At 34.8% G+C, this 288358-nt stretch overlaps 1 protein-coding gene and 1 non-coding gene across 6 annotated transcripts; both read left to right on the top strand.

The window, feature by feature from the left end:
• Window positions 1-81037: 81037 nt before the first annotated feature.
• EPHA7 (EPH receptor A7) lies at window positions 81038-256539 on the top strand. Of its 5 annotated transcripts, none has more exons than XM_045843267.1 (17): window positions 81038-81330; window positions 85964-86028; window positions 89652-90321; window positions 143088-143243; window positions 144088-144423; window positions 221569-221693; window positions 224933-225101; window positions 233541-233649; window positions 234192-234247; window positions 238537-238650; window positions 239782-239967; window positions 240545-240606; window positions 241992-242201; window positions 242903-243052; window positions 249690-249883; window positions 251150-251305; window positions 253032-256539. In XM_045843267.1, the coding sequence occupies exons 1-17, from the start codon at window positions 81234-81236 to the stop codon at window positions 253144-253146; spliced, it is 2970 nt and encodes a 989-aa protein (XP_045699223.1). In that variant the 5' UTR covers window positions 81038-81233; the 3' UTR covers window positions 253147-256539. The 5 variants fall into 5 exon arrangements, with proteins under 5 accessions (XP_045699223.1, XP_045699221.1, XP_045699220.1 ...); XM_045843265.1 differs by having other exon boundaries at window positions 238525-238650; XM_045843264.1 differs by having other exon boundaries at window positions 224933-225116.
• LOC123822310 lies at window positions 133104-133268 on the top strand. Its single transcript, XR_006786280.1, has one exon. It is a non-coding gene; the product is annotated as a U1 spliceosomal RNA (small nuclear RNA).
• Window positions 256540-288358: the final 31819 nt, after the last annotated feature.

Genomic DNA, 288358 nt, shown 5'->3' with positions numbered 1-288358 from the left:
AAAGACATATACCACATACCATGTAAGCTAAATTGGGACCCAGAGCATGCCAACAGACTATGAACCAGAAAGCATACACTGTAGAAAATGTAACATTTTTACCTTCAGTAAAGGGTCTGGTTTGCATTGAGCAGACTTCCCACTGCATTTTTTCAATATAACCTTAACTACCAGTATTAACATCTTTAATTTTGACTAGAGCATTAAAGTAATGTATAATTAAGCATTTCAGAATATGTCCAAGAATTCTAAACACAAACAAACAAGCAACCTAAAAACAAATCTGAGATTCTTGGGAATATAATTCAGTTTTATAAAAGACCAAAAACACAATAGCTCTTGAGGTTTGGAAAACATCAATGGATCACGTTAAAAATAAGATGTGAATATCAAAAATGTTTTGGCAGGATATTGAGGAAGGAAATAAGGGGTTCATAGAGGTTGGCATGCTAGAATGAATTTATTATGTATTATCAGTGAACCCTAAAGGCTGCCTGTACTCCCCAGGAGGACTTGAAAGATATTTCTTTTACTACAGAAGTAAGGGATGTTCAAATGGTGAGGGCACTGTCATTACTCACAAGCTCAGATGTAACTTTTCTACATGAGTCAGGGTTGATGGTAGGGAAATCATAGGAGTTCTTTAGGGGCAAAAGAAAGGATAAGATTCTGGAAAAGTGCAAATCAGATCACAGCAACTAGATCTCAGAGTCAAGGTTTTTATAATTGCCATAACAGGAAATAAATCCAAAATGGTGACCAAAGGTCCTGACTTACAGGGATCTGTGCTGATGGCTAATAGGTCTGGTGTCCTAGCAGTGAGAAACATCGATAGCCAACAAGAGTATCATTGACCTATATAATTACAAAGATCAAGCGAGACTGAGCTGTAAGTTCAGCTGATGCAGTTCAAAATCACAATGCTTCATCAGTTTGTGTGTGAGCGGGCACAAAGGCATAAATCTTTGTATCTTATATCAGTGCTAACTACAAAAAGTATCGGGCACAGAAGAAACACTAAATAATAAGGAGGATAAGATGACTCATTCAATGAGGTCAGACAACTTAAGTCCTTGACCATTCTGTGTTCATATGGACCTAGGAACAGAGTCATCACTGGTGCTTTGGCCAATGAAATAAAAATAGAAGTGACACATGCCACTTCTGAGCAAACATTTTAAAAGCTATTATGTTGTCTGCTACCTTGCTTTTTCTCCTCTTCATTAGCATGACAGTATCCTTGAAAGGAGCTGCTGACATAATGAGTTCCAAGGTGAAATAGAGAAGGGGAGAGAGAGAGGCAGAGAGAGAAGATACAGCTTATTGATGATGTACACATGACATGGAAAAAAGATAAACCAGCATTTTTTAAAAACACTGAGGTTTTCCATTTGCATTGCTAGTCTATCCTGACTTACATTACTATCAGCTATCAATACTGAGTAATTATAGCAATAAGAATTAACAGTTCTATTATATACCCCATAATGCCCAATGCTTAATTTTCACATGGCCCTGACATTTCTCTGACAGGATGCAGATAGTAGGACACACAGAGGTTTCTGGATCATGACTTGGGTTTTAAAGAATGAGTTTGTTTTCTTTATGGAAGTACCTAAGTGTGCACAGGACTCATTTCAAGAGCAGTCCCTGACAGGTGTTCAGCCAAGTTAAGTAATAGCTTCCTTATCACCATGTACAATAGGCTACCCATGTAATGGTGCTTTCAATTTCAGTGTACGCCACCTCAGATGAATTCATGAGGCAATAAGTCAGTAAGTTTCAACCTTTGCCTTCAAAATTTCATAAGGGAGAAAAGAGAAAGCAGCACATTTAGTGCAGATTACATTTCTGGGTCTAAATCAGGATCTTCACCACTCACTCACTGATATTGTGAGAAAATACTCAGTTTCCTATTAGTTTGCAGCATCTTTGTGGACCTAGCATTTCAGGACCAATGCAAATGCAGGCTCCAGTCTGATTTAAATTTATAAGGAGCTGTTTATTTGAAAAAAAATTCTACAAAGTGTGCTAGGTAGTTCACATATTTGATATTGAAAGACAGTTTCTTACCACAGATAGAAATAACAGTGACATTAAGAAGAAATCTCATTCCTTACCAATATGAAGACCCTGGTGAATTCACTGTGGACTTGAACTTCTCTTTTTTTTTAGCCTCAAGATTTTACACTGTCATTAGTGCCTTGGCAGCCCATAAGACATTGAACATACAGTAATGTTTATAGTACAACCATTGATTCCTGTGTGTATTTCATGGCAGGGAAGCATTAGTTCAAGAAGCCTACCTGACAGGTGTACCCATGGGTGGAGTATACAGAGAAACACAAACTTAGAAACATAAACATAGGATTAACTTCTTCACTCCCTTCCAGTGAATCATGCTGTATATTATTCTGTCATTTTTCCTATAGATGAGGTGACAGGGATAGTCATTTATCTTACGCCAAATCTACATGATTGCTAATATAAATATTGACTTTGTTAGTCTAAAGGATAATGAATCACAGTTCAACCTCCTTAAATTCTTTTCTATTTTCTCTATCATATCAATTGGTAGCCCTGGATCAAATGCAGTTGGTTGTTTAAAAAAAGAGATTTTGTGGTCAGATTTCCAGAGGGTAATGACAGAAAGTTCCCATTTGCATATTGCCTGAATTAAAGGAATCATATTTTGCTCATCTAGTCATAAGTATACCACCACTTGAGCTATCATGTTGCCTTTTGAAAGACATGGGAAGATTGGTTTGCTGATAGAGCCCCAATAATAGTCTTTAAATTGCCCACACAAAATGTTACAGAGTTGTTTTTAGCATATTATAGGATGTATCTTGGTGCCAGTGTCACTTCTTATTATCACAGACCAACTGATGGTTTCCTCCTTAGTAAGATAGCTGCATACTCCTATTACACATTTTCAGATACTTAATGAAAAAAATTTTTAGAGTCAGTGTCAATAGTAACTCTAGATACCACGCATTACATAATCTTTACTCATCATATATTCTGACCAGGAGCTCATGGTGTCCACATAGATATTTAAATTCTTGCCTGGGCCAATAGATGGCCAAAAACACTGACTTTATGGGCTTGAAATTATTACCTGTACTCCTCTAAGAAAATCAGACAGGGATAATGATTTGGGCAATTAGAAACTCTTGTATCTGCAGTAATCAAAGCAGAAGGTTTCATTCACAGGCACTTTTTCCAATAATAGGAAAAGTCCAACATATTAATAGTTTTCAATAAAAGAAAATTAAATCAATATACACATAAAATCCATATACTATACAAAAATATTATTATTTTCCCTTTTCTCAATTCATTTTCTTTGTGTTTTAATATTATCTTACACCCTACTATATGTCATATCTATCATATATTGAAATAGTCACTTTTGCATTTTGATATGTTTATAATTAAGTGGCTTTATTTTATTGAAAAAAGTCAGAATGTTTCCAAACATCCTAATGCAAATTGAGTAATAATCTTTAAAATTTAGAACTGTGCCTCAATTCTTCACATATGCTTTTCAATAATTATTTATTTTCAAAATTATTATTGTGTCCTCTTTCAAAGTAATTGCCAAAAAATTGTAAATATGAAGTTTTGAAACATAGGTAGGAACTAATTTCTGTTAAAAAATTAAGTGTGTACTCTTAAACTCTCTGGAACTCTATGACAAATATTTTTCACAAGTATTCACCTTCTTATCAGAAATGTGTATATAATACACTGTTATGGTCATTATTACAATCTAAAACTACTTATTTTAAAAAAACACACATTTATACCATGGGAATAAACTTTTATTAGCATTGTTTTAAAAATATCTAACCAAAGCTGATAATTACGTTGCCAGCTGTCAAGTATTTGTGTAATTTTGAATAATTTTTATTAATTGTTTTGCTCCACACTGAAATAAAGTTAGTAGGCTTTTCATTCTTTTTCTATAATTGTTAATAAAATGATTGCTCTCAATCATTTAATAGAATGGTTGCTATCATTTTATTTATATTGCATGTATAGATCATTTAAAATATCCATGCATGGTTGGGCAATGTGCCTTCCTAACAGGATGTGTATTAATAATCTTAGCTAAAGTTTATTCTTACTATCTACAGGCATGACCTCTTGTGATTTTGTTAAGCAGTTATATCAGTCTAGAATACAAATTTTTCTATTTAGACTTCAATAAGCCTAAATGATAATCAGTATTTATCTTCTTTAACCAATGATATAATTTTCATTTAAGTCAGCAGGGGAAAACCAGGTTTCTCTTTAACAAACCATGGTATAGGCTCAGATACGGCCATAATATTTTTTTGTAATAATTCTTCAGTATTGTGTAGACTACTGTATCAGTGGAGTTCTAGAGAGAAAAACAGAAGTGATATATGTTATTTCAACACAAAGGAAGTTAATATAGAGAACTGCTTAAGTGTATGTTAGAGAACTGGAATTCTGAAGGAGAAACACTGAGGTGAAACAGACTCTTTCTCCTGGAAAGAGCTGCCATCTTTGAGGATGGAGAACAATGAGAGAAGGTGGGCAGAGGGTCCTGAAAGCTGCTTCAGAGGCAGAGCCTCTGGCAACTCTGAGTGGTCTGCACCTGGGCAGAAAACTAGCCACTGGAATCAGCTGGGCCTGCTAGATTGAAGGGTTATTGCTTGGGCCATACTGTCAAGACCAGAAATCAAAGAAGACAGAGCAAGCCTTCTCTCCTGTTTCAGGCCCTGCTCCCCCATGCTCCCTATCAATGGAACCTAGTGGGAGCAGCCAGCAATGTGGTTTACAAGGCCCCTACCCCAGCATCATGATATACAAAGATTGGTTTGGAGTTAAGAGAATAGGTCAATAACTGACCTTATTGTTATTATTGTGGAAATCTTAAAATCTAAGGATTTAAATTTCATGATATAATATATACTTTTTAAATATATACAGGTCATGTCTCATAGAAACGTACATTTGAAACCATTGGTTATTAAACAATGTCACCCCACTAAATTTATTTTAAAAATTTAAGTATAAACAGTGAAAATGAAAAAAAAATCAAGTTTGATATACATTATTGGTGTATTTTTTAAATCTTCATATTTAGTGTTTTTTGCTTATACAAAAGGGTTACTATTTTTTAAGTATTTTTTCTTAACTAATTCTCAATTTCCTTCTGGACTTCCCCAATTAAAGTGACAGAAGTGCTGACTGGCTGATCCGGGCCCAGTTTATCAAGGATTGAGTGTGCGGTACATTTAGGTGTAAGGTACACCTCTTATCTATGAAACAATTTATTTACATATCTGTATTGCTATTGGATGATGAGTACAAATTTAATTGTTGATTTTCCTATTAATGCCATATGCTTGGAAGTAGATTTCAGAGGCCTGTGAACACTACATCAGTGATTCTTGAAATCAGACACTTCAGGTTCAATCAAGGTTTGAAAGAATTGCCCTGGCTGACACTTCGATTCACCCTCACAAAAGACACTGAGATTAAAGCATTCAGGTAAGGAGAAGCCTGATTCCTGACACAAAGAAACTGATATAATAAATAGTTGTTAAATACTAAGTTTTGGAGTAATAAATTATACAGCAATAGATAACTAGTACTCCATCACACAAACGGCCCTTGCAGGTCCCCTCCTAATTATTTTAATTCTTCCCTCTCTTGTCCCCAAAAGTAACCACTATTTCTACTTCTAACATCAAAGTTTTACCTTTTCTGTTTTTGAGCTCCTTATGGATTCAACAAAACAGTTCGTGTTCTTTTGTGTCTGGCATCATTTGCTCTCCATTATATCTGTCAAATTCATCTTAATTACTATATAGTTTCAGTTCGAGGCTCTTATGATTTTTGTCATGAATATTTTTATAAATGCCTGTTGGTGTTCAGATTTCATTATTTATGATTAGTATAAACCTTCACCTAGAATTTCTTTATCAAAAAGTATACATCTCTTCAATGTTGGCATATAATAACAAACTTTTCTGAAGTGGTTGTACCAAGTTACACTCCCCAAATCAGTGTTATGGTTTACACTGCCCCACATATTCATCCAATTTTTCTATTTAAGTTTTTTAATGTTAACTCTTCTGCAGTGGGAGTCGTAGTAATCTAGTGTGGGTTTACTTATGTCTCCTGCTGACTCACGTGGTTGAGAACTCTTTGACCACAGAGTCCTGCTGCTTACTCTGTGGATTTGAGCTTCCCTTATTGATTTCTAGTATTCCCTTTTAAATCCTGGATACAATCCTTCTCTAAGTCATAAGTGTTTACAATCATCTCACTCTTTTGAGGGGTGCTTTGTATTTTTTCTTCAAAAGTTGTCTTCTGATAAACAGAGCAGTTTCTACTTTAATCTGGTTTCTGTCTATTTTTTATGATTAGCACTTTTATAACTAATATTAGAAGTTTTTCCTTTTCCCCGGGTCCCCTTATAATATCTTAGAAATTTTATCACTTTACTTTTCATGCTTACATATGCAATTACCAGGAATTGCTTTTAATGTAAATGTGAAGTGTCAGATTTCATTTTCTCCCACATCAATAAAAAGTTGGCATAAGATAATTTATTGAAAAGACCATCTTTGGCCCTTGTCATTGTGGCATCACCTATGTGGTGCCCACTTATGTGTAGGATGTGTCTGGCCTCTCTATTTCATTCCACTGCCCTATATTTCTGTCCATATGTCAATACACACTGCCTTAATTCCTGTAACTTTGTAATAGAGCTTGAACTTTAATATCTGATAGTTTAGGTTCTCCAATTTTATACTTCCTCTTCAAAATTTGGTCCTTTGCAGTTCCAAATTTTTTTAATCAGTTTACCAGTTTCCTCTAAAAAATATATACCCTTCAGGACTCTGGTTGGGGTTGTACTGAATCTTTAAATAAGCTTAGGAAAAATTGACATATTCACAATAATTAGTTTTTTTTTATTCAAAAGCATAGCATAGTACCTTGAAATTTTTAAAGGCATTTGATCTTTTATCTTAGTTCTGTGGCCTCCAGCTCTATGTGGATTTGGAGGTCAGGAAATACACTGACAGGGACACCAGCCATATTTGAGCTCTCTTAAACCTCCAATTATGTCAATCCAGTTCCAAAAATCTCCCCCTAAATCTCTGCTGGTCACTCTGTCCAATCTAGTATTGTCCCTATGTTTCAAACTTACAACCAACAAATGCCTGCAAGGACAGCTGTAGCTCCTTAGCTCTTTTCATCCCCTTGCTGAAATTTTACTCTTTTTTAGTCTTTGTTGACTCTGGAATTCTCCAAGGCCTTTAAATAAAAGATTTTCTATCTTTTCCAGTTTTTCTACTTTCTAATTGTTTTTGAATTGCTTTAAAATGCTTAATCTTACCTGGACATGAACCTCTCTGAGGATTTATATTTGATTTAGATCAGCAGCAATTGGTGATCATCTTAGTCAAATTACTGAGATTTAGATGGTTCAAATTTGGGCTTCAATTCTTATTTAGGCCAGGATATTTATTTTGTATTTCTGGTTTACCTTTTCCTCTGCAGTGTAGCCTTTTGGAGATCCTGATTCCAATGAAAAGGGTTTTCTAGGGCTTCTATTTTGACCAGCATAGATTTGAATTTCCATTCATTGACATTGCTCATTTATCAAAACTTCTGCTCAGTTTGCCTCTAGTGGAATCTATAACTCTTTTAAACCTAGGAGAAAAGCAGGTCCAAATATTGGGTTTACCTCTTAGAGCCTATCTCTTCCTGGACCTTGGCCCCATAATTCTTCTTGTTAGATCACAAATTTCTTTTATTTATTTACTTACTTACTTACTTATTTTTAGAGAGGGAAAGGGAGGGAGAAAGAAAGGGAGAGAAACATCAATGTGTGGTTACCTCTCACATACCCCCTGCTGGGGACCTGGCCTTCAACCCAGGCTTGTCCCGTGACTGGGAATTGAATACATGACCCTTTGGTTGGCAGGCCAGCACTCAATCCACTGAGTCACACCAGCCAGGGCAGATCACAAATTTCTTAAGGGAATTGTTCTTATATATGTTTCCTCAGCATTTGTAATTCTCCCAATGAGGAAAGCTCATCACATTACCAATTAGTATTTCTTTAAAAATGAAAAATCATAGAAAAACGTATTAATGAGTTATTTTCACAATATAGAAGGTATCAATTTTTGACCTTGGCTTAATTAAATAAAGTAGTCTAATTTTGTTTGGCAGTACTTCATTTTGTTTGTGTTTTTGGTTTTAGTTTTTATTCTTCTGGCTACAGTGCCAAAGATCTGCTCTATAAATTCAAGTATTTAGAATGCGTTTTTCATTTGAAAAAAAATGGTAGCACAGACACATTAAACTTAAGAGCTAACCCGTGTTTTAATTTTTGAGGTCCTATTTAGTGCCTTCATTTGGCTGGTCTTCTGCCAATTAAAAAAATAACTTGAATATTTAGCCTTGCACATGCTTTGCATCTACAAAACTGCTTATAAAAATTTATAAAGTGTACTCTTTGGGGACAAAGAAGTATTCCATTTTACTGCCAGTAATACCTCAGTCCAGACAATATAGTTCTGTGTTTTATTATTAAACATGAATGAACTTTACAAATGTACATATACCAGAACCCTGAAAAATCCATAATCTAAATATTCATAATTCCCCATTATTTGTGGGTATCACTATACCCTTCATTGTTCACAATGTTTGCATCCTTACAACCTGTGTGTCAAGTTAAGCTCCTTTAGCTGACTGCATTCACTGCTGCCCTGAGCGCTGACATATGCTTTCAAGATATCACATGTGCATCTCTGTATTAGTTATCTTTTGCTGTGCAACAACTTACAACAAAAGTCAGCAGCTTAAAATAACACTTCAGTTATGTTCTAAGTTTCTTCAGTCAAGAATTCAGGCCTGGCAGAGCTGGGTCCTCTACTTCAAGGTCTCTAATAGGCTGCAATCCATGGATCAGATGGGGTATTGTCATCTCGAGACTTAACTAGGGAAAGATCTACATCGAAGTTCACATGGTTGTTGGAAGGATTCAGTTTTTGCAAGCTGTTACAACAAGGGTCTCAGCTTTTCACTGGTGCATGACCAGTTCCTTGCATAAAGACCTTTCCAAAGTGCCATCTTGTTTCATGAAATCATGGGGGCTGAGAAGACAACACAGTATGCTTGTTTTTAAATATAGAAGTTACAGTCTTTTGTAACTTAATCATAATGCAACATCCCTGCTCTTTTACTGTATTCTTTAGGTTGGAATCTAGTTACTAAGTCTAGCCTACCTTCAAGGAAAAGAGATTACACAAAGAGCTGGAAGGTGGAAAAACCAACATATGGAGGGAAGAAATGACCAAACATTCATATACAAATGGGACTCATGATCAACTGCATGATTAGTTACGTCCTGAGCAACCTTCCTGAAACAGCTTTCTATGCATATCATTATCTTGTCCAATAAAAATAGCAAAGATTCTCTTGCCTACAACTATCCACAGTCAGATCCCAGTCTTTGTTTCCAACCTTTCTATTTTCTTTTCTTTTACCATTCCTCATGAATTCCATTCTCTAGCTAATGTTCTCAGCTTAATGCGTACAGTACCTGCTCTGCATGTTTGTTCATGTTGTTCCCTCTGCTTGAAATAACATGTCCTTCTCATGCCATAAAGTAAGGTTAGAAGGGGCAGTGGAGGACACATTTTTTCTTTGATTATTTAAAGAGATAGCACTAAATATGCCAACAGGCAGAAGACTAAAAGGGCAGGATTTCAGGTATAATGGAGAATTCCTGAAAGACAGAAAGCAAGGCTAACCCACAGTGAAATGAACTGCCTCAAAAACAGTGAGTTTTCCATTTTTTAATGTGTTCAAATGAAGAACAAAAGTCTGTCCATTGTGGGGACAAATGGGTTTCAGTGTTCAGTGGGAATTAAAATGAAAAGACCTCTAAATTACTTCTGATTCTAAAGATTCAATAAATTCATGAATTTATATAAGAATAAGAAGACAACACAATTCCCTTTGACATGCAAAATGTTGATAAAATGATTTACATAAAAAATTTCAATATAAATTATACTTGCTATTTAATTTTAAGTATGGGTTAAGTGGACATCCCAATTTTCACCTCCAGATAAGCACTTAATACAAACACTGATCATCCATATTTCAACATTTTTTCTATTTCTAATTCATTGTCATAATAAAAATGGAGTTACCTAACATTCTAAATTTTACTATAAATATGTTCATAATCAATGTGCATGAATTAAAAGTTTTCTTTTTGTAAGGGGAGATATAGAACCACTTAAAGACCCTATTCCCATCAAGTATATTCCTAAGACTTTCCATGAAGGGACTCAGTACATGTTTTCCCATAATCTTTGGTTATTGTTCATGTTAGGTTTACTGATGAGACAGACCTTCAGAAAAATATTTACATTGCTTTAGAAAAATTCACAGATTCAACAGCTGCCTGAAGTCTTGTTGCTATTTCTCTGGATATGTTGAAGCAAGTGGTGCTATGAATCATCGCATGGGTGAAGAAACTTCTAAAAGCATGCTTTTTAGCTTTTCCAGAGAGACAAGGAGAGAGGCAGTGGGAAAGAAAGGGAAACAGAGAGAGATCAAAGGAACCAGTGATGTCCATTTCTTGTTGGATCACCAAATTAATAGTCCCTCTGGATGGTATCAAGCAGAAAAGACCCAGTCTGGAGGTGGAAACTGAAACACTTTTTTAATAGGAGAAATTATGGAGATTGCTTTTATTTGTCTCTTGTCTGAACTATAAGATGACCTTATCTAATTTGTTGTAATGGTATGGCTCACTAACCATACACTTACAGAGACACACATTTAAACAAATGTTTAATGAATCAGTAATTGAGTGCATGAATACAATGACAAATACATCAGACTTAAACAGGGTCTCAGTGTATTATTGGGCCTTAGAACTTTCAGTGCTGCTGAGTGATCTGTTATCACTCACCCGAGGATCACATATCACAGAAACAAGGAGACTGGCGTAGGATTAAACACTAGTATATACTAACTCCCTGATGAGGAGAAATAGAATTAGATGCAGAGCCATCTGGCGGGACTGTTTCTGTCATATACACAATGTTATTCAAGTCAGATAAGCCAGCTATATGAACTTGACTATTGTATAATTTGCTGTTGTGCCCATAAGATGAAACACACTCTTGTAGATGAGGATGGAATTTCCTTTAAGAGAAATGGAAACTTCCATCTTGGGAAAAAGTTAATTCTGGGAGCTATGGAAGTGAATTTTAGATTAAAAACAGAAAAGTTGTTCTGGTCTTCCTGGAACCTTGAGTAGTTCAGGCTCTGGCATGTGGTAAGAGATGAACCACCCTGTGGGGGTCAACAGTTAGACAAGAGGCAGCCAGGATGGGGAACCTGTGATGGGCCTGGACCTGGGGCCAAACACAGTGGAAATCCAAAGGAAAAAAAATCCCTAACAAATTGTTTAAAATTATTTTGGAAACATTTAGAGAGTGGTCATTTGGTAACCAGTTACCTCATCTATAAAATGGGGTGATAATACTTGTCCCTGTTTCCCTTCAGGGAAGTTAATAAATGTAAAATAATTAATGACTGTAATGTGTTTGAACACCTTAGAAGAATGTTACATATAAGTGTATGATATCATGATTACCTCCACAATAAATAGAAAAGAAAATATTAAAATAACAATAATATGTGGATTTTCAACACCTGCAAATGTATATGAAATGTATAACTCTTTTTATTGTTTTCCATCTAATTCACTGCACCTGCATTAAGAATGTACCCCAATGGTCTAATTTTTTAAAAGTATATAAAATTTAGACGGGTACTTATTATTTTATTCACCCCATTGTGCCTAGGTCTCACAGAACATATTTTAAATAATATACAACCACAAAGAGACCACTTCAATACAAACCTCAGTAGTGTGGGTTAGTAAAAATTACTTTTAAAGGCAAACATCTGGCACCTCATAAATATATGTCAGCTTTCATCCAGAGTTTTTCAAACTCTCCCCATATATATTGCACTTATAAGCATTATTAATTCAGCATATTGTACGTAGGTTTTTAAAGTAGTCCCAGAGCAGAATTACATATGTAAAATATGTTCTGTAATATCTAGGCCCATGCAGATCATAAAGAACAAGACATTAACCACAACGTTAACTCCTTTTGATTTAATGTGTTCTGCTAGCTAACAGGGGTGATTTTTAAAGCACAGATACAAGAAAATACTACAGTTAAGCTTAAAGGCAGCTATTTATTCTGACTAATTCTTTTCCTCTCCTGTGACATTTAACAAATTATTCTAGGCTTACATTTAGCTTGTGTCAAAAATATGTCTGAAATATTTTACCCTGGTTTATTTCTACATCTGAAAGGAATTTTAAGAGATGATTTGCCTTTGTAAAGGCTGAATCTGGAACACTTAACTGGTATTTCTCCTTTTCCAGAGGATATGAGGGGGTGGAATATTTACTCACTAGCCCAACAGGTGGAAGACCTAATTTTGTATTAGGACAGTAAGACAATGGGAGATCCCACCAAGTCTCACTTCTGTTTGGGACTTGGGCTCAATTCTGTTTGCCTTACATGTCTGGCTCCCACAGCACTTGCTTGCAGTATATCCTTGGAAGTGCTCCTAATTTAGCTGCCAGGGTAGATGGCCACCACAATAAACACAAAAGGGTGGTCTTTGATACAGAGAGAAGCTTCCTGCTGCAACGTCTGTAGCATTGGGTCTCTCTCCACAGATGTCTGGTAATGGAGCTCGCAACAGACAAAGTAAAACTACAATATATGGGAACTTTAATCTCCCCCTTCGTTTGAGCTTGAAAGACAGTCTCCCAACCTCTGACAAGTCCCATTTCACACCAGAGCAGAATGGTCCTAGAAAGATCTCTGAAAAGATAAACTAGTATAAAACATTTACTGGGTACATGAAATGATACAAAAACTTCAAAAAAGAGTAACTCAGAGGAGTTACACTTTCTAAAAATATTTTTTAGGAAAAACATATAATCAATGCTGCTTTATAGAAGTCAAAGCAATTCTATGACTATTAGGCAGACAATCAAAGGGAAAATATGATCCAGAAGAATACAATCACCAAATTAAAAACCTTTATGAGGCAATGATCAGCAGATTGAACAGAGAGACAGTGATTAGAAAAAAAATCCTGCCTTTTGCTAATGGAATAAGTGAGACAGGGAAAGACAAACACTGTATACTCTCACTTACATATAGAATCTGAAAAAGCTAAACTTGGCTGTCTGACCACTATGCTGTACACTGAAACCAAACAAAATAATATTGCAAGTAAACTGCAAAGGGAGAAAAATTGGGAAAACTGTAATAAAACAACAATAATTTTTAAAAAGAAAAACACAAAAATAAATAAATAAATAAATAAATAAATAAATAAATAAATAAGCAAGCCAAACTCATGGGAATACAGAGTACAATGGTGGCTGCCAGGCTCTGGGAGTAGGGAAAATGGGGAAATGATGATTAAAAGGTATGAACTTCCAGCTACAATGTGGAATAGTCCTAGGGATACAGTGACTTTAGTTTACAGTGACTTTAGTACTATATATAGTATACATGAAAGTTGTTAAGAGAGTAAATCCTAAATGTTATCACCACAAAAATGTTAATAATGTAAGAAGATGGAGATGTCCAGTAACCTTATTTTGTTATTTATTTCACAATATATGTGTATATCAAATCATCACATCATATACTTAAACTTACATATGTTATATATCAATAATGTCTAAAAAATTGGGGGAAATAAGAGATGATATTATAAAAATAATTCCTGAGAATTTCTATGTCAAAATCCTCAAGTTACCAAAACACAGTAAGAAAAGTACACAATAAATAAAAATAAATTCAAATCCAAACATCTGTTAAAGCTTCCATAGAAGAAAACAAGAGGCTGAATGCACGTAAAGAACAATTATATTGAGAGCATAATTATTTATTAAAAACAATAAAGGCTGAAGCCATATCTTCAAAATGTTGAAATTGGAACTGAATACCTAGATGAGCTTTTGCTTCAGACCAAAGGAGAAATAAACGCATCTTCAGAAAGAGAATCTTAACCTCATACAAGGTCTTTCTGAGAGTATTGCTGAAGAGTGTGCACCTACACGAAAGCAGTAAATTGAACAGGTAGGAGGTAGAAGGTTGATCAAAGGCACTGGAAACCAAGCAAACAGTCTTAGAAAAGCATTGACTACAAACAAAAAATAATAATGTCACAATGACAAAAATAAAATAATGACTATTTACACCAAAAGATAAAATGAATGATTAAAGGGGAATATCAAAATGGAAAGCGTTCTGCAAACCTGAGCTCTCATAGCTCTCATAGTCTCAAAATACATAAAGCAAAAACTAAAAAAAATATCATAAAGTATTTGTCTGAAAAAATGGAGCAGTAAAAACAGATTAACAGGTCAAGTGGGCTCAACAATTTTAAAATTTTCCGGTAAGGACTGTTAATAGCAAAAGACAATTTACTATTTTACTTCAGTAAATATCCATTCTTTAAATATAAAGGTATTGATTCCCCAGCAAAAAACAGTATTTTAGTAAAATTGATAATGTTCCATTTTTCTGTTGTGACTTTACCTAATCATGCACATTTCTATAAGGCCCTGAGTTGTGTTCATCACAGAAAATGTCCTAGTCTTCAGGAGCTTACATTTCAGCTCTGCTGTTGCATTGCTCACTCAAATCATCAAGAACATATCACTCCCAGGATGGTAAATTTGACTTTCACAGTCAGACCCAACAAAGTAACACATAACTCATGCACATGCACTATGGATCAATTGCCATTTTCAGGTTGTCTAAAAATATAGGAGCATGCTTTTCAAAAGTTTATTTAAAAAATTTACTTCATAATGAATTAAGATATATACAGGAAGAAAAGCAGGGTTCCAAAATAGGCATTTTATTCATAAAATACTACTTTAAAGGAGAGGAAAGTATCATCTAAAGTGACAAAAAGACACCAAAAAAGTGTCATCTTTTGAAAATTAAATGTAGAATAGTACTTCAATATGTACAGGACAAAAAGGCCTATATTCTCTCCTTAACATGCCACATTATTTAAAAATTCTTATCAGTATAATGAATAATAGTAGAAATTATTTGTAAGGAAAGCTTCTAGAAGATGACATTAGCTACCTTACAAGTAGAAAGAAATCAGCTTATAAACACTTAAAAGAAAAATAATGCTATATGTTAGATGTGAAAATAAATATAAGGAAATAAAAAGTTTTCTTGGATATGTAATAGTATCTAAGATGTCAGCCTCTATAGAACCAGTATATGAAATTTTACATAAAAAGTAATTGTATAACTAATAGTTATGAAAATATCACAAAATTTCAGTGATGAACAAAAATATTTTGAAAGATAAATAAAAGGAGGGAGTCATACCAGATTTCTGGATGAAAAATGAGATTTTATGATGGTATCAGTCTTTTCAAAATTATCTTGTATATAATGAAATTCTAACCAACATCTCAAGAGGATATATTTCAAGCTCCACAAAAATATTAAAAGCTGCATCTGGAAAAATTGATTGTGCTGTTCTTGTGCCTTCTCCTCTAAAGAAGCCCATATTTGAGGAAAGCATTGGGACTCTATCTTACACATCCGTGAAGAAGGTATTGCCTATATAGGTGGATAGAAAATTTGTATGCGATCACAGTTAGTTAATTGTATATCTTGATAGATGAATTATTCTTTTTTTATTTTAATTGTTCAAGTACAGTTTTCTACCTTTTACTCCCATCCCAGTTTTCTGTACCTCCCTCTCATTTCTACCCCCCTTGTTTTTGTCCATGTGTTCTTTATACTTGTTCCTACAAACCCTTTCCCCCTAAAATTTCCTCCCCTCTCCCCACTGATCACTGTCAGCCTGTTCTCTATTTCAGTGTCTTTGGATTTACACAATGGAATTCTATGCAGCAGAAAGAAGGAAGGAGCTCCTATCCTTCGGGACAGCATGGATGGAACTGGAAAGCATTATGCTAAGTGAAATAAGCCAGGAAGTGAAAGACAAATAACATATGATCTCACCTTTAACAGGAACCTAAACAACAAAACAAAGAAACAAGCAAAATATAACCAAAGACACTGAAAGAGAGAACAGGCTGATAGATGAACTATTCTATACGAATTTTTTGCCATGCTATTAGGAAAGTTATATTTAAAATTTTAAATCACTAAATGAATGTTGATATTTAAAATTGCAAATAAAAAGAAGACCACACTTTAACTTCTACCTTACTCCTTCATAAATGGGTAGTAAAATAAACACTGATATTTATTGAACACTTCTTATTTTCTAGGAACTTTACATGCATTTGCTCATTCAGTCTCTATTCAAACAGCACACGATAGCCATATCAATAATTCTATGAGAAAATGAAGGCTCAGAGAAATAAACACCTGTCATCCAATTACTTACTGGTAAATTTGGTCAATCCCAGGTCTTTTTTACTCTAAATTCAGGTCCTTTCATTTTGCTCTTACTTTCTTATGGTTTCATTACTTTTCTTTTCAGTCATTTTTAATATTTGTACTTTAATATTCTCTTCAGTGTGTCTGCCACTTCTCATGTTGCTTTATTATACTATGCATGAATAATTTTTGTTTAGTCAAAAATCTATTTTCTAATTAATTAATTAGAAAAATTAATTAAAAATTAATTTATTTATTTTGGGAGGCCTAGAGTTGCTGTGGAATTGTCACTTCCACATATCTTTTTTGGCTTGTTTATTTGGGTGATTTCAAGAACCTCAGTGATCCTGGAGCAACTTTTATGTTGAATTTTTGTCATGTAGTTCCCAAACTATGCAGGGTTGTGCATTATCTCTCCATATGGATAGGTAAGTTAGGCTTGAGACTTCAGTTTCTCTTCAGTGATATTCCCCCTTCAGAGATAGAGATGGGAAACTCCCTTACTGCTTTTCAGGAAGAGAGGGTCACTGAAGAAGTGCTGAGTTTTCAGCTGCTCCAAGGCCATACTGCCTATCCTTGGGTGTCCTCACAAAGTGCAGAGCCCGCTTCTTCAGCCCCTGCAGGACCTCCTACAACCCCAATTCCTCAGCCACCTGGGTATCAGCCTTGACCTACTACTTTTGCACTGGTTCTGTAATTAATTTCAAGCCAACATGGATTCACTTTTTTCTTATTTTAGTTCAGATATTTAGCTTTTTTAGTCTAGTATTCCCATATGTTTATAAAGAGGTATTTCCTCTTTGTTCCCTCCCTATATGAGCTAAGTCTTGGCACCCCATGCACTTCCCTCATTTGTTAGCTTTATTGACTGAGAATTGTTTCTCTCTGTCCTCACCTGTTGGGTATTTTTTTTTCAAATTTTCTTCCAAATATTTTATATTCCCTTGCCTCTTTCTTATTTCTTGGATTTCTTCTATCTTCTCTTTTTTTCCTGGAGTACTTCTTCCTCTTTACTTATCTTCAACATCAGCCAGCACATTTCCCTATAAGTTTTTTTTCCCATTTTTTCATGTTAACTTATTAACTGTTAAGTATGAATTTTGTTTTATCTCTTGTTGTACAAGGATGTAAGTCACAACTGGAATGTTGTACTATTTTTTGTGTCCTTCATTAGTTAGCTTGGAACACTACAAAAAATTGCAACCAAAATGGGGCTTAAGGGATCAAATTATAATAAAAAATTAATTAAGTTAATTAACTGCAACTTGGAGTTTGAATGTATAAAACTCAGGTGATCACTTCTATAAGCTAGAAGCTCAATTATTTAGGGTGGGGAGTTTAAATTTATATCAGGTAATTTATTAAAAGACTCTCAACTATACATTTCAAGCAAATATAAGGTATTTCATTTTTTAAGGAAAGGTTTGTTAGGTTAGTCAAGACATTTTATAAAGAAGATATTCTGCACATGTGGTTCTCATTCTAATGTAAAAAGATGGCAAAAATTACAGCAAAAAAATGTGTTTGATTGATGTAGAGATAGAGTTCCTCTATCATTTGGAGGTCACAATCAAACAGATTCTCAGTTGGTTTAATAGAATAATATTAGCTCATACTTACTGTACACTTACTATGTGCCAGGGACTTACTCTATGTGACTTAACTTCAATCAATAATCTTCTATTAACAATGATCCTAAGAAAAAGGATCATATTATTATTTCATCTTACAATTGAGAGAACTGAAACACAGTTTAAGTTACTTGTTTAAGGATATGAAGGTATTTGATCTTGTAGGTAGGATTTGAAATTAGATAAATGGGTTCCAGACTCTGGCCTTTTAAGGATCATTTCTCTTTAAAAACTATATTTGAAGTCTAAAGCAACCAAATTCTAAAGCCATGGAGTTCTCAGATAATTAATAATAACAAAACCCATCTATATTCTTTTAGCAAAGTATATAGTAATATTTTAATTACTTTACGAATATCTATTATTTATATAAAAAGATAACACTTGAACTTTTTGTTTAGCTGAAAGGAATTCCTTGATATATTGTTATTATGCATGTGTGTTGTGCAAAATTAACTTAGGAAATTTAGTAATACAATGAGAAGAAGAGCAGAGATGATAAGTATATTCAGCATAGACTAAGACAAGTTAGAAGAATCAATCAGCATAGGGCCACCTTTATGTGGCTTTGATCCAAGTATTTATTAGCCATCTCTGACCTTATTAAGATAAAGACAAAGAGAACAACAGGGAAAAATAAGACAGCATATAAAAAGGATTATTTTAACAAACTATTTTCAGGTATTAAAATAAAAATACAGTAAAAAGTTTAATTTTCCCTATGCAACATGTTTTGATTTATTACTTTATAGTTATTATGCTGTTTTCTTAATTACAAAAGCAATGTATGGTAATTGTAGAAAATTTGAAAAGAACAGAAAAGCAAAAAGACAAGAAAAAGAAACAAAGAAATGAAGAGGGAGGGAATAAGAATGAAGGCTGTGAGGGAGGAAGAGAGGGAGTTAGGAAAAAATGAAGGGAAAAGAGAGCAAAAATGGGAGGGAGGGAAGGAGGCAAAGAGGAAGCAAAGAGAGAAGGAAGGAAGATAAAGGAAGAAAAAGAAAAAAAAAGAAGAAAGTGAGTGAAATAAAAATTTTTTTAAAAAGAAAAAAATTACTTGTGATCCAACTTTCTAAAGTTAATTTTTCTCACTATTTTGTTGAACATTCTTTCTAGTAGATACTATACACCTCATTAAAATATTCATGTACATAATGGTATGTGCATACTCATTTTTAGTCTGCTTCTTTTTCAGATATCAGTCTATTATGAACAAAACATATTCTGTCTGTGCCATTAATCAAATTTACATTGCACTTCCCATCTTGAAATAATTTCTGATTTACAAAATCATTTTTAAATTAATATAAAAAGCTTGTATCTTTCACTTATCTTCTCTAAATGCTAACATCTTCATATCATACAATAAAATGATCAAAACCAGGAAATAACCATTTATATAATAGTAATACTAATCTAGTGACCTCACAAAAATTTCATCAGTTGTTTCATTTATATTCTTTTTCTAGTCTAGGGTCCAATCAGGAACACACATTACATTTATTTAGATGCCATTTACTTTATTTAGACAGCTTTAATCTGAGACAATTCCTTAGTTTTTATTTTTCCTGATTTTGAATATCTCTAAAGTGTATTGGCCAATTATCTTGTACAATATCCCTCGATGTAGGTTTTCTGATGGTTCAGCTTATAAGCATTTTTTTCCAAGTACATCACAGAAGTGATGCTGTGCCCCTCTCAGTGCATCATACCAGGAAGCTCAAGTTATCAGTACCTGCCATCCTTGCTCTGGTCACTGAGATGGACTCTGCTGTCTCTTCACTGTAAAGCTACCATTTCCCCTTTGCATTTAATGACTGTCTTATGGGAAGATAGTTTAGATTCTGTAAATATTTTATTTATCATCATACTTTCACACACTAATTTTAGTATCCATTGATAAGTCTTGCCTAAAACAGTTACAACTGCAGTGTTTACCAAATGGCAATTTTCTTTTTTCCTTTATTCTTTCTATTATTTTAAATTTGAATTATACTATAAGGAAGATATCCCTTCTCTCTGTTATTTTTAAATATCTATCATTGTGAGCCCATGAATATTTGTTTCGCTTTATGTTTTATAATCCATTACTGATGTTATTTTTTTTCTTGTTCTATTTGTGTGAGATTTAGTCACTCAAACATGTCCCAATAACTCTTTGAGCACTCCTTTCACTTTCTAGTACCAACACATTCTTGTCTTATCATGTGTGTTCCCTGCCCCAAAAAATGCCATTTCTCCAAGGAGTCCTATTTCCATTTGTTGGAGAGTGGCATTACGAAACCAGTATCCATGCACAGGGTGTGCTAGTTGCTGCTTTGTTTTCATTGTTTCCAGACCTTTTAAGTAGAGTTAGGGAATATGTGTATGTATTCACATTAACATAGAAACATTTATATTTTATCTCTATAATATTATATATCTATTTGTCTATTTACATATCTACATTAAATCATGAGTCTATCTTAATATTTCCAATTTCACTTCAACAACTTCTAGCTTCCTGTTCTTCCTTATTTATAACTCTTTTCTTCCACAACAAAAAACCTGTCACTATTACCCACAATTTCTATTTATTTCCTCAATCCAATTTGATACCCATTCTCCCACTGAAATATGACAGTGGTATAAAGTTATTTTTGTCTCTGTCCTTAGATTATATGGTAAAATATTATTTTGCAAAGTTATGAAAATATATTATTTTCTCCAGACCTTCAGTGTATTATGTTATTCATTTGTGATATATTATTAAGCTTACTTATATTCTGTATATTATATTTTAGTCTCCTTATCCTAATCTTGGTTTCTATTAATTAATTAATCAGTCAATTAACATAATTTGGGTTACATTAACTCAGAAGAGCCTAAAATTCACTTAAAGTTCTGGTGTTGCCATCCTGAAATACTTAATTTCTGAACTGGAGGCCCCTCAGTTGTGTTTTGCATTTGGCCACTCAACTTACATAGCAGATCTGTTTCCTAATGAAGGTACCAACATATTCTTAGGAGCTGTGTCTGCATTTACCTGCTTTCATTACCTGAAAATAACTGACAGCCTTCACCATCCCTCTTCATTCACTTCTCCGTTTCCAAAAATCATTTTTTGTTGAGTTATTACTTCCATGGTCTTCTAATTCTGAAGAAATACAGTTCATAAATACTTTAATACTTGTTGCCTCTTCAGCTTCCTCAACATGGCCATCTGCCTGCAACTTAGTGGATAGAAAAACTCTATTGTTAACTCATTGAGCTAAACCTGTGTTTATTTAGGTCATATATCTGGATAAAAGCTTTTATTTTCTCCGTGCTAACACCGCCCATTATATTTTCACAGCATAACTTTTGTTCCTTGGAATTTCATTTTCAAAATTCAACAGTGATTTACCAGTTGCCAAAATCTGCACACCTTCCCTAGGTTTCTCCTTGACAATGTCTGCATTGCTGACCAATTTTTTCTACTTGAAATTTTCTCCTCAACTGCCATTCATGATATGACACTTATCCTTTCCCCCCTCTTTTTTGGTGCTTCCCCTCCCCAGTCTGCTTTTTCTGGATATAAAAGTGGCACATAACTGAAGGCTGAATCTTTAATCTAAAGAATAAGAAGGGGAGTAGAATTTAATAGCAGGATGCAGAGGTAGAATCCAGAACCAAAGGAGTGCTGGAGAAGAGCAGAACTCTGAGAAGCTCTCTGAAGTTTTTTACTTCAGGAATCTGGAAATCCCTCTTCAGGATTTTGCCTGGAAGTGTTTCAGTCCAGTGATTCCTAACATTCTGGGAGGTCTCAAGTTCTCAACAGAGAGGAGCTCAATGAAGCATCTCATACCTGGGATTAATTATCATCAGCTCTGTCAAGGCTAGAAAAGAGTCATGGTTCTGGAGGCTAGAAAAGATCCCTGTTAGGACCTACTGTAAATATTCACTATAGGCAATTCCTACACAGAAGAAAATATTTCCACCTTTTTATTCCATTTTGTGTGAGATAATTTAAAGTAAACATTAAAAACCTAGCCAGTAAGTACCCAGAAAACAGTGGGTAAATTAACATTATACACACACACACACATCTTTGATAAGAGAAAAGTTACAGGGGAGAAAACATACAATAACAGTTTTCAAATATTTTAAACTTATTATGAGTTAGAAATAGTCAACTAATTTCATAACTCCAGGAAACAGAAATGAATGCCACAATATAAAATATGTGTGATCATATTTCTGAAGCTAAAAGTAAGGAAAAATCTTGAAATTGCAGTTTTCCACTAACAATGCTATGAGAGTTTGAGCACCTAATAAATATTATGGGCAAACTCAAATTTTCCACTCACTAGAGATGTTCAAACTGAAAGTTAATCATCTAATGAGTAATGTTTGGAGACATATGCTGATACTGTTTGAATATTCATAGTAATCATTGCCCCAAAATATAATTGTATAATGTCAGCACTGAAATGGGCATTAGGTAATCTAGTGTACTTACACCACCCTGTAAATGAACAACTGAGCCTCTGTGAGTTATATGGCCACAGGATTAGTTAGTGACAGAACCTGAGCAGAAACATCTTTTAGGAACACTCCACAAACCTGGAACGGAGAATATCTACAATTAACACAGGAACATAATAGGTCACAAGCAGGAACACTGGTTAATCTTAGTCCTTAATGTCAAAGTTAGTCTGACAGGCTAAAGCTATAAAGTTTGCCAGAGCACTCTGTTCTTATTTGGGGAAATAGTCTAAGCTGGCATTTTTTCCACCTAGGATAATAAAAAATGTTTACATATTTTTTAAATATAAAAACAATATTTAAAAAAATAAAATGTAGAAAACAGAGGGAAGGAAAATCACTGATAGACGCACTCAAAGAGTATTATCTTATTACTCTGGCCTATTCAATTCCAGTATTTGTATGTTTTGACATGCTTTTACATGTTTTACATTATGTATATTTTTTACAAGTTTATACACACATGTGTCCTACATATAAAATTTTACACCTTTAATTTTAATCTTCTCCTACATATTATCACACACTTTAAAATAATTCTCTACCTTTTTTTAAAGGACTTATCAGGAAAGAATTTTAGGAAAATATCTTAATAAAGTATCTTTTAAATGAAGTACTAAAATACAATAGCATTTTTTTTTCATATTATGGCAACATTCAAGTATATGGAAGTCTCCATATTTAACTTGAGAAAATTCTCTAACTAGCTGGGGTGAAAGACTGTATAGATTGTAAAAGACTTCCACAGTTATTCCATGTGACATTTCAGGCAAAGCGGATTTTGGACCATACTCCTACCAATGCCTTGACCATAGAGCATAAGCTCTCTCCCTATGTAATCTATTACCTCTGCAGAGTGATACACACAGTGCATTATTTTCCCCCACCAAATAAACAGTGCAAGAGAATGTAAAACGGGATGTGTAAACATGCATGTACATTTAAAACACATATGAGATCCCATGTTTTCCTGTTTGAAAACTGGCATCTGTCTTTCAAAGATAAACTGCATTTTTCCAGAACAACATCATTTTAAATTTAATCCCTGATGATAATTGAGCAAGAAATGTAGGGAAATTTTCATTAGGGTGAAAATGAACACATGGACTACATGAGGGCTAGGAGAGCTCATAATTACAGAAAGAGCGACCATTCAGGTAACTGTTAGGGAAAGGGTAAACAAGACATGGAAAAATATTTCTATTTCAAATAATATTTCTAAAGGTATTTGAATTGTGAAACCAACTAAGGATGAAAATATCCAATGATCCACTTTTTATTGAACATCAACAGTTATCTATGTGTGTGACAGTGACTAAATCACTTCTCTGAGTCTCAGCTGATTCATCTGTTATCAGTGCATTGAATGATACAGTTTCTAAGATTCATTCTTGTTCCTTGAATTTAGTCTGAACCACTGCCACCACCACCATTTCCATCACCACTACCTCCAACAGTATTAATTAAAACCAGAAGATTTGCTCAGTGAGGATACAGATTATTCAAGAGGGTCTTTGCTGTCAACGGGCCTTAATGTAAAGTGGTAAAATATAATAAATAAGGGGTTATACAGAAAGATAATACATAGATTAAACATTTTATTTTAACTTAAAATATATAAATGACCACATATTCACCAACTTTTTGATGTAAAAACTTTTTTAAAATATATAGCTCTACTGATTGTGCCATGATATATCACTTATAATTCTTAGTCTTTGTTTCTTTGAAGTAAAATGAGAACTTACAGATTTTTCTGAAGATTTGTGCACAAAATCCTTTTTTTTTTTCTAATCTGTTATCACTTGCATGTGAACTTAAGGGCATTTGTTATTACATATTGAGTCTTTCCAAACCACTTCCATTAGTTTTCATAGATTCAACTCTTATCACACTTATATAGTAACTTTTGTAACATGTAATTATGTCATATAATTACAGTCTTATTTATGACTGTATAAGAAGTTTTGAGAACACATTTATCTAGCTGTTGGTAAGCATATGATTATCTCATGAGAACAGAAGTGCTCAGGTTCGCCAGACAGTGGCCTGCAAGTAAAAAATAGTCACTATGCCTTGGGCTGCAGTCAGTGTGGTTCATAGAGATACTGGGAGTGCCTGTTAATCCAGCTGGGGGTAACACATAAGCATATGCACAAATGTGTAAAACGATGGTAGATATCACTATAGGACAATGTAGTCAACATATAAATGTCTAAAATATAACATGTAACAACTAATTGGACAATGTATGGTAAAAAATGAGTCCAGAAAAAAACATTTCAAGATAAAGAGTGTTAAGACACAATATTTTTTCCACTCCTAAATATTTCCTTTCATGTGACAGTAGATAAAACTATTGGGACACTCTGTTCAATCCTTGCCTCTTTAGTACTCCCATCCCAGGAAAATACATCACTTTTTCTCACCTTGGAACATTGGAGTTTAACATTTCCCCTCTTCCCTTGTGGGAGTGGCCTGCTGTCTGGAGTGGGCTGCTCTCCCAGGAGGTAGAGGGATCTTGCCCCAGCCCAGAGCTGCCTTTGGTTTGCAACTTATCAACAGATATAAGCCACATTTTTCAAGCCAGTCTTTATCAACAATAATATTTTGGCTCCCATCTGAGTATTTATTATCAAATTTTTCATTGGTTCAGAACTTGAATGAGGAAGATATAGTGTCCCCTTAAAAGAAAGCAGCATGGAGATCAAAGAAAGTTCCATGCAGGACATGGAGACAGAAACAAAGAGTCCCCAATACTCACCTGCTTCGTTGAAAATACCTTATAATAGGTCTGTCACTCCCAATTCTTTGCAAGGCTACTTCTTTCTACTGTAATGCCAGAATAATTTTTTAAATGTTCCTGTCACTAAGCATCTCAGTTACTTCCTTAATACAATATTCAAGGCTCTTTATGACTAGGGTGACCATTTATCTTCTTGTTGGGAAATTCCCAGTGTTCAACTGTTATTTTGTTGTCCTTATTTATAGCATCCCTTTTACTTTCAAAACTGTTGCAATATCAGAAAGTTTAATTGTCACCATACTTACAATCTACCTGTTACCTACCCTTTCAGTCTCTTCTGCTACTAACTCACACTTTTAGCTCCACACAATATAATCCACTCAAAACTTCCAAACAGTGCATCTGTATTGAGTCCACTGGCCCTCTGTCAAAGCTGTTTTTTTTTTTTTATATAGAACACCTTTTCCTCTCTCCCTAATGTGGTAAAACCCTACTGATTTTTCATGGTTCAGATCCAAGATTGTTGTTTCTGTCCAGTCTTCTATGATTCTCTCTGGTAATCCATTTCATTTAATCTGTCTGCCACTTGAATGAAGTACACTTTGAGGCTCTGATGCACTGATATATTTTGATCAGTCAATACAATTTAATTTTTGTTACAACAGAATATATATAATGTTAAAAAGTTTAAAGAGTGGAAGAGGGTCCTTCATAATGCTTCAGAGCAGGGTACAAGATGCTCTGTGTAATAGTTAAGTAGAGTCAGATGTCAAGTGAATGACAGAGAACAAGCTCAGATTAAGGGTGACATGTGAGAACTCTCCCTGGTGAGTATATAGCAGCACTTGTTTAGATAGACAGTAAACAGTGCAGCTTTAACAGTGGCCTGTGCTAGGGAACAGTGGTTCCTTTTATATACACTGTGAAGGCATTGTTATGCTGTGGTAGTGACTGCATTGGAGTTATTGCCAACCTGTTTAGTGTTCTACTGAGTCTTTTAATCATTTCAAGTGCACTGTCAAAAATTCTAATATTCAAAACTGTGCTGTAATGACAAAAAATGAGAGCTACTAGTCTAGTAGCTAAGAGCATTGTGACTTTTTCTGTAGATTATTTTATTGTTGTTTGATTACTATAGTTGTCTGCATTTTCTCCCCACCACCCGTCCCAACACCAGACAAACCCACCTCCCTCCCTTGTTTCCACCCTCCCCCTTGGTTTTGTCCATATGTCCTTTATAGCAGTTCCTGAAAACCCTTCTCGCCACTGCCCACCCCACTCTGGCTATTGTTAGATTGTTTTAATTTCAATGTCTCTGGTTATATTTTGTTTGCTTTTTTCTTTTGTTGCTTATGTTTCAGTTAAAGGTGAGATCATATGGTATTTGTCCCTCACTGCCTGGCTTATTTCACGTAGCATAATGCTCTCCAGTTCCATCCATGCTGTCAAAAAGGGTAGAAGCTCCTTCTTTCTCTCTGCTGAGTAGAATTCCATCGTGTAAATGTATCATCGTTTTTGGTCCACTCATTTACTGATGGGCACTTAGGTTGTTTCTAGCACTTGGCTATTGTAAATTGTGCTGCTATGAGCATTGGGGTGCATAGATTCTTTTGGATTAGTGTTTCAGGGCTCTTAGGGTATAATCCCAGCAGTGGAATTGCTGGGTCAAAAGGCAGTTCCAATTTTAGTCTTCTGAGATTCCATACTGTTTTCCACAGTGGCTGCACCAGTCTACATTCCCACCAACAGTACACTAGGGTTCCCTTTTCTCCACATCCTCTCCAACACTTGTTTATTGATTTTTTTATGATGGCCATTCTGACTGGTGTGAAGTGGTATTTCATTGTAGTTTTAATTTGCATCTCTCTGATGGCTAGTGATGCTGAGCATCTTTTCATGTCTCTGGACCCTTTCTATGTCCTGCTTGGAAAAGTGTCTGCTCAAGTCTTTTGCCCATTTTTAAAATTTTTTTGTTTGTTTTCCTGGAGTGGAGTCATGTGGATTCTTTATATATTTTGGAAAGCAAACCCTTGTCCAAGGTATCATTAGCAAATATGTTTTCCCATATGGTTGGTTCTCTTTTCACTTTGATGATGTTTTCTTCAGCCATGCAGAAGCTTTTTAATTTGATGTGGTCCCATTTTTTTATTCTTTCTTTTATGTCCCTTGCTTTTGGGGTCATATCAGTGAAGATGTTGCTGCATGGAATGTCTGAGATTTTCCTGCTGATGTTTTTCTTTAGGACTTTTATGGTGTCACGACTTATATTTAAGCCTTTATCCACCTTGAATTTATTTTTGTGTATGGTGTAAGTTGGTGATCGAGTTTCATTTTTTTAATAAAAGACATGAGAACATATTCTGCCACAGCCTAAGTGTGACTTTAGACAAATTATTTAAACTCTCTAAACTAAGTTCCTTCTTTATTAAAAGAGGAGGCAAATACCTATTCTGTAAGGGTTGTTGTGTAAATCACATAAAAATCATGCTTACAAAAGGCTTGTGGTAAATGTTCACTAAACATTGTCCCCTCAGCCTAGGTAGTCTTTATGAACTCTAGTAAGCTGTGTAATAATACCACAGGAGCTAATCAATGGGTGCACATTTGTGTCTTTGGGGAAAAACTAGCAAAAACACTAAGATATATGGAATGTGTCTACTCTAAACAGCTTTGCAGACAAAGCTACCTGGGTCAACAATCCCAGTTTTCATAATTTGGCCCAAGCATGTTGGTCATGAGGGGCTAACAGAGAGGCCAGGACTACCTGATAGTGGACTTCCTTAGTAAGTTTTCAACTTGATTACCTTCACATCATTTCTCTCTTTTTTTATATCACTTTCATTCTTGATCTCTCTCTCTCTCTTCTTCCCTCCCTCCCACTGTCTTTTCCTTTCCCTGTCTTTTTTTTTTAAGAAAATCAAATGTTTACTTGGCAAGATTCTTTTTGCAAGTACTTTTCCTACAAAGGCCTCTATATGTCTGGACTAAGAACAGGATAGATAATAAATTCCTAACTTCTCCCATCACTCTATTGCTTAACAAAGTACACACAATAGTGACTGCTTTGTTACAATGTTATTGCTATTAATTAAGGCAAAAAGAATAAAAAGCCTTATTGTAATGACTTTTTCCTCCTTACTATAGTCTATGAAAAATGAAAATCAGGAATAATATTCCTTCAGATAAGCTAATGCTAGATTTGGGTACCTGTACAACAGAAAGAAGTAAATCCCACACACTTTTGAGATGAAAATCATTCTGAGGACATCTGAGCATTTATTATCTGATAGGACTGGGAGCCAGCACCTGGGACAGTCTCTGGATAAGTGCGGTAGAAAGGATAGAGGTAAAGGTGAGCGGACAACTGCTATAACTGCTAGAATTAGTAGCAGAAGGTCCATGGAAGATGAAATTTAGAGAGTTATTTCTCCTTCTTTCAACCATTGTTCCTGCCCAGATTGACATAAATTCTCACAAGTCACTCTTTTTCCTCATGATAGGGATAATATCAACTTCACAGAATATTTTTGAGAATTAAACATGCTAATAATGCAACACAACTAAAAACAATGCATTGAACATGTAAAAATCCAATGTTATACTCATTATGATCATTATTTTAACTTTTATTATTGGCCCTACCCTAGAGTAATACTAAGGCAGAATGAAAAACTGGGTGGATTGTGTGATGCATGTGAAATGCGATGGAGAGAAGACTGTGTTAGCTGTACTGAAGCAGGAGTTTGCAGATAAATGGAGAAAGCAAAATAATGCAAAAACACTCTACCAAGAGGATATGGGTGATCCCATAACCATGATCATAGGAATACATATGGTCAGTGTCTGATTCCATCCTGGGAGTCAAAAATATGGGGGTTGTAAGGTGGTGAGATAACAAAGAGTGAGATTTTGCCAGAATGGAAATGGTATCAAAGTAAGCAGGAAAGAAAGATGGTGCAGAATCTCAGGCAAAGTGGAAGCTTCATGGAGGCTGACCTTGGACGTGGGTATAGATAATTAATCAATTCTGAGTCAAGCTCCTAAGAAGAATGGAGATCAGATGGCCGTGAGAGAAAACAGTTCTTCTCTGACAGCCATGTGGTGGCAGAGCAGCAGTGTCAGTGCAAAGCAATGAGAGTGAACATATCAGAAGAGATTCAACTCATCCCAAGGGACACATCAGAAAATTGAAGGAGATCATGAGTTGAAAACTATTCAGAGTTCAGTCCATGGGAAATGAATCAAGTTAAAATAAGAAAGAAGTGTGACCTCAGTCAAAGGGGGCTAAGACATCAATATTCTTTAGGAACCAATGTGAAATGAGCTCATAAAAGAACGGGATCAAGTAATTAGCCTAATCTCCCAGGGAGACTTTTTTGAGACAGACTGTTGCCACCCAATCAGCAGTGAAATGTTTCTAAGAACTTCTTATGCATAAATTAATCAATTGGGCCTTTATCTCCTATGAAATTGAACAGGGCATCCTCCACATGCCTGCATGCCCATTTGACCCACTTGAATGGGCAAAGACAGTGCAGACCTCCTCACATGCTGAAGCACTGACATTCACATAAACCCAGTCACTCCAATGCTTGTCCCAGTGTACATGCTGAATACATGTTGACTGCTTCTAAAACAGAGTACTGTTCTATTTTAACATATCTTTAATCCTAATACATAGTAGTGATTGATGGGGGAGTTTCTACTGTACTGGCAGGACTTCGGATGAAGATATTTTGGAGCCAAGAAGACTTTACACCGTTTCAAATCCCATTGGAAACCTGTATATTCCTGGGACCCAGATCTTAACACAGGCAGTTTTTGTAGAAGTTTCTGGAAGTTGCCAAGGATGCCACAAAAAAGTAATGTAAAAGTTGTAAACTACATTCCTTGAAGAAAGTAAATCAAATCACTTACCATTTGAGGAGAACACAGTCTGAAATTTTGAGGTCTTAAGAAAGTTCACAAAATTATTTCACAGGATTTTGTGCACTCTTAAAGTTTTGTAATTTGATGGCTAGAGGATATATTAAAAGTTTTATTAGCTAAAATGAGAGTAAAGAAAGCAGGGTACAAAACTGCACGTGTTTATACAGAAATTAAATATATGTATACAACTTGGCTAATAATATATTTTGAAGAATTTTACACCTGTGGGAAGGTTAGAAAATGAAGTTCAGGACTACCTGAGAAAAAAGGTCTTTTTATTTTACTCATCAGTGTAATGCAACTATTGATATCTTTGCAAATAATCCCAAGTTCTCAGAACTCCTCTGGATTTAACTCGTTTCTAATGCCATCTTAATATTTTGCACATTGGTTTAATAATACAGAGACTTCAGCTCAAAAAAATTAGGAACAGATGGTGAGAATGGACTCATTCCCACTCCTGACATGCACTTTATTATAGTACTTTCAAAGGGTGACTTCAAGAACATTCCAAAAACGTACTGTAGGTGTGCGGATTGTGTCTCTTGAGAAATGACTGTGCAGTACTCCTAACTCCATTTCAACGTGTATGGGGATGACTTTAGATAGAAAACAAAGAAAATTCATATCTAGTGGTGACAATGTCCAATGCAATTGTTTTGCAACATGTAAACAAATTTTAGTGCTTAAGGCTTTTTTAAATTAAAAAGTCTATTCCACTGGGTCTTGTTATAACACTCAGAATCACAGTGCAGTGGAATATTTTTTTGCTTTTATTTTGTAATATTTTATTGAGCTACAATTGACATGTAACCACTTTATACTTGTTAAAGGTACGTAGCATGATTTAATATTTGTCTATATATATTGCAAAATAATCACCAAAGTAGACAGGATCTTTTGAAAAAATTCCTAATTTCAGAAATTAATTATAAAATGTTAAATAAAAATAATAGCATTAGCTAATATTAAGTGAGTAGTTGTTATTTGCCAGGAATTATTTTCAGTGCTGTACATTTTTAAATCTCATGTATGGCTCAAGATTACCCCAATTTAGGGAATAAATTTTAGAGATAAGTTTATCCTCAATTTATTGATGAGAAAACTGAGATACAAAGAACTTAAGTATTTTTCCCTCCCAAGGTTTATAAATAATGTATTTTGTTGGATGGCAATTAATATTAGCATTTGCTTATTAGTAGAATACCTACAGAGTTAAAGAACATTACTGATGTTTGAAGATACTTATTACTATATTACATTATAAATCTATAATGTACGAAATGTGTCTACCAAAAATATATATATAGCAATGAGTAAATGTTCTCAAAGTATACCATTGGCTAACTGTACTTCCACTATATCCCAGTGACGTCACTAGAATTGTGTTTAAAAGTTGATATTCTGCTTATGTCATAGCTCTTTTATCAGAATAAACAGAGTGAAGAGGCTGAGAAAGCCTGATGCATCTTTATAGTGGTAATATTTTGCTATGAGCACTCTGTTTAAACTATATCTAAAACAAGCCCTGGCAGGTGGTTCAGTTGGTTGGTGTGTCATCTGGTAGAAAAGATTATAGGTTTGGTCCCTGGTCAAGGCATATATCTAGATTGTGGGTTCAATCCCTGGTCAGAGCATGTAAGGGAGACAACCAATCAATGTTTCTCTCACACATTGATTTTTTTCTCTCTCTGTCTCTCCCTTCTTCTGTCTCTAAAGTAAGCATATCCTTGGGTGTGGATTTTAAAAAGTAATATTTAAAAAAAGAAAACAAACAGAAAGAAAAACAATGATACAGGTCTGATTCTATAATGAAATTCCCCATAAGCACTACTACATTGATCTGGACAGAGTGTACCGTGGTGTTTTTGAGTCAAACCTCCTCTTATTTCAAAATAACGTCTTGTCTTGAAACATTAAATATTTTCTTCATGTGACATCCAAAGATCGTGTCTGCTTGAGAAATAAAGGATGGATAAGGAAGGAAGAGATTTCTGTCTTTATTTTATCAGTGACCAATGGTTTGCTTGAATTCCCAGGATTCACAGTTTTGGAAAACTACATTGTCTGGGGCTCAGAATCTGTTTCAGCCAACCTAGTGTGCTGCACAAAGCAGTGGTTACCACACATTGGGGTATATTAGAATTACATGGTAGCTGGTTAAAATTCAGTTTATTGGTACCCTGGCCCAGAGTTTTCTTTTAAATTGAATGTACTGGAATAACATGGGTTAACTACATTATATAAATTTCAGGTATACAACTTTATAATACAACACCTGTATACTCAGTTGTGCATAGAGTTTTTGATTCATTAGGCCTAGGATGGGACTAAAGAATTTGCATTTTAATAAGTTCCCAGGTAATGCTGACAGTGTTTGTTGAGACATGACACTTTGAAAACCACAGTTCAGTGTGTGCTGCATGAGTCTTAAAGCCAAGCCTCAACCATTTTTATTTGCATATGATTTTCAATGTCTTTAGTTATTCTCTCTGAGAATTGATATTATTTAATATTTATAGTTGGTTATGATGGATAGACAATAGATAGATAGATAGATAGATAAACAGATATTAGAATTTTAGAACTCCTTTTTTCAAGGATGGTTGCCCTGTACATGCTTTTTTTCTGGGCACTTAGATCTTTGATCAAATAACAGAAATGTAACATTTTGCAAAAGGATACATTCACACATGTAAATCTTCCTTCTTATATTACCACCAGTTTTAGGTGGTAATGTGCTCAAATGAAAAGATTTTTTTAAACCAAGAAAATGGCAATGTGCTTCAAGTTGATCTTCTTTCTAAATAGGTAATATTATGAAGAATTATTTCTTATAATATATATATCCCATATAAAGTTAACTGAGGCATTGAGTTAGATCACTCCCACTATTTTCTCTTTTATAAAATAATCATTTCTTGTAATAGATTTAGAATAGTATAAATCAAGTTTTACATAGCACAATTTCTATCAGGTTCTGAGAGTAAAATTTTGGTATTACTTAGACATGCCTTCCCTTTTCAAAGACTACCCTACAAATTTAATCTTGAAATTAAAGATGTTCATTAACCAATATTACTTTAAAAGATACATTAAAAGCTGGTCAGAAATTAGTTTCCTTAAGTAACTTATTCAATTTTAACTAGCAGCCACTCACATTTGTGGCTTAATATGGAAGTCATTTTACAGGTTGTTGACATACTACTTTTAATGTAACAAGTTAGATATTTTCTTTTTCAGATAATTGTAAACACAATATGTTATTAAGGTACAGTGTTTACAGAAATGCTTACAAACATTTTAAAAGCCTAACATCTGTTTGCAAAGTAATCCTGCAGTCACTGAGAAGTAAGACTGCATTACCATCAGGAGACAAAAAAAACACCAAAGGAACAGCATTCTCCAAGCTTGTTTGTATTGTGAAACACAGTTAAACAAATAGTGTCTCCCTTTCAAGGTTCAGAACCCCAGCCAATAATACAGCTGAGGCTGAAACAATTTTGAAAGGCAGATGAGGCTTTGTTGAGATCTGGCTGGATGGCATTGCTTAGTGGGAAGCAAAAGTGTTTTTGCTTTATTGCAAATACTTTACAAAGCAAGGAGGATAGCAGAAAGTATTAGAAGATTAATGAGGATCCCCACAGCCTGTTCTTTCATGGATTGCCAGGATGTCTTTCAACAATATTTACTGGGCAAGTAAATCTGAAAATTTATATATATATATATGTATGTATGTATATATGTATGTATGTATGTATGTATACACACACATATAATGTGTGTATGTATGTAATTTATAAAATTATTATATAAGTGTATATATATCAAATCTCTAAGTCTGGTTTAAGGTGAAATCCTAAGCATAAGAGTTAATAACATTTGATCTACAATGAAAGGCTCAAGAAAAAAAAAAACTAAGGGGAAAAACTAGAAAATTTTTCATCGTGCATGTCTATTAGATGTTGTTCATGCCAACAGCTTCTTTTAGGTTTTCTCACAAACATAAAGTAATATAGGATGGAAGTGAAATATATTATAGTAACAATGTATACATGGATAGTTTAAATCACTTTAAAACTGCTTTACCAATAGTATTTAGTATTTTAACAATAAAATATAGATGTATGAATCATTACATAAAATAGAAAAAGCATAGCATTTTTTAAAAATTGCAACAACCTTGATATCAAGTTTATACACAACCCATATAAAACTAAAAAAAAAATAAAAAACCAGACTGAACTGGTTTAAATCTGTTAATGGTTTAGAGCAGCATGATAAATTTAAATTTCATATCCCAAGTAACAAAGTCAGAATAATCCATGCAATTCTGTGTTAGTTTTAAAATAAATCCATCTCCTGCAGAGAACCCTTTCTTTTACAGGCCCTTCCCACCCCCTTCCTCACTGCCTCCCAACAGGGGCAGCACCTAAAACTCTCACAGAAAATACGGAAATGCTAAGGAAATGTGCTCTGTTCTGTTGACAGGGACAATTGTTGTGACACAGTTGAACTGCTTTTAGATAACTGTTTTTGGTAAGCAGATGTTATAAAATTTAAAATACCTGTTATGTTGCCTCTGAACTATTTTGGATCACTTTACAACATATCTAAAGAGAGCAGTATCCTAAAAAGAAAGGTACATTGACACAGGACATAATTCATTTATAGAAACAAAATCAAATTAGAGTAATGAAGTCAGAGGAAATGAAGCAGGCATTTGAGAAACACAATCAAACTCATAGTAAGGAATATCATAAATATCATGAGAAGAATGTCCTGCATTATCAAGGGTAGAAGACAATCACAGTGTCAACTATATAGATTTTGGATCTATAATCAAGGGCTTATATTTAATTATGAATTTGTTTAGGTTCCTTAAAATGTATTGTATTTCAGAAATACTACTACTTGCACTGTCCCACTATATCCATTTGCCTCTCGTTCAACCAAAGCCTAAGACCCTTCCATTAGGTAAATGAATAGTATCATTTACCAGATTAATGAAAAGTATAAACCAGAAGATCTGTCCTCTTCCTTCCTGAATCAACTCTTCTTTAAATCATGGTAATAAATAAAGTACTTAGACTTCAAAGACTTCCCCTGTTGGGCACAGGAAAAGCACAAAACTAGTGCCACTTACTAGAAAGAATGAAAAGTTTTATCTCTAAAAAATAAGAATAAATAAAGCAATTTTATTTATGGAATTATGGTCACTTAAGGGTTTTTTTCCTAATACAGGTTTTGCCATCTATGTAATAATATAAGCATTTCAGTAAAAATATTTAACCCTAAAAAGTATGTATTCTAATACTACTCTGTTAAATTTATGATAAATATTCCAATGATTTGAAAAACTATAAAAAATATAAGTTCAAGAACTCAACGTATTGATTTAATAGTTATCAGTTTGTTATATTTGCTGCATGTATCTCCTTTCTTTCTACCCTTTCTTCCTCCTCCCTCTCTGCCTCTCTCCCTCACGCCCTCCCCTCCTCTTCTCCTTTCTCCTTAATTTTCTTCTTAAGTACTCATTATAGTTATTTCTCAAGCCCATTTGCAATATGTGTTAATCTCATTCCCTTATCTCTCTCCCACTGGTAGCTATTATCCAAAATTTGATGTGTATTAGTCCTATCTATGTTTTAATTTTTCCTATTACATATGCAGGTATTCACAAACAATATATAGCATGATTCTATATTGTTCCTTATGTTTATATACTTCATATAAATGAGAGTATACTCTTTGCATCATTATGCAACTTGCTATTTTTTACTAAATATTATATTTTTGAAATCTGGTTCACATTGGTACATAGAGATTGGACTGATTTGTTTTAGCTCCAAATAATATTTTTATATAAATACAATAAAACTCATTTTCATTTTTATTATTGATTAATTTTTGGTTGCTCTCACTGTTTTTTTTTTACAACTTCTACCCTATGAAAGAAAAGCAAAATTTGTGATTTTCTGATATAAGTTTTATAACATTGACTCAAATTTCAGACTTCTTTCTTTAGTGAATTTTCCTTGCCCCTCTCATTTCCCCCTTCTCTTTTCTCCTCCACTTTTCTCCCCTTTCTTTCTCCTCTTCTTTCTTCTCATCTCCTTCTTGTTTTTTCTTGTTTGTTGTTGCTGTTGTTGTTGTTCTTCTTCTTCTTTTCTTCTCTTCCTCTTCTTCTCTCTCTCTCCTCTCTCAATTTTAGTTGACTTATCTCTTATATTCTGATTATGGACAATGGAAAAATTTTCTATATTTAGAATAGTCAAATTTATCCTTCCATAAGAAGAAAACCATTTTTATGAAGACTTTGGAAATTATATCATATAAAAGAAAGATAGAAGTCCCAAAGAGATTTCTATTTTAGATGGGATTATGAGGAGACATAAAACATTTCTATTTGTATAGTTTTTTACTTTATTTCTTTGATACTTGGTAATAGCATACGTTAGTGTCGTAACCCCTCTTCTAGATGAGGAAACTGATGTTCACTAGTCTATGTCACTTGCTCAAGATCACAGAACCAGTTTAAGAAAAAGTGAAGCAAAGATTAGAACCCAGATCCTTCCAAACTCCAACTTGTTGCTTGGTCACTGTATTGTAGCATCTTCTGAGATTGCTAAACTAAATACCACAAATAAGTACCACAAATTTGATGGCTTACAACAAGAGAAATTAATTCACTTACAGTTCTGGAGGCCAGAGGTCCAAAATCAAGTTGCTGCACTCCTATGGAAGGCTGTAAGGGGGAACCCTTGCTTGCCTCTTCCAGCTTCTGGGGGCTCCACCCATACTTGGGCTGGTGGCTGCACAACTCTGGCCCACCATTCTTGTTTCTCTTTATCTCTCCTCTCTTTAGTTCTCTTCTGAGTATTTCTTATAATGATTGCAAGGACACTTGTCATTTGATTTAGCACCCACTTCGAGGATCCAGGATGATTTTATCTTTATCATTAATGCAATTATATCTATAAAAACCATTTTTCCAAAACAGACTACTTTCAAAGGTTCCTAGTATTAGGCAGTGGACAGGTCTGTTGGGGATCCATATGGTCACATATATAAGGCATTTATTGAGTATTCAAAAGATAATGTCTGGAAAATTGGCCATTAAGTAGAAAATAGACAGCATCAATATAAGGCTTTATTATTTTCTTCACTAATAAATTCAGTAAGTACTAATTGGACACTTAAAATATGCCATGGACTCTACCAGTGCACGAAAGATTGTGGTGGGGGAAAACAACACACAAGACAAAACAAAACAGTGTCCTGGCATTCACAAACAAGGCTTCTAGATTAGTAGTAAAGCTAAATGTTAAGTGAATTATTAATTAATTAAAATTGTAATTTGGGCTGACATGAAGCTCATTCTAATAAATTTAATGATTATTCTAATGATTAAAACTAGACTCAAAGATTGAAAACAATGTTACAAATTTGTAGTTCAACTTTCTTGTTTTTTACTCACTTGTCCTTCCCCAAGCACACAATGCAGGGATACAGATTATATATCACAGATTTCTGTGACCTGGCTGATACAGCTGAGTAGACTGAGTGACGGCCTGCATATTACAAGGTCACCAGTTTGATTCCCTGTCAGGGCATGGCCTGGATTGTAGGCCAGGTCCCCAGCTGGGGGAGTGTAAGAGGCAACAAACTGATGTTTCTCTTGTTCATTGATCTTTCTCCTTCCTTTCCTTTCTCCATGAAAATAAATAAATAAAATCTTTAAAAAAAATAAACCTATATGGTTTTATTCACCAATGTTACCCCAATAAGTTTAATTAAAAGTTTTTGAAGTAAAAAAATACCACATAATAAATTTCTAAACTGTTAGATGATAAGACAGATGTCTCCTAAAGTCATTTTCAACATTACATTCTGTAATTCAAACTAAAGTTAAATGTTCATAAGTTAGTTCTATTTTTGATGAATAGAAGACTTACTAATTACTATGTTATACAATTGGCATTAAAATTCAAAGCTGGAGAACATGCAAGGAAACTTGAAAATCTTCTATCAATTGGTTTGGGGATATGGCAGCAAAAGTAGCTTTTCATTATGCTAACACACCCACATGTTTTTATTTAGTATTTTCAAGTTTCTGTGAATTAGGAGGTGGGAGTGCAACTAACAATAAAAATAATATCTGGAAGTCATCAGGTTCACTGAAAAGATCATGAAGTTTGTAGTCTAATAGATCTGAATTTAAATCTATAGGCTTCATTACAATGTGAGTTCTCTAAGAGACAGTTTTCTCTCTCTTTAAAATTTAGAGAAATAATGAGTACTTCACAGTATTGTGAAAATTTTCTAAGTTATCATATATAAAGATTTTAGCATATAATAGTTGCTCAAAAATGTTAATTCTTTTTCTAATGATTAAATGACCCAAGTTAATGGTCTCTTCCACTAGAATGACTAATCCAGTTTTTAGAATAACACACCTAAATGGCTGGCTGCTCAATATCTCTATTTGGGTGCCCAATAGGCATCTCAAAAATTAACAAATTCAGAACAGAAATTTTGATTCAACCTCAGCTGCAAGTCCACCCTACTTCCGAACCACTGCTTCTTTTAGATTTCCTCACTCACTGTCAATGGTACCCAAATGATTACACCACGAACATGAAAGGAAAAAATGATACCACAAACTAACTGATTACACATTTTCAAGTTTTCTTGCCTGTTTGCATGTTCTCCAGCTTTGCATTTCAATGTCAAAGGGCACAAAAGGGCTATATTTCTCACACGTACCCCAAATCTGACTATTTCCACTGAACACTGACCACCTTGTTCACTACCATCCTGTCTCACCTGAAATACTGTAACAGCCTCCTAACTCGTTCCTCGGGTTCCATCATTGGCTTTCACATGACTCATTTCCATATGCTAGTTAGGGCAAACTTTAAAAATGTAAATAAAATAATGTCACTCTTCTGTTTAAATCTCTCTAATACCTTTTCATTGTGATTAGAATAAAATCTAAACTTGTTGTTTTAGCCTAAATCATATTATTTCATCTGACTTCTTTCTGCCTACCTGTCTAACCACTCACAACACTCCAACCTGATTTTCTTTGCTAAGCTCATTCTCTTCTTAGGGCTTCTACATATTCTATTTACAATGTCCTTGCCCTGGTTTGAAAAATGTCCGGTCCTTTCTAATAATTCAGTTCCAGCTCAAATGTTACCTCCTGAAAGAGATCTTTCTTGGCCATCCCATTTAAAGCAGCTGTCCCTCCCATCTCTACCCCAGTCACTCCTGAACCCGTATTCCAGTTTGATTATTATAGTGCTTATAACTATTTGAAAGTTTCTTGTTCAATTATTTGGGTATGTCTTTCTCTCTTGAAAAGCAATCTCCATAAGAGAAATCACCTTTTATGACTTCCTACCCCACCTGGTGTCAACAGTCAGACACATAGTAACCACTCAATGAATGCCATTAAATACTTCAAAGTAGCAGATGGCAAAAATAAAACACCAAAAAGATATGAATATTGTGGGTAATACATGTTTACAAATTTTTTTTAAATATTTTATTTATTTATTTTTAGAGAGGGAAGGGAGGGAGATAGAGAGAGAGAGAGAGAGACAGAGAAACTTCAATGTGCGGTTGCTGGGGGTTATGGCCTGCAACCCAGGAATGTACCCTGGCTGGGAATCGAACCTGGGACACTTTGGTTCCCAGCCCATGCTCAATCCACTGAGCTATGCCAGCCAGGGCTACATGTTTACAAATATTTTAAAAATACATTGAAATAGAGAAAATGAAGTGAGATAATTACTTTGAAATTCTAAATTAGCCCTGGCTAGTGTGGCTCAGTGAATTGAGTGCTGGCCTATGAACCAAAGGGTTGCAGGTTCAATTCCCAGTAAGAGCACATGTCTGGGTTGCAGGCCAGGTCCTGGGTAGGGGGTGTGCAAGAGGCAACCACACATTGATGTTTCTCTCCCTCTCTTTCTCCTTCCCATCCCATCTCTCTAAAAAATAAATAAATAAAATATTTTAAAAAATCTAAATCAAAGGAAGAAATATTTGCATTTTATTATTTTTTATTTTATTGTTGTCCAAGTACAGTTGTCTCCATTTTCCCTCCACCACTCTTCCCACACCCCAGCCATCCCCACCTCAACCTCAATCCTTCTCCCTTTTTGTATGGCTTTGCCCACATGTCCTTTATACATCAAGAAAATGTTTGTATTTTAAAATATTGATTTCCTATCTTTCCTTTCTCAAATTCTCTTTGCTGCGTATTGAAAAATAGCACAGAATCTAATTACTAATAATAAAGATATATAATTAAGCAATGATAATGTAATTATTATGATTTGGTTTATCAAAGAAGAAATCTAAGCAAAATACCATCCCCTAATAATATTTTAACTCACATAAACATTTAATGATCCAAAGAACCATGCAATAGGCTGATTCATAATAGTCATTGCCTTTAATGAAGGTCAAGCAATTTTTTTCTTCAAGTCAACATGATAATTTTGAAGTTTTATAACTATTCAAGTAAGTCACGAATAGCAAAGGTACACTTTACTCTTGGAAACTTTACCAGTGTAAAATAAACATGATTATGATTTGATTTGTGCAATCTTGTATCTGTGACTACTCTAAGTGTCCCTATTAATTCTTAGAATTATAGTAAATATACTGAAGGAAGATTGGTTAATATCCCTTGAGATTTCCATGAAAAATAAATGTCTTTTTTCGTTTGGCTAGTCAGGTGGGAAAATATGAACACAAAGTCAATACTAATTTACATAACATACTGTGCTGTTCCAAAGCCTCAAGAATATTCATTTTTCCAGATAGTAATAATCCTTTCCAGTTTATAGCTTGCAAATCACATCACATACATTATTTCATTTGAGCCTCATAACAATTAGTGAGTTAAGTATAGCAGTGTATTACTTCATTTCTACAAATGAGAAAAAAGAAATATGAGGATCAAAAATTTAATAATTGTTTTCAAATGGCATGGCTAGAAATGGACAAACAACTATATGGCCCAGGGTTGAAATTTCTATCACAGCATTCTTGTCATCATACTGTCTACCCCTGTTAATTTCCTGACAATAGGCCATGAAGTAATTAAAGAACAGTGCCTTGGGCTATTGCTACCCACAGAAGTATCATGACGTCCATGTTTCCCTGCAACAGCAGGTTCAGTTCTGATTCTAAGCAGGAAGTGACTCCTACAAACAAACCCTCTGTCATCAAAAAAGTTAAGAACTGAATACTAATTCTACAAAGAGAAAGCATTTGCCAGTAGATAGGGCTCTCAGAATAGAAGAGCAAAGAGTAGCTAGCTGGAAATTACTCTCAGAGAGCAGTTTCCAGAATATGTTGAAGTGAAGCACAGCTTGTTGTAGAAATCAATTGATAAAGATCCAGTGCTTAAAGATTATACATTGAGGAAGCAAAACCGGAAAAGCCTGAGAATCTTGTATTAAGGAGCCTGTTGCTAGATCAGGAAGATCTGGGCATGTGAAACTTGATACAGAAAGATCAGAACCCAGATTGGACCATATCACATTATTAAATAAATATTACAAGTCTTATGTGAGGAGAATTTGGAAATATTAGAACCTCTCATGCCTATTATAGACCTTCCTGACTATACTGTAAATTATATAAAACCTTCCTTTGGTTTATGGACTTAGCTACTCTGGAAAAATGAATTTGATACCTTCTTTAAGTTCAACATGAAAAGACAACTCTGGATAGGTTTATATGAAGATACCTAGAAAACACAGGTCCTAGCCCTGGCTGGCACAGCTCAGTGGATTGAGCACGGGCTGGGAACCAAAGTGTCCCAGGTTTGATTCCCAGCCAGGGTACATTCCTGGGTTGCAGGCCATAACCCCCAGCAACCTCACATTGATGTTTCTCTCTCTCTCTCTCTCTCTCCCTCCCTTCCCTCTCTAAAAATAAATAAATAAAATCTTTAAAAACAAAACAAAACACAGGTCCTATTAGAGCTAAAATTCTAGAACCCAGATGTGATTAGTCAATTAGCCAAACTTATACCTTTCTGATTGAAGTTTATTTCTGTCTTAGGCTGACTGTGTCCCTTGCCCATAGTCACTGCTTCCCTCAAAGCCAAGATTAAACACCTATGTCTCTCAAGGCTCCCAAAAGTGCTTCCTCCCTTATTCTCCCTGGGCCTACATGTAATAATAATCTATTATTATTTGGGGCAAATATGCCCCAAATTATTGCAATATCCTTTGTAGTTACACCTTTATCATTAGTATCTCTATAAATATATTATTCTAGAATTATGTGTGGCATCTGCTTCCTGTTGGTATTCTAACAAATACAGATCCCCATCTTACAAGACTCTTTGTTATGTAGTTCTTATCACAATCATAACACATATGTATTTTAGTATTTCCTATTGACAGCAATGAAACTCAAGCTTGTAGAAGTAAATAATTTACCTAATGTCTCATAGATAGTAAAGTAGCACTATTTTGATATAGAATAGTCTGAGCCAAAATCTCCAATATTTCCACTATACTACATTGACTCTTGAGTTTGTATTACATATAGATATATTTTTTTACGAATGTATACTTTATTGGTAACAAAGATTGTTGTAAAGTTATAGGATGTTTAAATGAAAAGAAAGAGAAGGGACAAGCTATCTTAAGCCCTTTATAAATCAATGAGGTAAAAAAAAATGGAAAAGGAAGTAATTTGCTCAAATTCACAAAGGTCTTGTGCCAGCCAAGCATACCCCCACACACACTTTAAGTAGATATGTAATATTCCATGACCTACTGACGCAGAAAGGTAATGTGACTAGACAAAAATGGCATATTCAAAGCTCCAGAAATGCTTTTTTTTCATTCTCAAACATCTGTCAAAAAGAGTTGTAGGGCAGAGTAGGTGCTCATAACTCTGCTTAATACAGTTCAATAAATATGAGTTCATTGAATGTTTCCATCAATTGATTTCTCTGACCGTCTTATAGTTTTAATTAAAAATCAGAAATCAATTTCCAAAGGTAACAGTAAACTGGCAAATATTTAACATTTTGAAATGCTATAGTGATTATTATTATCCTTACATAACATTGAGAGAATGACTATCAGATTAAGCAAGGAAGAATTGAGAAAATTTTAAGCAAACCTTACTACTGGCTTTAAACTGTACAATAAAAAAAGCTAAAATATGGCTAACTGTATGCTAAATATAAAACACTAATAAAATCAGAGAAAAATGTTATATTTTTAATTGTCCTTGGAAATTCTAACCAATACAATATAATGAAAAATAAAAGTTAAAGAATAGTAAAAATATGGGGGAAAATAAAATTATTATTATTATGAATAATGTGATGTATAACAAGGAAACTTGAAAGGATCTAGAGAAACAGTACTAAAATTAGCAAGAAAAATCAATAAAGTGACTGTACACACAAAAAAACAAACAAAATGACCTAACTCCTGTATACTAGTATTAAATAATTAAAGTATAATTTGAAAACATATATACTAATGTTAAATATATGGTGCTTAGTAAGAAAATGAATAAGAAACATTTGAGATCCATATGAAGTAAACTACAAACTTCCTGAGAGCCATAAAGAATATTTTAATAAATGAAAAGTCATACACTGTTTTGGGATAAGGTTACAAAATACACAAATTTGAAATTCTTTCAAACTACTTTTAAGTTATAATACAATTTTAATCAACACTCTAAAGAGATCTTAATTTGAAAAGATAATTATAACATTCATAAACATAAAAGCAGAAATCAAACAACTTTTGGAGAAATTTACATAAAGGAATTCATTTACATAAAGGAATATGTTCTGAAGAAAACCTGGGAAACAACAAGGAAAGCAAAATCAGCCATCTCAAACAAGTGGTCAACTAGTAGAAAAACATCAGTGAAGATCTAGAAAACACAGGTAATAAATAGTATCAGAAAGCAAATGAGTGGCACTTGAGGCCTGGGAAGGAAAGGGTGAGAAGGGTATGTGAAGGGTAGAAAACAGGAATTAAAAAGGGTTAAAGTTATTTTCATGATCTTGATCCCGTTGACGGATTTACAACTTATCACAATATATACTTTGTATATGTAACATTTACTATACATCATAAACAGCTGCTTAGAAACTTATAATGACAATGTATTACTCTTTATATATAAGTTATTTTCATTAACTGTAATTACAGTATTATGTATCCAGATTCTGACCTTGTAGCAGTAACATAGTAGATGAAGCGTTTCCCTTCAGGGACAGATTTGTGGAAAGGAGTCTTTTGTGGACAATTAGGCAGGGTATATTACCCAGAAATCTCTCCATGAAGTTTAGGAATAAGAGAAAAGACAGAGAGCAGTGGGGAGGAAAGATTTAAGGAAAAAGAATGATGGACATAATTTAGCAGGTGGAAATGGCTTTGGAAAAGTCCAGAAGAAACACATGAAAGGCCAAGGTCAGTAGCTGAAAATCTAAGAAATTCTCCCAAACTGGTCCCCTAACAACTACAGTCTAGAGTGCCTAATTAGATTTTTGGGGAGAGCCTAGTATATTTCATTGGACTAGTATAAGACAAATGACACATCTATTCTAAGCTAAGGAGTGAGTTCACCAATTAAATAAAAAAGAGATCTCTCTATAACACTACCAAGGAAGAGAAGATCCCATATTTGACCAGGAAAAGCACTGTTCACATTATGTAAAAAGGACTGTGTTGATGAAGTTGAATTGTGCCTAGAAAGGAAGATATGTGAACATTTTCTTTTCCTGCTGTGTACATGAAATAATTGCTCTCTGAAGAAGTAAAATCTCAATTTAATGATAATGCTTAGGAATTAAGAGTTCCTGCTAATTTAATTTTTATTTATACAATCATTGATGACAATCACAGAATTTCACAGCTGGAAAAGACCTTGGAGATCATTTATTCCAACCTCATTTTATAGATTAGGTAACAGAAGACCAAGAGGTTAAGTAATGGCCCAAGGTGGCAGTCGATTAGTGACAGAAGTGGGATTATAAGAGCAACTTAACTAGAACATGCTTTTTTTGTTATAATCCTTGTGATTGAACATTTCTCCACTAAAAAACGTATTCATCTACTTAAATGTTAAATATGAAAATATAGGAACTCTGAACCTACAATGAGGTTGTGCCCCCAATTTCTTCTTTTATTAATTTATTTAACTCATATTTATTGAATGCTTACTATATTCTGAATACTGATTAAGTTCTGAGAATAAAGAAATAAAATGTACAGAGCTCACAGTCCAAGGGATTGGCAGAAAGTAAATGTGATAAATTCTATGGCAGATGTAAGCTCAGGGGCTCTGAAACTACATCAGAAGAGTATTGTAACGCAGGAACTCCAAACTGTGGAGCTGCTTCAATGTTTGTGATATTCCAAAAAACCACCCAGTGGACACACCGCTTATTACTCACATTACAGGGGAGCACACTGATGGTGGTGAGTCAGTGCAAGAAAAACCACACCTCCTCCAGTCTGAGGCTCATTATAAAGGGTCCCAAACAAAGGAGGCATGTGTCCCATGTGTAACTCTAAACTACATTACCCCAATGTGTACGTGCAGAAAAAATAGTCAAGAAGTAGTCACAGGACAAGATGCTGTTCCCAAAAGGAGATAAGAAGGGAGTTACACAATAATTTGCAAAACAATACACATTCCTTCAAGCAAGCACCATCTAACCAGCCCTCAGTCATGGAAGGGGGAAGAACCATGTCCATTTACCTCACGTTCCACCCCAACATTGCTCTTCCACCTCACATCGTTCATGTTAATTTTTCCAATGAGGGGCCTGTGTGGTGAGCATGTTGGCACATTTCATCCATATACCACAGATACAGTAAAGGCTATGCCCGAAGGCTAAATGCACCAAGACAGAAACCAAAGAGATCCAGGAGGAGGGAATGCAACCAAGAACCTAAGGAGTTCCACCAAGTCTTAAAGGGGTCAGAAGCTGTGGCCGATATATGATTGTTTTAGTTCCTACAGCAGTTAATGTTTGGGATACATCATTGGCATTATCAGGAATATATACACAACACTCTGTGTGCAGAGTGGTACAGGTGCCCACCTGGGCAGCAGTGATGAGATATAATGCCATTCTATTCTGTAGAACAACTTTCCTCATTTGAGTGACCTCATCAGAAATAAGAGCTACAGTGTGCTTGGTGTGATTAAGGACTATTGCAATGTGATTTGCTAGGGGCTTCATCGATTCATGGGTTAAAATACTACCTGCAAGGAATACAAAAAGGGCTAAAGGGTAGGACCACCAACAAGAATGCTTAACTTGACAGCGTGCCTCAAATGAGTTCCCATTTGGAGGGACATGTGGAAGAGTCTTCAATACTCATCCTGGGCTGTATGGTTTTCCCCTGGTGCAATGCCCAGTTCAATTCAATGGGAGTTAAGGCCAACCATATTGACTACAGGCCCATAGGCTCCCCATGGGACTGGATGGGCCTGCATCCTGTTAGTAGACTATCCTCAGCAGTTTGTAGCAGTCATTACCGTAATATTCTTGCACAGAGCTGCTGGCATCCACCCCATGAGCTGAACAATTTCATCTGCAGTCCCATTGTAGGAGACCATTCTGCATGGCGTGAGCCCAGCTTCCACTCAGAGATGCACAGGACCCACACCCATGGATAGGTTCCCCCATGGGAAATCAGGCCTGCAATGTACCTAGGCCTCTTTGAGACTTGTTTTTGCTAAAACTGCCTCATTCTGAATTGAGACAGCAAGTGTTTAGTGTAACTTCCTAAAATCCATGCTAAAACTCCCCAGTATCGAGTGTGTTCGAGTGTAATCGGTTCAACTACTTTTCTTTTTTCATTTGCAAATATCCTTCTTCTGTGATGTGATTAGCGGCATCAGCTCCTTTGTTTTCTGTAAAAGGTAACCATCTAAAGTGAACCTGTGCATAGTAAATGAGGAGCATCATGTAATGTGCCCAGAAAAGAAATAAAGGCCTATCATGGAGGAAGCTGCAGCTTTTGGCTCCCCTTGAGAGAAAAAGCCATGCTGTCCCTTTTCCTCCACAGGACTCAGTAGTCCATGTGAATGTCTTTCCCCCATCCACAATGTTTTGGATCCCACGAGCCAGGGTCCGCATCACCCTTTTCTGTGTTCAATGCCTATGGCTACAGGCTGTTGCACCTCTACCTGTAATGCTGACAGCCACCCTACACAGTCCCAAATTGCATATGAAACCATAACTTGGTATGGTTAACCTGTTTTCTCATGACGGAAAATACCTTTTCACACGTCTGATTGAAGAGGGGGTCAAAAGCCTTCCAGTCCTGCAGTCAGTTCCAGCATGTCTGGTTCGCAGGGTGAGTCTACCATGGCAGGCTGGCAGAGGCCACAGTCGAAAAGTCTGTGCAAACACAGCAGCCTGGGCAGTTGTTCAGAAAAGACGATATTCCTGCCCACTGGGGGAAGGGTTCCTGAAGAACCTAACCAGATGACCCCCAAGAATTTGACAGAGAAAGCAGGTAAACAGGGTCATAGTATACATTCTATGAAAACAGAAAGAACACAATGGTTAATGAACAGAGCAAACCATAAGCCAGTTTCTGAGTGTGCAAGAGTGTCAAATGGGAAGACTTCCAAATGCAAGGCTTTTTGCTGTAATGAAATTAAGCAGTGACAATCTGATAGATCCTCTTTACCTGTAGTTTAAATGTCTCTGGTGACACCAGGTGCTCGGGTAAATTCTGTATGGTTGACATGGCATCAGTAGTTCTCAATAATTTCAAATCAAAGGTTCAAGGAAAAATGAAACATTAGTTTGAAAGATAACTGGAAAAATCCAGGATCCAGTCTCATTCTTAGGTGAGAAATAAAATTTTACAGACAATTCGCTGAATTTGCATCTTCTCTCCATAATTGTGTATAATAGGTTTTACTGAAACATAATTTTTCCCCTAAAATCATGCTTTTATCAAAGAGCCAAATCAGGACCAATTCATTTACTGTATGAAGTCCAGTTTCAATTTGGCCTGATTATTTGTATAAACACAACAGGAATAACAATTGATCATATAGGTTTTCTTAAATCTACTTTGCTGTAATGTTACAAGGAATTCCTAGATTGAGCTTTAATTAGCCCCTCAGGGCTGGGAAGCCAAGCCACACAGTTGCCATCAGGCTCTGCTTGGAGTACCTGCAGATCTGGGAAAGTTTCTCAAGTTCTTGAAGTCCCTAAGATGTCTAGAGGTTCTCACCATGCGATCTTTTAGGTAAGTAACCTTTGATCCTTACCTGGAAAGACTGCCATGAACCTGTGACCAATAAGGTGCCAGCCCATTTCTCCAAGGAAATTTTAGTGGCTTCAAAGTCAATCTTAATGATTTATGGCTTTCTGATGGCATACAGAGTCCAGGCATGACTTCTTTTATCACAACATTCCAGACAAAGACTTAGTTCATAAAATCACAATTGGAAACTGGCTTTATGCATCCTGTTATGAAGAAATCAGATTCCTATTAGATTTATAGAAACAAACAAATTGCTATGGGGAAAAAAAACAATACTCACTTATTAAGAGCTTCTAAATTCTAGAGGATCAGGTAGGGAGAAAAAATATAAATGCCTCAATATTGCTTATGAAAGTATACTTTACCAAATTGCTTTAAGAAACAGAAAGTTTTCTTATGTCTGAAGAATAAATGAGTAAAACTTAGCAATATTTTCAGCAAAAAGTTAAAGAAGCCACATTATCTTCAGTTTATTATGTCCCATAATTAATTTTTGTTTATCATGATCATCTGCAAGCTCCTCTATAAATCCAATCATTTCACAGAGCTCCAGCAATCTTCACTCAGTTCAAAGGTACGATCCGAAAATCCGTTCTCAGAAATATGCAATCCAAAACAAGTCGGAGTCCTCTCCATGAACCCCTCCCAAGACATAACATATTTTTGTAAATGCACTAGAGCAAAACAATCACTGTTTATAAATGACAGGACTTAAAACGACATGGTTACAGAGTTGAGTATAATGCAATTGACAAAGGAATTTGCTTTCCTACAACAACATTTTAAGATAACTAAAATTACAGATGAAGGTATATCACAACTAATACAATCTCCAGATTATTTACTTCAATAATAAAAATTTGTACATAAATAGAACATACTTATTATTTCTTTATTTGGCAAATCTTCCCATGTACTTTAAGCATATTAAATAGGCCTAACTAGTTCCAAAACTTCTTTTTTATAAAAGAAGAACAAATACTTGAGGTCTTCCAGGGGCCCATTAGAATAACCTGAAGTCATTTCCCATTTAAAGCCTCTTAAAATTTGAGTTTTGGGAAGGCTGTCAAACAAACTTAACCAAAAGATTATAACATAAACTTTTTTAAAACAGCACATTTTTATGGTAATACATTTAAAGGACATAAATTAGACTTGAAACTGGTTTTCACATCAAATAACTTGCCCAGACCAGAGTCCTGCTTATATAAGTGTTTACTTTCTTTAGGCCAATAAAATATTATACCCTAGTTACACCATCCAGAGGCAGAAAACACCACACCTAATACACAGTCGAACACATATCACATGAAACCATACACATGAATACTGAACATAATAAAAACTATACACATAATCTGACTTACTAATTTGGGAAGAGAAAGCACAAGATGTTTTCATTTGCTTATCTTTTTGCTTCTTCCCACTACACAATCCTTCTGTAGCTTTCCTAGTCCCTTTCAACTCATCCAGAAATTAGAATGATCTACTTTTAGTTTTATTTCCTTCAAAACATACTGCCATAATTTACACCTTTTTATTATTAAAGCCATATAATTCTCCCCCAAGTTAAACAATTAGCATTCTTTAGATTGACAAATTCATGAATATGTTTCATAGATCTTAACCCCTTTACTAGACCTTTCTGAAAACAATTCTAATTAGTCTAAAGTGTCACCTACACCTCTCCTTTCCAAAATGGAAACAAAAACAAAATCTAAAGCAAAAAAAAAAATTTCAAGAAGGGACTAGGACTAGCCTTAGAACCTTATCTCCTTACCTTTCTAACAAAAGCGTACTAACTGCCACTTTGCTTCAGGTGCTGCTTCTTTTTCCCCCATGCAGGTCCCCTGCAAGGCCTGTGGAAGCGTTGAGGGTGTCCCCCCAATGCAGGTGCACCACTCTGGGGTTCCTCCCCCATCCCAAGCTATTTCCAGGATTCCCTCCTGGCCTCCCTCACCCAGCATGTTATCACCTGCAGTCTAATCTACAAGGGTATTTTCTGGAATATCCAGTTCATGACATTATTGTAATGCAGGAGCTTCAGACTGGGAAGTTTCTTAAGTGCTCATGGTATTTTGAAAAAACTGCCCAGAGGACTCACAGATGAGGCCATACTGCTTATTACTCACAGGGTAGCGCACTGATGGTGGTGGATCCGTGCAACAAATACCGCACCTCCTCCAGTCTGAGGCTTGTTGTAAGTGGTGCCAGACAAAGGAGGCACGTGTCCTATTTGTGACTTTGCCCAGTGTGTATGTGTAGAAAGAAAAAGTCAAGAAGCAGTACAGGACAAGAAGCTACTCCCAAATGGGGATAAGAGAGAGTTAACAATCCATTTCCAACACAGTCCACATTCCTTCTGGCCCGTGGCCGTTTTACCAGCCCTCAGTCACGGGAGGGGGAGAGGCTCTGCTGGTTGACCCCACAGGCATTTGCCGATATGGAAAATAATTGTGACAAATGTTGCATTAATATAAACAATATGTGAATTAGGGATACATACAAAAGAAAGAGAATGACTATCACAAAATTTAGGATAGTAATTACTTCTAGGATGGAATGGAGAACGGTAATTGCCAGAAGCTCATTCAATCATTTCAGTCATAATCTATTTCTTAACCTGGAGGGCACATGGATGCTCATTGTATAATTTAAAAAAAAATAAGTATATACACTTGTGTGTGTGCAGGCTATAATACATTAAGAAAAAAAATAAGCAACTGAGAGGTAAAATATTAGGAGACTGAGTAAAAGCTATAGTCCCTCTCATTAGTGAAGGGTATAAAAGAGATTCCACAACAGCTCAAGGGCTGTGAGTGTAACCCAACACAGGTGTGGCTGCCTGCCTCTATGGAAGCCAATACTTGAGAGACAGGTGCTGATGTAAAGTGGCTTATTTGCAGGTGTCAGCCATCTGGAAGATGGGGGACTGGTGCCTCAAAGCCCATTTCTACATCTCAGTGGAGGCAGAGGTTTTTATAAGGAAGGAGAGGGGGGCAGAACAAAGAGACCAACGGAGCAAGTTGCAAAGTTCTCTACGTGCAGACCAGCACCACCTGTTCTGATAAGGCAAGCGATAGTCTGATGTGTATCATCCTTGTTTAGTCAACCTGGCTCAGGTCATCCTATTCCCATGGTTGAAGGTCAGCAGATCTCCCAGATCTTGGATGCCTGAAGGTCAGGGTCTACCTTTTCTAGTCATTTTTTAAGATTCCTGAACATACATGCTGTTCATCTCTTAGCCACACATTAGAGCTAGCACTTCCAGAAACAATGTCAAAAGAATGATGGGGATGGGTTACTACTTCAACAGATATAATTTTCCACTGTTACTTGAGGGGCCAAGAAAGGAAATATTTCAGTTTTTCTGGTGGCCAAGATGAAATGATTAAAAATTAAGAGAAGATGAATACATCAATAAATGTAATTATGAAAAGTAAAGAATGTTAAAAAAGTTGTATTTGAGGATGATGGGCACCCAATCTTTTCTGTTGAATAAAGGAAAAATAGGAAGGAGCTAACTGTGGGAATTTTAGGAGAGAATAAAGACATGGTTCTCTTAACAAAAGTAAGATGATCCATGTTCCTTATCTGCTCAGAGAGGAAAGGCAAGAAGGGGTGAGGGAGGGATAGGGGAGTGGAAGGGATGTGGAGGGACAGAAGTGTTCTGAGAAGCTGGAAGGAAATTACAAAGTGTGAAACAACCTCTAATGGATACAGAAATTACCCTAAAGTCTATCTGAACTGTAACAATAAATCTGTAGTTGATCACATTGGCAGTCATCTGACCATTTTTTGATAGTTATGCCTTTTAATATGCATTAAAAAACACAAAGCACATAAAACCTGTGGTTTCACAGAGTTTGCTACTTAGGATGAAAATGAAGTAGATAATGATGTTAAATCTAAGACAATCTCAAAGCAGTGATAAACAAGCTGGTCACAGAATACATTTCTCAGGATGCTGAGAACAATAAAGAGTGTGCTGTGGAATTGAGAGAGGGAGCAAGAAAAACATATGACGTAGGGACATGCTGTGTACCGGACTAGGTTATGAGATGTGGAGCTCCAAACAGGCAAACAATAGAGTGGACAGGATGAATCCAGTGGGCCTTAATCTGAACCCACCAGAGCAAAACAGGTGTGAACATTATGTTTAGGATTCAGTAGTTAGATATACTGTGAGACTAACTACAAAGTGTACTTGAAAGGGGAAGGTATGTAGGAGGTAGTATGAGCCATGAACAATGCACAAAGAATGTCATAAACTCAATTTGGATTCAGACAAAAGTCAAAAGGGTGGTTGTAAGAGCAGGTGTTAGATCCCAGCAGGAAGGCAGAGAACAACTATAATCTGGTTGATAGCCCAGGCAATTTAGGAAGAAAAAAAGAGTTACTATTCAGAAATAGGTCTGTAGGTGAGAAATAAGGGCCTATTTAGTAGGTGGGCATTTAGAAGCAACACTTTCGTACTTCTAGAAAGGAGTACAAAAGAAGACAGAGTTAAAGAAACTAAATTACTAGCCCTGCTCTCGGAACTGATCTGTAGGGATAAGAGCAAGTTTTATTCAGAAGTCTCTGGCTCAGAGCCTGAGGCCAGAAGAGCCAATAATATGGCTAAATGTCTTCTGATTGATGTCTTAAGATGTTCAGTAATTCTTTCATATGTCAGATGGTCTCAGAACTGGAAGGATATGAAAGTGTACTAGATATGTACAAGTGGACTCAGTCCTGTAATGGAATTTGGAACAGTGGAGTCAAGAGAACTGAGCAGAGTACTGTCAAAGAGAGCATGGTAAAAAATGATTTAGGCGGAAAAGAATTAATATCAGGTCTAGGAGACTGGCAGAATTCAGGGCCAGGAGCCAATGAGATTTCTCTGGTTGTGACTGATTCAATATGTTGGTTCTTAAAGTTTTCTATTATTTCATATCTGTACTTAGACAGTACCAAATGATTTATAGTTACCTGTGTTTCTTCTTATAGATGGGCTTCAAGATCACATTCATCAGAATGTTGGATCAGGGGTTAGTATTTTCAGGGACTGTTGTTACTGTTAGGAGGCTGATATGTTACCCAAAACTCATGAGCACCAGTGCTGTCAAAAATTATATAGTATATGAAAGTGTCACACAGAGAGGCACACACACATACCTGACTTCATGAAAAGTTCAATTAATTCCACACATGAGCCATACTTAACAGGGAAATAACAAACCAGAGTCACCAACCTTGAGACTGTGAAATGTGGTCAATCATTTTGGAAAGTTTTTTAAAAAGGTGGGAAGGAAAGACTACACTTTGTAAAATGATTTGACATGTAAAAATGAAAGGGATAGGTTCAAGAAATGAGAGTGTAGGAACAACTTTTCATATAAAAGAGAGGGGCTGAAGGTATATTTTTACTTCAGAGTATGTTCCTTATTAAAATATATTTTAAAGTTTCCTTTAAATATGAAGGCTTAAATTTTAAAGATCTATGTGTGAAAACTTCACTAAAATGCTCTTCACTATACACCACACTATAGAAGAAGCAAGTCTATTTGGGCATTAACTGGAGGAGGAATATTCAATGAAATGTCAATAGGATCTTAATATTTTCACTAAAGTTAGCCTCACAATAGAAACCATGAGTACAGTGTCTTAGCAAATTCCAATATATATTTGTATTTTAATAATTTGGAATAATAACCGTAATTTGTTTAGGAATCAAAACAATACACTAAGAATTTATGATGAGAATGCTTTATTTAATTTCCTTTTTTTTAAGATTTTATTTATTTATTTTTTAGAGAGGGAAGGGAGGGAGAAAGAGAGACAAAGAGAAACATCAATGTGCGGTTGCTGGGGGTCATGGCCTGTAACCCAGGCATGTGCCCTGACTGGGAATAGAACCTGCGACACTTTGGTTTGCAGCCCGCGCTCAATTCACTGAGCTACGCCAGCCAGGCTAATTTTCTTAAAAAATAATCAATACTTTATATAACTTTTGGTTATATATTTAATTTTTACCTTTTTAAAAGATATGCAAAATATTTTTTAGTTATTTAATTTTTTACCATCTTCATTACTATTGTTTTTAATTGTTTTACACAGAAAGTTAAAAATTAAGTTTATTTGTTTAAAGGTCCAAATTTTCATGAAATTTGTTATGTATCATGAGAAATACTCTAATGCCATCTTAATTTGACTTATGCTTTTGAATAAATAATTCCACTCAATTGAAAATATCCTGAAAATATTAATGCTATTTAATTTCAATCTATATAATTTTGAAATATTGTTCTATAATAAATGTATATTTTGCAAAAATTTGATTGTTCCTATTTAAGTTAGTATTATAAAAACACACACACAATTGCCTAAGGATGAACAAAACTTATAGTTGTATAAAGTACTAAAAAAATCACACACAAAAGCCATGCACTTACAATAAGTAATTATGGGAATAGAAGAGAATTATATCCTCATATTTCCAACAAGAAATAGGTGTTACAATAAAATCAGGATAATTCAACAAATTACTCTCATATGAGGCTATTTACAGAGCCAGGGTCTAGAAGAACCACAAAGCACTGTACAGCCGTGTGAGCTTAGTAGCGATAGTGGATTACTGCGCCCTGACAGAACTGACAAGAGAGAGACCAGTTGCTGGGCCAATGCAGAGAGCCAAGAGAAGAAACACTTGAGTTCATTCTCTTCCCTCCCTCAGATCTTCTATGGGGATCTCCAAAGGCCAGACCAAATTAGTAGCCTCTGGCACAAGAGCCCCATGGCAAGCCAAGTTGTTTATTTTTCTCACACAGAAAACTGGATAGAGAGGAGAACAGGGTGTCTAGACGAGTAAACCAACAATTTCCTAGCCAAAAGAAATACATAGCTAAGTGTTTTCCTAATTAATATATAAGGTTTTTAAATAATAGTTATTGAACAGCATTAGTAACTACAACCAGGAAGTACTTGCTTGAATTATTTCTAATTTCTAGTGTCACTATTGACATAGTTCACAATCTGGCCCAATATGAGTCTCATCACTCAATAGCAGTTATAAGAGATACTTTCAGTTTGACACACACACACACATTAATGTATTCAACAAGGTCTGTCATTCATTCTTTTGATAATTAACATACACTCTGCTAGGCACTTTGAATTAAAAAGAGGATCTCTGCTTTCCAGAAATTCACAGTGTAGTGAAATAGACAAATTTAATAACTAATTAAAAAGCAATGCATCTGAAAAGTTCAGATGAATTGGGATGAATTCAAATGAATTTGGAATTTTGGAGATTACTGTTGGTTTCATAGGGGTCAGATTTCAGTGTATTTTATGGGAATGGAAAGTGAGAAAAGAGATACAAGTAGTCCAAAACATTCTTTTTGCATGAGGTTTTTGTGGTATTTTTGAAAAGTTTAATCCACATGAGAGAGTATATGAGTATATTCTTAACTGATTTCATATTTAAAGGTTCATGAAAAGAGTAGATATGAATATACCAAATTATAAATTTGCTCTTAAACTTGAATTTGAATATTTTATTTTCAGAATCAATGAGTCATACAAAAAGAGGGATTGGTAAAGAGAACAATGACTCACACTTTATTCTATAATATTGTTGAAGATGAGGATAGATGTCAACTTAAAATAAACCCATTACAAGATAAGATCAAGGTGATTTTTTTAGTTGATCTTGATATTGATTCATCCTAATTTTTAAAGTATATTTTAAAGTATATTTATTACAGTTGTCTGAATTTTTTTCTCCCCTTTGCCATGCACCCCTACCCTTCAACATTCCCACCAACTTTAGTTCAGGTCCATGTGTTGTACATATAAGTTCTTTGGCTTCTCTATTTCCTATATTATTCTCACATGCCCCTGTCTATTTTGTGCCTACCATTTATGCTTCTTATTCATTGTACCTTTTGCCCCACTTTCCCCATCCTTCCCCACTGATAACTTTCAGTGTGATCTTCATTTCTGTGATTCCATTCCTCTTCTAGTTGTTTGCTTGGTTTTTGTTTTTCAGGTTCTGTTGTTCATAGTTATGATTTTGTTGTCACTTTATTATTCATAGTTTTTGATCTTATATTCCTTAGATAAGTACCTTTAACACTTCATATAATAAGGGTTTAGTGATGATGAACTCCTTTAACTTGACCTTATATGGGAAGCACTTTATCTGCCCTTCCATTCGAAATGAAAACTTTGCTGGATAGAGTAATCTTGGATGCAGGTCCTTGCCTTTCATGACTTCAAATCCTTCTTTCCAGCCCCTTCTTGCCTGCAAGATTTCTTTGGAGAAATCAGCTGATAGTCTTAAGGGCACTCCTTTGTAGGTAACTCGCTCCCTTTCTCTTGTTGTTTTTAAGATTCTCTCCTTATCTTTAATTTTGGGTAACTTAATTATGATGTGCTTTGGTGTGTTGCTCCTAGCGTCCAACTTCTTTGGAACTGTCTGAGCTTCCTGGACTTTCTGAAAGTCTATTTCCTTCACCAGATTGGGGAAGTTTTCCTTCATTATTTGTTCCAATAAGTTTTCAATTTCTTGCTTTTCCTCTTCTCCTGACAGCCCTATGATTCAGATGTTGGAGTGCTTAAAGTTGCCCCAGAGGGTTCTAAGCCTCTCCTGATTTTTTTTTTAATTCTTGTTTCTTCATTCTGTTCCAGTTGTGTATTTATTTCTTCCTTTTGTTCCAAATTGCTTATTTGAATCCAAGTTTCCTTCCCTTCACTGTTAGTTCCCTGTATATTTTGTTTTATTTTACTTTGTATAGCCTTCATTTCTTCCTTCATTTTGCAACCTAGCTTAATCAATTCTGTGAGCATCCTGATTATCAGTGTTTTCAACTCTGCATCAAATAGGCTCTCTCTTCATTGCTTAGCTCTTTTTCTGGAGTTTTGATCTCTTCTTTCATTTGGGTGATATTTCTTTGTCTCAGCACATGTTATGTTATAAGGAGCAGAGCCTTAGGTATTCACCAGGGTGGGGCAACCCACATTGCTGTGCTGTGGTGCTGTCTGTGGGGGAGTGGTCAAAGAGGGAACAATACTGCTCACGTGCTCTGCTCTAGCCCCACTTTCCAGGGAACTCTTCTGTGAGACTGGGAATTTCTCCAGCCTTCGCAACCCTCACAGTATTTTACCACAAGATGTTTTCATTCTCTAGTCCTGGTGAACTAGCCCCTCCTTGGCCGCAAGGTCTGCCACCTTGCCACAGGTCCTCTCTGCATGCCCAGGCTGCCCACCCTTCCTACAGGTCTGGATGAATGTTTCTTTAACTACTTGGTTGTTGGAGTTCCATGCAGTTTGATTTTCTGGCAATTCTGGTGGTTTATTGTTTTTTAATTGGTTATCCTTCTTCTGGTTGTGCAAGGAAGAAAAGCATTTCTACCTATGCCTCCATCTTGGCCAGAACTTTCTGATTCATCCTATTTTTATAGAAATGGAAAAAAATAGTGAAAGCGTGTATTATGCCCAAGATTTTACAGATTGTTTTCTCACCCAAATACTAACAAATACATTCGTGGAACAGCAGTAAGACCATTCACAGATAATGACCTATCCTGCAGCTCACCTGTATTGTCAGGTTACAGCAGGAAACCAAACACATACTCAAAAGGAGTATCTGTGAAGATGATTCATAGAAGAAACCATTTTACATAGGCTTCAACACAGTTGAAGGAAAACAACTAAAAGTGGCATAGCACCCAAGGGCTCATAATAGTGAAAAGGCAGCCCAGGCCTCAGTAAGTAAGGAGAGGGAATATTTGCTAGAACCCAGGTGATCATGTAACTGTAGGAAAAGGACAGGGTAGGAGCTACATCTTTAAGAGAAAAAAAATAGCTATAGCCAACCAGAATAAAGACTGAGAGGAAGGGAGTGGGGAAAATAAATATCTCAAACTAATTGTCCTCCTAATCTCTAATGTCTGGTCCTTTCTCCCAATTTCTAAACCCAAACAGAAGATGAGGGAAACCAGCTGATACGGCCATACAAGTCAGCCTTCCCTAGCACAGAGGAGTAGAGAAGTGGCAAACACATATCTTTAGCACATCCTCCAGGAAGAAAATAAATGTTTTCCTTAAGTAAGTTGCTCAGACCCTGCATTTTTTTTCATGCAGCAATGAGATGAATCCCCCACCCAACCACAGAGATTTTTGTTTTTTCTCTCTCACTGTTTGGAAGACTCACACTCAATGCCAGTATCATAGTCACTCCTATTTTGTTTGTTTGTTTGATAGCATCCAATCTCCTTTCCTTTGTTGAAGGAATTCACCATTGTTATCGCCTCTGTGGTGAAGTAGGGAAAAGGCTCCTCCTGTCACTGACTATGAAAGCTCAAGGGACATATCTTTCCTCTAGCAGCCCTCTGCCCACCAAGACAAGTTTCTGGACCTATGATTGTTGAATGGAGATACATTCTACCAAGATTCTAAATGAGAAGGAAGTAAGCAATATTAACTAGGGAGTTAGGATTCATTCTAAAAAGAGAAGATAAAAGAAAAAAAGCTCTGCTCATTTCCATAACAGAGGCAGTAACTGCCTAGCCAGGCTATTCCTGCTAAAAACACTTAGAGTACTTTTCTGTGCTTTATCTACTGGGAAGCCTTTAATTCAATTCATTCCCCTAACCTAGACTTCCAGCTTCTCAACAATTACATAAACTCCAAAAACCCTTCCAATAAATGCTCTTGTTGGCTTGTGGTATGTGTACTCAAGAGCACCCTAAAGTACATGGTTCCTGTTTGCAACACTGAATTGCTAGTTGGACGGTAACATCTTCCCCTGTGGAGTAGGTGGGATTATTCCTTTTCACGCATGACCTGGACCTGTTCCTGCTTGTCCTGACCTCCTTACCCCATCACTCAGTGCCTCAGTTAGTCCTCCCTTTGCCCTGACTCTGTCCTCATCCAGAGCCTTTCCCCACCATCTCTACCTATCTTCTTTATTTATTTGTAGTATTTTTCTGTTTCAATACTCATCTTTGGAAATATTTTCACGCCAAACATTTTAATTCCAATATTTGAATTCAGATAAATGTGTACAACTGATAGAAGCTTGATGTGATAACCGACAGATTTTTGGTATCAGAGGCCAGGTGTTAGTTGAGATATTTGGGGAACAGAAACACCATCCTGGATTTAAAAATCTCAGCAGTTCAATGACTGACTAGTCTGCTTAAAATTTTTAATGCAATGCAAAGGGGGAAAATGACATTTTGCACTTATCTACCATAACTCACCCATACTGTGCTGGCCACTGTTTGAAATTATCTCCTTTCATTCTCACAATAAGAGAGTTCAGGTAACTTCTCTGAATCACTGTTATTTAGTGACAGAGATGGGATTTGAACCTGTAAGTCCCACCCTCAGCTCTTGCCACACTACCACCCTGCCTGAAAATGACAGCTACCACTTTAAAGATCCTGACATATGAGTCTGAAAAAATTCATGGCAGTCATCAGTTCAGTCACAAAGGTACAAGAGACTACATGGCACCTCAAATTTCAAGATGAATTTTTGACAGCACAAAAGGAACTTTATTAAGAAGTCATGCATTCTATTGGGTTGTGCTTAAAACACCTACTAGAAAACCATTTCTTAAAGTACCATATTATGTGCTATTGGTATTGTTGGAAAGGAAATTGCATAATTTGCTCATGTGTCAGACAGAGTCTACTTATGTACCATTAATGATAATTAAAATATCTGGCATGTAATAATGTCCTGGTAACACTTAAATCAACCTGATTATACTACACTTAATACATAGTAACTACAGAGTTCTTTAATATGCTCCTGGCTGAAGTACTGCCAATCTACAAAATACTTGAATTCCCAACCACAATAGATGTGTATTCAATTGTAAAATCAAAATAGAGGAAATAAAAACATAGCTTTGATTGAGTAGACTGTTAACATTAAAGAAAAATAACTGAAAATCATATTTTGAATGTTAATTTTAAGGAATTAATTTTATTTTGTGAAAAGAGTAGATATGAATATACCAGATTATAAATTTGTGAGCTTATTTAGTGTAACTGAATTCTTTTTGGTAATCAGGTTTCATTGGTGTGACTGGAAGCAGCTGCAGAAGCAAATCAAGAGCTCAGGAAGATATTAATGGCATTCTGAAATTCCTTATTCCCAAGAGGACAGTAAAACTTTAAACTTAATACTTGAAAGAATATACGTTTTACATGTTTCTTTTATTAGTGATGAGAGTTGCTTATTAATCAATGTTTAACAATGTAATTACAGCTGTTTTAGTCTCACCAGATAACACAGAAATAAATGACCTGCAACTAGTGAAGTGTGCAGATAGGGTAATGAATTCTTTCCATCAGCACACTAATTTATTAGTAATAAACAAAGACTGTGATGAATTAGCAGAATTGTAGAGTTTCTGAATATTGAAATCAAATTTCCAGATGAAAGCATTTAATCATTTTGTTTCCCTTCATTTATTTGTCTTCATGTCTGATAATAGGTTAGGATTTACCTTTTTGGACTTAATTAAATAGTTCATCTAAAGCTCATCTTTTATACTATTTGGAGGTTTACATTGCTCCAACCTTTATTATTATATATAAGTTTTACATAATACTATAAGTATCATAACTTAGATTTCAACTAATTGAATTATGATGTTTGGAAAAGCTCCTTATTACAATTCAACAAAGCATTATTTGGTTAGCCCTGTTTTCACAAAACTGGCTTTAACTATGTGAAATTCTATTTGAAGATTTCAGTTAACTGAAAAGAGAAAGACAAAAATGTATGCATATTATCATAAATATCACTAAAATTTTACAATAGAAGGAAATTATAAGTCACATAAACCCCAAAGTAACAATGTACAATGTTCATCAGTTTATAAACACTCTGTTTTAATTTGAGCCTTCTTTGGAACTTCAGTAGCATACAGTTGTTCAAATATGGACTTTACACATGGTAGTATATGTTACAATAAATGGTTACCAGTTTGGAGGGTGAGAGAGTGGGAAGAGAGCGATCTAAATCTGAATTACTAAGTTAGAAATGCAGAGTTGCTTTAAAAGAAAAAAAAATAGCAGCATGAACTACTTAGTGTTTTCTTAATTGATTTAAGAAAATTAAGAAGTTATTGCACTCACATCTGTGTACATATTCTGTTGAACTGTATTTTAAGATGTGGATTCTATAACAAGAGAAAGGTATTGTATGAATCCTTTTAAGAAACAAGATGGAGAGTGAATTAGAAGTGAGAAAACTCATCAAATGGTAAGAATTTGAAGCAAAATAAATTTTGCACTAACATTCTGTCCAGAATGGAAATGAGTCTAGCAAGAAAATTACTTTTTCCTGATGAGAAAGAATAAATCAGAATTTCTAAAGACACTAATGGATGACACTACCTCCCGTCTGTACCCACATGTAGTTAGTGATATCCTCTCTTCTTTTAGCTCTAATCCAGCCTGGTGGAACAGAAAACACTTTTCTTCCTGTAAAAGAGGGCAGTAGGCAGAGGGAGAACTACTCAGGCATGAGCAGAAGGTAACTTTGTGTGTTCTCTCCATGATAACTTATAAGGAGGGTATTTAATGTTTCAACTTTAAGACTGGAGAGTGTAGCTTACAATGGCTAGATAAAGCAGAACTGCCATACATTGCTAGTGAAAGGTAAAATTGGGTTCAGGTACAATAGAAAACAGTTTGATAATTCCTCAAAAAGTTAAATATAAAAAACCATACAGCCCAGAAAATCCACTCAGTATATACCCAAGAGAAATGAATATAGAGATTTAAATAAATACATACTCATGCACATTGATAGTAACAATGTTCATAATAGCTAAAAGGTCAAAATCCATCAAAAGGTGAATGGGTAAACAATTTGTGGTACACAACAGAATATTGTTCAGCCATAAAATGTAATGAAGTCCTGATACATGCTACAGTTGGTTTGAACGTAGACACATTATGCTAAGTAAAAGAGACCCCCACATATCACCATAGAACACCACAGATCCTAAGATTCTATTTATGTGAAATACACAGAGTAGGGAAAGTGAAGGGAGGCAGAGAGCAGACTGGTGGTTGTCAGAAGGTGGGAGGAGGGGAGAATGAGGATGGAGACTAAGTGCTTAATGGGTTATCTTTTGGGTGACAAAAATGTTTCAGAACTAGATAAAGGTGACTTGCAATGTTGTAAAAGTACTAAAATATAAGTACATTGCCTTAAAAGTGATCTATTTCATGTTACATGAATTTCACTTTCATATCATTAAAAGTAAACAAAGAATCAGACAAAAACATAATGAATGGTGGTTAAATAGAAGGAATGATCAAAATCAGGTTATTTCATAAAAAAACTCATATGATCATACAAAGTCCAATAAAGTTTAACAGCCAATACACATAAAAACTATAAACTTAATAGAAATAGAAGGAAATGATTTAACTTTGATATAAACATTGATAACATATTTACCAACAGCTACCATGATAGTGAATGGTGAAGTGTTAAAATCATAACACAGAGGTCAAGAACAGGACGAGAATGTTTGTGCCAACTATTATGATTGTGAAAATTACTTTGGACAGTTTAGTTAATGCAATTGGAACTAAAAAATGAAAATTTTTAATCATTAGAGGAATAAAATTATATTGATTCACATAATTTATAATATATATCCCCCAAATCCAGCAAATACTATAGTAGTAGAATTTAAAATAGAATTTGATAAGTTGAGCAGATATAAAAAATATGCAAGGATCCACAAATAATTCCCAATAACAAGTTAGAAAATAGGGCTAAAATTAATATCCTAGTGGCAATTTAAAAAATTACAAAATGCAAAAATAAATTTTAGTGATTGGTTTCAGGGAGAGGGAGAAGGGGAGAGAGAGATATATACAGGGAGTGAGACATTAATTTGTTGTTCCACTTATGTATGCACTCATTGGTTGATTCTTGCATGTGCCCTGACCAAGGATCAAACCCACAGTCTTGGCACATCAGGACGGATGATACTCCAATCAACTGAGCTACCCAGCCAGGGCTTAAGAGTAATTTTTTTTTAAGATTTTAAAAAAGATTTTATGTACTTATTTTTAGAAAGGGAAAGGAGGGAGAAAGAGAGAGAGAGAGAGAGAGAGAGAAACATCAATGTGCAGTTGCTGGGGGCTGTGGTCTGCAACCCACGTATGTGCCCTGACTGGGAATTGAACCTGTGATGCTTTGGTTTGCAGCCCGCGCTCCATCCACTGAGCTACACCAGCCAGGTAGGAGTAATTTTTTTTTTAAGTAGAGCATTTATGTGAAGGAAATTATAAAATATTATTACAAGCAAACCTGAACAATTGTAGAAATAGACTTTTCTCTGAATCAGAATGTTTTATATGATTTTCACTAATTTAATTCTAATTTAATGTTCCAACACAGTTTTAATGTGATAACATTTAAATATTCAGGTGAAAAATGCATAGTCAATGAAATGGTAACAAAATTAAGAAAAAGAATAATGATTGGGAAAATATTTTTAAAAAATACTAGGTTTTCTAAATACTAAAAATGTTTACTGTAAAACATTTTATAATAAAACTGTGGTTTGGGCATGGAAAGATAAAAATAAATCAGTGAAGCAGAACAGAGAATTCAAAAGTGGATTAAGTGTAAATGGTGACTCACAACACTGGGGAGCTCTTTAAGCAGTTGGACACCCAAGAAAAGAATAAAGATGGGGTCCAATCTCTCACCACATGCAAAATTAATTTTGAAATAAATTTAATATTTAAATTTTAAAAATAAATTAAAATATTAGAAGAGCAATTACTATTCATGGAAATGAAGAGATACCCTTAATGCATTATTAAATGTAAAAACATAATTGCAGATTCAGATGGACTGACTTTTGTTCAAGTAATTTTATAAACCCAGGAAAGTGACCACATGACTGAAAAAGGATGGATGACGCTGTGGTTGCAAACATCCTCCAATGGTAACATATTTATGTGTGATTACATTGAAGGATGGGAGACAGCAAAGAGAGGGGAGTGAGACGTTGTCGACATTTCTCTGTAGATCTTGGTATTGCTTAATTGGCTGTGGTGAGCTCGTGTTATTTTTATCTTATTTGAAAAAACTATTTACATTGAAATGTTATAGGTGAACCCTTCTGAAGGGGTTGCTTGAGAACTGTGACAGTGGAAGAATGAGACTGAAGAGAAGCCATGCGAAATCGAACTACCAAGAAGTAGAAAAGAATTCATTAAGCCCAGGCCAGGAAGAGAAACACAGGGCATTCTCACCACTCTAGGCACCAACACCATTTTGATAAATTTGTTGTCCCAGGGTCCCAAAAGATCGGGATAGAATGGCACACATCAACCCAGGGTTCATTCCATAGAAGGATTCAGGGATTGGGGTTCCTCAGACCTATGACAGATACATGAGGGTTCCAGCATGGCAAAGATCCACAACTAGTTCCAAGTGAGAGACCGGGGAGGCTGAAGAGAATAGTCACCAAATCAGGAATGCTTGGAATGGAGTTAGAATCTGGGCACAGGAAGCTGTGCCCATTTAAAATATTGTTCTCCATATCAATCAGACTAGTAAGTATGATCTATATATCTTATTACTGTGGTCTGCTTACTATCCTAATTGATACAAATTGTATATATATATAAATTTGTTAAAAGACCATGGCCTCATCATTTTGCTAAAATAAAACTTTTATAAAATTTGCAAAACACTGTTCAGTGAGTTACAGTAATCATTTTGGATTGTGACAATTACTTTGTGAGATACATATTCTTATCTTTATTAGACAAATGAAAAAACATGTTCGACAGCTTGAAGAGACATGCCCAAAATCACAAGGCAAGTAAGAGTGGGGCTGGGATTTGACCCTAGCTATGTATGCATGTATCATTCAACATTACACCCCAGAGTAAGACTATAGTAACCTTTCTGGGTGTGTTTATTTTGAAGATAATATGCCTGGAACTAAGAGCTGCACTTATTACAAAAATTACATTCCATTAGTGAACAAGCACTATCAAGTTATTTTTCCTTTCATACAAGATTTCTAACAGTATGGTCTTGTAACTTACATTTGAGTTATTAAAACTGTAGTTACTGAAAAACTTTGAGAAAAATGAATAAGTGCAGATGTTTAGATGGAGTAGAAAAGTCATTATCAACTTCTGTATAATGGAAACACAGGAAATATGACAAGTTCTCAGAAAATTTAAAGAGTGCTATTTAAGCACTATACCTGAAGATGAGACAAAGAGAGGGTTCTACGAAAACATATACTGAATTGAGATAACCACCAAACAAACATAGTACCAAGAAATTCACACCCAAAACTACAAATCAATAAAGGCCCTTTGCTAGGAGACACGACAGTAAAACACACTTGTTTCCCAGATTGTCCCAGTAGTACACATGGCAAACCACGAGTTGATTTAACCGTTCTTTTTCCCACAAGTAAAAGTTTCTTGTCTTTGAAAGATAATACATTTACAGCATTTTTGCAACTACATTTACCTGCCCATCCAAATTTAGACAAGGTTATTAAAAATGACTCATAAAAATGACAAACTGTGGGATCTGCAACATACAGAGAAAATTTGTTTATGGGTAGTTCTTTGGGTGGAAAGAACAGATTAACTTGTTAAAAGCATGTGGAGTATGTTTTTCTGGCCAATTGCAGATGTACATATAAAATCTGACTGCAAAATTGACTTCTACCAAGGCTTAAGTCTGTGCAATAAGCAAACAGGATCTTGCTCTATCAAGTTCTGACAGGAAGCTCTACTGGGAACTTCAACTTCACAGTCTTCCTTTCAAGATATGTTCCTTGCAAGGAACTTCAGCCTTGTCATGACAGATGCAAAGGGAGTTTTGTCAGTGGCATTTGACTATCTTACATCTCAAGAAGGCCTGAGTTCGAAGAAAAAGTGGGCTTAATGAAATTTAAAATAAGAATAGGTTTTCACTTTTGTACCTACTTTTCTTTCAGTGGGTTCTCTTTTTTCCTTTTTTGTTTTTAGATTTGATCAATTATTGGTACATTTTAAGAATAATGATCAACAAGTATATGCTTAATATAGTCTATTATGAAGGAAATTGAGCACTAAAGAACAAAGCTAGATTTATATCACAAAGATATGCACTGTCCTTAAGCAGGTCCCTGGTTTGGGTCTTGAATGTGTTCCTGTGACTGCACTGCCCAGTCCTTTTCAGAGGTGCTTCAGGCACCTGCTAGAACAACACTGTTTCCTGCTTTGCAAAAACACTCTGGCCCTGGCCAGTGTGGTTCAGGGGGCTGGAGCATCATCTGGCAAACAAAAGGTTGCAGTTGGATTCCTTGTCAGGGCACATACCAAGGTTGCCGGTTTGATCTCTGGTCCAGTGGAGAGCGCTGTGAGATTCCTGGTCAGATGCTTATGATCCCCTCTCTGATCCTGACACGGATCTCAGGTCCAGGAATGTATGGGAGGCAACCAATTGATGCTTCTCTCTCACGCTGATGTGTATCTTTCTCCCATCCTGTCCCCCTTTTTCCCTCTCTAAAAGGAATAAGCAAAATGTCCTTGGGTGGAAAAAAAAAGAAGAAAGAAACACTATATATTTCAATTTTAAAAAACACTAAAAATTAAAGTCCTACTATAAGACACCTATTTGTGTGTACACACACTCCCTGAAAAAGGACTTGCTTACACCTTGATTTAAAGTAGTCTTCCTTTTAATGAACTTCATAATATTACCAACATTTACTAGTTTGCAAACACTTACTGGTCTCTGAATCTGTATTATTTTGAGCTGTCCACATTATTTGGCCCTTTAATGCAGATTAACATTTCCATGAAGACAATTATAATTTGTTCATTGCTACATCCCCAGTATCTGCAACGAGGAGAGTAGAGGAGTAAAGGAAAGGTAAGGAGGAAGATAAAAGGAAAAGAGTAAAGGAAGGGAGGTAGAGAAAAAAGTAATGTATTTATAAATCTGAATCTCAACTCAGAATACTTGAATTAGCCAAACTCCATGTGTGTTAGTACATTTAGGATCTGAGACCATTGAAACATACTTCTTAATGACTTGTAATGCGCCAGAAGAGGGAGGTAGATGCAAAGGTATTAATCTGCCAAAGTTTATAGTAGTTTAAAAACTGTGCTAGGGAAGTGTTTTTAATAAATGGTGCTAGAGCAATTGAAGCACAAGTTCTAATAAATGAAACTTACCTAAAAGTCATACCTTAAAAGAAAGCATTAACTTAAAATGATCACAGATATAAGATGCAACACTAACAAACAGTAAAAAACAAAGAAGAAAGTCTTAAGTCTAGGGCAAGTGAAGAGGTTTTAATCTTAATGACAAAGACACATCTTACAAAAGAAACAAATTGATAAATTAGACCTCACCAAAATTCAAAACTTTCTCTCTGTAAAGGACCTTGTGAAGAGAATGAAATAGTATGTCATGGCCTGGGAGATACCCATTGTAAACCACATATCCCTAAAAGGTCTTGCATCTAGATTATATTTTAAAAGGTCTCAAAACTCAGCAGTACAAAACAAAACAATCTAATTGAAAAACAGGAAAAAAGATATGAAGAGTCATTTCACCAAAGAGGATAAACAGATGGCAAATAATCACAAAGGAAAATATTCCATATCATTAGCTATTAATGAAATGTAAATTACATAAGGAGATACCACTAACATACCTAAATGAGTGGCTGAAAAAGAATGCAACAATATAAAATGCTGACAAGAATGCAGTAAAATTGGATCACTCATATATTGCTGATCAGAGTGCAAAATGGTACAGCCACACTGAAAAAGAATATAACAGTTTCAATTTCTTACACAACTAAGCTTGTGCATACCATGTGACCCAGGAGTTACACTCTTGGGCTTATCCCAGGGAAACAGAAACTTATGATGATACAAAAACCTGCACATGAATGTTTATAGCTTTAGTTATAGTGGTCACATTCTGGAAACAATTCAAATGTCCTTCAGTGGGTGGGTGGGTAATTAAACTGTGATATTCATGCAATGGCATGCTTCTCATCAATGAAAAGAATGTACTATTAACACATTCAACAGCTTGGATGAACTTCATGGCTATTATGCTGAGCAAAAATGGCCAATCTCGAAAAGTCACAAATTGTGTATGATCCCATATGATCAAATCACAAATGATAGGGATAAAGGAGATGTTAATGGTGAGTATAACTACAAAAAAGGAGCATGTGGGGTCTTTTTGTGATGCAACAGTCCTGTATCTGGATTATGACAGTGGGTACATGAATCTACATGTGATAAAATTGCATAGAACTATACATGCACACAAATGAGTGCATGTAAAAGTGGTCACATCTGAATATGCTCTGTGGATTGCACTTGTGTCAATTTCACAGTTTTCATATTCTACAATAGTTTTTGCAAGATGTTAATACTGTAGGAAACTGGGCAAATGATATAGTGTCCTTTGTTTTTTGGGTTTTGTTTTTTTTTTTTTGGTAACTTCTGTGAATGTATGATTCTTTATAAAGAAAAAGTTTTGCCCTGGCTGGCATAGCTCAGTGGATTGAGCACGGGCTGGGAACCAAAGTGTCCCAGGTTTGATTCCCAGTCAGAGTACATTCCTGGGTTGCAGGCCATAACCCCCAGCAACCGCACATTGATGTTTCTCTCTCTCTCTCTCTCTCTCTCTCCCCACTTCTCTCTCTAAAAATAAATAAATAAAATGCTTAAAAAAAAAAGAAAAAGTTTTAAAAAATCACCTGAGAATCTTTTTAGAAACTCAAATTAAGTCAGAATCTCTAGTAGTAACAGGTTAAAAACATTCCAAGTGATTTCAATAAACAGCCAACATTAAAAAAACAATGTTCCAAAGCAGTGTCTCTCATGGTGTAATCCCCAAATCAGAAGCAAAAGGATCACTTGGAAATGTGTTAGTCATGCAAGTTCTAAGGCTTCACCCAAGTCCTACTGGTTTAGAAGCATTGAGACTGGGAAATGGGAAGCTGTGTTCTGACAAAACATCTAGGCCACCCTGGTACACACTTTGCCCACTACAGCAGCCACTCCCCACATATAGCTGCCTAACACTTGAAATGTGGCTAGTGCCACAGGCCAAAATAGTATTTTCACATACTAAGCAAAATAAAATGTATTATTAAAGTGAATTTCACTCTTTATTTAACTGTTTCAGCTTTACTGGTATACAATTAACATGACATTTTATTAAGTTTAAAGTGTATACCTTGATGATTTGGTAAACATATACTGTAAAATGATGACTACAATTAGGTGAGTTAACACATACATCACCTCACAAAATGACAATTTTTGTAATAAGATTTAAGATTTACTTTCTTAAAAACTCTCAAGTCTATCACAGTATTGTTAGCTATTATCACCATGCTACACACTAGGTCCCCAGAACACACTCACCCTATACCTGGAAGTTTGTACCCTCTGACCAACATCTTCCTCACCTATGTCTAAGGAACATCTTTGTGAGAAGAGACAATTGGGTAAATCTAAAGGAGGTGAAGGAGTGGTCTATATAAACGTCTAGAGGAATTGCATTTCAGGCAGAGGTAGAGGGAATTTAAATGCCTGAAAGCAGAAGCTCACCTGGTCTATTAGAAGAGCAAGAAGTCAGTAGGAGGAAAGCAACTAAGAAAGGGGGAAGAGGTGAGAGCCAGAGGAGTCACACAGGTCATAGTATGCAAAACTGTTTGAGTCATTAATGAGCCTCGCTTTCACCAACCACGACGGGAGCCAGCGGAGAGTTTCCAGTAGAAGAGAGATTTGTTCTGGTATGTTTTAAACGGTTGAAAATGGACTGAGGGTATTGGCACTGTCAGATGCAGAGAGCCCAGTTTAACAGAATAATCCAAAATTTCAGAGAATGGGTAGTACATTTTAAACTTAAATGCTGTATTTTATATCTAAATGTTTAGGTTACTTTAATGACATTAAAATCACTCTCAGCTTGTGCACTGACCCAGATTGTATAAAGCAAAGAGGTGAAGAACAGGAGCAGCAGGAATATATGCCTCCTGGGTACTTTTTTTCTTTCCCTTAGAAAAAAGCTGCTGGACATACCCTTAAAGCTCCTTTATCCTTGACACGATGGAAACAGTGTTTCGGTGCTGCTTGCTGCCTTCCCACCCAGTGTTTAGGTGGATGAAGCATCCGTGGGCTTGTCTCACATAAACAATACATTTTCCAAGAATCAGGGTAAATGAAGAATGGATAATAACTAGACATTGTCTCAAAATATATAAAGAGTAAATGTTTTGAAGTCCTATCAACAAAATTAAGATCTTTGTGAATCTACGTGACTGCAAAGAATTTTAAACAGACATTTCTCCTCTTGTACAAGGATATAGAAATAAGCCAGATTTCAGACTAACAGAGTCTTTGACAAAAGAATTTCCACAAAAACTCAGTGAGATATTCCACATATGGAGTCATCAACCAGACTTACAACCAAAGTTCTACTGTAGTGCAATGCATACAAAATGATGCTGGAGCCACGGGATACTCTATGAGGAAAGCAATGCATTTTGACCTCTACCTCCCACCATAAACAAAAATGAATCCACATGGATTGCAGATTCAAATATGAAAGGCAATACAATTCAGATTTTAGGGAAAAATAGGAATATCTTTGTGACCTTGGATTAGGCAATGATTTCTTGAAGAAGATAGTAAAATTAGTAATCACAGAAGAACATAATGTTAAACTGGACCATTTTAAAATTGACTTCTTTTAATCAAAATATGTAATTAATAGAGTTAAAAAGAAACTGCAAAATGTGATGACAATGCACGTATATCTGACAAAGGATGTGTATTTAGATATGGGAGAGAAACTCCTGTATGTAATCTATAACAAAGATGAGTAAGAAAAAAAGAAAAAAAATTGGGCAGGCTCCTCATAAGTGATGATATTCGAATGACCCATAAACATAGAAAGGTGTATTCAACTTCATTAGTCATCAGATAAATAAACATTAGACACAACATGATACTACAACACAGGATGGCTAAAAAAATACGAAGTGTTGGTCAGCACGCGGAGCAGGTGAGCCCTCACACCTAGGTGCTCTGATTGATGTACTGAGGAACAGAAACTAGCCTCAGCATTTTACATCAAATAAATGTAACTTGGAAATTAGAGGTCCACAAAAATGTGCTTAAGTTCTTCTATTAGTTTTCTATAACTACATAAAAATTAGCCAAAAAGTTTGCAGCTTAAGACAATCAACATTTATTTGTCGAGTCTCTGTGGGCCAGAAATCCAGTGTAACTCAGCTGGGTCCTCTGGCTCAGGGACTTCACAAGGCTGCAGTTGCGGTGTCAGCAGGGACTGTGGTCATCTCAAGGCTCAACCCAGGGAGGATTCACTTACTAACTCACACAATGGGGCTGTTTTCAGGCCTCCTAAGATCCATATTCAAGGTCATTCAAATTACATTTTATCAGCTCACAATTCCTAGATTAGTTTGTTTCTTCAAAAACGCATATCATGTATTCCCATATATTTCCTGCTATGCTCTCTGAGTTCACTTCTACAATCAACTTTATCTGCCCAGCTATTCTTTGCAACCCAAGTGCAACCTAAAACACCAGTCTCTTCTAGGGTGCTCTCCCCAGTCTGATTTATTGCTCTGAATAATCTATCAGACCACCCATCTCATTGAAACAGTAATGTCTGTTAACTGTGTGTACTTTTGCTAAAGGCTAAATAGTGGACTGTGCTTTGTAAACTGTCAAAAATGGAGAGAAGGAAGAAATAAAAGAGGGAAACAATGAAGGAAGGAGACAGAATGACAGAAGAAGAGATGACTAACTCTAAAAGCAGGCCTCATCCTAAGTGTGGTAATTAAAACACAGGGTTTTGTAATCTGAAAGAGAGTACATTCTGGGGCATTCTGATGGGTCAGAAACATTGCACGCTAAATGTAGAAGAATGTAATGGAGTGGAAGGGTCAGGGCTAGCATAAGATACACCTAGGCTTGCTAAAGGAAATACCCAAATCTATACATGATAAAGTAGTCTAGAAAGGCAGGTAGTATATTGTCTAATAAATATTTTGATAAGAACAATGGCATGACATGTAAATTGTTGGCATTGGACAAATTCAGGAAAACATAGTAGGTAGCAAGCAAAGAAAGCACTGAAAAGCAGTTAATATCCATGCAGATGGCAGGTGGTCCACCTCAAGATGGTGTATCAGCAGGCGGCAAGGCCTAAGTGGCCTACGGCACAGGGCTAGGTCCTAGGACAAGGATCTTGTTAGAGAAATGGAGTAGTGGGACGTTTACTTAAGGGACTTGCATTTACAGGTCAAGATAGGGATTTGAATACCAGATTTAGAAAACTAGATTTAAAAATGAAGCACTGGTCTTTCGAGTATGTAACTTGTGGTCCTTGAATTCTGCCTTCTTGTTGCTAGGCTTAATTTGCAGAGAGACTAAGGAGAAAGCCAACTGGCTTCTACTAGGGAAGGAGAGAAACTTGCAAAATCTGTGAGCCAAGTAGCTCTTGGAAATAATGTATTATATGTATATCTGAATAACAATATTTCTAGTTCTATGTTCATTATTCAAATCACACATAAATAAATATGACATAAGCATTCACTTTTAATTTTGGGATCAATGCCTTATAATGATAATCTCTGAAAAAAATTAAATTTTGAATAATAGTTATTACTAGAGAATCTATTTCTCTAGTAGAAAGATTCATTCTTTAGATTCATGCTAAATCTCTATGAAATATGAGGAAATTAGCCCTGACTGGTGTGGCTCAGTGGATTGAATATGGGCTGTGAACCAAAGGGTCACTAGTTCAATTCCCAGTCAGGGTATGCCTGGGTTGCTGGCCAGGTCCTCAGTGGGGGCCAAGTGAGAGGCAACCACACACTGATGTTTCTGTCCCTCTCTTTCTCCCTCTCTTCCCCTCTCTCTAAAAATAAATAAAGAAAATCTTAAAATAAATAAATAAATGAGAAAATAAAAGGTATACATTTTGCACAACTATACAAAAATATATACTATCATACCCAAACTTTATAGACAATTTAAAAAAATTTCTATATGTATCTAATACTGAAATTTATATAAAATGTACACTTTAATTTCTGGTCAAAATGGATCTATTTCTTTAAGGCTTAAGCTTTATTGCAGACATGTAATTGGATGAATATAAAGCAATTTTTAAAAAAATATTTATTATATTTTGAAATGTTTAAAAAGGCAGAACTCTCCCTAACAATGACTCTAAGTTTATAACTACTTTTCTTTCTCCTTTTCATTCATTATCCTTCACCATCCTGCTGTATATCCTATGTCCCTGGGAACAAGTATAACTACTTGAATCATAGCTGTTATTCTCTGAAATGGGCATAGCTGCCATTTATCTAAAATGTGATGATTTACTGCACAGTTCCCCAAAAGTACCTGAGGACATGCATATAATTACAGTATATCATTATTCAAACATAAAGTAATCAATCTCTCAAAATTTAACTCCAAGGTATATGTCAATATATGGTAAACTGTTAAAGTAAATATAGAGATGTGATAATATAGAAACATTAATTCCAATTTGAGATGTGAAAGAACTCATAAAGCTCCTGTCCTTCTTTATTGGAAGGCAGGACAACTTCTTCTTTCCCTGCACCTGTGAGGTAGATAAAATAGATTTTACCTTTTATCATCATCATCTATTCTTAAGCCAACTTTGTTCCATGTTTTTCACAGCTTTAGTTTTACAGACTTTGCCACTAGAGCTTGCCTGTTAAAAGACTGCTGAGAGGGTGACTGTCAGATATTAAAATAATTAAACTGAGATTGACCTCAGCCATTTCATCAATCTAAAACCAACCAGAGAGTGTGCCAGGTGAACTATGTAGCTTTAGCTAAAGCAATGCATATATAAAGCCAAACAATGGTAATAATAACCTCATAGAATCTGAGATGGAGTATAAATTTTCATGAATTCTTTTATCTGATCTGAGTGCAGAGAAAGGAAAAGAAAACAATCTTGGACAAGCCACATGATAAAAGCCTTATTGTGCATTGAATCATTTTGTAGTTTACAGTCAATAGAGTGATTATGAAGACATCGTGGTTTTGATGTGGTTGAAATCGACACTGGGTAAAACTGGCTATTTACACTGGGTAAAACTGGCTATTTACCTATTTCTCTAAACATATGATCTTCCCCACTTCTCTAAAAGGAAACATGAGTCACAAAGGAACCCTGATGGGTGTTAGGTCTCCTGAGTGTTGGGCTGTGCTTTGTCTGCATGTGCCCCTAATGCCTTTGTAAATATTGAATAAATACTTTAAAATCCTACTTTAATTGAAGTTTCTGTCATTATTTTCTTTCAGGAATACTGTGCTATTTAGACTGTGAATCTGTAATCAGTTTGACCCCCATCATCCAGAAGAAATATATTCATTTATCTCTTTTAAGTTGGCTTGTCCAACTTAAGAGAACACCTACATCTCCTTCTTGAGGCTTTTTCTTCTCCACAAGTGTATGCTAACTCTAGGAGTACACTCAGCCCAAAGGGATTGGATTTCTTCTAATGATTAGTAGGTTCAGCACACCACTAACTATATTTTCATCAGTGTCATGCTGTATAATTTTGAAAACGGACTTTGTACAGAATCAATCCAGTGTTCCCTCTTTCTACAGATCCCTCCCCAGCGACAGTGCTACTCCAAAGGGTATATAGCTCTACTTAAGTAGTGGGTACACCACACCTGGGTTGCTGGGTTCAGAGGGCCTTTGAGCCTCAGGCATATGTCTCCACCTAGCAAATTCTAAGCACAGAATTCCCTTTCCTTCACAAACGGTACTTCTTTGGGTGCTTGGGTTCATTTTCTTCTCAGTCAGAACAATCCTAATATTTCAGAGCTTTCAATATGGTTGAATCTCAAATGCGATTGAGTTGGGAACTGGTGATGTCTCTCCTACCAGGGCAGTCTTTGTTTCACACAAATTTTCCCAATTCTTCTATGGAGAACAACTCTACCTGTCCAGTCAATGGGTAGTATTAGGCACCACCTTTGGCAGCACATAGAATTCTGCCTCTAGTCTGTGGAGAGAGTACACCCAGGTTTATAATTTTATGGCTAGCAGATACTATTTATGAATCGTTTCCCCCATAACATAGAGATTCTATTTCTAAATTACTTTGGCACATAGAAATTCCATCAGGGGTGTCTGACCTTTTGGCATCTCTGCACCACACTGGAAAAAGAGTTGTCTTGGGCCATACATTAAATACATTGCAACACATCATCACACCAAAAAAATCTCATAATGTTTTAAGTAAGTTTACGGTTTTGTGTTGGGCCACATTCACAGCCATTCTGGGCTGCCTGTGGCCTAGGAGGCTGCAGATTGGACGCCCCTTAGACCTTTTTTTAGATCTCCTTGAGAGCAGTCAGGCAAATTTTGATACAATGTGTTCAGTATTAACTATAGCAGAAAACTAGGGTGCAAAGTGGTCTCTAAAATGCTCCCTTAGCTAGAGAGTTCTAGGAAGTTCACAAGATCCTTAAAATCGGAGATTTAAATCCTAGAGGATACTCAATGCTTACACTGTTTCTAGGGTAAAAGACTTCAGGAATTAAGTGGGTGGGAAGTTAGGAAGAGAGTATCTGAAGTCTGAGATCCTCAGATCTTAAGTTTTTAAAAATTGGGGAGCATTTTTCTGCATTATAATTTACCTTATAAGGTGGCTTTGGAGCTCCTTTAGTTAACTTGGCCTCTATAGGCAGAAATAGGTCATAGAACATCTCACAAATTTTTACAAAGGTCTTTAGCAGGCTGACAGAGAGGATAAAAGTATCTATAATACTAATTACATATATGAAGTTGTATATACAAATATTCATAATTATATATACATAAAATAATTTCATAATTACCTCATTCTTATTCAGTATGGACTTGATTGGTTAGGACATCCAGAGATTGTGGTGCCCCCTGGTGGTCACTGAATTATCACAGATCCCCTTGACAACAATCCACTGCATTTGAAGGGCTAAAAAATTGCAAGATGAGAAAACATGAAAGCATGTAGAAGTAATTTGCATAATTTAAGATAGTTCTTCTTATCATTGATGGTGATTTACCACAAGATGAAGGGTAAGTAATGCAAAGAAGGAATCTTCCCAGGCAAAAATCAAATAAAAAAATTCTGAAGAATATTGAACATGCGCTAAGTGGTTTTAAGTATAATGTGCAACATTTTTTCCTGCTATATTAGTAGTTCTTTTAATATTAGTCAAATAATAACTTTATTTTACTTATCACTTTGGATACTTTAAATGATTAAAAATTTCAGTTTGACAATTTAGCAATATTCAACTGGACTCATAATTTTGATATAAATATTAGTATTTGTTAAGATGTGTTAAATTAACTCAGTAATTGCAGTTAAAGAATTAAAGTTGTATTCTTCTGAACATTATAATATTTATCTGACCTCATAAAAGTGAGTGAACTTTTATAAAGGAACAGAATATAGTCTTGACTTATGATTTCATTTCAGACCACTGTCTTCCTCATATATGGCCAGATAAATCTAAGCTTAGAAGAATAAATTAAATTATTACTTTTAAAAATGAGCTTAGCTCATGTACATTTTTTACATTGTGTTACAAATAAATTTTTATATATACTACATAAATCATGCCAATGTAAATACGTGATTTTTCTGCACAATAGATTGTTTACATTTTGACTGAAATCACAAATAGAGAACAAATTTTCTGTAATACCTATTAACTAAGACATACCATTTCTTTTCTGTTTATAGTCAGTTTCTTATGCACAGTACTTTTTCTAACTCAGTTTAACTTACCAGTACCTGCTTTTTCAGTGATAAAGTTACATTTTCACATTTACCAGCTGTGAATGCATTTAGACGTAAACACTGAAGTAGTAGGTTCAAAAACAGCCCTTTGATTTCTTTATTGCTGTTGTTTAGTACTTAGTTTGGCACCTTCGATTCGTAACATACTAATGTTTCAGGCTTCTCCTCTACCTTCTAAAGTCTCCTTTACCACACACACACACACGTAGACACAAAAGCTTTTACTTGAATATCCATGGCACTTATTCCTGAGTCTTTATCATTTACTATAAGAATCCACGTCTCTTTTAAAATAACAAAATGTCTCCCAGAGACAAACAGTGAGGTAAAGGTTAGTATTAGAGCAAATTAAAAGAAAATAATTTCTGTACCCTCATTTGATATTTGTCTTGAATTTGTACATTTATTTTCATATATGTACAGTTATGTGTGATTATTAGTGAATAGCTAGATAAAAATAACATGGTACACAAAAACTTGGTATATTATCTTTGTATCTGAAAGTAGGCATTTTTCACCTTTTTACTATACATTTATGATAGATGTTTCAAGAGAGGGGATATAAATGGAAATACTAAAGTTTCCATCTTTTTTCCATTTATTTAAAATTAGCTAAATATATCTATCAATTGCATTGTATAATGAATATGTAAAATTAAGAAATAGTTTTCACAAGCTCTGCTTTGACATGTGTTGACTATATACCCATTTGATTTTGCTGAGGAAAATGACTTCTTGTCTAATTCATTTTACATATACACGTACATTTATGACACTTTTTACAATTTGCTTTAAAAAGAGATAATATGCAAATATCATACATATAAAGCTAAAACAGACTATTAAAAAGTTATATAAAGTAATTAACTTTCAAATGTTATCTTAAAATATGAAAGTTTCACAAACTGATTATTTTTTATTTCAATGCTTATGTTCAAATAGATTTATTTGCTTTGCTGCTAGTGAAATAGAGTCTAATACCAATTTATATACTAAAATATATGCTGTATAATACTGAGCAATGAACATTCTCTTCTTGACTAAATCACTCACTTTTATTTAAATGCCATGACTACTTTATCAATATGCTGTACCTAGATACCAAAAAAGAAGGAGGAGGAGGAAGAGGAGGAGAAGGAGAAGGGAAGGTTGGTAAACTTAAAATGAGCATCACTGTGCAACTCTGAGAACTGTCAGCAGCCTGGCACATGTGCATATAATGTGAAGCATCTTGTCTCTAAAAATAAAAGCGAGGCTGCACATGCCCCTATGTTTGACAGAGAGAGCACACAATAAGGGGGCTCCCTACACTACCTATGCTCATCAGAGTGAAGGATGTTACTTCTTTGGTTTCCTGGTTTAATGGAAAGGTATTTGTATTCACATCACTCAGTATTAGTCATTCAATAGATGAAAGGAATATTTTCAACTTTAAAGGCTAGCTTGGTGTCATTCTAAGAAGTGGGGATGAGACCCTGGGGAAAGTGCTGAAATCCTGGTGAATTATTTTTAACTATTAGAAGTGGTTTAATATTTGTGATTTTATGGTTCTGAGATTAATAGTTTTATAGACTACATGTGGGGATTTATGTTTTTAATTCTAATGTTTTATCTTTCAATTTTTACTCCTAAAGCATCTGTTAGTATAAATACTGCTTGATCTCTGTAACAAGTGTACTCTAGTTTTTGTTTTGTTTTGTTTTGTTTTGTTTTGTTTGGTCTCTGTTCAAGGTTAATCTGTTAAGCAGTTTACATTTTCTTGGCATCATTTAAAAGACACTTAGGGTGTCTTTAGATATACTTTCTAAAATATTTAATTGGTGTAATGGCTAAGAACAAGTAATATTTAAGAGGGGAAAAACTCTATGGAACCAAAGAGAGGTTAAACGCAAAGCAGACTGCATTTCTCTCTCTCTCTCTCTTTTTTCTTTTTCTTTTGTAATTGCATTAGGCAAATAAAAACTCTAGAAGCCAATTTATCATAAATTAAAATGTAAAAATCTGGGGTTCTCATTTCTGAAAAGTCTTTACTAAAAATACCAGAAATAACCCAATTTACTTTATACTTCCAGATAAACAAGAAAAAATTGGAATTGTAGGTGAGATCAAACTTTGTGCCTATCATAAATAGATAAATTATGAATGACAGATATTCTTTTTAAAGGAACAATAAAGGACAAGAAGAAAATAAAACCCATCTTAAATATGTGATAATGTTACTCTGGGTGACCTTTGAAATTGATGACTTGGCAATTAATGTGTTAATGTTCTTATTATATTCCTCACCTCCTGAATTGCAGAGTCCAAAACTGCCTAACGGTAAACGTATTTCCCTCTACACAGTCCTCCCTGACATTTTAGTTGGCTGAATTCAACTGGAGATGTTGGTTATACTTTTTATTCTCAGTTTCCCTTTCAGAGATGATTTAATACTTATGGGAAAGTAGTTGATATTTGCGAAAGACGTTTACTTTATGAGCTTAATTCATAGTAGCATTCTTTAAAATTAAATGTAACTTATGCAACGAAATGGGTAACGATCGAAGTGGAGAACCCCAAGGGAAAACCTCAGAAAATGATAAACATGTTTTTTAAAAATGACACGGAATCATCTGAAGGTTGTGTGAATGTTTTACTGCAACCAACAAACTATTGTGAAAAGATTGGGCGGGGTGAGGGGGACCCATAAAACAAAAGACTTCCTTTCTTTACTCCCTTTTCCTCTGTTTCTTTTGCCAGAGCTTGTTGCAAACTCTTGGAAACACTGTTTGAACATAATACATATCGTTACTTTTATTCTTCTAGGGACTATGCTGGGTGGAGCCTAGAGTTGACTGCTGTTGGAGTAACAAAAAGAAAAGTAGAAACTATTCAAGAAAGGCAAAGAACAGTTATCCGACCCGCGGAGATTGTAACAACAACAACAACAACAAAAGTAAAAGACACTTTACTTAAAGGCACAGCTCATTTCACTGTCCTGGCTCCGTGCTTGGTAGCTGAGACATCCCTTGCATAGCCTCTGGTTTCTACAAGACCTAGAGGAGTAAATCTATGTAGGAAACTGTAAATTGGGACCGTTATTCTCATCTTGATTCTGCTCCACGAAAGCTTGCCATTTCTACAAAGAGAACTGCCTACGGCAACACGCACCTCAGCTGCCTTCCACGTCCTCCCTCCCGAGCATCCAGCGCGATCGGGGAACCCAGAACCTGGAGGGAATCCTGGACCCGCAACTTGACTCCGCTCACCGCCGATTGGCCCGCTGCACGAATCCCGCCCCCGCGGCCGGGGCGGCCGTTTCGCGGAGACCCGCCCCTCGGCCCTGGGAATCGCTGCCTGAAAGGCCGGCTGCGCCTGCCACTCAGTCCGAGTGGCGGAGGCTCTCCACTCGGAGTCCCGCCCTCACCCCCCCAATTGATATTATTCGAGTGTGGAGCAAGCAGCGGGTCTGCAGTCGGAGACTTGCAGGCAGTGAACACAGTGCGAAGGAACTGGAGGGGAGGGGGGGTGAAATTTTAAAAAGCTGAACGTGCAGCCGCCTCCCGGAGATCGAGAAGGGGAATCGATGCGAGGAGAGCAATAAAAAAGAACCCACTTTGGATCAAACAGCATTTAAAAAGCTACGACTCAACTGAGACCTAAAATCAAACCTGCTCATGCACCATGGTTTTTCAAACTCGGCACCCTTCATGGATTATTTTATGCTACATCTGGCTTTTCCGTTTTGCACACACCGGGGAGGCACAGGCTGCAAAGGAAGGTAAGGTGATGGAAAAGCAAAGTTTGTTCTGACTTATTTATTTAGCTGTCTACCTGCAGGAGCGGTCTCGTCCACGGGGGCTGCCGGCCGCGCCTCCGGCGAAGGGTGACCCTCCCCGCTGGCTCCCCGCCCCCTCGCCGCTCCGGCTGCCCCGGGCCAGTGGCAAGTGGGGCTGCTTCCACAGTCGCTTGCAGCCCCGCGCCCGGGGCTGTCGGCCGGACGGGAGCTGGGTTTTTGGCGCGGGCAGTCTGGAGGGCGTGAGCAGCTACGGAGGGCGGTGGGGTGGGGTGGGGTGGTGGGGTACGGCCGGCGTGATCATCCTCCAGGACCCGGGGCAAGTCAGATGTCTTCCTCTTTCTAGACCTCTCTCCTTCCTCCTCTCTGCGTCTGCTTCCTGAGGGTTAAGCTGCAGCCGGAGTTAGTCGGAGACTGGGGAGCGCAGTCTCTAGTGTCCCAGCCAGCCCGTCAGCGCGCGGCTGAAGTGCGGAGCCTTCCACGAGGGGCCGTGACTTGTGTGAGCTCCGAACGCTCGGGTTACTAATGAAGTGCTCACTGCATCCGAGGAGGAGGAGCGGGCCTGCGGTTGGCGCTCGGCCGCCGGCGCGGAACAATAACGCCGCGGAGGTGAAGTCGACCGGGGACGCGCGCCCTGTGGTCGGGGACGCCTCTATTTAGGGTGCGCGGCGCGCAGGTCCAGACAGCCCCGGGCAGGCGGAGCCTAGGGGGCTCTGCCCGGCCGCGGGGGCTGGGGTCGGGCTGGGGCTATGACTCTGATAACGCGCTGCCGCCTAGGCGATTGGAAGTCCCTAAACATCTGCCCCAAGTCCGGCAGTTCAGTCCGAGGGGTCAAACCCTGCGAAAGACCTGGACCCTGCGGGCTAGCTGTGGATGAAGAGAGCAGGTTCCACTTAGGTAACCAGATACGCTGTTATGTATATGGTTATTTTTTTTTCTTCTCCTTTGAACCACTGACAGAAGGTAAAATACCTTTCGGTGCCTGTAGTTGGAGCTGGGGAAAAAGAAATCCTGTCAATGGAAACGTCTTGCTCCGAGCAGTGGCAATTTATTCCCCACCCCACCTCGTGTCTTCCAGGCTCGTAAGTGTAAGGTTAATTTTACGATATTTAAAAGCAGAATACTGATCATTATTTGTTCCTGAACTGTGGAGGATGGAGGAAACTGATACCAGATTTAGGTCACGGTGGTAATGGGGGTGGGGGCTACAAATCGGCCTTCGCTTCATTTATCCCTTAAAACTTAGGGATTTAGTGCCGGGTTTTCCCTCAAAGTTCTCTTCGTACGCCTCTCTTCGTTCCCACAAACCGCCCCAACCCAGTGTCTTACCCCACTTCGTATTCCAGCCTGACCTTCTGACCCCAGTTCCACATCTGCAACCACTGTAGACCCAGAACCTATTCAGAGAAAACCTTGACTCCGAACTGTCGGTTACGCATTTGCAGCCTAACCTATGTCTGCTAGAAACATACACCCAAACACACCGAACCCCACATTTCTCCTCGCGTGCGATTAGGAGCATTCAGTCCTGGAACCTCATCCCGATTTTTCTGGAATAGCGAGAGTTGCGGAAAGTTTGCATCTCGGCGGCGGCGGCGGCGGCAAAGCCTGGCGCTCGAGCTCTGGCTGACCCAGGCGGGAGTTTGAGCTATAAATAACTGCATCACTAGGGGGAGAGGTTCCCGCAGCCTGGCTGGCTCTCGCGCTCGCCTTTTTCTTCTGGGTGCAGCATTCGTGGGGAGGGTTCTGATTCTGGGAGGCTGAATTCTGTAAACGCCGAAGTGAGGTATTTAAAATGTGGGCGGGGTGGCAAATGTGCCCGGCTTCTCTGTGGCAACTCTCTCATCGCGCAGCGGCGATCTGGAGCTGCAAATCTGGGAACCAGCAAGCTCCGCTGCCGGGCATGGGCAGGGGCAATTACTAGCGGGCGCTGGGGATGCTGGAGCAGTGCCCGGCCTCCGGGTTGGATGAGACGGTGGAACGGAGGTGAGGGGCCTCTCCACCTTCTTCCACTTTCCCGGTACACTTTAACTCCGAGTGGTCAGTTCCCGCCCTCGCGAGCCAGTGTCTTTAAATGGAAGTCTGACGCTTGCAGGCGAAAGTGCAGCTGCTGTTTTTTCCTCTTCGTAAAAGCTGCCGTCGCCGTTCGCTGAGGAGACGGTTCCCGAAAGCCTCTCTCCTCCTCCCGTCTCCTTCTGGAGTGAGGGCGCCACTGGTTCCCTGGAGTGCCCAGGTCTGGCGGAGACGTAATGGATGCACAGTGCTGCGGGCACGCCCGTCTGGCAGCCCCCGCCCCGCCCCACCAGCGGCCCCGCCCCGGCCACTGCTGCCCGCCGCTGCCCCGCTGCCGCTGGAGCTGCGCGGCGCGGGCTCCGAGGAGCGCGCCCACCTCGCGCCCTTAGCCCTCACCCGGCCCGGCCCCGAAGAAGGGCACCGAGTCCCCGAGCCCGGCTCCGGGCGCCACGCGTCCTGCTCGCACGCCCGGCTGTGCCTCCGCGGCACGAAGGGAGGGTGGCGCCGCGCGCTCTGAGCGGGGAGGCTGAAGCGCTCACTCGGGGGTGTAACTGCAGGGCAGACGGCGGGGAGCGAGGCAAACCGATCACTTTAGAGCTGCTTCTGATTAAAGGTTCAGGGGGCGGTTTCTGATTTGTTTTTATTTGTTTATTTCTCAACTTGTTTGCCATCCTCGCCCCGTCGTGGTCCCAGTTCCCACCCCGGGCTGTGCTGAGCGGTAACGGAATGGCAATAAACAGCCCGCAGTGCTTGTTTCATCCTCAGAAACGACCCGAGAAGGTCACCTGTGTTTAACACCAACTTGTCTCTTGCCATGCCAGTACGAAAGACAAAAAAAAAAAAAAAAAATTAGAGTAATTCACCTCAGAAGAAGAGTATCTAGCATCCACATTGTTTCCCTGTGCTTCCTCTCTATCGTTGAGGACAAACACAAAATAAACTTTGAAAAATACTTAAGGCCCAGGCTGGGTAGCTCATTTGGTTAGAGCGTCGTCATCATATGCGCCAAGGTTGTGGGTTCCATCGCTGTGAGGACACATACAAGAAGCAATCAATGAATACATCAAAAAGTGGAACAAATTGATATCTCTCTCACCCTCCCCACCCCCTTCTTCCCTCCCCCTCTCCCTTCCTCTCTCTTTCAAATCAATAAATTTTAAAAAATTACTTCATATAAATTCACTAGACCAATGACTTATCGATGTTCCAGGAGTGAAATACAACTTGTACTTAAAAGTGTGGGGTTTTTTTCCCTCCTCCTTTGGAAGAGAGTCCAGTGTTTGTCACCAGGGTTTGTGTTGTTATGGTCCCCACTACAGTCTTAAGTGTAAACCACTTTTTCAAAGAAACACGTCTATCTATCTATATCTACCTTGCTAAGTTGCAGAGAATAAACCTTGACTAGCAGGAGGGAGTTGAACGCATCAGTGTGCTCTTTTGTTTTCTAAGTATAACAAATTTTCATTTCATTTAAAATACACGTTTTTTTCCTGTAGTGATTATTTAAGTTCCTATAAACATGTATTTTTATTAGAGTTCCAGTTTTAACATTTTGCTGCGGTTGGTGTTAATCACATTTACATACTCAAAAATACATTCACTGGTATTTCTGGACAGACCGATACATTTCTACGTGCTGTACAGTAAAAAATATTTTAAAGAAAAAGACTCAGGTAACAAACCAGTTTGAGAAAACAGTGAATTATTTAGGGGGGTAATTGTCTTAAAGAGCAATAAAATATATCAAATTGGAAGTATATTTTGTGGAAGTATGGCATTTAAATATATTCTATTAATACTATCAGGAACATTCATTACATTTATATACATTTACATACATTGTATTGTGATTTTTGATACATAGAAGCAGAACTCAACTGGTTTAAAAAGGCAAGTCAGAAACATGGTCAAGTCAGAGCTGATTTACACCATTTTGAGAATTAGTTAATGCTTTGAAACCTTTGGAAATGAAGAAAGCAGAATTATTGAAAACAGATGTCTGACTAACTCAGAAGTATTCCTTGCAAATAATAGTTTATTTTTCTCAGGACAGCATTGCTTAATAAAGCTTTTAATCACATTCATTTTGGATTCATAGAAAACACTGTGTGTGAAAAGGTTTCACAAAAATAAACTCTAATTCTCAAAAAATGCAGAGAAATGCTTATGGCAGAATATTATAAATTAATGACTATCTTAAGAGTCCTGTAGAATTATACTTTGTTATGTTTTCATTATCTTCTTTGACAACATTTTCAGGGCTCAGTGGTTTACAAAGCTTTTATAATATTCAATTACTATAGAAACATTGCATCACATAGCAATTTTTACCCTCACTTTCATGTTACTTTTGAGTTCTTAAATTTACTTTAATATTTTATTTAAAAATACCAAATATAAGGTGGTATTTTAATATATTTTCTCCCAAAGTTGAGTAATATACTTGTTTCTGGTAGATACTGAGTATATACCATTCATTTATATAAATAATTGTATATATCTTAAGTGATAAAGTGATAATATATAAAATTAGATTCACTTTAATAACTTTTAAAATGTGTTTAAAATGTTCATGTAACATTTGGAAATAAAACTTTTTTTTCAGTACTGCTGCTGGATTCTAAAGCACAACAAACAGAGCTGGAATGGATTTCCTACCCACCAAATGGGGTAAGTGCTTCTTATAAAATATCACACTTTGTATTTTAAAGTAAAACACAAAAATATTTCCCTCTCTCCACAGTGGAGTTACTCATATTCTTTATATTCAAAGAGTTTTATTATAATTCTGAATATTTTGCTCAGTGTTTTGTTGTGTTTGTCACGAGACATTGAATTCATTAAGTAGAGAAGGAGATGTAGTTAGTGCTTGGGGACATGGATTTAAAAAACTCTGTAACCATAATATTATGAGTACTTATTGTGAGCGGAATCAAACCTGAGGTTCCAGACTGTAAATTCTGACTAATTACAGGGAACAGCCCTTCCACAGACTCCCTTAAACCTCTCTAGTTGCTTTATACTTCTTTAGTATAATAACCAGGTAGGTTGTGTACATTCCTTAAAACAGAATGTAATCTGTTTTTCCTCTTTCAAAAACAGTTTTGGCATCATTCAAAATATACTTTAAAAGGTAGCTAAAATGTAATTGGCTCACTATTTAAGCATACAATTTGCTATCAAATATTATTTAGAGTTTCCAAATTTATATCATGTGCTATCTGCTGTTATTAATCAGAATTGGTGGCAGAACATACATATTTTTACAGTAAAAATAACTATGTTATAGTAAGTATGAGTGAAAGCATTCAAATAAAAATCTGTGAAAATATAAGTAATCCCCTCACACCAGTGTTTTACCATACATTTCATGTATCAGGGAAGATATATTACTTAAATTTAGTTCAACGTCTTTATCCTCTGGTTTTTTAATTGTGAAAGAAGGTACATACTTCATTCTCTCTTAAGGAAGAGGGCTCTGAAAAGGAAAATATACTCCATTGATACTTGAGTTAATCTTTAGCACAGTGAGAAATCTGAATCAAAGTGCATGAAGTATAAGTGAGGATATAAAAAGTATAACGGATTTTGCAAAGAGAAGAATGAAAGTCCAAAAGAGATTGTTAAGTATAAGAATATCAAAAAGTCAATGTCATGAAGTGGAAGTCACTTTAAGAATGCAAAATGCGAGTTATGGAAATCTGTTTAAAATATTCAGGTTTTTCATTCAGTTAATATTTGAGAGATTGCTTAAGATCATATTGTAGTTTCCTGTGTTGGTCAGAATGTTATGAAAAGTAACAAATGTTTTACAGAGTAAGTGTAAAAAGTACGCAAAGGCGGAGGTAAGCATCAATACTTTTCTTGCAAATGGAAGTTTTCCATGAGTGAAATAATGTAGTTATAGGAAGACATTTACAATAAGAAATGAAACACCTTTGTTGCCAATGACAGATATAGCTTATTTTCTATCATCCATCGATTAAAACAAATAAATATAGGGGGTGGTTTTATCTCTAAGGAGAAGTAAACTGATATATGATTATAGTATTTCATCCATGTAATCCACAAAATGATAAATCATGACCTTCTGTGTTACCTTGGACTCAAGTGGGAGGTTTGTCAGTCCAAAGTATCTGAATCACAGTTAACCCTACATTTCCGAAGAACTCAACAGATAGTATTAGAAAAGGATGATTGATGTTGTTTTCCATATATGAAATGGATTGGCTAATGTGATTAAATACCTAACTGGAAGTAAATTGTTATTAAGATACAAATTTCCTGAAACTATTTTTATAAGTGAACTATAAAAGCACAGTATCTGAATTAACACTTTTCCCCCAGTGGTGTCATTTGTAGAAATCACTGCAGCTTCTCAGAAAGTGAGCTAATAAAACAAGAATTGTGTTAAATACATTTATGTAGTCTCACTATTTGTTATCTATACATAGTTGTCTTGATATTTTCCCCTCAGGAGTAAAGTTTTAAATAAAAATTAAAATTAACTGGGATCCATGTCTTAGTAAAGTTGATTTTGTATAGACAGGGCAAAGTAATGTAATTGTTTTAAAGTTAGACAAAAGGAATTCTTGAGATATAATCCTTTATGATAATTAGCCTTGGTTTCCGCAAACTGGAAAATTATTAAAAAGAGCACATTTACCTTTGGAACTTTTGATTTTTTTTTTGAGATGCCATTACCAGTTTTACTTCTTTTACTAATTTCAATCTTATTAAGAGACTAAAGTCTACCTTTTTAAATGGAGGAATTTGGGTTTATTTGACTAAGTGCCATTCAAACAGATTCCAAGCAGCTAATGGAAACAAAGGGAATATGTGCATAACAGTAACTAGTCACAAACTCAAGTTGTGCTGAGTAAACACATAATAATGGGCTCTTTGCTGTAGGTGAGGACCTTTGATGGTATGTATAATAAAATTGTAGTAATTATATAACATCGTACAAGAATGTTCTTAATGATAATATATTAGTAATTCATCAGTTTTGTTAGTTTGCTAAGAAACAGTTTTAAAATAGATATTAATACTTCATAAAGCATTTAAATAAATTGATTCTTGGTCAAGTTTTATAGATACGAATCATTAGCACATGACTATTAGTTTATTTTCCCATCTGCTTTTCTTGAAATAATAGTTTAAATATTGCATGCTATGTGACCTTGGACTTTAATAAGACATTTTTATACTGGCATTTCACATTGGAGAAATGAGTAAAAGTAGATGACGATATCACTAAGAAGGCAGCATAAATATAATGTGGGTGATTTTGTAACAATGGTAAAGAAGGACATAAACAACTTGTCTTAGGCTTTTTGGGCTATTTTAGATGAAATGACTGTAATTGCTAATAGCAATATAGGTAATATTATAGATGTTATAATAATCTTTAAATTGTTGCCAGGACTACTAAACTTATTTTCCTTTTTTTGTCCATATATGCAATATGAGTTTGCTATTGCATGCATTGTATCAGCATAAGAATGGGCATTTTGAAACATCTGATATTTTTCCTGTCAGAAAACTTATTACTGAAATATGATTCAGGATGCTGATTTGCTACATATATTTGATTTTCTATTGAAAGCAATTTATTTAAAAAGATGAATCATACTTTCATACAAATACTTTTTATAGTTATGTGGATTTATGTACAATATTATTGATAACACTGCAATAAATAAATAGCTTTGTAAAATGTTACTCTCATGTCTCATTTTGAAAAGATTGTAAAAGAGTTTGCATTATGAATATCAACATATAGCGGAATGCTTTTACATTACAGAGTACTCTTGGCATTTTCTTCCCTATGTTTTTAGGTACTTTCTAAGTTTAAATACAACATTTACACTTAAAATGTCAACTGAGTTATAAGAAATTCTGCCATGTACCCATATGTATATGCATTTAACTATAATATAAGTAATTGTGTTGTGCACTTTAGTCCATAAATATTACAATCTCAACGGAGACTACGGATGTAAGTAAACATGTGAAAAGAAACACTAATATAATACACTAGCAAAGATATATTAAACAATGTTAAATATTTATTGTATGCAGAAACAATGCAAGCATGCTAAATGATGCTTCACCACAAGTTCTAAGCTGAAGTGAGAAGGCGGTATTCTCAGGTTATACAGTGTTTGTTAGGGCAGAGACCCACCTCTTTCGAAGATACGCATTTGTACTATGAAAGGTTCCTCATGCACTCTCAAAATCAAAATGTTATTTTTTGCTGAATGACTGATGACCTTTATTTAATTTTACAGTGGGAAGAAATTAGTGGTTTGGATGAGAACTACACCCCAATACGAACATACCAGGTATGCCAGGTCATGGAGCCCAACCAAAACAACTGGCTGCGGACTAACTGGATTTCGAAAGGCAACGCACAAAGGATTTTTGTAGAATTGAAATTCACCCTGAGGGATTGTAACAGTCTTCCTGGAGTACTGGGAACTTGCAAGGAAACCTTTAATTTGTACTATTATGAAACAGACTACGACACTGGCAGGAATATAAGAGAAAACCTCTATGTAAAAATAGACACCATTGCTGCAGATGAAAGTTTTACTCAAGGTGACCTTGGTGAAAGAAAGATGAAGCTTAACACTGAGGTGAGAGAGATTGGACCTTTGTCCAAAAAGGGATTCTATCTTGCCTTTCAGGATGTAGGGGCTTGCATAGCTTTGGTTTCTGTCAAAGTGTACTACAAGAAGTGCTGGTCCATTATTGAGAACTTAGCTATCTTTCCAGATACAGTGACTGGTTCAGAATTTTCCTCTTTAGTCGAGGTTCGAGGGACATGTGTCAGCAGTGCAGAGGAAGAGGCGGAAAACTCCCCCAGGATGCACTGCAGTGCAGAAGGAGAATGGTTAGTGCCCATTGGAAAGTGTATCTGCAAAGCAGGCTACCAGCAAAAAGGGGACACTTGTGAACGTAAGTAATATGTGCTATTAAAATTCTACTTTGCACTTTTTTCTATTTCAGTATCAAGGTCTTTAAGTAGTAATAATTATTAGAACGTGTGAGTCTTCTTCGTAACAGCAGCCTGATTCAGTAGATCATAAGCAAACTCTCTATTAAACTTATCAATGATTCCCCACTGTGATATCTGCATTATGGCTATGTAATAAATATGGGTGATAATGGTATTTGTTACTAAAATTTCATTTGCCTTATGCATGACATAGCAGTCAACAGTTGCATCTTGAGCTGTGAGATTTAAGTGAGGAAAGTGAAGTGACATTAATCAGGATTTGATGATTTGTGACTCCTTCTGTTTTGAAACCCAAATCGCCTGGACTTGTGAGTAGCACAAAAAAAGTAGGTTAAGGGGCTTGCTAACAAGAATTCTGCTGACAGGGCATGTACAAATACATTTGCAAACTTTTAGAAACATTTTTTATAAATACCAAAATTTTGATACAAAATCATCACATTTCACTTAATAAATCTCTGAGGTTACTTCTACCAAAGCCATATTTCTTTTCTGGACTAAATAATACAATGAGTGTTTTCCTGATAACTTTATATGATAGCAGACCACATTTTTGTGGAAGTGGGCCAGAGTAAAGCTTTAGTTATCGTAATACCTCAGCTGGACATTTTCTATTTGTTTTGAAACACTAATAGCCTATGAATTTGTGAACCTTATGTTTTGTAAAACTGGATTTTCTATTACTTAACATTATGTGGTCATAATAACTGGCCAGTATTTTTTTATCTAAAACTATGCCACATAGGCCTATCTTGAAAATTTTCTTAGGATTATATCACATCTCTCTTAACTTATAACTTATAAAATATGATACATTTCAAAAAGTAACTTATTTATTCTTTTACTCCTAGTCAGCAGCATAATTTTAATATTTGCAAATATTAGCTAATTCAGAGGGACTGTAACTAACAATAATTACTATAATTAAATTTAGGGGATAACAGTGTGTGCAGATACTCCTCCAAGTGCTTCACATTGCTAGTTTATTTAATGAGGGAGATGTCATCATCATCTCTATGTTACAGAATGAAAACTCAGGGCTGTCGAGTGTATATGGTTTGCCTGCCACTACTTTAGTAAGTAATGCTCATTTTAGCTTTGATTCAAACTCAGCATTCTGATTCCAGAGTCTGGACTTTTAATAATATTATTCTATCTTTCATCACAAAGCAAGGAGAACCCTAGCAAATATTCTATTTCATTGCTGAACTTAAATGTGTTGCTAATAGTGGTATATAAATCATATTACTTCCCCCCAAATTCTCTTTCTAGTAGAATACTTAAAGAAATAATAATAAAAAATATTTAGGTCTATGTTGTGCAATTGGTAGCCAGTACCTCTTTAGGCTCTGAAAACTGGCTATTCAAAATCCAGTTGTTCTATAAGAATAAATTACAGTCTGGATCTCAAAGGCTTAGTACAAAAATAAAAAATATGTTTTTAAAAATACATGATTAAAGATAATTTCATTTTAAAGATAAATTGGGTTGAATAAAATAAAATATTAAAATTAATTTCAACTGTTTCTTTTTACTCTTTCAATGTGACTCCTAGAAGTTTTAAATTTTCATATTTGGCTCACATTATATTTCTACTAGATGGACTATTTAGATGGAGTAACTTAGCAAACATATTTTTCTGTCCTGATTGAAGAGTTAAATGCTTCATGTGGATGGTCACTAGCATATAAAATACTTATGACTCAGCACTCAATTATCATTCTATCCACAGCTGACATTGTGGAGCTGTGTGCAAAATAAATGGAGATGTTACAGGTTCAGATCCCATAGGGAAGTTTACTATCCTTCTTTTACACTCCCTGAGGGAGTCAAACCTATCTACCCGCTGTCCTCTTCCCCTTTCCATCCCTGGCAGATTTTTTTACAGAGTAAAATATCCTGCAGGTTCCATGTATGTGGAAATCAAAATCTGAAGATTTATCACTATTAGTAGGCAGAATGCTATTGTACTGGATAAGTACAGAAATATTCTTAGTTAACTCATCAGTTTAATGAAAGGCAAGGTTCTCATGGACTACAGTCTAACAACAGTTATTTGAAAATAATGGTGGATTCAACAATAACTCTTGTAAGAACATTTTAAGAACATACGATGACATTTTAGCTATAAAGGCACTCAGCAGTTGCTGTTACTAATATGAAGATTTTGACTGATGTGAAAATGGAATGTGAAACTTTACTGCAATTAAAATGGGAAACAGAAATAAAGTAGGAATACATACAAAAGTGCACAATAAATTTTGTCTATGAAAAGATTAGGAGATAATATTAAAGGTCCTGCACTTTTAATGTTTAAATTAAACATTTAATGTTTAAAAACATTAAAAATACATTAAAATTGGTTTTAAAAGATTTTAAAGAAAATTAGAGTATTTTTTGTTTTATTTAATGTAATTTAACTCATATGGTTTCTACATTTACTTGTTAAAAAAAAAATAAACAGGAACTTTTTGAGTCCTATACTTCTAAGTGTAGAATTTAGTAAGAAAAGCAATCTTTAACTGCAAGTAAAAGGATACATTTACTGTGAAGAAACGTCTTCCAAATGATCAAAATCATCTCATTAAATGTGTTACTAGTATCAATGTTCACATTTGTTTATTTTGATTTCAAGAATTGGAACCTCATTTGAATACCAAAATTATTTTCACCTGCAAAATACACTGAGATACTTAAAAGTAAAATAAAATTACTTCACTGTCATCTACATTAATTATGTGTTAGAATAGGTGGAATTGGATATTAATAGTAAGAATTCATTAAAGAAAATGTAATTAAAAGAGTAAAGATGCCTTCTTATCATTCAGTTGAAAGCCTATGTCTACATTTTATAAGTCAAGTAAATTGTTTATCAGATAACTTTCTTACTTTTTAACCTTGGTGATATTGACAAAAGAATTAAATGCCTCATACATAACTAGGGCACTATATTCATTTGCAAAATCACTTCCCTCCTTGGCATAATTTCTTGGCATCTCTTTGAGAGTACTTGCCCCTGGAATCAATCCAGGCCTGCCTTTATAGTGTTTCTCCTGTTTCCCTTCAGTGATCCTGTTAAGAGTTTGAAAACAAATTCTAGTCCCATATTGAGGAAAACTAGAGTGTTTGGGAGACGATGCTAGTGAGTCCCTAAACAGATAAGTGTGGTTTGCCACTTCAAGGCACATTTATCTGAACGCTTTCTAGAGTGGCAGCCCATTGTGATGTTCTCAGAATAGAATTTGAAATATTAAGAACTATAAAAACTGATCAGAATTTTGATCACTTGATGTAAATTTTTTTCTTTGTTATTTTGAAAAAAACCTCAAATTTGAAAACTAAATCTTTTTCAAGGCTAATATATGGTGAATTTCTGTCTGATTCCTCAATATAGTGCTTTTATGAAGAAATCTTTTTATAGTTATTAAAAATATATAATTCCAGGTAGTTAACATGCTTTTATTTTATTTTTTAGACTAATTTTATTTTTATTTTTCCACTTTTTTATTATTGTTCAAGTACAGTCAAAAGTCCTTTTTAAAAATTACCATGGAAGCTGTCACTTTTATGAAACTAGCCAATATATGTTCTTAGATAAAAAGCTCAGTCATTCAATCAATTGAGAGCAGATTATACAGAGGTGTACAAAAGTAGGTTTACAGTTATTTGTATGGAAAATAAAACATTAATTAATAAATAATAATCCAGGAATAAAGTGTTTTGCATATGTACAGCTGTAACCTACCCATATATTTTACATATATAAATATTTTCAGAAGGCTAATAAAGTTATATTTTGAAATTTTTGTAAATTTTGTATAATTTGATTTCGTTTAAAAATTAGAATATTATTTGTGAAAGTGTGGAGCTTCATAGTGTAACTTGGATTTATACAGTAATTTGCATTTTACACTGAACAATTATGTTCATTTTCTCATTTAATCTGTAGCACATCGTGACAAGTGAAAAGTATTCTTTTTTCTCTTTTGACATCTGAAGAAACTGAAACTCAGGGATATTAATAAAGAACAAAAATTCTTGAGAACCTAAGATCCTGTTTATTACTTCCCCATCATGCCCCACTGCTTCCTAAAATATGTCCTGTACTTCAACTAATGGATTTTAGTTACAGAAGAATTGATGGAACCTTATGACCATATGCCTAATTTGCCTGCTATAATTTTTTTACTTATCAACATTGCTTCTGCATGCTTTCAGAAGTATTCTGATTTGGATGATAAAATACATAGTCATCCTAATTGTAAAACATCTAAAGCTGTAATGCATTTTACATGTGCATATATTAGAACATAGAAAAGTGATCTGCTTCTATTATTTATGTTGCTTAATTTCAAGTTTCTGAATTAAAACAAAGATTTAGATTTTTTATGATTTCATGTAAAGGGGCATTCAAATAATCATACATTTCTCATTTTTATTATAAGAAAATTTTCTCATAGTTGTTTCTTAATATTTTCTATTAAATTAATAGGTCTGTCATTTTAATAAGATATAACTTAGGGACATGTAGCATACACAATTCAATAAATTAAAACATTTATTCAATTTAATAACATTAATATTAAAATTTCTGCTTGATGGGATTTTCAAAAATGATGTGTTGTTTTTTTTTCACAGAAAAGTAGTATGTGATCTGTACCATCACTTTTCATTATAACAAGTGAGTCTTTATAATGTACAGTATTTATAATCAAATACATACAGAAATGTAAGATGCACTACAGAATTAGTAGCTCTGATGTTGGAGTCACAGAGTTTTAAATTTATGGTTCCACACTATACCAGGTGTACAAACTAGGACAATCTCTCTAAGCCTTAATTTCCTTAAGTATAAACTGGGACTAATAAAAATAGTATGTCCCTGATAGGATTCTTGTCAGAAATGAATGAAATAATGCATGTTAAAACCCTAAGAATAGTATCTGGGACATAGCAAATAAGCAAAGAATACTTGCTATTATCTTTTTATTAATAATATAAGGAGTTTGTGAAGTAAAGAATTTTTATGAAAATGAGTGAATAAACATAAATCTTATGGGCCACAGATAGTTTGATATTATTTAAATCAGTTTTCTCATCCTTAATTTACCTAAAAGGATAGTTCTGTAAAAGAAAACCTTTTACATAACTCTACCCCAACATTTTATGTAATTTGAAATATTGGAAATAGCTTGAATGTCGAAATTTAAGTGCATCACCTTGATTGAAGTTAACATATCAACACTGTGTTAACAGGAATTTTAAATTGTGCCATTAAAAATTTGAATGAAGAATAAAGAATAAAATTTTGTATACACTGATATTTAGGACTAGGCAAAATTCACATAGGGAAAAGAATAGACGGGAGCATAAATATCACATTAAATGTCAGACTGGTGGGATGGTGGGTGATCTTTCGTTCTCTGTATTTGTATTTGTTTTTTTAAATTCTCACCCAAGGATATGTTTATTGATTTAGAGAGAGAGAAAGAAGGAGCAGAGGGAGGGACAGGGAGAGAGAGAAAGAGAATATCATCAGTTTGAGAGAGAAACATCCATTGGTTGCCCCCCACATGCCCCCAACTATAGGTTGAACCTGAAACCTAGGTATGTGCACTGACCGAGGATTGAACTCACAACCTTTTGGTGCATAGGATGATGCTCCTGCCACCCAACCAAGGCTGTTCTCCCCATTTTTAAATATCTTGAACACTAATGTTTTTTGTTTCTTTCTAATTGAATTTATTAGGGTGTCATTGGTTAATAAAATTATGTAGGTTTCAGATGTACAATTTTATAATATAGTATCTGTACTGTATTGTGTGTTCACCACCCCAGGTCAGGTCTCCCTTTTATCACCATCGATTCTCCGTTTCCTCTCTTCTGTTTCCTCCGCCCCACTTTCCATCTAGTAATTTCCTTATGACTTTCTGTGTCTATGAGTTTTTTTAACAATATAATTATGTTATATGTAACCTGATAGTTCATACAAAGACAAATTAAATTGCATCTCCAAAATACAGGTTTTTAAATTAAGTTAATGTCTGTATTAAATATAGGGCTCAGGAGCCAGAGCAGTAGTAACTGTCAGGTATAGTTTAAATCATTTAAAAGGGGAGAGATTCAAGGAATTTAACAGAGAAATAGGTCATAGATTTTATTTTATTTTTTAATTCTTAATAGTTGGGAAGAGTTATTTTAAGAGCTTCACATATATTCACTTAATCTTAAAGCAAGATTTTACTAACCCATTTAATCAGGTAGGTAGACACTATTATAACACAATTTAAAGGAGAAAAAGACTTATTGAAGTATTACATTATATATTAAATTACATTTATATATAAGGTATATGCACACACTTTTTATGTAAGGAAACCGAAGCACAGTAAAAGGTGAGTTAAATTCCTACAGTCTCATAGGGAGTAGCAGACTGCTGTTTAATCAAGGACTTCTTGCTCCAGAATCTTCATTTGTAACCAATATAGTGGGCAATGTCTTTATAGATGACCATGTTATCTATTGCAGTCTTTTATAAGAATAAACTTTCTTTTAGGGTTTCTTGAAAGGTGATGCAAATTTGAACATATTCTTTCATTTATAGTAATTTCAAAATACTTGACTCTGTCTTCCCAATATCCTAATATTTCATCTTTACCATTCTCTTTAGTATTCATTTTTTTTTTCACACAGCAATCAAAATGTGCTTTGTACAACACAACATAGTATCACTTTATTTTGCAGAAAGCTTTAGGCTCCTGATTATCAATAAAAATTTCCTACTTTTTAAGCTGGCATTTAAATCCCAACAACATAACCCTCATCTCTTTTGTCTTTCCCCCAGTCACATATTTATCATACTTGAAGCCCCAGCTCCTCCTGCCTGGTTCTGGTCTCTCATTCTACCTTTAACACACCATGGATATTTTTGTGATATCCTATTACTTAACATTTGGCCCCAAATAAACAGAAAACACAAACTCTCATGACCTCTCACAATTACCTATTATTGTACCTTAATCCTCCTGCACTTCCCCATCTTCTCCCGTGACCTGTCTTCCAAATTCTGATGGCAGTTACTGGCAGTGCCATTTTCCTATTCTCACCGTGCCTTGCTTTTTTCTACCTACAATGCCACCTAGTTTGTCTTAGCCTGTGGAAATTTTGCCTTTATTTACAATTTCAAATTAAATGCCACCGATCCCCTGTTAGATAATCTCTCCTTGTGAGTACTTATAAATACTTTGCCCTTTTATAAATACCTTGCCCTTTCCCTATGGAATCATCACATGCTATCTGATTTTAATTATTATTTGTGATTTTCTTTTTATAGCTTTTAAGCTTCTTAACAATGGAAACCTACAGTTCCTTGTACCACATAAGTCTGCCAATAAATGTTTATCAATTTTCTTAAAGACTTAGTCATATATTACCCATTGCCAAATTAAATATTTTTCTATTTTAGATTTATATGACTGTTTAATTTCTAATTGTGTGTGGCTAGTCTCTATGATTAGTCTTAAACTTTGTAGTATGAGAACCCTTTAATATATTGCATATTTTCATAGCATATAGCAAGGCGATATGCTAATAAGTAGCAAATATGAACAGGAGTCTGCTCTAGATATGAGAAATTTATTTCTATAAAATGATATATCTATTTATATTTGTTCATTATCATATATCCATTCTGTTCATCACTATCTTTCTGTGTCTTCCTTTACAACTTCATCTCCCTCTTCTAATGAAATGAAAACCATTACCTTCTTTTCTAACATCGATGCCTTGAAAAAGACAGAGTTCCAAATATCTAAGATAAGTTCTTGAAGTATATTTGCCATTATCTTATATGAGAAAGTGACTTTTGTTGTAAGATTATATTGTTTTGCTTCCAAATTATATAATATAAATATTTACTGAATTGCAAAACAAGCAAAAATAATAGAAACAAAACCTGAGAAATCAGTTCCTAACTTAATATTACACTCTACAAATTGGAAATTATATAAATTAAGTGTCATTTCCAAATATGTTTCTTCTGTTGAAGTTATAACTACATTACATTACAATTTTATACTGTTCTTTAAATTGTTCACTTTCAGAGGCTTATAGTACTTGCTTTAAGACGTTTTCAAATGGATGGCGTGCATGGATCCAGAGCCAGTGCCCTCCCTGTGCTCCAGTCCACAGACCTGCCCCCCCGCTCCAGTCCACAGACCTGCCCCCCCGCAGCCACTGCCAGTCTCAGTCTCTTCTGTCCTCTACAGAGATGTTTGCTCATAATTCCTTAGAAAAGAAAAATGGAGAAGCGTAATTGTGATTCTTAAATTAGGGTATCACAATTTTCTGCTAGAAAATTGTTGACTTAACTTAAAATTATACTGCTTTTTACTTATCCTTGTGTGTGACTACAGTGCACTCAACTATTCCATAAATAAAGGACAGGAAGGAGGATCTGATGAAAGAGAGAAAAAAATAATTAAAAAAGGACATGTGAAATTAATGTGTCTGACTGATTTAACTTTTTATGATTTATAAGCTCAGTTTATAACTTTAGAACTTTTCTAATTATCCTAACTTTGGCAAGTATATGGTCATTCTTTTACATTTCTAGTGGAAGTTTAAATTGGCATTTATCTCTGCCAGGCAATGTCATGATGCAAATCAGTGATACCTTAAAATTATGCATTTAATTTGATTTTTGTATTCAACTTATAGCCTTTTCCTCTAAGATAATTGTCACTATAATTCTAATCTATAAAGTATTTAGGTAATTTATTATGATATTGTGCAAAATGTGGTTGTTTTGTCCAAAACTAATATCTTTAAAGAAGGAATTTAACCCTGCTATGTATAGGGTGGGGCAAAAGTAGGTTTAGTTATTTGTATGGAAAATAATAAAATAATAAATAATAGTACAAGAATAAACTCTGTGTTTCACATCCTCACAAGTGTAAATCTGCTTTTGCCCCACCCTTCATTAGTATATACAGGGTTCAGCACAACTAGTGCCCCCCTTTTTTATAAAATCTTTGATTACAAAAATCCTAAGCATGTAATTCTGTAACATAACAATATCTCACTCAAGCACGCCATATGACATTTTAGGTGAAATGATCAAATTAAAATTATAAATTATTATACCCATATTATTACCCTACCAACCACACTCAAACAGGTGTTAATTTCTTCCAGATCCTGTATTTTTCTCTATGTACATAAATATCCAATGTATGAGTTACAGAAGGAAATTTCAGAAAATCCTATTTATATTATTTTTTTTCACATTTAAGTTATCCCATCCTCTGCAATATATCTCACAAGGTTAGTTTTATGGAGGCATGTCTTTATTAGGATATTCACCTAGTATTAATACTTGGAATGTAGTAGGTTACATGCATATATAATGTGCATTTTTTAAGAACCTGTTAACAAAAATCATTCAACTTTGAGCTTAGTGAGAGATAGACATTCTTTTCTGTTTTCTACCTGTGATATCAACTTTGTTAAAGGTTTTAGAATCTGAGAATGTGCATGTATAGATCATAGTATTAATCCTGAATAACACAATTTTGTAAGAACTGAGAATAATACACACCTCAGTTGAGTTAAATGTGTATTATTTCCTCATAAATTCTGTGGTCTTATGAATAAGTATGGGAGGTTTATTATTTACCTTATTTTGTTTAGTCAGAGATCAATGACTGACATAGAAAACCAGGGAAAGTACATGCTTGAGTATAGCAATTTGAAATTTTGCGGGGGAAGTTACATGTTACGTACAGTAGTCTTCCCTTATTTCACAATTTAGCTTTTCACAATTTCAGTTACCCATAATCAACCACAGTCCAAAAATAGTAAATGGAAAATTCCAGAAATAAACAATCTGTGTTTTCCATGCTGTTATGAATGGCATGATGAAATCTCATACTCTCTTGTCGCTTCATCCCGTTTGGGACATGCATCATTCCCTTCTCCAGAATATCTACACGGTATGGGCTACCTACTTGTTGGTCACTTGTAGCAGTCTCAGTTATCAGATGGACTGTGCTTGTGTTCCGGTGACTCTTATTTTTTTCCTAATGGCCCTAAAGTGCAAAAGAGTGATGCTGGCAAAAATTAAGCTGTAAAGTGCTTCCTTAAAGTGAAGAGGTGAGTACAGCAAAATAAGATATTTTGAGAGAGAGAGAGACCACATTCACTTAACTTTTATTACAGGATGTTATTATAATTATTTTGTTTTATTATTAGTTAATTGTCATTAATATCTTATTCTTTCCAATTTATAAATAACTTTTGTCATAGGCCTCTATGTATAGGAAAAAATGTAGTACATATGTACAGGATGTGGTATTGACCACAGTTTCAGCATCTACTAGAGCTCTTGGAAGGTATTCACCCCTGGATAAAAGGGGATTATAGTACTGTGGGTTTTAATTTTTTTTATTTGGCTTATTCACTTATATTATTTACTGTTGATGATTATACTATCTCTTGCTTTCAATGTTTTAAAAAATCACAAATCTTCAAAAGGACACATACTGTGTTTATGTTTTACTTCGTATTTCACTCAATTAACACCTAGTTTAGACCCTCACCTATGGTGTTATCAGACCTGCACCTAAGCCATTAACACTGACACCTGGGTTATAGCCAAAGTTATAGGAAACCTAGATCTGGGGAGGGGAGCATAATACTGATCAGCTGTAATTATCATCTACATAGCTTGCATTTTTAATTATATTATTATTATTTTAAATACTTACCGAGGGTATATTCATTGCTTCTAAAAAGAGAGGAAGGTAGAAAGAGAGAGAGAAAGAGAAACATCTATGTAGGAAAGAAACATCAGTCGGCTACCTCCCTTTCGCATCCTGACTGGGGATCAAACAGCAACATAGGTGTGTGCCCTGACCAGGGGTTGAACCTGAAACCTTTCGGTGGACTGAGTATCGCTCCAACCAACTGAGCTGCCTGGCCAGGGTGAATTTATTATTTTTAAAGTCGGTCAACAATCTATTACGTTAATGTCTCCTACTCTACTTTTTAAGAAGAGGATTCTTTCTAAAAGAGTAAGAAAGGGACATAGGTGTAGAAGGGTAAAATATATCTGAAGCTTCATTAGATATAATGAAAGTTTATTCTGAGAAAAATAAATTAAATATCAGTAAGTTCACTATATTTGTCTATATTTTCAATGGATGTATATGTTTTATGTTTATTTTAATAGTAGTTTGCTTACTATTATCTAAACTAGTTCCCATGTAGACAATTACACATAAGGGCATTAACTTACTTAATCACATTATGACTTTAATTTAAACTAGTAGATGGATTAAATAAATAATCAATTGACTTGCCCTCTCAAATACATAAATTCATTATAACAAAACTGTTCTGTGGGTATTTTTGTACTCCATGAGGTTATAATCTCTTAGAAAATTAGAATTGTAAATTCTTGGAATTTGAGTGTAAGTTAGAGATTTTAAAAGTGAGAGGGGGTTTCTGGTCTCTCTGTTTTTCAAGAATGGAATAATTAAAGACCTCATTTATATTCTAACAGGTCATTCTTGACAGATTCCAAGCTAAAATCAGAATTTATTCTTTTCAGTTTTTCCCACTTCAACATAATACATGTACATGCATGTACATGCATATACACACATGTTCACATGTTGACATGGATATATATACACTGCCGACCTCTACCTGTACTAGGAAAAAAATCACAAGTTAACATAATGTATCGAAAAATTAAGTATATTTTTGTTCTTGACCCATTTTTATATTTCTAAATTGCTGTACACTAATCTTTTAATTTGTAAGTGCTGAATAGTTAAGATTTTTTTTTCTCTGTGGAAAACTCAATCAACAATAATGAAGAAGCTGAAAAGGTCTATAGGATATTCTTGGGTTATTGCATATTTTAAAAAGAAAAAAAAAACAGAATAAAGCTGCCTTAGCAATGCCTTTAAATTTTCTTTCACAAAGCAAAAATTTTATAAACAAACTTTTGCTTCTTGATTTTCAAGTAGATTATTTAGGATTCCTCTACTACAAGATAATGTAAATTTTTTTATTCAGTTCTTGTAGTATTTTACCATATCATGAGAAAGTGAATTTTAGCAATTAACACATTTTGGATATTGTGATGATTGCATGTCAATGTTTAGCATGAGAAAAGTGGCCACTTCTTACATTATTAGAAACCTAGAATTTTGGAAGGAGCAAAGACTCTGCTGTTTAACCTTGTAGTTTCTGACTAGATCTCCTCTGAGAAAACTGCAGACTTTGGACCTTTAGTCCTTGCTTCTGCAAAATCTTTTCTTCAAAACTGAGCTATAAAATTAACACGTGTTAAGCTCAGACATTCAGGCTACAAGCTGGAGCCGGGGAAACATGTGGCTCTAGGTTTATTATGTTGTGACAGTATTTTAGTTTGCAAAGAAAATGAGGAACTATTTAAGTTTGCTGCCTCAGCCTTGCTCTTTCTATGCTAATGTTTATTATGCACAAACATTATGAATGAAAGTGCTGTGTTTTTTAAGGCTGAACATATATAAATGCTTTGACCATTTTACTCTTTGTAAATTTTCCCAATAAGCCAACATTGCTTCTCACTGCAAATTCAAACAGCTCTTTCATTGATTTTCAAAATTATTCACCAGGCCATTGCTGTGTGTTGTACTCACCCTTCTTTCTAATGTATTTTATCCTTCAATGTGGTAAATGGGATATTCTTTGCCATTCCCAATTCCTGTGGTTTCCTTTTTTTCTGAATTTTTTCCAAAAGTTTTGTAAACATTGACAATAGCTTTTCATTTACCTTTCAGAAAATTTGACATAATCCCCTGATTTAAAACTTTTTAGAGTATACCTTCCCATCAATTAAGTGGATTAAAATAGTGAAAATACATTTTCCTTGCACTGTGTCTTTACTGAAGTATAAATATGTAGCACGCAACATTTTGCCCTTTTGCCTTCTTTGTGTGGCAGTGATTTTACATATTATAATTCAAAGTTATATAAATTAGTAAGCAGCTAATAAAAATGCTTATCCTTTATAATAACTATATTCATTATTACTGTGAAGTTTTGATATAATCTTGGCATATCTTTCTGTTTTGAACTATAATTCATTCTTTTACATTTCTGTTAAAATTCTTAATTAGGTATAATAAGAAATCTAGTTTTTACCTCTTGAAATCATTGACTATGTTCACTATTTTTAAAAGTTAATAATGTTAAACACTTAATAGTAAATTGAGAAAGTTTCATAATGGAAAAGTAAAATGGTAAATTTAAAAATGATTATAATATATGATAAAACTTGCATAATTTGAATTCTAGCTTGTTTTTATTGAGCTAAGAAAATGATTCACACTTTGAACATAGTCTCATTTGTAACATTTGACTATGACTATAGTAATTCTAGAATTACCTCTGTTGGTCAATACCATAAAGGAAGTCAGCAAGATGTACATAGGAATGCCTAATCAGTTCAAGTTCTTAATCCTTATTTTTTCAAAAAACCATATGTAACTATTTCTGTTATTATGTGTTTAAATCAGAGAGAGATGGAGACTTAACAACTAAGGAGAGTGTACTCATAATTTAAATAGATTTTCCTCCAGGAAGGCAGATTAAGGGTGACTCTGAGAGAGGGGCAAGGTTAGGGTGCTGACACAACTTCTTCTGATCTTTAGTTTTTTAAGGATTTTCTGTCATTTTATACTCTGTTGCAGAGACAACAAACTATGTGTCAGATCTGTAAAAGACAGCATAAATATTCAGGAGACTCATTTAAGCTTATATGATACAAGCTGAGACAAGGTTGACTTGGTGAAAAACAAACCACTAATGTATACCAGAGTTCACATTAAGCACATCTTTTATTGCAGCTACTTTTTTTTTACCGATTCCTAATGTATAAGATGAATACACACACACACACACACACACACACACACACACACACACACACCAAAAAAAATATCTGCTTCTGCATAAAGGCTAATCTACACTGAAAATAATATATGCTATATTCATATACGCCAAGAGGGCATGGTTATTTATTATTCAATAGTGTCAGTAGATAACTGACTGTCACTTGAATCAGAGTGGAGTCTGATGGAACGCTGACACTGATTGATGGACCTAACTCCTGAGAAAATCTGCACCAGCAGACTGCTTAAGCCAGTTGAACACATAAAATCATCCTGGACCTGATTGGCCATGAAGAATCTTGTTGCTATTTTTCTTTACTTTTAAGAAAATTTTGCTTACTATCAGTTTATTCCAGTTTAAGATTAATTTTAGATTTTTAGCCTCATATACTGATTTGATTTTTAAAAAATCAGGTCCCTGGTGCTCTGACTCACATTTAGAGAAAGAATTTTGATTTTGTTCTTTCTGTCTTACAGAAACTTAAATAAATAAAATAAATACATAAAAATTTATAGTTGCTTTGCATATATATACCTAAAATTACTGGAATTCTTCTTAGACAAATGCTATTGAGAGAATAAAAGTTAATTCATTGATGTATAGTATATATGATGTATAGTATACATGATATTAAACACAAAAGTGAACTGTGGTTTTGAATTTCTCTTGAATGACTGTCAGCATTGTATATTTTTAATGGATTCCTCAACTATAGTGTGTACTCATTTTACTGATAGTTGCTAATAACATATCAAAATGTTTGCAGAGATTTTAATTAATAGTTATTTTCAATTTGTTAGTTTTCTCAATTTGAATGAAAGCATTAGCACTTGAAAATAATGTGCAGAATTTCAAAATCAATATAGGGTTAATAGTTTTTATTTTAAAGTAGTGGAAAATGATCAAATTATATTTTGTCTGCAATTTAAAAAAGGGCTAACGTGAATTATAACTTATGTACATAGTTCATTCTTGTAAAATTTACTTTTATTTTCAGTTCTCTTTTTTAGTACTCAGATTGGTATATTTTATGTGTACACATATTTATTAGCTAACTCTGTAATTTTAGATATGTAAATCTATTAAATTATATTTTGCACAGAATAATGTTGGCAGTAATAATTATAATATTTTAGAGCTTCTTAGTTATAAATCTATATATACTCTATTTTTAAAAGTCTATTAGTAAGAACTTTTTATCATGTTTGCATATGCATATTTGAACATTTGAATCTGAGGTTAGGTAATTTCTTTTCAAAATCAATATTAATCTAACATTAAAATAGCTCATAGCCTTTCAAAGCAACATGTAACTTATTATATTGTTACAGCATTGTTGTTAGGTGGTAAATATTTTTATGTATTTCTTAGTCAGGGATGGCTGTATTTCACAGTGTTAGCCACTAACAACAGAGAGCAAAATAGAGCTATGAAAATTATATAGAATGTTTTCAGGTACATTCATTTTAAAATGTGGTTGTCAATAACTGCTTTTATAAAAATGACTCAGGCATTTTTTTCCTACATACTGAATGATTCTGCATAACATATTTTACAAGCTAGTGATCATCACATAAACATGTGATTTTCATTTTCTCTTTAGAAGTATACATGGAGATTAAGAGTTAATTTCCACAGACAAATGACATTGGGAAACTGAGATAAACAGTTCAGCATTTTCTGTGCTGACATGATGTTTGCCTGCCTGATTGCATCCTTTCCAACAGACAGCAAAGATGCAATTACGAAGAAAGACATCTGTGCCAAGGTTTAGCTAGCCAAAAAGGGCAGGCTCTTGTGTTTGAAAGGTAGAGAACCAAATCGATAAAAATGTCTGGACTTGTTAGCACCAATAAAGCTGAAGGCTACTGGGGAGCTCAGAGAGGGCCTTTTGTTGTAGCATTGGACAGAGACCCAAACTGTGACATTTTAGGGGAGCAGGGTCAGCAAAGAAGATCATCCATCTTCTTCAGTGGCAGCTTTCTGTCAGATTCTAACCCTGTTCAGTAGAGGAACTAAGCCTCAACTGTTGACACCAACAGATTCTCAGCCAAGTGTAAATGAAGCTAATATTCACTGACCTTATGCATAGCAAATGAAGCCCCGTGTGTCATTTGAGAAATAATGTTATCTGACACTTCAAAAAGTGAATGATGTACTGAGTGTGTTGAGTATATTTGTGTGTGAATGTGAGTTTGTTTTTCTTGGTCAAGAAAGCAAATATATATCCTTTAGCCAAGTGATATTTTTTGATTTTCACAGTAGCCACAGATTCACCATTTTGATAACAGTTTAGCTTTGTAGTATTTTCACTACACATCAAGAAGTTTTCACATGCAGAGCTCGACTCCGCTGCAGAACAAGCTCTTATTTGGCTTCCTTTAGTTTCTGCAACTGTCTTGTCACCGAAGAACAGACTCATTTCTCACTAATGAAAGATATAAATTTCAAAGAAATTCTGAATTACTAGTTCACATTCAAAACATAATGAAGCAGACTATATTTCTCTATGATTATAAAAAGTGGATTGCTCTTATTAGAGAGCAAGTCAGAATGGCTTTATCATTTTAAAGCATTGCCAAAAAGCCTTTTCTTTTTAGTTAATAATGTCTGTTACAATCTAACAGACTATATAAAGCAAGATTTTCCTATACTTTTTTACTATATTTTAAATTGTATATTGTGTATATTCTCACTCTGAAGGATTTTTCACAGTACTTAAAAAATCTCAGTACTTAAAAAAATCCGTAACACTTAAAAAATTAGGATTAAAATATTCCAGTGGTCATAAATGTCCATTATATCAACACTATTAAGTAGTTCTGTGTAGTATAACTAAAACATTACCACTGACAAAAATAGAATACCTGTGATAAATGTAAAACAATTATTTAAAGGAATGTGTGGAATTTAAGGATTTAGGAAAAAGACACATTAAAGCATAGTGTTGAATTTTCAGAGTTGCATGGAAGGTAGCTGACTGACATGATGGATTTTATGAGAATCGCCAGGATAGACTGCATCTAATTGACATCAGTCATGTTTGAGCTGAAAATAAACAGTTGTAACATTTTTAGAATCTGGGTATTGATTTTTTTCACCTCATCAGTCTTGTTTATTTATACTTATTAAAGGAGGAGACATGTTTTTTCTTCTATCAAACTTGAAAAGACAGCATTTGATTAGTAAGATATATTATTCTTATTTATTTTTTACAAGTAACTAAAATCAGATGAGATCATACACAAAGTTTTCTCCTGGCACTGGCAGTGTTCCAGAACCTAATCATACAAAGACGCTAAACATGTGTTTAGTCAAATTCTTGTTTTTCCCCCTCATATTTGTCTGAATCTAAGCACCCCTCAAAGTAAAATGATGCTCAAAGGTCGGAGGGAAATTATCCTTGTTGATAGTACTTCACTGAGTTCTGACATCTCTCTCTCTCATCAGTTATCTTCTGTAGGATTTAAAAATGACATACATATAAATTGCAAGTAGTAGAGTTGTAGCTTTGTTTATGAATTGTATGCACTATCTACACATACAGATATTAAATTCAGTCAATGCATCAATTATTTTCAAAGCAGTACTCTGACAAAGAGTAACTTGTAAGTTTTGTTGTTAGTAGTGTTGGCGGTGATGGTGGTAGGGGGTGAACTAAATTAAGCTGATTTTCAAATATCTTGAATTGCATTACTTTTGTGCAAAGAATCCTCCAAATAAATCAAATGGAGACAAATATACACAAACGTACTCTAGAAATGATAGCAGCCTCCTGCTAGTGTTTTGTCTAAATGATCTACTACACAGTGTAGTAACTCCTTTATAAACATTTGTGAAAAGCTGCCAGGAGTACAGATATAATTTTGCATACGAGTTTTACATTATGTTGTCATAGATTTTTTTGATTTCTTCAGAAATAGCATTCAAAGAGTTTCCATAGTTGAAGAAAATAAGGGAGAACTGGTGAAAAGCCAATAGATTTTGCTACATGGAATTACTAGTTAATAGATTTCGTTTAGATTCAGTTTTCAAATCTAAACTGAAAAGGCCATTTATACATTATGATCTGCAGGAGTCAGATTAGATTAGTAACACTGAAACAGAGGTGTCATTTCATGCTGCTGTTAAGTCTCAGCCCCTTTGCCCTTAGAATTTACCGAGTTCAGTTAAGTCCTGCGAGCACAGTGTAGGGTTGTTTAAACATGCGAGTCAGTGTATTCTGGTGTCATACAGGCTTCTGGTAACTTTCTAAAATTATTCTGTATTAAATCATTTGAACCAGTGGTGTCATCTCACAGGATTTCTCAGGTTATTCTTAGAGGCATTATTTGGATTAGAAACTTCTTCCAGACTAGGAAAGTACTAAACATCACTCATGTACTAGTATAATAGTCATCAATTAACATTGCTTAACCTTTACTAGGTACTATATTTACATAAATACTGATTGTATTTCAGATTTTAGGAACCAAACAATGCCTGAAATAATTGGGATTCCTAGATTCCTGCCAGGAAGCCACAATTGCTGAGGGCAATAGTTTGGGGGGGGGGGGGGGCGGCAGGGGAAGGCCAATACAGGATTATTAAATAAATCATGCCATCTCAGTATAAATTATGATGTTCTAGAACAGGTTTTAAAATGAATCTTAAAGATCTTTCAATAATTCAGTTAGACTGTAGAATCAAAGCACCCTTTCCCAGAGTTGATTGTTATTATTGCCATATAATGTTAAAAGAAATGAGATATTTTGTCCTAACTAGTATTAGTTATGTGATTTATAAAGTAATGGGTTGCTATAAATTACTCAACAAATAAGTTTATATAAATGTTAAACCATGAGTCCCAATAAAACATCTGTTTCTGTTCATTTTCAAAGAAAAATGGACATTTTAGATAAAACTTTGTAATTTTACCATTTTGTTGTTTATTTATTTGTATTTAATCTTTACTGTATTTTTTCCATTTAGTGTATTACCATTTAGTCCCCTTATATACCCTGACCCCAGTAATCACTACAGACCTTATGTGGGGAATATATGATATCAAAATGGACACATTTTTTAAATTAATAAATTATGACTTATTGTGTGAAGGAGGGCCTGACATGCCTATATTTTTAAATGTGAAGAAAATTACTTTGCATTTACCCTCCCTTCCCCACAGTCTTTTCCTTGATAGTGATTTTATGTACTGTGTTAAACTATAAGTGTTACTTTTGTGTCTTGAAGAAACAATTTATGGAAAAATCCAGTAAATGGGTAGTATTCAGTTTTCAACGCTTTCTGTTTGTTTTTCCTGTTTAAAAAGGCACAGAAAAAATGGGAAATGTTATTTGTACTATAATCAATTGGAGAATGAATCATCAGGTAATAGTGCATCTCTCACTAAAATTCATGGGAGTTGTTTTTTCCTTTCTGTCAATCTGGAGGACAAAATAAACCAGCATTTCCAATACTTGGGCTGACATTTCACAGGACAACTGAAAAAGTAGCCATTCCTTTGAGGGCATGGTTGATTTTATTTCTGATTCTTAGAAATGTGGTACAGGGATCAAGGATTTCTGGCAAAGTTTGACCTATGTTTGAGGTCAGGAAAAGTGGGTGATTTTCACTTTCTGTACCTGCAGATCTCTGAAGCTATGTGTAGATTGGAGTTTACTCTGCACTGCTTTGTCAGCACATCTGTGGCTTTTATGATGGTTGTAAAAGAATCCTGAGATAGAAGGATTTTGGTGGAAAGATTGCTTTTTCTGTAGAGCAGGAGACTACAATATAATTTTTAAAAATTTAGATTGTAACAATAATTTTGAAAAATTTTGATTGTGTCATTTTATATTAAAGAAAATTTGCTAATGCTGATTTATACTCGAAAGTATAATCATTATATTGGGTTTAAATGCAATCAGAATTCAAATCTTGGGTTTTTAGTTTTTTGATTTTCTATCTCTTAAACCATGAGTTTAACTTTCATTATATTTTTAGTTAGCTGGAAGTTAAATGAGGAAGAAATAGGTTAGAATCGTGGATTATTTTATTCTGTTGCTCTTTTTATCTAGTTAAATAAATAACCAGTTTTCTCTTTTCTCCATTTCTCCCTCTCATCCTTCCACCAATTGTATTTATATTCATAAATATAAATTGTTCATTAGTATATAGGTATATTCATAAATATATAAACAGTTTTCTCAGGTCCACAGGCTTTGCAGTAAATCCTTTCTTATCTGTATTTTTTCTTTGTGACTGAGGAGTTTGTTCCTTGAGTTCTGCCCTATTCATGCTACTTCCCTTAGGCCCTCCTCTGTCTTGCTCTACCAAGCCATAAAAGTTGACATGTGAAGGTCGAGATGCTCTATTTTCTTCTTGGTAGCACTATATAATTATGTCTCACTATTCGAATATCAGGAAGTATTTTCTAGTTCCTTCTATTGCAAAATGTCTGTTTTTGTTTATTCCTTAAGTAGTGGTATCACATTAATAGTTTTTCAGGTAAAGATGACATTGAAGTTTCCATTCATGCTTTTATACATGTAGTGACCTTTCTTGCCCTCAGGAAGAGATGCCTGCTTTGGAATATCTATGAACCTCCGGAGAGTTAGTACCTGGTATAAAATTCCAGAGGGATTGTTCTCATTACAGTGTACTCATATCAAGGCTACAAGTACTAGTAAGCTAGATTTAAATATTTGTTGGCAATTTAAGTGATTGCCAAAATTTAATGCATTTTACTGAAAAAAAGTTGAAACTGTACAGGGATATAACATATCAGCAGGTTAGGAATTTACCAATGCTGCATGGAGAGTAGATGATCAAACAAAATAGTACTGTTAACAAGAATTCAGTACTAAAAACACTGTTGGGGAAAGGGGCTTGGAATATAAAAACAATTTAATTTAGTTCAGCAAACACTTTTTGAGTGCTTTTTGTTTATAGATTACTATGACAAATGTGTTAGTGAGAGATAAATTTATATGAGTTTATAGATTGCCAAAACACTCTAAATTAATAATGTTAACAATCAAGTGGTAAATGTTGAACTACATTTGATAAATAAAGTTCCACCTTATAATTTTTTTCCTATTAAAATGTCTAACCAACCCTGGCCAAATAGCTCAGTTAGCTAGAGCATTCTACCAATACACCAAGGTTGTGAAATTGAACCCCTCTCAGAGCACAAGCCCTGTGCCCTGATTTAAGAATCAACCAATGAATGCATAAATAAGTGGCACAGCAAATTAATGTCTCTTTCTCTCCGTTTCTCCATCTCTCCTTTCCTCTTTCTAAAATAAATACATAAAAACTTAAAATGTCTAACCAACAGAAAAGTACAAAGAATAGCCTAAGAACACTAATGGTCTTCAGACTCTCTGATCTTTAAAATATTGCCACATTTTTATTTGTTCCCCTTTCTTCACCCTTGTGTGTATATCATCTATTTTTATACATCATACATTTAGATACATTTTTTCCTGGCTGAACCATTTAAAAGTAAGTAACTCTTACATACCCCTAGCATTTTCCCAAATCAAAGATGTTCTTCTATATAAGCATAATACTCTATTTCAAATGCAAGAACTTTATTTTTAATTATATTTTATTGTTTATGCTATTACAGTTGTCCCAAAATTCCCCTCTTTGTGTACCTCCACTGAGCACCCCTCCTCCTGATGCCCTCAGGCCATCCCCGCACTGTTATCCATGTCCGTGGGTTCTGCATATAAGTTCTTTGGCTACTTTTCCCTATGTTGTACTTTACATCCCTATGAGTCTTCTGTAACTACTGATTTGTACTTATTAATCCCTTCACCTTTATCATCAAAGTGTTCTCTGTATCTATGATTTCTGTTTCTGTTCTACTTGTTTATTTTGCTTTTTTTAAATTCAGTTGTTATAGATATGTGTTTATTGCCATTTTATTGTTCATATATTTTCTCTTTTTTATTTATTTTTAGACAGAGGAGAAGGGGAGGAGAAAGAGAGGGAAATATAAGTGTGTGGTTGCCTCTCAAGTGCCTCCTACTGGGGGCCTGGCCTGCAACTGAGGCATGTGCCCTGACTGGGAATTGAACAGGCGACCCTTTGGTTCACAGGCTGGTAGTCAGTCCACTAAACCACACCAACCAGGGCTTGACCTTCTTCTTAAGGAAGACCTTTAACAGTTCATGAAACACTGGTTTGGTGATGGTGAACTTATTTAGCCTTTTCATGTATGGGAAGCTCTTTATCTTTACTTCTATTTTAAACAATAGCTTTGCTAGATAGAGTAATCTTGGTTGTAAGTCCTTGCTTTTTATCACTAAATATTTTTTGCCACTCCCTTCTAGCCTGCAACATTTCTTTTAATAAATCAGCTGACTGTCTTATGGGGTTGCCTTTATAAGTAACTAACTGCTTTTCCCTTGCTACTTTTAATATTCTCTCTTTATATTTAAACTTTGATATTTTAATTATGACCTGTCTTACAGTGGGCCCTGTTTGGGTCCATATTGTTGGGACTCTCTGTGCTTCCTGGACTTGAATGTCTATTTTCTCCCCAAATTTAGGGAAGTTTTCTTTCATTATTTTTCAAATGGGTTTCCAATTTCTTGCTCTCTCTCTTCTCCTTCCAGTACCCATATGAAGAGAATGTTGGTATGCTTGAAGTTGTCCCAGAGGCTCTTTATTGTCCTCATTTTTTTAATTCTTTTTCTTGTTGGTGTTCTGATTGGTTGCTTTTTGCTTCCTTATGTTCTAAATCACTGATTTGATTCTTAGCTTCATGCATTCTATTGGTGATCCCTTGTAAATTGTCCTTTATTTCAATTAATGTGTCCTTTGTTTCTGACTGGATCTTTTTCATGCTGTTGAGTTCCTCACTAAGTTTCTTGAGCATCCTTATAACCAGTGTTTTGAACTCTGCATCTGATAGATTGCTTTTCTCTATTTTGTTCGGTTGTTTTTCTGGAGATTTGTTCTGTTCTTTCATTTGGGCCATGCTTCTTTGTCTCCTCATTTTGGCAGCTTCTGCATGTTTGTTTTCATGTATTAGGTGGAGCTATGATATCTGTCAGGCTTGATTCAGTGGTGTAATATAGTAGGTGTCATGTAGGGTTCAGTGCCACAGCCTTCCCTATTACCCAAACTGGCCACTCAAGGTGTGCCTTCTGTGTGGGCTGAGTACACCCTCCTCTTATAGTTGAACTTTGATTGCTGTTGGCATGTCCAAGGTCATCCATTGCCAATGTTCTGCCCAGGATTACAGAGCATTAGCCACAAAGTGATCTGTAGATGGCTGTTACTTGTGTTGGGCTTGGAAGTGCACAGAGGAGGCCAAGTTGTGAACCAAGTCTAGCTTCTGCTAGCACTGGGCCTGGAGGCACTTAGCGAGAGGTACAGGGCTCACTGAAGCCAGAATCTGTTTGTTTGAGAGAATTTAGGAAAATCTGAAGCATGGGCCAAGGCAAGCCATTCATACAAAAAAATCACTGGAAAGAAGCTTGGGTGGTTTGAATGTTGGATGGGACAGGGCCTCATGGAATCACCATGGTGGGGCAGGCAGTGTAAGCAAGGTTGATGGAGTCTCAGATATAGCTCATGACTGTTGGCTCTGTGTGGGGAGGGCTCAAAAAAGAAACAATGACCTCTGCCTGCATTTCTCTCTGGGTGTAAGCTGCCCCTTAGTTTTCACACTGATGCCAGACAATTCAAGTTCCTCCCTGTATATTTGTGATGCCTTTCAATCTGCTGTCCCCATGCTGGAGCCCAGAGAGATGAGTTGGATTAAGTCTGTGAATGGACCCCTAGGAGGAACTGCCTAGGACTCTAGCAGTATTACAGTCTCAATTTTCACTGGTTTTTATAGCCAGAAATTATGGGGACTTCTTGGCACTGAAATTGTGGGCTGGAGGACTTGGTATGGGGCTGGGATCCCCCACTCCCAAGATACCCCTCACAATTTTTATCTGCCACACATGCATATGCAATAAGCCAGCTCTCCATTTCCACCCCTCCTACCAGTCTCACTGTGGTTTCTTCTTTAAATCTCTTGTTATAGAACTTCCATTCAGCTCAATTTCTGATGGTTCTGAAGAATAGTTGTTTTACAGTTTAGTTGTAATTTCAATGTGTTTGTGCAATGAGGTAAGCTGCATTTACCTGTGCCACCATCTTGACTGGAGGTCTGAAATGCAAGAACTTTAATATTTAGGTAAAAGTTTATCTGTAAAATGTTCATATGCTAATTTCCTATTTGCCTCAAACTATGTCTTATAGCTGATATTTTTTCAATCTATGATACAATTAAAGATCTCACAATTGGTTATCATATTTCTCTTCTTTCATTTTAATCTAGAACTTTCAATGTTTTTTCACTTTAGTAAAAATTTTTTAACAATCTAGATCATTTATTTCTTAGACTAGTACAACATTGGAAATTTGCTTGGCTATCTTATTATTATATTCAAGTTAAATTTTTGACAGGGATACCAAAGGCAGAGATAGCATAGTTGATGTGTTTTATTTCTGCTTGTATCACATAATGTCAACTTGTCCCCTTATTTGCAATGCTAAGTTTGATGGTTCAGTTAAGGTTATGTTATTGTAAATTTACTGTTTTCCCTTTGTAATTAATCAATAATCTATGCAGTGATACTTAGAGATACTATAATTTTCCTATTCCTTGACAATCTTTCACCCAGTGTTTTATTATCCATTGTTAAAAGCACGTCAAGTCATTTATTACATTAGTATTTCAAAATGTTGATTTTCTAATTTTCTTATGCTTTCTATATTTAGTAGTTTGTTTTATTCTGTAAGTAAGAGTTATTGTTCTTCCTAGTCCCAGTTAATTTTTCAATAGTCCCATGGACTCACGAATTCTAATAAAATAATTATTTTCAAAGTAAGTTTCTAGTAAAAGAAGAATGATTTCTACTTTAACAAGAATCAAATTGAATATGAATTATATACATTGATATCAGTTCAAAATTTTTAAGATTGAAATTCTAGCCTACATCTTTCAGCCTTTGTTCATTTTTTTCCTTTAAAGAGAAATTCAGTGCATCTTTATTGTTATGCATACTTCATAATGAGTGAAAAAGTACTTCATTTTCAGGAGACTTTTGAGAAATCTTTCATATTGGGAACATGGCCCAATTAAAATAACTGTTAATGCTTGAAAATATTTATTCTGGACTAGAGATATGCTAAGGTGCATGTCCAGAATCTGTCACCAATTAGCTGTGTGAATGGGCAATCTACTTAATCTCTCAAGTCTTTGGTCTTCTACATTCAAAATGGGAAATAGTAACAGTATCTATTTCAAGAGATTTTGTGTAGACTAAATGATCTAACATACAGCACTTGCACAAGAGCAGTAGAAGATAAATTTGCATAAAAATGAGATGATGCTTATAAAGCATTTAGTACATTGTCTAACACATGGTAAACAATCAATATATGTTAGCTACATTGTTATTATTCTAAAAATTGTTCTTTGTATTTCTATGTTGCTAAAAAATGCTGGAAATTATGCAGAAGCCTGACTTATTCTACATCCATAAAATCTCTTCAATCTATCCCATACATTTTTTTTCTGTCCTATTGCCCCTATCCAATTTTATGTCTTTGTTTTATCAACTTAGAGAATATCAGTAGCCTTCTAGGTTTTTATTTTTTGTTTATGTTTTGTCTTACTCCCTTTTAATATTTTTTCTACTTACCCCTCCAGAGTAATTTTTTAAAATGTAAATTCAGTTATGTCATGACTTTCTTTAAACATAGTTACTCAAGTAATTACCAAGATAGTTCTTACCACCTTACTCAAAATCCTTTCTTACTTGCCTCTGTTTATTTTTTATAACTAGTACTTGGCTATATTGAAAATTGAGGAATCCTAAATGCTTTATTTCTCCTCGTGTTCTTGAGATACTGTAATTTTCTGCCTTGACTATCATCTCTCTTTGGAAGTCTTATAATCTTATCATTCTGTACTCCCCTTCCCTTCTTCTTCCCACAAGTTCCCAGATATGGGATCAGACAAGTTTCCAAAGTGCATAAGCTTTATTGTAATGTGCCTCATTAGCTATAGGTTACTGCAAAATAATGGCATTTCTTTGTATCCACTAAAACTAGCATTCTACCTGGCTCACCCTACCTATTCAGTAAGTAGAACAGAAAGTGTTAAATATATAAATATAGCTATTTAGTTAACTTATATATAGCAGTACCCCAAAATTACCTTTCTTGTTCAGCGCTCGGCTAATTTCCAGTTAACAAACAATTAAGTACCAACAAGCAATTTTGATGACGATAATGATGAAAATGTGGATTCTCTTCCAAGACAAGAAAAAGATCCTTGACTCTGAAAAAGGCAATACCAACTTACGTGTTTGAGAATAGGAGACTAAAACTATTACAGGGTATCTATCAAGTGAAATCTCATATGGACTGTCAAATCATGTCATTAAATTATAATTGTTTACATGGGAAATTGTTAACAATATTAAGCTAAGTTAAAAGCAGTGTACAAGGAGGTGTGATACCACTGTTAGAAAAAGACTGGGAAATATATATACAATTGATAATGTGGATCCTCTGTGTTCAGTGGGATATAGGTTATATGTAGTCTTCTTTTGATTATTCTACTTTGTGTTTTCTGCATTGACTGTGTATTATATGTGTGTGTGTGTGTGTGTGTGTGTGTGTGTGTGTGTACCGATACATCTATCTAATCTAGTTATAATGTCACAAAGCAAGAAAAGGAGCATAGATGTAACATGACAAAATTAACGATTCCTTGCCTTGTTTTTCACTTTCATTAACATGTGGGGTGCAAGTACTATTTTTGGTTCCTTTTTAAAAATATGGGATACCACTCTAGTTAAGTACAGTGTCTCTTATTTTTCAGGAATATTTTAGTATTAATTAAGAAACACAATCTAGACAAATTTAATAAATGCTCTACCATAAATGTAGAAATAAAACAGGGACTTTGTGTGTTTTAAAAACTTAGGAAGAATTTAACACTTCATTTCCTTCTAACTGCTGGATAACACAGAGAAGTAGATTATTTAAACATACTCTAATATATAAAATACATAAAACTCTCATGTATGTGTGTACACACACATTCTTACAGATTTTTAGATTTTATAGTCTTTGAGTTGTAGTTGTTACTAATAAGCTATTATGTATTTTCAGTCAGATGCATTGTTTTGTGGCAGTGAATATCGCTTATGGAATTAGCTGTAAATGAGTAGGTTGAAATCAAAATAGGTTTTATATATGAATTCTCCAAAGGTAAATCTCTTTGTGTGTGTGTGGGGGGGGGGTAGAAGAAATTGGCATACAATTGTATGTTAATTCTGGGCAGAAAACCAAATTAATTACAAAATTAACTACTAAAAGTAAGTGAGTATGTTGTAACAATCATCTTTAATGGCATGTTGAATCTTGCCATTCTATGGATATTACATGAACATTTGTATTTGTCATGAAACTAATTTTGATTGTCTAATATGACATATTCAAAATCTTTTGTTTCTTAGTTCCAGTAAAAATACAGTTTTTATACTTTCATGCCATTCAGTTGGTTTGTTTTAAGGAATTAACACTTGTTTTCATAACGGACTACAGAAAATATTTTAGCAGATAAATCATCTGTGAAGCATATGATAGAGTATAATTTATGAGTTTTTAAAAAGATATATAAATGTGTAGCCTCTAGCCCTACTTAGTCCTTTATAATTTTGGTAGATCAGCTTTCTCTATTCAGATGCTCAGGCAATAGATAACATTTGAGGATCTTGGTCTTAGATGCTTCTGCAGTACCGGGAATTTGTGATTAGTAGTTTATGGAAAGGCTGCCCAGCATTTGCGTTTTCCCATATCGACAGCTGATGCCCATTGTAAGAGCTGCATCAGGAAAACTTCTACTGACAATTTCTTCCCCAAATTTGCCTCTCCATCCATTAGTTGATAAAACAGAAAAACAAAATAAAATAGTACTGAGCATCTGTTCTGTGCACATTAGGTAGACTTTGTATTTTCATTAAAGTATAAATGTTTAAATGACTAGTTAAAATATAAGTCAGAAGTGATAAATTGTGTATATACTTGTATTCTAATTAAATGAGAAGACAAATTTCAAATGGAGACAAATAAAGGCTTGCAGGAAATGGTATGCACATTGAGTTTGAGTAGATAGATATGAAATCACACAAAGACACTTCCAGGTCCAGTGAATGCTGTGGGTAAAGGTGGGATATGTATGAAAAAGCAGCCATATTTGGTGATCAAGTAGTTGGGGGTACATGCAAAAAGTTCTAAATAGTGATTTAGCTAGAAAAGTATGAGATAAATTGGATTAAATCTTAGGTGGAGGGCTTCCTATATGATAGTCTTAAGGAATTTATACTACCACTGTAGTTATGGAGAAATCATCAAGAATTTTTAAGGGGGCTAAAGTAAAAGTTGTGCTGTCGTAGCAACTTTAAGGGAGATCGAAGACTGGATTAGAGGTGAGAGAAACTTAAAACAACTGTGTGTTTGGAGTGACTCAGGGTAAGGACTCTGAAGGAAGGCCCTGTTACAGAGAATGGGAAGGAAGGGATGTGTTACACATTAGGGAGCTAAAAACTAATGACTAGAAAAACAAGACATTAAGGATGAAACATGACTGGAGAATTTCTGAGTTTATCTTTTACTACTATGCTTTGTAAGCCCACTTTACTTCAGTGAAACTAATATAATTGGTCAACAGTTTCTAAATGTAACCCTTACTTTTTGAATTCAATACTTTTTATTGTACTTATTTTTTTTAATTTATTTTTTTAATTTTAATCATTGTTCAAATACAGTTTTCTCCTTTTTACTCCCAATCCAGTCCCCCCTCCCACTATTGTACTTATTTTATGTACCTGACACTCCTTTTCTTCCATATCCTCATAAAATGTTCATGTATTGTGTGTCCCTCAAAAACCCATGTTAACTCCTCTAGGTAACCCTCTCTGATTTTCACAGTCATACTAACCTCTCCTCTCTTAGAAGTCCAGAATATTATATTTGTATATTTCTTATGAAAAATAATTTATTAGCTAAGATATTATATGCTAGTGGTGAAGAGCAACAGCTTTGGAGACAAATTCATATTCTGCTACTTACTAGTTGTGACCTTGAGCAAATTACTTAATCACACATAATCTCAGTTTTCTCATCTTCAACTGGGGAATCATGGTAGAATCTACAGATTCTGAGTGCTATCCAATATTCAGTTACATGATGCATATGTACTACTGAATGACATTCCCAAACAAACATGTGCTTGGTAAATATATTAGGCATCATGTGAAATGATGTGAATTACCTAAACTATATATGGAAATAGGGAATGAGACTCTCCCTTCAAATAATGGGCCAGTCAAATGGAGCATTCTTAATGATGGCTTTTAAAATAGGATAAAGACTTTGATTGGGTGCAGTAGACAAAAAAGGAAAAAATGGCTTCACATATCCACTTGTGCTGTCTCCTCCTTGGTCAGGTCAGAAAACCAGGTAGTTTTCTCCATTGGAATGAATGTGGCTGGAGGCTTGGCTGTGCTCACTGTTACTGATACCTCCCGAAAGTGACTTGGGTCTTTGTCAGAGATGTTTGTGAAAATAGTGGTGGTAGAAAAAGCTGGGAAGACAAGTTAGATTACCAAATTTTTTGGACTGTAAGAAGCACCTAGGTTTTAAGGAGGAAAATAGGGAAAAAAATTGAAGCAAAAACTGTGGTAAAATATTTAATAACATAAATAACCTAGGCCACCTCCCCCACAGGGAGCCAGGTAAGCTACATGCAGACTATAAGACACACCCCCTTTTCCTCCCAAATGGGGGGGGCTTGGTGGGGAGTGTGTCTTATAGTCTGAAAAATGTGGGTAAATTCTGGTGGGAGAGTTTTTTAAGGGGAACCATATACATAAGCAGATCCCATCATCTAACAGTGGTGAGGGCAGAAACACTTTTAAATGAGCCAAGGAATGAATGGCAAAGTGAGAAAATGGCTGGACAGAAAATAGTTTGTCATAAAGGAAAGGGATCAGTGACAAAGTAAACTTATTAGAAGAGTGGATAAAAATTTCTCTAATTACTTGGATGGTCCACATCAAAATGGTTTTATTCCCTTTGGAGGGATTATGATGTGAGACAAAGGCTTGAGAGGTTGGTATTAAAGACTTCTTGCATCCAAAGTTTTCTAAACTGATTGATGTTATCTAGGCAGTTGACCTTATGACAAATTCTTTTTATGTGATTCCTAACAATATTTGGAGCAACGTTTGCAAACATAGTTGGGGAAGTGATCATTTAAAGTTCTTGAAGGAGATGAGCAAAAAAGTAGGATTAAAGTGAGAAAGGAACAAGATTCAAGGCTGAGGTCAAAGTGAAAAATTTCAGGGTTTGTGACTGGAAAATGAAAAAAGTTCTGAGTGGTGATGATGGCTTAAGTATGGCTGTGCTCGTTGACAAAGGGCGATGCTATCAATCTGTCTCTCCAAAGAGGGGGCAGAATTGGGATGAGTGGATCACAGGCTCTAAGAAAATGAAGAGGGAAAAAAGTAATCTGCTACAGAATTCCAGAATGTAATTATCTTTTCTCCTAACTTATTAGTTCATTGGTTTCAATAACCTTTGATATAAAGTTTCTAAGCTTTTTATTTTGTGATGTAATTTGTGATTAATTTACTAATGTTTATTAATTCTTCAGTTGTTAGAATTACTAAATACATGTGTTAATAATCACAATATCAAAAGAAGCAGCTTATCTGCCTTACAAAATAAATTAAATTGAAAGGTTCTTGTTTTTAAGGGCATATTTTGAAATGAAAAGGATTTTCTATAATAGAAATCTTTAGTTTGTTTCAGAGAGGGTAGTAAAACACAATAATATCTTTTAAAGGCATTTTGCATTAGATCTTACTTGTGTTTCCCACCATTTCTCTCCAGTTCCCAATTATGAAAATGAGATATGTATCACTTTATCTAAGTAATAACTTAAAATAATGGCTTGCTTGTATTGCTTATTTTCCTTTTAACTTAAAAGTTATCACCTTAGAATTTTCTCAATTTATAATTGTGTTGTCAAGGACATCGAGTGTAGCACTGAAAGTAAGTGAATTTGTAAATAGCAAATGTGATCCTTTAAAATGAATATACCTGTGACTAGAACAGTAAAATTTTCTTCAGAAAAATCTACCTCATATTTCTTTCTAAAGAGGACTTCATAATTTTTAAAGAGAATGCTTTCTGAAAATGTTGAGGAGGAATTTCTTAATGGTAACTGAAGCAAACAAAAATCAAATTAAAACAAGGCAATTACCTTCTGCAGAGCTTTTAATAGTTACAGTGAAAAATTTGGGCCACCTGCCATGCTGAATTTTATAAGTATGAATGATGTAGAGGCACTTGCCAATATAGTCATGAATAAGTGAAAAAAGAGGGGTTTTATATACTAAGGCAAACCTTCAAATGTAGTTAATAAAAGACAAGGCTTTTCTTTACTGGGTGGAAAGTTATCTGCTATATAGAAAGGCCTACTGAATGAAACATTTGTCCTCAAATTCCTTTTAATCTGCTGTGAGGTTCTGCCTGTTACCTCACTTGGAATAATGTGCCAATTTTGTAAGGATAAAGAGAATTTTATCCTTTTTTCTTTCCTTTAGCTTCTTGATGCAGCATTTCCTTGAATTTCACAGTACCTGCCTGTTTTTAGCAGCTCTAATTTCAGACTATCACTTTCCTGGACTAAAGTGTAAAAAGTGATATTCTCATCTCCTTGACGGAGAATATTCAAGAAATGCAATCCCAGTGAGAATCCTGCTTACTAATGGATATTTCTTTCTCCAGGCATCTTAAAGAATCCTGTTTCTGTTTCAACTCTAATACCTCCTGTTCTTTACAAAAACGGATTAAAATGTCTGGTATCCATGGAGGAATGCTTTTGAGGGAACATATTGCTTTTCTATTATATATTGTAAGTGGTTATTGTTCACAACTCACACCTTAGTACTTTGAGTTAAAGTATTTTTCTTTGCCCCTACAAAAATATTTACTTTGTCTCATAACTGTTTAGAACTAAAGTGCAAGAATTAGGAGAGGTAAAATAGGATTTGACTTGTTTCATGCTTTATACTTTGCTTTTCAAAGTTAATTGGGTGTTGTTATAGATTGAAAAGTGTTAAATGGAAATAATAAAAGATTTTTGTAAATGTATTAGAGATTGAAATCTGTTTTGTAAGTGTGGCAAGGAACCCAGATTCTTTGCACTAAACAAGGATACTTTAGTGAGTGTGGAGAAATATTAAAAACAAACAACAAAAATTTCTTTCAGCTTTAAACTCAGTTTTAAGCAAGTTGTTACTGTGAAATATATTGATTCCAACTTACCTCTATAAATATTGATAGTGGGCTGACTGGTAAAATTTCCAAAATTTCCAAATTTTAACACTTTGGTGTATGTCTGGGTTATTTAGTTATTGTAAGCTTATTGTATGGCTTATCATTGTGATTTCAAACCATCTTAGAAAGGCATTTCCCTTTGCTGTTATCTACTCTGGTGACTACAGTGACACTCATTTTGTTGTTATCGTCAATAGTTCCTCTTTTAGTCTTCAAAGGGCCCTGGTTTGGATAATAAATTACATAGTCCTCTTCCATATAAAGTGTTTGGCTTCTTTTCACACATTTTATATGTTCTAAAGTAATCACTTTTTAAATGTATTTTTGTAGATTATAGCTTTTTTAAAATATACATTTATTGTTACTATCTTATCCAAAAATAAATTTATATGTAACTGGTAGTTATGTCCACTAACAAAAGTAATTACATTGCCCTAAAGTTAAGTTATTAAACAGTGACTCAGGACTTCATATTTCATGATAGCAAACTGATTAATTATAATGCTTTCGCAGTCAAAGTTAGAGCAGAAGATGTAAAGCACCTTATAGGATTACTTGTCAAACAGCTAAATGGAAAGAAAAATTATGTTTTGGAGGAAGAGGCAATTCAACTTTTTTACTTCACTGGAGTTAATGTGCATTAAGAGTGAACTTGCATGAAGGCAAATTTGATTTTCATATTTCATTAAATATTTATGCTATGATCATACTTCCAACTAATCCACATGAAACATAATTTTAGCCTGGACAATGCTATTAGCTCTCTTCTTCCTGTATTACTGATATTAACATAAGTGCCTATTTATAATTTTATTCATTTAGTTATATTCAGTATAACAAGAGTTTATGCTTTTATTTCTCTTTCTCTGTGGAATAGTTACTGAATATACCTATACATTTATGAAATGATTAGAAAATTATGCTAGACAGTAATCGGGTGCCAGAGTGTGTAGTATACACCAAATAGCACAAGACTTTAGCAGAGGTCTGGATCTGGGAGACGCACACTGCTAGGAACAGAAGTGGATTCAGAAACTGAGTTGAGTGCAAAGCCTATTTTTACTGTCTGGTAGCATTATAAGTTAGCGTGAATTACTTAGTCTTTTTGAGCCTCCACTTTCAGCATTTGTCAAATGAGAGGATTTTGCTTGCCTCATCGATCTCATTTGATGTTACAAGAACCCTCATTGCTATTGTAAATCAAACTGTATTTTATTCTAGAGTATTTCAAAATCGAATCTGCTGGTATGTGCTGCACAACTGGAGAGTGTAAGAGACTGGAGACTATCTAGTGAAAATCTCTTGATTCTTCCGAGAGAGTCTTCCTCCCAGATCTACTTAATGCCCTGTTCTCTGTAAACACACGCTGTGTCCTGTTACATTCCACTGTCGTCTTTCGCTGGTATCATGGCTGCAACCTTCTGCTATTCTCTTTTTCTGTCTGCTGCTATTCTGTTGTAGCTAGAGTGGTCTTTCTAAATGTGAGTCTTATCGCAGCACTCTCTTCTTAAAATCCTTCGGTGGTTTCCTATTTCTCTTAGAGTAAAAAACTTAACTCCCACCGCTGCCTTCTCTTCTAGCTTCATTACATGTTTCTCTTCTACATTCCAGCACACTGACATTCTGTAATTGCCTCAGATGTGCCATAATATTTTTTCTCTTTGTTCTTTCTTTGCCTGTGAATAATTTCTTTCCACCCTTTTGTTAAAAATGTTCCTTAATTATTGTGCAGATTTCACTTATATGAGAAGAGATGCCACCTATGGGTGTTTCTACAGTGAGCCCATTTTCTATTCCATTTTGGTCCATTACACTTGCTTATTTAACACTTGGCCTTCTACTAGGCTTAGAGCTTTGTAAGGACAGCATCTGTCTTTCTCCCCAAAATGCCTATCATTCTTCTGATATGAGTTCATCAGAAGTATTCAATACATTTGTTGAATGAATGAATAAGTGAATGACTATAGCAAAGGTGTCAAACTCATTTTCACTGGGGGCTACATAAGCCTCACAGTTGCCTTCAACGGGCCAAATACAATTTTAGGACTGTATAAAGGTAACCACTCCTTAACAGGTAAGCAAGAGCTTGGCGTTGCTGCCAGGTAGTAACAAGGCAGAGAGCTGGATTCAGCCCACTGGCCTTTTGTTTTCCACCTGTGGACTACAGGAAGATAGTACCGTAAATGGGAAGATCTGTGATAAACATTTGACCCAGGTTACTGTAATGATAGTGTCAAAAGAGTAATGGACAAGAATTAACTTACTATGAAAGTTAGAGGAAAGTAGACACTTCAAGCTTCATCCTTCTGAAGAAATGGCAACTTCAGGGGTTTTCAGCCGGCTTTTGAATTTGAGGTTATGATGAGCTTTATAAGTGGAAACATCTTACAGATAGCTGGACATTTGAAATAAGAGACACTGATATAAGAGAAGTGATAGTGGTAATAACAATAGTTCTGTCAACTTGAGTTTTTATAGCACTATTTTTGTTTTTTCAAAACTTTTTTTTTGCCACAGAAATTTCAAATGAGGTTAATTTCTTAGCAAATCATCTAGTGCTTTAGCTGGAGAAATATGAAGAAAAACTAAGCTTATGAAAGATAAAACTAACTTTTGTAACACAGTTATGTTCTATTTTTACTTAAGTTTAGAAAAAATCTAGCCAAAGTCATTTTTGTTTTATTTAGGAAGTGCTTATTAGCAAGTAGATAACTAGGACTCAGAAAGAAAACTGACAAATACTTGTTTGCAGTGAGTGAAGCAGGGTTCCTCAGCAGTAGCACTGTTGACGTTTTGTGCCAGTTAATTCTTTGTTGTGGAGAGCCCTGTAGGATGCTTAGCAGCGTCTCTGATGTCTGCCTACTAGATGCTAGTAACATCACCCCCACTTATAGTTAAAATATTCAAAATATCTGCAGTCTTTGTGAAATATTTCTTGGGACCAAAATACCCTCACTTGAACAATAGTGCACTATAGAATTAAAAATGATATCCTTTGTCATAGATGGAAAAACCATGTCATATATTGGAGACTTGTAATTCCCATGTAAGTTATTCCTAGATCTTAATTCAATCACTACTAATAAATGTAAAGGGCCAATGTGAGTACTTTCACGTATTTCTGGGAATGAAGCAGTGAGGACTCCTGGCTACTTGTCTCAGAAAGCAAAGTCTTCTGAGGAATAGCATCGATGATGGGACCTAAGAAAAGGATGAACAATTAATTTGCATTTTGAGGATCTTCCTCAAAGAGTGCATGACTCTGCCTGCACCTTTGACTTGAGGCTCAGGATTAAAGGGTTGGGGAGTACTTACATTTCCCCAAAGGCAAGCCTTTACTTATAGGGTGTGCACTTATGTATATAGTCTTCTTTATTTTTGTTCATATGCATAGATATGGAAGACAGTGAACATTTATCTTATAATAGAAAGACATGATTTTCAAAAATAAAATAGCCACATATTCCTATAGATTGGAGAAACATTTTGGCCTTCTCATATATTATTATCATTTGCTTTCTCAAAGATTCACATTAGTTGTTTGGCTGTAGACTACCAATGTTGTATTAATAAATGAAAATAAAACCATACTTTTTCACTTAGTTATTGCTAGTGATGGTATAACATGCTTCTACAGTCTGTCCTCTCTCTTGCTTCTTATCTTCAGACTTGTTATTAATTATGAGAAGACCCTACCTTCTCCGTAACTTGTTTCAAACCCACATGTCATAAATCTCTTATAATGAAAGTTCTGTGGGTAGACTGGCTAAGGGAAATAATGACAGAATAATCCCTAATAGTACTGTGACTTTTTCCCCCCATTTTGTGGTCTTAAAGGAAAAGAATGGTAGCTTTCATTTTTCTTAGGAGTCTTTAGAAAAAAATCATCAGACTTTGCTAATGTGTATAGAAAGCAGACTGATATTAAAATGTGTATGGATTATTACATCACTGGTAAGGGTAGCAAAGAAAAAAGCATGAACTGACTAGAACAAAAGTTATATTACCATGGAAATCTGTTCTTTTTTGTATTACTCCCCTCTTTTCAAATCTCTGATATTTTATCAGTCTTTGTCATGTTGCTTTATTTTGGCATTAATTGGCAAGTTGCACAGATTGAAATGTATTTGGCATAATTCTTTTTAGAGTATAAGGTAGAGTCTCTACCTAAATAATAAGCTACATGAAATAAGTTTATCTAGAACAAAAACAACAGAAAGGAAAATAGGTTATTTTCAATGAAGATTTTTTTAAATTATGTTATTTTAAATAATTCAATATACATGATATTTTTAGTTGTAGAAAATATTAAGGAATTCCTAAGCTGAAACTTTCTGACATTTAGCTACATAATTTACATATTCATGCAGTAAAACAGATTCTTTGAAAAAATGTTGGAGAATATTCAGAAGTTTTTGTATGTTTTAGTGGAAGCAAAATTATCTTAATTTTTTAAAATAGTGTTCTTTACTATATGTTAGTGCAATAATGATATACTAACTGGCATGTGTAAAATATTTAGTATGTGCTAGACACCGCTATAAGTCTGTTAATTTAGTCCATATAACAATCTATTAGGGAAAAAACTACCACTATTTTTCGTCAGTTTCTTATCCATGAGGTCAGTTTGGAAAATTCCAGCCATTGTTAATATAACAAGAACAGTTTGCATGACATTAATGTAACGTGGCAGCCCAAGGAGAATGTACTGGAAAGCTCATGTGTGAATAATGATGACTGCACTGCTAGTCAGTAGGGGCAGTAGATGCTGTTGCATGAGCATGTGTACTGTGTGGCAGTCACATTCAAAATGACTGAGTAAGAAGAGCAATGAATCTGCATCACAATTTGCATTAAGCTTGAATATTCCTCTGAGGAAACTATTTGGATGATTCAGAAGGCCACGGCTATGGGCAACTGGTGATTGGCAGCTTCATCATGACAATGTGCCTGTTCATGCATCACGTCTCCTGCAGAGTTTTTTGGTGAAACTTAAAATCACCCAGGTGACTCAGTCCCCCTTTAGCCCAGATTTGGTGCCCTGTGACTTCTGGCTTTTCCCAATATTAAAATTCCCTTTCAAAAGGAAGAGATTTCAGACCATTGATGAGATTCAGAAAAATATGACAAGACAGCTAATGGTGAATGGGAGAACTGTGAGGTCCCAAGGTGCCTACTTTAAAGGGGACTAAGGTGTCATTGTTTTATATACAATGTTTCTTCTATATTCTTCAATAAATGTCTCTATTTTTCATAGTACATGGCTGGAGACTTACTGCACAGATCTCTATAGTGGTCTAGTTGTAGGTCTAGCATTTGATCTAGGATTTGAACTCAAGGTGTTTGGCTCTACAGCCTGAATTCTTAAAGACTATTCTCTACTATTCTATAAACTTTTTCTTAATCATCTGTACATATTCACACATATAAGTTTCTCCTGTTTTAGCAATTAAAATTGCAATCTACATAAATATACTTAAGACACCAACATTCTGGGCAATATTAAAGACTTGCTTAGTGAGGTGTGCCACTCAGATGGAAGACTCTAAAGGACCAAACTGTTATGAAATATAAAGGAAATATAATTAACACATTTATTTAATTGGAAAACTACAGTAACTATCTTAAAAGATTATAAGGGGAGTGTAATATCCCCAATGTTGCATCTATAGAGATATAAAGATATAGTTGTAGATATAAGCATACAGACATACAGACATATATAAACACAGATGCAGACAGAGATACAGATATTGATATAGACATAAACTTTATCTATAGTACTTTATGGGAGTGGAGAGAGAGAGGAGGCATCCAGTCGCCTAAACCAGAGGTCAGACACAGCTTAACTAAGGATGTGTGGTGGAAATTTTAGCAAATGCATTTGTTGTGAATCTTTCTCAGAAAGGTCAGTACCACATAGCTTACTCCTTGACAAGAATTCCTCTAAATTTGAGCCTGACTCTAAAAAAAATGATCTACTGAAATACCTTCTGTGAAGCTCCATGTTATTTTTGTGCTTTCTTCTGGTGGGTAATTTAATATTCTACAGACTGCATGTCATTTGGGGATATAATCAACACTGTCTAATTTATATGATAAGAGAAGGATTTTATTTCGGAAAAATCTAAGAACTTCAAAATTTGTATTGACGTTGTGAGTAGACCTGTTTCTCTAATAACTATAACTTGAAAAGATCTACTTTGTAAGCCTCTTACTTAAAGGAACATTAATTTAAACTACAAAATAATTGTTGAAAAATGGCAAAAGGGATATTCACATTATTCTAAGATTAGACATATTTCCTTTTATATTGTTGGCATTTGGCAAGGATGACCCTTGCTTTTTCATGCTGTAGGTGTTGTGTTCATTATGGTGAAGTGAAATGAAAGCACATGAGTATTTTCAAGCATCAGGTACCTCATTTTCCTATTTGTATACATCCCCTCACGAAAAGTGTGTTTAGATTATCCCTATTACATTGGACTAATTCAATCATACCTTGGATTTTTAGACATACTATTTATTTACACATACTATTTATTTAGACATATTTTCAACTAGTATTCTTATCAATCTTTTGTTGAATGTGTACACCAAAGGGTAATTTAACTTAAATGTTAAAAAATAAATCTATTCTGAAAATATCATCTAACCCATTCCACCAGGACAGTATGTGACCTGGAACAGTGTGTCTTCACAGTCTGCTATCTACTTTCCTTCTGAATACTCTTCACCATTTCATTTGGGGCAATCTTTCAACTTTTTCATTCCTTCCTTAGTATCTGTTTTATGATTAGTATAAATTTATATTTTCAAAATTTTGGTAGGTTTTGAGGTGATTTGATTATAATTAATTTGGATGATTTTATATATTTTCAGCTTTCTGCACACAGTATTATATTACAGCACCTTTAGTGTAGAAATAGAATCAATCATTATATTCTAGAGAACTTTCATCAAATTGTTCTTGGAAATGTTCACATTGCATTATCATCCATTACCTTGAGAACACAGTATTTAACTTCTAAATTTCTCAGTTGTTTCAGATTGAGGTATGCAGGAGTATATATTGAGTTTGATACTTTGTATTGCTTTGCTGAGCTCCCACTTAATGAAAAGGTGCTTTATGTTTTTATCCAGTTTTCCTGTTAGGTTTACATTTCAACTTGAGACAAAAGTGAAATAATACATGTGCATATAAATAGGCTTTAACACTTAGTTTTTTCATGCTTCCTACTCCATATGTTATAGGTTGAATGAATTAATTTATCATAACAACATATGAGATTGAATGAGAAAACAAAAATGTACAGGCAAGGTGTGTGGAAAAATATACATATATAGTTGTGTTCATAATAAAAATAAAAGATGTAATAACGCATTGTATTAAAATTAGTTTTTTGTTTGCTCCACAATAATTGTTTTTAAAATTTGAAAGAGAGCCGGTAAGAAATAAATTAAAATCATTTTTCATAATGTAAGGCATCAGTGATATTTCTGTGTTTTCCAATATAAGTGATAATTACAAGTATTTATTTTAATAGTGGCCTGTCTAGTTCCAAATTACTACCAGAAATACAAGAACTTGTATACATTCTAGACTAGCAATTCTGGATTATCTAAAGTTAGAATATTGTTGTTTTTCAGCTTGGAGAATGAGTTAGTTATTCTTAAAGAACTAAACTAGACATATTTTTCACATCTAACATAGAGACTTTTTCTAGAGTTTACTAAAAAGTATATTAAAAGATTTTATTAGTACTTGCATTATCTGTTTGCAAAATGCTATGGATGCAAAATGTATAAGATACAGATATAACTGATAGATTATCTTCTTGGTGTAGAAATAAAAATTAGCAATAAACTTATATTCTATTATAAGGAGTAGGAAGTATGGGAATGCACTTACAGCACTTTACTATTTTGTATCTCTAATGACTGTTTACCTCATATGTAGTAAATATATACGCATGGGCATATATGTCTATATCTGTTTGCTTTTTATGTGTGTGCATAGCTAGCTTCTTTTTTTGAATAATCGATTGAGCTGAGAAGCATCATTTGTTATTACGGATTTTTTCTTCCTGTTATTTTCTTTTATTTCTAAAAGTTAAGGATTGGGTCAATCTTATCATTGTTCTGATGCATCTTTTGTAAATGTCATGCTTCAGGGTAAACTGATTTCTTTATGATCTTCAGAAAATTTTCTATTGGCATAACAAATGATTATTTATCTCCCTAAATGTTCAAATGGCCTTAAACTGCTTTAGGGTTATTTGCTTCACAAGGCTTAGTATTGATCCAGATTTTATAACTGACTAAATAAGGAAAAATTGTCTTAAGAAAATAGCTAGAAAGATTGCTTTAACTGGTGATTTTGTTTTAATCATTTTGAAATTATTACAGAAAGCTGATGGTGAAAAGGCATGACTGAGACTGCTTGAAATGGAAGGACTTAATTTCTCTAAGAAATTAAGATGGAAAAATACAACAAAAAAAGGAACAAGATGGAATTTTTTTATTTTGGCTATGGATTTTTAAGGCTTTTCTAAATATGCAGATTTAAGTATATTATAGAAGAAAAACCTGTTATTGATGAATCACTCACAAAATACTCTAATTTTAATTCTTTGAATTGGACTAAAATATATTCACTTTATTAAACACAATGAAATCTCAAACATTTGTATTTATATTTCTTGTCTAGCTGAAATTCTTTTTTAAAAAGATTTTATTTATTTATTTTTAAAGAGAGAGGAAGGGAGGGAGAAGAAAAGGGAGAAAAACACCAATGTGTGGATGCCTCTCATGCGCCCCCCAAATGGGGACCTGGCCTGCAACCCAGGCATGTGCCCTGACCTGGAATCGAACTGGTGACCCTCTGGTTTTCAGGCCAGCACTTAGTCTACTGAGCCACACCAGCCAGGGCTAGCTGAAGTTCTTTCAATTTGAAGTAACCTGCCCTTGTAGAATATTCTGATAGTGCCAGATGCACTATTAGTCTCATTGAGCCTAATGAGACTATATGCAGTTAGGATGTGCAGTTAGTCTCATTGAGAAATGTGCCAAGAACTGCCACAAATAGGTCTCCAGTTTAAGTATAATTGGTCAGTCCTATGACCATACACATATTTCCTGCACATCTACTTGCGCTAAGTAGTATTCTCACTTCACATTGATGAAATGCTTCAATTTGGCAGGAAAGGTGACTTTAGAATCTGTATTCACCACTAAACAAGGAGATAATTAAACACATTCTAAAAGATACAAATTAAGGCACAATATTTATAATTTATATAAGTAATTATTATGAAATATCAGAATCTTAGCTAAAAGACATAATCAAATGCTTATACATACCACTTGATGCTAGGTCAAAGAATATGGTGTTTAGATATCATTATGTCTATCTTTTAGCAGATATATCTTTGGTCCACTGCCTGACAGTGCAAAGAATAGGCAAACAATAATTATTTAATTAAGAAATGAGTGATTTGACTATACTTGCTTAAGAGTTAGTGTTTCTTGTATACATACACATCTGGAAATGGCAAAGTGACTCAATGTTTATCAGAGTAGATAGTATAGTGAGAACTTTGCATGGAAAATCAGTTTGTGAAAGAATCATAGTAGTTATTTATTGAGTGCTTATTCTCCACTAGGCACTGTGCTAAGTCTTCACATGAATCTGTACTTTAGTTCACAACATTCTTATGAGGTCATCTTATTATAAGGTTTCTCTGTTTTTGTTTTTGTTTTTTTCAGATTTTATTCATCCATTTTTAGAGAGGGAAAAGAGGGAGAGAGAGAGAGAAACATCAATGTGCGGTTGCTGGGGGCCGTAGCCTGCAACTCAGGCATGTGCCCTGATTGGGAATCGAACCTGTGACACTTTGGTTCACAGCCCGCGCTCAATCCACTGAGCTACACCAGCCAGGGCTGGTTTCTCTATTTTAAATATGGGAAAATGATGCTCAGAGAACATAAGCAAATTTACAAACGTTATGTAGCTGCTACATGCTGGAGGGGAAGCCAAACTGATAATTTCTATAAAGGACAAGTTGCATTGCTTTCGTATTGCTGTTTAAGAGCTTCTTGTTCATGATGACATGACTTAAAGGAAATCTTTTAGAAAAATAAAACAACACTGTCAAAAATAAGCCACATTTTTTGTTAGTGACTACAAATAAGTAATGAAATGTTTGAGTTTGGTCAGTTACCTTCTCCTAATTTAAGTGTTTTTATCCATGACAACCCCATAACTATATTACTTTGCTATAAACTTGAATTAGATTTAAGATTACTGTGTGTATGTGTGTGTGTGTGTGTGTGTGTGTGTGTGTGTGTGTGTTTAATACTTACGTGGCAGGGGAGTTACCATGATCACAAAGGTGGTTTTCCCAGGGCAATTCTTTTCCATTGCACTCTGGATGGGCTGACCCCTGTGATTTCCCCAAATGTGGGAAACTTGAACGGCACAATTTGTGGTAGTGGGGGACTGGGTTCATGCTCTCACCTGGCAACAACAACAAAAAAGATAACTGTATTTTAGTTGTTTTCCCTCAGGGTTACTAAATTCTGAGATTTCACAGATAGTTTTGTTTTTATTCTGTAGTTTGATATCTCAGAATGGACCTATGAGGACAATATCGTGTGAGATCCAGAAGGGTCTAATTTCATTTTGAAATCATTCCTTTTATGGGAGTTGATTTTAAGTAATTTACTTAATTTTCAAACTTCATTTCTGGATCCTTATTTGTGAGAATCAAAGTGGATGTGCACATCTGTGGGAACACAGACAGGGTTTGACAGCAATGGGATAGAGAAGGTTAGAGGGGAATTGTTACTCGGAGGGGTCCCTGGCACAGGGACATGTCTCTGGCAGGGATGGCATGAGAGGCAGGACAGCCTTTGAGAACCTTTTACACTCTTGTGGGGGCACCACTGAAAGACTAGGGGGTGTTAGTTTGTATATGGGGTTTTGGGAGTGTGGTAATGGTGGTAGAAACATGTTTTAACGTTAGTATTACATTAAAGACAATTATATGGGAGTTTGAACAGCTAGATGATTGATTACAAATAGAAATATAAAAATGGCTAATATGTCTGTAGCACTCTACCATTAATAACAAGGAAACAATGACGTGGTAGCCCAGGAATGTGCAGTGGCTTTGTCCAAATTGCATGCCAGTAAGTGGTAGAGTAGATCTGAACACAGATCATTTCAGTTAAAATCCAGTTCCCTCTTGCTGCAACACAGTACCTCTTTAACATAGTCTAATATTTATACAGTAGAATAAGAATACAAAAAAGATTTTGAATGTTCTAACTTGACATCTTTATTCCTTTTAAATCAGTTTTGTAATGTCACTAGAACAAGGGTGATATCCTGATAAAATAAAGAGTAGTTCAATGTCAGACCTCAGCAGAATTCTTAACATATTCCAAACTGGTAATTTAATAAAGGAGAAAACACTGTGTTTACATAATGCTTTATTTTCTTTTACAGTCTAAGTCTTAAAAATAAAACTTGTAAAAGCTTCTTATTTTATATTTCTTTTCCACTATATGGAAAGAAACAGGTCTACTGTTTCTCTTTAACCTTTCTTTTTAGTTTTAAAAATCCTAAAATTAATCTTTCTTTTTAGTTTAAAAAATCCCCTGATTAAGTTCAGTACTTGAGCACCTGTCATTGCAAACTTTATATTGTGCCTCGTTCCTTTGCTGAATTCTCACGGGTTAGTTGCACGGTACTTTGGATGGTGCCTCACAAACTGTGATAAACTCATTACATCATGTTGTTTTTATCCTCCCTGCCCGCTGTTCATTCTCAATATGAGAAATCCTAGCATATCAATGACAAGAGGGCTGGCTTTCAGACAGCCTTTTGTAATTATTCCCACTGAGGCACTGTCAATAGGATTAAAACACAAAATCTGGACCTATTTGTCCCAGATGAGGCAGCACCTTGAGCAGTGGGAGCACAATTTCAACAAGCTGCGCTTTCCCCTTTGCATTATAGAACCACAGACATTAATATGACACAAATATTTGAAAGCACCTATGGAAACAGACTCGATTTCCCTGAATTAAGGAAAATGTCCATCTGCAATAAATAAAAATAACAGCATGTATTAGAATCCCTAACTATGTATGTATAGATTCTACAATAATGTTAAAGCCCAAGCACTTCCAATTACAGAAGAATCCACTTATACTTCATAATTAATAAACTTTTTGCAGCTGCATAACTGTGGCTGGAAACATCTGCAAAGCCTCATATTTTACACATAGACACATGCACATCATTCCCTCAGAAAAAGTTCAGTTGTGCTTAAAATCACAGGTTTTGGAAAGAGTAAGACCTGAGGAAGCTAAGTCTAGTTGTATTCAGTTATCCCATGGAAGAAGAATGGAGGGGTAGGAAGGAAGGCAACCAGCCTTTGTCTGGCAAAATGCTGTGAACAAAAAGTAAGAGTATTTAAGATCTATTCAGATGTTTACTCAAAATCACATTTTCTATAATGTATCAAAAATCTCCCCTAAATACAGGCTTGGTGTTGATAAGTATCTATTTCTTTTAAGTTGTAAAATTACATGGATAAAATTGCTATTTGTCAGATAAAATATTCATTGTTATTTATGTGACTCTAAAATTAAAAAATGGTAAGAAGAATATATTGATTATAGATGTTCAAAATTTTAAAGTAATTTATAGTTAATTTATTTTACCTAAATACAGCTTTATGAACACAGATGAATATAGAATATGTGTTAGAAAAGCAAAGTAATATATAATCAAAAGATAAAACTTGCTACTATTTGTTTGTTTACTTAAATGTTAAGTTTGAAGTTTCATTATTAATGGATTTTATTATATGTAACAGCTCTACTGAGATATAATTCACATGTCATACATTTCACCCATTAAAATAATTTAGTAGTTTTTGGCATAGTTATAGAATTGTACAACCTTCACCACAAATTAATTTTAGAACATTTCCATCACCCCACAAAAGGAACTATGTACCCATTAATAGTCACTTACCATGTCTCCCCACTGTTCCAACCCCTAGAAACCACTGATTAACTTTCTGTCTCTATAGATTTGCTTATTCTGAATTTCTCATAAAGGTAATTACATAATACATAATCTTTTGTGCCTGTATTTCTTCACCTACACAATCTTTTGTGCCTGGATTTCTTTACCTAGCATAGTGTTTTTCAGTTTATCCATGTTATATCATGTCAATATTTAACTCCTTTCAATTGCTGAATAATGCTCCATTGTGTTTATTCATTTATTAGTTGATGGGCATTTGGATTGGTTCCACTTTTTGGTTATTATGAATGAATCTGCTCTGAACATTTATGTATAAGATTTTGTGTTGATACATGTTTTCACTTTTCTTGATCATATACTTAGGAACAGAATTGTTGGGTTATAAGGTAACTTGTTTTACCTTTAGAGCACAGGTGGCACACAAAAGACCCGAGGGCTGAATCTGGCCCTCCACCCTGTTTTATCTGGCCCGCACCTTGTTTCTACACGGGCACAGCACAGAGCTTGAGCTCTCACTTAATTGTTAAGGAGTAATTGCATCATACAGTCCAAGAATTACATTTGGCCCTTTGAAGGCAACTGCCAGGCTGATGTGGCCCCTGGTGAAAATGAGTTTGACACCCCTGCTTTAGAAGAACTGCTAGTTTTTTTCAGAGGCTGCAACATTTTACATTTTACAATTACAGTGTATAAGAGTTCTGATTTCTCCATATTCTTACCAACACTTGTTTTATCTGTCTTTTTGATTGTAGCCATTCTATATAGTATAAGTGTTATTTCATTGTTGTATTGACCTGCATTTCCCTGGTGGCTAATGATGCTGACCATGTTTTTGAGTGTTTATTGGCCATTTGTGGTATCTGCCCTTGAGGAATATCTATTCAGATTATTTGCCTGTTTTTTTGTTGGCTTATTAATGATTTTTTAATTTTTATTTTGCTTAAAATGTATGTCTAGATTTCTTAATAATTTCTTATTTTACTTCCCCACTCAATTTTATAATGGAGATATTTTGTTATTATGCATTCTTTAGAGGTTTTGATAGTATGAGAAAAGACCTAGAACCTACAGAATGATGATTCTAAACACCTGGAAACCTTTTAAAATATAAACATGTCCAGGCTCCAGAAATGATTCAATTACTGTGATAGGGCCAAGTCATTAGTGCCTTTTGAAAGCATCCCTAATATGCAGCCATGGAGCATAACTGACCGAGATGATGGATTATCAGTGCCTTGATGTCCAGGATGGTATCAAAAAGCCTGAGGTTAAAATCAGAGTTTAAGATTTCCTAGAAAATAGCCCATTAAGGATCAGGGAGTTGTTTTTGGCTGCAGAAGTCTATGGATTTTTGAGTCCTTAGAAATAAAACTAGATGAACTATCCCCTACACTTACCTTTATAGGTAATAAATCTAAAGTACCAAGGCTAGTCTGAGCATCTGCACCTCCTTCAAAAAGAAGAGATACTGTTCCATTTCACCTAATTGCTTAGACTGAAGGGTAGAAATTTGCCTGTGGCTTTTAGCATGGCCTTTAGGATTGTTCATTTGAGAACACAGTTCTTAAACCAGTGCCTGATCATTCCACAGACCGCCTCGTGCAAGCATACACTCAAAGCCCTGACACCCTGTTGCCTGACCACTTGACATCCATTGAAGACAGCTGTTGGACATGCAGTTGTTAGGAGACTCTGACAGAGTATGAGGATGCAGTATAAATTCTCCTGTATAGTTAAATTTCTCTGTGTTTAAAATTTTGTAGCAGCGTTATAATTCTTAAGTAATTGATGCATAAATGGGAAAGCCTATTGCCTTTTGTTTTCTTTTTAAAGGAATTTAAATCCCACATATTATTTGAACCAATTGAGTTACATAGGGCATTTAAATACTCTTATTTTAAGTAGTGGAAATTAAATATATTCGATTACATTTATTTTATTGCAATAGATACTATAACAGATTTTATAGTATAATATATTATAATTTTGTTGATATATTGAAGTAAATAATAATGTTAATGTCTAGTAAACAGAAGTTTCATGTGCTTCCTTGATGCCCTTTTTTGATTTTTTTTCCATTTAAAGAGCAGACTAAATGAAAACTTGCTTAATATATGAAATCTGACAAGATTATGGTTCTTGGCTCTAGGATAATGAATTTATGTTATTTTATTCATTAAGGCCTTAGAGGCTGAAAAAAAATAAAAAGAATCAATCCCTGGCCTTTGTGGTAACACTGAAAAAATAATGTTATTAAAATAATAGGTGAAAGACTTTTTTACAAAAGTAATAAAATGTTGAAAACAAATTTTATACATTTTTCCAATTTTTATCAATCTAATGAAACATTACCTTAAGGGGTGGTGAATATGATACAATATACAGATGATATATTATAGAATTGTACACCTGAAATCTATATAATTTTATTAACTAATGTCACTCCAGTAAATTCTATAAAAAAGAAAATATATATAAATACAAAAAAGTGTTCAGTTAAAAAACCAAAAACATCAAAAGGCAGGAAATTAAAATTATGTTTCTTATTGTACCTAACTTTGCCATAGACACATAATATTAATGTTTGCTTTGAGTTCAAATGCTGTTGAAAAAATTGAGAAATAAAGCAAAGTAAAAAGAGTTTTAAAACTACTATTGCACAACTCCTAGAAGGTCATTCCTATATACTTCAGGGTTATGTATGAAAGGAAATTTGTCTTTGATTGAGGCTTCAGAAGTCATTTACCCTAAAAACTTTTTTCTAGTACTTTATAGAAAACCAGCTGCATTTTGTAGGGGGTGTGGGATTGCTTTGGTTTCCATGTAGCCTTTTTGGGAGCAGTTGGAGAACTCAACTAATTCTTTCATGTTTTGTCATGTATAATGCACCCCATGCTGTTGGGCCAAACTTTCAGGAAAACAATATTTCATTTCAATTTTTTAATTCAAATTTTATTCATTTCTATTTAGATACTTCATTTTTGTATAATAAATGAATTTTAGCATTTATTTTTGAACATATATGGTACAAGAAATTTTATGTAACAAATAATTACAAAACACAAGAACAGATACAAAGCATTTCAGGTACTACCCATGTATATTGCACATCCTTATTTTTCCCTGAAAAATTTGGGCAAAAGTGCTCAGTGTACATGGCAAAATGTTGTATTTGGTCAACTGTCAGATGTCACTGTCACCCCACTTTCTGTTTGATTGTGTTATTCAAGATAATTCATGTAGATATTTAACCTAAAATTTTAATTTTAAGAACATGTGTTACTTTCTTCCCAAACTTCTTAACCACCCAATCACTCACTGTTACCATAAGAGTCACAGCTTATCTTGTTGCATGTTCTTGATTTGACATCATAGCTCTAAAGATTTTGTACAGCAGTCCGCTTATCTGTGGGGGATATGTTCCAGGGCCTCTGGTGGATGCTCGAAACCAAGGAGAGTACGAGGCTCTATATATACTAAGTTTTTTCCTATACATACATATCTATAATAAAGTTGAATTTAGGAATTAGGCACAGTAGATTAACAATGATAACTAATGATAAAATAGAACAATTATAATTGTACTGTAATAAAAGTTATGTGAATGTGTGTTCTCTCTCTCAAAATCCTGTTGTGCTACACTCATCCTTCTCATGGTGATGTAAAATGATACAATTATGAGATGAAGTGAGGTAAATGAGGTAGGCAATGTGACACAGTTAGGCTACCCTTGACCTTCTGACAGTACATCAGATGGAGGGTCACCTGCTGTGGGTGGCCCTGGATCATGAAGCCATGCCAATTGACGGTGGTAACAGAAACTGTGGAAAGCAAAACCCCAGAAAAGGGGGGATTCTTTCACTTCCTTTTAATAATAGCTTCCTTAAAAGTTAAGTCAAAACTGTCTTGTTACAAGTCATTATTTTCAGTATTAACTGAACTGAAATAAAATATTAGTTCAAAGAAAAAGAAAGGAGTTTCCATTCTGAGAAAGCTATGCTAAGTTCTTTATTCTAGCAGTTCACCATTCTCATATTTTTCACCTCAAAAGTAATTTTATTTTTTTTACTTTAACTTGTCAGTGCTTCTTTTCTTGAACAACTTTATCTTCTGTATTTTATTTCAGTATTAACTGAACTGAAATAAAATATTAGTTCAAAGAAACTAGTGATTAGTTCACTAGTGTGAAAACTTTGATGACCACATTTTTTCCAGTATTGCTTCTATGATTATCTCTTTAATAACAGCTATGCACGCAGTCCATCATTTTGCAGGCATCATCAGTGCCAGCATTCACAGTGAGATTGAGAGAACCTATTTAATATATATTCTGCAAGGTGTGCCAGGCTATCATTTCATAGTTCTCTAAATTAAAATAGTAGCTTTAAATTAGTAAAAGGGTATAGTCAGAGACAATAGGGACACATTGAAAATTAATTTGGGGGGTTGCTAAAGTGCTTCAGAACCATTGAATAAGTGCCAAACTTTGGCTTATTCAGCAGTCAGCACTGATAGAATGGCATATGGTTGACTCTCGGTAGTCCTGTGTTCTAAATCCAGCTTTAACTTAGACAAACGGAATGATTTGAAGAACTCAGGTTACTTTTGCTTCAAATCTGTTTTCCCATCTGTTAAAGTGGTAGCAGAATTTAATGTGATTTGGAAGTTGAATGATAAAGATTTTAAATTTTTCACATTAGGTACTATATATATTCCATAAATCATGTATGTTGAGCAAAAAATGTACCTTGTTTGTGAGAAAAAATGGGAATAAGCCTTTAGATAGAGGCTTTTATTTGCAATGGGAGAATGAGTATTCTGAAGGAATCCACTAGGTAGTTAGTTTGCTGCCTAGTCATTTCAGAAGACTCACCTAAGTAGATGTTAAATCACGTTGCCATTGTGTTCCTGTCTCCCTACTTCCTGTCTTCCTCTCCCTGTGAAAAATAAGTGCCCACATAACGTCAGCAAAGACTCTCAATGTAAGCCTCTCTCTCTCTCTCTCTCTCTCTCTCATGTCTCTACCTCTCTGTTACTGTCTCTTTTTTTCTTTTTTAATTCTTTGGGTCTTAATGTTGTCAATCTGCAGGTTGTGAGTAAAGCATTGCCTTCTCTATTTTGTGGATGTCATATCTGAAAATTGAATTACAGATAATACTTAGAGCAAGTAAGAAACTTCTTACTTAAAAGAAAGGAGTTTCCATTCTGAGAAAGCTATGCTAAGTTCTTTATTCTAGCAGTTCACCATTCTTATTTTTTTCACCTCAAAAGTAATTTTATTTTTTTTACTTTAACTTGTCAGTGCTTCTTTTCTTGAACAACTTTATCTTCTGTTTGATACCCAGCTACATTCATATTAGAAACTTATTGAAAACTACTTAGAGATTCCACTTGGAAGTTATAATCATGCAACTAAGATGGTTTGAATAAAAGCCTACCCATATATATGCCAGATAAACTTTAGGAACTGTTATTATCTCTTATTTTACAGAAATTCTCTATCCTGATGGAGTTTGATTAAGGGCCAGAAAGCTAACTTCTTTAAATGAGACAAAATTTTAAAAGTTTCCAAACTACCACTGTAAATAAAAATCTTTCTTTCAATACAAAATCAATTCACCATTCTTTTGTGTGGCAGGATCATATCTGTAGAAACATTTTTGTGTTATATGTTTGATATATTATTTGATTATCAATCTCATTGTTCTCTTTGTGCCTTAGATTTGTAATGATTGCTACTGAGAACATGTAAAGATGCCTTAAGTTTTTTGCTTAATATGCTATAAGAGTGTTTTCCTCTTCTATGAACCAAGGAAGCCAACTAAAGGGAAACTGGCTCAGAGGGCAGCAGTGAATAATAGATTTGCAAAGAAATGATTGTAGTTCTGTTCCCATATCTAATATTGATTTATCACATTATATCATATCTTTAGATTAAGTTTCTAAGTTATCTAAAATATCTATCTTGTTTGTGTGAAACAGTTTTATTTTCTTGAAACTCTGAATATGATTTTGAGCTCTGAGTCAAAATTATGCATTAAATATTCAGTTCAGCATGTGAACAAAAGCAGAGAATGTTTCAACTTTTATTCTGGAGAATATACCTTTTTGATGAGGTTTTTTATCCCCACCAAAGAGCGAAATGTGATTAAGTTACCAAATAAGTCTCAAGTTAAGAACATTAAAGAAACGAATCTAATAAATTAAAAGTTATAATTTAATTTATATTAACTATTCACTGATCTTTATAGATATGATTTATTAATTTCTATTAAATTTGAAGGTCACTAGAACTTAATATTCATTTAAAATATGAAGGACAAATGGGATTTATTTAAGGTATTCAATGTATAATACCATCAAATAAAAATAGTTAAAATAATAAAAAATTTAGTGTGCTTAATTTTAATTAAAAATATATAAAATATCCAGTGATAGTAAATAGTTCAAGGTTACTTGATTTAATAACAAAGATGTAATTGAGTAAAAACTACTTCACAAGGTGGTGCTAGAGAAGTTCTCTGTACCTGTCTGTCCCTTGCTGAGAGCAGTTGCTGTGTTAACATGACCAGACCCCAAGCCTCTCCGCAAAGGAGAGACAGCCCTGGTCTGTTTCCAGCTGATGGCTTTCTCCTTGATGCTAGTGGAGCAGGTTTCTCCTATTTATGGGATTTCGTTATTTTTATGAACAAGGAAGTCACTTAGTGGAAAGCAACCTTCCTTTTAAATTAAATTGGTTGAAATTATATTTTGAAATTTCCTGAAAATTTGAAAGGAATACATTTCTATCATTTTTCAGATGAAATTTTTAAAACCATTATTTCTAGTAGATGATTAAAATTATTTTTATATTTTACATTTTAACTCATATTTACACTTATGCTTAATTTATAGCTATAGTGGATAAAGAAACATAACTTCTAAGTGTGTTAATACAGTTCAACACACAAGCTAATTGTATTGAAATCAAAGTTACCCTTAATTAAATATCCTAAGATTTTGTCTAAATAACTATGCTTGTGTTCAGTTTTGGGTTCTGGACTTTGAACTGATGCTAACTATAGAAACAAGTTTGCTGTATATTTTTTATTATTTTTGTCTTAAAATGCAGTAGTATAACTTGGGTTTTTGATACATACAACAAAATTTTAATCATAAAGAGCTTGTTTTTCAAAAATCATATTTCATATTTTATTCTTTGCTAAATATTACTATAGTTTTGGAAAGTTCTGCTTGCTCTCATGTTCATGTTTTCACTTTCTCTTGCATGCCCAGCCTGTGGCCGGGGGTTCTACAAGTCTTCCTCTCAAGATCTTCAGTGCTCTCGGTGTCCGACACACAGTTTTTCTGACAAGGAAGGCTCTTCAAGATGCGAGTGTGAGGATGGATATTATAGGGCTCCCTCTGACCCACCCTATGTTGCATGCACAAGTAAGTCCATAATAATAAAGTAAAAAAGGACTTTCAGGTCCCTGCTTCTCATTTGTACTGTTGTGACATCATTGACAGGCATACAATTTGTGAATACAGTTTTAATTATTATTAACTATTTCAAATTTTTCATGAACCTCTAAGGCTAAACAATAATATAAGATACATCTTACTTCAACTTCAATGTAATTTTTATGTCTGTGAAACCAAGATGTGTTTTAGTATTTTTCACATGTATTTTACAGGAATCATAAAATAGAAAAATTATTTGAGTCTTACATGTGTATAAAATTTGATTAAAAAGTAATGGCTTCTAAATTAAAATTCTATTACTAAATAGAGCAAATCACACATCATGGTGCTTCAATTAATGAACGTTTGAGAGACCCAAATCCAAACCAAATTCCAGACAGTCTTATAAATCATTCTTGAGCACATTAAAAATGAATAGATGTATTATCTGTTATATGGTTGAAAGGAAAACCATTCTTTTAAACAACAGTACAACTGGGTTTTTTTTAGGAGAATTAACTGTTCTTTTTTAATTGCTTGGAAGTAAAGTAGCTAAAGGCTGTGGCAAAAGTACAAAGACGGTTGTTATCCTGTTTTCATTTTGACATATTAAATGGAAAATAAATAAAGCCTCTTGCCAAGTGAATTCAAGGAGGCTTTTATATAGCTTCTCTAGGAAAGGTAATAAAATGTTTATGTGAAAGAAAGCATTTCACCTAGTTTTCTGTATGGTAATTGAACCACTCTCTTAGTGCCCCACATGGTCCTTCCATTCATTTTGTTTGCTTTTTTCCTATCGTGTTTATTTGTTTGTTTGGTTTGGTTTCCCAAGGGCCTCCATCTGCACCACAGAACCTCATTTTCAACATCAACCAGACCACAGTAAGTTTGGAGTGGAGTCCTCCTGCGGACAATGGGGGAAGAAACGATGTGACCTACAGGATACTGTGTAAGCGGTGCAGTTGGGAGCAGGGTGAATGCGTTCCCTGTGGGAGTAACATTGGATACATGCCCCAGCAGACTGGATTAGAGGATAACTTTGTCACTGTCATGGACCTGCTAGCCCACGCTAATTATACTTTTGAAGTTGAAGCTGTAAATGGAGTTTCTGACTTGAGCCGATCCCAGAGGCTCTTTGCAGCCGTCAGTATCACCACTGGTCAAGCAGGTATGTTTTTTTGTTTGCCTTTACTGACTGAATAATGTCTCTACCTAAGTGAGGTGTCTCGCTTGAATATTTGGTTAACTTGGCTACACAGAACTCAATTATTCCAGCTTGTTGATTATTCACACCTTTAACTTTTCTTTGTTATTTCTCCTGCTGCCTGTTAAACCATTACTAGACTCATTAACATCTCCTCCAGAGATCTGGCAGGAGAAATAAAAGGGATAAATTGTAAACCAGTTAAGACTGCTCTAAGACAAGAAAGTCTGTTCAAAGATCCAGAGGAGGAGAGTATATATATTGGATAAAGTAAAGTGAAAGATATTTCTTGCATTTTTACATTTTTGTGTGCCCAGTGTTCGTGATCAAAATGTACATGATAATTGGGAATAATGAAAGAGTTGGTTGCACTGTCTCACATAGTGTTAATCAATTTTTTACCAGACAAAATATGATATTAAAATATAAGGCAAGTCTGCATTAAATTTTCTATGATAAAATTTTAAGTTTATCAGTAGATTTATGATGATGTTAATGTTTATAATATTGAAATAAGTACGTAAGGGATCTCATGACGATTTCATAAGAAATGAATTAGGAAATGTAATAACCATGATATGACCTTTGTAGTTTAGCCTAAAAGTAATTTTCACTTATTTTCTTAACTGGCATAGTCAGTCATTCTTCGCTCCTCCAAGTATGTTTTAGAAAGTAGAAATTGGAAAGAAAGCTTCATAAATTGAAGACTTTATATGCCTTCAGAGAAATCTTATTACTGAAGGAAGTTTCAGAGGTTGAGGACTTTCCTAACCTTTTGAAAATCCTTGCTGCTGAAGGAAGATACTAGGCGGTAGGTGTAGCCAGGTGCTACATCATCATCATCAATACAGTGGAACCCTCACTGGGGTCTTGAGTAGTGTGAGCAACATAACAAGCTTATAACAAGGTCTTCTTGATCTTTGGCTGACTGTCAAAAACCAGCATTATCCCAAATTCCTGGACATAGACTAATCTAGTCTTCATTTCTATGCCAATTTTAACAAAACATTACTTATTTAAATTATATCTGCAGAACAAAAACTCTACATCTGGTCTCCTGCTTACCATTTTAAACAGATTAGTCAGTTCTTATTCTTAACATTTCTTTTTGATATATAAAATCCTATCGCACATTGTGTCTCCCGTGTAAAAACAGATGTCTGAGAGTAAAACAACATAGCGGATTTTAAATCTTCAAACATTGGACAAAATAAATAACCTATTTAACTGATACTTGGATTGATATATTTTATTTACCCTTACTGTATTTACCAGTCTTTTAAAATGCCATTGTCATTACATATTTTGTATTGCTATATATTTAAATTTGCCATCATAACTCCACAGTGAGTGTGTTTGAGACACTTTAGGTTCATAATTGTGACATTATGCTATCTTTGGCACCATTATCTGGACTCTGAGGTCCGCTGAGCTAGAATAACTGCTTTATTCCTGCTAATATCAAGTATAAAAAGGGACATTTTAATTTTTTTAATGCAACATAAAGATGCTGAACTGATACCACAAATAGAGTTTGCCAAATAGGTTGCATTTGGAGTAGGTTTTCTTGCTCTTTAAATGCCGGTGTTTAATTTTTCAAGTTTATGTTACACTAGCTAAATGGGTCATAGATTTTCCATAAATTTTCGAATCAAATATCTCACAGTGGTTAGGTAAAGTGGCTTTGGGCATTGATTCTCTTTTGGTTAAGAGCAAACTAGATTTGTTTTCAAGGGGAGGAAGTAATTTAAATGTGCAAAAATTAAATTGTGATGGTTGCACAACTCTAAATATATTAAAAATATTGAATTGTATACTTACCATGAGTGAATTTATGGTATGTAAATTATATCCCAATAAAGCTATTAAACATTTTTATGAAGAATAAATATAATAAAGTTCAAAAGCAAACTAGGTTTGCACTTTTATATTGAAATATTAATGTACAATTGCCCAGTCTCTACCACATCTCAAACACGAGAAACCCATGAAGTTTCACTGTTACACTGTTAACTTTTTCTGTTAGCATTTTCTACTTACAAAAAATGTGTTTAAAAATCGCAACAAGCTGTGGCAATTTTAAAAGTTTTAATTTATGTTTAACAGAAAATTTAGAATATGTCAGTGACTATTGTATTACTCAATTTCTATAACCACATCCCTCCACCCCCACAAGCTGCATCACCAATATATGTGCTCTTTTTAAAGGGGGAGTGATTTGACACTCTGTCTATGCTCATGCCAATTGTGGAAACCTACAGTGACCCTTGACACTCCCATTCTCCATTAACCAAACAGCATCACTGCCCGCCTAGTTTATGCTGCAGTCACTTCAATAATCAGTTTAAATCTTGATCTCTGGTTTGTTATCCTCCTCATCAGCAATCCACTGATGCCTAGTATAAAAACAGAATCTGCCTGTGAGGAGTCAAGGACACAGAGTAACAATGGAATATAGGCAGCCAGTGTTTGAAGGCAGTGTGTGCACTTTGTCATTCCTTTTCTATTAAGTTTGGAGTCTGGAGCTCAGGACCCTCCATAACAATGTTTGTGGAAATGGAAATACATTGAAGACCTTCTATCCTTCATTCAGGGCAGTAGTAGAGTTTTGGGGGTTAAAGGATCTCCGTGCTCCAGCCTCAGTCCTGACACTTAGGAGGTATGTGCTCATGGATGAATCACTAAAGTTCTTTATGAATAAAATGGGGATAAAATACTGTGTAGCTTCTTGTATTATCCTGTTAAATAAGACTATATTAGAGAAAACTTAAAACTCTTTACTACTACAAAAGTGTTATTTCAGTGAATAGCAAGATGAATGCTGATTAGTCCTCTTTTTATTGAGTTTATTGGGGTGACACCAGTAAACAAGATTAAACAGTATAGGTTCCAGGTACACAATTCTGTGACACGTCATCTGTACATTATATAATCCTTCATTTATGCAATTCTTTGTGTAATGTCAAAACAAAATGTTCTCAAATCTTCATCTATTGCAATATGGGGGGAAATAATGGAGGCCCAGATTGCTTTGGGTAGTATGGACATTTTAATGATGTTAATACTTCCTATCCATGATTGTGGTATATGCTTCCACTTATTTTTGTCTTCCTTAATTTCTTTCTTCAAATGTCTGATAATTTTCCAAGTACAGGTCTTTCACATCCTTGTTAAATTCAGTCCTAGGTATATTTGTATACAATTATAAATGGGGTTGTTTTCTTACTTTCCCTTTCTGACATTTCACTACTGATATAAAAAAATACAGTAGCACAATTCTTTCTGTATACTAGCTGTACAACAAATGCTGTGCTATTAATTCCATCAGGGTTACTAGTCATGCACAAGAAAAATTAAACAACTTTCCAAGAAGGAAAGCATTGAGATATGAATGGAAAAGGCATAGGGTTTGAAATTCAATGACATAAGTACTTAATTTTGGACAAGTTTTGTTATCTCTTTGAACTTGAATTTTCTTCTGAAACAGTATCATACTACTTGACTCCTCATAGCCTTTTGGCTTTAATTTTATTGTCCTTTAAGAAACTATTAAAGTAAATCTGCATTCTTAATTTGACTAATTTCCTTTATGTTTTCAAGTGCCCAGATCTTATTTCACTGTCAAAATTAAGATTTGCTTAAGTATTAACTTTGCCTAGATTTCTGTAATGTTTATAAAGTGCTGAATGAAATATAAGTATAGTTATATAACATACACACTAAAATTACTTTTAAAAGAGACAGTGCCAGAAGTCATGTTCTATATTTGTCAGAATATCATTACTCATATTTATTAATGTTACTCAAGTGACTGTTTTTCTCATAAATTAGTTCAGATCATTGTTTTCAATAATTTAAAGTTGTAGTCCAAGTTATAAAAAAACAAATTCCATTTAAGTTTATATGTTTTGATATTTCTTAGGAATGTATAAACTTGACATAATTTTAAGTGAGTTTGATGTTATGAAAAATTATATTGCTTGAGAGCATTTACTGATTATTTTAAATAATATTAATTCAACAGCCTCATAAAGTGAAAAAAATGTAAATGCAAGAAAAGTCAACACTACCACCACCACCAACAAAAATATTTTATAGAAATAGTTTTAGTGTTGTTACAACTTATGTATGTACTCACATTTAAGTAATCTGCAACAGAAAGATCAACTGAATGAGATTCATTTAACAGTAAACCATTCAAAAACAAATTTCTGTTCATTTCTAGTTATTTTATAAACCTGATATACCTGAAAGGCAGAACAAATTCAGTCATGTTAATTTCATGCCATAAGGCATGATATTTTAGAAAATTACATGCTTTGCTTAGCAAGTAGGTGTTTCAGATTATTCTAGTGAGTTTTAATCCTTTAACATTTAAGTATTTTTGTGGTGCCATTAATTTAAAAGTATACATATAGACACATTAACAGTTTTTCTCTAATGGTCATCAGTAATTAAAACATGACAGGAGACCCTGCAGAAAAGCCAGAATTCATTTATAAAAAAATGTGTTTTTATTCTTACACAATTAAACTTCAGTCACCTTTCAAATACTGTACGTTTGATGCAATACACATATCAAGATGTTTTTCCCACTGCTCAAAGCAGTTTTGGATTCAATTGTGTTGCCTTTTAGTGCTTCTGCTGTTTTTTGTTTTACCTCTTTCACATGGCAAAAGGTTTTCCTTTGAAGAGTTTTTTCATCTGGGGAAGCAAAAAACAGTCACTTGGGACCAGATCAGGTGAAGAGGGAAGATGGGGCATGGAGGTCATGCCGTTTTTGGTCAAAAACTGCTGAACACTCAGTGTGGTGTGGGCAGGTATGCTCATAAATCACCCATCATGAAATCATGGGAAAAGCATTGAAAGAATCTTCAAAAAAAAAAAAAGTCACTGAAGCAGAACATAGCCTCTCCCAACAACACCAGCTGTGCACTGATATGTATTGGTTTCTAAGCCTGTACTACAAGGTCACTGGCCCTCAGAAGATAATTCCATTTTTTGGCACGTACCCCCTCATATATAATGAGGATTTTTTAATAAACTTAATCATATTTTACATGGAAAATGCAGCCATGTTGGCATTAATACTGACAACTACAACTTACTGAGTGCTGGTTATGGGCTAGTCATTTTATATACCTATACAGTATATTTACATTCCAACTTGCTATGGAAATTTAGGAGAAAAGTATGTCTTTGTGTGATACAGTCTTACAGGAGGTGTCTCATACATTTTCTTATAACATTCTCCACATATTATTTGGGAACTGTTTGTCTTTCCTGTTAGACACTATTTTCTTACAGTGTCTTCACATTGTTCACATTATAAGAAAACAGTGACGTTCTTATTCTCTAGCTCCTGTAATATACTGGGTTCAGGGTACATGCTCAGTAAATCTGTTGCACAAATTTAAAAATTCTTTATATAGTATTGTAATATGAAAATAGACTTTTTAAGATGATCAAGATTAGTGTATAAAGAGTTAGTTTAATTCCAATTCAATATGATATTATCTAAATTCAATGAATACATAGGATAATGATTTCAACTATAAAAATTTTGTAATTTGGACTTGAAACTATAGATATATTTAAAATCTTAAAATGAGTTTTTAATCATAGCTTGGTATTTAAGTAGAGGTTTAGGACAAAAGCTTAAAGTAATCCTATTATAAAATATTAAGATGTGAATAACTTTAATTTTGAAAACTTAGAATTCTTCATATTTTGAAAATCTGAAAATAGAATTAATTTCTATCTTTTTATATGACATTGAATGTAGTAGAAGCATGAGTGGAAACCAAAATTTGAGATCTTTTTTATTTGTGCCAGGATTACTATTTTAAGCATATAACACCATCTTTTCATATATTATTTTAATATTTTTTTCTGTTTAGTAGTATTTTTGTGTGCTTCCAACTATAGTATATAGCTATTCTGTGATTTTTCTCAATTAAAATATGTGTAAACAACCTGTGTTCTCATTCCCACACTTTCACATTCATCTCACCTCCATGTTCTCCAACTCTAGTATCTTTATGAGCTGTCAGGTTCACCCTTTAGTGAACTATATCTGCTTTTGTTGGGGTTAGGCGGAGAAATTGATCTTTATACTGCTCAATGGAAGGATTCTGTAAACTTTTGAAAGAAACCTAGTAACAGGTGTTTTAAATAGCCTTTCATATTTTCAATTTAATACATCTTAATCTTGTCTTAAATTTTGATCTCAGAATTGCTATTTTGTGGATAATCATATTTAAGATCTGGGAAGACCTTAAATCTATTCATTAGCTTAGTTTTAATACTGCTGTGAACTAAATTGTGTCCCCTTGGCACAAATCTTATATTAAAGCCTTGACTCCCAACTGTATTTTGAACATAGAAGCTATAAGGAAATAATTAAGGTTATAAGTTTGAGGACCTGATCCTACAGGCTTAATGTCCATATAAAAGACACCAGAGCCCTGGCTGGTGTGGCTCAAATTGAGTGCCAGCCTGCAAACCAAAGGGTTGCTGGTTCTGTTCCCAGTCAGGGCACATGCCTGGGCTGCAGGCCAGTCCCCGTAGGAGGCATGTGTGAGGCATCCACATATTGATGTATCTCCCCCTCTCTTTCTCCTTCCCTTCCCCTCTCTCTAAAAATAAATAAATAACATCTTTAAAGAGAGAGAGAGAGGATATGTGAGAGAGTTCACAATTTTATTTGGTACAAAATAAGTAACAAGTTCTGTCCCTGATTTTTCAAGCTTGACTAAGTTTACCATATTCTTGACAATATTAAACTAGAAATACCTCCGTGTTTAAGAAGTGAGTGCTGTTTCAGGATTTTCTAGTGAAAAGGTTTTTAAATTTTGATATTTTGGAGATTTAAATTTGTAACTTGTTAAATTTAAGCTCCCTCTAAAAAGGTTGTTCAAAAATATATGACTACCCATTAGGATCATTATCCTGGAATAGTCCATAATGATGGAATTATGTAAAGTAATTCTTATTATATGTGTTGTTCTTAATAGGAGATACTTCATTTTGCTGTTGGTTTATCAACTAGAGATTGAAGCAATTTAAAAATGCATCCACTAGAATATTATTGATAAAGAAATAGCCACTTTACTTTTAAAGACAAGATGTTTGTTCAGTTAAGACATAGAAATTTTGTTTTAACTGAAATATGACTAACCAGACCACCTGCTCTTTATTTTTAGAAGAAAAATATACAAAATAAAAAAATAGCATGTACTTAAGTACAATATGCATTTTTTTATTGTACCCCCTGGGTCAGTATACAAGTTCTGTCCAGAAGGTATCCAGTCACATACCATGGGAAATAGACGCATTTGTTGAAGAAGATACAAGATACAAGAAACCTTGTATATAGGACAGTAACACCTTGGTCCCCTTCAAAGTAGGCACCTTGGGACCTAACACAGTTCTTCTAATCACCATTAGCTACCCTGTTGTATTTTTTCTGAATCTCATTAATGGTCTGAAATCTCTTCCCTTTCAAAGGTAATTTTAGTTTTGGGAAAAGCCAGAAGTTGCAAGGTGCCAAATCTCGGCTGTAGTGGAGCTGAGTCACCTGGGTGATTTGATGTTTTATGGAAAAACTCCGCATGAGATGTGATGCATGAGCAAGCACATTGTTGAGATAAAGCTGCCAATCGCCAGTTGCCCATAGCTGTGGCCTTCTGAATCATCCAAATAGTTTCTGCAGAGGAATGTTCAAGCCTAACGCAAAATTGATGCAGATTCATTGCTTTACTCAGTCATTTTGAATGAGATGAACACACTGTTATACATGTTCACTCAATGGCGTCTACCACCCACAATGACTAGTACAGTGAAGTTGTCATTGATCAAGCGTACACATTCCAGTCCACTCTCCTTGGCTACCAGGTTACACCGATGTAGGGCAAAGCATTGCCGTTATATTAATAATGGCTGGACTTTTTCTGGACAGTTCTTGTTTATTGAATTTGGTCCCTTTCTAGAGATAGTAAACAAATAATAAAAAGTAAAACATATAATATGGTGTCATATTACTATATTAAGAATGCAAACTAACCCATTTGTGAAATATTTTTAATATGAATTGAGTCAAAAAGTGATTTTTCCTTAGTTTAACAAAACTGGTTACCTAATTTACTCAGTGTTCTTTCACAGCATGAAAAGGTTTTTTATCTGTGAGTTGTTTGCTTAGTTCCTATAGAGCAAACTATTGTAACCATTTCCCTAAAGTGTTATTAAAGGAATAACATTGATTTTTTTTTCTGAATGGACACAGTTTCAGAAGAAATTTCATTTAATAGTTAGAAATCAATATGCTGCATTTCAGAGAATGAAAAGCCAGTGGCTGGTAATTTCATACATTATTTGTATATAAACAAGTAAACTTAATGTGAGTTGATGATAATGATGATGATGATAAAAACTTGGGCCCATAAATTTGAATCACATATTTAGGTCCCCACCCAGTCCTATTTCCTACACACTGCTACGCCCAACCATGCCACGTGAAGCCCTGGATAAACTGAGGGACAAAACTTTGAGAAAGGTGGAAGGTAGCATTTAAATTGACAAGCATTTATTTGTTCTGTTTTTAGTACCGCTGTTAAGAGTGTAAATGTTGATTATTTTATTTCTTGCTTCATTGGTAATGAATTGAACCAAATTTGATTCAGACAAGCAGTCTGGTGGAATAATGCAGAGTTACCCACAGTAACATCTGTACTAATCAACCCATGTAGTAAATTAGAGCTACAAGGAAAAGACATTGATCTAAGGGATCATTAACAGTTTTAACCAACTGACCTAAGTAATAAGGTGAAGGAGAAAACACTATCAAGATCTTGCTTTTCACATCTGTCTGTTAATGCTTGCCCACTCCTGACTGATACTTGTTTTTACTGCAACTGTTTTATGACTTAGGCTCCCTTTGTACTATTGTAAGAAAGAAAAAGGATCAATTATGTGGTAAAAACCCAGGAAAAACTATCCATATTTCCTGCACTCCATTTACAAAGAGGTTAGTCACAAAGGAAGGAATAATTGCTGCAACTCAACAAAATTAATCGGGGAGAAAGCAGAGTGGATGATGCATGTTCCTGCTTGTGGGAGACACAGGGAAGGAGATCTGAGAAACAGCTTAGCTTTAATGCACAGTTCTTAATTGTCCATAGCATGTTGACATTAGATCATTAGTGTCTCCCAATTTTTAATAATGCTTGATCATGAACTAAAGCATGTAGAAAATGCACATCATTTTCTGGGCATAATATTCATAATGGCAATCATATATGATAATAAATGCAAAGATATGGTTAAGCCATTTCATTATTGAATAGTTTATGAGCAATTGGTGCTAATTTTCTTAAACATCACACCTTTACCTTTTGTTACATCATACTATAATGTGATCTAATATATTTATGTATATAGACATGTATATCGACATTAGCTGTATGTACTTTTTTAATTCATACATTTTATGAGTGCACATATATTCCTAAGAGAATGGACATTAGGATGGCAGTGGAACCTAAATGTTATATGTCTGAGAATCATAACCCTCTCTGCACAGTGAGTTAAAGAATAGTCTTTCTTGGAAATAGAGATAGAGGTATAATTAAAAAGTTTAAGAGAGAAGTTGTGAGAACACCAAGGGTGAGGAGCTGATGGAATGTGAAGAGCACAGGAAGAAGACCAAGCTGGAGTGGCAAGGCCAGCTGGACAGGTGATCTGTGACAGTGACAGAAGGATGGGGTGGTTCCTGGGTCAGTGGACTACAGAATCAAACGTTACAGGGAGTCAGTGGAATGAAGACAAAAGAAAGTCCATTAAATTCAACAATTCTGAACTCTGAGAGACAATTTTGTTCAACGACTTGGGGTACAGAATGTTGTGATCATTTTTCATGGTTGAAAACAAAGCCTGACACCAGGGCACACGTGGTGTGAGTGCTCCGTGTTGGTGGCATTGAGCTGTAATAGATGACTCTTTATGCTGATTTCATACAACATTCATCAGACTGGCAAAGGCTCTAAGACAGAGAATGAGTCTGAAAAAAATTACTGCCTTTTTCCTTTTCCAATACATTATCATAACCTTATTTTCTCCTTGTTTTGACATCTCATCCTGTTTTCCTTTTGCATATCCCTGACATCACTACCAACCCAAATTTAGCCTCACATAAATTTCTTTGTTGAGAACTTGATAATCTCAGAAGTAGAGGTCACAAAAGAAAAGCTGTTAATTGTATAAAGACAAACTATGCATTTATACAATGTCTCCGCTAATACATTTATCATTCTTAATATTAAATATAGCTATCAATTCAAATGGCTTGTCATACGCATCTCATTAAGATTAGGTCTGTTAGTATATTTAGTGTATACATAGTATATATGTATGTATATAGATACATACACATGTAGATGGATCAATACACCCATACACTTGTATTTTTGTTGTGCTTTTGGTTTTCATATTTCTTTCTCCTGGGCATTTAAACTTATGCCCCATATTATGTGCTACCTTATAAAAAAGTAGGACATCCACCTCAAAGTTTGGAAGCTTAATTCTTGCTACTTATAGTATGTTAATACAACAAAGCCTTTATCTTTTCTTTTTAGTCACATCTCCTTTACTTTAAAATTTAAATAAACAATGAGGAGACAGTCATGATGCCACTTCAACAAACACTGGCTATTAATATGATTTGTAAGTCACTTCTGGTGCACCTGCTGCATTAAACACTGGTGTTACTTTTGAAAAGATACTAACTGGCCTCCTTTAGAATGCTGTCTGGCTACTTTGGTATTTCATTATTTTCTTCAGTCCAGGGGTAAAATGGATGAATGGCTCTTAATTACATTGTCCTGGTGACTGTTTTTTAGCCCATTTTTTGTGGATAAGCATCAGCTAATCTGACAAATCATGAACAGTTTACTTTATAGTTTGGTTGGGATTAAGTTACTATCTGGAACCTGAAGGGAACAAAAAGAGCAATGTGTGCTGATAAAATGAGTTGGGTATTTTCCACACCTGCTTTCAATTTTAATCAGTAACCTTTAGGAATGGAGAAATATAAACAGATGATTTTCTGACAGACGTATATCTATACATTTACCTGTAGCACTTCAAAGACAACTGGGCCCCATGTATCAAATTTACATACCTAAAATCTAATTGTGTATTTCCTTAAGAGTTTTTACCATTTGGAAAGAGCTTCTCTGGAAACATTTTTTTAAATTTTTTTAAAGATGTTAACTCACTTCCCTGAGGTTTACACACACCACTTAGAAGGAGAGTTAACATTTGAATGCTCTGACTATGCTTTATTCTTTTTTTTAATTTTTTAAATTTTTTATTTATTTTTTATTTTTTTAAAGATTTTATTTATTTATTTTTAGAGAGGGAAGGGAGGGAAAAAGAGAGAGAAAGAGAAACATCAATGTGTGGTTGCTGGGGGCTGTGGCCTACAACCCAGGCATGTGCACTGACTGGGAATCGAACCTGTGATGCTTTGGTTCGCAGTCCACGCTCAATCCACTGAGCTAAGCCAGCCAGGGCGAAACTTTTTTTTTAACTTACAACAATGTTAGAAATATTCATGAGAATTAGGTAATAACATTTGTGATGAGCCCTTTAATTGCCTATAGGTAATAATACAATGTAAGTTTTAATATTTTGATTGTCTTTTGATTTGAAGGATTTTTATTTGATACTGGAATGGGTGATTTACTAAGGGGAATTTGACTTCATATTTTTTTAAGTTTAAATAAAACATAATGTAAATTTTTGGAAAGGTTACATAATTATAGAATTTGCAATAGTACATTAATATTTATGTTATTATTTAAAGATTTCTGTTGAACAAAAGTATTTCAACTTTTATGCTTAGGTTAATATTTTGACAATAATGGTCCTTTTTTGTTTATTCCATATACCATCTACTCGACAGCATGGTTTTCATGTCTAGCATCCAGTTTGTCCTTACAGACAAGAAAACCATTAGGCATTTCCTTTACACAGGTCATTAAAAGCAAAATGTGTTCATTAGTGAATGCAAGCAAATTAGTAACATGTAAAATCATATCTTCCAATAACTATCATTTAATTGGACATTTTGTTTCATCTTTCTGCTCTTCGGTGTATAATAAACATGGCTAAGAGAACCCAGCATGGAAATTAGATTTAGTATCCCTCTGGGTAACTGAAATTACCCTGCTGTTGTTATAAAACAGGGTTTTTAAAAAATTATTCTTAGACTATAAATAAATTATTGACAGTAAAGAATTAATGGCACATCCAGGAAGACTTTTTTTAAGAATGATGATGTGAAATGTTTTATACCACCTGGTTTATCTAATTTATAACTCTGTTTTGATTACCCCATCAGGTCTTTCATCTGCAAGGATTACACCCTGGGGGCCAGTCAACTTATTAATTCATCACTTGTTCTCTGTGATTGCAGTCCCCATTATAGTATGGAGGTAGAGTAATACCCTCTCCTGAAAGCTGCCAGCCAACTGGTTCCAGTCTAGCTGACCTTTTTTCTTTTAAGATTTTATTTATTTACTTTTAAAGAGAGGGTTAGGGAGGGAGAAAGAAAGGGAGAGAAGCAGCAATGTGCAAGAGATAACATGAATTGGTTGCCTCTCTCATATGCCCCTAAATGGGGACCTGGCCTGAGAACCACAGACGTTCAGTTCACAGGCCAGCACTCAATCCACTGAGCCACACCAGTCAGGGTGTGGGCTTTTGTTTGTAACTATGATCCTAATGGTTTTTCTATTGGCTTCTGTTTCCGATAGGTTATATTACAATCTACCTTTGTTTTATGGTATCATGATGAGGATAGGACAGCAAGAATGAATTTCATACCCGCAATTACAGAGTTTTATAAAAAGGAAAGACCTGCTTCAAGTTAACCTGTAGGCTTCTGTAAAATGCCTTTTGATTTATCTGTCACCTGATCCATCAGCAATGAATAATTTTCATGGAAGGTGCACTTTAATTACATTCCCATTTGACTTGCATTATCAAGCCCTATCTAGGTAATTAATCTCACCAAGTATCCAGTTGCAGCCTTTATTGCTGGCAGGCGGGCTCCTGAATTATAAGTGCTTGAATGGGTCTTGGGTCTTTAACCAGGCAGACCCTGAAAGAGATATGGGGTCTTCCAGATGCTGGAACCATGTCTTAGAAGTTTTTTTCTTAGATATTGTTATTAAATTATATTTGACATCGCAAGTACACTTCCATATTCAATGAGGTCTATAGATTATTGTAATCATCGAAAGCCTTCTCTTCTAGGTGTAGCGAGTCTGCATGTCATTGTGCATGTTGTGGACACGTGCTGAATTGTTAACTGTGGCTAACTTTTGTATCATTTTGCTGATAGAAATTTGCCACAGACACCACCTTAACGCAAGCATAATCCTTAGGTGATTTTTTTGGTTAAAAGATGGTTAGATCAAAATTAACATATTTTCTACATTATACTCTGTTATCAACAATTTTCTTTATTTTGAATTAACAGATATGTCACCTTTTATGTTTTGTCTATCTTTTTGTTTTGATGGGATTCATCCCTTCAACACTTACATTGATTAATGCCAAAGTTCAATGATATTACCAACTTAGTTTAAACACACATGCATAAAATAATTCTAAATATATAATTTGCCTTTCTGTTATAGTCTTGTTTTATATTTTAGTGAACACATGAAATAAGTGTTTTATAATCTTCTAACTTAGAAGTTACGTTTGTAATATATATAATGTTTTATTTCTCTACTCTGAAGACATTTTTTAAAATATTGGAGCTCCTTAAAAATCAAGTAAAATGTCAGTTTGAAAGTAATCTAAATATCTGACAACCTTTTATGCCATAAATTGCCTGGAAGAGAAAGCAGTCCAATCTGTAGTAGATGAAGTAGGATATTATGTTTACTCAGTAAGATAGTTTGGAAAATTTAGACTGTTGATACTGAGAAAAAGATGAGTATGTTTCCAGCTTCTACTATCCACCCCTATATAATTAATTAACTCCATAAATCTCTGCTTCTACCCCTTACCTCTCTCACAAAGAAAGCCCTGCCCTGTAGGCAGGTTGTATAAGGATATAGGTTGTGATTTAAATTATAAGTATTCTATCATCAAACCAAAACTCTACATAGCTAAAATTTTATTTTATTTTAAAAAATACTTCTTAATATGTAACATCAATTTGACTTTTTGTTTTTTATGAAAATAATTGAATACATTTTAATGTGCTGTGTATTAAATATGGACTCACAAAACATTTAACATTACTTTATAAAAATCACATAGCATTTCTTTATCTAAGTATTTTCCTAGTTATTTAAAAATGAACTTTTGGGTATTTTTTCACAGTAATTTAATTACAAGAATATACAGATATTTTACCATCCATGTTATTTCTGGAATGGAGATGCAGTAACTTAATTTAATATTATTTTTATTAGAAATGTTCACACTAATTGCTTGTAAGCTACAGGACAGCTGAACTCAGAATTTAAATAGTGAGGAAGATTCCATACTGAATGGCTCGCTGTTACGAATTCCTCAGTAGTGTGTGTGCGCACACATGTGTGCACATAAGCACCTGCACACCCACATTTGTGTATATCATGTATGAATACGAATGAACTCATATTATAAATGTTGAAGAAATTATTTTCTCTATGATTATGCTATTAACATATACTACCCCTAACAATTGGACATATAGAGTATCTTAAATAGATAGATTTCCTCCTTAGATAGATATTAATATCCAAACAAACAATTTATGGCCTTTTAACATCTGTCCCTACCATTGTTTCTTTTGGCACTTATGAATGATGCGAGTTTATATTTTTCAGTAAATGTTCCCTGTAACACCATTTTGAATTGTGAGTGTGAAAATATAAATAATTTAATATAAATAAAGGAGTCAAAGCTTAAATAAGAGAGATTATTTGAATAAAATCTTGTAGTGTATCAGTAGGATTCAGAATTTTAGGAATGGTTTGTTAAGCAAAAACATTTTATCTGAGTTGTCTTGCTTCTCCAAGTGTAGATAGATCCCTCAGTGTATTGGCTTGCTAAAAATATGTATAGCTTAGGCTGTTTGCACAGTCAAATATATTTAGCTTAGCAGATTACTTACCTACATCAAAATATAATCTGTTTCTATATAACAGTTCATATAGAAAAAATTAAACTTAAAAGGCATATCGGACAAGCTGGACTTAAAACTCTGGATTTAGACTCAGAATGTTTCAGTCCAGGGTCTCGAGTTGTTTATGACCTTGGATGAATCATGCAGTCTCTCTGTTTTACTAGTTAATATCAGTGTTACATGAAGCAATGCATTAAAAATTATTTCATAAAATAAAAACAATGTTCAGTTTTCTGTTCCTGGTATTGATACACTGGAATAAAATATTGACCAACTGTGCTATAAATTTAACTGACAAAATACAATCTTGATAAAGTCAGCAAACTAATGCAGATTATACTACCAATTAATGTTGGCTTAATTCTCATAAAATGTAACCCTCTCAGTAACCAAGGGTACAAAAATAGAGACATTTCTATAAACCCATTTCTAGGCAAAATCATCATAATTCAGGGAATTCCAGGAACTAATGAGGTATATTAGATATAATTGGTTTCTTAAAATTAACTTTGAATTAAGAAGTATTTTGTACAAAATTAGTTTTCATATTGTTATACTGTTATGGAATTGTGGTAAATATCAATGTTATCTTTTATCCATAATTTTTTTTATATTAAGTAGTATGAAGATATGTTGACACCTTATGGTACTATTGTGTTTTTATGGATTAATATAATTTAACATTTAACCTTTCATAAAATTTAATTCTCTAGGTATATAAATAAATATTATAACTGCATATAATTTTCTTTACTGCCCTATAAAAATATAGGGCCTTTTCCACTACTGGACTCAATTTATGTTTTATTTTGTGAATAAGATAATATAAACTTGGAAGAAGATGATTTGATAGAAATAAATTGAAAAGATTTTAAAGACCAATAAACTTTAGTTGTTTCAGTTTTTAAAGAGATTTTCTAGTATGTAAGTTCACTAAATAATAAGAATAAAAATGACCCATTTTTGGTTTTGATTACTATTTGATATTCAGATATTATTGATAACTTTGAGGAAGTTCTAGATATTTGGGAACATCTATGTTTGAAATCTAAGCCTGCTTATTACAAACTGGAATAAGAAACATGATTTATTGAAATACTAGTTTAAAGAGAAAATTTAATTTTAATGGTATAAAATCATGAGAATATTCCCTTATGTAGTTCTGTGTGAGCTTATTAAAGTACCAAGAAATTGTTCTCATTTAATATATTTGATTGGTTTCCACTTGTCCATTTGGTCCTTTCTTTGCTGGCTACAAAATGAGCCCTTGAATATACCTTCATGTCCACACAACTTGCTTAGATTACTTTAAACTTTTGGAGGGGTTAGGGGGGAGCAAGAACTAGGAAACCAAAAGGTACAAAACATTTTTTTAAAAAAAGGAGAGAGAAGAATATGCATTCTATTGTTGGACAGTTTCAGACTGACCTATAACTCATTTTTTTTTGGTAGGGGTGGCTTTTATATTTCTATCCCCAGGGGGTGTTGTTGATGGGGACTTTTGGCAACGTGACAGTATCCTTGAGGCTCCTGTTCTAGACTTTTATGCTGTTTGACATGTTAGTTCTTTTACTCCTCCCCCCACCCTCCTCTTTCTCTCTCCCCTCTTGCCCTCCCTGCCTTCCCATTTGTTTTGGTGGCCAGCAGCTCAGCACAGGAAAAGGCTTGCTCCAATATGAAACCACTAGCCCAGTACCACAAGAGTCACATACATGGTAAACGAAGAATGACCTGTTCCCTGAGAATTCATTTCTTTGCCCCCAGGATGCCGCTGCTTGTTTTGTCCTGTGATACTTACTTGTCCTTCTAAGGTGCACCTAACATGAGAGCTGCAGGTTTGAGATCAGTGGTGAGAACAAGAAGACTTGTCTGTGATACTGCACTCCTACCAGCTTGCTGTGACAGAAATCTCTCAATTTTGTGCTGAGTACATTTATACAAATATGAATAAGTGTTTTTTTTAAAAAGTAGTTGTTTGGGTCCCTTTCAAAACAAAGCAAAGACTTGCTTTCAGACACTTAAAAATTCTCATAAACAAAACAGCACTACCCCAAACTCATTTTATATTTGTAAAAGTAGCTCTTTCTAAAGGTAGATTTGGTCAAAGAACTACCACAGAAAAGCAGGTCGTGTTTCTAATCTGTATTCCAAAGAATAAAAGTGGAGTCTTTTGTCACCGCCTTATTCAACCACTGTGTAAACACATTCATTTACTACAAGATCTTGTGATTTTGACCTTTTGGAAATGGAGTGTGCTCGTTGGAACCTTGCTTTTGATCATTAGCAATCTTTGGTGTTAGTGAGTGATCTTATTCTTGAGGATCTTTTTCTAGTGTTCTCAGTCTCCCAGGGGAGAAAAGTGAGGTTTTGAATTCTGGATTTGAAAACAAAGCAGCAATACCCTCTTCTGTTGTTTAAGATATCTTCTGTGAAGATGCTCACTTTAGTGAATGTGCCTTCAGCCAAATACAGCAAAAGGACACCATTATCACTTTTAGTTACTTGTTTATACTTCACAGGTGCCTTTTTCCTGACCATTCCCAAACCCTATCTCTACAGAAGGCAAACAAATGAACAGGTTGGCTTATATAAGTTTCTTTGTTTTTTCTTTCTTTCCTATAGTATAAGAGATATCCAATGTATGTCACTCTAAACATCCTTCAGGTTGATAGTAAAATTGAGAAACTTGAAGAAGGATGTACCATTCAAAGCAAGAGATTCCTCTTGGCTGCTTAAGCAGTAGCTGCTAAAGGAGCTGATTTAGGGGGAAAATTGTTCTGTTCTTACAAGGTATAGAAAGGCTTTATCTAACTATACATTTAACTACCTACTAAGTTTTCAAATGGATGGGCACACTGTGTCAAAGCAATTTGTAACATGGCAAATGAACAGAATCTGAAACTTTTGTGTGTGAATTGATCTTGCCTGGTTTACTGGTGATGAAGTCACTGAGGTGTGTGTGTGTAAGACACATTCCTCCCAGCAACCCTAAAAAAATCAAGCACAATATTGTAAATAAAGTTATATGATGGTTGTTATTATTTTTCTTTATATTAAAAGGCTTTACGAAAGTTGAAAGGCTTAAATGTTTTGGCACTCAAAATACTAAATGAATTATTTAACTTTATTTCCTTTTATGATATACTTTAAGTATGCTTTTAAAACACTTAAATCATAATTAAACATTATCTATTTAGTATTGGATAACACGGATAATATCTGTTTCTCTTCTAGTTTTTGGAGAGAAAGATGCATCATATGTCTATCTTGGATTCATGTTCAGATCAGTGTAGAGTATCAAAAGATGAAAAGGCAGTTTCCACATGAGTGATTTGTATCTTAATACTCTTTTTCATTATTAAATAAATAGTTTCTCTCAGTTTTCACTAAATGTAAAAGAAATTGATGCAATTTTTAGTTATTTATGTTAGTAAAATATTATTAGCATAAGAATTTAGAAAGTATAACTTGTTTCCAGGTATCTATTTCAATTCCTATAAATACCATAGAATTTCAAGTTAAAGCACAAAAACTGGAAGATTATTGCAGTGACACTGAATTATGGGTTAATCTGTGGGTCCAATTAGTTTCTCTTTCCTGCCCCTTTCTTTTTCTTACCGCTCTATATCTTTTCTGGTGGTCTCCCTCCCAAAGCACAGGTGTTTTAAAACATAATTATTTCAATGCTTTTTTAGAAAGTAATTCCTTATGTCCTTAATGACATCCAGAATTGTAAATAATCCTTTGTAATTATAATGTAAATACCAATGAAATTGTACAATTTTAAATAGAATTCATATCCCAGGTTTGGTCAGGGTGAAAAGCTAATATTACAACCCTAGACAGATAATATTGTACATCACATATGTAGATGATTATACTTTACTTTGGTTGGAAAGTCTCATTTCATTCTAATACTAAAACAGAAGCAAAGAACATTTTTATAATATTTCTTGAGTACCCCCATTACATTTAAGGAGTAGAAGAAGTAAGATTGAAGTTACATAGAAGGTATTTAGAGGTTAAGTTCTGGCTATTAACAATATATTGACTCCCTAGGTACCAAACTCAAAAGAGTTTTGCTAGGCATGTGCTATATTATTCAGAATGCAGGCAAAAGTTAAGCAAATTGCCCAAGGTGATAAGGCTGTAAAGTGGCTGGGTGAGACGACCAATGGGGTCACATTGGCCCTGTGGTCTCTTCTTATTTTCTGTATTATATTACCTCTCCTTTTCTTCATTTTTGTAGTTGTGTGGTTCTATTTCTGGAAAAAGAAAAGTCAATTTAAAAAAAACATGTGATATATACTCATACCAGAAAATTTCTAAATGCAGTCTGTACATCAAAATTTACATTATTTTTATATTAAGTATAAAGGTGAAAAATGTGCAAGTATATTTGTGGTTATCAAGGAAAGAAATGTATTTGCATATTTTTACCTTCATATTTGTGGTTTTGATTCAGAATGTTCTGGTTGTAATGCATGGATGATTTCAACCCAGAGTAGCAGCAATGATAACATCTAATACATTTCTTAAATGTTAAATTTGCTCTGTAGAAATTAGAAAGTATTTCAGCCCTGGTTGGTGTAGCTTAGTGGATTTAGCCCAGGCCTGTGAACCAAAGGATTGCTAGTTCAATTCCCAGTCAAGGCACATGCCTGGGCTATGGGCCAGGTCCCCAGTAGGGGGCACGTGAGAGGCAACCACACACTGATGTTTCTCTCCTCTTTCTCCTTCCTTCCCCCTCTATAAAAATAAATAAAGTTTTTAAAAAAATAAAATACAGAAAGTATTTCAAATTGCAGGTGTAGTATATGCAAGTTAAAAAATTATCTAAAGCAATATAAAATTAATATAAGTAGAAGTACAAAATTAATTTGTTATTTGATGATTTTGAACCATTTTTATTTTAAATCAATACTTTCCACAATCAAAAGTTTGAACAATTTATTTGCTTTAAATCTCTTCAATTATATCATTAATTGGAAGTTTTTTGAAAATTCAAAAATATCCTAAATAATATTTTTACTTACTTGTATTGAAAATTTAAGGCATTAAAAAAATTATCTCTTGCTTTTGCCTTCAGAATTTAAAGTGTATTATTAGAGTGTGCACAAAACCAGTACTAATACTTGCTTACTTTTGTATTGCACATATATATTCCTATGCATGTAGCACATAAAACATTATTAAATTTATAATTGAGATTCTATGTAGAAACTGTATGTAATATAAATATAAGCCATTTAGCAAAGAGAGAAATGGAATTCGCCATTATCGTAAAAGTTTATATCAGATTATTGATAACAAATATGCACAGTTCACATTCTATAAATAGCTGATCATTTTTATAGTGTTCTCCTTATGTAGTTATTGCCAGATTTAGCAGAAATGTAACTTACCAGAGAAGAAGAGCTATAATTTCCATCATTGCATTTATTTTATTTTATGACATTTTTATTAATCTACTTTCTTTAGAAGACTTTTTCACTTTTTTTATTTTTTTACTTTGTGCTCAATTCATTTCCACTCCTCAGCTCCCACCAGGTCCACTGAGCTCCACTGTAAACATACTCTGAGTCTGATTCTGTGACTATATTCTTAAACAAGTTTTCAAAATTTCAAGTATTAAACATGTTTTCAAAAGTCAAACACCTAACAGTTTTAGGTGCATAGTACATATTTCTTGACAAAGTATATTACTACATGATTTATATTGAATTGAACTATATGAGTAAATGTGACTTAGATTTACCTGTGTTCCCTTTGAATCAGAGTTAATATAATTAAAGCCTATTTATTCAGCATTGGCTTGTGGATTCTATGGAACAGAAAAAATGACAGTGGTTCACACTAGAAGCTGAAAAGTGAAAAATACATGCCTTTGAAGAAATAATATATTGATAAACTAAATGTCTGATGTGACTGAGTGGCTATTTGCCACAACTGCATTGTATTGAGGAACTTATTCAGTGAGAAAGCACCATTGCCTCAGTTGTTTGAATATTTCAAGTGAGAATTATTTGTCCTCAGTTACTCAGATTCTTTCTTTGACTTAGGATCATTTCTGTGAAAAATATTTCTGTGTTACATAAATAAATCCACTATGCATTCTAGAAGGAATCTCTTTTTCTAAATAAGTTCTAAAAGAATAAAAAAAGTATGTGTATACTTGATTTGAGTGAACTCCAGAACATGTTTTTTATATTTGTTTTCTGCTAAAGATAAAATTTGCATATTTCAACAAGACATGTGTTCAAGAGTTACAGAATTTGGAAAGGGTTTATGGGTGAAGAAAACTGAGAAAAGACATTTGGAGTTAGCTAGAAGGATATCAGTCCTTAGAAAACATGTCTTTACTATAGAAGTGTGAACATATATGTGGAAAATAAAACTAGTGAAAAACTACTAGTCCATCTTTGTTTACTTCTTTTTCTAAAGTACTATAATATCCTTATTTGTAATGTTCTGATTTTTACATTCTTCACCAAAAGTTATTGCTAAACCTTTATAGGTTTACTTCATTCTCATATTGTCAATTTATACTTCAACATTTACAATACTTTTCTTCAAACAGCCATTGCTGTATTGAAATGTTTGCTCTATAAGCCAACTTTCCAATGTGAACTTCATTAGACAGATCTTCTAATTAAATCCAATTAAGAAATACTCAACATTGATTAGTTGTGTATGTTCTTCATAATGTAAAGTCCTAAGGTTAGTTCTAGAGTAAAGAGGCAAAAAGTCCTTAGCTGCCTTTGAAATACCTTCTTGACTGATGCAAAGCTAACAAAGAAGAAAAGAAATAAAAGTTTTTGGCCTTAGAGAAAAAGGCTGCTGACAGCCTTAGATAAAAAGTCACCTTCTTACTGTGACTACCACTGTATGCACTGTTTCTAAAATAATTTAATGACTTTGTTTAACACGTATAACAAGGATTATTCCAATTCCCTTTAGTAGTTGTATCCCCTCATCCCACTGTCTGTGATATTGTTTTTCATTCCTCCCAAATCATAGTTTTTCTTTGGACTGATGTAAAATGATAGGTCTCGTTTTACTGTAGGTAAGAGTTTACAGTGTCATACAGACCAACCTCACTTGATTGCACTTCGCAGATTTTGTGTTTTTTACAAAACGAAGGCAAGGCTGTCCATGGTTAAAATTATTTCAACTCGCTTTATTGCAATACTCATTTTTTCCCAGTGGTTTAGGACCAAACTTGCAATATCTCTGAGATGCAATTGAAATTTAAGGCAATATTATTGCTTAGTATCTTCAGCTCCAAGCATGAGTCTGTTTTTTAACATTGAGTGTACTGGAAAGACAGTGGGCCCTCTAGCAAGTAGGCCTGGTGTCCTTGCTGGTTGTAGCCCATTCTCAGGATATGAAGTGGACTGTGCATATGAAAAGATATTTTATACGTATAGTTACAAAAATATTTGGGAAAAATGCCAAGAATATTTGAGGAAATCCAGGAAGTCACTAAATTTATTTAACCTCAGCCATATATTCTAATGGATGCAATGTATACTTTGGGAAGGGTCCCCTTATTTTCAAAATTCTACAAAGAGCAGCTATGTTGGAAAAGCACATGAAAAAAGCAAATATATCAGAATTCAGAATTCATGTTGTAGTGCTCACACTCATTTATTTTGTGTGGACTAAAGTTCTTGGAGGAGCTCTTGAACCATTTGCTATTGTTGTGTTAGTGTGTATAATTTTTATCATTAAAAATGATAAATTTATTTTTATATTTGCATTAATATTGCTTACAGTGTGGCTTGGATGTTCATAGAAAAAGTTTTCAAACTTTTGTGTCTGAAATACAAACTCGTGATGATCAGCAACTTAAAAATTTAGTTATTTTGCTAAAATTATATGATAAATGTTTAGTGGCCAGTGCCTCATTCAGAATTTGTGAAACATACTCTGTGGTTACACATATAAGGTATGAATTACTGATATCATTAGAGGTCTGAAGAAAGAAGATATTTATTCACTGTAACTGATACTAAAATATAAAATTTTTGAGACAAAAGTTAAAAGTTATTCATAACAAAAACACCCATATTACATTATTAACCTCAGTTCTATGAGGTTAAAATATGTGATAAAATAATGAGACTTGCACAATTATGGTGTTCTCCCTACAAGTTGATTTTAATAATGAAAGATGAACATGGATTTTTATAATGCAGTTTTGGTTAATATGTCTAAAAAATGTGCCTTTTTCATCTCATGCTTTCTTAATTTCATCTTTCAATTAGAAACTAGAACTTTGTCTATTTTGTTGCTTAGCCAAAGCATTATTTTGACCCTGGTGTGTATGTAGTTTGCTTCAGGAGACAGTGCCATCTTTCACCCCTCTGTTCCCCAGAGAATCTTCTCCTAGGTTAAGTTGTGTGCTTAGCAGAGATGCATTGATTATCCTAGAGCTTCCATGGGAATTCTCTAATGAGAATGTTTTACTACCCAGAGTGGAGAGTGACCCTCTTACGCTTTAAAATTGCTGTAACTAAGGAACCAATGTCCTAGGAGAAATCTTGTTATCCAAAGATAATAAAGCTGGGTGAGACCAGCTACCTCTATTTTGAGTAGGAAAAATCAATGGAGTGTGACATTGGGTGCTCCTCTAGGAAGGTGTGGACTCCATCACACCAAAGTAGTTAGTGAAAATTCAGTAGTGAAATGTTTTCTTTTAAAACTTTCATTCTTTTATCATTCAGAAATCTTTATTCAGCATTCACAAATTCCATGCATGGCTTAGGTGCTGGGAAAAAGCAGCAGAAAAAAAAATTCTTCCCTTAGCTTTTAGTGGGAATTAGGTACACAAGGCTCAACATACAAAAGTATATAAAATCTGTAAAATATTTAAACATTAGATGATACTGTCTAATAAATAGTGCATGAAAGGCTCAAGCAGAATTTCAGAGGGGAAGAACACATTTGGCATGTTCACACACAGGTGGGAATACCTGGTGTGGAGAGAGGAAGGAGAGTAGAAGTGGAGATCAGCGTGTTCATGAGGTTGGAGGATATTGTGTTTGTCCTTGTGGGTCATTATAACCACTGGCTTTAGATGGAAATGGAAAGCCAATGGAGATCTGAACAGAGGAGTGACATAAATTTACTTCCATTTTAATGATATCACTTGACCTCTATGTTAATAGATAAGAGGGGTCAAGAATGGAAGCAGATTATTTGGGGAGGCTATTGCAGTATGCTAGAAGAGATGAATTTGACTTGTGCAGGCTATTAGCAGGGGCATGGTAAGGAGTGGTGGTCAGTCTGGGCACATTTTGAGTAGAATATCAACAAAATTAACTGACTGTGGACTGTGAGATATAAGAGGGAGAGACCAAGAGTGATTCCGAGAATTTTAGCCTGAGCAACTGACAAGGTGGAATTGCTAATGACACAGATGCAGGGGGAGTGGTTTTTTCCCCCTCCTCGTGTTTGGAATTTTTACATTTTATTTTTTGGTTCATTTCACTGACCTGTATCATGAGAATACAACTGAGAAGGGCTATTTCCAGGAACAGCAGATTTGCCATGGAACAGGTTCAGAGGAGAAGTTTAGGACCTCAGTTTGGACACGCTCATTTTAAGATGCCTGTTGCTTCTAATTGGTTATACAAATCTAGAGTTTATGTGTGAGGTCTGGGTTAGTGATGCAAATCTGGCAATATCAGCACAGATATGGAATTTTTAAAAGATTTTATTTATTTTTAGAGAGAGGGGAAGGGAGAGAGACAAACATCACTGTGGGGTTGCATCTCGCACACTCCCTACAGTGAGGGTTTCCTGCCTCTCGCAGGACCTGACCAGCAACCTAGACATGTGCCCTGACTGGGAATCGAACCAGCAACCCTTTAGTTCACAGGTCAGCTTTCAATCCACTGAGCTGCACCAGCCATGGTGAGATATGGAATTTAAATTAATGAAAATAAATGGATAATTGAGCTAGTACAGATGAATTTTTTTTTAAAAAGACGGGTTAGATCTGAGTGCCAGGACAGTGGGTAATGAAGAACAATCAGAAAAAGCGACAGAGAATGAGCAGCTAGTGAGATAGGAGGAAAATTCAGTTTAATGCCCTGAAAACAAAGCCAGCATTTCAAGGAAGAGTCATGGCCTCTGTCAAATGTTAATAGCCCTGCAAGGCGAGGAGTGAGAAGTGAACTTTGGATATAATGAGCTCAGTATGAGTCTAGTGGCCATCAGAACATCTCTTGTCTTAGATCACACTTATCTATAGATCAAGGGTGGCTGACATTGCACTCTTCTCTGCACTTGTCACTCTAAGTTGTGAAGTGACTCACCATCATGTTCAAAGAATGGGTTTAGCTAACTCAGAGAAAACTGAGGAAAGTATTACATTAACCTTCAAAAAACTATGAAGTTTCTATCTTAGGAAGTTTTAGTTTCAATTTGTCTGTTGTTTCTGTCCATTCATTTGTTTATTCAATAAGTATTATGTACTTATGAGGTGTCAGACACTCTGCTAGCCCCTGGAGTTCAAGCGATATGTAAGGAAGACAAGATTTCTGTGTTCATGAAGTAGATTGAAGAATTTTAGTCCCAAACCGTGACATGCAATGATGAGATCCCAGGTCTCTGTGTCTTCCTGTAATAACAGGAAATTCACTCACTGAAAGTGACAAAGGGGAGAGTGAACATAATCTTTCTTTGGAAATTCAAGGAACAAATGATTTCTCAGTTTTAAAAATATCTCTCTGTGCTTGCTCCTGCTTATAATTTTCAGTGAATGACGAAATCATCACAAATGGAGAATTTTAGATCACATTCCAGTCAGCCTTTCTTCTAAGTTCAAGTTACAATATTCATTAGATATTTAATGCTCATATTAAATTCATTTAAGATCACTTCTTATATAACCTTGAATATTGTGGCAATTTGTAATGAGATTTGGGTTGTGTTTTAACTCCTTTGTTAAACATTTATTGAGTGCTATATGTCAGGTAATTTGCTGAGGGTTAGGGATTCAGTGCTGAAATGGTCATCATGTGTCATGGGACCTAGGTTACTGGGGGAGATGGGTATCGACCTTTCCTTCTCGCTTCCACGGTCACTGTGAAGTTTTTCTTGAGTGTTCTTAGGAGATTCTCGTTACATGTCCTTGGCCTATGAATAGAAGTATCTGCTCTCTGGCTAATGTTTGGAAAAGACATTAGGCAGTTTATAAACATAGAATGATTGTTCTTGAATCTTTGGTGGATCTCACTGATGGCAAAGACAGGATGTTATGTCATTTTTTTCATTAAGCGTAGGCATCAGCACTGCATCTATCTTGAGCCAGCAAAGAAAACAGATAATTATTTAATCTCCTCTGTTTGATGATAACCATTTTTCTTGGCAAGTGCTTGAATTGAGCAAGTTTTCTTCATTGATATTCTTATGATTCAGAGCCCTTTTTTCAGCCAATTAAATATATTCATATCCTGCAGAGTATGTCTGAGTAAATATATAAAACATTAAGTATACCAGTGTGTTCAAAACAGTTTCTCTTTTTTACTTCAATTTTTAAATATACACCTGTTTTTGATATTAAGAAAAGAGGTAGTTCTTTTTTTTTGAAATATTTAAAAAATTTGACTGATTGTATCTTTTTTTACCTGGGTATTCTAGGTAGTTATATTTTGGCAAACTCAGGACCAGGTGTGGAGAGTGAGAAGCAGTGTAGTTTAGTAGGATGTTGTATCCCAACTTTTCCCATTTTAAACAAAGCTTGCACTAAGAAATTTTGGACAATTGATATTTATTTTGAGTCAAATACCCACCAGTTTTTGGCCTATGTTTTCATGCTGCTGAAGGAGCCTGACATTTGCTTTGATACTGGGGCATATTATATGTTTTAGAAGGATAGGTGAAGAACTTTTTACCTAGAAAGTTTTGATTATTAAAACAATACATAATAAGTGACATAATGTTGATATTTCTATGAAATAAAAACAATTTAGAACTAGTTCTTTCTAAATTCCATTGGCCTTTCATTTAGAATTTAGGATTAGAATTGAGCTCTATTTTTACAAGTATTTTCCTATGTGCACATATTATACTTGCAATTCTGTTTCTTTTCCTGCTTGTAGACTCTTAAAAATTTTTGGTCTACAACATAGGTGTTCGTATTTATTGTGATTTAAATCTTTCGTTTTTTTTTCCCTAGGGGAAGTTCAGAGATGAAGGCTAAATTGTGTTTTTCCTGTAAAATACTTATCTGACGAAAATCTCTATATGTACTCCCTCTACCCCCATCCACAACCATTTTTTTAACCTACTTAACCTCAGTCTTAGAATAACCATGTTTACTGGAAAACATGTTTTTTAAGGATTGTTATTAATAAGTAGAGAATACAACAGGAAAGAGAAAATCTGCAGATACAGGGTTTGCATGTACCCCTTCTCCCTCTTACAAAATGAACCTCTCTTCTACTCTTGGCTGTGAGCAGACAAGCATTTCCTTCTGCTTCCTGGCCAAGGACTTGATTCATAAGAAATCTCAAAGTTCTGAATGCTTTAAGATTGCTTGCCTCGGTCCAAAAAAATACAGATTTGTATTTCTTTGAATAAATCTTGGAAGTCATCCTTGATTCTTCTCTTGACTATGTTTTTACTAATCTGAAATAATAGACCCCTCTTATTTCTTACTTGCCTCAACATACACACACATGTATTTTTTAGTGATGGACATTGATATTATCTAGAAGTAATGTACACAGTGCTGAGAGTATGCAATTTTCTGTTTACAATATTTTCCTTTTTTCACTAGTATGTTGTATGAGTTCTGGATCCTGTTTTTACCTCATTGACAATACTGCTATACTTTTGTACTTTATATCCCTCATCTGCTGTGGGTTTTCTAAAATCTAACAATAGTTTTAGATGACTCTTCCCCAGCCTACAATATGTCAGCCACTGAAATTTATGTAGTATTCTTTAAAACCTTCTTAGATTAATTTGATTTTTCAGATAGAAACTTTTTTAATTACTTGAGATTTCCTTGGCTACTCTGCATAAGTGAGGCCCAATTAAAAAGATTCTGAATTATTTATAAGCATATTTTTTGCTAACAAATTTATATGTAGGCAAATAAAGTTATCCCAGGACAAAAATTAATGCAGATTTTTAAAAAATCATTCTATCCATTAACATTAATTTTACAGTTTTTTCCTAAGCAAACACATCAAAAGATATTAACAATGCTTCTGTGAAAATCACAAAAGTACTTCTTATGCTCAAATACTTCATCTGCCCTTTATGGATGGCTAAAGATAACTTTTGTCAAAACAGAGCAAGCAGACCACTGATAACGCTTGGAGGTGGTTTTGTATTTGTGATTAAACGCATGTGAAATATGTAAGTGGAAGGACTCCTGGAGTTAAGATTTTAATATTTCAGTTGTAGATAACTGTCTTTGAAAATATAGCTTTTTATACAGATTTGGTGTGAAAATGTTTAGTTGAGCAGATGGAGATCCAGCTGGTAGAGTATATGTTTGTCAGGGTATCTGGCATTTAGTTACATCCGAAAACGGTATCAAACCGAAAGATGCTGGAGAGCAGCACTGTCTGAACGCCAGCAGGATCAGTTAGGGGTAGTGTTCCCTCATTTCTGATTTTTTAACCTTGGAGGAATATATTTTAATTCAGATGGAATTTTCCACTTCAAAAATAAAATCTGAAAATATGTAAATAATATTGCCAAACAGCTGCCTTTCCAAAATCTTGATTACAGTAAGCCAGGAAACACATGCTACTTTGTGTGTTGAAATTTAATACCTAATGAATAGTATATTCTGTAAGCATGCAGAATCATGCACATTTCCCAGAACTTTATATTCTTTATACTTAAAATCATTATTTTGGTTTCAAGAGCTAAACTGTAAGAAGTGATGGAGGATAATGAGTAGAATACTGAGAAAAAGAAGGAAAGCATTTGGGGAAGAATGGCAGGAGTCCCAAATATATTTGAAAACATTTTACTCTATTGGATGCCAGTATTTAAGCCCACACTGAGGTGGATAAAAGGCCTGCTGAATATGGAATAATCACATGTATGGTCCTAAGTTTTAAAGCACCTAGATTTGGTTGATTAATATAGTCTACTTATTCATTTATTTCCTAGAGCGATGAGTATTTAGAAATAACCTATTTTACCAAAATTCTTAAGTGCACATACTCAGAATATCACATGCTTAAAATTGTTTTTTTGATTTGGGATCTGTGGGCAAAAGCCATAATTGCATTATAAGAAATTTTCATATCATGTCTTTTGTTTGCTTTCCACCTTGGCTACACTATTAGTAAAATTTGAATTGAAGCTTTTAAATTAAATTCACTGAAAATGACCAATGTGATTGATTGCTGGTTTATATGAGTCCTAAATAGCATTAATAAATATATTTAACAGAACAGTTAAAACTCACACACATTTGTTCATACACATCCATGTTTCCTAACACACACACACACACACACACACACACACACACACACATTCTCTAAATCAAGGGTGTCAAGTCATTTCCACCAGGGGCCAAATCAGCCTCGAGGTTGCCTTCAAAGGGCCAAATGTAGAGCTCCTTGCCTGTAGTTAAGGGGTAGTTACATTTACACAGTCCTACAATTACATTTGGCCCTTTGAAGGAAACCACGAGGCTGATGTGGCCTCCGGTGAACATGAGTTTGACACCCTGATCTAAATATTTGAAACTGCTTATCGTACTTTTCTAACTAAAAGAATGACCCCCTCTTTCTTACCCCAACACACATGCAAGTATCTGCAAGTGACTTTTGGGAGGTTTACCATAGAAATGTATGTGAGTCACTGAATCCAAACAGAATTTTGATCCTGATTTGACTCAGTGACTAAGCTCATGATTTAGAAACTCAAGTTTTAAAGGAATAAATCAGGATAGATAGTCACTAAAATGCCTCCTTGATTATGTCTTCCATGTAACCAGAGCTAACTGCATTATATTAACATGTTCCCTTACCAAAAAATTGGACTAGGAAAAACATGTTCTGTAGTAAGGATGGTGTAGATAGTTCAGATGTAGAAATTGTTTAAGGAAGAGTGTATATCTGCAAAAGTTATCAGAAAATCACCCCTCTAAAATAATGAATCATTTGGCCTCTCCAGGGAACTTTATATTTTAATACAAGATAGAAAAAAGAATTGCTATGAATAGAGTATAAAAGATACTTGCTTTTGATTTCCATGTAATTCTTTATTGGAATATTTCTCTCTGAATTTTAAAAGTAATACTAACTAAAGCTATGTTTCCTCCCATTAAAGACCTATCTTAAACTTGTTTATTTCAATTTTCTACAGTATATATTTTATACATTGTAGATATGTAATATATAAATGGCATACAGTATAAGTGGAGCAAAAGTAAGTTTACTGTTGTTCATATGGAAATAATACAATAATTAATAAATAGTAATTCAAGAATAAACTCTGTATTTCATGTGCTCACAACTGTAAAACCTGCATTTGCCCAACCAAAGTTCGGTATTAGGTTCTTTGTATTCATTAGTTCAGTGAATCCTCACAATACTCATGATAATGTGAGTATTAATTCCCCCATTTTATAGATAAATAAGGTTGTAGAGGAAATAAAGGTGTAGAACATTGGAGTAACCCAAGGTTGTACAGAAACGGAAGTCAAACCCTAAATCATGTTTTCAATCACCATGCCTTATGGCCTTCGAATTTTCTAGTACTCTTAAAAACCAAAATCAAGTCTTTTTTTCACTTTTCTTTATTTGTTTTTATTGTATTTTTCATTACCTTTTATCCCCCTTATACCCTCTTACTCCTCCACTCAAGCCCCTCCCCCCAGCAAACACCACACTGCTTTCTGTGTCCATAAGCCCTTTTTCTTTTTTGTTCAATCCCTTCACCCTCTAACCATCCCCCAGAGCTGTCAGCCTGCTCTCCATCTATGAGTTTCTCTCTATTTTGCTTGTTAGTTCAGTTTGTTCATTAGATTCCACATGTGAATGAAATCACATGGTATTTGCTGTTCTCTAACTGGCTTATTTCACTTAGCATAATGCTCTCCAGGTTCATCCACACTGTCACAAAGGGTAAAACCATTTTTATGGCCGAGTACTATTCCACTGTGTAAGTGTGCCATAGTTAAATTTTATCCACTCATCCTATTTACAATTGCCAAGATTTAGAAGCAGCCCACAATTAATTCTTAAATGGTGTAGTTTAGATATTTACTTGAGTGACCAATTAGTTTAAACAAATTTCTAAACAGCTGACCTATTAATGTTGAGGCCATATCAACATACATAATGTTGATTAATGTATGGAGTTGTGTGGACTGTGGGGACCTGCAGAGGAAAGACTGCTCTGGGGGAAGCAAAGAAGACTGAAGAAGCATGTGTGCTCAGCGGGCCAGCAATGTAACTTCCAGAAGTCAAGCCAGAAATCTAAGTTTTTCAATGAAGTCTTCAGATTTGATAATATTGTATTATAATTCAATTTAAAAAACTAAATAATCCCCTTATTGTGTCAAACCCACAGATGTTTAGGAAGGAAACAAGAAGTGCATTAATTTTTTAACACAGCTACACAGGCATTGTAGGTTTGAGTTCCAAAGGTACATAAAGTCTGAGAAAGGGATATGTATGCAGGAAATTTATTGGAGGTTGAGATCAACATCACAGAGTACAACGGTACCAGGACTGGGCAGTGGAACACATGAGCTAAGATTCTACCACAACAATGGCTTTAGCCAGTCCTTTGATTAAGGGCTGGGAAGGCACTGTAGAGTTGTCTCAATTGAGGCAAGGTGCCAGAACTCTGTCATCTCCCCTTCTGGCATTTATTGGTCATTGCATATGCCCCTACTCAGGGGGGATTACCTTGGCCCAGGTGGCCCTTGTCAGCCTAGAATGATGTTCAGAAAGACAGCAGTAAGCTGTCAATCACCAGCACACGTAACACCATGGAAGAGATGGGGCTCTGTGTGGTGCACCACAGTGTACAGTACAGTCTGCTTCCTGTCCAGCCTTAGCCATGTCACCACCCAAGTCATCCAGGAACTGTTTTCCAACTCTTCCCTGTTAATCCAGTCCCTTCACCAGATTGTCTTGCTCCCCACCTCTGCTTGTCCACGTTCTCTGCATCTTTAAATATTTGCTTAAGTCTCCCTTTTTTTAATGAGTCTGTATAGACCATACTGTCAGCCACAATGATTGATGTATACACCATCAACAAATATTGCATTTCTGTGGTCGGTGTCCCATTCTTTGATTCTTTAAGTCTCAAAATGTTTTATTCCCAAACTTCATATTAGTTGCTTGCTACAAATGAGGGTCCTAGGACCCACAGTGAAGAAATCCTGATTCCTAGCTAAATGGGGTAGAGCCCATTTATGTGCATTGTTTGTATGTATGCAGGCAATTCTTATGAATGTTTTTACATATGCCAGATGTTAATATAGCAGTTTGAGATATACTCATTTAAAGAGATATATAAAACTACATATTATGTATATCTTCTTCAGGACATGGTTTCTGAACTCACAGCTCATTTTAACAGCCTTCTTCCTAGTACTTACAATAAGAAAAAAAACTTATTATATTTAGCAATTATTGCATAATATAGAAAAATATTAGAAAATACACAAATTCTTTTGTATGTCTTGGAACATTTTATAAGTGAAATAACATGTTATCTAATCAAAATTATTTTGGGAAACTTCTGACTTGATAAGCTACCGTAATCCCATATTTCAGCATTTTAATGCTGCTTCAGGACTTGGCTAATTGTGTTGGGCCATCTTGTCTCTAAAGCATTAAATACTACTAAAACTGTAAGCTTTAAATATAATTTCCCAAATTATATTTTCTGACTAATGCTTATTAAATTTCATATATTATCAAAAATGCCATACGTTTTTATTATAAAATATATTTCCCTCGGATTTTAATTGCACATCCAACCTGTGTCTAATACTGTCATTTTTAAACCATGCAAGAGAAAAATAAGCATTATATGTCTACCGAACCTGTTTTTTCGAGCCACATTCTTAAATATATTTACTAAATATGAAAGGGAATTGTTTTTCTCCCCAGTGAAGTAAAATCGCACTACAAATCATTTTGTGCTAATGACTGTATTCTTTTAAAATAGCCAAGCATATTTAGTCTCTAATCACTTTTCCTATCACTCTAATATAATGTTAATTTAAAGAATTCTCTTTTGGAATGAAAAAACTAATATGCTGAATCTTTATTTGAATTGTCCTTATATCTCAAAGTGCTTCGCTAAGCTTTTGTTGTATCTGCAGAATATTCTAACATGCTGAAGCTTCTTAGTATTAAAATATAACATTTATTAAAGTACTTCTAGATAAAACCAGTCATGAAAATATGATAGATAAAATTTCTAAAGTTTTATAACGTCAATCATTGATTGTAATATAATCACTGATTATAATCGATGAAATGGATTAGTAATTTCTCTGCCTAAAAGTACTAGAACACAATACATACTACACATTTCACCACTGAGTCACATCTTTTTAATTACCTATCATTCTTCCTTATTGCAGTGTTCTACCCAATTTAATACACAACTCATTATCTAAATATCTAGTAAATATGTTTTAATAAGAGAGATCCTCAGCATAGAAAATCCATGTTTCATATTACCACAGAAACTCAGAAAATTATAAAATACACTATTTTGTTGCTTTGTAGATATTATTTTCAAGTGAATTTATAGTTTTAGTTACTAAATAATGATTATTATAATACTTTTAATACTTGGTTGTTAATATAAGCAGGCTGAGTAAACCCTGTTGACTCTACCCTCAACACATTTATACATTTATAAAATGTATATGCAGAATCTGACCACTTTCTTTACTTCAGTGACTGGTGGGCTGTTCCAGGCCACCAGCACTTTTTCCCTGGGTGACTGTAAAACCTCCTAGCAGGATCTCTGCTCTTCTACACATGGCTCTTGATGATCCATTCCTGATGTGGAAGCTAGATCCTTTCAAAAGAATAGACCATTGCATTCCTCTTCTCAGAAAGCTGCCATAATTTCCCATATCATTCAGAGCCAGAGCGAAAGTCCACCAGACCTTATGTGATCGGTTCCCTAACCTAACACACCTGCTTACACTCTCTGGTCTCGTCTCCTACAATTGTCCCTCACTCACTTACTGCAACCACATCAGTCTCTGCTGGTCCTTAACTACACCAGAAATGCTCCCACCTTTGGGTCTTTGTGCTGGCTACTCTTGCTGCCTTAGAATTTTCTTCAGCTGGGTATCTGTTCAGCTAACCAATTAATCTCTTTCAAGTTATTGTTCAGTGCTACATTCTCAGTGAGGTCTATCTGAACTACCTATTTAATATGACAGTTTGTAGCTTTTCAATATCTTGACACCCAGACCCTGCTGTACTGTTTATTTTTTCTATTCCAGGCTTCACACTCTGTGCTATACAATTTCTTAGTTCTTAGGCTTATTGTCTGTCTTCCTTATGGGTGATGTGAGCTTCATGAGACTGTAGATACACCCTTTCCTTGATTTTGTTTCCCTAACACAAGAATGGTGTGAATGTAGGAAGCCCTTAATAAGCATTTGTTAATTTGAATTGCATTGTGACATTAGCAGGAAGAGTAACTATTAAATGCATATTATTTATACTTAAGAATTTAAATCAAAATTTAAATAATAGCAAAGATTGAGAAATTTAGACAACAGAAGAATTACTTGTATTTATCAGAAAAGACCAGCACATTTCTTTTTTCAGCCACAGTAACAGTTTTCAAATTCTAGAATTTTAGGCAACTCTAAAATTTTAAAAAAGAAAAAGTTGACAAATGAAGAAAACTGCATGAAGCTTTAGGGACTAATACCACTATATGATCACCATAAGGGTAATGATATAGATAGGAAAGAAAAAAAATGTTTTCAAATGACAGTATTGTCTTATCTCTATTATTTATTTTATTAATTTAATTTTTTTTAATATTAGTATAATATTATATTAGTATCAGGTGTACAACACCATGGTCAGACATTTATATAATTTATGAAGTGAGCACCCTCGTAGTCCACTATTTCTTAAAGTGTGTTTAAAAATTATATGAACAAAAAATAAAGTTGCATGATTAAGGACATCTTTTAAATTAAATGCATTGCCTTTATTAAAAATATACTAAATTGCAGGATTATTTGTCTTTTTTAAATTTCTAGTGAAAACTACTGTAAGAAATATCAGTAGTCCACGAATGTACATTTAAATACAATGAATTAGTGAAGTCGTTGGCTCCAAAGTGCCTAATTCTAAGTCGTTTCTTCCTGCAGGCATCTTTCACTTTCTCACCAAGCAGATGGCAGCATAGTGGCAAGCTATGGTGACACACAGGCCAATTTATTCTGCCATGAACTGAAAATTGTGCTAGAATTTGTAGGCAAAATAACAGCAAGAGAAAAAACTAACACTTTTGAGAGCCATGTTATGTACCAAGCACTGTGTTAGTGTATTCATACATATTATTTCCTTTAACAAATCCATGAATTAGCAACAAAGAAGCATTAGTGCATAGGAGTGCTGTATGTCTTAGAGTACAACATTTTTCTTCTGAGAAGGATAATACCATAATTGGATTAGCTCTTCAAGCTTCATGCACTGTAATATTTTGATCAAAAAGAAATGGCAGAGCATTCCAGGTACAGAAAATGATTATGAGGAAAGTATGAAGGTAAGATTGAAAGCTGTGATTATTAGAAGGCTTTCTTAAAGGAAGATGAAGAGTTCCAACTCATATTGTAACTTCATTAGATTAGCTGTTTCATCTCTTTCTGTAGCTAATGACTCTCCAGGGGATTCTTAAGCTAGCTGTGATGGCAGCAGGAGACAGTTTCACATATTGTGGGTGCTAGGCAGGGTCAAATATCTCTGCTTTTATAACAGCTGGAGGTATGGGAGTGGGTAGTGTTGATGTGGAAAGGAGGATACAACTTATTTATGCTTTAATTTTGGTAAAATTGGTTCTGCCAAAACAGTTAATAATTAAACCCGTAATGTGTAATTCTGTGATCAAGTATAAGCCCTGCTTGAGACTAATTCTTCATATGATGGGGCCTTACTATAGATTGTAGTTGGGTTACTCACTTTGCCAATGTTAAAGTGGGATACTCTGAAAAAATGCGTATGAGAACCCACCATGGTCCATAATTCATATCTAAAAAGTATGAAGAGCAGTACAAAAGTGGTTCTTCTATAACCGTGTCCCCAATATTAGAAACTTTCCCTTGGGAACAACCTTCTTTTTAGGCTACCTTCCATTGTGGATTACAGCTAGGACTGACTTCCACCTGTCATTCATGGAGAAATGTAAATTCATTTTCACGTTAGCTTATTCAAAACATAAGAAGGTGATGGGATTGCTACAAGAGTGGTTTATACCTATCCAGGCAAATGTACAAATTATATGTAGAGAATGAAGCCCCCAACAGCACCTGCTCTGAACTTTGCTCTAATCCCAACAGAAAGGAAAAGAAGAGAGGATCTAAAGTGTCCAGCACATTATTATTTGTTTGGCAAAGAGCAATTAAGGAGAAATGACCCTAGTAAACACAGCAGGTAGTTTTACTAAATGTACAATATGAAATGACTGCATTCCACCTTAAAGCTATGGTTTACTTTTCTCTTGTCAAGGTTAATTACTATTTTCCATCTGACTTCTTGATATTTTTAAAATTTGTTTTTATAGCTATATCACTTATGTATTTAGAAGCTTTACTCTGTTCTTAAACATAGAGTATTCTTTACTCTTATTCTTAAACACAATTAATGTGCTACATATTAATTATTAAAGAGAAAAGACTTTTAGAAATCAACTCCTGCCTGCCTTCCTAGTCATATTTTGAGAGAGTAAAGTAGGCTCACCTACCTTATTTTGCCATGTATAATGTGCACTTTTCTTACCCAGATTTTTTTGAGGGAAAAATACTGATGCACATTATACATGGGTAGTACTAATTCCATATTTATATAAATGTTTTAATTTGTTTTTATTTCTGGTACCTTGCATCTGTTCCTTTGTTTTGTAATTATTTGTTACATAATTTTTTTTACTTTTTTAAAATATATTTTATTGATTATGATTTACAGTTGTCCCATTTCCCCCCTTCACTCCCCTCCACCTTGTACACCCTCTCCCACCCACATTTCTCCCCTTTGGTTCATGTCCATGTGTCATAAGTTCTTTAGCTTCTACATTTCCCATACTATTCTTGCCCTCCTCCTGTCTATTTTCTACCTACCATCTATGCTACTTATTCTCTGTACCTTTTCCTCTTCTCTCCTCTTCCCACTCCCCTGTTGCTAACCCTCCATGCGATCTCCCTTTCTGTGGTTCTGTTCCTGTTCTAGTTGTTTGCTTAGTTTCTTTTGGTTTTGTTTTAAGTGTGGTTGTTAATAATTGTGAGTTTGCTGTCATTTTACTATACATGTTTTTTTATCTTCTTTTCTTAGATAAGTCCCTTTAACATTTCATAAAATAAGGGCTTGGTGATGATGAACTCCTTTAACTTGACCTTATCTGAGAAGCACTTTATCTGCCCTTCCATTCTAAATGAAAGCTTTGCTGGATAGAGCAATCTTGGATGTAGATCCTTGCCTTTCATGACTTGGAATACTTCTTTCCAGCCCCTTCTTGCCTGTAAAGTCTCTTTTGAGAAATCAGCTGACAGTCTGATGGGAACTCCTTTGTAGGTTACTGTCTCCTTGTCTCTTGCTGCTTCTAGGATTCTCTCCTTCATTTTTACCTTGGCTGATATAATTATGATGTGCCTTGGTGTATTCCTTCTTGGGTCCAACTCCTTTGGGACTCTCTGAGCTTCCTGGACTTACTGGAAGTCTATTTCCTTTGACAGAATGGCGAAGTTCTCCTTTATTATTTGTTCAAATAAGTTTTCAATTTCTGGCTCTTCCTCTTCTTCTGGTACCCCTATAATTCAGATGTTGGAACATTTAAAGATGTCCTGGAGGTTTCTAAGTTTCTCCTCACTTTTTGAATTCTTATTTCTCCATTCTTTCCTGTTTGATTGTTTCTTTCTTCCTTCTGGTCCACTCTATTGTTTTGAGTCCTAGTTTCCTTCCCATCACTATTGGTTCCCTGTGCATTTCCCTTCATTTCTCTTATCGTAGCCTGCATTTGTTCATCTAATTTGTGACCAAAATCAACCAATTCTGTGAGCATCCTGATCACCAGTGTTTTGAACTGTGCATCTGATAGGTTGGCTATCTCTCGGTCACTTAAAATGATGGGTTCTGGGGCTTTGATTTGTTCTTCTGTTTGAGCCATCTGTCTCTCTCTCTCTCTCTCTCTTGGTCGGGTCGCACCTGTTACAGTGAGGGGCAGAGCCTTAGGTGTTCACCAGGGCTGGGCACCCCAGTCTCTGAGTTGTGATGTTGTATGTGGGGGTGGGGACAAGAGGGAACAATAGCAGTTGCTATGTTCTCCGTGGGACCTCAGCCCCCTCTGCTGCTTCCCCCAAGCAAACTGGGTCCCTCTGGTGCCAATTCCCATGTGGGTGGGCTTGTACACACAGTGGGACCCTCCAAGGACCTCCTCTGTGAGGCTGGGTGTCTCTCCGTGTGCCTCAACTCCCACAGGTGACCTCAGTCAGTGTCCCAAGGCTCTATTTCCCAGCGCTGGGATCCTGGGTTGCGCGCACTGCCTTGCTTTACAATCGCTGCCTCATTGGGTCTGCAGGTTGCTGGTTGCCACCCCTGGGCTGGGGTTTGCCAGCCGCCACCCGCGCACTCAGGGTCTGCCCGCTGCGGTCTTGCGCACCCTGGATGCCTTATGTGCCCCCAGATGTCTTACACGCTCAGTCCCACTGCTCTCTGCTCTCTGCGCCTGGCTGCTCGTCTCTGCCCTTCCTACCAGTCTGGATGCACGGGTCTAATTCAACTCCTTGGTTGTCCAACTTCCATTCAGATCAATTTTCTGTCATTTCTGGATATTATTCTGTTTCTAAATTGTTGTCCTTATTTTGGTTGTGCATGGAGGTACAGTGCGTCCACCTATGCCTCCATCTTGGCCGGAATGTTACATAAAATTTCTTACATCATAATATGTTAAGAATAAATACTAAAATTCCTTTATAATACAAAAAAACAAGAATCTAAATATAAATCAGTAAAAAAATGAATTAAAAAGTTAAAAGATTTTTTTCCTGAAAGTTTGGGCCCAAAACATGGGTGCACATTATATGCAGCAAAATAATTATCTGTTGGCTTTACTCTATTGCCTCAAAACTGTGGCAATGCAGGACTTTCCTGTGATAGAATAAATCAGTCATACACTTCCTTTTAAATTGTTTTCATTATACTCTCTCACTGCTTTCAAAAAAAAGGTAGGAGCTTAGCTTTGCCATTTCTTCTTTGATTCAGAGGAACTTTAATTTTTAATGCAAGACCAATGAAATTGACCTTTTCCATAAACCATTAGAGCTATGTTTTAAAGTATCCAGTCTAGGAAGCCTCCTTCTACAGTAGAGTTCTTATAATACAACAGAAACCCTTTCTTTTAAAGAGAAAATTTAAAAACAACACTGAGAGTGAGTTATTAGCATGCTTATCATGCTAATAAGGAAAGTAACATATTATGAGAAGCTTAAATAGCTTCATAGGCCATGAAGTTGATAAGGCAAATATGTGGTTCTCCATAGGTAAAAAATTGAACAAGGACATTTCAGTAGGTTGTCATGGTGTTCATTTTAGGTCAAAAATAGGCACAGTGAAAAATATGCAACAAAAACTTGAATTAAGTACCCACAAGAGCAAAACTAAAGTTTCAGAGATTTTTTTCAAGTATAAAAAAAGAGTCAATCGTTGCTTTTTCACTAGCAGAGAATTTAGCTGAAATCAAAGGGAGCCATTATTTAAAGGCAGATGGAGTGCATTTTGGGTCACTTTTTTATTGTAAACATTAACTATTTGATCTTGAAATTGCTTAAATTTGTATTACTTAGGCCCCTACACACAAAGATGGACCACACAACTTCTTAGCATTCCTATGGTTGTGTTCTTTATTCTTAATTAGGAGTACATCTTATAAGATATTTGACATACAACTGAGAAGACATTACCCTAGTTTTTATTCAGTGCCAGTTAAGTGGTGTGTGTTTTAATCATGGACTTAGACCCAATGAAAGAATGAAACATTCTGGTGTTTCAGATTTTGAGATTCTGTACATCCACTTTCAGACATATCATTTAATGCTATTTATTTAAGAAAATATTTTTGTCAGCTTGATGTTAATATGTAAGTTTTTGTGTATATGTTTATAATGTTTAATATTTTAAGAAAAAATAACTAATATACCATATTTATTAAATAACTATAATATTTTATAAAACTCATACTTTAGTATCAGATTATCAGCTAAAATATATCTAACTACAAATTCAGGAGTTTTTATTTGAAGTATTAAAATTGCTTTCTTGAATGAACATTTTATCTTTCTTTCCCTCCACAAAATTGCTTGTATTCTTAGAATAATGCCTATTAAACATGATTTTCCAGTTATGGTTCTGATGTTTGGTCATAGTGGAAAGTCATGTATATAAGGCAGACTTGCTACTCATTGACTGAACTAAGATTTTTGTAAATGTTCAGTAAGTGACTGCTTTAATTTATGATTTTGAGGCAGGTTAGGAGACATGTGGGGTCTGGGCAGGTCTGGGAAAATGCCTCTGCTCCTTCATAGTCAGGTGTGTCCTTATACTGCCCTGTTAAATACTAATCCAAGCCTAAAAGTTTCATCTCTGAAATTGTAATCACAATAGCAATTATTAGGCTGATTACTATGCCATCATATGTAATAGGAGAAGTGATAATGGATATAGTATTATATAGGATTTGTTCCATGTTACACTTCACACAAAAAAGAGCAATTTAACCAAACTGAAACCTCTCAACATTTATTTTCTAATGTAATTTACTTTTATGTATTAAAACATCGCTTTAGATATTTTCCTGAATGAGAAATATTTCATATGTAATATGCTTGTTTAGCCTCAGGGGGAAAAACTGAACACAATAAGATTGTTTCAATATGACTAAAATAATGCAGGAAGAAGTATAGAGTGTAATGCATGAGCAGAAGAACTGAAAAGAGAGAAGAGAGATAAAAAGAATGAGAATATGAAATAAGACACAGAAATAGAAAAGAGGAAGGAAGAGAAAGACCATCCCTAAACTCTTTATATGCCAAATGTATTTGCTGCATATGTGTTTGGCTCCCAGTGCTAGGTATGATACTATTGCCCAAAATTTCCATCTTTCCCCCACTAAGACCACCTACCTTAGCCTGGTCCTCCTCCTTGACCATCACTTTGTGACAGGTTAAACAGACCTCTGCATGAGTTTTTATACTGCCTGTGCCAACTAATGAATACTTAACTCTGATGATTAATGCCAGTATTTTTAAAATGTGTTTCTTTAAAATTAGAAATCATATGGCTAATACTTTGAGTTTAATTTAGTAGTCTTAAAAAATTATATTTGGTAATTATTTAAAAATGAATGTATTTTATTCTGCTTAGATATCTATATTAAATTTTATTTGTATCCCTGATCATATCAAGTAAGAATACTTAATTATATGGGTTCTCTTAAAATAACATTTATTGTTTTAGACTATAAAGCAATATGTTTGCTATTTAAACTAAGAAATCCAGACATGTACAATATACAAACAAGAAAAAACACAATCACCAACTGTTCAAATTTTCCCAAATTTTCATTAATAGTATATATTTAATCCTATACACTACTTTTCCCTCAGTATTATATAGTATCATTTTCTCATGAAATGAAATATTTCTTAAAAACATTATTTTCAGTGGTTTAATTACATAGGTAGGATATTTATATTGTTTTCAACTGTCTACTACTATTGATAATCCCTTCATATTTCTCTAAAGATACACCTTTTACAATAACATCTATTCACACAAAGAGAATTACTCAGTCAAAACTTGGTGTTTACTGTTTAATTGTTTTACAAATGGATTATTTACAAATGGGTACACTGTAACAGAACAGGAGAGAGCCTGCTGTGAGTTTTGTTTTGCTTTGTTTTCTTTTTAACTTCTATGAGATTAACGTGAAACACTATGTAAAAACTCAATGCCATGTATTTGGGAGATTTTTCCATTGCTGATTTTCACTTAGTTTTCAATGTGCTTCATAACAAAATTGAAAAATCACTTGGGAGGTGAGAGACACAGCTTTCTTCATTGAGCCCATAACCAAAATTTATATGAATTTGACTCATGTCATAGGCCAAGTCATTAGCTCCAAAACTCACCACCATGAAAATGTAAATTGATTATAATAATTCATTTCTATTGCATACTTTTCAAAAACATAACTCTTTTAAGTCTTTTCAAATGTACTCATTAGATGTCTAATAAAGCAATAAAGCTGTCCAGGAATTAGGGACTGTGAACAAAACATGAAGTGACTGAAGTGGTTAAAATCCACCTTTTAAAACACATTTTCCACATCCCTGATTTCACTTTCTTTGCTGGACTTTGAAAAAAAAAAGACAAAACCTGACATTTTTTCTAATGTTATTTTCAAATGTTAGTGAATTTAACAGAACATTTATCTCCATTGTTCATTTAATTTTGCAGTTTCATGTCCAATAATATTGGACATTTGTTAGTGCATTTAATTACTAGTCTCTACATGAACATTTATTTTGTTCTTTATATTTACCTCAATAATAAGATTTCTTATGGTAAAATATTGTATAATAGTATATAACATTTGGGTGAGTATGTATTCATTTCTCATATACTTAATACTTAATGGTATAAATTATACAGAGTCATAATTTTTGAAATTTCAATGGCATATATAATAAAGATATCTTTGTTTAGCTTTATCAGACACTGGCAATTTTTTGCAGTGTTTAAATAAAAATGATCACTTATTTATAAGCCTTTATTTTTTATCAAGATTAACTTTTCTAATGGTAAGTTGTATAATATAGAACATTTTTAAAGTAGCCATCAAATTATGAAGAATTTCAGAAATTAAAGTTATTCTATATTTTCTCTTTCAAGAAAAAGATATCTGTGAAATTTGTCAAACTAATTGCTTTTTTTTAATATCATAAGACCTACAAGTGGAATCTAAAAAACAAAATAAATAAACAAATAAAGCAGAAACAGAGTCATAGATACAAAGAACAATTTGATGGTTACCAAACTGGGGGAGGGGTTGAGGGGATGGATGTAAAAGGGAGTGGGATTAAATATGTGTTGAAAGTTACAAAGTAGTCACGAAGGTATAAAGTATAGCATAGGGCATATAGTCAATATTGTATTAACTATGTATGGTGTCAGATGGGTAATAGATTTACTGGGGTGAATCATTTTATAAGTTATATAAATGTCTAATTACCATGTTATACACCTGCAACTAATATATTGTATGTCAGCTCTAATTAAAAAATAGAAAATTACTTTAAAATTATTTCAAATAAAAAAGTCCACATGTAAGTATTAACTAACTGTGAACTTTATTATCAGGATTAATAGTGCATTGGTTCTACTAATTATAACAGCGATAACATTTTTTTTCTTTTGTGCATTGAAATCTCTTACATGGTAGCTTGAGCAGGTGCTGAAGGGACGGTATTCTCTGCTCCATGGAGAGCCATAGAGAACAGGTTCCAGTATCCCAAGCAAGAGGGAAAGATGATGGTTAGAGCCCGAGAAGGGTTTGAGTTATCATGTAGCATATCACTCAATAGTGATTAAACTTTAGAAGATTAAAAATGGTCAGTTTTTCATGAGACACAAAGAATATGCTTTCTGTTCGGATAGTGTCAGGTTTCTGTGATGACAATACAGTTCGTCTGATACTGTAAGCTTACTCTGCTCACACAACATCTCTCTCACCCTGCACCCTTCGCCAAATCACTGAAAATAGGAGAACTCAGGATAATGTCTCTCTTTATTTTGATAGTGCTGACATCTGAACAAAAACGCTCGCATCCACATTCGTTGTAAAGAAATATTGATATTTGAGAACTAAGTAGAAACTGTTTATTACCTTCATTCTTTTCAAGTAATTATAAAAGGTACTTTTGTTATTAGTAAGTCTTCCTGGTTTCATCCAGATTCAAAGAATGGTGGCAGGCTTTCAACCCAGAATGAAAAGGACAGCACATGCTCACACAGCCCACAGGGGATAAAGAACACAGTCGTGATGACTGGTCTGTATTAATGTGTAGCATAAGGACATATATATTTTATCACTATTGTTCTTATTTTTCCACTGTCTGCTGACTGCCTGATCTGAATACCATGAAATTAAATGGGTAATAACCTAAGAAGAGCACAAATAAACTTGACTCAAAAATTTGAATGTGGTATAAAATTTAAAAATGATTTTTTAACTTTCAATGAATAGATTCAGCTTCTTAAAAACTGTCTATGTTAGGGAGAAAGAAAGGATGAAAAATAATACTCTTTCAAATTATCTGTTGGTAAAGTATTATGGGTGTAGTTTAGTTCAGAGAAAGATAAAAATATAGCAAAAACCATTATTCAAAATTTGTTATCAGAGCCTGAACAACTCAGTTCATTACCCTAATAGATTTCAAGGTTTAGTGCCTTTGATTTATGTCTGCTATATAGTGTGGACAGCAACTTCTCAACCAAAATTTTGGAATTTTCATCAAGGTGAATTTTTTTTTGTACTACATATTGTCAAACTGGTTGGTTTTTTAATACAGAAAATGCATAGAACCTAACATTTGGTTAATAAAATCATGGTAACGTTAAATATTTTCTTTGTAAAAAGATGCAGTTTATTTGAACTTTACAGTCTGATTTCATTTTTATCAGTTATATTTAAATTGTATTCAAATATGTTATTTATAATTATACTTCTTTTAAATAACAATATTCTATTAAGATTAAGTTTAGATACAAACAATTCTAAGTGTGCTTATATTTTCTGTTAAAATAAATAGTAATTGCAAAAGAATTAAATTATTTGATTTATCTTCACATATGGAATCTTCCCTTCTTCAAAAGGGAGTTAATTTCTCTCACCTGATGAAGTAAAACCTAGTGTTCTCACAGTTCATAAAATTTAATTCAATTTTTAATGTAGCTGGAAAGAAACTAAGGGTTAATAGTCTTAAGCTTTAAAAATCGGTATGTTATTTATAGAACATCTATATTATTTATATATCTTGTAAATATATAAATTGATTTGAACTTTACATGGAATCTAGCTAAGAAATCAGAGGGGTAAAATCAATTTAATTACACTGAGTTTTGTTAAACATCGGAATTAGTTTCACATTTAAAAAGAGACACTATTCAGTTCAGTATAACATAGGTTACATGAATTACTACCCAGCTTTTGGTCTTTGTTTTACTCTAATTTTTCTGGTCTTATAATTTTTAAGTCTATAATACTGTGCCATGCACACATTGAGGGGGTTGGCTACATCAACAGAGATTACTATTTACTTTAATTAAGTCCGTTTGTGTAGTTGAGAATATATTCCTGAAACTTTTTCTGCTTTGTAGGAACCCGGCATTTGACAAGCTCTCTTAGGGCATTCTTTGTATTTTTATTCCCACACAACCTTTATCCCCTTTAATGAGGTAAAATGCAAAATTTTCAATATAATTTCTGGCACATCAGCAAAATAAAGAGCCATTCAGCTGGGATCTGGGGGGTGGGGGGGGGTGTTATGAGGGTAGAGAAGAAGGAGGGCTTCTTCCACTGTGCTCCAGTGGAATCACACTTCTGAAGAGTTATTTAATGAGTATTCCCATTTTTTTGGACCAAGATAGATTTTTTTCTGATATATTATTGTGACAATCACTATACAGATTGATGTATTTTAAAGCAAAAAGATTAGGTATTAACTGAACATCTGTTAATGAGAGTAACATGACTGCATTAAATACTGTTATTTCTACATGAACATTAAAGATATATGGAAGGAAAAAAATTTGAAGTATGTATATAAGTTTGCAAAGATGTCACTAATGAAGGTATGGACAACAGAAAAAAAATTGGCTTAGTTACCTGTATCTATTCCCATTGGTAATAGAATAATGATTTGTGGTTTTCATTTGCAGTTACAGTCTGTATTATTTTTTCACAGTATCCTAAATATGTCTAATAAGTCTAAATTAGCATTAAAATTCATGAATAATTAGAAAGTAATTGCCTTTCACAATAACTAGTTGTCACTAAATTGCTTAACTATATATATTGTGCTTTTTTGCTACCAGAGAAGTATTTCTCTCTTAAATGGGCATTTTAGGTTAGAATTGCCCATTTGGTTTTTAATGGTTATAGAGAAATTATAGGAGGAAAGATTCCTTATAAAAAGTGATTTGTAATCACCAGAGAGCAGCATGAAATTATTAGGAGATTTTAATCCACAAAATTCCATATAGCAGAACTGCTTTAGCCTCTCATATTATTCCTTGGAATTTCACTTGCATAATTTCTCTATTAATTTCTTCTCTAATAATTTCACTATTATCACCTTTTACTTTCCTTTTTACCATATACTTTTTCCCTGCTTAATCAAATCTCCTAACATCATTAAATCCAGCTCATGTTTTTCTTCCATGAACCTTTTAAGTTGTTCATTTATTCAACATATATGTATTTTATAACTAGAAGTAATAGTGGGGAAGCTATAGAAATATTTGTGGGGAAAAAAAGACAAAATGTTCATCTCTCCTGCTACTGCAATTTATTTTCAAAATGAACTGAATCATATGTTTTTCAAATAAATACTAGAGTTATGGGTGGAGATAACCAACAAAATAAGTAAACTATGTGGTTTATTAACTATGTGGTTATTAGTAACTATGTGGTTATTAGTAACTATGTGGTTATTAGAAGCTAAGAAACAGGAATAGGAAGTAGACAAAGGGTGGTGTTTAAGCAGGGGCTGATTGTCAATTTTCAATAATAGTAAGGGGGGCATCAATAACAAGGAGGAGGAAAGGTAGGAAACCATGCATACATCTGAGGAAAGAATGTTCCAGACAGATGGAACCCCTTATGCATGAGGCTGAAGTATACCTAGTGAGTCTGGCAACAGCAAGAAGACTGTGGCTAACATGCAAAGGAGAGTTTAAGCCGTAGGCAATGGAGATAGTAACTACTCTAAGCACTTGGCTTTTTCACTGAGGTAGTTGGGAAACCATTGGAAAGTTTCAGCTGGTGTTCTGCTGGACCCTCCTCTAAAAGGATCCATGCCATTCTTTAAGGCATGCAGGATGTCCAACCTGTATATCTTATTTTCTGCACTTACATCTTACTTAATTTAATTCTATCCTTTTTTAAGTCAAGGGCACAAGGTATAATCCATCATTTTTCTATCCCATCAAGCACCTGGAATAAAGCAGGTGATGTAGTGCATTCAGTAAATAATCATGGATTTGGTGAGGGAGGTTGGAGCAGAATGGATAAAATAAGTATTGGCAGCTCCCAGACACTTTTTTACATGGAATCATTACTGTACTTTGTATAAATAGGCAGTCTGACAGAGACTGCTTTTCTGTCTTCAGTCTAGAACCAAGAGTAAACCACAAAGCTTCAGGTGCCTCTGTATTGTCTTTCACAATATATAGTTTGAACGAGTATCCAAAATTTGGGACTTATGCATTACAGCCCCTCCATCTTACAATGCCTGTTAGTCATTTACACTTTTCTTTAGTGGAGCCTGTGATTTAATCAAAAATGTCCCTGTGTTCTCTTCAGTTGAGTGCAGTGAAGTATGTCCTTAACATCAGATACCAAACCATCTTTCTCCTGTTCATTTCTCAGACATTTATGTTCTGCAGCATGTGAGATGCATATTAAGTGGCAGTTAGGTTTCCACGGACAATGCTTAACAATTCAACCAAAGAAAATCAGGGGGAACAATTCATGGAAATAAGGAGACTTGTAGAAAATAGGTGGAGTTCCTCTAGGCACTCATAGAATAAAAGGGGTGTTCTTTTGCCTTGCTTTTTCATACTTCAAAAATGCAACTTAACCTCCCATTTTTACAAAATCATAGATCACCTTCCTATAGATAAAATAATGAAATTAAAAGCCTATTTAAAAATGCAGAGTAAATATTGTGCTGATCCATATGTTTCTGTCTCCTTTTTTCCATTTTGTTTCTTAAAAGCAATATATAGTACTGTTTTACTTCTTATGATAATCTGTACACTAGATCTGAAATTTCAGCCATCAACAGTATTTCCCATACCTCTACCCTGCCTTAATTTTTTCTTAACACTGCTCACTATTAGCACAGCATGTATTTTACTTATTCATGTTATTTTCTGTATATCTTCTTACCTCCATTAAGATGTAAGCTTCTTGGAGGAAACAGATAAATAAATTCAATCTATTACATTAAGTAGTTGTTGATTAAATGAATTTAAGTGTCAATTATGTGAAATAAGTAAGGTATATCTGAAATTATATATACATACACAAATATAAATAGTTTCTCCTTTATTGTCTTTTAACTTTTTATTGTCTTTTAACTTTATATGTTACTCTTTGACATATTTTTATGAGTCTATCTTTTGCTTAATGGTTTATGGATGTACTATCATGCTACAAAACACTTGATTCATAACAGAGTTATAAAAATACTTATTCAGATGTTCTTTTATTAGTATGACTTAGACTTCATGTTAAAGTTTTAAGTTATCAAGAATATATTTTGTATACAGTATGAAGGTGGTTTTAATTCTATTCCCACTAATCTTTTTAGTTGCTTTGGTATTATTTATTGTAAAATTCATTCTTTTCACAGTATTTAAAATGCTAAAATTTTGTGCCAAGGCCTATTGGTGGACTTTCTAGTTTTACATAATTATTCATTGTTTTGTTGGCTAATATGACTTTGTTTTACTTATTACCAATTTAGAATTTTATATTTTATAATTTATATACCTAGTTATAATTATTTTTCTTGGTTTTATTGATTCTTCTGATGTATTTACTTTTCCAATTTTATTCTCTAAATTTTATTCTCTTTTTGTTGTTGTTTTAATTCTTTTGGAGTTTACAGGAAATGGTCATTTTATTGAGTTTGTGGATTAATATGAATAAAATAGCTATCTGTCCAACATGGAGCCTTCTCAGAACATATTCCATTCCTTTATTTAATTACATATGTCTCTGTGTAGTTGAGTAAAGGATTATTATTTTCTTTATATAAGTCCTGTTAAATTTTTAGGTTTATTCCTAAGTGATCTTTCTTAAATCAATTTTATGTTTGAAGGAAAATAAAATAGCTATTTGAATTTCAGACCTGTGAGACTAAGTCTACAGTGAGGAAGCTGACTTTTTATTTCATAAAATTTGTAAATATGTGATGTATTTTAAATATCATCAAACACTGCATTATGAATAATTGATTATGCAGTCATTCTCAGCCAGTTTACCTAACTGAGAATTTGTTGAAAGTACTTCACACCATGCCCAGTGATCCAACTCTGTAACAAAAAGACACCTGCTGGTGGGAATGTTCTTTGTTTCTGGTCTTTGTAGTTATTATACTTGGGCCAGGAAAGCACTATCTGTGGCTACCCAGTTTGCAGCATTTGGGCATCCTGAAAAACCCACTGACCATAATACAAGAAAAGCGGGATTCTAATCACTCTTCTAGTAAGTTACCATTTACCTTTGACAAGTGACCTCACTTTTTGGAATATCAGTGTTCTCAGCTACAACATTCAAGATATTTAATTGGAAAATATGTTTTAATTTATTGACTCTGCTTCCACTGTGACCCTAGTCATGTGATATTTACTAGATGTACGGCGGTGATTGAGTCAAAGCCCCCGTCCTTCTGGGAATTAAATTATAGGGCACCAAAAACTGTTCTGAGTCTGACATTCTATGTCTGTATTGTAAATGGTGACTAAGTCTGGGGAGAACTAAGCCTTAAGTTATAATCAAGAAAATTCTACAAAGCCTTAAAAAAACCTTATGCTCAATAAATACTAATTTATATTCCCATTCAACATACCTTGAAGTCAGGACTTTTCTTGGTCTGTGAATTATATTAGGCTTAGGTCAATGTAAAGATCACAGTAGGTCAAAAGCAAAGGAGGCAGACGTCACAGCAGTTTTGTTTGTTAAGGGGACCCTCCTAATTACATACACCTTCAGGAAAGGGAATCTCTGAAATGATACATATCTAGAGCTAAAGTTTATTAAGTTGAGAGCTAATTTTGTTCCCACCAAAACTAAGATAACTGCAACCCTAGTCTGTTGGGAATTACATATAAAATATCATAATGGAAATAAGGGCCAGCTGGGGTGTTTTTGACAGAGATGTATGCTAACGTAGCTTAAAAAGCATTTAGTAGCTTACAAAGTTTGGCAGCTTAAAAAGCATTTAGCTGAGGCCTTTGTAGTGTGTTTTGGTACAGGCTTGGAGATATGGTATGGAAGTATAGGGACCTCAATTACTGAGTTTCTGTTTTTAGTAAGTAGCTGCCCTGCGGGTCACTAAGTGCTATCGCTGACGAGGTTGTATATGAGAAAGCTTTTATATGAATAGCCAGTGGCAACTTGCACTTGCTTATAAAGAATTTTCCATTTCTTAAAATCTTCCTTTGGTCTGGAGTGGCTATCCACAATAGTGGCCACCTCTGGAATAGCGGACCTAAACCAATTTTTAACACAGGATTACATGGGACACAAAAAGAAAAGAGATTTTTGAGTAGAGACAGAGCACCAAAACTTATAAAGTGTGCTTTGGGGTCTTTATGGCCATATTGAACAAGATGAACCTTAGTTTAAAAAAAACTTTTTTCTTAAGATTTGTATGCAATATCCTGCAAATAAGTAAGTTCACTTTTCTCAGGAAGAAAAATAAGTTAGACCTAGTTATGTTCTTAGCATTATAGATTTAGTGACCTTAGGAAAGTTTAATTGTTTTAACCTGTTTCTTTCTATAACATGGTTGAAATGCCTTCCCCAAGGACTGTTGGGACTACCACAGAAGGTGATTTTATAGGTACCTTCCTCAGTGGGCAGCACTCAGCATTTGGAAAATGAACAGTGGCCACTATGAAGACATAACTTAAAAAATCAATTGACAGTAGTAGAAACACATAAAATTTACAGGGGACCATGTGTTATGCAAGATTTTACATTGAAAAAACTACAAAAACATCTCAAATGACATAAAAAACCTAAAATATGGAAAGGTTGACAATAGTACATGGAAGTCTTCATACTACAAATATATCAAGACTTCTCAAATGAATTTTTATATTCAGTGTGATTATAATCAAATTTCCAATAGGATGTGTGTAAATCTTGGTCAGTTAATCAAATTCCTGAATTGAATGAAAAAGTGAAAATGGATAAGAATAGCTAAAACCAAGAAAAAGGTATGGAGATATATCATAAAGCTATAGAATTAAAAATGTGCTCTCAGCAAAAAACATAGGTAACTAGTCTAAGAAAACAGAACAAGATCTCAAAGATATATGGAAATATGAAATGACAGAAGTGATATAATTAAATAAGTAAAAAGCATTATAACACCATTTATTTTACTGCACACAATAAACAATATCATAAAAAAGACAATTGAGAAGAGAAAAAATATAACAAATAATTTTGAAGATAATATAGAGGGCTCTCTTTGTGACCTTTGATTAGAGTAGGAATTTCCAAGAAACCCAGACCATAAAGAAAAGATGAATAAAATTGACTCTAAAAATGAAAATATTATAGAAGTCTCACGGTAGGAGGAAATGTTATATATATTTGTATGTTTAACAAAGGAGTAGTGCCCAGTGTTTATTTTTTAAAAAGAAAAATTACACAAATACTAAGCAAAAGAAAACTTATCAAATACATTGAAATTGATGAAATAGGAATGGCCATTAAATTAACAAAATTAGGGAGGTATAAAAATGAACAGCAACAAAAGACTATGTAACACATAAGAATAAAATATGAATTAAACATATAATAACATCAAGTGTTGTCTAGAACACAGAAAAATGGAAACTTTGTAAATTTCAGGTTGAACTAGAAATTTATAAAACTGTTTAGAGCAATGTAGCAATATCAAACTAAATTCCGTTACTAATGAAATTCTAGATACGTTCACATGTTCAAAATGATTCACTGTATCATTATCTGCAATCAGTTCATTAAAAATAAAATGGAAATTAACTTAAGCATCTATTAGGAAACAATGACTGTAGGCTAACATGTCTTTCTGTTTTTAGAATTTGCAGGATTTTAGAAAAATTTCCTAATCAAGTTTGGTTCAAAGTGCCCCCCCCATTTCACAAAATTATCACATTTGTAGGATTTGAAAGATTTTTTTCAGAAAAAATGTTAATTTGAGACATTTACATCTCAAACTTTGAGTAGCTGGCTACTAAACTAGCCAGTCTCGCTTTAATAACATGTGTGCTGGCAAAGCAACAGTGGTACCTGTGTCAAACTCTCTGTAGACCTCCAGTCCTCTACTTACCATCAATGCCCTATGTGAAGGCTTACTGGTTAACAAATGCATTGAAAATTTTGGATTTAAAATAAACATGTAAAATTAATAATTTTAAACAAGCTATATAAGTTTTTGGAGCTGATAAACTGCAATTAATATAGTCATAGTTTCCTATTATGGTATATATTTACATATTTTTTAAACCAAGGCAAAGTTTAACTACTAGTTTATAACACCATAGGCATTGATGGAAAACATTCCCATTAATAAATAGGTTCAAACTAGTTACCCATGAAAATATGTGCATTTCTCCAAAAAATATTCTGCAGTGTTAGTACGTTAGTAGTTACATATAAATCAACTTTTAGATACATCTGGATGGAATTTATTTTTTAACCATAATTGCCATTGGATTTAAACTTAGCCTACCTTGACACATTGTTCCTGATGAACTGTCCATTTAAGGGGTCAGGAAACTCCTTATTTTTACATGAAAAAAATTACTTTAGTATATTCCATTCGGAGTCCAGAGTTAAAACCCAGCCTATATTGTCATCTCCACATTCAAAATCATAGTGTATTAAGACTTTTTCCATAGCTAATATCCTTGAGGTTGACATCTTCTTGTGACTGAGTAGATAGCAGCAAGAAATTCAATTACAGCAAGCCGGCTCTGTCATTGCACCTGTCTGCTTGCTCAGGAAATGATTTGTAAATTGGGCTTTATCTTTCCCGACCCATAAATCTCCTGTCCATAATTGACACTTGTCACCATAGATGAATAGTGGGAGAAAGAAAACAGAAAGTAAATGAGTAGCCCACCTGGGAAAATGATGTCTTGTTGCCTTTGGGAGTCATTTACAAGCAGCAGTACCTATGGGCCAGAGTTTTTATTCACAAGCAGGAGGAAAATACTTTTCTACTAAAAAAAGAAAATGCAATGCCTTATCTGAATTACAACAAAGATAAGATGGAGAATAATAATTAATATATAACATGTTTTCCAGAAAATATAAACATGACTCCCAAGGTAAGAGAGGCTTTGTTTACTATTTGTGATGCTGGCTTATTGCTGCTGCACATTTGTAAGTATCAAGTTTGTGTCTGACCTGTCAAAATGCATTCATGAGGCAAGCATCCTGGCTGTCTTGGGAGTTGATATTGTCACTTGTTACACAACTCAACATCAGTTCAAAGTTGTTTGATACCAGTGTCAACAGACTGATCTAAAAAACACATAAGAATGACAATGTTTTCTTTTAGATGTCAAAGAAAGAAAAAGGGATTTCATAAAGATGATCTTAGGAGCAAGCACTAACTACCTAATTTTCCTAAACGGTTCATTTAATTTCTTTCTGAAGTTTATCTCATATTGTGAAACATTCATATTTTAAAACAAAATGAGAATTTATCAATTTTCTTTTGATACTAAAACACCTGTCATCTAAAAAATTTAAATAATTTATAAATGTTAACAAAAATTTTGTTTTAAATAAAAAATATAATGCAAGTGCAAATAAATTTAAGTAACAGATCAAATATTTTACAAACTAAATTATGAATACAAAAAATTACATATGTGCATCATGTATGCCTTTGCATAGACCTTCCCACATATTTCTTTTTTTTTAAGATTTTATTTATTTTATTTTTAGAGAGGGAAGGGAGGGAGAAAGAGAGAGAGAGAGAGAAACATCAATGTGCAGTTGCTGGGGGTCATGGCCTGCAACCCAGGCATGTGCCCTGACTGGGAATCAAACCTGCGACACTTTGGTTCACAGCCCTCACTCAATCCACTGAGCTATACCAGCCAGGGCAACTTTCCCACATATTTCTGAGTTTTTAATAATTTAATTCTTGCCCTGACCGGTGTGGCTTGGTTGTATTGGCGTTGCCCTGTTGGGGGAAGTGTTGCCAGTTCAATTCCTGCTCAGGGCACATACCTGGGTTGCAGGTTCGGTCCCCAGTCAGAGAGGCTACCAATCTATGTTTCTCACTCACATCAATGTTTCTCCCTCTCTTTCTCTTTCTCCTCCCCTCTCTCAAAAAATAAATTCAAAAATAATAAATAAATAAAATCTTAAAATCATTAAAAATAATGTAATTTCTAAGTATATATGACTTTATCGCTATTTTTAAAAGTCAACTTATATTAGAAAAATAATTTGTTTCTTATAAATTTTCCAATATCCAGAATTATGAATCCCATCTATGTAGTTTACAAATATATTCCGTCTTCATTACTCTTTGCTTCCACACATAAGAACAAAATATAACAATTTATATCTCCTCTAAAATTAGACCAAAGATTAGGCATGGAGCATTGGCAGGGACAAAGATTTGCCTTGAATATCTCTAGCTACTGCTCCTATCACCTGTGGTTCAGTGAGCTGTTGACCTATCTACCTAGAGTTGACAGAACTTATAAGCAATCTGTTATTTCTATACAGAACTTGCAATCTGTTATTTTTATAATACAAAATGAAAGTTTGTCTGAGGAAGTTAAGTTGCTTCTCTGTAGGTTATTATTAGTGTAAAACAGGTGATTTATTTATGACAGTTTAGTATGCTGGGCTTTTAAACACAATGGGGAATTTTGTGGATTTGATCTAAAGCAACAGGTATTTATATATAATACACTGGTATATCATAATTCTTTATCAGGGTCAGATTGTCATTTAGTAACTTAACTAAAATAACAGAGAAATTGCAAGGGCTGCAATTTTACCCATCTTTAAAAAAATCAGCAGCTTTCAAATAACTAGTTTATCTGCTGCTGTCAACCTAATGGTGTCATCAGTCTGGGCACTGATACTTAAAATACTAAAGAAGTATCAGCAATATGGGCAACACTGAAAATAGAGATGTGAGTATTGTTATATTTACATATAAAAATTGTTATCAATCTTCTTAAAGGAGATGTATTGCTTGCCCAAATATTAAAAAAAAAATCCAAAAACTTTCATTTTGTTCAACAAACATGTGTGAAGTACCTGCTTTGTGTTTGGTACTATGCAGTGTCGGGAGATGTAACCTTGAACAAATACAGTTCCTACCTCACTGGAGCTCCTGTTTTGGTAAGGAAAGAAGGAATGTAAACAGGTAATCACCTAGTTAAAGCACATGGCAAGTACAGAGCAGCTGAGCCTTTGTTTTTCTTGAAGTTGTGAGCAGAAATTTACTAACTGACAAGGGTATAAGGATTTCCAAGTAGAAGAAGTCTGGCAGCCATAATAACCATGATGTCATAAAATGGAATGCACAGTTAAAAGAGATAGTTTTCCCTTGATCCTACCCTGCTTTGGCTTTGTCCATGTGTCCTTTATACATGTTCCTGATAGCCCTCCTCCCTTGTCCCCTCATTATCAGGTGGGAAGTGCTAATGGCTGGGGTGGGGGAGAAATGGAGACAACTGGACTTGAACAACAATAAAAAATTTGAAAAAAGAGATACTTTTCCTGTTAAAGAAATTTCAAGGTGTTTTTGCAATACTCACATATAGATATAAGAAGGAAGTAATATATGACGATGCTAGAAAACTAAAAAGAAGCAACCACAACATTGTATTCCTTGCTAATATTATGACTGCTACCATTTATTTTATACTCAGCATGCTAAGCCTTTCCTATATTTTTCTCATAGAGTGCTTTCGATGGCCCCCATAAAACTTGGTAATAGTATCTCCATTTAAGAGATGAGAAAACTAAGGTAAACAATGAAATGAAACAAACAACATGTCTATATATTCACACAGCTCAAGGTAACCAAGAAAATAATTGTTAATTGGGAGTTATTTAAGGGCACTTAAAGCATCAGAATAATAAAATCAAAATATGGTTTGAAGAGTTAAAACATATTTGAGGCTATAAAGAGTATTAAGGTCATACCTTCAAGTCATTTAAAATAATAACATATCAGTTAAAATAGTAACAAATCAATTTATTAGCAAAGAAAATTTCCTCCCATCAGAAAAAATGCAGTTTATATAATATCCAGAGTTCAACATATAATACTTTATATCATATGTATCATCCTTACATTTTAATTTGTGTGAATGGATGATTTCAAATTATGCAGAACATTTATAAGTCATACTCCCTATTAACACACAAAAAGAAATTAAGTAGGACCCCTGTATTTCACTTTGTATAGCCTTCATTTCTTCCTTCATTTTGTGACTGAACTCAATCATTTCTGTGAGCATCCTGATTACTGGTGTTTTGAACTCTGCATCTGATAGGTTGTCTCTCTCCTTGTCACTTACTTCTTTTTCTGGAGTTTTGATCTCTTCTTTCATTTGGGTTATATTTCTTTGTCTCAGTGCACCTGTTATGTTGTAAAGAGTGGAACTTTAGGTATTTGCCCTGGCAGGGCAACCTTCTTTGCTGCATTGTGGCAAAGGAGGAGTTACCTACAAATGAGTGCCCATAAAGACTATCAGTTGATTTCTCAAAAGAAACCTTACAGGCAATAAGGGGCTGGAAAGAGCCCCCATTTGAAGTCATGAAAGGCAAGGACCTACATCCAAGATTACTCTATCCAGCAAAGCTTTCATTTACAATGGAAGGACAGATAAACTGCTTCCCAGACAAGGTCAAGTTAAAGGAGTTCATCATTTCCAAGCCCTTATTATGTAAAAAGTTAAAGGGACTTATCTAAGAAATTGAAGAAGATCAAAATCTATGAAGAGTTAAAATGACAACAAACTCACAACTATCAACAACTGAATCTAAAATACAAAAACAAAAACTAAGTAAACAACTAGAACAGGAACAGAATCACAGAAATTTAGATCACATGGAAGGTTATCAGCAGGCAGGGGGAGAGGAGAATGGGAAGGAAAGGTACAAAGAATAAGAACCATAAATGGTAGGCATAGAATAGACAGGGGGAGGTTAAGAATACTATAGGAAATAGAGAAGCCAAAGAACTTACATGTATGACCCATGGACATGAACTAAGAGGGGGGTAGTGCTGGAGGGGGGATAAAGGGGAGAAAAATTGGGACAACTATAATAGCTTAATCAATCAAATATACTTTTCAAAAGAAATTAAGTAGGACGTGATGATTGAATGTGACAATATATGTGTGCCCCTCAACAGATGCCTAATTATAGTATATCACTGTGGGTCTAAATTAAAATACTCAAGATTTCAAATATTATGTATTTAAAATATTTATGTTAAATTTTAAAATGTCAGTTTTCATTAGAAGAAAATAATATAAATGAGTTGAATAGAAATATGTCTTGATATACTGTTTTATGAAGTCAATTTGACAATTTTTATTTCTTTTTAAATTTATTTTTTAATACTAACATCTATTGAAATATTGCTACTGGTAATTGCTAAGCATTGTGTTAAGTGATTCACATTAGTTATATTTTTGAATTCTTGTAACATTCATATTATTCCCATTTTACCCATAAAGAATACCTAACTCAGAACATTTTAGCAACTTGAGCAATATGACATGACTAATCATCTATGTCTGATGAGCAGAGCTGGGATTGAATTTTTTTTCTGTATGACTTCAAAGCTTGTAAAGCTGGGAGAGGACCATCTTTAGCAACACATTTTCTTTCCATTTACTGTAAGTATATACATATATCTTTATATAAACAATACATAATGTTTATATTATGGTGATGGTGGTAGTGGTGAATATTAAGCATGGGAAATCAAATTTCACTTACTGGTTTGAAAATACTTTTCCTTTTAACTCTGGAACATGACAGAATTACATTTCCAGTGTGCATGCCTGTGCGTGTGTGTGTGTTCCAAGTGGCCAAGTGTGCTTTGCACCTTTTATCTAAGGAATAATTTCCAAATGGATCGCTGGGTGTTAGCTAACAAATGTTATTTTTGATTCTTGAACACATAATCTGGTAATGAGGCACCAGAAAATTATTCCTTGTGTGTTATAGAGTAGTTTCCATTTGACTTGATGAATGAAACAGCTGGAAGTCATCAATCAGATAGTATATTCCCCATTGCTATGTACTGATTCAAAAGGTGGACAGTGAGGAGGGTGGATAGGAAACAAAATTAACTCATTTGAAATATGATGTCAGAAGAGAACCTCTACCTGGACTCATGAACAAATGGGTCCTAGAACAAATTAAGCCTGAAACATCGCTAAAAGTAAAAATAACAACACTGAAGCTATTCTACCTCGAGAATATTATGAGAAGGTAGGATTCTTTGGAAAAGACAGTAATGCTAGGCTGCGGGAGAAAAAGGAAGACCAACGTGAGATGGACTGACTCCGTAAAAGAAGCCTTAGGCATGCATCTAAAGGAGCTGAACAGACCTGATGAGGACAGGACATCACTTACTGTGAACATCACTTATTTATACATCAGGAGTGGATACTGACCCAGCAAAGGTTATTTAGTGATTAAATATTAATTTATTTTGCAGCTTTAATCAAATATTTTATTTGACTCTGTGGTTAGATGCTTAATGATAATTCTCTTGTCTTTGACTTGAAAAAAAAGCATTAGAACTTAGTTAAATTCAAAAGTTTTTATTTTAGAATAATATAGGAATCTTTCATTCAAAATACATTCCTATCAGTACAAACCACGTGGAATCTGCTTTTCATTTTTCATCTGTATATAGCACAAAATATGTTCTATAATTGTTTTGTTTGCCATCCAAGACAATATAGAGCAGAAATGAGGGATGTGTTGAGAACTATGATGCAGTTTTATAAAGAAGCGTACCACTGGACAAATTTTATTACTGGGCAAACTAGAAAATGTATTCATTTTACATAGCCATTAACCATTTGTCAGTCAGTGAGTTGCAAAGATTAAGTGTACATCAGCAGGGTAATATTTGCAACATAGACAACTGGATATATGTCAATGTTATATTTATTGCCTGCAGTTGTATGTTTTGTTTTATACTAATAAGGAATTGGATTTATAAAAAACGGGAAGTAGAATTACTTTTAATGGATCATCCATGCAACTTCCTGCCAGGCCCCTGAACAGAAAATGCCAGGGCACGGGGAACCCTGAAGAGCCTCGCTGTTGCCCTGAGTGAGCCGAGGTCCTTATGTGACTGTGTTATGGTAGGTGGTCATAACCCTGCATTGCTTCATTCTCAGGGAACAAGAGTTATGCTCCAGCCTTAATGGCAGTTAATTGATAGTCTACTGATTTAAGGCAAGAAGATCTAAAGCAAAACAATTAACCTAAAACTAAAAATAAGTGAGAGGAGAAGAAAGATTTTTTCCCTACTTTAGAGGAAAATTTCAGATTTGAATTTTATTGGAATTTTATAACAAATATTAACCATGGCGACAACAGTCTCTAAAAATTAAACCGGGCAAACGGTTCCACAGACTTGAGGAAATGTTTAGTGCTCTTTCTCGTGTATATATTAGTTATTGTGTGAATAGAGAGCTGAAGAGTTACCAATTCCATACCTTTATTCAATATGGAGTTTATTTTTAGGGAATAAAAGCCAATAGAATTTCTGAAACTGTCTTAAATAAATGGAAAATATCTTTGAGAATGTACAAGTCATTTATTTCACAACACTTTTCTGTAGTTAAACACTATGAAAATCATTAACCATAAAATTACCAAAATATGTTGGTCGTAAATTGCTTTTAACTGTAGATATGAAGAAGTCTTTATATAAACATTATATATGTGTATATATATGCACATGTTCATGTATATATGACTTGTTTAAAATTGATATATAATATGTTTAAATATAGTAAATGAGAAACTATGAGAAACTATAAGTATTTTAATACAGGGAAAATCACTTGGAATAAATATTTAGAAGATACATTTTATATAAGTATATAAATATGAAGTCCACATTAATTTGGATAAAAATAATTAGGTCTTTTATAATTTGTAAACATTTTTTGAAACAGTTATAAGGCCAAGACAATGAGTATAAACTAAAATCCTTCATCATTATGACCATTTAAATAATAATTTGAGGAATTGAAACTAATATATTGATGGGCTTTGTTTTATTAAGAAGTATGTTATATGCAACCAATAATTTTATGTTCTATGTGATCCTCAGACTTCAGTGCAGGCACACAGTATATGATGTAATGAGAGCATTTGGAATTTTTTTAATAAAATAAAATGTGCCTCAATATAGTGTAAGCAAAGTTGCTCTAGGTTTCAAAAGCTGAGTTTAAAAACTCTGAATAAATCATTTTAACTCATTAGTATCAAAATTCATCCTAATGATATTTTGAAAATTACCAAAACAGGCTCACTTTTAAGTGATCACCCTAATATAGATGGGTATCACTAGTTTTTCTTTTTAACCATTTGGGACTTTATGATGTTTCTCCATAAAGAAATGCAATATACATAGCAATCAGGAGTCAAAAAGTAAAGTCTGATCTTAAGGTATTTATACAGTCTACAAGTTCTATAAGATATTTTAGCACTTTAATTTGAGAGAATAATTAAAAAGAAAAAAAATGCTCCCTAGAGGAAAATTTTAGATAATTGAGAGTTGTTATTTATTTAATAAACCAGAATTAAATATATAACTAAAGCTTGAGAATTATGACAAATAGTAGGGGCATTATTTTGTTAAGAAAACCAAACATGACCTTGACTACCCTCACCCCCCACCCCCCGCCGCAGCCTTATGGAGGATACAGTCATGTAGTGGAAGAAACAGACATTCATGAAATAATTATACAAACACATGTCAGGTTCCACCTCTACGTTGGGTTGCATCCAGTCAGAGGAGTTGGGAGAGAGAGTTCTAAGAGGAGCAGTCAGAAAGATGTGTCACAGCAGTGCGAATGGAGTTTGACACAGCTGGGAGTCAGAAAGGGGTGAGGAACGCACAGAAAGGGAGGTTTATACATGGTGAGGCTGAATAGATAGATTGAGGTCAGACAATAAGACATGCTAAAGATTTTGGTCCCTATTCTAAACGTGATACGACATCAAATTTAACTTTTTATCAAATGTGAGTTGCATACCATAAAATTCATTCATTTTAAGTGTATAATTCAATGATTTTAATAAATTTACAGAGCTGTATAACCGTTACCACAATCCAATATTTAAACATTTTGTTTTAGTGTATTTTTTAAACTAGTGACAGAGTATTTCAAGGTTTTTTTTTAAGATTTTATTCATTTATTTTTTTATTTTTTTAGGGAGGGAAGGGAGGGAGAAAGAGAGAGAGAGAGAGAGACATCAATGTGCGGTTGCTGGGGACCGTGGCCTCCAACCCAGGCATGTGCCCTGACTGGGAATTGAACCTGCGATAATTTGGTTTGTAGCCCGCGCTCAATCCACTGGGCTACACCAACCAGGGCTAAACATTTTGTTAACACAGTAAGGTTCCCTCACGCTCATTTACAGCCTCTCCCTATTCCCGTGCCTAGACCTAGCCAACTACTAATCTACTTCGTCTCTCCTCTGTAGGGTTCTCTTTCTAAACATTTCATATAAGTAAAATCATACATTGTGAGTCTCAACGCATTTGGCATCTTTCACTTAGCATAAGGTTTTTTGAGGGGCATCCATTTGTGTCATATAGCAATCACTTTTGTGGATTAATATTGTTTCCTTGTATCTATGACATTTTATCTCTTCCCCAGTTGCTAAATCTTAATGCAGTTTTCTCTTACTGATTATATGAATAATGTTGCTTGAACATCATGTTTAAGACTTCCTGTGGACCTGTGTTTTTTTTTTTATTTATTCTGTGTAGACAACTAAGAGTGGTATTGATGGGTCATATGGTAATTTTATATTTAACTCTAAAGAATTGTCAAACTGCTTTTGCTAAGTGGCTGCCCTCTTTGACATTCTCACCGAGATGGGATGGATGTTGTGGTTTTCTGCGTTTTTTATTATAGGCATCCTAGTCAGTATCAAATGGTATTTTAATATTGTTTTGATTTGCATTTCCTTAATGACTACTTAAAATGGGCATTTTTTAATGCAACCTTGAGGAAATGTATCTATTGGTTGAGGAGAAGATGCTTGCTGAGGAAACATAAGAATTAGCCAGACGGAAAAAAGCTAGAAGAGTGTGTTCTGGAAGCCAAGGAGAGCAAGGTTAATGGTATTAATGCTGCCAGGAATCTAAGGAAGGTGAGGACTGAGGAAAGTACTTCAGCGCGGTTAGATGAGGTCATTGGTGGCCTTATGAGCAACTCACTGGGCAGAATGAGGTGGGCTGAAGCCAGACTGGAGAAGATTGGGGCTTGCATGGAGATGAAGAAATAGCAAAAAAGAATCTAGACAACTTTGTTGGCATAGTTGGCTGTTAAGGAAAGAAGAGAAATTCCTCAGCAGGTGGAAAGGGGTGTAAACTTGAGAAATAATTTTATTTTCATGGGAGAAAGTTAAGTTTATGTAAAATCTATTAGGAAGAATCCAAATTGGAAGATATCAGTTATATAAAAGAGAAAGTAATTTTCAGTGCAATGTGTTTGTCCATTTATATAGCATATGCTAAGTGCCTAAATATGCAAGGTGGACCAATTGAGACTCTTTTTTTTTCACATAGGAACTTCTCAAATGTATAATGGCTAACTTAAATGATGTTCCTGAAAGGTGTTCTTGTAAAAAGTTCTGTATTTATGTTTAGTTAACATGTTATTCATGCTGTCTAGGAAATGGCTTCTCTCACTCAAAATATGTTTAAATCAGGAGATTACTTTTTCAGGATAGTGGTGGTTACCCTGTCCAGGTTTTCTTAAATTATCTGATCCTACAAGGAAAAGCCTTACCCAAGATAACTATTTAAGGCAGTCAAACAGGAAAAAAAGGAGGGAGACTTTCTCACCTCTCTTAAACTTGACTGATGAAGATTTATTGGTATCATAACTCTCCAAGTCCTAGTTTACTTGAACTTTCTTTTCATCCATAGTCTGATGCCTTCATTTAGGAGTTGGAATAACTTTCCTTGGTCCTTTCTTTCTATACTTGGAAGAAAAAGTAATTGAGGAGACTGTGGGAACAGGAACCAAGTTAGTGAATGCTCTCCTTCTCCCGTGCTATTGGGAAGATGAGAGTGGAAGGCACTGCTAGTTTTCTCTGTAATATCAAGTTCTTTTTTCTTATTTACTATCATTTTAGGGCTACAGTATATCCAGTTTAAATGTTAAATATCCATGTCCAGCCTAGGGAATGAGATGAATGAAACATAAACAGGAGACTGCTAGAGTTTGCTAACAAAGTTGACTATTCTAATTTGGACTCCGAGCATCTCCACACTGCCATTTCACTGCATGCTGGCTGCTTGAGTGTGATAGCTTTATAGTAGCAGCAAGCGCAGCCTATTGCAGCCTCAAGCAAAAGGCCATGAGAATGATCTTAACATCCTTGATCTACAGAACAAAAAATACCAATTGCCTATTTGTGGACTGCATTTTTTTTTTTTGCACAAGAAAACTAACAAGTGAACCTTAAGCCACTGTTTATTTGGGACTCCTTACTTGCAGCCAAACAAACTAACTCAGGGGTAGGCCATTTTTTTTCCTGAAAAAGACCAGATAATAAAAGTTTCATGCTTTGTGGGCTTTATTTTCTCTGTTGCAATTTCTTACCTTTGATATTTTATCATGTTATCAGCCATAGACAATATGTAAACACAAGGATGCAGCTGTGTTCCAATAAAACTGTTTACAAAAACAGATGACTGGCCAAAACTGGCTATGATCGTAGACCATTGCTCTGATAAAAGGCAAAACTGTTATTTATCTTCTAGTTGGTTATTGAGATGGTTATTTCCTGGTGGCTGGGGACTATTTAGGAACAAAGTCAAAACTTTTTGTATAGCAAGAAGAGGGAAGGAGCAGAAGGCAAGCCAGAGCTGATCAGCTTCTGCTTTTGGCTAAGATGCATAAGAATTTTAGGTGGATTTGGGAAGACCTTAATTACTACTTTGAAGCACCTGTGTTCCAGATAATAACAAACCCATTTTATTCATTGTATTGTTTTTTTATTTTCCTAATTACTATTATTAAACAACTGTTTTTGTTTCTTTTTCTGTACAAATCTGTAATATTGTAACAACAGTCTAGGTCAAATACATGTTTGTGGGCTACCCTGGAAATCTACATGCTATTTATGATATTGTTTCTATGAAAGTTGAAATCCAATTACACACAACTGAACTACAAACAGACCTTTAGAACCAAACTTATTCATAAACTGGTAACTCTTATTCCGTACATCTACTCATTCTGAGGCAAATTTCTCTACATAAAAGTGACTTCTTAGTTTTATATGTTAATTTTTAAATATTTTTAGAGATAGCTAAACTCAATGCTCAGCCTTCTGTGGGGAGGAAAAAGTGACTCCTTAAGTATTGGCCACACTACATTCATTCTCTCTTGGTGCTAAAATATTACTTAGTAAATTAATGCTATATTGTACCATTGGTATCGTACAGGTCTAGGAAATTTAAAGTAGTTTTCATTTATGCCTAAATTCTCAGGCAGTAGCTTTCATGTTGTGAGGCAACAACTTTAAAATACAAGCTGCAGTGCTAATTGAAATGTATTTAGCAGACTCCATTAAACTAAGTGCTTAGGTAGGTTTCTTGAAATAATAAATCTTGACTGGTATTGAAAAGAATATATGCAGAGTATGTAAAGCAGTTGAGGTGATGATATTTTTTAATTGCACATTTTAAATGAGGTAATTTTAATGTTTTGAGATACTTACATTTCCTTATTTTTCCTCCTCATCCTCCACCACCTCCTTATTTTATTTTCTCCTTCTTTATTAGTTCTGTTCTCTTATTCTCCTTGAATAATTCAACTTATAATAGAATGGAAAATCAAAACAAATTAATTGTGAAGAGCACCACAGTGATGATTTGGGGGTAAGGTTAAAAAATAAAATGGATAAAACCAGTAATGAAGATCCCTGCAAAACTTAATATTTTAAAGTAATATTTAAGAAAGTAGATTGGTTTGGATACATAGGATTTTTAGGCCAAGGAGGAATGCATTAAAAAACAATTCATAGCAGAGTAGAGGACACAAAGAGGAGAAATAGAATAAAAAGAGCACTAAAGTGGAAAAGTATGAGGCTGATAGAAGTCAGAATATAATGGGCTCAGTCATTTTCTTCAACCATCATCAATAAACTTGGGATAGAGTAAAATAATGCTATAATATGAAACTCTCAAACTTTTGTTGCTGTATTATGGTTTGTATTGTATCACTTTACACATGCTTATCGCTCTATAAAAGGACATAACCTCAATTATATATCATGTGATGAAGTGGCTTTTAAAGAAATTTTAGAATAACTAGTAATTCACAAATTCATACTATATATCTATACTTTGGTATATTCAAACATACACACACATATATGAAACAAACAGTTCATGAAATATATGAGGGAATTAAAAAAAAAGAATTATCTTCTGGAGGGTGTCCCCCTTCTGATAGAGGCTTCCCCTGCTAGGTGAGTGTTCTAGGAGCCCATCTGTATCAGTGAACCAGCTGGTGTTGTTCTAAGAGGCTACATTGGCTTCCGTGAATTTTTTTGAAGATTCTTTCAGTGCCTTTGTCCATTTCATGGTGGGTGATTTAAGAGCTCAGCCCACACCGTGCTGAGTGTTCAATAGCTTTTGACCAAGATCCCCCTGACCCCTGTGCCCTACCCTCCATATTCACCCAATCTCACCCTAAGCGACTTTTTGTTTGTTTGTTTCCCTGATGAAAATATCCTCAGGAGGAAACATTTAGCTGATGTGGAGGAGGTGAAACAAAAACCAGCAGAAGCACTAAAACACATCAAAATCAATGAGTTCAAGAACTGTTTTGAGCAGTGGACAAAATGTCTCAATAGGTGAATTGCATCAAAAGGAGAGTACTTTGAAGGTGACTGAAGTTTAAACATGTAGAATAAATACACAATATTTTATAAATAAATTCTGGTTTATTTTCTGCCCCCCCTTTCATTTGAAAAACTTAACTTTATTCTATCCCATTCCTTTTTTTAGAATTTTGGTTGCAATGCATTATATTAACTTTAAAATAATGAAAAACAGTGGTATACTGGAAAAGGATTTAGCAGTTATAAATGCAGTGCTGCCACGTAGTACTGACTTGACATTTAGTAATGCAGGTTTTATTCTAATGGGAAATATGATTTATTCTGACTCCATATGATTAACGCAAGGCTTTAAGGCAAATCTCACTTCTCTTTCTTTAATATTCTTCCTATTGACAATGCTTCTCTTAATAAACAACCAACATGTTGTTTAAATGCATGCTTTATTACTCCTGTAAAATAAACTACATCTGTGAAGTTTCTGCATGTTGTTATGACATACAGTACAATAGTTTAAGCATTGTTAGATATTTAGGAAGAACTAATGAGCTTTCTTAACCACATAATTATTTATGTGAATATTAGTGTATATTATTATATAATAGAAGAATAATGTTTTTGTGATATCTATTATATAATAGTATATAAATTAAACTTATTGATCTAATTGAGTGATTATACTCATGCACATATTGTCAGGAAATATAGCTTAGTATCTCAAATACAAGATAATTTAGACTGTTAAATATAAATTAATGGAAGAATATTCATTATAAAGAATTTAGCTTTCAAAATTATAATTAAAGATATTCACAACATAAACATTTGGGCTAACTTAACTTTTCAAAAATTGTCATCTGGTATTAAACTATTTTTATGATTGAAATAGAACACAATTCTCTATGTATTATTTTTTAAAAAAACAATGTTCCAAGATCAAAGAAAATATACACAACTAAAAATGTTATTCTGATGACATATAAGGGAGGTTCTGGTCCTTAACAAATATATTTCTCTTATCTCATCTTATTTGAGTTTATTTTCATTAGCAAAAAGGTCTACCTATGGGCTGTAATCACATAATTGGCTTTATAAATAAGCTAGTTATTAGCTATGGATTCATGGAAAATAGAGATGGAGCCAGAGCACCTGAGAGACCAGATTTAAGTGTTTTTTTTTATTTTAAAAAATTACTAAAATATTAGTTTTATCATCACCAAAATTAGAAGTGATTGCTTAATCTGTATTTTTCTATTAACTTTATATATTATAATATACTAAAAAGAATGTGTGTTGCCCTGGCTGGTGTGGCTCAGTGGATTGAGTGTCTGTGAACCAAAAGGTCACTAGTTTGATTCCCGGTCAGAGCACCAGCCTGGGTTGTGGGCCAGGTCCCCAGTAGGGGGTGCTCGAGAAGCAACCACACAGTAATGTTGGTCTTCCTCTCTTTCTTCCTTCTTTCCCTTTTCTCTAAAAACAAATAAAATCTTTAAATTAAAAAAAGAATGTGTGTTGTCAGCTCTCTTCCCATTTTGGTAGTTTTTATTTTCTTATTTTTTACAATAAGTTCCTTCTAAAGGACTTAACATGAATATCTTTCTAGTGCATGTAAAATTAGTACAGAATATAGATTATAGAAATTGGTCATTTCTACATTTAGAAATTGAACAAAATTGTCAATGTAATATTTTAAAATCTAAAATATGTTATTTCACCGTGAAATAACAATTTATGTTCCTGTTAAATTTCCAAAGGAATTATTCTCAAACTCAGATATAAGTCAGCTTTATCTGAGGAGTATTTGAAAAAATACTGAAGTCTGATTTTGACCTCAGAATCAGAATATTCTGGAATAGGTCTTTGTCATCAGTAAATCTAATACACACAAAGTATAGGATGATACATTTTTTTTGAGTCCCAGCAGATGCCAGGACCGGTTTTAAGATTTCTAGAACAATTCTATTATTGAAGTATGCGGTCTGATTATAGCTATTTTAAGTCTGAGAAAATGGAGGCACAGGGAAGTTCAGTCAAGTAAATTTACCTTCTAACTTATTTTCACACAGATTGCAAATAGGTAATGGAACCCAGGTGCAGACCTGGGCACATGTGCTTCAGTCCTACACTCTTCTGCTTTTCTAAATTTCCTACCTTCAGGGAATATCAGAATAACTGAGGAGATAAACAACTATAAAATAATTAAATGCTATATTGTATAGTACTGTCAACAAGGGAAATAGGTTTTTAGAAAAAAAACTGTATTAAATCAAAACGATGATGAGATTTCACCTCACACCTGTCAAAACAGTTATTATAAAAAACTCAACAAACAAGTATTGGCGAAGATGTGGATAAAATGGAACACTTGTGCACTATTGGTGGGAACACAGACCAGTGCCGCCACTATGGAAAGCAGCATGGAGGTTCCTCAAAAAATTAAAAAATGGAATTGCTTTATGACCCAGCAATTCCACTTCAGTGTATTTATCTGAAGAAACCCAAAACATTAATTCAAAGGAATATACACACACCTGTGTTCTTTGTAGTATTATTTACAATAGGCAAGATATGGAAGCCACCCAAGTGCCCATCAATAGGTGAGTGGATAAAAAAGCTGTGATACATTTAACAAGGGAATACTACTCAGCCGTAACAAAAGAATAAAGTCTTACCTTTTGCAGCAAATGGATAGTTCTAGAGGGTATTATACTAAGCGAAATAAGAGAAACAGCGAAATACCATATGATTTCACATATATTTCACTCTAAAGAACAAAATAAACTAACAAGATAGAAACAGACTGACAGTTGACAGAAAAGAGGGGTTTGGGTACTGGGTGAAAAAGGTGGTGGGATTAAGAAGTACTGATGGGTAGTTAGGGTATAGTCACAGAAATGTAGATTACAGCCTGGGGAACATGGTCAGTGGTATCAAAATAACTATGTGTTGGGTCATGTGGGTTCTTGAAATATTGGGTGAGCCATTCTGTAAAGAGCGTGATGTTCTGGCCACTATGCTGTACATCTGAAACAAATACAGAATAATATTAAATATAAACTGTAATTGAAAAATAATTCTGTATTAGCTGAAGCAGAGGGAAAATGACTCAGTGAGTTGTAACTTATTGGTAGAGGCCATTAGAGAGAAAATCATGGAATCAGTCTGGCTCTGTTACTATTGATTGATGTTAAGCAGTCTCTTACATGTTATAGACGTGATATCAATGTTCCTGATAATTAGTTTAAATAGATAGTTATATCAGTCAAACACTGAGTTACAGGGAATGTTTTTGTGTGGTTGGCACTTTACAGCCTCCCAAGATTTTCCTACACTTGGTTCGTATTTCATCTGTGCAATAAGCTTTAATTGTGCATTCAAATCAAGTACATTTACCTTCTAACTTATTTTCTACATTAAAATCTCCTTGAAAGTAGCAACTGTGGCCTTGTCATATTTGCAGTTCTTACAATGCTTTGTTTATACTGTTACTATCTCACGAAAAATTGTATGTTGAACTTATAAGCAAATGAAGCTTTCATCAGAAATCAATAAAATGGTGTTATCGTGACATTACCTTCTAAGCATTTCAATGTAACTGGAAAGGGTACTTAAATTAATGCTACACTATTTTTAAAAGACATTGCCACTGAAAATGCTAGAATATGTTAAGTAGCTTACACCAGAAATAACATCAAGGAGTCTGCAAAGAAAAAGAAATGCTTTTTTCCATCCAGAAAAGTTTCCTAAAAAGAAAGAAAAAAGCCAGCTGAGCAGCAACAATAAAGTGCTTACTGATGTAGGTGTTCATTTAACCCGTTTCTATCTCTTCATTGGCCAGTAATTTATAACTATCGTTTACAAAATACAATTTTATTTTATTTTATTTACATTGGCAGTTACAATTACATTGTAATTCTATGAAAATACAAATGTACCAGGGGTTACAAATTAACCTATAGTCAGTTAATATTTTAGTCAGAAGGGCTGTCCTGATGCAACACACTTGCTGGTTCGATCCTCGGTTGGGGCACATACAAGAATCAACCAATGGGTGCAGGAATAAGGAATAAGGTTGATGTTTCTTTCTCTTTCCTCCTTCCTTCCTTTCTCAAAATCAGAAAATAAATTTTAAATATACACTTAAAGTGAGATTATCAGCAGGCCCAGTATATGTTTAGGATGACCAATGGCCATAGTAGCTTTCTCCACAACCCTCACATCTTTGACCTTAAAGCATTTTATCAAGAGATTTTGCCAGGAAGTGGTAACTCTTGTAGCAATTCATTAAATATCCAACCAATTGGTTACCAATCATCTGATAACAACAAAGAAAACCTTATTCTCAGAAAAAAAAGTGTTGTCAGGTCATATTGTAATTATTGCTCTAAAGAAAAAAGCTTTTCTAACTGAACAGTAGAACAGTGACTTTTGTTGTTTCCATTATGTTTTGTTACCCTACTGAAAACTTATGGACTTAATTTAAAACTATACTTGAGCCCTGGCTGGTGTAGCTCAGTGGATTGAGTGCAGACCTGCAAACCAAAAGGTCGCTGGTTCAATTCTCAGTCAGGGCATAAGTATAATTTTGTACCCTGGGTTGCAGGCCAGGTCCCCAGTAGGGGGCGCACAAGAGGCAACCACACATTGATGTTTCACTCCCTCTCTTTCTCCCTCCCTCTCTGTCTATAAAAATAAAATAAAAATATTTTAAAAATAAAATAAATTAAAATTATACTTGACTGGATTTTTTTATGCTTTGTCAATTCAACATCATATTCATTTTTTCTCTGAAGTTCCAGCTCATAGTTTTACTCTTAAGTTGTCTTTTCAGTTATTGTGCTTAAATACATTTAGAAATCCATTCTGTGATATATCTTACTTAATATGTAGTGTATTTTCCATTGCAAATAAAAATCATGCTAATCGGTATATTAAATAGATAGCAATGCAAATAACATAATTTTATTTTTAAAAAGATAAATCAATTCTCCACAGATTTTTTTCCAACTACTTATTATAGAATGAGATTTTGTTTGTTTTAGCTGCAAATCAGGCTTCTGTCCCACCAAAAATAATTTGACAGACATCTATTACAAATTGATTGCTCATAATTGTTATGGGCTCAATTGCCCTTACTTCACAGTGCTTCTTTTTCTTAAATAACATTTTCTATTTATTGCTTATAATATTATTCTAACCTCCCTCTTTGCAGTCAGGAAATTAAAGTTTAGGGAAATCACATACTACAATTTCTACATATTCCTAAATACCACAAAAATGGAATTGATATGTTACATGATATTCAGCTGTGTGCTTACATCTTACTGTTTTGTCACTGAAATAAATTTATATGTGTTTTTATACGTTTTTTTGTAGTGCAAAAATGAAACACCTGTGGGGAAGAGTAAAGAAACTAAAAGTTGTGTGTTACAACATACTATGCTTCTAATAGTACACATTTATGATTTCAAAAGATTGCTAAAAATGAATTCCATGCCATATAGAAACAAAAGTTTCTATAACTAAAGACTACTATTCTTCTATCATCAGATTTGCATTTGATTGTTTTACAGATTTCTTCATGTTCCCATTTTGTATTTATTCAATATTTAATGGAACCCTAACAAATGTCAATAGATTTAACAATTTTAAGTGCATGGCAAAAGGTCAGGTCATGCCTGTTGACCCATCTTACTTCATTGTATTGTTTAGAAATGCAAATATTTGTTTCCACTCACCATCCCTTGTTGAAATTCAATGACAGTTACAGTGTAGTAACAATGATGACTAGTATAAATTACTTTTTAAATCCAAAATCAAAATCATGAGCTACACTGAAGTTCCAGTACAAAAAAAAAGTTTTTAACTGTATAATGAAAATCTCTTTCCTATGAGACATTGTGTTTTGAGTGTTAATTAAGATAAAAAATTTTGACTTCATGTTATCTCAACATGAATTTTCACATATTCCATTATCAAACTGTCCTATTGCTAAGGTTTTTTCATAGACTTCATAAATAGACCAGTAGATTTATTTTTTTGTTTTTTTGCTTTATTATCTATATGTATTCATTTTCTATTGCTACCATAAAAATTACTACAAAAACTTAAAAACAGCACTTCTTTATATTATGTCCCAATTCTGCTGGTCAAAAATCTGTGCACAGCAGAGCTCTCAGCTAGATGCCCTATCAACAGCCTCACTGGGTAAAGTCAGGTTGTCAGCTGGGCTGGGCTCTTATCTGCAGACTCTGGGGAATGCCTACTCCCAAGCTCATTCATATTGTTAGAATTCAGGGTCTTTCGCTCATAGAATCGAGGTCTCCATTTTCTTGTCTCTGTCACCCAGGACCAGTCTGTGATCCTAAAGGCTGTCTCCATACCTTCTCGTGTTTTCCATGTGCCCTCTGACAGGTTGATACCATCACACACTTCACTTCTCTGGCTTCTTCTGCAGCACCTCTGTCGCACCGGCTGATGTGATTAGAGTGGACCCCCTGGGAAAAATCTAGAATAGCTTTATTGTAGGATCTATAACCATAATTGTATCTGCAGTGTCCATTTTGCCCTACACTGCTGCACATTCACCAATTCCAGAGATTCGACTATGGGCATCTTTGGAGGGCCATTCGTCTACTGCACTATGTTTTAAAATTGTGTTTTATCCTATCTTTGTGGTAGGACGTTTTTCCATACGTAAAGGTAAACTTAACATTTTAAGGAGAAAATTGAGTCTTTATAAATACATTTCATTTTAAAATTTAAATGCATCTTTTGAATTTGAATTTTAATTAGAAATTGATTAAGATCAAAAGCCTAAAGCCTAATGACTACCTAAAGGTCAAAATCTGTAAAATGCTGATTGGTTCAGGCCTTAACATAAACCCACCATTCTTAGTGATTATTTTTGGGGTAGCTCTTTTTATTGTTATTTTAACAACTTAAAGAAGTACAATGTACATATCATAAGTGTACACATTATAACTGTACAAGGCAATGCATTTTCTGTACATTTATTATATTGTGCTACCATCACCAATCTAAAATGCCGTTTTAGAACATTTCGGTCATTACAAAGTTCTCTTGCACCTGCTAGCAACATCAAATTCCATTACTCCTCTCCCAGCCACAACTGACGTTTCCTTTCTGTCTTTTCCAGGCAGTTCACATACATTAAATGATGCAGTGTGCAGTTTCACTGTCTAGCTCCTTCCACTTATGGACACTTCTGAGGTTTATCTATTTTGTAGCATGCACCAGTAGTCTGCTCTTTTTATTGCTGAGTAGCAGTCCATTGTTGGCTATTCTACATTTGTTTACCCATTGGGTTTTCTGTCTTTAAATATTTACATACATGTTTATTTTGTAATTCAAAGGCTCACACTAACAAACCTAGCCCACAAATTTACCTTCCCCTTGTTATTAGATTTCTGCTTTCCTGTCCCATCAAGGTTATCAACTTTGTTCTTATACAGTTGAAATTTACCCTTTTGAGCCACAGAAACCATTTTCTGAATTTCCTGAGGTCATCATTTACTGTCATTTGTACAGACTCTAGATATGTCCCTAAAAAAGTAATTAAGATTTTGATGGGGAAAAACTTCCATTTGTTCATTCAGTTGAAATTAATTTTTGTATCTGAATATTTCTAGAAACTTAGGTGAGAAATGAATCTGTTAATCATTTGTTGGAAACCCTAACAAAAATTCATATTTAAAGCCTCTCTGCATGAAGTACTGGTTTTCCTAGTTTTTCAAATTAGGGAATTTATTATTGTTGGTAACCACTTACTAGCTTCACATCAAGTCAAGTTATAATATATTTTATTTCACTTTGATAATTGTAGAAATTACAATTTAAATGTCATAACACCTAATTGGTTGTTAACTATGTATATAATTTAATTGTATACATATTCTTTTCAAAATGAACTTCAGATACAGTAAATTGAATATTTTGGTCTAAGCATGAGTATATTCTTAGTGAAACTGTAACAATGTAATTAATTCAGTAGATCATCTATATTAACCATAGAAATCATTGAGTTTTAAGATTATTTTATGCAACTTCAGTTTTACTTGTACATATAATTTTATCTGCAAATAAAATTAGAATCTGACTAGCTGATACATCTTTTGAGTTGTATATCCTTTATGTCTGAGATATTAAAACTCAAAGGAAAATATTATCAGTTTTCCTGTACTAAAATATTGTATTTGAAGGTCATAAGACAGGGAAAGATTTTTCCTATCATACAGTTTATCTATTCTCAGGGGCCATGTGCTAGTACTTCTGTCTCTGAACCTCTTAAATGTGTGACTTGCTTCAGTATCATCAAGGGATAAATTTTAAAAACAGGAAATATACAGAAAAACAGAAGTATAGTCACTTATAGACAGGGCTCCTCGTGCAAAAGAGGGATAAAAAACAGCACACTGCACTGTTAGTGATGAGATGTGAATTTTAAAATACTAGCTATTTGAAAAATACTTTAGGTATCTTTTCTCCAACCCCCAATTACTCTGATTTTATTGGTTAAAGTTTTTCTTTCAGGATAAACAATGAATATAATTTTAGTGTGTAAGTGCAGAAATCAAGTCCCATCTATACTTAGATCTTGCGGTAACATATCAGAAAGTAAATGAGATAGATTTATACACCAAGTCTCTTCCACACCTTGGAGAATTAAGTTCTCCTGCCTCCTTCACCTTAATATTTAAGGACAGAAACTAATCAAAATGTCTTACAGTTTGACTTAACTGAAAATCACATTAAGCTGTGTGTGTTATTTGAAGGAGACCTAGAGATTGGTACCTATGAGCTCTCTAATCTACTTTCAGCTAACCTATTTCCAAACAGTGTATGCCACGTTGTTAACCCTCCTCTTTACTGGATAATCACGTGTTTCAACTATTACTGTAATCTTACCTGTGCTGTATTCTCTTTTTTACTAACAAAAGTGAAAATACAGATTTTTCTGAATGATTTTAAGTAAATTAGGCTATTACAGATTATTTTCTAAGTGGAATCTCACCTCGTGATTTTTGGGGTTTTTTTGCCAAGGGTATGGCTTGAGGAAGCAGCCTCATGAAGGTCTCACAGTGGGCTGAGACCTGCTAAGCATGTCCTGGGCGGAGAGGCACATCACTTTAAAAACAAGTTCTTCTTCACTGCATATATTCCGGTTTTTAAATTGTGGCAAAAATAATACTTCTTATGAGAACTTGCCACACTGGAAACCTATCAGAAACACATTTACTCTGTAAACACAGTGTGTTGAGTACTTCAGCTGCATCCCCCAAAAGCAAAAGTTGTTCCACTTAATCTTCCCTAGTTACACTTTTGTTAGTAATCTGAGAGGAAATGGAGGTCATGCATCTTCCATGTCCTTCTTTTACAACCACCAAGCTGGAAAGTGAAAAATGTTTTCTTTTCTAGACAGTGATACAAGAAAATATTAAAAAGCAGAAGCAACAAAATAAAGCCAAAGGGATAAACATCAGAATCTTGCTTAAACAGCTTTGGCCCCATATAATTGCTTTTCTGTCAGCAGGATTATTAACAAATTTGGACATCTGAAAATTAAATTAACAGCCTGAAAATATTTTGCAAAATGAGATAGAGCATGATACATGGAACATAATGACCCCACTGAAATTCAGCCAAGCCAGTGCAGCTACTCATTTAGACAGAGAAGACAACTAGTTAATCATCACTGAGCAAATTAGACAGAGCAAATTAGTTTGCTGCATTCCACAGCCTTAACTACCAAAAAGAGTATATGCCACTAATTAGAATGAAAGAATGCTAAGCATATTATTATCTATATAGAAAGAGGAAGCAAAAGTATAGTTTGAGCTGCTTCTCTCAAAGCTTGAAGCCTTGGTTACATAAGTATAAATTACTTACGCAGGGGTATGTATGTGTTTTTTTTTTTACATACATATTTAAATAGCAGCAGCTTTAGCATGCTCTCGCCCTTGACATAATGGAGAATAAAATTTTTTTCCAAGGTTAACTGGAATTCTTGGGAATACACACATGTGAAACATGAAAACATTTTTGAAAAGTGTGATTTAATTGAATATTAAAGTAGCCATTTCATATACTTTTTCTTGCACAAAATTAAATTATTTTTAAAGTGTATTGCTGTTGTATGTGAAATAAATATTTGGACTTAGTTTATCAATGGAGATTAATCTGAAATCATATTTTGTAGCCTTAATTAGCATTCATTTGCTTAATTGTCATTCTCAGCCCCATCATTTCCATTTTTCACTAACTTGAACAATGCTATCTTCTGCTGTTTGCACTTTAATTTAAATTCCTATTAAGGTTTATGAACAGTAATAAGGTCCTGTTTGAATATTCATTAGCTTCTGAATTGTGAGCTATGAAAAGGTGCTTTCTTTTACCTTAATGAAACTGGCACAGCATGGGACTGATCGGTTGTGACATTTGATTTGAGGCATCCAGTGAATTTTCTCATTGTTTATTGACACATCTTGTCCAAACAGCTCCCTCACAAGTGAGCGGAGTAATGAAGGAGAGAGTGCTACAGCGGAGTGTCGAGCTTTCCTGGCAGGAACCGGAGCATCCCAATGGAGTCATCACCGAATATGAAATCAAGTATTACGAGAAAGTAAGTGCTAAAAACAGGAAATGCACAGGATGTGCAGTATGTCTCATGTCATCCTACCGCTCAGTAGACTAACGTTGGTCATTATGCCAACTATCTAGTGGTACTTCAAAATTCAGTTAATTTTATCCAATTTTGATAACTATCTCCCTGAACCTCTGGTTCATTATTATAATTATAATTTCTGTATATTAAATTACACAAATGAAAATATTCCACTAGTATTGATTTATTCAGTTTTTGAAATCTTCATAATTTGTTGGAGGATGTTTTAGTAGCTCAGAAGCCTCACAACCCAATGCGTTTGTGGAACATGTTTCTTTTAGGATGCCTGGGCTTTTAATGGTTTATTTTATTTATGTGGTTTTAGTGATAGGGATGCTGGCCTCAAATTATTTTGTAATTTGAAAATATAATTGTATTTTCTGCAGTAACTTTACAGTAGTCTCTAAACTTTAGATTTGGATGATGCTCTTCCACTCCTTTAAATTCCTCCTGAAAGAGAGTTCATGTATGTGATGTTAGTCATGCACAATACCACCTCTTTCCACTCCTCTCCATGAAAAATGGCACTGCTAAATCCCATGTGCTGCCCCTTTAATCTCCATGTTGGCTAAACTTTAATGATTAGTGATGTATCTGAGCATATGAATGCTTTTTTTTTCTAATCCATCTGGAAAGAGTGGGAGACTGGTGCATCCTGGTCACAAATTATTATGTAAGCTCTACCTCACAGAAGGACCTGGTTCAAGCGTGGAAACTATTGTGATTACTAGTGGTAATAGTAATAATAAGTGTTACTGTTATGGACTTAAATGAGTTAGCTGAAGTGCTGTAATATACATATAACTGTTTTAACCATTTAAACAGCATTTCAAAATAGGACTGTCAGGCTTTTGGAAATCTTGGGACTGATCAACTTGATTGAGTAAACATGCACATAGTGCAGTGACAATAGATACTTTTTTCCCTTTGAGGAAAAAACAGAGTTTAAGATTAGTTTCAATGTTCAGATTAAGTTTACAATATTTTGGCTAATTTTTCCATTATAAATTTGTGACTTCCATTGCCAAAGTCACATTTAAAATGCCTCATTTTGTACCAGGGAACATATTTTTTTATCCCATCAAATGCATTTCTGAGGGAATGCTTGTTTTTAATGTTGGTCTTATGTCTGTTTTCCAATGAGCTCTAACAGTTCTAGTCCCTTCTGAAATTTCATCAGATTTCAAAAGCAATAAAATACGTTTCTAAAAGGTAAGTTACATGGTAAATAAGAGTGAAGTCTCACAATGGAACAAAATATTTTGCAGTTCCTTAGTCTAGAATAAGTTCATTCAAATACTTTTCTATTTTGCATGATAGAAGTAATATGTATTTACATTTCCTGAACTTACAAATTAGGCAGTCATTAAAAGAAAGTAACTGTGTTACACTGTAATGTATGTAAGCATATGATCTATGTACATATCATTGTCATCTAATATCAGCTATACCTAGTTTTTCTTAGATAAACATATACTATAATACAATCATCTTATGCATGATTATAATGAACACAATCACAAATCAGTTTCACTAAATCCAGTTTAAATATAAATTTATTTACACTTCCATGAATGCCAAACTAAAGACAGATCGAACTAGACTGGTATTTTCAGATTTCAGTGAGCAGTTTTATTGACAGTCACAGTTGAGCACAGGAATTTATTACAGAAGAAATTAAAAACTGTCTAAAATTATATACTTGGATCAGTAGTTTTTATTACTTTTTCATAATAGAATATTAGAGGCATATCAATTAAGCTTTAAATTTTTATTTATTTGACTATTATTTTGATGGTGTTTTATATTCTTGAATTTTTAAATGCTTTTTATTCTAAGTCATATAATATGATAAACACTTTTAAACTCTGTGAGTCTCAGTTTACATATCTGAAAAATAAGGAAATTGAACTAAGCAATATTGTTTAAAATATTGTCATACCATAAATCATATAGTACTTTGATATTATATTGATACTCTTGACATAAAATATTTATTTAAAAAAGTATTGATTGATGGATTTCAGAGAAAGAGAAAGAGGAAGGTCAGTTTGTTGTCTGATTCATTTATGCCATCATTGGTCGATTCTTGTATGTGGCCTGACCAACTTTTGAACCCTCAACCTTGTCATATTGGGACAATGCTCTAAGCAACTGAGCTGCCCAGCCATGGCTAAAATATTTTTTTTTAATTTGTATAGTAAGAATGGTTTTATTCTGTTAGAAATGCAGTTTATAATGAAAATAATTGATAATGTCACTGGCAGTGATTTGCAGTATTTTTCCTCTCACATATAAGCTAATTATTAAAATTCTGCAGCACACAAAAAGTATGTTTTTTGCTGATCTGACAAAAATAGGTGTAATTTTGATTGCCAACTTACAAAAAATAAATAATATTATTAATTATCTACCCTTTTTCTGTTCCAGTGTGATTTTTTTTAAATCAGATGCTTTTACTTGTATATAAGGATTTCTGTTACCGAGAATTGACCAATAGACACAACCATATCATGCTACATGACCAATAAGATGCAACTCTATTAGATGACTATATATTTATGGTTCAAGACAGAGCATTCACAATCAATGGCTATTGTGTTGGCTCTTGTCATTTCTTATTTGACAGTCTAAGGGAAAATAGATCAATGCCCCTGACTGAATAGTCAGGTATTGTATGTTCTTAAAAATTCTTGCAGCACACTGGTGGAAAATCACTGTACTATAGTAGTGGTGTTAGCTAAAAATCTTTATTTAGTAAGTTTCCTCATTTTAGCATGTTTTTTTTTACTTGCTGAATAACACTCATTAAAAATATTAAGAGAATTATATTATGAAGTGAAGACCTTTACTAACCCATAGATTTTACAGGTGTAACTAGGTCTTGGTCATTAGGACATCAGATTTTCTTTATGCAATTGTTCTTACCACTATGCCCTCCACCAACAAAGGAAAAGCTCAAAACATCATAAATGCATTAACAAACTTATATCTTTTTGAAATTTATAGAAGAAAAGCATGTGTTCACATTTACATTTTATATTTTCCAAGAAACAACTCAATGCTACAATATTCTACAGAGTATACAATGTAGCCTTTCTAGTAACAATGCAGAAAACTGAAATAAATTGAAAAAATTGGCTGTCAAACTGCCTGGTTGCAATCACAATTAAATATACTCTATTTATTGTTTGTAGGATCAAAGGGAACGTACCTACTCGACAGTAAAAACGAAGTCCACTTCAGCCTCCATTAATAACCTGAAGCCAGGGACAGTGTATGTTTTCCAGATTCGGGCTTTTACTGCTGCTGGCTATGGAAATTACAGTCCCAGGCTTGATGTTGCTACACTGGAGGAAGCTACAGGTAAAATGTTTGAAGGTAATTACCACCTATAATTACTCTCTATAACTGGCATTTTTTTTTAAATATCAGGGATGAAGATTTTGTTCAAGATAAGTTTTACCTTTAAAGGTGAATGTATATGCCTGTATATGTACTTTGTGGAGGTTATTTAGAACAATAATATAAAATGTGCTGTTTTATTTTGCAATATTAGAAGCACGTGATTTACATTGGTCTCTTTAATACATACTGGGTTTATTTGGAAAAGACAAAGTTAGGAACAGAAGTGGGACTTGTTCAATTGTGTGTTGGCACAGGCTGATTTCGTAGACCCCCAAATGAATGAGTTTTGCTTCTGTCAGTCAAAACTGCTTCTTTATAGAAACCAGGTAAATCCAGGATGTACACCTGGGCAGGCCAGAGGAAGATAAAATGGAAGAATTTGTGTTAACTTAAGTGACTTGCCTTTTAGCAGTAAGTTCAAAAAATTGAGTTCAAGAAGATCTTAGAACTTGCATTTATCTTTATTTTAATCATTTCTTTTTCACTTTTTGTGAACAATTTCAAGCATACTAAAGAATATATGGAAAGTACATATGAAATTTATGCATATCTAAATGAATATCTCTGTAACTACCACTCAGCTTAAAAATAAATGGCACAAATATATTGAATTTCCTTTACATTTGCCTATGCTTTATAGTGCTACCTAGGAACACAACAGCACATTTATCTACAGAAACTAAACAGAGCTATCTTGGGTTCACATCCTAGTTTATCATCAGAGTGCAACTTTCGAACAGCTTGGGCACCAATGCTGGTTGTTCTTCAGCTAGCTGAGGTTAGAATTGTAGGCACAAAAGCATTAATTTTAAAAAGTCACCTGGCTGGCATAGCTCAGTGGATTGAGCGCAGGCTGAGAACCAAAGTGTCACAGGTTCGAGTCCCAGTCAGGATACATGCCTGGGTTGCAGGCCATGACCCCCAGCAACCACACATTGATGTTTCTCTCTCTCTCTCTCCCCCTCCCTTCCCTCTCTAAAAATAAATAAATAAAAATCTAAAAATATATATATATATTTTCATTATATGTTTAAATATAGTTTCAAAATAGGTTTCAAAATTGGTCTCAAAATATTTTCCAAATAGGTTTGAAAACTTTCTAAACTATTGTTTATTGTGTGCTGAGATTCATTCATATTATGTTCATTATTTAAAATGAGGTAAATAAGACTCAAAGAGATTAAAATGAAGCAGTGAAATCCTGAATGAATACATGAAATAAATGTTAAAAATAGATTTGTGCATTAGAAAAAATGTGGGGATTTTTAGTGTAAGAATATTCTCTTCCCCTGGAATGTAAACTGATAAAAGAATGATAATATCTCCTTTTCTTACTGTTGGCTTGCCAGTACCTGCTACAGTGCTTGACACATAGAAGGCATTCAGTAAATGAGCAAAGAATAAGAATGAGTGCCCCACAGTCATTGATTTAGAACAGATAATCAGTATCAATCAGTGAGAGTAGACATATTCCTGGTTTCACATCTCAGCTTTGCCATGTCCATTTGTGGGACTTTGGATGAACTATTCTCTGTACCTAACTCACAGGGCAGTCTGAAGACTCAGTTAATCTGTGAATGCTTCAGTCCCTAACAGGCCACATACCAGTACCATCCAATGCCCAGGGGCTGTGGTCCCCTGAATCAATGTACACAAAGTGCCAATACAGTGCCCAACACACAGTCTCAACTGTCAGCTTTTATTATTTATCACAATCATTCAAATATTTTGTTTTCAGAAACCCTTATAGGCCATTAAAAATATTGAGAATCCCCAAAGAGTCTTTTGTTGCGCGTGGGTCACTGGCCAGCAGTGACCACAGAACACTGTGGATGGCTCGACAATAAACACGCGAGAAATAACAACACACATGCACAGAGACAGACTAGTTTCTGTGGGGAAGTAGGGACAGAATGGCCACCCCCCCTAGTGGGGAGCGCGCTGATTTACCGTCCATACCTGCTTTTATTAGGCTCATTTTGCATAATAATTCAGGTAAAGTACAGTACTCATTAGGGGGGAAGTAAGGAACCACAGAAAACAAAGAACTCTGCCGGTCTATTGAGTTGGGGGTCAAAGAGCTGTAAGACTGAGGAACAAAATAACTTCCTCCTAAGACCCTTCTCATTCAACTGAGAGCATTCTAAACAAAGAAGGTTTCACAGTAATTTACATATTCTTTCTTAGGCCTGATCACCCAGGGAATCCGCACTTCTCAGTACAGAGCTGCACTACCCTGTCATTGTTTCAGGCTTAGGTGGAGCAAGGGAACTAAGGCAACCAAGAGATAAGGAGATTTTCTCCCAGACGCTGAGAACTCAGGCTACGTCAGAGCCGAGGAGCGAGGGTTCATCACCCCCCTTTTGCTGCAGCCCCCCAAGTCCTTCTTTTGGGGGGCCTCCCAAAGTGATCGTGCCTGGCTTAGGTCGTTCCCCCGTGGGGAATCTTACCCATCTTTGGCTAACCGACCAAGCTTTTGGGGGTTCAGTTATGAATAAAGCAGCAGAAGCAGCATTCCTGCCAGGAAGACAAGCTTTTGTCTCCTTGCTGGCTTACAGTTCCAAGGGCGTTCCCTTAGCCTTAGCTTAGGCGGGGGTTTCAGCCTCTGATACCAGTCAGGGCGGTTCCCAACATATCCCCCTTTTTTAGTTTTTAAAATCAATTGTGGTTGTTAAGCCTGTGAAACCTACTTCTGCTGTTTTCGAATGCAAATCAGAAGAAAAGCAACATCTACATACATCATAAGGCAATAATAGAAATATAAAGCAGAAACTAAATTCTATGGGTTGTGCATACCTAAATTTCTAAATTCAGTGCAAGAAAACATATTAAGGGAAAAAACAAAAGTAATAGGTCTGATTACATTTCAATCTTTGAGAGAAATTACATAGATATCAGGAAAGGCAAATCACATGGCAGTTTGAGCATAATGCAAGCCTGACTTCTTACGAGAGGATTTCTTAACAGGTGCAGTTCTGCGCACCGACTCATCACCTACTTTCTTACGTGGGTGTTGAGTTTTAATTTTACGCCTGCCAGAGTGGTTTCTCATACCTTCTCCCTTGTTTTCAGTTAGGACTGCTAAGGGTTCCATAAAGGTGGCTACTTGCTGGTCTCTGATACGACCCTGGGAAAACAATTTGCAAATACACCGAAGTCCACAAATCAATATCACAATCAGTAAACAACCAGCAGCTCCAAAAACCCAAATTCTTAAATTAATTCCATCAAACCATGTTTTAGGATTTAGCCAATTAATATTTTCATTAAGGGCTCGAAAAATGTCCTGTTTGGTTAAACGTTGAATGTCCTGCAGCTGATGATGTAACTCCAACTGCAATTTATCAATTTGTCCTTTTAAGTTAGTGGAGAAAGCTTCCCTCAAGCGATGTTGTATATCAGTCCAAGTATGTTGGCTGGAATTCCATTGCAGCGGTGTGACGCACAGTCTGGAGAAACTAGGGTCACAGGTTAGGTGTTGACGAGTCACGAGAGCGTCCTGGCGTTCGCCAATCCAGTCCAGTGCTGATTCAACTGCAGAAAGGCGGGTCAGGATCTCCTGATCTATTTGGGCCTGTTGGACTAATTCTAAAGTAGCATTGATTAAACAATAAGTGCAACCAGGTGTTAACAAACTGTCGGACTCATAAGGAGGGCAGTGCATTGTTAAATGCTATAATGCCATTTGGATTCATTCATTTTCTGGTCATATTCTGGAGATGGCAGATTTGGAAAGACTTGGAAGGCACAATTAAATTATAACCACTATTAACGACTGGTCTTGTTAGATTTATGCAAAGAAACCTTATGTCATTACTCACTCTTTTAGAATGCCAAATTCTGGAGGGATCAGGTAGGGAGAAAAATATAAAGTGTGAAGGAAAATCCTTTTCCTTCTGATATCTACCAGGCTTCTGAAAACTTTCACTTCCACAGACCTTCTGCAATCATTCACAAACTCTCTATTCTTTTTCATACACTTTCTGATATCCACCAAGATTGCATCTTCATGCCTTATACCTTCCATTACTAACACACACCACATAATTCTTTCTTAAAACATTTACTTCCAAAGACTTTCTGCAACATTCACAAACCTTCTAATCTTTCTTTCATACCCCTTCTGATATTCACCAAGATTGCATTTCCATGCCTTATACCTTCAATTATTAACTAACATCACATAACTTCTTTCCTAAAACTTTTACTTTTCCATTTATCTTTACAGTTTCCCATTTACATTCCTAGAGTGTGAAGTTTCAACCTTCCCTGGAATCCTCAATTTCCTTTTCAGAGCAGATACAGAGCAAAATCCATCCTTCTCTGTGGGGGTGAGGGTGGGGCCTCCGTGATCTGCTCACTCAATTTGCACACCGTTTCACTGTCAGAATCAGATTCCTCATCAACAGTCTAGCTCTGTTTTCTTTGCCCAAATGAACTCGAGAGAATCCCTGACAAGCCTCCAGGTTACAAAGGTGTGTACACCAATAGATATACCACTGTTTTGCAAAGATTTCAACCTTTCACCCACCTTTTCCTAAACATCAATGTCTAACGTCCCTCTATCAGGAAATGAAGGACAATATTTTCTTAGAGATTGCAAAAGCTGAACCAGATGCTTTTCTTTCTTATACTTTGTTATACTTTCTTATACTTTGTTATACTTTCTTATACTTTCTTATATACTTCCTTATACTTTGCTTCTTTAAGAACTTGTTGTAATATACACAGAAAAGCTTTCTGCCCTTTTTATAAGTTACAACCCATGTTTACCTTCCTTCCTTTTTTTTTAAAGAAAAAGCTTACTTTTATTTACTTTTAATTGGCCAAAATAAATCACCTGATTACTTTTTTTCAAGGCAAATCTTTTTTTCCCCAAACTTGAGAATTAAATTACCATTTACCCAATTATAGGCGGTCGCGAAGAGAGAAACGACCTAGAAAAGAAAGACCTACTTCCCTGAAAATTCAACGCATCCTACGACATGCCCGAGAAAGAGTACGGGGTCGTTGGCCCTTACCTGGGCTGTTAGCGCGCAAATCCACCCGAAGTTGATGCGTTGTCCACAGCGACGGCTCGTAGCCGCTGGTTCCAAGTGGTCTCGAACGGGGTCCCACCTCTGTGGTCCCGAATCGCTGCCCCACATTGGGCGCCAGCTGTTGCGCGTGGGTCACCGGCCAGCAATGACCATGGAACGCTGTGGATGGCTCGACAATAAACACGCGAGAAAAAACACCACATGCACAGAGACAGACTAGTTTCTGTGGGGAAGTAGGGACAGAATGGCCACCCCCCCTAGTGGGGAGCGCGCTGATTTACCGTCCATACCTGCTTTTATTAGGCTCATTTTGCATAATAATTCAGGTAAAGTACAGTACTCATTAGGAGGAAGTAAGGAACCACAGAAAACAAAGAACTCTGCCGGTCTATTGAGTTGGGGTCAAAGAGCTGTAAGACTGAGGAACAAACTAACTTCCTCCTAAGACCCTTCTCATTCAACTGAGAGCATTCTAAACAAAGAAGGTTTCACAGTAATTTACATATTCTTTCTTAGGCCTGATCACCCAGGGAATCCGCACTTCTCAGTACAGAGCTGCACTACCCTGTCATTGTTTCAGGCTTAGGTGGAGCAAGGGAACTAAGGCAACCAAGAGATAAGGAGATTTTCTCCCAGACGCTGAGAACTCAGGCTACGTCAGAGCCGAGGAGCGAGGGTTCATCACCCCCTTTTGCTGCAGCCCCCCAAGTCCTTCTTTTGGGGGGCCTCCCAAAGTGATCGTGCCTGGCTTAGGTCGTTCCCCCCGTGGGGAATCTTACCCATCTTTGGCTAACCGACCAAGCTTTTGGGGGTTCAGTTATGAATAAAGCAGCAGAAGCAGCATTCCTGCCAGGAAGATAAGCTTTTGTCTCCTTGCTGGCTTACAGTTCCAAGGGCGTTCCCTTAGCCTTAGCTTAGGCGGGGGTTTCAGCCTCTGATACCAGTCAGGGCGGTTCCCAACAGTCTTTTATTTCTTGGAATATATCGATCAATATTCACCTTATTAGAACACATTTCATTGGCTATCAAAGTGATGACATCATCCCATGTCATATAACTTCCGGACTACTCTGTGCACTTCTGAGCAGATGTAAATGAAAACCTCAAATAACAGCATGTCATATGAAAATAGTTTTGACCTTGCAGATCCCCTGGAGAGCTCTTGAGGGATCCTTAGGGGTTCCCAGACCCCCCTTTGAGAAACACTGATTTAGCACAAGGAACTGTACTAAGAACTGGAGATGCACAGACACATGACACAGTTGATACTTTCCATTTAAAATTTGGTGAAAGACAGGCTTGTACACAAATGCTGGCCATGCAGTTAAGTGCTGACGTAGTGCATGGCCCAGTGCTCCCAGAGTGTCAGGAACAGCCACGCACTGTGCTGGGAGAAGGGCAAAAGGGAAGAAGCCACCAAAGAGATGCCTGTCCAGCACTGTTGGACAAGAGAACGTAAACAGATTGGTCATTGCACATCATCCTAAAAGCCCCCTCTATCCAAGTCAACTACTGTTTTTACAATTTTTAAACCATGGGGTGTTTGTTAATACCCCATGACACTTATAAGTTAGTTTTAAATTCTATTACCCATGAAATAGATGAAAATATTAACCATAAATGTTGACTATGGAAAAATTAAAGTGTGACTATATATGTATATATAATACATATATATTTATATATATATATAAAGGTAGAAATAAATATTAACAAATTCTATTTCATAACTTACCTGAGTTAGTTTTCTGATTGGAGCTCTGTTTCTGAAGCTAAGAGAAAATTGAACCTAAGACACGCAAGGGATTAGACCCATGAGAAATATCCATTGAATGGAATTAAGTTCGATACATATGTGTATAATTTTTCCTTGCTCATGAACAAAATACTCCATTCTTTTTCTTTTCTTAATATACATAAAAACACAGATGAAAACAATAAACAACCAAACAAAAGTAGTTGAAGTTATCTTTTCTTGTTGAATGATAATAAGCTGTAAATCAGAAATAAAGGTTAAAAGTTTTCTCTCCCTCTCTTCATTTAGTTCCCTTGGGGAGTAATCAGCAGGTGATGAATTGGGTACCTTTGTTCAGAAACTATTATAACAGATTTATTTATACTGTTTTTCAGTGTAAAAGCTATCCAGGGTTAGCATAGGTATACAAAGTTAAGAGATGAGTTATCAAATAGAGGGAGACATAGATAAACTAAAGGAAAAAAGCTTTATGCTGCCTATGGCGGTGACACATAACTCTGCCCACCTGTGATGTACCTCTCTGGAGACCCAGTCCCTTGTCACCGTAAAGAAAGACTAGTATTTTCCATCTTGCCATAAATTCAAGATTATAGCCATTGATTGTTTCAGAAATAAGCGAACTATTAGTTTGACATTATATGTGGTATTTGCAACTGATTCATTTACTGCACTATACATTTTTGGTGCTTTATATTGTTTTGATTATTTTATGAAGTCCATACTGGCATTGAGAATATAGTCAGAAAAATATGACAATTGCAAATTACATTATAAGTAAAACTTCACTAATTTGGGAAAACGGAAGTGGGAAGGAAGGCCATGTGATGTGATGAAGAATTAGAAACAGAGGCTGCTGTAAAGGACATGGAAACATATACTCTTCCCAGAGAGACTCTCAGAAAGGCCGGCTAGGCTTGCCTTCATAAATGAGCATAAAAGATGGGAAGAATCTGCAATTAGATCATGCTGAAATGTTTTTAAAGAACTTGAAGAAAGTTTCCTCTTGTATAAATCTCCTCTATAAACTCTTATGTGTATATTGCATACTTTGTCAAATTAGTAAAAGTAATTCTTCTCTCATTCCATAATTATGGTACATTGTAAATTCATGATGATTTAATATGATCACATGATGATTCTTATTTTACATTGATAATATGAAATATAAAGTTCTTAAAGTGCTTTGAAAAAAGGAGAGCATGTATTTTGTTTGTTTTATTATACAACAACAACAAAAGAAAACAGCCATAGAGGGATCACATATCTTGCTCAGAAAGATTTAATAGCAATTGTAGATCAAAGATCTCTATTTGTGATTCATAAGTATGTTTCCAGTAAATAAGCAGGAGATAGGCATTCAATAAGTCATTGTATAGGCTCACTTTTCTTACAGCTGAGGGATCTAAATAGATGAAAACATTGTTCTTACCACTTCTTTAACACAAAAAAATAAATATTTAAATTTGCAGTTACAATATAATGCATATGTTTAAAATTAGATCTGAATTCAATAGCAGAGATGGCTCTTGTTGATAAGACTTTGTGCAGCCTCTCAAGTTCTGCATAGCCCGGAGTGTTTCTAAGCCCCTGCCCTCTTTGCAGCCACAGCCGTCTCCAGCGAGCAGAACCCCGTCATCATCATCGCAGTGGTGGCAGTGGCAGGGACCATCATTCTGGTGTTCATGGTCTTTGGCTTCATCATTGGAAGAAGGTAGAATGCAAACTTCTTCTAATCTTTGAGATAACTTTTCAGAATTATGTTACCCATTATTAATTATTTAGTGCAGTAGAATAGTATATGCAATATTCCTTGTCTGATAAGAAATGTTAAAAGTCAGTAAGTTTTTATTCTCCCAAGGTCAAAATACACTTTGAGCTTAATCATTGCCTTTAGTTTAAGAGGATGAGTATTGCAATTTTGATTGGGTAAATTACTTCTTTTAGTTAATGTTTGTGGAAACCATTTAAAATCTGTTGTTTTCCAGAAAAAAGGTATAAGCTAATATTTACTCACTGGTAAATCTAAAGCTACAAAATATGTTCCTTCTACATTGTCTTACAGGAATATTTTATATTCTATGCCCATTTAAATCATATGAATTGATGTATTATTATTACATTTATGCCATTTATTAAGTTTATTAGATCTAACTAGCATGTTGTAAAATAGTTAAGGTGTATTTCATATGATTTTAAATATATAAAGTGAGATTATTGATTGTGCTTGTCACAAATTTGATGATTATTTTTCAGGCACTGTGGTTATAGCAAAGCTGACCAAGAAGGAGATGAAGAGCTTTACTTTCATTGTAAGTGTTTGGTTTTTCTTTACTTTTATATATCCCAGTTAATACAGAAACGTAGTTGTTAATATTGGCATGACAAAAATTCCTAATGCATCATGCTTGAAATTATGTAATGAACTCAGAGTATTGCTTTAAACCATTTCACAAGAATAAAAGTCATAGAATGTGAATTTTTAAAAAATAAAATATATTCTGAAATGTAACCTCACAAGAAATTTTAATATAACTGCAGGATATTAAGCTGCTTTAATGTCACAATTTTTCCTTTTGCAAACTTTGACCAACGGTTTCCTACTCTTCTAGTAATGACCCATTAAATTTTGCATGGCCCACGTTTAACTAAGGAATTCGTATCAGATTAGAAGGATTTCCCACCCAATGAGTGTTGCTACTTTGCAGGGCTAAGAAGGAACCTGTTTCTCTTCAGCTGCTAAAATTGTCTAGCCCCGATAGATGCTTTTACCAGACATCAAAGGTATAAAAGTAAGATGTAATCCTCCAATGTTCTCCCTTGGATTTGGGTTACCTGATTATTAAACATTCATTTTAGAAATCATATTTGGAAGAAAGCTGAGAGAACAAAAGAAAATAAATGTCCATCTGTATTACTCTTATTCTTGTTCAACGTGGATGGAAAGCAGAAAAAAAAAAGACAGCCAAAGTAAAAAACTAAAAATTAAATGATACTAGTTATTATAATCCTTGAAACTATTAGGAACAATTTTATTTATTATTTTTCATAGTAGCAATAATCTTTACTAGAACATTTCATAGATAAATTTCTCAAAGGGCATAAGAATTATATCTATTTTTGTGTTATTAATTAAATCATGATGTCAGTATCTAAGAAGATATTGTCATGTATCCAATTTTATATAAAATTAAAAGTTTATATAAGCATCAATCAAGAAAATGTGTTGTTCAAAAACAAAAATTATAAATGTTATTATTACTATTCCTGGGTTTCTTTAATGTGTTTTTATTTGTTGAACTAGCAGTTACTATGACTTCAGTTTTCAAAATAAAAGTGGCTCTAGATAATCATATCTAAATTGATTATAAAACTCTTTAGAATTCCAGCCACTGAAGGCAGGAAGGTTATTGGGGATACTGCAAGACAAAGTTAACAGTTTGACCAGAGGTGACTTTATTGCAAAGTCTGTGCTTCAGGGCCTCTCACTTTCACAGACCCCCTGTTAAGGACCTGGTAAAGTGCTAGCAATTTTGTGGTGTGATCTCTCTTTACTTTAAGAGGGTATCCCAATTGTAGAAGGTCTAACCCTCATAAATCCGAAATCTCCCTGTGATTCTGACTGAGTAGATATGATCCCATCACTGCCCCCCTCTGGGAGTATTTGATACGCTCCCAAAGCTATGCCTCCCCTTGCCAACACTGCAGTGACTAGCATGTCTCAGTGATGAGAGTGTGCTATAGACAGGTTTTAGTTAGAGGACGTACAGAAAAAGATGCAAGTTACTTTTTTCTCGCCTCTGTCATGACAAGAGAGAATCATTTTTAACACTTCCACAGACGGGAAGAAGGGAATCCAAACTCGAATGCCTACAATTTTATCTCTACTTTAATATGTATATAGAAGAGTAACTAGAGTATGTTTCCTGGAATCCCTGATTCTGCCCACATGTGAATAATTTGATGGCAGAATCATTTAATATTGCCTTAATCACTATGTCACTTTGGTTTCTTTTACTGAGTATATCTGAAACATTTCTGAATTATCAAACACATTTTAATTTATTTGGTTTTAGCTTGCAGTTTATTGCAGAAGTTAAATTGAAATATGGCTTCCATAAAACTTGTATAGCCTTATGCTTGTCATCACTCCGTTTTAATATTTTAATGCCATTTGCTTTTTTTACATTTGACATTCAGTTTGTAATTAGAAAAAATAGAGCTGTGTGTTTTACTTGCTAACATAGACAAGATGAGCTTGATAAATACACAGTTTTCATCTATAGAGCAGAAGTTTCAATGGTGGTTTTAAGATATTTAGCATTCATGAGACATGTAAATGAGCTACTAAAACACCAAAAAGCTCACAGTCTTAAATTGAGATAAGCAACAGACTAGAATATTCAGAAATTATGTCAATATTTTTTTATTTTAAAAATCCATTTTAAATGAATAATGAAACAAAGTGCACTTCACATGTCCTATTCTGGTAAATAAATCCGTGGTTCAGGGTGATAGTTCTGAATCGCCCTTTTTACAGGATATCTTTTCTTATCATATGATGAGGCCAGGTGTTTTATTTGATTTTATGACTGTATCTAAAATAACGTAAACTGAAACACCATGGTCACTGGCTATTTACAAGTTGGTGTCCTTTTATTCCTTTAGTATACAAACAATTTTCTTAGGTGCTAAGATGCCAGATTGGATTTTTATGGAAACATGAAAGCAACCATTTTGCTACCTTTTTAGAGCACTGAATTTAATAGAATGTCCAGTCATTTGTATCAGGCACCCTCAACTCTCTATGGCCCAAGTGCTACATTTAAAGATATAAACAGTGGAGGAGTTTAGTGAAGCAATTCCAATTTACATTTTGTTTCCTCCTACCATTTCTTCTAACAATGTCTTTGAATCCAAGCTGGGCAGTATTTCATGTTTTTATGCCAAAATTGCTCTGGCCTGTCAAAATGTTTTATGACAGCTTGAATAAAGAACCATCAGAGACCCCGTTTGAGATGCAGAAGGTTACCTCCACTCTAGTTCCCTTACCACAAAACAAAACAAAACAAACAAACAGAAAAAAAAACTATGAAAGAAAGAGAATAAAAAGAGAGAAGATGGCTCATTCTCCATCTGCCTGCCAATCTAGGAGGTTAACCTATTGTTTTCTTCCCTTCTCTCTTTTTCTCTTTCCCCCTCTTCCCTGCACTCCTTCTTCTCTCTTTTCTCTTCCTATCCCCTCTCTCTTTTCTTCTTGTGTTTTTTTTTCATGTTCAGCTTTAGTAACAAATGAGCATCTGTCAGTTTTATAAACTGCAACAATAATTGTTTAAGACAATCAATTTTGGATAAACAACCAACTACAGCAGAATAAATCAAGATTTTTAAATCCCATTTTCCTTTATACATTCTGCTTCTTTTTGTTTGTTATGTGTTTATTTCTAAAATATAATTTTAAGTTAATGTGATGACATAAGCACAAGTAGGCTGCAGTGTAATACATAAAGAAATATATTGTTCTCCAAATAGTAAGATTTAATGAAAAGATTGTTCAGTGGCTTTGTTAAAAAACAATAAAGTGTTTTTGAGGATATAGTGTAATTCTTTTCATTGCATTAATATAACCAAATATATGCTTATTTATCTTATCTTTGCCTTTTAATCAAATGATTGATTGGAATACATTATTGTAATTGAATTTGATTTAAAGTTAACATAGTTTTTTCTGTTACCTGCATGCTTCTGGGTGCATTTTTAAGAAGGTTTTTAACTCTTGCAACTTTTATGATTCTATGTTGTTTGAATCTTGACTACCTTTTCTGAGGCATATTTGCTGCCTCCCTCCAGAGCCTTATAATTGAAAGTTTATATAAACCACTCCTCTTTCAAATTGTGTCATACATGGTTAGCAGATCCCAGGAATATTGTAAATTTTCTAACTTTATTCTGGACTTTGTACATCTGGCTTCTATTGCCTTGTAAGGTAAAGATGAAACTGTGTTTTTAGTAGATTTCTCTCTGAGTCTGTGATAGCAACCCTCATATCTTGTATTAATTTTATGTATATGTCAACGGTGGTTGGTCTTTAACAAATAAATCAAAAGAATAAGTAAGATGTCTAAATGTTTTAATATTGCTATCAGTGTAGTAGGCTACCTGTATATGAAATGTCATCTTTTCTCAGTGTATGTATTTGATTGATTGACTGACTTACAGATTTACAAATGTGTTTCCAAGTCCATTACAAACTTCAATATGGCCTGAACGGTGCTGTGATAGCAGTGAATTTAATTAAACCTCCAGTATGATAAGTCATGTCAGAGAATTTTCATGATGTCTTTTGTTGATTTACTGGAGAAGCAATTCAGTTAGTAACCTATGAGCTGGATCCCATGTTACCTATAGAAGCTTGCAGATAATACCTATACACCAACAGACTGAAGTAGTCTGTTAAAAGTGCTGTGAATCAGGTGATGTGGAAGCAAGTTCACTGTTCCAAGGAGCACTCTGCATAATGAAATTCCTGGGCTGACTGCACAATAAGTGCTTTGCTTCATCACAGTCATGCTTTCTTACATCATTACAGTTAAATTTCCAGGCACCAAAACCTACATTGACCCTGAAACCTATGAAGATCCAAATAGAGCTGTCCATCAATTCGCCAAGGAGCTAGATGCCTCCTGTATTAAAATTGAGCGTGTGATTGGTGCAGGTAAGGCTGTTGTAGCTTCCTTATTCAGCTCTTCCATTTAGCCAAGATCGAAAGTCATATATCATAATGACAGGCAAATAATTATACCTCAAGTATAGAACTTTTGCATTTACCTGAACTGTTGGAAGCAAGAGGCTGTACTTGTTTATGAAATCTTAAAGGGAAAAAAAAAAACATGTGGCACAGATAATCTGGGTATCTTTTGTCTTCTGCTGTATTTTTAAAATACTGGAGTTTTTTTGTAAGTGGTTTTATTAAGTTTTGGCCTGTTGTTCAAGAAATGATGTAGCATTTTAAAAAATTAAAGTGTCATAATTATATTGGAATACATTTCATCTTTCTTGATTTACCATCTTCTTACTAAACTCTCATTTTTATACCTTTTTCTTAGGTAGCCCTTGTACTATTTAATTTCATGTAGAAAACTAATATGTATGACTTATTTTAAATGAGTATTAGTTTCTCTGTGTACAATGTACTTACATAATAATTTTACATTTTTTCATTCCAACTGCCTTCAATGTAGCATAGTGCACATGAATTCCAAACTCTTAAACCTTTAAAAACTATTTGCTCCTTAAACCATAAAAGCAGTAGCAATGTTTAGAATCTGATGATGCACTCTTACCTTTAGTAGGCAGTGTACGTATATTATACAGTGTATTTCAAAATCTAAATTTTTTTCTGAAAGAGTTTTTGTTAATTCAGTTAAAAATAGTAGCTAAGCCAGTCAGAGCAAGGCAAGTACCATATGATTTCACATATTTATGAAATCTAATGAAAAAACAGAACTATCAAGTGAAACAGAGACAGACTCACAGATAGATAGCAGGCTGACAGCTCTGGGGAGTGTGCTGGGGTGTGGGAGGATTGAGCAAGAAAGGAAAAAAGAGAGAAAGAAATCATGGACACAGACAACTGTATGGTGATTGCAGGGGAGAAGAGGGAGGGTGGATGTGGAGGAGAGTAAAGTGCAGATAAATGGTGATGTAAAAAATAAAATAAAATGGTAGCTTATGTAACAAATAGTTTAGAAAAGCTTAAAAGTGCTTTTAAAGACTTGTTTACATTTACTCTGAGAGATGAAATATTTCTGACATTAAAATACATCTGCCTGTTCTGTTACTTCAGGAGAATTTGGAGAAGTCTGTAGTGGTCGTTTGAAACTTCCAGGGAAAAGAGATGTTGCGGTAGCCATAAAAACCCTGAAAGTTGGTTACACTGAAAAACAACGGAGAGACTTTCTATGTGAAGCAAGCATCATGGGGCAGTTTGACCACCCCAATGTTGTGCATTTGGAGGGGGTTGTTACAAGAGGTAGATATTGATTGTACTTTTCATTTGTCAAGTGGACTGTCAGAAATTAGTGTCATTTCATACATAATAAAAAAATCAAATTATAAACATGTTGCATATTCTAAATGAATGTTGTTCGTGGTATGAACCGGCTAGACAATTATTTTGTGTTACCACCTCAGGAAAAAAAAAATCAAATGAGTGCAGGATTAAAATTAAAAAAATAAATCCAATAGAGCAACTGATAAATATTCTCATTTAGCTCAAAAAGCCGTAAAAATTATGCCATTTAGTCTTCACATTTTATGTGTAAAGTGTCATTTTCTCTGAGTTCTGTGCACAAAGCAGGAGTCAGGAGAACACACTGATTTTTATTGTTAAATTTTATGAATCATGACCATGCTCCAGACATTTAATGACCCTTTGACCTCAGCAGCAGCACTAGAAATATTTGAAACACTCACGGCTCACACATTGAGTCTTTCGAAATGGCACCATGTGTTTTATCTGGGATAAAAGAAGGATAACCCTGAAGTTGAGGCTGTGGTTTCTGAAGCAACACTTTTATTTTCTTACATATGTGCATTTTTACTTTTAGGGAAACCAGTCATGATTGTAATAGAATTCATGGAAAACGGAGCCCTAGATGCATTTCTCAGGGTGAGTAGCAAATTCTTCCATTCTAAATATATTATATGCCTGCTACCAAAATAATTTCCTCAACTTTTCTTTTTGTGGTGCAAATGTGGACATTAGAAACTTTAACAAGTTAGAAAGCTGTCTTTGAAACGCAGATTAAAATGAGAGTTTTAGACTGGATTGAACTACAATCTTTTTGATCTTTTAAGTGATACAATGTACTTAACAAAAACAGTTTCTATTCTTATGTTCTCTCAAGTAACAGAGGCTATTTGAAGCCCTGTAATTTGAATGCAGGTCGTAAAGTAGCATTTTACTTTTGTAGCACAGCTATACCTTCAGGAAAGATGATCTGAGTTCTGCTCTTTGAAACTGTTTAGATTGTTGGGTAAATATTGAGCAGAGTTGTTAACATTTTTTTAAATTAATAGTATGTGGTTATTTTTGCAAATGATGTAATCTAAATGTATAAACGTGTATTTTAATTCTCAGAGACTTTACCCATGAACACGAACACGTTGACATTTTTAACGGCAAAGATAAAATAATCTAAGCAATAAGAGCACATGCAGAGTTTTCATGCATTATCTAGAATGATACATTGAACCCAGATGTATACGTATTCAGAAGATCTAGAGAAATGTGCACTGCTGCATCTTTATGGCCTGCTTAACTAGCAGCTCTCTGGAGGAAAGTGTCACCTAGCAGGTTTATCAATCAGCTCAAAGCAGTGGCCTCACGCGCCCTATTTGTAATTCAGTTGGAGAAACCTATGGGTTAAAAACAGGTTAAAAATATATAATAGCCAGTCAAGTTGCAAATAGTCTTCAATCCCGTGTGCTAGTACATCTATTTTGGAGACTCTTTGTTGCAAGTAATGTTTCTACTAATAACAAAACAAGGAAAAGTGTAAAATGAGAACAAAGTCAGACAATATAATCATTTTTTTTACTTTCCCTTTTTTTATTAAAAAATCCACCACCCCTTCTTACCACTGGGAGAAAATATTTTAATATATGTGTCTTCATACCTTTGTAATTTTAGAGTATTTATATAATTTTATAGCTAGTGAGGAAAACACTTAGCAATCAGGGATATGCTTGGAATTCCATTTCCTAACTTTCACCTAAAAATTAGCACATACTTTTGAATTTGTGTAATCTGAACTAATTATTAATTAATATAGATAATATATCTATATAAATGATTACCAAAACTCTATTCATATTTGACTCTCAGTTAAATCAGCATTTGTTATGTTTTTCACAAATGCCTGCATTGTATAGAAAATTAATTAGTAGTTCTTATTATACAACAGTAAATGAATAGTGTGCAGATGGTTTTCAAGGGGATTTTTTCTCTTTCAGGGTATAGTTAACTGGACTTCTGTTTTTGTCTCCCGGTAGAAACACGATGGGCAATTCACAGTCATTCAGTTAGTAGGAATGCTGAGAGGAATTGCTGCTGGAATGAGATATCTGGCTGATATGGGATATGTTCACCGGGACCTTGCAGCGCGCAATATCCTCGTCAACAGCAATCTTGTCTGTAAAGTGTCAGATTTCGGCCTTTCCCGGGTCATAGAGGATGATCCAGAAGCCGTCTACACAACGACTGTAAGAAAAAGCCTAGCCCTGCCTCTCTTTGCAGTGCCTGAGACTTTCCTACCAACAGAGCAAAGCTTTAGTAATACAAAACTAACAGGGAGAAAAGAGGAAAATTGAGCTCAGCTTTTGTGTGTTACTGTTTTCTTTTGGAAGAATCATTGTTGCTTTTACAACCTACATATAGAATAAGAGAAGAAATAATCGTAAGAATGGCAACATGCCTATCTTATACCAGAATGTTCATAAAAATAACATGTGATCATATATGTACCAGTCCTCATACTTGTAGCAGAAAAATATAATTCAATTTTAAATAATGATTTAAAAAGTATTAACTACAGTAATTCTTATAACTCTTGTGAGACTTGATAAAAAGGAAATATGTGTTTATTTAAGTACCCCATATTTCATTCCATTTTAGTAATAATTTTACCTAATTTGTTATCATCTTTTGCCTAGACTCTTACCCTGAGACCACATAAGACCCATTAAATTGAGTTGCCTTAAAAAATGAAGTCTTGTAATGATTTTAAAAAACAGATTAGTAACTTTAAATACACTTAAGGGAGATTCAAGACAGATATGGGTGGTACTGCTGAATCGCCAAACAATATATAGATGTTTAATGACAGTTTGATTGTTCAGCTACAAATGATGTATTTAAATAAGTTATTGTATATATTTCAAATGTTGCTTTCTTCATATAACAGGGGGGGAAAATTCCAGTGAGGTGGACAGCACCTGAAGCCATCCAGTACCGGAAATTCACATCAGCCAGCGATGTATGGAGCTACGGAATAGTCATGTGGGAAGTTATGTCTTACGGAGAAAGACCTTATTGGGACATGTCAAATCAAGATGTAGGTGTTACACTATTTAAACAAAAAGGATGTAATACCTTAATATTCATTATTATTGGAACATGTAGGTAATGGTTTATAAGAAGAAACTTCTATAGATTGTAAAAATACAATTGCTGGGAATACACAATAGCACAAATTACCACAATAATTAATCATAAATTAGTAGGTCAATTAATTTCATTTTCCTTTTCATTTTGAAGAATTGCTTTTTTTTTTCAATTTAAATTCTCTGGATATAATAGGCCTACACAGGATATTTCCTCCTTAATAAAGATAATGATGCTTTGCTTTCACAGCTGTAGTGGGAGAGTCACAGGAGTAATCATTTCCTGAGAGGACGGGAAAGAAGGCTGTGGTTGTGGGTTGGTTTCGTTTGTTTGTTTTTTTGTCTTTGAATGTTATTTTTCTTTTTCTTTAATGTTCTGAGAAAATGCTTAAATATTATTGATTGATTTAATTAAATTTTAATTTCATGAGACAGACCTATTTATGACCAAGACTGGTAAGTGTTTCATAGTGATATTTAGAACATAATCACAATGGAAGTGTCTTTGGAAATTCCTAAAAATATGGTACTCATTAATGTGTGTTCTGTTATGTACAAAGATGTAAAACATTCTGTTATTTTTTGACAGAAGAAGCTGAGAGCATTTCTTGGGGGTAAACATCTCGCTCTAAGAAACCACTTGTAAAATAATACAAGATAAGTAAAAGTGAATTTTAGCTTCCCTTAGGTTGAATTTTATGAAATTGACAATTTTAGAAGTCAGAAACATTCAAGTACTGGCAGACTTATATAGTTCAATTTATTGACAATGTCAGTGAAATTTAGATAAAAATAGAGAAAGTGTAAACCCAGGAACTAGAAATCTGAAGACCTTGGTTTATAGCTGATGAGAAGATTCTCGGAGGGAACACATTGGAAAGTTGAGAAGCAAAGGCTTAGTGAGGTGTGTCGGGACCTAGCAAACAGATTTACTTTTCTATACCAAAGATGTGCGCATTGGTAGTGATTCCAAATGAGGATTAGGTTGGAACACATTCATGACAGACTTTTTTGAAGGAATTTAAAAATGTCACAAATGCATGTTCTTGAGGAGTAGAATAAAAAATTGTTATTGATTGAGGAGAGTTCGTGTTGCCATACAGAAGAGGGACATGACTAACAAACCGTTTGGATTAGTCAGTTCTGCAAACATGGACACTGAGAGAAGCTGACTAAAGTTAAAATTATGTTATTTTTCAAAAACAGATCATGAACATTGTTCTGTTTTATCAATATCTTTGTTCTTGATTTTAGAATTTTCATAACAAGTGTCTATGGTTTTTAAAACTTAAAGTTATTTTTAGGCAACTAAAGTCAAGTCGGACTGTTGGTCAAGTTATTTTCCATGTATTTTCCTACAAACTGGTGCACCACCTGAAAAGTTCACTCCCTGAAAAGGTGAAGCTTTTAAATCACTTAAATGTTTTGGTATTCTAATTTGAGAGAAAATATGAAACTTTTTTTATTTTTAGTTTTTGTTTTCATTTTTCAAAGATAAAAGTCTAAATGATGAGTCTCTTGGCAGAGGAAAAGTTGTTAGTATTTGACAGGTCTCAGTGTCAAAGACTTCATGGACTGTCAAAACAAGGACAAACATCCTTGGGGCAGAGACAGAGAAATATTTACATTCCCCAGACACCCAGTGGAGTTTCATTTCTTTTGACACCTTCCCTCTGTACTAGATTCAAACATAAAGGGAATGACAGGAATATCAGATAACTTAAATTCAGAGTTCATTTCTAGAAACAAAATAATAGAAATGATTAAGAACAAAAAAATAAATGTATTCAGTTTTCATTTTTTGGAATGCCTAAAGTACTGTTCCTTTGTTTTCCTTGAAAGTGAAATATCATGAATACATAATTGGCATATCAAGAGTTAATAAATATTTTTATTGCTCAAATTCAAATATGTATAGAATCAAATTGAGTTCTGATGTAGAACAATTAACACCTTCTTTCTTTTTTTTTCATTTTGAAAGTCTGAATTATTAAATTCTGAGACAAGTTTGTACAATAGTAGGAGATTACCTATGCAGTTCAGTTATGTAATGACATGGATGTTAATATTCCTTTTATAGGGTAATATTTATTATTTCATACTTGTATTGTTGAACTGCTATTGAACAATTATATATGCATCATTTTCAATGATGAAAAAACATGGTAATTTTAAAATAATTCCTTCTGGTAAACAATTCTCTAGATAAAAGGTTTTTTGTTTTTTTTTTTTTTTACTTGGGGTCTCTGGTTAACACTTCATGGTGAGACTTGACATCTCTGAACCTCCTCATGCATATGGAAATCTTGTGTATAAGGAAATACACTGTGTTTTTCTGGGGAGTTTGCTTTCATCAGAACTTCAGATATATTAATGTTTTAATTAACTTAGATTAATTTACCAAATGAATCAATGTACTTTATAGTATTTAAGTAAAGTTGCTTGGGATTTGTCAGGAATTTAGAAAGCCCCCAACTTTCAAATGCCTTAGATTTTAAAACACTTTTAATAAAATGCCATGAAAATAATCAGTAAATTGATGGTTCTGTTTATAAGCAAGTTCACAAAATTCCTGGCTGAATGCTGAATAAAGGGAAGTTTCTTTGATCACACTTAAGAAATAGAAAGGGGGTATTGTAAGAAGGCAGTGAGGTAGATAGTTGCCAGGAGGATTTAGTCAAACTCAAGACATGTCTGTGAGCAAGAAACACATGGGAAAAGATAATGTGCATAAGTATAATGATACCCACACCCCAGTGCTTTGTGACTTGATTAACACTGTTTGGAAGCTCATTGTATTTTCATGTACGTCTAACTTTCTCAAATTTTTACTGAATAGAAGCAATTAGAATCTAGTTATTTACAATCGAAATCAAGGCAGAGTTTTCTAAATAAGTTTCCAGTTTTCATTCTTCTCAAAAATCTGCAGATGTATAGCCCTTTCAAAGAAAAGTCTTTCTGTATATAAAATGCAGTCTAGTGTGATAAATATTACAGAAATTGAAAATACTCATAGTTAGCATTCACATCAGTTGTCCTTTAATTGCATTTATGTCCTAATTAATTCAAATAACATTATTGCTTTCAAATTTTGAAATTCTTCATTGTATAGATTAGTTTTTTTTTCTGTGTATATTACCCAACAAAGTTATTTTTTCTCACTTTGGGTTAGGCCAATACAATTTTTATTTTATTAGTAGATAGACATAGGATGATGAAAAGTAGGCTTCTGAAAGTACATGGGACATAACAATAAGTTCTTAAAGTGGTCCATTTTAAGACATTTGTGAGATTTGAAAATATATCAAGCTCTAAATTTTTTTGTGAACCCTCAATTGTTTTCAAAGCCACCACTAATTTATATCTTCATATTTTTATATTAAGATAGACACAAAATTTTGATTTCTTGTAAAACTTTGCCATAATCTTGTAAGTGGGGTTCAAAATATTTAATTATATGAAATGTGGGTTACATTATGTGAGGTTAACCAAGTGAAATGGGCATGAGCGGAGAGCAGAAGCCAATCACCTTACATCCTATGTTGAGTTAATACAGGCCCATTAGCATGGGTCATTCTGTGCTTCTTTTTCTCTTAATCACAGCAGTCACACTAGCCATACTGAAACACAACCAATGAGCAACTTCTGTCTTTATTTCTAAGTAATTTTTTACAGTGTATGACAGTCCTCCCTATTGTATCCCAGTGGTGTTTTATAGATGGCATTGACCCTAGTTGCTTCTTACTCCTCAGGCACCTATCTAAACTTAGAGATGGCTTATAAATGTTTTTTTCTTTGACTTTTATTACAATACTAAGGCTATATCTGGACAGACAATACCAGGGTGTTTTTCAGTAATTTCACAAAAAGATGTTTTAATGAATTTCATGAATAATTGTGTAATGCTCTAAGAAGTCGAAGATCTTACCTTACCTGTCTATGAGCCTTATTGTTTCCAAAAATTCCTAACAATCTGCAGATAGTGATTCTTATTTTCCTAATTGGAAATATAATGAAGCTAACCAAATTAAAAACCACAGAACCTCTAGGTTCGGTTTGTGCCCGATTTATCCCCTGTTGGCTGGTTAATGCTCAAAGGGAATGCACAGTTAATGCCAAACCATGCTCTGTGCAGGCCGAGGTTCCCAGCAAGTGCTCCTTTAGGTGAGGGCATGATAATTAAGGGGAACATTATGGTCCCAAAATTGATTCCCAATCCAGAACATCTTATTTTAAAAGTTATATATTGCTTCTTCTCCATTAAAAATGTGTAAACCACTGTAGCTTTGAGAACTGGAAGTTTTATTTTGTATTGCATTAAATGTTGTTTCTCTGCTATAATAATAAGCATGAAATTCCTATAATGTCATAGGAAGCTGCAGGGATTAATTAACCCTTTTATTTCTGTAAGAGTCATTAAATGGTACTACACTGTGTTCATTAATGCAAAGACAAGAACTTCTTGTGTTCAAAACTAGAGAAGCTTATGGGAGAGTTGTTGACCAGTATTAGGTCAGAAGGATCATGATAAGATTTAGGTTTATCTTTTAAAAGATCATTTAGAGAGAAAGAAAAAAGGAAGGCTCCTTCTACCTGCGTTGCTTCTTTCTGGACATCAGAAGGAAGACAAACTATGAGAGGGAAACAAGTTCCGAAGTGGTAATAAAGACCGCAGTAATGTTACGGACATGGGAACGGAGCCTTGTCCAATCAGAAGATACTGCGTGCGTTCACACACCAGCAAACTCAAATACAGGGAAAGCCACTCCTTTCCCAATTCAAAAGTACCCCAACTGTTTATGATTTTATCATTTTGAATAATAAAGTTTTTAGAAGTTTTTATTTACTTATGCACAACCTGTTTATATAACTTATCCCAACTTCCCAAAGTGCATTCCTTGTACTTCTACGTGGTTCAACAGAGAGTGCTTTGGAATCCAAGCAGAGTGCTTCCCTGGAATGTTGTACAAAGCCACATGAAATTGTTTGTATTTAATGTATTTTTAATTTAATTCCTCCTATAGTTATATATTTGTGACCTCGACAGAGTTACCATTTGTGTATCTTTGCTTATAATACATACGAGGTGCCCGTGGAAAACGCAGGTGAAGAAGATGTCTAGTAAGCTGATGTATAAAAATATAGTGATGAGGGGAGAATTGGGGCTGAGAACTTTACACTTACAACACTCCTCAAAAATTACTGTAATTAAGTTCGTCTGTTTACCTTTTAAAGTTTATCAACTTGCATATATAGGTGTTTAAAAATTCAAATGGACTTTTTTTAAACAAAGGACTTTCTCCAAAAATTGTTGATAACAGCTACTTTATTCATTCCATCCTACATTCTTTTACATTTGTATGTGCTCTTCATAAATGTCAACAAGCATCTTAAGGATCTGATTTCCTACAAATAATAAGTTAATCAACATTTCTTCAAGCCAGTTTATTGTCTGCCTACCTTTGACTTTACTTTCTTAAAAAACTCAAGGTCACCTCTTTTTTTCAATCATTTTCCCTTATATTTCTGCTATATTATGTCACTACCCAAGATTTTAACCCCCCAATGAATATTTTGTGAGTCCTTCTCTTTTGAATTATTTGCCTTCCTATTATTTTCCTTGTGCTGCTCATATTTGTGACAATGTCTACTTTTCAAGATCTGTTTTTTCTTTTCATATCAGTAAAAAAATAAGTCTGAATGAGTAATTTTGGACTTTCTGATTGCCACATATAAATGTTTATGGAGGCCTATTTTTCATTAACACTCATAACAATGTAAATAGCATTTTAGGCTATTATTACATATAAATAAGCAGTTATATGCTGATAAAAGTTTAACAACCAGAACTCTGAGTAGGAAAGCCCTGATTTGTAACCTTTCTCAATTTCTTAGTGGAACCCCTTGCCCTCCTCTCCTCCCACAAGGCTGGTTTTGGTCTGCCACTGTGAGGTCACTGAACTTGGAGCCCCAAGGTGACTTAATCATCTTAGGAACCAGTACTGATTGGCTCCCACACCACTGTATCTGACAACACTATACACTTTCTAACATTTAAGCTTCATATTATTTAAAATAGTATTGTGCTTGGTGATGTTTTATCATGGTACATTCACATATTTTGATACTTTGTTTAAAAGCATTATTTGAACTTTGCAAAAATTGAAACTTTGGAGGTTCCCATTTTGGGTAACATAGAACTTCCTTTTACAACTTAAAAAATGTATAAATTTATGGAGAAATGTGTACATGCACAACTATATATTATGCATGTAAAATAGTTCCATAACATCTTTCCTTTTGAAAACCTCTGGGATGACATTAAAAAATTTTCCATCTATTGCACTCTGAGTGAACTTAATTGCTGCTCTCTATTGCTGAATTAACTACAAAATGTCATCATATCCTGCACCTTATGCACCCAGTAATAACATGCTTAATATTCATGGATATTTTGGAAAAAATAAGTCTTTTGCAAAGCAGAGTGCTTCACTTTTATCAGGATAAATCACTTTGCCTACTAGGCAATTTATTTAATTATACCTGAACCTCATTTGGTAATATCTTTAATGTCCTTTTGGCCATTAGGTTATAAAAGCAATAGAAGAAGGTTATCGTTTACCTGCACCCATGGACTGCCCAGCTGGTCTTCACCAGCTGATGCTGGATTGTTGGCAGAAGGAGCGCTCCGAAAGGCCAAAGTTTGAACAGATAGTTGGAATTCTAGACAAAATGATTCGAAACCCAAATAGTCTGAAAACACCCTTGGGAACCTGTAGTAGGTAAGAAAAACCTGAAGAAAAGGAATCTGGAGAAATTAAAATATTCATAGGAATCATTTTTCTCCTCAGCCCCACCCCCTTGGCAAGTTGACATTTGTGTTAAATTATAGATCCATATTAAATATACTGTGTTTGCAGAAGATTTTATTTTTTCAGATCCCTAATTAAATTAGTGTTTAAAGAGCTCTATTAATTATTATTGCTTTTTTCCTTAAAAGTTACGATAGATATCAGTGGCTGTCATTTAGAAAAAAAATTATTATTTTTTTTTTTTTTTATTTTTAGGGAGGGAAGGGAGGGAGGGAGAGAGAGAGAGAGAGAGAGAGAGAGAGAGAGAGAGAGAGAGAGAGAGAGAAACATCAGTGTGCGGTTGCTGGGGGTTATGGCCTGCAACCCAGGAATGTACCCTGGCTGGGAATCAAACCTGGGACACTTTGGTTCCCAGCCCGCGCTCAATCCACTGAGCTACGCCAGCCAGGGCTAGAAAAATTTTTTAATTGGAATTTTGTAATTAGGTGACATTTCACATTTTCAAATTACTATTATTATTGTGATTATTATTATGTAAATTTTTATCACTGTCTCCTTGGTTTGTTACATAGTATCAATTTTATTATTTGCTTGTAGTTAGTAAAATGATTCTCTGACATTAACATTTATAAAAATAATTCAATACCTGATTAAAGAACTATACCAGCTTTAAACAAGTCTGAAACACTCCATTCTTTGCACTTGGCTTCCTCCATTGTAATGCATGGTAGTAGCTATTCAGCCTCAGTGGCCAGGTAAGCCTGCTCTCTGGTCTGCACTGGTTGTCCCTTAGGCCTTGTGAAAGCGTGTGAGCCACAAGGTGCTCATATGGCTGCCAGCAGTGCAGTGGACACAGAATGTCTTAACAGCAGCCTCCTTTTCTAAACAAGTCAGTCCACAGCCAAATGTGTTTCCTTTACTCCCAGCTACAATTGGAAAAGCAAATGAACAAATATTTACTGATTACAGTACTGTTGACTATATTTTAAAAATGCATAAAACATGCAATCTGGTGGCCATCATATATAAATAAAATATAAATTTTGGAGTCTGTAATTACTGGGTAAACTTTATGAGATTTTATTAGCATATCTATTCATTTTTATATTTTATAAGTATTATAATAACATTAATTAAAGTATGCAATTTTATTCCCTATACCCTTATTTTTGTATGGTGCAAGATCTTTTCCCTTGTAGTTCATGAAAAAAAATTATTTGTTTTATTTTTATCTAGGCCAATAAGCCCTCTTCTGGATCAAAACACTCCTGACTTCACTACATTTTGTTCAGTTGGAGAATGGCTACAAGCTATTAAGATGGAAAGATATAAAGATAACTTCACAGCAGCTGGCTACAACACCCTTGAATCAGTTGCCAGGATGACTATTGAGTAAGCTTAAACTTTAAAAATTATATTTAAGAATGTATTAAGTACAATCCAAGCTTTACCATTCAAGGTATATAAAAGAGGTATGAACCACAAAACCATGGAGAAAAGTATCTCTTTAATAAATGCCTTCTATGCACCAGGCATTATGCTAAATGACCTTTTCACGTATAGTATCTTTTTTTAATCCTCACAGCAACAGTTTTGCTAAACTCAGCAGTTTCACCCACAAGGCTAAGGCTCAAAACTTAAGAATTTTCCCCAAACTGACTCAGTTAAGTGGTAGCTAATTTGTCTCTGCAGCCAATGTGCTAAGCATCATTCAGTGAGACTTTCTTTTTTCATTAACCACGGTATCGTTAGGTTCCTACTCTTTCTTCACTGCAAAGGAGGATTTCTTTCACCATGTTTGTATCAGACATTACAAATCTCAAAGTTTCAAACCCAACACCAGAATGCATTAGGACATTCAATACGATTATTTTCTGAAGAGGTCAAAGGAAACAATTTAATTCACTGTAACTATTGTAAAAGTTTAGTTTAACTTACCTATTGGAAAGTGTTGATTGAGTCAAAAAAATGTTTAATGTTAGGAATCACCTGATAAAACAACTTAGAAATTGCTGTGATCTTCAAGTAAAAACTAATTTTCTGCTTTGGCTCCATCGTCAATTATGTGACCTTAGGAAAACAATTGAATATATCCCAACCTTGCCTTCTTTGGCTACTACATAACTCTTATGGATGATGCTGTTTCTCTCAGTCAATGTGTTTGCAAATGAGAAACAATTATCAAGTTCCCATTAGTGGGGTCCTTTTCACCTGCTGTTGTGAGAAGGATTTACACTTTTCAGATGAAATGAAGGCCAGCAATCCTTCCCAGTGTCAGGATATGCCATGTACATGAATTTAACAATGCCCATCCTATCTTGTCTAGTTTTCTGCTAGGCACCACATAGTCAGAGCTGGCACAATTATCCTTGTCTTTCCAGAGTAAGCTACTCCTCTTAAAGACCTTGCCTCTCAAAGTCTTATTAGATACTGCTGCAGAATACCACCGCACTGTCCTGTTCCTGTGTGTTAGCTGCTTGAATACCTAAGCTCAGTCTTTCTGGCCATCAGGAAAGACAAAAGTACATACACAAACCCAGTTAGCTAACGTCTGATTTAAACTATTAAACATGGGTAATGGGTATTGTACTCTTTAAAAAAAAATTATTGAACAGAACTGAAAGTAAGTATATGACCAATAGTGTGCTCAGAACTACCATATAATTAAACTCTATCAAAATTTATACAATCAATGAAAATTCTTGTTCTACTAGAGGCCAGAACTGTTTCTGTTCATACCATACACCTATTTTAATAACGAAATATTTTAAATTCCACTTAGGTTCAAGATTACAATGTTTCAACTAACATTTCCTAATCTTACCTTAAGTTAATAATAATTTTAACACTTTGATAATTTGCTACATGAAATTTCAAATCACTTTTAAAATATCTTATCGGCAAATAGCCCGAGGAGTGCAGTTTTCACAGAGGAGAAGGTGATGCAGGTTGCTGACCTGACCTGCTGCAGGAATGTGACCCACAATACCCGCAAACATCAGTATGGGATCTGTTCCCATAAGATACACAGATCATTTAATTAAAGAGTTGACGACAGTCTACTACTGAATAAATTATTGGTAAGATAACTAACAAAAAAATCATCTGCCTTTTTCAGCGATGTGATGAGTTTAGGGATCACACTGGTTGGCCATCAGAAGAAAATCATGAGCAGCATTCAGACTATGAGAGCACAAATGCTTCACTTACATGGGACCGGCATCCAGGTGTGATGGGCGCTTCTCCCTCGTGCGGGAGGCTGCGGACTGGAGAGAACAGTGCTGGCCTTTGGTGTGTGCATAGGATGCTGCTACAAGACAGCTGAGTCCTGGGTCCTTTCTACAGTGAAGAGAAGATTGATGAAGCACCTACACACTTGAACTCCTAAGTGCCACCGGAATATATAAAAAGGGAATTTAGGATCCACCACTGGTGGCCAGGAAAACAGCAGTGACAATAAACAAAGTACTACCTGAAACACATCCAAACACCTTGAGCTCTCTAACCTCCTTTTTATCTTATAGACTTTTTAAAATGTACATAAAGAATTTAAGAAAGAATATATTTGTCAAATAAAATCATGATCTTATTGTTAAAATCAATGAAATATTTTCCTCAAATATGTGATTTCAGACTATTCCTTTTTAAAATCATTTGTGTTTATTCTTCATAAGGACTTTGTTTTAGAAAGGTGTTTATAGCTTTGGACCTTTTTAGTGTTGCTCTATGACACATTACTACACTGGGTACTTTTGAAAGAATCTCAAATTAAAAAAAAGGAAAAAAAGAAAAAAATAGCATGATTGAAGATATCTCTGTCAGAACATTGGTATCCTTTCTTGTGCCATTTTATTTTGTTTAATCCGTGCTGTTTTGATATTGTTTGCTAATTGGCAGGTAGTCAAGAAAATGCAAGTTGCCAAGAGCTCTGATATTTTTTAAAAAGAATTTTTTTTTGTAAAGAGCAGACAATGCTATCTTTTCAATGAAAAAAGCAATAATGATCCATAAATACTATAAGGCACTTTTAACTGATTGTTTATAAAGTGATTTTACTAGACAGAATTTACTAAAAACAAAACTCAAATTGTAGGCTTATGACCACAGAAAATAGGCACTTCATCTAGAGAATGTTGGTGAAGGCAAGTCTCTGAAAGCAAGAACTATCCAGTGTTATCTAAAATATAGTGTGAGCACATCAAGATTTTTTTTAATATCGTGACATTAGGGAATTTAGGAGAAATAGTTGGCATATATTTTATATCTTGTTCTGTTTAATGCAGTCCAAACAGAAGTGGAAAGAATTAAGTTTTATATTAGAACTCTGAAGCATGATACAAGGGGCAGTTCACAATTTTCACCCTTCAAAACAAATTTGCTGCACAGGATATCACCAATGCAGTTCAAGAAAAAAATTATTTTATTTGTGAACACTGAGAAACTTAAGTGAAACAACCCTTTTTACCATGGGCGAAAGAGGTGAAGGATCTGACTTTCTTTCAGCTTTATTTATTATTCCATATTATTTGATTACATGTTAGAATTTCACAAGCAATAATTAAATGTCTTTATAGCTATTTCAGGAATGTATACATATTGTGAGTACTGCTTTCAAAAGTTATGAAAATCATGAACTACCCCAGAATTGAACTGTTGTATTTCCAAAGAGAATTGGGCTGTTTATAATGATTTTAATAGAGAAAGATCCCAGGGATCGGTCATAATTGGTCTTGTTTGATAATGTGGGCATCCACAAACAAACAAATAACAGAAACAAAATCTGTAAATGTTCCTTTGTAAAACTTGTAAATTTTATTTATACTGTCTTGTTTTGTACACACATTTCTCTTAGTGGGCTCTGAATACTTTGAAAATGCACTATATTTTTCTATTTTACTTGCAGAGCATCACAAAAGAACAGGTATTTTCAGTGCTACATAATGTGTTTTCCCACATTTAGGACCAAAGATGGCTATAGAAAAACTCAAATGGATTGCTTCCCAAACCCCTTCCCACCCCTTTTTTTCTTTTAAATCACTGTACAGTGTTATTTGATATTTTTATTTATTTTTGATTGACTAGAAAAATCATTTTAATTTCACTAAAATGTTTTTTGTCCCTAAGGAAAAATAATCTGTAAAATAATTTTAATTAGCATAATACAGTCACCTAGACACTTCCATTTGTAATCTTTGTAATAGACTGTAAATATATTTTTGGAACTATAACACAATGTGCTTGAGGGTTATTTTTCAGTGTCTGCAGTGTATACAAGTGTTTATACTAAGTACAGCACTTTACAATTCTAATCAGTAGCATTGGCCTTTGTGAGAATGAGTGGAAGAGTTTGAGTGAGTGTTCTTAATTCCATTTGGATTCTAGACTCACTAATAATGAAGTTCTTTTCTTGTTCATAGCTTAAGGTGCTTATTTTTTCTATTAAAATTAAATTAACAAAAAGCCATTCTAGAAATAGAAGACATAGTATGGTACATGCAAACGGTGTCTTTCCTGCTTTTTTCTAGCACTAGATTTATAGTTGAGTAGTCTTTCTTGAGTAGAAGGGCAGAATAAAAAGTTTTTTTGATTTTTTTTCAAAAATAACTTTTCTTCAGCAATATACCTCATCTGCCTTAAATTTTTTACAGCTCTTTACAGGGAAAGGGGAGAAGGGATGGGAAAGACACACAGCACAATAGGAAGTGTATGATGACATCACTCTCTCGTTTGTAAGTTTCATTTCCCAATTGACATTATAATTTGAAACATGTGTGAAACAGATATTCAGAGAAAAAAAAGATTAACATTGTAATGCTGATTGTAATACTCTCTTCCAGAAAGAGATGAAATGGTTTTAACAGTAAGAATGTATAACTTGCACCTTGAAATCTTTTTTTTTTTTTAATAAATTAGTGCTCAGGGGAGGAAAAGTAAAGAAAGCAAATGTCAAAAGTAAAATTCAAAAATTACAAAAATGCAAAAAAATGGCCTCCTTGCTTTAATAGAGCCACCTTTTTTAGAACACTGTCTTCACACTTGACTTGTGTTTTGCATTCAGTACTGAAATAAAGGTGATGTTTATGACATCTGGATCGAACGTTTTCTCAGCAATTGATCTGAGCCTCGTTTCCTAGGACTGGTGGTTTATGCTTGTCAGAGCACTCTTAGTTGAATCATATTGTACACTTATGTAATCTACATTAGCTAGTACTATTTAGGACTATATTTTAATTGCTCCTCTTATCCGTGATTTTAAGACAATTAAAATGGTGTAATTCACCTCTCTTTTTTTTATTTAGGTAATGCTGATATTCTCCCTTTTGTTTCCTGAGTAGCTTAGAACTGTGCTGCTCACAGATGTGCATGTTCAAATAAATTACTGATGTGTATTTTTTTGCTTATATGTGGAGAAATCATGGGGAACTTGGGGCGAGATGTGCTTTTTGTTGGTTGAATTTGTCCCTCCTTGCCTAAGAATTATTACAGGGGTCATCCTTTTCTAAGGACAAACTGCTTTTGAACAGTGTCTTCAATGTATCAAGCACAAGTAACTCTTTCTTCAACACAGATCATAAGTCTCTTTTTACCAGCTTAAAATAATAAACGAGTCTATTAGACAATGTAAAGAAAACCCTGTCTCCAGTCATTGGCGGATTCATTTATGGCCCTGACTTATTCTTTATTTTCTTACACAATATCATGAAGGGAGATATTGAGAGTAAAGGTGTTATTGAAATATTTCAGTGGACCCATCTGACTATGAAGAGAATTAATACCCTTTGCCTCCCTCATCCTCTTGCCTTCTGATTTTATTCTACTCTAACTATTAAAGAATAACAAGTTAAGAAAAGGCTGTTAAAAGGCTGTACTGTCAGACATTTTCATTAAAACCTTTTTTGTTCCCTTTGAAACTACAGCTACATGGACCTAACAAGAATATTCCCATGGGGAACGTAATATTTCATCATTGGACCCTGATGAATATTTTACCCATTTGATAAAATGGATATATATGTGTGTGTGCATGTGTGTGTATGTACATATATATAACTTTGAAAGTTCACATTTAAGATTCTGCAGGACACAAATATAGAGTATGGAGCAAATGGAAAAATGAGCTAGTTGATGGTCTGATGGAGTGTTTCACTGACACTGACCCAAAGATCATTTCACATTGCACCTGAAATGAAGAAAACCACACCCTCCTTTTTCTATAGCATCATCGTAAGCTCTATAAGCTCTTAACGAATATCCAAACATATTTCAAACCATGAGACCAGGCAACATACCAGATGAGGTACTGCTGCCAGTTGTCACATTGGTGATGCCGAGGTTTAGGCTAAGCCAACCTGAAATTTGAAAATAATCTCGAAGTCTTGGCTATTCCTGAAGATTCAACAGGTAACACCTTTGTTAAGTTCACGCAGTTGGAACACCGAAGGGCATTCAAATGATCTCAGTACTGGATTCACAAGTGGCACAGAAATACACTATCCTACCAGTATTCTTTTTCTTCCAAAATTGTAAAGCCGTTCGTTATTAGGGATATAAGCTCTATCACTAAGTAAAAATTAGATTGAATACTTATGGTAATCATCAGTAACAGCTTTTTGTTGAAGGACTTTTATCTCCTGCTTTACCCTTTGTTTTATATTGTTAATTGCAATGAATATCAATTTTGAGGATAGTTTCTAAAAGCACGACACATAAAGAAAGAAGTGACCAAATTTCTAACAAGTGATATAAGACTGTGCATAGTGACTGGCAAACTTTCAAGCTGCTCAGACAGAAACAGCATCCTCTTGGCTTTGTGTACAGCAGTCCCTCCCGAGCTGCTGTCTCGGTTCTGCCTGATGCATCTCCACATAGCTTGAAGAATAGGACAGGAGAATAACATATTTCAACATGAGTGCTTCTGCAAGCCTCATTAGATTTAAATCCTGTAAAGGGGTGTTTTTTTCAAGTTCAGTGATTGAACATAATTAAATCTACAATTAATCAATAAAAAATCTTTTCTGATTGACTTTGAGGTTAAAATAATGTAAATAATTGATTTTATTAGGCCTATTGCACAGAGTTTGGTACAAAGCAATAAGTAGTTCTAGTGGTCTGTAGGCATGTGAGAGCACTTTAAGTATATTAACAGTGGTAGGAATTCCTAAACCACCAGCATTTGATGATCCAGGGACACTAACCAGTGAAGTGTTGTCTATTCTAAACCTCCGTGAATAGCAAATAAAGCTCAATCAGATAAAATTTACCACATGAATGTCATTATTTTAAACATCTCAGGTTACTACTGTGAAAGGTTAGTTATATTTCCTTTTTGAAATTCATGGTCTTTAAGTATATTTGTAGATTTTATACATGTAACTATAAGAATGCACAATATATTTTAAATGTGCCATTAATCAGATCTTAATTAAAGAAAACCACATAGGAAGAAGCAGGAACATTTGGTTTAAGTAATGTTGGTTCTAGTGTAGTAAAAGACAAATACATACTACTCAAGTCCCCTCATTCCACTGTGTGACCAAAACAAAATAAAGTGAGTGACTGGAAAACAAACAGAAAAAATTAAACTACACATGCAGAACTAGTGTTCATACCAATCACTTGCTTTTAAAAATATTTTCCAATTCATAGAAATAAGGCAAACCAAGAATGCTTTGCACTACACTGATGGGACAGAATGTAGAATAAATTATAAAAGCAAGTCCTAAGTTAAATATGATATGCCTCTATCAATTTGTCAGAAACACATGCTGTTAACACTGAAAACTGGACAGAATATGTATTCTTTCCAGGTGAAAGAGACCAAAGCTTTTCTCCAGCTCTGATGTCAGCACAAGTGTTTGGGGGGACCTACTGGGCAGGAGACTTGTTGGCCATGCCTCGTTGTTATTCCATGTTTTCATGAGGTCTTTGCAGGTTGCACCCCAAGCTCCAGAACCCAACTTCACACACACACAGGAACCTGATGCGACAAACAGTCCTGCTTAGTTTTATCTGAGAAATGGACAGGAATTAATGCATGGGCTGCTGCTGTTATTTCAACAGTTCCACTCATCATGAAGAACTACCTGATAGGTTAAGTGTGGAGTAGGGCCAGCAGAACAAAAAGGAATCAAAACTCTTCTGATCTACTTACAAAACAAAGCCAGCAAACATTGTATAATACTAACTTTCATTTTTTGAAAAGGAACAAATAATATTTTACATAGAAGTATATATAAGAGGCATAGATGCATTACAGGAAATCTGTAGAGTCAGATAGGAGAAGCTGAGTTTAAAGACAGAGGCAAAGACAAGCTATTACCAATTCTAACCAGAAAAGGGATGGGTGGAAATGAAGGTTAAGGAACCAAGGTCTGGCAACTGTACCTGAAGTAGGAAATAATTACTGCACTTCTGGATCAGAGCAATAGAACACACACTTTTATGCTAACATACCTTTGCTCTCCATCCTCACATCCCCTCTCACTTTCCTAAATGGAAGAAGTTCCACTCTACAAGACAGAACTCAAGCCCTGACTGGTGTAGTTCCATAGATTGGGCAATGTCCTGCAAGCTGAAGGGTCACTGATTCAATTCCTGGTCAGGGCACATGCCTGGGTTGCAGGCCGATCCCCAGCTGGGGGATGTGCAAGAGACAGCTGATCAATGTTTCTCTCCCTCTCTTCCTCCCTCCCCTTCTTCCTAAAATAAATATATATATATTTTTTTTAAAGACATAACTCAAACGTTCTTTCAAGTCTTCACTGACACCCAAGTGCCACAAAGCTCTTTCCTGTGTTTTGTTTATGCTACTGATGCTGTGATTATCTTCCTGTTCTGCGTCTGATTATCTGTGTGTGTGCATGTCCCAGTAGATCAAGTGCTCTTGGAGGGCAGAAGCCAAGTGGAAATCTTTGCATTGTGTCCTTTGGGACTTAACAGTTTCTGGCACTCAGTAGACACTCTATAAATATTTTAGAATCCTTGAAGTGCAAATTCATTCAAATTGCTTTTTGTCTTAAAAAGTAGAGAGAATCGGGTGCTCTGAAGGATGAATGGGGTGCTGTGAAGGTGGTAGCAAAAATAGGTTTTGAGGGAGAAAAGTAATTTCAGAGCACGGATGGATGCTTCTGTGATAGGCCTGGGGCGGTAGGAGTGCCCCAGGGGACTCAGCGGAGGAGCTCAGAGAGGTGGACCTGAGTGAGAAAGGGAGAGGGGAGGAACTGATTAGTAAACAAAACCCAGATACTTCAAATAGCAGTATCTTCCAGAGGTTAAACGTAAGAGGTATCACCAGTTATAAATAACAGAACAAGATTAAAGAAGAATTTGAGATCAAGTAGAAGAAATCGGGCTTCATAAAAGAAACAATGAAGGGCTATTTACCAATATCTTGTTTGATGAAGAAAATACATGGTGAGAATTTTTTTAAAAGAGTAGTAGTCTGCAGAAATACATGAGATGTGATTGTGACTATTTATTTTTAAGTTAGTCCTAGACAATGGAAAAGAATATTTTTCTTTTTCTGTAAGAAAATGTCTCTCATTCCAACTTTCAACCTCAAGAGAGCATCAGTGATTTTGTAGTTAATTAAAGATATAATAAAGCCCCTGACTGGTGTGACTCAGTGGATTGATCGCTGGCTTTTGAACCAAAGGGTGACAGGTCCGATTCCCTGTCTAGGGCACATGCCTGGGTTGCAGGCCAGGTCCCTAGTAGGGGATGTGCATGAGACAAACACACATTAATACTTCTCTCTCTTTTTTCCTCCCTTTCCTTCTGTCTATAAATAAATAAATAAAATATTTAAATATATATATAATAAAGCCAATTTTTGCAGGCCTGCCTATAAATCTGCTTCACATTCACATCATGAAGAGGCAGATAGTGTCTCCGGTGATTGCAGAGTTTGAAGCCAGATCATGTGGGAAAATGATTTAACTTCTCTTTAGCTTTCCTCTTTCTTACCTGTAAAGATGGGCAAAAATAGTACCCAACTTCAAGAGTTGTTTAATTTATCAACTGATACTTGGAAAGTACTTATAACAATATGAAATGCTCAATACATGTTAGCTGTTACAATTTCTTAAGGAAATGTTTTTCTCTGCATTTTGTTCTATTTATCAAACACCTGAACACACTGTTGTGAATTCTTACAAATGAATTTTTCAATACAAGTTATATGTTTTTGCCCCAACTCTCATTCGTATCCTTTCCTCGATTTTTAAAAAATCATTATTAATCATATCTCTCAAATCAATACCCCAAAACATCAAACTTTAATCTGGCCATAAACAATCGCTCTCCACATCCAGCTGATGACCTTGGCTCTTCGAGATTTCTATAATCTGCCACCCCTCTCACAGCCGCTGCCCTAACCTTTCATCATCCCCTCTCACCCAAATGGATGCTACATCCTCTTCCCTCAATCCTTTTCAACCATGACTTTCAGAGTCACTTCTCTAAACCGTATCTGATCCTGTTTTCCCCCAGTTTGAAAGACTAAATAATGGCCCCTTAACTGATGGAGAGGTGCACTCAATTTTGTAGCATAACGTTGACCACTGGGGCCCTGCCTGTGTGATCTGGGATGTTACCCCTTGTGCTGGACTCAGCTACTTGTGTATTTGACATACAAAGTTCTCTCACACTCCCAGGTCATTAAAAGTTCCCTGAGGGGAACAAGTGAATTTATTTAATGTCTCCTAGAATTTACTGAGCCCAACACAGATTTAAAGGCTGGGAATGGCCTCTATTCCTATACCTCAAAGCCAAAATATGTAATTATCTTTAAAACAAATGCTGGACAAAAGAAAGATAAATTTGAGAAAAAACACACAATCTTCATTCAATTTTGTAATTAATACTACAAGGTCATTTTTTTTTATTTTGTATGCATCTCTTTCAATGACTTTAATATACCTCTGAAAAAAAAGAGAAAGAAAATTATTTTGTTAATAAACATTGTACCCTTATAGAAAATTATATCTGTATGTTGATATGCTAATGTATATTTTATCTCATCTAAGTATATGTTCTCAATTTTATCTTTCTTCGCTATTGTTGAAGTTGTGGGGAGATTTCTGCATGGTTTTATTCTATCATCTTTTCAAAAAGTCAAAAAAAACCCCTCTGATTTTTTATTACCCAGTTACATTATATAATATTTTACATTGTTTATCTGTCAATTATGTCGCCTCACCAACAGGAAGTAGAAGTTTTGTCCTACTCCCATTTCTATTTCAAAACCTGGGACAGCTCCTACCAGCTTGCAGATTCTGAGCAGGAGTGTGTTGAGTGTTTGAGATCATGTGATCCTGGAGCCAGGCACTCAGATACCCTGGCAGTAAGTCTTAACCTACTGCATGAAGACCATTCTCCAGACCTGAGCCCTTAATCACTCTCATTCCACTGAATGACATATGTCTCTCTTCAGTGTCACAGAGGTTTCCCAGTTGCGGCACTGTGCCGTCCTTCACCTGGCCCCATCTTCACTGGCCTGAGAGATACGCACAAGCCCATCTGAAGTCTGGAGACCACAGCGATTCGCATACCCTGTATGAACAAATAAGATGTGAGGGGCACATCTTAATTTCTGAGAGTATAAAAACAGCGTGTTTATATTCGATTAACTGCTTACACACTTCTTATTGGAAAACAGATATGTAATCACAAATTCATTGTTCCAAAATACTATTCTGACTATTTAAAATATGGCCACTGACCTACATTTGTATATTTTTTTCTCCCACCTCTTTCCAAATAATCAAGCTAACCACTTCATGCATTTCCCTCACTTCTTTCCTTCAGCAACAGATTTGTATGGTCTTAACACAAGGCAATATCACACTCAGAATTAGCATGTTTCTTGACATTTATATTTTTAAAATGTATACCTTCATGCTTAATCATTTATTTATGTACATAAGCTGACTTAAATAGGCTAAACACATGTTTTTATAATTCTTACTCTACCTCTGCTTTCTGCTTCCAGAGCAGCAACAGACCCTGTGGCTTGTCTGGACAGTGTGTTTGGGGATAGGGTTGAAGAGGTTTTGCTTGTGCTGCTTTCATACATTCAAGGTAATTATAAGAACCAAAATCTGCTATTAGAGACATACATTTAATTGAATATTTTTGCCATTTTTCAAAAGTAAAAATATTACCATGTTTCTTTCTTACTTTCCTTTTATAAAGATTTAATTTTCCAGTGCAAAGTTTCTCTATGCATGAACTACAGCCATGAAGTTATTGCAATGTATCTTTCTTTCCATATATTAACAAACACTGCATAGAGGCTGGAAGAAAAATGACTTTCACATGGTACGTACATAATCAATAATTTTGACTGAAAGAAAAACTACCATTAGTTTTTATAGCTACCATTGAGGCTAAATAAATACATTTCAAATCCAACTAAAATACAGACTTTCACTTACTTGGTAATATTTCAATTTTTACTACTAAGTTTTAACTGCCATTGTATGTTGCTCCATATAAATTTAGTATCAAAGCAGAATCTTCACAATTAAGAGAGAATAAAAATAACCAAAATAAGAAGGTTTCAGATGTGGAGGTATTAGTCCTGGTTCCATCATTTAGTGATTCCTTGACATTGGCAGAATAATTAAACTCTTTGAAACACAGGTTTTTTTATCCATTGTATTGGGTATATCAACCTTACATTTTTTAACAGTAATTTAATGAAGAATGCATGAAATTAATGGATAAATGAGCTTTAAATAATATGGAATAAATTTAAAATAACATTATGATTATTTCATTTCTTTTAATTGAATTTTCTGTCTTCTTACCAAATGTTTCCCTGCAATTTTGATTTCGCTTGGTAAATATAAATATATAAGTTTACAAAAATATATTGATATTTTTAAATTTATTAATGATTTTGGTACATTTTCTTTTGATCTGGTTGGCATTTTCTAACTCCACTGTGACTTTTCAGGGTTTATGACTTGTACATTGTATAGTCTAAGAATTCACCTGCTTTGCTTTCAGTTCAGTGACTTCCAGTCAAGCACAGGTTCAAATTCAAGGTTTTTCTTCTTAGCTTTTAAATCTTCCTGGGATCTTGCAGCATGTAACCTGCAAGGTCTCTTAATCCCATAAACTCTAAATCACATCCCCTACTCTCCAAACTACATACCATTTAACTACTTTTACAGCCCACCTGGAGTTTCTTGGCCATCATGAAGTCTGCGTGTTGGCCCCTAGGTTATAGGAGGTGAATGTTACCCAACACAGGTGTAAGCTGCCTGAATTTAACAACTGTAACCTCAGCGTGAATAAACTGTTTGGTAGCGCTCCACGGTACAGTAAATTTTGATTTCTTTATTTTAATCCTCTTTGTATGCATGTAATCATGCTTGCTGGTTTAGCACTGTGTGGAGGTGTTAGGTAGTGTTAGGGTTTGCTCATCTTGAAACATCAACCACAGGAATAGAGCAGAACAAGTGGAGTTGAAACAATGTGACTAAGGTTGGGTCGGCGCTACTTTCAGGCTCTGTATGATTTTAGGGGTTTATAACACAGAGGTAAATATTCATGTCAGACTCACCACAGCGGGCCTTTCCTGACCCTTCTCCCCAGGTTTGAGATGATTTGAAAATCAGGTAAGAAGATGACAGGCATTTTTGAGATTTTTTTTTTGTTTGTGACTTTTTGAATTTTCAAATGGCTCACTCCATTGAAAATAAAACAGACTGCATTACTTTTTTATTTTAATACATTTCGGACATGTAGAAATATGTATGCATATGTATAAATAGCAATGCTTTAAAACTAGCCACTTCAAAATGATTATGACTGAATAAATTAATACATAAAAATACATAAAAGCTATTAAGACCAAAGAAACACAATTCAAAGAGTTACTGAAATAAACTTGGACTTACTTGGTAGTTTCTCCACCTTTGACTATAACATTATAAATATTATCATGTGTATTCATATAATTTTTGATAATATATGACATGTTTTGATTTACATTTTGCTGTTTTCTAAATCTCCTGCAATTGTTTCCCAAAACTGACATCTTTGGTTATCATGTTTGCAAAATCCTTTCTCAATTTAACTTTTCCAAATCTGATGGCAAAAGGTGAGAGTAGTCCTTGTTTTCATTTCAGAAGTAGATGCATAAAATTGTTACCTTTGTGGGATTCCAAGATATGAAAAGTCTCTTCTGTTCTCAGATTAAACAAGTTTTAGCAAGGTAGACAACCACAAATACTTGGGCTTTGCTGGAGGAAGAGGTTAGTGATGTTTGTTTCTCAACAAGATGGAAAACTCCTTTGGTTTTACTTTCAAGTCCCAGTTCTATCAATTACTAGAGATGTGATCTTGGGCTAGTTACATAACTACATTTTTGCCTCATTTTCTTCTTTGTTAAATAGGAATGATGAATACTACTTCTTTCATAAGTTGCTCTTAGAATTAAATAAATGTGTCTAAAGAGCTTAGAAATGTTCCTGGCTGCTATTATTTTAATCATTAAGCTCTGACTAAAGACCACTCAGTATTTGTAAGTTAAGAGGCAGAAACTCATTAGAGGATGAATTTAAACAATCAGAAAGATTGTTAAACAACCTCTTTTAAACAATCAGGGAGATTTTGTTGCAGAGTAACTTAAATATCAGATTCTGCTAGACCTCAGAGCCCTGTGATTACAGAAGAGTCACTGATAAACTATATAGAGAACCCAGAATATAGCTTCAGAAAACTTTTAAACTAAGGGTCTATAACTAAACATGTGGATTTCTGGAGCAAAGCATTGACTCCAGAAAGAATGAAAGTAAACCTGCTCAGGCACTGCCTTAGGCTACGAATGTGAACTGTGGATTTTTGTAAATCCCTTCCTAATCAGTTGCAGAAGAGACAATTGCCCAGATCTTGGAGTGAGACACATTTTGCTTATAGAGCAGACATGGCCTCTTGCTAATTGTGATGTTGAGAAAACCCCTCAAACTTTTTCAGCCTCTTTCATCACCAGCCAAGCAAGGCTAAAATACCTACTTCAAAGTGCTGCTTTTGAGGAAAAAAAGATGAGAGAGAGAATGTAGCATACTGTCTGCTAAAATTACACAATGTTTCTTTTCTCCCCTTGACTACAGGAAGGACGCAATGATACGTGCTGAAGTAGCAAATATAGGGAAGCAGATACGAAACATCCATACTCTACCGATAGCCTCTAAACCCATGATATACATCAGGCCACCAAATTTTAAAGATGTATTGGAACTATTTTAATTACTCACAGATAACAGTATTTCCTAAAATTCAGATGATCTCACCTATGTATAAAATCTGAATAGAAAAGTAAAAATAAAAGTCACGGCGAAATAGATAAAAACCAATTAGTTGTTGAAGCAGATGTACATATACTGATGAAATATGCGCACAGGCCTGAAATTAGCTCGTTGAATGAAGTGCCTGTGAGTACAAATGACAGCCTAGTGCTGACAAGCATAATCCAGTCCAATACCACAGGCAGTGTGGATATGACAATAGTTTAATTATCTTTCAAAACTGATGATATTTAATAGTGAAGAAACATAAGCCCAAGAAAAAGAAATACCTAATTATTGTTTTTATAATTGAATTTCCAATTTTGCCCCAATTCCTTTTCCTTTCACTACCACAACCTATTGAAAGTTAATTTTCATGAAAGTAAACCAACAACCTGCCTTTCTAAAAAAAACTGCATAGGTTTAGAAAACCCATTTCTTTTCTGTTTTAAATAGCTGAAAGCAGAATCATAAAAATTGTAGAAAACACCACCTTCCTCTACTTCATCTCAATGTGCATTCCATGTTGTGTCACCAGTAGGAAAAATAGTCTTGCCTTCACACATAGTTCCACATATAAAAGGGACTCCACTTGAGTAAGTATGCAAAGAGCTTCAGATAAACAATAAAATGCAAATGAAGAAAATATCTAGCCCCATCTTTATATGAATGTTGGTTTACAGTGGAAGTCTGCAAACTTCTAGTCGAATAGCAAGCAGTCATTGACTTTAGTATCCTAGGCAGACAAATGCTATGCTGTGCAAAATCAACATTTGCAACATTGGGAAAGGCATAAAAGTTGTCTTTCAACTTCAGTAGTTGGACTTTCCCACCTTTTACAAAGGACTTTGAAACAGTTGAAACACGTTGTCCTGACTTCCACATTTTAGAATTCCAGCAGTGAGTTCCTACGTGTTTGGAGGCATTTCCACCCATTTACCGAGTTTTTACCAATGTTTTACCAAACATTGCATGTTTTCTGATTTCTTTCTTTCACGTGGAAGGTAGAAGTTGAAGCTTGCTTGAAATAAATTATTTTTTACAACTTTTCATGTCTTAACTATTTTTTAGGGAAAATCCATGCTGACTTAGTTTACAGATTTTAGAGATGAAAAATAAAAGTGGGCCTTGTTTTTCAAGTTAAAAAAAAACACATAAAGCAAACAAATGGTGTAGTATCAGACAATCTAAGATCTTCTTCAGAAAGATAAAATTTCCATTTTACCCCAAATAATGTTTATGGCACTATCAAGAAACATTTGTAAACTGCTTATTAGTCCTTAGAAATAAAGAGAAGCATGATTGTGCAGACTCATCTGATAACTAACATTCTCACACAGTTATAGGATGGGAATCAGATAACAAATAATTTTATTTTAAAAAATATATTTAGGAAAATATCTTTCTTGTTTATGTTGGGAAATAGAGTTCCCACTGCTTAATAAGCTACAAATTAATGCTTTATATGACTACCTAAACCCATGCATTCTAATTCTTTTGTCAGTTTCACAGCTGGGTACACCACCCACGCTTTCTCCAGCAGCCCTTACCATGTTCACAAAATTTGAAGTCATTCCAGATACTAGTATCTTTTCGTATATATTTCCCACCAGACTTGAGTATTATTTCATAGAAAAGCCAAATTGTGTAGAAATGAGCCAACTCCAAGTGATTTTGCCTATATGTTTGTTTTAATGTAAAAGTATTAAGTTTTCAAGTTGATGTGATACATGAGAGAAGAGAGTAGTGTCTAGGGTTGAGATCTCCAAGCTCACATTTAATCAAATCGACTCCAAACTGGACACACAGAAAAATCCACTGGGGACCCTTTAAAGATACTGATTGGTGCCTTGCTCTCGATCGCAGCATTTTGATAGAGTTACTCTGGGTGCAACCTGCACATTGGGATTTTTCTTCTCTTAAATCCAGGTGATTTCACCATGCAGCAAACTTTGGGAACCACTGACTTGGACCAGGATTTACAGGCTTTGGGACAGGCCTGGATAACAACACACTCCCAGCTCCTTCCTTACTTAAAAGAAATAATATAAATGATGATTGCTTACAAGTCTTCTTTCCACTCCACCCCTCATAACCTCAAGAAAAATGAACAGTTGCCTGTCTCATAATTTTTCATAAAACTTTAGACATGTCTATAATGGAGAAATGTACGGGGATGGAGAAGGATATTCATCCTAATTATGTTAATTCTCCTTAGCCAAGAAATGGGAACTTAAGATTATCTCTCTGGAGCCCTGGCTGGCATAGCTCAGTGGACTGAGCGCGGGCTGCGAACCAAAGTGTTGCAGGTTCAATTCCCAGCCAGGGTACATGCCTGGGTTGTAGGCCATAACCCCCAGCAACCACACATTGATGTTTCTCTCTCTGTCTCCCTCTCTTCCCTCTCTAAAAATAAATAAATAAAATCTAAAAAAAAATTTTAAAAAGATTATCTCTTTGGATCAACAGAGAATATGTTTATTATTGTTATAAAATTGTTTTTTGGGTAATTTGAATATAACCTTTGGGTTTATAAAAATTTCATGAAATAGTACTATGTATTTCCCTGTGGGTCATTCTATACCATGTAGGATAGGAAGAGCTATGACTTCCCCCCTCCCAAATGTTATTATTTCAGAGTTCTAAGGAATTCTGAATAAGTGTGTACTAATTTAACTTTATAATAGTCATCATGATTGTGCCTCTTAATAGAAAATATTTTTGGCAGTTTCAAACATGTAATAGTGATTTCTAATTTCTTTACAAAAAAATTCAGAAAATGGCCCTAACTGGTGTGGCTCAGCAGACTGAGTGCCAGCCTGTAAGGTAAGTGTCACCAGTTTGATTCCCAGTCAGGGCACATGCGTGGGTTGCAGGCCAGGTCTCCAGTAGGGAGTGTGTAAGGGGCAACCACACATTGATGCTTCTCTCCTTTTTTTTCTCTGCCTTCCCCTCTGTATAAAATAAATAAATAAAATATTTTTTAAAAATTTAAAAAACAAAGTTTCAGAAAATGCTTATAAAATTTGGTGAAATTTTATTGCAGACTTGTGAGGTAAATAAATATGTTTAGGGCCATTTTATATTATATGGGCTAAAAAATGAGCTGGATATTTCCAGAGACTTTACAGTTCTGGAATCATTTTGTGATATCTGATATTCTAAATATTAGAAGTCATATATAAATACATATATATGTATAAAAATTTAATTTATTGACGATATCAGACACTCTAGAGCTTATCTGTTCTCCTTTCCTTAAATAGTATTAACTAAACATTTTTTCAAATATATTTAAGTATTCAATACTAAAAATAGTAATGATTAATATTCTGTTACTAATAATAGTTAACATTTTGCCAAGAATCTACTAAACATGGCACATGAATTATTTCAACTATGTCTTCTAAAACTCAGTAAGGTTAGGATTTCTTATTCCCATTTCCAAGATGTGGAAATAGGATTAGAGAATTTGAATGATTTCCGGAGGCTACACAGAGAACAACTATGAGAGCCAGGATTCAAAACTAGGTAGATGAACTCCAGAATCCAGGCTCAGCATATTGTAATGAAAATAAGACCAGACCTGAGCAATGTACATAACCTCTAAACATCCTGAAGAAAAGTTTAAAATCCAGTCATGGTTACCAGTAAATGTAATGTCTTATTCAGATATTTAGAAACATTAATGTGTGTGTAATTTTAACTAAATACCTGTTTTCACTTACATGCAGTTTTTATTTTTCCATAAATGGTTTGACAATTAACAAAATCCAAAATTTTTCTCAGAATAAGTACATTTTAAATACTAAAGACTCCATTTGAATTATTATCATCTGCATTTAAATTAGGGAGGTTTTCTTTTCTTAAAGAAATATGAACTTATCAGTTGACTAGGAGAATATTTATTGCCCATTTGGAGTATAAACCCTAGATTCTTCCGTTGTATTATCTGACAGCCACATAGTATGGGATGCCAGGCTTTTCAGAACATCAAACTCAAATAGCTTACTTCATAACACTTGCTCTTTTTATTTATCATTAATAAATAACCCAAACAGCTGTTAAGTTTTTCTAGTAGCTACATTCACAAGGTGATTTGTGTTCTGATGTGCTAAGGCAATGCCTAAACTCATCACGTCCTCTTGTAAATTATTGTCATTCTATAATTGCAGATAGAAGTTGACATACATTTTATTTTCTTTAAATATATCATCTTTATTGCATTTTCCCATTACCATTTAGTCCCTTATTCCCCTTCCCCCCAGCCCTCAACACCCTGTTGTCCACATCCATGAGTCCTTTTCTTTTTTGCTCAATCTCTCCTCCCCTTAACCTCGCAACCCCGCCCCCACAACTAGCTGTCATCTGCTCTCCACCTATGAGTCTGTTCCTGTTTTGCTTGTTAGTTCAGTTTGTTTGTTAGATTCCACATATGAGGAAAATCATACAGTATTTTTCTTTCTCTTACTGGCTTATTTCACTTAGCATAATTTTCTCTAGGTCCATCCATATTGTTACTCAGGGTAAAATTTTCTTCTTTTTTACAGCTGAATAGACTTTCATGGTATGAATCCCTAAGAAGCTAATAATCTATAAATTTGAAGAAGAGTTACCACTTAAAAATGAATATACTTGTAGTACATTTTAAATATGAATTTAAAAACAATATCAAAAGTCAAAAGTATTAATAAGTATAAACAGAATTGTAGGATAAAGACTGTCCCCAATGCAGAGAAGATGCTGCTTAAAATACACACACACACACACACACACACACACACACACACACAAATTCAAACATGTGAGGGACACACACGTAGGATTATATAATTTCTGATGAGAGAAAAAAAGGATATAAATCTAGTAGCTAAACTTCTATAGATACTTACTGCTGAACATTACATCAGAGCCATCTATAGGGAAATGGATTACTAGACTCAATATGTGGTCTCTTTTTATTTATCATGATAATTCCACGAGGCAGATGTTGGTATCATTCTCAGGCCACAAATGAGAAAACCAAGTTTTAGATGGGCATTATAGTCTTGATGGCTATATTTCACTCTGAAATGTCATACTCTTCTCTACATACATTAACTAAAATTATTTGTTTTTTTTTTCTGCTTTCCTGATTCTAAGTGGTCTTCTCTTTGAACAGGAAAAAAAGTTCAGGTGTGTATCCTTAGAACATTTTTCTAAGAGCTTTCTACAACCATAGAATGTGAGGATCTTATATTTAAATATAGTTAAGAAATACTTTTATTTAAAATGGTATTTATTTTATGCTTGTTTAGTGGTGAGTTTATTTCTTAAGTACCTTATAGTTGGAAAAATAAGGATAGGTTAGTATCTTGCAGTTCCCAGATTAGAAGTATAGTTTTAAAGTATTCAAAGGAAACTGTAATAAAATTCAATAAGCAACATGAAAACATTTTGAAAAGTGATCATCAATAAAATGACTATCTTCTCAGTAAACATTGTAAAAATCTTCCTAATCAAGTCTTTCAGGAGTTGGGAGGGAGAATATTTTATGTTATTTGAGAAATAGGAGCATAAGTGGCATACAATATGAGAAAAATTATAATCAGCTCTGGAGAGTACAAAAGACTATAATAATTCTACAGTCATGAATTACAGATGCCTTAGACTAATTTTATTAGTGCCCTAAAGTTGTAACAGAATGCTAGGGCTACAAGGCTGTCTGAGAATGATCCAAGACTACAGTGTGTGAGAAGCATGTGATCCTGAAACATGGTTCTGCCCTCTACTGCCACCTTACAGACCTGTCAACCCTCTAATTTCTCATTGACATTTTTCAAAGAAAAGTGTTACTTTATTCGTGATGTAAGTGCAATGCACATATATAAAAGGAATAAATAGCCCTGGCCGCTGTGACTCAATGGATTGAGCACTGGCCTGTGAACTGAAAGGTCACTGGTTCAGTTCCCAGTCAGGGCACATGCCTGGGTTTTGGGCCAGGTCCCCAGTTGAGAGCACGTGAGCATGCGAGAAGCAACCGATGGAAGTTTCTCTCTCACATCAATGTTTATCTCCCTGCCTTCCCCTCTCTATATAAATAAATAAATACATAAAATTTGAAAAAAAGAAATAAATGACACTCTCTCTGAGCCTTAGTTTCCTTGTCTGTAAAGACCTTGAATTAGATCAGTGTCTCTCAAAGGGACATCACAATCAACAGAAGCATTTGTTAAATACTGGCTATTGGACTCCACCTGAATTTCTCTGGGTTTGAGGTCAGGCAGGAGGGGTTCACATGTCTAAATACCTAAATGGTACCAATGCTGCTGTTCCATACTTTGAGAACCACTTAATTAGATGGTCTACAGTCCTCATTATGTCTAACATTCTGATTTTTCCATGTGAGATTTCAAACTATTTCTCCAATTTTTTGCCCAACAATATCGTACTACTGGCCTTTTTATGTTTTTATTACACAAATAATAGAATAAACATATCTTTATACTGAATACTTATAGACAGGCTTCAGTACTTTCTAAGACTTTTTTCAGGAAATGGAACCTATACTATACTTTTTGTCTTTTGTCTATCATTGTTATTATTAACATTAACAAATATGAAGACAAAGAAGTCAAATAACTTTCTCAAAACCTTGCTAGTGAAAAAAAAACACAAGTTTAACTCAGTTATTTTCTCCTGAGTCACTAAAGTACGTTTTAGTTCAATTTTGCTTTAGAGATGTGCCTGATATTATATTTTCTACTAAGGAAAGATTTTGAAATTATTTTAGTATCTCTATATGCTCTAGACATGAATAGATTCAAATCTGAATCAACACAACAATCTCAAGGTGCAATTTTTCTGGGTAATAGTGTGAACACGATGATACCGACAGTCAGAATAATTATTATCATAGCCCAGCACAGTAGTTTGAATGTGTATCTGATGTGTCAGCTTTGATATGAGTTCTGGGTATACATATCAGTTTCATAATGCCTTTTTTTTCTTTCAAAGAGACAAGTTCAACAAGAGCTCTTTAGCAGGCATGAGGCTGGCACAAGGTTATATAGTTGCCTGATAACTCGGTGCCTCCTGTCACCCAGCTCTTACTGCAGTGCTTAGCAAATCATTGTCAGCCAGGAGCCAGAGGAGGAATCCAAGGGCAGACTCACATGCCAAGAGGGTTATTCTGTCACAACAGCTATGGGGCTCAGGATGCTTTGGTCAGTTTCCTTGCAATGGATCCAAATTAGTTTTTTCACTTTTGCAGATTAATATGAAAAAATTACATTATCTTTTGCCCCTTTTAGAATCAATCCATACAAATGACTGGTGTCTGGAATTAGACCAGGTTTTCGCTGCATGGAAACACGGGTGTAATTTAGGATACCTCATCAGGGCAAGATTCTTTTTTGTCTCCTAATTTCCTGAGGCAGTGATGAGACTTTGGCACTTCTGCTAGTCTGGTCTCCCATCCTGGGTCAGCCCAGGCAGTAGGGCTGGGTGGTGAGGTGTGCCAGTCTCCCCCGGAGTCAGAGAGTAAGAAAGTCTTGTTCACTCCACCAGTCTTCATGTTGCCCTTGTACTTGACCTGCCATTTCTGTACTCTACTCTGGCTCTTGAATACTGGCTTGAACATTTATTCTCATAGTTTGGTATTCATGGTTTCTCATCTGGCCTTTGCCATAAACTCTGGTCCTGGCAATTTAGTAAAATTCTCTATTATAAATAATGTTATAATAAATAATAAAAGATAAAAGTAAGTCTTGTATGGTTGCTGGAGATTTCAGACACTGAGATAAGTTTGTGAAGGGGAGCACATAGGTCTTTAAATGTCCTTCAAGTACAAGTAGGTTCTGACCTTGGTGTGGTGGCATAAAGAGCGGAGAGCCAAAGTAATGACACTTCCGCTCATGTTGCTCAGTGTCAGAAAATACTCCCATTAGATTATCATCATGTAAGTAAAAACACAGTCATTGCCTGGCACAGAGCAAATGTTTAATAAGTGGGGTCAATAACCATGGTTATCAAATTAGGCACACACATTTATTTGCGATGAAAATCCTCTGCAATGAGATTAAATATCACCTTAATGCACAGCCCGTACTTCAGCCAAATATACTCCCTGCAAAAAGCCCTTGGACTAGCTGCACCCATTCCCCCTCGGTATTAATTCCCCCTATGTACTCCCCTGCACAAATCTATCTCTGTGTCTGAAATCTCCAGCAATCATACAAGACTTATTTTATTTTTGGACTAGATGTGCCCATTCCCCCTTGATATTAATCACATGTGGCCTGCACACACTGGTCCTGTGAAAGTGTGTCCTAAAAAGTATTTTTCTTTTTTATGGCCAAGTAGTATTCCGTTGTGTAAACGTCCCATAGTTGTTGAATCCACTTAACTACCGATGGACACTTGCACTGTTTCCATATCCTAATGATTGTAAATAATGCTGCAATGAACATACGGGTGCTTATGTTTTTTCAAATTAGTGTTTTTGGATTCTTTGGATAATTTCCCAGAAATGAGGTTTCTGGGTCAAAAGGCAGACCCATTTATAATTTTTTGAGGTATCTCCATACTGCTTCCCATGGTGGTTGTACCAGTCTGGGTTGTTGCAATCCCACCAAGAGTACAAAACCATAGATGGACCTGGAGAACATTATGCTAAGTGAAATAAGCCAGTCACAGAAAGACAAATACCATATGATTTCCCTCATATGTGGAATATAATGAACAAATCAGACTAGTATGCAAAATAGAGACAGACTCATAGAGAGCAGGATGACAGCTATTGAGGGGGGTAAATTAGGGGGTAGAGGGATCAAGCCAAAAAGTAAAAGGACTCATGGACAACAGTGTGGTGATTGCAGGGGGTGTATAAGGGGGGCTACATGGCAATTGAAAAAAGTGCAATAAAATGTTTTTTAAAAAATGAAATAAAATGAGCTTCCCTGAATGCTTTAAAAATGTGCCCTTCTTAACTAAACATCTGTCTTTCTTCTGTGAATACCTCATGATATATTAGTCTTCACTTACTAGCATTTAAATGGTGTTTGGAGATCCACTGAGCTATGAGACTTTGGGAAATTCGTGTATCGTCCCTGAGTCAAAGTTTTCTCATTTTAAAAAATGGGACAATAACATTTGCCTCACGAAGTTAGTGAGAGAAATAAAATTAAAGTTTATAAAGTACTTCACAGAATACATAAATATATGCTTTTAATTATTCAAAAAAATAAACTGGGTTGATTATAAAGATGGTCATAGAGAATGTTCATACTAAATAGAAAATTGAGAGAGTGAATCTTCTAACTTAAGACTTTTTAGAAATTCCTCTTGATGTCTGGATGGAACTAGTTAGAGAATTACTAAACATTTTATAATCATATGGATCAAAATGTAAGCCTAGTCATATATGCACATGGATGTGTACCTGCATATTTTTAATTATTTTTACTGTGCTAAGAAAAAATCATAAATGAAACATTACTACTCCCATACTTTTGTGAATATTCTTACAGTTAATTTAAGAGGGTGTAGGTATTCACCCTCTTAAAGTCTATAATTTTAAATAAGGTTAACGATGCCAAGCACTCTGGAGAAAGCAAAACATGGACTTAACAAGACAAATGTAAGAGGTCTGCGTGGAAAAAGTCCAGCCATTGTTAACATAAGGAGAACAGTTGGCACAACATCAGTGTAAACTGGCATCCAAAGAGAGTGGACTGGAATGCTCATGCATGAACAATGACGACTTCACTGTACTAGTCAGTGGGGGCAGCAGACACATTGGTGAGCATGTTTACTGTGCGTCCATTACATTAAAAATGGCTGAGCAAGTAGAGAAATGAATCTGCATCAAATTTTGCCTTAAGCTTGAGCATTCTTCCCCAGAAACTATTCAGATAATTCTGAAGGCTGCAGCTATGGGAAACTGGTGATTGGCAGCTTCATCACGAAGTGCCCATCATGGCATCATGTCTAGCGCAGAGTTTGTTGGTGAAACATCAAATCACCCAGGCCACTCAGCCCCACTACAGCCCATATTTGGTGCCCTGTGACTTCTGTCTTTTCCCAAAGCTAAAATCACCTTTGAAAGGGAAGAGATTTCAGATCATCTATGAAATTAAAGAAAATACAATGTGGCAGCTGATGGAGACTGAGAGAACTGTGTGAGATCCCAAGGTGCCTACTTTAAAGGGGACTGAGGTGTCACTGTCCTATGTACAATGTTTCTTGTATCTTTTATCTTCTTCAATAAATGTTTCTATTTTTCATATTACATGGCTGGATACCTTCTGGACAGACCTCATATATGTGGCTCATTATTGAATCCTCTGCTAGACCAGTGTCCTAGAGAGGTGGCACAGGGTGGAAGCCAGTGACAGAGCACATGGCTGCTGGAAAAACAAAGGTCCAACATTAGCATACTTCAAGTTCTCTCCATAAATGCCTCAGTTTCCCTAGCAAAGAACCCTTGGTGATGTCCTGCCAGGTATTTGTTATTGTCTCAACCTCATGGCACTCTAAGAGTAATATTTTATTCAAAAAAAATTTTAGTTTGTAATTTTTTTACCTATTTACTTCAAATTTTTAATTTAATTTGATACTAGTACTTTAGGTACACAGGTTTAAATAAATAATCTCCAGCTTTGATATGCTTATTCCATTGGTCTAAACATGGCCCACTTTTAAAATATATTAATTTACCTAGTTAAGTAGTTAAATACTGTAATAAGAAATATAGACTGAATATCCACAAGGTCTAACTATGAAACTTACAATATTGGTCACCATTTTTTATGTTGATCTTGCCTAATAAAGTAGGTGAGAGTGGAAAAACAGCTTTTGTTTTGTCACTGCTCACAGCCTTCTTTTGGGGAACTTTGTGTGATTCTGGTCTGTCAAACAAAAGATCCCGCTCAGCCACCCACAGGTATGTGCCCTGGGCCTGGCTAATCATGGCAAACCACCACCTGACCACTGTAATGGACCAAGGATGAACATCTCACCAAAGAGGGACAATGAGTATATTATACACGAATACCGAAAGACAGTGACTGGCCCTTTCCTTCCTCGGGATTTCCCAAACTGGATTTTAGGACTGTTATGCTATTGTTAATCTTCCCTCACCTGCTGCCTTGTGAAGAAAAAATATATATCTACAGGAAAAAAATAGTAAAGGAAACTTGCTCAGACAAGCAAAGATTAGATAAGGGGAAAGAAAGTCCTGAAGATAAAATTTGAGTCCCTTAAGAGACTGAGACCAGTTCTATCCCTGTTGAATGTGACAATAAAGTTCCTTTGGTTTGTATACTAATTTGGCTTGCATTGTTGTCACTGGAAAATAAAATTATTCTCAATATTTAACATAAGGTTTAATATCCTATCATGGAGGGGTAATGAATCTCAGTGTTTAAGAACATAAACACTGTTTAGATAAATCTAAAATTTGTATAAATATCCCATATATGTCACCTATTAATACTGAAACTTTGCACACTCAGTTTTACTGTGCCTTGGTTTTCTTGTCTGTAAAATGGAATGATAATGGTGTCTCCATGGACTTTTGTAAGAATGAAATGAGGAAATTTTATAAATTTCAGCTTCTTAAAACATTTAGTGATTAATAAGTATTTTTTTATTAAAAGATTTTATTTATTTATTTTTAGAGAGGGAAGGGAGGGGAGAGAGAGAGAGAGAGAGAGAGAGAGAAACATCAATGTGCAGTTGCTGGGGGTTATGGCCTGCAACCCAGGAATGTACCCTGGCTGGGAATCGAACCTGGGACACTTTGGTTCCCAGTCCGCACTCAATCCACTGAGCTACACCAGCCAGGGCTATAAGTAAGTATTAATATTTCTTTCAAACCATTATTATAAAAGGTTTCTGGTATAACCCATGTTTCCATCTGACAGAATTGATTATAGAGTCACATATTCTTAACACATTTCTGTTTACATTTATTCAACAACTATTTTTTTGAAAACCTACTATGTGCAAGCAGCAGTATTATAGGCTGGATGAGAACAGTGAATCGAAGTCCACATAAATTTATAAACTTTACAGTCTAGTCTTTAAAGAGGCAATAGACAAACAAAATGATTACATGGAAAATGTAGTTTATTAGACGCTGGTAATGCTGTGCAGAAAACATACACTAGAAAAGAGGAAAGGATTACAGACTTTGTTGATGGGTCTGGAAATGTGTGTCAGTTGTAACCAAGGAGGTCAGAAAGATGTAGGCGAGAAGGCTAAATTTAAGCAAACTTTTAATGGAGGTGAATGAGCAAAGGGATTCTAGCCATAAGCATTCCAGGAAGAGCAAATGCAAAGCTTTTCTTTGGGAGTCAGCTGGATCAATTTGAGAAGCAGAAAAGAAAAGGGAACTAGAGGCTAATAGAATATATAAAAGGTAACAGGGGCACAGATTATGTAGAACATTCTTGGCCATTGGCACAGCTTTGGCTTTCATTTTGAGTGAAGTGGTGAGGCGCCGGGTGGTTGTACTCTGAGGTACTATTTTAAGATTGCTCTGGCTACTCAGTGAAGACTAGTATCCAGGCATGAGCAGGTCACTTATATTTTGAGGGAAGGATCTCAGCACAGCTCTACACATGCTCCCTGTGTTTCCAAGAACCCTGTGCTCTGCACAGGATTCCCTGGGAAGCTCATAAATTGGATTGTGTGCAAAGAGTTCAGAACACAGTCAAGGCACCCCTGTTTGCTCAAAGCAGGCACATATAAACTTTCCTCGGAACTGCTTGGCTATGCCCACGTCAGTGGCCCTTAGAAATGACCCCAGATTTTTTATTTCAGGGCCAGGTTTGAGGTCTTTCTACCAGAGTTGAGGGTGCATGCCCACCTCACCTAGGAATGATCTGGTCATGGAGGACTGACACATTGCAAGGGGCTGGGTCTTTTGTACTCTCTCTCTGGTTCCTGTTACTGTACCACTTGAACTTGGTATGCATGTTGTTTGTTCTCAGTGACCTCAAGTCATGCACTGGTCTCCTTCCTCTTCAGGTGATACTTATCTGCTTTTGACCTTGGCTGCATTCATACTATATTGATCCTGTGGCACAGCCTGATTGCCTAATGAAATATGTTTCAAGAGAGACATGATGGCAGTTTGGAGCAGGTAGCAATGTCGGAGTTGGTGAGAATAGTTAGATTATGGGTATAGTTTGAAGGCATAGGCCACCTAATTTATACTGATTGAAGTAGGGTATGAGCTAAAGAAGCAGAGTAATAAAGTGTGACCCATAGGACTGAACAAATGAAAATAAGGAAGGCCTTATTAAGAAATGAGGAATACTGGAAGAGAAGTCTGTTTAGGATTAGGTAGAAGTCAATGTGTTCTGGAGATATTAACTGTGGGAGGCCATTAGATATCCACAGATAACTGTGTATGGTGGTGAGAAGTAGTTTGATAAGTGGTAGGTGGGTCTGGGGTTTAGGGCAGACACTGAGGCTGGGATCTAAGTTCCAAAGTATTCATGTACACGGCAAGAAAAGTCATGAAACTGGATGAGATTACCAAGAATGAGTAGCTAGGGAACCGGCCAAGGATGAACCTGGGTCATTCATGAGTCCAGAGAGAGGAGGAGCCACTGAAAAGAGAACAAAAAGGTAAGAAGAAAACCAGTAGAGAGTATTGTGCTGAGATACAAGACATAAAGGGGTTTCTGGCAGGAAAGAGTAATCAATTCTGCCAAAATGTCATGGATAAGGTAAAAGAAATGAAGGCTGGGAATAGACGAAGGGTGATTTTGATAATGGCAGTGTTTGCAGAGTGATGTAGCGAAATATTTATTGAAGTAGGTTCAAGGGGGCAGTGAGAGAAGAGAAACTGAAGACAGTGAATATTGATGTTAAGCTTTCCTCGTGAAGTTTATATCTTAATCTTTTGGAAAGATTTACTTACTCTTAGACATTTTACTAAATGTAATACTTACATGGCAATTAACTTAATAAATTCCTTCTTAACATCTAATGAAACATCTGTGCCTTTTTGTCCACTGTGGTGATTGAGATGTATGGCATGCAATAAAATTATTAATAATGTTATCCTTCTGAATAAAAATCCACTCTTTGATTCACACCATTAAATAACCTTCTAATCTGTGAGCCAAAAAGTCAACCAATACCTTGGACTGGGTCCTAAGGATATTGGTGGATATAAAAGAACATTCCTCAACTGGTTTATTTTTCTTCAGTATTAGAGCAGACTTGGCTCCTCTCAACGTCTGTAGTAAATTACTTTTTACCCAGGAATTTGCAAATAATTTAGTTGGAGAATTTCTAGCCATATATACACATATGGCTAGAATCCATCAGTTCTAGAGCTCTATTGTGTTACAGATTTTGTAGCTGGTTTGTTACAGAAAGTAGAAAAATCCAATCCTTTTCTTTGGTTTTGGGTATCAATTTCATTTGGCAATGCTACTATTTTTAACAGCATCTACAAGATGTTTGATGTTGGATCATAGCTGAGGCCAAACCATTTTTGATCATTTTTGATAACACATTCATAATCCTGAGCCCAGTGTATCACCACACAGACTGGGAAAGGTTGGCTTTTCTGACTAATCTGTCCCTAGCAATCTATGTAGTTTCAATTCCAGTAGAAGCAGCTGGATTTCAATAGCATTCACAAAACAAACACCGTAATTTGGGGAGGAATATTTAGTTTTTTCCCCAAACTGTTTCATTTCAGCATTAAGTTTTTTCATTTACAAAAGTTACTGAGATTATACAACTTTATCATTATAAAATTTATAAGAATTTAACACAAATATTTAAATATATGTATCTCTCTATATCTATACACCTATATCTAGATCTATATTTATCTATACATATGTAGTGGTCTCAAACTTATGATAACTCATTTCTTTCTAGAGATTTCTGGATGTAGGAATAAATAACTTAAATAAATGTATCATTTGTGTTGTTCAATAATTTTAAAATATTAGGATTTAAATATCTACAACAAGGATCCTTATATATAAAAAAAACACCAAATATATGGGAAGACTAAGAACAAATTTATGTAGAATTGTATAGAAATCTGTATCATCTGTATTAGTTTGCTAGGATTGTCATAACAAAGTATCACTGATTAGGTGGCTTAAGCAGAGAAATTTATTCCTCACTGTCATGTAGGCTAGAAGTCCAAGATCAAGGTGTTGACAGGCTGGTTTCCTCAGAGACCTCTCTCCGTGCTTTACAGATGCCGTCTTCCCCCCCAGGTCTCCGTGTGGTCTTTCTCTGTGTGTTTCCCTATATCCAAATGTCTTCTTCTTAAAAGGACATCAGTCATATTGAGTTGGGCCTACACTAATGACCTTATTTTAACTTAATCACATCAATAAAGTCCTTGAGTCCTCTCCAAATACTGTCACATTCAGAGGTACTGGGGCTAAGAATTTGATGTAAAAATTTGGAGTGGGGGGTAGAATTCAGTCTGTAATATTTTCTATCATATTCAACAATTTAAAACTCATGTCTAGAGCAGTGGCCATCAAATGTGTTTAAATGTATATCCTATCAGAAAAAAAAATATTTTAATACATTCCCACAATGTTTACCTGTTTATTTATTTATAAATTGGGGCATCTAAAGCATACACAAATATGGACAGTTTAAGGAATTACCTGAAGATTAAATATATAAAATTTTTTTTGTCATAGCTTCATACTACTCTTATCTAATTTCTCAAGGACAAAAATGCTCTAGGAAGTTTATCACAACAATAATGAATACAATTTTACATTTCAAATAATTCTTGTCAAGCTTGTCAGGATGGCAGAGTGGTCTAAGGTGCCAGACTCAAGCTTTCACTTCAAATAATTCTTTGTCTATTTAATTTTAGGAGGAAACACTTCTAGTCAAAGTATCATCGTTTTGACCTCATGACTGACTGGAGAAGAGGTCCAGTCCAGGTGAACATCACCCCAGGTTCTAGTAGCTGGGGGTTGGGCCAAGTCCTTGAGTACGTGAAACTTACCTTCAAGCAGGCAGCATACAAAGCAATGAGCAAATAAATGCAGTACCTAATGCAGTAAGGGCAAGGAAGACACAGTCAGCAAGACAAAGGGAGAAGAGCTATTCGAGTTGAAATTTCTATAGACGCCCTGTGTAAAGTGATGTTAGAACAGAAACCAGAATAAAGTGAGGAACATCACCTTGGAAAGGTTAGAACAGCATTGCAAATGGGCAGCTGGTTTGCTTGTTGCCATCTCTTTACTCCAGAGAATGCTAAGTGTCACGAATGCAGGAAACACCGCTTGCCATGTTATGTGGACACCTCAGTATTTCAGCAGTGCCTGGGACAGAGTAAAACTGTAACAACTATTTCACTAAATAGTTTAAAAATTATTTATCTTTTGAAAAATTAGTTTGGTGGTAAGTTAAGAAAGACATAAAAATGCAGTGTTTTATAAATTAAAAATACATGTACATGTATGTGTTTCAATAATAAATCTGCCAAGATTCCATGTGAACTATGATGCAAAGACAAGTTCAATATAAGCAATAAAGAAATATGCAGAAAACTTTAAGTGAAATATTGATTGTTAAAAGTACAAGGAAACAAAAAGTAGACAACTAAATAAGTAAAAGAAAAGAGAAAAATACAGTTTTAATTCAGTTTCTGTGGAAACTCTGTTTCCAGGTCTCAGGTTTCAGTTCTCAGTCATTTGGGTTCTCAGGGAAACACAGGCTGAGGTGGAGCTTGGAGTTCACGGGTTTTATTGGGGGTAACGCTTGTGAAAGTCAGAAGAATAAAGCAAGACAACAAAGAAGCCTTCAGACCACAGTGCAACGCAAAGCTGACAACTGTAAAGGGAAAGCAGAAGTGCAGGTGAGGTGGGGAGACCCAGGATTGGGCTGGCAGCATCTCCAACTAACTTGCTGATCTGAAAATGTCTCCAGCATCTCAGAAGGAAGCTCCAGAGCAAAGAGCACCTTCAGAAGAGTCCTGCACTGAGCAGAAATGGCGGGGCTGTCTGCTCCCACAGGGCTGGTCCCTCACTGGGGGCCACCAGGGGAGAGCAGAGGTGCACTTCACAGCACAAATGACCAGAGGCCATCAACTCACTGCTCCTCGCAGGCACACAGCAAGCTCTGTCTCAAAGGGGCATCACTGAAGGGGCACGCCATGCCTGCCACTCTCATAGAAGTCGCCACAATGTCAATGTGGGTGGCCTTCAGAGGATTCACATTAGAGGTCTTATCCTTGTTATTCTTTTTGTTCTCCTGTGTTGATGTGATAAGTGTGATCAACACTCAGACTGATTTGGCAGAAATCTTTTTAAGCCCCATATTATGTGAGTGTTGATTTTGCTAAAGTCAAAACTTCACACACTTGTCCACAGGTAAACTGCAGACAATACAAACTGCTAAAAGCAAACAGATCAGTGAGAATGTCCCATGGCAAAAGTACCCATTTCTCAAATTCCTCCTAGAACCTCCATCACATGTGGCTGTCCCATGCTAGTGGGGGAGGTGCCAGTTCAGAGTGCCTATTAATATTAGCAGGGCCTATTTGTTCATCTCTGTCTTATTTATTAGGATGCACACACTCCTGGAAATTCTATTTCCTCCTGGTGCCCATGCAGAGAGTGGGGATGATCTATGACATGTAACAAGGAGAGGCATGAGAGCTTGGACAGGTCTGCAGGCCTACAGGAGGCAGAATTCTTCACAGGGTTTTGCTCGCTGCACTGACAGGTGCTGGTATGGTGGGGGGGGTGCGCGTCAGGAGGGTGCTGGGGAGCTGCCTTTAGCACCGGCACTGAGGGCTCCTTGCCTGGCAACCTCACTACCATTTTTAAGGGCTTCATACAGGTCAGAGGCTTCTGTGTTATTTTTGTAATTTTTTGCCTGAAGAATAGTAAGTTTATTTCATCCATTTATTAGATGGTAAAATTGAGACATAAATAATGATTAAAGATCTTACTCAAAATCACACAGCTAGCATATGGCAGAACTGAGAGTTAAATCAAGGTTTGACTCTAAATTTTAAATTCTAACCACCAATTTTTTCTCTGAATGAGTGCTTACAAGGCTTACCAAACTGTGATTTAAAAAAATAGAAAGAAGGGTATCACGTTTGGTCCATACACAGGATATGAGGATATGTGCATTTGTTTTTCTTTGTTTTGCAATTTTTTCTGCCTCATTACTTTAGATCTTGCTTGCTATGGGCAGCTACTCTTTCTACTTCCTATTTATATTTCAAAAATTCTATTGCAGTGATATTGAGAACAGGTTTCTCATTAGTATTCAGGTTACAGGGAGAGGAAGCTACCAAACAATACACATGAAGGAGGCAAGGCTGTCATTATACACCGAGCTTATGAGAAATGTCAGTCAATGCTGGTTGCTTATACGTTTTTCTTTCATTGTTGTTGTTGTTGCTGTTTTTTAAACAAGGGACTCATTTAGAAGCAGCCTCTGCCTGCATGGAAACGTGCTGAGAGCATCAGTAGTGTCTGGGTGGGTTGAAACAAGAGCACAGAGTCTAAAAGTGGTGAGAGAGAGTGCCAGGTCCACAGAATGAGCCTCTGAATCAGGAAAGGATACAAGTGACCTTGCACAGAGGGCAACAACTCTGCTCTCCTTTTCTTGGCAAATGACTTAAAATCGTCATGTTCCTGTTCCACATGCAGAAATGTCTAGAGAAAGTTCTGCTTCAACACTCTAAAAAGAGCGGCCACCTGTAATCCACTCGGCATTTGTTGGTGGGCAGAATCTAGAGCAGCAGCGCCTCCCCCTCCAGGTGCAGAACACCCTCTTGCACCCAGATGTGTGCGACCCCCAGTGCTGTGCAGCTCGAGCCGTCATGGGGAAGCAATCCTTGGTCGACTTCCACTCCTCTCTTTGCTCCCATCACAGTGGGTGAGAATTCCAATTCCATCCATTTGGAAACTACTGGGTGGTCAACTCTAGACAGGACAAAGGCAAGTGAAATAGCCCCCTGAACAGGGGGAAATATGTCAGTGCCCCAGAAGAACTCTTTTTGCCCACCTTCAAGGATCTGTATAACTCTTGTGTGGCTGGTCAGCTCAGTATGTCTGCCCTAGAATGTAAAGTCTATAAAAAAAAAGTTGGGTCTGCCTAGATGTGTCATATCCCAAGCACTCTGGCACTGAAGTAATTTAAGCAATTTATAAACACTTATTTTTTGATGAATAGATGGGCTAAGAGAAAAGCTTTCTATTTGCAGTGGCTAATCAATTGGTGCCCAGAAGCTCCTGCAGAGCCACCTGAGGTTCTTCTCTGCTGGTGTGGCTTTCCCAAGCTACCTGGCTAGTTTCCTACTGGTTCTTTCTCGTCCACCTATAGCTGGTTCCATGTCGCTCTTTATGCCTCCTCTGGCCCTGGCCGAGTCTCCAGCCTCTGGCTTCCTGCTTTCTCTAATCTCTGACTGCTGCCTGTTTCTTCGAACACCTGACCTCTGCTCTTGAGATCTTCACCTTACAGCAGCCCCCAGGTGTCGGTGACCAAAACAATCTTTCCCTTGAAAAACCACCTTCCTATGACTTCTTGTTCCCTAACCTTCATTTGTGTTCTTTAGGTGGAACTATGTCATTAACACTATGGATTTTTTTTTTTTGAAAGTACTGATGCTAGCTAATGTGAAATGCTTCTCCAGGAACAGAGACTAACAGGTATAATGCAACTAAAGAACCCTTGCACAAGGAGGAAATGAAATGCCGGGTGGCTGCCCATTCTCTGTACTTTGAAGATAGGCTCTCATTCAGCAGCCACCTAAGCAGCTATTTTGAGCATATCACTAGACCATATTCTGATAGGAGTACAAAGAAGCAGGTTCCTCACCATCCAGTGGCTTGTAGGAAGAGCAGTGTGGTTGGACTACCAATATAGCAGGAGTTTTAGGAACAAGAGGTTTGCTAAGAAGTCCGAGGACCACAAATAAATGCTTTACCTAGGGCTGGCTTGATTTCATTCTTAAAGAACTGCAACCATCTCAGGCGAGTTTTTGTGTGCTAGAAATATCCACAGGGACACATTCTAAACCTTTTATCCATCGTATTTCAAAAAGAGATAATGGGAAGTGTTTCTTTCAAAATGCATGTATTTAAATATTTGTCCTTTCAACAACTTATACTGAAAAGATTTCCCCACATGTTTTCCATACATATCTTATTTTAAAATAAAAATCAAGGCAGGTGTCCATAAAATACATTATAGCTATCTTTAGGAGTATTGAATATGCTAACATTTGCACAACCCAGACCACAAGTCATGGGGCTAATTCACAATTTTTTTCTTTTTTTTCTTTTCCTTTTTGCAACTGAAGAAAGTGTTATCTTCCATACTGCAAAGCACTTGTCTCCTTAATCGATGTTGAGCAAAGGGAGTGGAAGAATGTAGGGTGATATCCAGGGTCTGTTATAATTTGAGATGTGAAACTGCCACATTTCTGAAGTAATGATTCCTTTCTTCTGACAAAACAAAACCTTTCTGTAGAGGCTATCTACTATTGTGTAACAAACTATCCCAAACCTCAGGCTTAAAGTAACAATTTATTTTCTCTCACTCAGAGTCTTTCGCCTTGCAGGCAGATAGTGACTAAAGCTAACAGTCACCTGGAAGGCAGCTGGGATGGATATCCAAGAGGGCTCCTCACACACATGGAAGCCCAGGCTGGCTGTTGGCTGAGAAATCCTCTAGGGCTGACTGAAACACATACATCTGGATTCTGGATGAGGCTTTTGGATTTTCAACTGCATGGCTCCTAGGTTTTGAGAGAGGTTGTAACAACAATTTTACATTATGACATATATGTGTTAGTTATATGATGATATATGTATTAGTTAATGTATTATAACATCCATTTTACTTTGCTCATGACTTTGTATGTTGGGAACTTGGGGAGAACTTGGGTGGGAGGTTTGTCTCAGATGGATGTGATGCCACTGGGGAAGATTCCAAGAAGCTCAAGTAGAACTAAAAAGCTTCTTATGATTTAGTTTCAGGAGTCCTAGAATGTCATTTCCATTATAGTCTGTTAGTTAATTAAGTCCCTGGGACTAGTCCATCACACTCAGAGAGAAGGATGTCAGACTCTACCTCTTGATACAAGAAGCAACAATTGTTCAGGGAGCAAGTGTCTCCACCAGTCTGCTTCTGGCTGTTACAATTCATGCCACGTGAAAAGCACACTCATTCCCATCTCCAGACCTGCACATTCTCATTCCAGTGTGGCATTAGCTCAAAGTCCAGGAGCTCTAAATCACCATCTAAATCAGGTTCAGGTATGGCAGAGGTTTCTTATTTGTCGTTGCTCTCAGTCTGAGAATGAAGAGCAACCTGTGACTAAGGAGTCAAGTTATCAGCTTCTAGCACACTCAATGTTGAAGCAAGAATAAAATAAATGTAATAAATGGTCCAGTGCCAAAAGTGAGGGAGTATGGAATGGGACAGATGTAGCAATTGCTGGTAGAAAGCATTAAATCTTTCCAGGCTCTTGTTGTGTTTTCCTGGAAGCAGGTTGGATGCTGCTTCCTGGGTGTGATCTCTGTTGTTCAGGCTTTGCTCTCCAGACTTCCGCCTTTGGTCTGTATTTGCAATTGTGTAGCTTTCCAGCCCCAGGCAATTGGGATCCCAGAGGCCTTTTCCTTTTTTCCCATTTTGACCTGTCTCCATCTTTTTCAATCCAAGCTAACAAGAAAAATTCTCTTACAAACTTCATGAGCTTCTTATAAATCACACTGGGGTTTATTCTATTAGACAAAAGCCAGATCTGTCAATCTCTTAGACACAGGTTCTTCTACCCTGAGAGTCCAGGTGCTGTGGGACAACACATTTAGGATCCATAAAAATCCTTTTGTCTAGCCCAGTGTCTAAAACGCATATATCCTGAAGATTCTTAGAGGCTTCATTGTTTATTTGTTAGAGTCTTTGAACATACCCTTAAACCTTCTGAGTTCTTGGCAAAAGGATCTTAGCATTGTACCTTTGACTTTACCTTTACCTTGAAGCCATTTTTTTTACTTTGAAAAACTTTTCCCTGACTGGAAAGGCTGTGTCAGAACCTCTATAATTCCAGTTTAACTCCATTTCTCTCTCTCTCTCTCTCTTTACCATGCCACTAAAAAATGTTCTAACTTTCACCATTCTGCCT

The sequence above is a fragment of the Phyllostomus hastatus genome, unplaced genomic scaffold (genome assembly GCF_019186645.2).
Source record: "Phyllostomus hastatus isolate PE091 unplaced genomic scaffold, TTU_PhHast_1.1 phas_contig_40, whole genome shotgun sequence".
Lineage (NCBI taxonomy): Eukaryota > Metazoa > Chordata > Mammalia > Chiroptera > Phyllostomidae > Phyllostomus > Phyllostomus hastatus.
The sequence above is the reverse complement of the archived record's forward strand: the minus strand, read 5'-3'. Positions and strand labels throughout refer to the sequence as shown.

Bases quoted from the DNA above. Each gene is read 5' to 3' on its own strand.
- EPHA7 (XM_045843263.1), top strand. From the start codon at position 81,234: ATGGTTTTTCAAACTCGGCACCCTTCATGGATTATTTTATGCTACATC. The intron at 234,248-238,524 runs GTAAGTGTTTGG...ACATCATTACAG, and splicing joins TGAAGAGCTTTACTTTCATT to TTAAATTTCCAGGCACCAAA. The intron at 243,053-249,689 runs GTAGGTGTTACA...TTTGGCCATTAG, and splicing joins GGGACATGTCAAATCAAGAT to GTTATAAAAGCAATAGAAGA.